At 37.8% G+C, this 231,908-nt stretch overlaps 4 protein-coding genes and 1 pseudogene across 7 annotated transcripts; 3 read left to right on the top strand and 2 right to left on the bottom strand.

The window, feature by feature from the left end:
* The first annotated feature begins 63,262 nt into the window (after nucleotides 1-63,262).
* On the top strand, nucleotides 63,263-109,757 carry Samd13 (sterile alpha motif domain containing 13). Of its 3 annotated transcripts, none has more exons than XM_063257621.1 (4): nucleotides 63,367-63,419; nucleotides 66,662-66,746; nucleotides 87,446-87,557; nucleotides 108,614-109,757. In XM_063257621.1, exons 2-4 carry the CDS (start codon nucleotides 66,694-66,696, stop codon nucleotides 108,755-108,757), a joined length of 309 nt encoding a protein of 102 aa, XP_063113691.1. In that variant the 5' UTR covers nucleotides 63,367-63,419; nucleotides 66,662-66,693; the 3' UTR covers nucleotides 108,758-109,757. The 3 variants fall into 3 exon arrangements, with proteins under 3 accessions (XP_063113683.1, XP_063113691.1, XP_023417114.1); XM_023561346.2 differs by lacking the exon at nucleotides 63,367-63,419 and adding an exon at nucleotides 65,150-65,232; XM_063257613.1 differs by lacking the exon at nucleotides 66,662-66,746 and having other exon boundaries at nucleotides 63,263-63,419.
* On the top strand, nucleotides 63,396-103,685 carry LOC134477931 (dnaJ homolog subfamily B member 6-like). Its single transcript, XM_063257607.1, has 3 exons — nucleotides 63,396-63,419; nucleotides 87,446-87,557; nucleotides 89,670-103,685. The coding sequence occupies exon 3, from the start codon at nucleotides 98,909-98,911 to the stop codon at nucleotides 99,503-99,505; it is 597 nt and encodes a 198-aa protein (XP_063113677.1). The 5' UTR covers nucleotides 63,396-63,419; nucleotides 87,446-87,557; nucleotides 89,670-98,908; the 3' UTR covers nucleotides 99,506-103,685.
* Nucleotides 109,758-131,935: 22,178 nt separating the features above from the next.
* Nucleotides 131,936-164,859, bottom strand: LOC100733081 (uricase). The gene is made up of 8 exons (XM_013143100.2): nucleotides 164,142-164,859; nucleotides 151,594-151,812; nucleotides 149,262-149,378; nucleotides 149,093-149,171; nucleotides 139,010-139,196; nucleotides 137,406-137,529; nucleotides 135,229-135,312; nucleotides 131,936-132,463 (listed from the first exon to the last, which is right to left on the bottom strand). Exons 1-8 carry the CDS (start codon nucleotides 164,199-164,201, stop codon nucleotides 132,389-132,391), a joined length of 945 nt encoding a protein of 314 aa, XP_012998554.1. The 5' UTR covers nucleotides 164,202-164,859; the 3' UTR covers nucleotides 131,936-132,388.
* Dnase2b (deoxyribonuclease 2 beta) lies at nucleotides 164,722-177,822 on the top strand. 2 transcript variants are annotated; one of them, XM_013142689.2, is made up of 6 exons: nucleotides 164,722-165,089; nucleotides 168,594-168,771; nucleotides 172,137-172,218; nucleotides 174,499-174,660; nucleotides 176,157-176,354; nucleotides 177,347-177,822. In XM_013142689.2, exons 1-6 carry the CDS (start codon nucleotides 164,809-164,811, stop codon nucleotides 177,685-177,687), a joined length of 1,242 nt encoding a protein of 413 aa, XP_012998143.1. In that variant the 5' UTR covers nucleotides 164,722-164,808; the 3' UTR covers nucleotides 177,688-177,822. The 2 variants fall into 2 exon arrangements, with proteins under 2 accessions (XP_012998143.1, XP_063113662.1); XM_063257592.1 differs by lacking the exon at nucleotides 164,722-165,089 and adding an exon at nucleotides 166,374-166,988.
* Nucleotides 177,823-214,814: 36,992 nt separating this feature from the next.
* Nucleotides 214,815-221,522, bottom strand: LOC100732524 (DDB1- and CUL4-associated factor 17-like; annotated as a pseudogene).
* Between the last annotated feature and the right edge of the window lie 10,386 nt (nucleotides 221,523-231,908).

The following is a 231,908-nucleotide window of genomic DNA, read 5'->3' as shown; positions in this document are numbered from 1 at the left end:
TTCAGAGGTTAGAGTGCTCACAGGAAGTGATTAACTTAGAATGTTTCTGCTGATGCTCTTACAAATCTCTACAAACCAAATTATTTAAACCAACACAGTTCTATTACTTTACACCTCTGGAGGGCAAGTGTTCACAATGAGTCTCACTGAGTTAAAATCGGGAGTTAACAGGGCTGTATTCCTTTCTGGAGACGTAAGCAAAGAAACTATTTCCTGACTTCCTCCAACTTCTAGATACCACTTCACTTCCTTTGACTTGTGACACTGTTCCTTTGTCTCCCAGCAGTTTTAGGTTAGGTCCCTACAATGCATCATCATACATGTAACCAGTTTTTTCTTAATAAATATCCTGTATTGAAATACTTAAAATAGTTTCTCTTTTCCCTGCTGGAGACTGGTTGACATCCTCATTATCATCTTTCCTCTTTTATGTTGTACTAAATGATCCTAAACATCACTATGAAAAGAAGCTACAATGGTAAAATAAAGGCCATTCTAGATAAAATAGAGAATTTTCTACCAACAGATTCTTTTATGATCCTATAAAATTGTCAAATCAAAAAAAGAAAATAGTTCCAGAAAAAAAAGAAACTGTATCTGCGAAATTCAAAAGCAAAGGAAAAAAAAATAAAGAGCTAAAACACCCGGATGTATTTATATAAAACAAGCAATGAGCTAAATACAGAGCAACTTCTAAAACTTAGAATTCTGGACAGGCTGACACATGAAAGACAATGAGCAGCCTTCCCTCCTTTCACGATCTTTGCCTAAATACAGCAATGATAGAATGTGTTTTTTAAATGTCTTTAAGGCTATAAATTGCACTGGAAATGAGATAAACATCGCCATAGAACAGACACAGAATGGATACGGATAGATGGAGGCTAAGCCACAGACATGGAAAACAGAGCAGCAAGGTCACTGCAATGAATGGATAAGGAAAAGATGAAAGAGAATTCAGATAGGGGTGGGGATTTAACTCAGGAGCACAGCACCTGCCTGGCAAGTGCAAGCTCATAACCAAAGAAAAGGAAAGAAAGAAAAAAGAAAAGAAAGTTCAGAGATGCCAAGGGACATTGGAACAAAAGTGTTCTACTGTTGACATCTCCAAATTAAGAAACTAATGAAGGGACTAGGAAAGGGACTCAAATGTATCCTGTAGAAATTTTTCCCTAAAATGAAGGAATAACTGAATTTATATGTTGAAAGAGCACACTTCTGTTTCAGAAACAATTAACATAGGGCTTTCAACACCAGGCCATAACCTGACAAAGATTCTGAATTTCAAGAATCGAAATTTTATATGTAAAATTTAGGCCATCTCCAGGGCACAGGGGATGAGGAGAGATTCCGCCCGGCCTCAGGTATCTCCAGAATACTATTCAGTACCAAAATATAATTCAACAATGGCTATTAAGGCCTAGGGGAAAGACACCAGAATACAAACCAAGAGTATGATACCTAGCCAAGTGGCATTTAATATGAAGGCACCACACAGATTACTTTAAATAACAATACCAGAAGAGTAGAGGGTCCCTTCTCCTACAACTGGATCTGAATCCAAATGAGGAACTTACAATAGCAACACAGTGTTGTAAAGTTCATAATGAACACTGATTGTGTCTAAATTAAGTAGTAACTATAAGCAAGCATGGCAATCACAATTATAGAACCAAAGTAAATATCTTAAACATTGGCAAACTTAGAATATTACAAATTGAATTGTGAGAAAGAAGAAAATGAGAGAAAAGACTTCTAACTTCCTTAGAGCAGGAAGTCAACTAATAGAGTCTAAAATTAGTGCATGTGGTTAAAATCATGACTCTAACTCTCTCATAAAAGATTTTGTAAATCTTGTGGGGAAGAAACCCTTATCAACGGTTTTCGTTTTCACTTTAACTCTTTTTTTTCCTTGTGTTAAAGTCATTACACTTATTTTCATTTCAGATTCTTCTGGTAAATTAGAATATTTTCAACAAAAAGTATGTTACAAATTTTATAAAATTGGTGTCTGCTTCTCTCTTTTCCTGTCCCTGTGCACCCAGAAGACTGCTATAATGCTATTGGTGCTATGAATTTGCTCATATTCTTTATTGCTTTTGCCATAAGGAGGCAGAGTTTGAATCTTGCTTTTATACTTTTTGCAATTGATAGTAGTTAAGACCCTCTTACCTGGGCCTGCTGCACATCCCAGCACTGTGAGAGGTTGAGGCAGGAAAATCACAAGTTCCAACCCAGGTTGGGCAATAGAGTACTTAATACGCCATCTCAAAAGGACTGGGTAGTAGCTCAGGAAGAGGTCCTGGGTTCAATCCCCAATACCACCTCCACCACCACCCAAATGAAAAAAAAAGAAAAAAAACAAACAAACAAAAATTCTTGGTAGGCAGTGAGAGACCACAGTGCAACGTGGAGTTAGACGAGGAAAGACGTTGACTCTCACTACCAGAAAACCTGAGGAGACTTCTGTCAAAAGAAGACCTAACAAGACAAACTGTGTCATGAGACTCTGCCTCTGCATGTCCTCTGTGCTCTGCTTCCCTTCTTTGGGCATCAGCCTTCAGTCACTCTCTGTGAAGCAGAAAATGATACCACCAGGCACTGAGGGAAAAGTTGATGGCTCCAGACAAAGGGGCAGGAGGTTTCCCTTGCAGTGTATGGACCCCGAGAGGAACAGAAATTATCCAGCCTGGGTCAGAATCTACTTCTGTAGCCGGACAAGGGAAGAGAGACTCAGTAGAGGTATGTGGATGAGCAGGGTCAGAAGAGAGACCAGGCAGGAAAAGGGTCGACCTTCACTAACCTACTCTGCTCCAAAATACCACTACTAACAGTGACTTGTGCAGAAAGTAATTCTTTCATATCATTTTGGGAAAACTATGGTTGTACTAGAGTAACAGACATAAAATTTCACTGACATTATACCTTTAAGAAATTATTCTAATAAGCATCGTCGACAAGAAATGCAAATGATTCCCCAATCCTCCAAAATTCTTCTTTTAAATGTGGATAGGTTTTTTCCCCTCCACTTCTGTTTTTCTTTTGTTGCTGTGAAATCATTAGACACAGGGATTCATTGTACTCAATATATAAATTCATAATTTTTTAAATTTTATTCTATTTTTTTTTTGTTTTTTTTTCCTTTTTATCGGTACCAGGGATCGAACTCACGACTGCCTGCTTGCAAGGCAGGCGCTTACGGCACTGAGCTAAATCCCCAGCCCCTATAAATTCATAATTAATATTCTCAATAGAGTCCACTTCATCAGTTAGGACATATGAGGAAGAGTATATTTACTTTGTTATTTTTCATCATTACTTTTACAATTTAGTAAACTTTTTGAAGTCATTTTTTAAAAACATAACATTGATGTTTAGCAAAAATATGTAATTAATGGGGCTGGGGATTTAGCTCAGCAGCATAAGCGTCTGCCTTGCAAGCAGGCAGTCATGAGTTCGATCCCTGGTACCGATAAAAATGAAAAAGACAAAAAAAATATGTAATTAATGCAAAATGACTCAAAACAAGCTACACAATGTTGTTGTAGGGAAAATGAACAAAAAGATTCTGTGAGACCCTATGGTAGTTCTAAACCTGTGCAAAAAATTCTTTGACCTCCCGCTACTTGAGAAGTGTGGTCTATGCACTGTCTCTTAGAACATGGGCTTCTTTAGTGATGATATACGTCCTACCAGAATGACTACGTATGCTGGGGATATATGTAGCTCAGTGGCACAGCACCTGCCTGGCAAGCACAAGATCTTGAGTTCAGTTCCCAATACAAAAAAAAAAAAAAAAAATCCTGCCTGGAACATTGTGAATGTTCATTTGGCTAGTGTTATTACAAATACAATTAAAAGAAGTTCATGGAAATGATAAACACCACATTCAGGGTGAAGGTCCCTCTTGGAGTAGGGAAGAAACAAAGACAGGGATGAAAGTCAGGACTCTGGGAACTTACATCTGTGCTTAATTTCCTAACCCATATGACACACTCGTGAGTACCCATTACATTTTTATATGTTCATATGTGTTAAACAGTCCACAGTAATTAGGGAAAACAACAAAGACTATCACAAGATTTCTGGGAAAATGTTAACCAAGCATACATACTAAATCTGTGAAATCACACTTCTGGCTGAGTCAGTGTGGGAATGCTTGTTTTAAACATCAAAATGCCAGGCAAATCAGAACAATAGTGCAAAAGCTAAAAAGATGATATTAAGAGGAAAACAACAGAATGCCCTGGGTGCGATAAATTAAAAGGGTGCTCAAAGGCACAGTGAAAGCAGAAACCAACGGGCTTGGAAGCAGAGCACAGTAGCCACAGAAGGCTAGGCCTGGCCATGGAGTGGAAGAACTCACCAGGTAATGAAAGGAGGGTAAGAGTTCCTTTTGCCCTAAACTTAGAGCACGAAGATTGAACATCCATAGAGTAATAAACTCCAACCACATCCCTGACCAAAGGGAAGAAAGAGGACTGTCATTTTGAAAACAAGGTAGTGAAAAAGTTTGTCTCCAAGCCTGGATCTCACACATAACAGAACCGAACATGTGATGTGAGACCCAGGGAGATTCAATGACACAGAAACTTGTTTGAAAACAATTGAACCCTTGTATCAGATATAAATGCAGAAACCATAGAATGGTGACTTCTTTTTTTGTCTTTTTCCTTTTTATCGGTACCAGGGATCGAAGTCATGACTGCCTGCTTACAAGGCAGGTACTTATGCTGCTGAGCTAAATCCCCAGCCCCAGAATGGTGACATTTTTACAGCCCAACATTTTCCCTGAAAAATAATCTGAAAATGTTTAAAATTATAATAACATAAGTAAATCAGCTGCTTAATAGGAGAGTGAGCAAATTAAAAACAGGAATCAGCACTCCCAGAATCTGAGGTAACAAAACAGAAAAATGTGCTACAGAGCCTTGAAAAATAAATTTTAAGGGAATGGTAATATTAAGAAAAGAATCAAATGGAAATTTTAGAAGCAAAACATGTAGCCATTTGGAGATAAAATACATTATTGCTTAGTAACCTGTACTAAGGTGAAGAGAAAAATTGAAAATTGGAGCGGAGAACTGAATAAACAACTCAAAATGTAGCAAAGAGAGACCAAAAAATGCACAAAACAGGTTAAGAGACTTGCAGACAAAAGAATTTCTAGACTTACTGCTCTGTTTCTACCTGAGATTAAATTGTACCATTTTCTACATTTTTATGTCTATGTCCCTCCACCCCCAATCTCCAAGCAACTAAGTGAGTAATTATCTTTGTCAATCTGTTGCAGCATTTCATCATTTTGTATGCACATTGCTAGATTCTGATTCCTAATATAACTGGGACTTTTTTATTTCTAAATTGATCCTTTATATTTTTCTATGAATTATATATGTTCTTTTATCTAATTTGCATTTGGATTGTCTTTTGCTACAACTAACTTTAGAGCAGAAATTAATCCTTTGTAATATACACTGCAACATCTTCTTCCAGAAAAATATTTTTTAAAATTTTATTGGTGGAGCTTTTTCATTCATAAATTTTAAATTTATGGTTTAGGGTAGGTTGAATAGTGAAGAATTCAGTCATCTTTTGTTTGTCTGGAAAAGTGTTTTTTTTTTTTTTTCCTAATTTATGAAATCTAGCTTTACTAGATAAAGTACTGTTAGTTGACAGTTTTGCTTTGTTTTTTGTTTTTAGCAGTGTGAAATTATTTTCCCACTCGGTACTGGACTTCAAGGACTTGGTAAACAAATCTTATAGTTACATTAGAACTCCCTCACTGGGGTTATATGCTTCTTTTGTTCTGCTGCTTTCAAAATTCTTTTGATAGTCTGATTATAATGTACCTTGGTGAACTCGTCTCTCAGTTGGGGTGATGGTGTATAAGAAGAATAATCCATGTTTTTCTCATCACCAGGAGCATTTTATTTTGTATGGCATGCAGAACCATGGCTCCTCCAAGATGCTAACATGCTAATCTGTGGAACCCGACAATATGTTACCTTGCATTGCAAAAGGGAATATGCAAACATGATTATGGAATTTGAGATGGGGACGTTACCCCAGATTACCCAAATGGCCCAGTTAAATCAAAGGAGCCCTTTATGAGAATCCATGCTATGGTCAAAAAGAGAGATGATGACAGAAGAGCCAGAGACATCCAGTGTTGTTGGGACCAAAACAAAAACAAAAACAGGAGTCATGAATGTATGGTTCAGTTGTGCAAAAACACTGCATGTTACTAAATAATATAAATTTAAATTTTGCTTCTGAAACTCCTGAAGTCACCTTAATAAAGCTAAAATAAAGCTGAAATGTAAACTATAGCTAAAATTTGGAACTGAAATGTTCCCCGAGTTTCCTGTGTTGAAGGTTTGGTCGCCAATGTAATGATGTTCAGAGACAGGGCTTTGCTAAGTGACTGAACCATGCTGTGGATGGATGAATGCAGTGATAGTGTCATAATTTAGTAGGATATTGGGAGATAAAGGAAACTGGTAGAGATGAGGCTTAGTTGGAGGAAGTAAGTCACTGGGGTTTATCTTTGAAGTTTGTCGTGGAACTTCTTTTTCTTGGCTGCCAGAAAGTTTTTACCTCACCACAGCCCAGAAACAATGGAGTCAAGTGACAATGAACTGAAATCTCTGCAGCTGTGAGCCAAAACAAAGCTTCCTCCTTTAAGCTGATTTTCTCAGGTATTTTTTCACAGCAGTGGAAAGTTGACAAAACACATTGTCCAAGTGATAGAACTTGGAAGGTAGAAAAAGCAGCAGATGGGGGAGAATTTTTATCTTACAAAATGAGAGCTCAGAGGCATTGCTGAAAGTTGATGGAGCAAGAAAAAGAAATTTAAGCAGATATAATTTAAAGTTACCCAGAGGTAACAGTAAAAAAACTGAAGATGACATTATTAACTATCAAAAATTAAGATGAAGAAGAAGAAAGGGGCGTGGGGAATAAGACAGTGCTTAAAGTTTCAAATCAGCAAATGGCATTATAAATGTAATTAGGTGGTAAAATTTATCTTCGACTCTACTTGACGTAGAGAAACTGTTGCTCCTCTATCTTTAACAGTCTGGTTTTCCCCATCAGAGAACCACCCCCAATCATTTGGCCCAGAGAGGAAGTAGGTTGTTTTTATGCCATTCATTGTCAAACATAATCTAGTCTATTAAATTAGTTATTTTTGAAAGTAGTCACTCAAAGACCATCCCTCCTGTGACTCTATCTGAGATAGCATGTCTGCAGGTAGAAAGAGAAATGAGGATTTACCTGTCCATCCTTGTTGAACTGGAGAAAGTGGGACTTACATTGTGTTAGCTTTTTGGTATAACTAACTGGCATCTTCCATTCTTTGGCATGAAACCATACATGTCCTACATTTTAAAATTCAAATCCTTTGTTAAACTTCTTTACCTGTATGGCATTTTGCTATCTATGGTAGTTAACAGTGGTGTCAGTTTGAATAAGAACCACCCAGTTGACTGACTGAGCACAGTTCTGGTGATGCCTGAATGATGAACTCATTGAAGAGGAAAATCCCACCCTGGGAGTGGGTGGTACCAACCAATAGGCTTGAAGCCTGATGGCATAAAAGGTGAAAGAAGGAAGTCTGGCTTCTGCTTCTTCAGAGGAGTTTCAGTCTTCACCACTGCCTTTAGACATCCTTCTCTCGGCCTGCAGAGCAGACTCGTCAGTGTTCCAATGCAGACGCTTCAGTATCTTGATACAGACTTGCGTGGGACTCTGATGCAGGCTCCAGGTCTTTGATTTTTGACTGAATTCTTCAGCTCTCCAGCATATGGACAATCCTTTTCATTCTTCCACACACCACTTTGAAGGTACCCAATGTAAGCATATGCATATGTGTTATCTACTACATAAAATATGTTCCTCTAGAGAACCACGATACACTAGGCATTGCCCTAGGTCAGCATTAATTTCCACAAGACACCCCAGTGCAGTCCAGCACCTTGAATTCTCCCTCCTCTGAGCTCACAGCAGCTTTTGTTCACAGCAGACATTTGGCTTCCCCAAGCAGTAATTCCCAGGACACACGGATGTACCACCATCTGTTGTAAGATAGCAGCTGGTATTTAGTTACAAATAATTAAAACACCAAAGATTCTCACTGATTTATTTTGTGTTAACATTAGAGCAAATTTGAGAAATGACTTTAACAACAGTTTTCCAATAACTCAATTCTACCACCCTTTCTTTCTTGAGTGGGCAAAAGAAGGACCCTGTAAACGCCCAGGGGAACGTGTCACACACAAGTTCATCACCATCGTGAATGTCATGGCCGTCGTGCGTTGCTGACCTGCTTATTTGAGGCAGTTCCTCTACAGGAGGTGATCAGCATATACAATAAATGGCTAAAAAACTTATTACAGTGAGACACATTGCCATTAGCCCTCCTCAAAACACCCGCCCTCATTTCAAACATACTTACCCCATCATTTTTGTTATTTTCTGAAGCAGTTCTGTAAGTCCCCTTTTGTGAGTGTCTTTATGAGATATGACCAAAAATACAGTGAATGCTGCTGCTTAGTGCCACCCCACAGAAAGACAGGTTAGTAAAAACATCACAGCGTGTCCTCATTCACATAATTCTCTGATTGTGCTTCTTCTCCTTGCTCATGGACTATTGCTCACTAGACACAGTGTAGCCTTGGTGCTCAGGTCCTGGACCTTAGGCCCCTTAGGGTCATTCTAGAAGTCTCTTCACATATGTATTGATTGAGTGAGTGTTCAGATATTAAGTTGAATATACTCTGAACACATTGGCTCAAAAAGGCCATAAATAGATGGGCTAATATAAGCTACTGATTCTGTTTATTTGATTTTTTTTTGTTGTTGTACAGGGAATCAAACTCTCATGCTGATGCTTGCCCAGCAAGTACTTCTGCTGCTGAGCTAGATTCCCAGCCCCCAAAGCTATTGATTTCTGATACACAAGATTAAACATTGCAGCTATTTTCCGTATCAGAAGTGCTATAAATAGAATGAGAATGGACTTAAACTTAAATCCAACTAAAATAATATCTTGGCCCTATCATCTACTGGATTGCTAAAAATGAGCAAGTGATTTAAACTTGATGATCCTCAGCTTGTAAAAGATCCTCACTTGTAAAAGAGATAGTAAAAATAAAAATCAAATTAAAGCAAGTTTAAAAAGGAAAGAACTCACCTAAAGCATCAAATATGTAACCTCGTTCAAGGAAGGCATGCAATACTTTCTCTTTTCTCTTTTCTTCAAGGAGACTGGGTAAGTGATTTGCTTAGGGGCACAGGAGAGAGAAGACCTTGGATATCAAAAAGGTGAGGTCTGGTAATTGGGCCCAGGTCATGATTTTTCTTTGCACCCGGTGTCTGCCCTGAAGTTGGGCTGACTGCGAGTAACCACAAGACTAATTTGAGGCTCATCTTTACCCTAACTTTTTTAGTCACTCTCCAAGCTTGGCTGGCTGGGCTTTCTGTTAAGACAAGTGCCCCACTGTGCCTGTTCCTCCCATTTTTAGAAAGATGACTAATCCACTCTCCCTCTGAGTAAATTGTGGTCCTTGCCCAGATCTATGACTTGCCCAGATCTAGGAACTTACAAGGTTCACAGAGTGCTGGCACTTCCTGAGATGACATCACTCTGAATCTAAAAGCCCAACATGGAATGGCCTTTCCCTGTGCACTCTTACGGAGGAGAGGGCATTCTACCTGAACAGTATTCCTGCCTACACCTATAGAACACCCAGTAAACAATCAAAGCTAAACTCAATTCCTGTTACCCCCATCTGTCTCCCTAAAAATTCTCCTTTTTGTGAAATATTTGCTAAGGGTTGTTGTTTTGTCTGGGTCACGGAGAAAATCACGTTACTCTAGAAAGGAAATGAAGTAGCATTTCTTAGCAACCAATTTTGAATTCTGCCTTTTAAACCATTGAAAGAGCTTCTGCAGCTGGCGGAAGATAGCAACTTATTTGAGAAGAGGAATGAGAAACTCATCAAAGAATTACACCTCTTTAGAGTAATTTTAATCATAAGTAGGACAAATGCCATCTGTCTAGCATCACTCCTTAATTCATTCATCTGTTCGATCAGGAATACTGCTATGTGTGTGTTGCAAGGGCCCTGTACTAAATATTTGCAATTTAAAAATAAGATGAAACAAAGATAGGAGACATGCATGTGAACAAATATTCAGGTGCAATAACAAATGCATAACAAAAATACAGAGAGATCTGGCAGAAAGGACTGTGAGGGAAGCAGCTGGATAACATTTTATAGTATGAGTGAGACCTGGGCTTGGTTTTAGGGATCCACAGGTGTATAGCAATGGGGAAGAGCCTTCCAGAAAGAAGGAACAAGTACTAAACACCCCTAGATGATGAGGGAACTAAAATTAATCTTCTACAACACTGAAACACCAGATAGCAGTGAGAAAGTAGTAAGAAATGAGATTAGAAGGCAATTTAGAGTCATAGCATGAGAGCCATGAAACAACATGCCAAGGACTTTGGACTTTGTCCTATTGGCTGTTGAAAACCATCACAGGAGTTAATTAGAAGACATGACACAACTTAGTTGCATTTTAGAGATTAGGTTGTGTTATGAACTAAGTGTTGGTGCTCCCCTAAAACTGATGTGTTGAAAATTTACCCCTAGAGACCTAGAGGTAGAGATCTTTAGGGTTGGTTACAAATTTGTTCTATGGATGCAGTCATTTTCTACTTAGATGCCTGGAATCCTCCACTGTTTGTCAGCTCATCAGAACCAGCCAGGCCTTAAGCACATGTTATACCAAAACACTAAACACCTCCTTTCCTGGTTCCGTTCCTGAAATTGCCTTTGGTAACAATACACCAGCCCATATCAAAGTCCATCTCTCCCCTAATCCTGAGTGCTATAGAGAATGCTCACAGCACTGAGCCACCTCAGCGGCTGGCCTCTGATACTTGCTGATCAGAAAGCACCTATCATGGAAGGAGGCTGAGCCACAGTAAATAGCCTTCACTTAACATAGATCTGAAGGTCAAAACTTGACAAGTTATGAGCTCTTGACACAGTAAATGACAGAGGCCAAACTGACTTTACCACTTTGGGCAAGTTAGCAAGGCCAAGGAGAGAGAATCCAGCACTGCAGCAGGTCCAGTTAATGTAAAGAATTCCAAATACTGGGTTAGTGGAAACTTAGACTTCCAAGCCAAACTTCAAGCCAAAGGAAAAGCCATGAACTGAGATCTAGAGCGCAGGGTCAGGAAAACTCTGAGGGACCTCCTGCCTCTCACAAAGGAGTCAACTGACACCGAAGGCTAAGCAGTTTCACACCATTGATGTTGGAAACAACTGTGGCAATGTTAAAAATGTTGGGATGGAGCCAGGTTGCAGAAGGTTAAGAATATGTTGTTGAAAATCTCACACAAGATGGGAAAGTAGGTCAGAGTGCCCGAAAGAAATGCCACAATAAAGGAAGACTTTTTTTCTTTCATTTTGTTTGTTTCTATTTTTAGGTTAAAGGGGTTTGAGCAAATCTATTGTCTGAGAAAGAGAGCAACTTAAAACATAAGAAATAAAGTGATAAAGTGACAAGGCTGAAGATGATGTGGGATCAGCATCGGTCACAGGGGTTAGTGGTAAATATTTACCTGGCACTTACCATGTTCCAGGCACTGTCCTACCTCCTGGTAACGCACAACACAGACAAGCACAGCCATTTCCTAATGATATTTACAGTCCATTAACAGTTTATTTCAGTTCTCTTTAGTTGTAAATAGCAGAAACCTAATCAGTTTAAGAAAGAAAGAAAGGAAGGAAGAAAAGAAAAAAAAAAGAAAAGTAACTAGCCTGTATAACAGAAAAAAATAAAAACCAAGATACTGCTGCCTCCAAAGATTCAATAAAATGTCATCAGGATTTTTCCATCCCTGTTTCCCTTCCTTTGTCCTCCCTTCACCTTTTTCTCAGTCTCCCTTTCCCTTTCTTTCAAATTCACTTTCCTCTCTGTTGGCTCCATCCTCAGGAAGCCTACATGCATAGAATAATGCGCCTTTACCCATATGTGGTTCTCAGATCCATAGGCTCCATCTGTCTTTCAATGGCTCAGTGATTCTGATTGGCCCTGATTTCAGTCATGTGTCCATTCTGAGCCAATAACTGTGGCTAAGAGAATGGCATGTTTTGATTGGCCAAGATAGACCACGGATAAATCTCTGCAACAGGAATAGATGGTGATCAGTGCCAATTCAATACATGGACTAAGAATGGAAGTGGATGCTTCCAAAAAACAATTTGGGTTACTTAGGCAGAAAAAAAACCACTATGGAGACAAAAAGAACCTGAGTCATGAGTAAATGGCCCTTGAATAGAATGAAGTACCTTGAATGTTTTTAGGCTGAAGGGGACAAGGGAAGGAGACTGCCACAGTGCCCAGGGGTAGAGTGAAGATGCAGAGGTGAATGGAGTCCCAACGCAATGAAGTCTGCAGAGAATAGGTGTCTGTGCATGTGCAGGGAGGGTGTGAGCAGAGGAGGTTAGGAGTCCTGTGGAAAGGGTTAAAGTTTAGAAGAGCAGCTGGTGGACATAGGAGAAGGAGCGGCCCATTGACAAGAGAATTGTTAAGGGTTCATTTATTTTTAAAACCATGAATTTGTCATGGCCCTAATCTACACAGTTGTATAATTTTCTCCACAGGCTCAGCCCTGGATAATGATACCCACGGCCATTGGTATTGAAAGGGCCCAGTAAGGAGCCCAATTGTTCTGCCCATTTGGAGTCAATGAGGCTATCAGCAGAGCTGTCCTTGTGTGAGCACGCCCAGACCTCCAGAAGACAGGATGATGAGGAACAGAGGGTGGGCCTCTGCGACGCAGGGTTAGGTGACACAACCCACTACGTCTCAGGAAGGATTTTACCTGCTCCCTGGTGCCTAGAAGATGAAAAATGTGCAGCTGCACCTTTGTCTGGCAACCAGCAAATGGTTCACAGGCCTGGTCCTTGTACTTCCTCTACCTATTTGCTGTCACAGAACTGAATTTTGTTAAACTCCTATTGAATATCCAGCATATAGATTTGATTTCCCATTTATCCCCTTTATAACATTGGTTGACTTGATTTTACAGAAGCAAACATCAAAACTTAAGATGCCAATAAAAAGGGGAGGGGCTGGAGTGTAGAAGCCATGGCCTTCCATCACCCATCTGAAACACCCTAGGATGGTGTTCCATTCTAGGATGGACACCATTCCCTACACTAGGATCCACATATTCCTGGAAGCCCTCAGACACATTCTGAAGATCTGTGCATGTGTTTTCCCTTTGAAAAAGCCTGTATTTGTGTTTAAGAGACTTGGGCCCAAAGAATAGTGCTCGCTTATGCAGAGATGTCCACATAGACTCTGGATTTCAGAAGGAGCTGTGTAGCAAGTATGGAGTTTGCCATGATGGGGGTCACAAAGGACAGGTGCCACCTGGCTAACTGCAGCAGGGTCTTTGCCATGAGGAGGTTCAGGAGCAGTGGCTGCCATGTGGGAAAGATCAAGGATGATAATAATTATGGCAGAGAAAAATTCATTCACCTTGAGAGGCTCAAACCAAACTATTACAGTGTCGCACTATCTGATGCCCTCAGTATGAAGAGGCCCTAGAGGAAGCACAGTTAGTTAATCAGTGCTGTACAGAATATTACATTAAAATCACCTTTTAAAATATATTTTTGCTCCTGCCATGAGCCCCCCAGGGAGGTATTATTAAGCCAATTTTATAGGGGAAGAGACTGATTTCAGAGCAGTAAGTTCACAGCAACAGAGCAGCCAGAGCAGAAATAACCACAAGATCTTCTTGCAGGTTTCTACTGGGTCCACAGAGGCCCATTTCCCAGCAGAACTGGAAAAGATCGGTGTGCAGGTCCCTTGCTATCTAGTTAATAGACTTCCAGGCCAGTGAACTACTTTCTCCTTTTGTAAAAGAATGAGTCAACACACCTTACAATGGAATATTTTTTGGTGAAATATCGTGCACTGGGACAAAGGCCTTGAGGTCGCTCATTTAGCTAATGGGAAATTTCCTCTGAACCCCTGCCATCAGCTGAGACCTTCCCTAAATAAAGCCAAATGTGTTACTTGCTGAAGCAAGCACAAGTTAGGCTGGCCAACAAAGGGACAGACTGTGGGACTTGAGACATATGCATCATGAAGGCCACAGTCATTTATTCTTTACCATCACATTTTATGTTCAGGAAAACTCTTAGCACCTGTTGGAGAAAGAGGTGGCAACCCAGCAGCCTAAAGAGTAAATAAAGGACTTGCACAGGAAGCCCCAGATCTGTAAATGGGCAACAGGCACATGAAAAGATGCTCAGAATCACTAATAATCAGAGAAAGAAAAATCAAAACCATAAAGAGATACCCTTCATACCCTTTGGGATGGTTACTATATTAAAACAAACAACGTTTTTAAAAACTGGAAAATAAAACCCAGAAAATAACAAATGTTAACAAAAATGTGGAGAGATTAGAAGGTCATGCATTGCTGGTAGGAATATGGAAAGGTGAGGCCATGGGGAAAAACAGCCGGAAAGTTTCTTTTAAAAGTTAAAAATAGAATTAAAATATGCAGTTACCAGGAATTCCACTCGTGGGTATGTGCATAAAGGAATTGAAAGCAGGGACTCAAACATGTATTTCTGCCCTAATGGTCAGAGCACCATCATTCACAGATGCCGAAAGGTGTGAGCAACCTGTACCTAGGGACAGATGGATGGATGGACAGATGAAATGTGCATGCAACAGAATATATGCAGACTTAAAAAGGAAGAGAATGCTGGTGCACAGTATAACCTTGAATCATGAACTCTGAAGATATTATGGGAGTGAAAAAAGCTCTTAAGGATAGACACACTATGACTCCACTTGTGTGATTCTAGAATAAGCAAATTTATAGACATAGAAAGCAGCTTGTGGTTTCCAAAGGCCCCAGGAGGAGAGAGTAAGCTATTGTTTAATGTGTCAGCAGCATCATTTAGGGACAATGACAAAGGTCTGAAGATGGATGTTGATGATAGTTATTTAATAATGTCAACGTACTTACTGCTACTGAACAGGACACTTAAAATGCTTAAAATGGTAAAATTTGTATTATTTGTTAAGGATTCAAAGAAGCAGTGGATCAAAATATAGCCAAACCTCAGAAATCAATTAAAGCAGTAAAAAAAAAAAAAAAAAAAAAAAAAACAGACTCGTGATACAATAATGGAAAACAGACTGACAAGGGAGTTACACAAGGTATGATTTTAAAAAAAAAATTTTTTTTTAAAAGGCCAGTGTGGTAGCATATACCTATAGTTCCAACACTGGAGAGGCTGAGGCAGGAAGATTGCAAAAGTTCAAGGCCAGCCTGGGCTTATAGTGAGTTCAAGACTGACTGTAGTTTCTGAGCCTAAAACCGCCCACTCATAGGAGTGTTTTGTTTGGGCCCACTGTAATTCCCCTTCTCACACATGTTCCATCTCACCTAGGACCCAAGTATCCTAAAAAGTGAGACCTCCCCACAACCAGAGCAAGGAACAGAGGATGGCTGATATCTCCCTGAAACACTGGGCTAAGTTTTATAGGGGGAGCAGAGCTCCCGTGGGCATTTAGTTAGGATTCAGGGCCAGGGAGGGAAGCTCAGTTACCCAGGCTAGGGTCTGAAACAAGCACCAGATCAGAGAAAAGGAAACAAAACAGGGGGTGTGGCAGAAGGAAGAAGCCCATTGGTTGGATTAGACTTGCTAAAGTGGAGGAATTGACAAGTTGATAAATTGGTGGAAGAAGATAAAAGTTAAACTAGAGGAAGTAGAGTCCGAAAGAGGTACTGGAGCTTTATGACTGTTTCCATTTGCACCTTAGAATCACCTTTAATTTCCCTGAGGATTCCAGCTAGGGTGGGGGTGGGAGTTTCCTCTTCTGGCTTGCAGTGTCCCTAAGAAGAGGGAGAAAACACCAAACGCTTCACAGAGCTCACTCTGAAATGGGTTTACAAAATTTGAGTTCTCTGCAAACCTGCTAGACATTATTCCACCAATACCATGCACCAGTTTTGCAACAGACATACTTATAATCATGGAATTGTAAAGACAATTATAAAGACAAACTGGGACAAATTACATAGAAAATGTTTACTAAAGTCTTGCTAAACTAACATTTTCATGTCCGAATTCTAACATTCCGTAAGCCTAGACCATTCAGAGCCTGAAAGGTTCCTGCGATTATTGCAGACAGAGGAGCTTCAAACTGAAGGCTGAATTTTGTCTACAGAATGACTTCCTTTTGCCCCTGAGCTGATTTCCCATGGTTGACTTGGTAACAGGATTTGTGGTAATAATATGCTATCATGCAGTATAAATCTTCATGCATTTAACATTTGACTTGAGTATTGTGGGCCTTCTGGGATGAGGACTAGTTTCCAGGTAGACAATCTTTCCATGATTTTTACTGTCCTTCGCCCATTTGTATGAAGTTGTGTGTTTTTGCAACATCAGTACAAAAAAGCACAATAATAATAGGTGCCTAGTAGGCACCTTACCAATTATAAACCCTGGTGAGAAACTTTATATTTTCTTTCTTTCATTTAATATTGTTTATGGAATGGAAAACCGAAAAAGGTAAAAATAATGTGCTGAAATTAGATGAGAACAAAACTCAGTTGAGGAGTTTTAATTAAGTGTTAATATTTGAAATCCACAACACAAACCTAAAATTCTGTTGTGGCTATACAAATCAGGAGGAATTGTATCTCAAAAGAATCATGATTTAATCCAAATTTAGGGCTCTCTCAAATAGTGAGTTGCTTTATTAACCTGTAAATCAAATATCAAAGGAAATTAGAATGGAATCTATTTTCCTACTACTGTTCAATGATTACTGGATAAATCAAGAGAGAGAAATCAAGGTACAGTTATGTTTTGATAGTTCCCTGAATTCATGTGTCTGAAATTTCACCCTTAAAGCTATGTGTTAATGGGATTTGGAAGCGAGCCCTTTAGAAAGGGAATGGATTAATCTACTCATGAATTAATAGATAATGGGTTACTAGCTCTGTTAGGAATTGGAGCTTTCTTTGTCACATGCCCCTCTCCATGTTACACCTCCATGTCACATTATCTTGTGCCTTTGCAAGCAGTCCTCATCCACAATAAGGTCCTCACCAAAGTGACTCCTCCACCTTGGGACTCCCAGATTCCAGAACCACGAACTGAATAAACCTTTATGCTTTACAAAACCGAGGCTGTGGTCTTTAGCCATGGTAATGGAAAACAGACCAAGGTGGTATGTCCTCATGTATCAATGCAGGTGTGGAAATGAGAACAGCTAATACATTCTGAGGACTTCATAAGCATGAGGACAGTGAAGTGGAGTTGAGGAAGAGCCTAGCGGACAGGGGAGTGATGTCAGGCCAATGGGGCTGACTACACAACAAGGCTAGTGGTCGTGCAAGTGGTGCTTTGTGCTCAGTTGTGCCTCCAGTGGCTGGGCCTACTGGGTTCAAGAAACTCTGTTGCTTGGAAACTCATCCTAAATGTGAACTAGATGCATTGCACACAAACCCACTATAAGCCATTATAAGGCCCACAATACTCAAGTCAAATGTTAAATGCATGAAGATTTATACTACATGATAGCATATTATTACCACAAATCCTGTTACCAAGTCAACCCTTATGGCATTGTAAGGTAGAAGTCTGGATTTTAGCCTCTTCTTTTACTTCCTTGGGGAACTTCTAGACAACTGTAGAAAGTCTGTGACATTTCTTCTGCCTCTGAAGGGGTTTGTGTTCTCACATTGATCTATAGAAGCCAGAGTGTGGGGTCAGGTCTCCTCTGGACTGTGAATAGTCCAAGAGCCATTGGTGATATGCGCATGGCTGCTATTCCTTTCATCTCTTAAATTCTGCCCAAAACTTTTTTTGATTTGAGATTTACATAAAGAAATCACCATTAGCTGTCCCCAGACTGATTTATCTGCTGTTGTGGGAATCTTCCATGAGAAAAAGGCGTATCAATCTGGCACCCTTCATCTACCCACTCCCCTTTTCCTCACTAAGCATAAGTGCTACTATGACAAAACTCCCCCTGCAATAATCGTGAGCCGGAAAAAGCCATCTGGCTAATGCAGGATGCTTTCTCCTGACAAGAAAATGAACAATTTGTTATTTTTTAAGTGGCTGAAAGCAATTCCTCACATTTCTTTCAGAAATAGCAAAAACAGGAAAAGAATTCTAGGGGAAAAAAAGATTGCAAATGTTGTCAATGTGTGGAAGTCTCTGTAACAGGAAGAAGGTCTTGATCCTTTCTTCCTACCACTGCAGATGACAATCCATGGTTTTGTTCCTGTCTCATATTTGCTGTCTTTAATGTATGAGATTATTAACCATCTCTCCACCCAATCCTGCTGGAATGTGTGTCCAGTTCCATAAGGCATATCAAAGATGGCTTCCAGTACTGGGCACAGGGTAAACAGTGAAGATCTGGGCCTAGAATCATGTTCAATACTTACTCTCTGTAGAGCCTTGGGCAATGTGTTTGATACTAGCTAAATCCACGTTCTCATCTGTGAAATGGAGACAGTACTGTACTTTCCTCAGCTTCTTTATCTTCCAAAGGAAACAATAACACTACATGCCTGACTGGATTAGTGTGGCAGCGAGGTGATGTGAGGTGCAGAGTGTGGTATACAGTTGGTGCTCAATACATAGTCATTGCAAGGATGAAGACAACATGAAGATAGTGTGTAGAAAATATCACTCAGCTTAGGTTGGGACATAACTCCAGTACAAAGTGAGAAGGCTTCTCTGCCACAATGCGGTCCTCTTCACAAATGCTAAAAGCCTTGAGATATTAGATCTGAGTTAGGTGAAAGATCAATAGGCATGACATATTAAAATTAGACATTTTATTTCTGGTTTACCCTCGTGTCCACCTGTCCTTCCTTCTGTATTCATTTAACATTACTGCTGCCTTCTGAAAACCAGCATCCTGAAGGCACTTCCATCTTCTGCCCACCCTACCATTCCACTTGTGGAATATGTCCCAAATCCACTGGCCTCTCCAGCCCTTTACCACTATTACCTTATATCAAGTCTGCACTTCTCTCCTGTGCTATTCCAATATTCTTCCACCATTCTTTCTCTCTAATCTCTTAGACCTCTGCTCCACCCCTTACATGTCTTTGCCACAGTCATTTCTTTGGGAAGCAATTTGGTTACCTTACTCTCTTGACTAAGCCCCTGCAATGCCTCCATATCCATAAAAGGGTTATCTCTGAACATTCTCAGCCAAGCACATGGACTGCATGGGCTCTGGCCCTTCCTTCTCCTGCCACCTCCATTCTTGCTGCCTCCACCCTTTCATAGTTGCCCCACAGAGAGTATGACACTTCCGAGGTTAGGCTGTAAATTACAGTGGCTTCTATTTTGGATTCTCTGATTATTCACTCTCAAGGAAGCTGACTGCAATAGCGTATGTAATCTCTGAGGTCCATATCAGGAGGAACTGAAGCCTCCAACAGCAATCACATGAGTGAAATTAAGCACTGCTTCTCCAGCTTTTCCAGCTTACTGCATCCCCATCCAACTCCTTGACTGCAAGTCGGTGAGGCAGGGTTATCTCATTGAGACTCTGTGTGAGGACTCAGACATTTATTATTTAAAACTGTTAAATTAAGAAGAAATTTCTGATAATTCAACTGGTAACTAATGCAAATATCTCAGTTATATTCCCTTTCCCTTGGATATTCCTTGCTATGTGGCATGTACCTGTCATCCACTGGCACCAGGAAGCCTTATCTAAAAAGTCACTTACTCTATAAAGCTGTTTGACTGTTTCTCAGTTCTGGATTGTTATTTGTGTTACCTAGCATCCAGCACTAACCTCCACTGTGGCATTGTCATGTTGTCCTGTGCAGTAGACTGAACAAAGCCCCCAACAAGACATCCACATCCTAATTCCAAAACCTGTGCATGTTACATTATATGGCAAGGGCGAGGGGTTTAGCTTAGCAGCATGAGCACCTGCCTGGCAAGTATAGGGTCATGAGTTTGATCCAGGTACCAAAAAAAAAAATACATTACATGCAAAAAGGACTTTGATATGAGATTGAATTAAGCACTCTTGAAAGGGAGATTATCCGGGATTATTTGAGTAAGTCCAGTATCATCACAGAAGTCCTCAGGAGGTGTCAGAGTGAGAGGAGAAGGCCCTGTGATGACAGAAACTGAAATTACAATGAAGAGCTTTGAAGACTGAGAAAGAGACTACAAGCCAAGAAGACAGATAGCCACTAGAAGCTCATTAGACAGCAAGAAATGAGTACTCTTCTAGAGCAATTGGAAAGGACATAGTCTTCTGGTTTGATATAGTCAAATAAGATCCATTCTAGATGTCTGACTTCCAGAAGTGTGAGTGAATAAATGAGTACTGTTTTGATAAATTTGTGATAATTTGTGATACAAACATAGGAAACTGATGTATCCTGCCTACAACATCACTAGGCAACATTATCTTATAGGATTGAAATCATTTACATGGTTATTGACAGAAACATTTTCATGTGGTATATTACTACATTTCATTACATAATCAAATGTAATAGCTTACTTGAAGAAATTTCCCCTTGGTAAAATGTCATTAGTTGTCTTCTACAGGAATATCCTACAAATTTCCTCTCCTCGGACATGCATTTTCAACATTCCCTATATTTAAACTTTCCCACTAGAGTGGTACATAGTTTATATTATCGGTCAGTGTTGGTGATATATAGTCTATGGATTTGGACAAATTCAGGATTCCTGTGTATTAACAAAAATCTCCAGCTTGAAACAGCCATGCACCCTCATTTTCTTCACCAGTAAACCAAGTGGTTCATTATGATTCACTCAGTACTGCTGTCAACAAATAATTACAGAGCACCTACAATTTTGGAATAAAAATCTCATTCTTGGGAGCACAGCTATAAACAAGACTTCCTGCATGCCCTTGTAGATTTGAGAAGTTATACAACAAGTAAAATAACTTAGAAAAATATACAGTGCATATGGTAAAATGGACCTTGAAATGAGATTAAATTAACGTAATAACAAATGGTATAGAGAAAAGTAAAACAAGAAAGAGAAGCAGTGAGCATGAGTGTGGAGCTGAATGAAACATTCAGGTACCATCAGGTTGCTCAGGGAAGTCTTAACTGAGAAGGTGAGTTTGAAAAAGTCCAGAGAAGGTAAAGGAGCCCCAAATCATTTGAAGGAGAACTTTTTTTTCAAGGGTGGAAAAAGCAAGTGCAGAATCCCTGAGGCACAGTTATCAACTCCGATGCTTAAGGAATACTGAGCAAGCCAAAGTGGCCAGAATGAAGCATGGAAGATGTGGCAGAGAACTTCCTAGCATGTGCTAGGTTTAATCTCCAGTACTGAGAAAAACATGAGTGAGCAGGAAACAAGATCAAAAGGAGATTTTAGGAAGGAATAGACAGCACAGATCAGGGGGCTGGTACTGTAGCCCAGCTCTTTCCAGTAGAAAGATGATGCATGCCACAAATATCAACCACATATGTCATTTTACATTTTGAGGTAGTTATACTAAAAAAAAGTGAAACAGGTAGGACTAACGTTAACACTGGAGTTTATGTATCCAATCTATCCAAAATATAATGTACACAAAGAATAAGAAAATTATTAGAGATATTTAATGTTCTTACTTTCAGACTAAGTCTTTAAAATCTAATGGGTAGTTTCAGCTCAGTTCTAATGGGTCACATCTCAAGTGCTCTATTGCCACCCACGACTAGTGGTGACCACCGTGGACAGCGTAACTGTGGAGCTGCTACAGGACTTTGTGGCTTTTACCTTTGAGGAAATACAGAGCCTGGGAGAGTTTTGAGCCAAGGAGTGAATGATCTAAGTTGTATTAAAGGACCATTTAGGTTGTTTTCTTGAGATACCGTTGGGTTGAAGGACAGTGCAGAGGGAGCAGAGGGCAAACTCTGGGAGTGATGCAGGAAAGGCGGGGAGGTCCCCACCCTTATAGTAACAGTGGAAGTGGAATAAAGGTTGAATTTACAGCATATTTTGAAGGTGGAGTCAAAAGGTTTTTCTGATTGGCTGGCTGGATCATGAGAGCAAGATGGACATCAAGGACGATGTCAGTGGAATAAACCCTACCAATGATTTCTTTGATTTTAGTGACTTGGTCATAACACTTAACTCTTTGGAACCCAAGTTTATCTCCATAAAATGGAGATCCTGTTTAAGAGGAGCCGCACATACAGCGGCCCCAAGGCAGGAACATGCCAGATCTGTCCAGAGAGGGCAAGGAGTCTGGCATAGTGGCAGAGGATAAGTGAGGAGGAAAGAGGCAGACATAATGATAGGAAAATGGGTTCAAAGGGCCATATTACTCTTTCTACAATTTCAGAGAATGCAGAGGTTAAAGAGTAAATACACTGATAAAATCTGTGCCATTGTGTGGTGGATAAAAACTAGCTTCAGCTAGTGGAGGCCATGTCAGAAGTAAACAAAGCTTGACCCTGGAGAAAACACTGGAAACAGAAACATCAAGAAGAGGTTTCAAACATTTTATACACTCATACTGCAGGGGACAATGACCATACCAGGTATAGGATATGGGCCTCTAATCCCAGCACTCTGGGAAGCTGAGACAAGAGGATAGCAAGTTTGAGCTCAGCCTGAGTAACTTAACAAGTTAGTGAGTCTCTCTCTCAAAATAAAATATAAATAAATATAAAGGATTGGGGAAGAAGCTAAGTTTGAAGGCTGGGACCAGTACCACCACCACAACAATGCCCGCCCCCACCAAAAGGAAAAGAAATAAAATGATTTTCAAACCCTAGACCACTCCAGCATCACCATGAGCTGGGTCCTCCTTTAAAAAATATAAAACACTGGGGAAATAGATTTTTATTCAATAATTACTGGCAGTAGGGGAAATGTTGAGCTCTGCTCAGGTTTATTCAGAGGAGATGGGGTCTTCAAAAGAGAAAATGAAGGAGCAAGGAGGGGATATGTGGTTGCTCAGCAGAGAAAAAGTAGTGAAAAATTAGCATGTTGGTCAGTGTAAATGCAATTAAACCCAGCTGTGTCTGCTATCTGGCGATACTGAAGTTAAGATCCTATGTGTCAACAGAGAATGGGATATAAAAAAGAATTAAGATGTGCTATGTAAATGTACCAACTACTCACGATGAATGTAATCATTATGTACTGTAAACAAGTACTAATAACATTTTTTTTAAAAGACAGAGCCTGGGAGATAGAGGCCCTGCCCTTCCTGATATTGTTTTCAAAGCTACAACTTTTAGGTCTTGAGAAAGACACTGCTGAGTTTTAGGACATATGTACATTTATCTTGAAAGAATAGGGGAAGAATTCATAATTGCAATGCTTTTTAGTAAATGCTATAAGAAAGGGAGGATAGAGGCTAAGCTTCTCCACACAAGGACTCAAAGAGGGTTTTGGTCTTCCATGTGACAAGGTTCAGGCAGTTAGGACCATGCTAGAGTACAGTCAAGTCTCATAGTGCAAAGCGCTGAACACCGTGTTTGTCCTGCGAGTTTCTGCAGTTCCCAAACACATAATCAAATTCCATGTGGGAATTTTTCTTTGTTTGTCTACAAATATAGATTGTGTAATAAATACAGAGAGTATAGACCATGTGAGTTAACAGAGTTCTTTTGATTTGCTCCCAAAATGAGAAAGCTGTACAGAGATCTTTCATGAATGCAATAAAGATTCAGTTTTATTCTCCCTCAATTATATGGATCTCTTTTAACTTTCTCTAGGCTTAATTTTTATATTTTTACTCTGATTTTCATTACTCTAAAGAGGAACACCCCAAATTGTAAAAGTTTCAGGATCAGTAAGATTTAGAAGTCCTCCTTCATAGGAAGGACATGCCATGTCAGATCTATCCTGGGAATAAAAGTAACTGCCTTGGGTAAAAGTGTGGGAGGGGCCTGGACACACCTGTGTGAGAAGCCTACCTGGCCATGGTCAGTCATTTACTCTTTAGGAAAGGCAGCCAACACCTACCCAGCTGGTGCTCTTTAGAAAGGTGAAGTTAAACAAAGAAGATAATACCAGAAGATTTATATGTTTACCCTTCCCAACCTGCTGATCATAAAATAGGATGTGGCTTTTTTTAGATAGATTTTTATTGCTAGAGCACTTTTAGGTTTACAATAAAATTGTGCAGAAGACACAGGGATATCTTATAAATGTCCTATCCTCATACATGCATTTTCAACATCCCCTGTATTTAACATTTCCCACCAAAGTCCCACCTAACATTTCCACCAATGTTACATTTGTTACAATTAATAAAGTTACACTGACATGTTATTATCGCCCAAAGTCCATAGTTTATATTAATGTTTACTCTTGGTGTTGTATCTTCTATGGGTTTGGGCAACTTCATAATTCCATGGAACCACAGTTATAGTGTCATACGGAATAGCTATAAACATTTTCTGTGTTCAATCTATTCAACCCTTATTTTCTCCTAATCTCTATATTTATTCTATTCTTGTGCCTTTTCCAGAATGTCACATACTTGGAATTATTCCATATGTGGCATTTTCAGACTGGCTTATTTCACTTAGTAATATGCAAGCAGATTTTCTTTGTGTCTTCTTATGCCTTGATAGTTCACTTCTCTGTAACACTAAATGATATCCTATTGCCTAATTGTCCTACAGATAATTTAACTATAAACCTACTGAAGAATATTTTGATTGCTTCTAAATTTTGGAAATTTTGAAAAAGGATGCTAGAAACATCCATATAAGCATCTTCACGTGGATATAACGTCAACTTGTTTGGACTGCATGAGTATGTCTACCGAACTGTGTTTCAAAGTGGCAGTATCATCTTGCATTCCCATCAGCAATGAGTAAGAGTTTCTATTGCTCCACATGTGTCAGTCACCTGTTCACTGCTGTGACAAAATATTCCAGAAAATAACCTCAGGTTAGAGGTAAACTAATCCCCCCGCCCCAGTAAAAACTTTAACTCAATGTTCCCCAAAAGTCTCGTGTCAGGGTTGGGGCCTGGTGAAAAAGGTCGATCACTGGGTGCATGACTTGAAAACCTATGTTCTGGTCTCTTGCAACTTCCTTTTCTATCTGCTTCCATGCACCCTGAAGTGATTAGCTTTATTCCAACCATGCCTTCTCTGCCTTAGAGCTGGCATACCTGGACTGAGCCCAATGAAACTGAGCCAAAATAAACTTCTCCTACTTTATGATGCGGGCATCAGCTATTTTGTCCCAGTGATGGAAAAACTGGCTAACACAACAAGTAAAAGATGGGAATTGCTCACAATTTCAGAGATTTTAGTCCATGGTCTACTGGATCCAATATTTCTTGGCCTATGGTGAGGCAGGCCAATTTGGTATAAGGGCTTGGAGGAGGAGGAGGAGGAGGACAAGGAAGAGGAGAAGGAGGAGAAAGCAGAAGAAGAAGAGGAAGAAGGAGGAGAAGGAGAAAGAGAAAGAGAAAGAGGAGAGGAGAAGGGAGGAGGGGAGGGAGAGAGAGAGAAAGAGAGAGAGAGAGAGAGGAGACTGTGATGGTATTATGGTTTGCATCTAGAATGTTCTTCCAAAAGTCTCATGTATTCAGAGGTAGTGTTTGTGGAAGGTAATTGGATTGTGGGTACTAAATTCACCAGTAGACAAATCCATTGATAACTTCAATGGTTAATGTGCTGTTGGGAGATGGCGCCTGGTTGAGAGATGGATCACTGGGGTCCTGACCTTGGAGGTCATTTCTTTCTATCTGCCTCCTGGTCGCCCATGGGTTAAGTAGCTTTCCTCCTTCATGACCTTTCAGTATACCATTTCTGCCTTGGAGACAGCTGACTCTGGGTTAAACCCTCTGAAACCATGAGCTGAAATAAACCTCTGCTCCTTAAATTGTATATGTTGGATATATTGTCCAAGAGATACAAGTGACAAGACAATGGGTTTCTTTCTGTTTTTTATTTACTCTGGGTACTCAGTCTATTGGATGATTCTACCATATTCCTAGTGGGTTTCCCACCTCAGTTTGATGCCCTAATGCCAATCTTCTTTGAAAATACACACTCAGAAGTGTGTTTTCTAGTCTTTTAGGCATTTCTCAATTGAATTAAATTGACAAGATTTAGCGTCACAAGATTTTTGCCAGCATTTGATGTTATTAATATTCTGAATTTTTGATATTTTAGTAGGCATGTATTTTACACTGTAGTATGTTAGTGAGAAGTATCTTATACTGTAGCACTATAATTTTAGTTTGCATTCCCCTGATGACATATTATGCAGAGGATCTCTTCATATGTTTGTTTGTATCTATATGTCATCTTAGGTGAAGTGTCTGTTAGGGTCTTGGATTACACTTTAATTAGGTTGTTTTTTAATTTGTGTTCATTTATTGGTTTTTTAAAATTGGTGTTCATTATACATTATAATTGCATTTATTTTATATGTATCTTGATAATTTTTGGGATCCTTTCTTCCTACTCTCCCTTTCCCTTACCTTTTTCTCAATCTCCAAAGGCTTACCTCCCTATTTTCTACTATCTCTCCTTTATTTTACTCTTTATTTGTATTTTTGATTTTTCTTATAAGAAAAATCATACAATATCAACCTTCTGTGTCTGCTTTATTTCACTTAACATTGTTTTTAAATCACCAATTTTCCTACAAAGTACTTGAATTCATTGTTTTTATAGCAGAATAATCATGAAATACTTCATAGCATCAAAAACTTAAACTACAATTCTTTATCCATTTATCTGTTGATGGGCATCTAAACTGTTTTCATAATTTAGCTATTATGAATAGTTATTATGAATAGCTAAATTATATGTGTGTCACTGGAGAATGTTGTCTTTAACTCTTCTAGGAAATTATCCAAGAGAGGTATAGCTGGGTCAAATGGAATTTCTACTTTTAACTTTGGGGAAATCTTCATATTGATTTCCATAGTCAATGTACTACTTTACATTCTTATCAATTATGCAGAAGGGTTTTCTCCCAAATCTTTGGCAGTATCTGGTGTGTGTGTGTGTGTGTGTGTGTGTGTGTGTGTGTGTGTGTGTGTTTGATGACAACCATTCTTTCTGGAATAAGACAGAATCTCAGATTGCTTGATTTGTGTTTCTCTGAAGGCTGAAGACCCTGACCATTTTTTCATGCACTTATTGACTCTCTTCTTTTGAGAAGTATCTATTCATTTCGTTTTCCCATTTTTGATTGAGTTATTTATTTTGAGGGGGGTCTAAATTTTTTTAGTACTTTATATACTTTAAATAGTTCTCTTCTATCAGGAAAGTAGCTGGCAAATTTTTTTCCATTCTGTAGCTTGCTTTGTAACTTAGTGTTTCTTTTTCTGTGCCAAAATGTGTTAATTTAATATAATCTCATCTGTTGATTCCCAGTAATATGTCTTGTATGTTGGAGTTCTGTTCAAGAAATCCTTCCTTATGCCTAGGTCTTTAAGTGTTTTCCTTATTTTATCTTCTAGTTGTTTCAGTTATATTTTTATATCTAGGTCTTTGATCCATTTTTATTTGATTTTAGTACAAAGTGAGAGAGACGGCCTATTTTTCATTTTATTGCACATGGATAACCAGTTTTCCCAGCACCATTTGTTAAGTGGACAATCTTTAATAGGGTGGTTTGTTTTATTATTGTTGAATTTTAGGTATTGTTTATATTTTTGGAAAATGGTCTATTGTCAAATGTGTCACTTGCAAATATTTTATCTCTGGTATATATTCGTATTCTTCTTAAATTGACTTTTTAAAAACAAAGTTTTAACTTTAATGAGGCTCAACCTATCAATGACTCCTTCTACAGATCATATCTTTGGCATTGAGTCTAAGAACTCATTGCCATAATTACAATCATCTAGATTTTTCTCCTACATCATCGAGTTGGAATTTTAGAATTTTAGAATTTACATTTGAACCTATGATCCATTTTGAGTTAATTTTTGTTTTCTAGTTTGGAAGGTTATTGATTATTAACTCATTTTCCTAAATAGATTTATCATTGTTGAAACTATTTTTCTTGGGTATATTTTGACAGATTTTTATCTTTTGAATAATTGATTCATTTTATGTAGGTTATTAAATTTGTGGGCAGAGACTTTCCCATCATAATCATTTTACCACTCTTAATGCTAATAAGATTTACAATGTTTCTTCTTTCATTTTTGATAGTATATTTGACCTCTCTTACTTTTTTCTTATTTTGGATGGTCAGCTGAAGCAGCTTTGGGTTTAGGTGGCTTTCATTTTAGATATGATTTAATTTGCTTTTTTTTTTTTCCTAGTTTTCTAAATGGAAGTTTAGAAGATTGATTTTAGTTCTTTTTTTCCTCTAATATACACATTCAAGTCTACAAATTTCTAAGCACTGCTTTCCCACAAATTCCAATGTGTTTTCATTCTCATTGTTTCAAATAAAGAATTTTAAAATTTTTTTGAGATTACTTCTTTGACCCATGTGTTATTCAAAGGTATTTTCAACCACATTTCTATTATTTTGTTTTAGTTTAATTATATTGTGACTTGAAAAGAGAAAATATATGATTTTTTAAAAGATCAGAATATGTTTATGGAGAGAAACTTCCTTTCTCTCCATAAACATATTCTGATCGAGACAGAAGTACTGAATGAATTGCTGACCATATATGATTTCTGTGTTTTTTAAGGTGTTAATATGTACTTGATCACCTGGTATGTGGTTTCTCTTACTTAACGTCTCATGTTAACTTAAGAAGGATGTATATTTTGCTGTTGTTGGGGGACATAGTCTGTCAATGTGTCTATATCCTATTGATGGGTAGTGATGTTGAGTTCACTTATATGCCTGTTTGGTTTTCTGCCTGCTGGTTCTGTATATTTCTGATAGAGAGGTATTGAAATTTCCAAATATAATACTAGTTCATCTAATTTCTCTTGCAATTTTATCCATCTTTCCCTCACATATTGTGATGTTGTGTTGTTTGGTTCATATACATTCATGGTTGTTACATCTTCCTTATGTAATGGCTTAATGTTTTTCCTTGCTACAAAGTCTGTTATAGCTACTTCTACTTTCTTTGCATTAGTGTTTTCATAGTATATCTTTTTCTATTCCTTTCATTTTTACTTCCCCTATATTTACAAAATCCATATATGCCATTGTATTTAAAGTGGATTTCAACAACATATAGTTAGGTCTTGTTTTTGACCACCTGACAGGATCTGTCTTTTAATTGATACATTTATATCATTGAAATTCAAAATAATAATTTATAGTTAGATTATTTTTATCATATTTGCAACTGTTTTCTATTTATTACCCTTATTTTTTGTTTCTGTTTTTGTCTTTTACTTTTATCTGCCTTTGCATGGTATTTATACTGTATATAGCTTCATTTTGTGTGGTTTCTTAGAATACCAGTTGAACCACTTTTTAAAGAAAGTTTGCAAAGTATATATATATATATATATATATATATATAGTTACTCCACATTCACTTTTGAATAGCAATGTATCACTTCACGGATAGTGGGGAGTATCTTATAAAGAAATTCCCCTTGTCCTTTGTATCACTATTGTTATTCATTCCGTTCATGCATAAGAATACATCACTGTGTACATTTAATCAAATAAATTGTTGCTGTTATTATTTGAATAACCTGTTATCTATTGGTTCAAGTTAAGATTATAAAAATGTATTTTAAATTAAATTATTCCTTCTCTGGTTATATATGTGCATATATATACATATATAAAACTGTTGATATATATATAGATATATATAGCAACAATTTTTTTTTTCTTTCTAAAAATTTTTTTAGAGCTGGGAATTTACCTCAGCAGCATAAGCACCTGCCTCACAAGTATTAGGTCATGAGTTTGATCCCTGGTAAAAACAACAATGAAAAGACTTTTTAAACATTTCCTTCAAGGTATGTCTCCTGGCAATAATTCCCCTCAATTTTTGTTGGAGAATGTATTTCTGCTTAACTTTTGCAGTATAAATTTACAGAATAGAGAATGTTAGGTGATTTTTTTTTGGTCATTCTACTCTCTTTCTGCTTATATGGCTTTTTGTAGAGAAGTTGGATATATTTCTTATCTTTGCTTCTGAGTAGGTAAGTTATTTTACTCCTCTGGCTTCTTTCAGAATTTCTTCGTTTACCTTTCACTTTCTGATATTTTTAAATGTTCTGATATTTTTAAGTGTGTAGTTATAACTACACACTTCAGTGTAGTTATAACTACATTTTTTCTGCTTGGTGTTTTCTGAGATTCCCCAAACCAGGTAAAAACAAAAGGAGATGGGCTCCAAGGTGCTATCTTAAAGGTGGCTTTTAAGATGTGGCTATGTCCCTCTCTCAGAAATATCACTGACTTTGGTACCTAACAAGTAGTGTTAGGGCAATGAGTAACTATGCTTCCAGAGATTCCAGTTGCCATCCTGGCATGATTCTCCTGAGCTACAAAAAGAAGCTGAGGAAAGCACCATGTAAAATCACAGTACGGAGAATTTAAGTAAATAGTTACACAACCTGGAGATTGGTAAATTTGAGATCATTCAGGAGAAAGGATCAGCACGGATAACTACTCATGGAATAGCTTCGATTACATGTACTGACTTTGCTTTGCTCTAGGGAACAAGGTGGCCAAATGTACCACCAGTGATAAGAAACACAAAGAGAGGTCACTTCCATGACACATTGGGTCCCTGGACTCATTGCTTAAGATCAGTTCCATCTCTTTTTCTCCCACTATTTTTAACCAGCAAATTCTCGTCTTGCCTGAGATAGTATGAATTGAGTTGCTATAAGTGGCATCCAGAGCATTATAACTAGTAAAAGTATTATATAAATATTAAAAAGAATAATGGACAAATACACTGACATAGAAAAATGATCACATTAATTATTAGATATAAAAAGCCACTGACAGAATAGTACCTGAGGTAGCTTTCTATTTGTGTATTTAAAGTATGTTTTGTGCAATTTTATTTTTTAAATTTTTTTTATTTTAAAGAGAATAAAACAAAACAGAACAAAGCAAATCAGAACAGAATAGTGCAAGCAACACAGCACTTCACAAGACAATAGGACATCAACAGTGGCTACCATAATGTCTCTTGTTTTCTTTGAAATAGTTGACCATACCTTCATACACAATAATAGCAAAAAGGATCCCACCTAGCTTTCTGAACAACCTTAGGAGGCACAGGAGATCCGGGATGCCTGACTAGGCCATGCCTAGCCACCTCATTGAGCTCCTGGAGCTGAGGGTGTGCGAGGTGAGTTCCAGCACCCTTGTGCTCACTTAGGGAGAGCTCTGGACCATCGCCCCCAGGGGTTAGGACCCCACCCAGCTTCCAGAAACACCTTTGGAGGCACTAGAGGTCCCACAGGCTTGACTGGGCCTTGCCTAGCCACCTCCATTGAGCCAAGAGAGCTGAGGGCTCCAGAGTTGAGTTCCAGTTCACTTGCACTCACTTGGGGAGAGCTTTGGACCACTACCCAGGGATTAAGACCCTCCCCAGTGTCTTAGACCACCAAAGGATGCACAGAAGGTCCCTGTAGGTCTGATTGGGCCATGCCCAATGACCTCCACTCAGTCCTGGGGAGCTGTGAAGAATGCAAGATGATTTCCAGCATGCCTGTGGGAAGTTTTGGAACATGCTTGAAACCCAGAAATAAGCTGAGTGTGGTGGTTCATGCCTGTTCACCCAGCACTCAGGAGGCTGAGGCAGGAGGATCATTGCAAGTTCAAAATCAGCCTAGGCTACAAAATGAGCTCAAGGTCAGCCTGAACTGCATAGAGAGACCCTGCCTCAAAAAGACTAAAACAAAAAAAGAAAAAGAAACTCAGAAATATAGGAAAATGACAAAATGAAAGACCAAAATGCAATCTCAAACTCCAGCCCATCCCAAGAAAGCCTAAGAGCTATGTACATAGAAGAAAATAGAAGACATACACCAAAATGCCTGAAACGATATCAACTGAAATAAAGAAACAACTTTGGGAAGCTATAAAAGAACTCATCAGAAATAATCTCCCAGGTAAAAGAAGAAATGATAAATGTAATGAAAGAAATGCTAAACACATCTAAAGAAGACATAGTTAAAAATTAAAGGATCAATACCAAAAGATGGAAACCCTGAATGAATAATATAAGAAACAAACAGAATGCAGATTCAAAGAGACTTAAGATATACAGGAAATCAAAAATTCCATTGAAAACTGGCAAAAACTGCCTAAATAAAAGTGAAGATAGAATTTCAGACCTTGAAGACAAGACTGCAGCTAGTGAACAGGACAGGAAAGATCTTTTAAAAATAACAAGGAATCAGGAAATAACAATTCAACAGCTGCAAGATGATGCAAACAAAACCAACATAAGATTGATCAGGATAAATGAAAAAGAAGGGGACAACACAAATGATATCAAGAAGCTTTTTACAGAAGTAATAGCAGAAAATTTCACAAACATGAGAATGGAAACTGACACATGGATCAGTGAAGCATATAGAACTCCAAATAGCCATAGCCAAAATAAAATTACACCCATACCTAGAATAACCAACATTCCAGAAATCCAACATAAGAACAGAATATTAAAAGCTGTTAGAGAAAAGACAGATCACCTATAAAGGAAAACCTATCAGGATCACACCAGACTTCTCAACGCAGACAATGAAGTCAAGAAGGGCATGGGGTGAAATATTTCAGATCCTAAAGGAAAACGACTTCCAACCTAGACTGATGTACCCTGAAAAAATGTCCTTCAAAATCGATGGAGAAATAAGATACTTCCATGAAAAAGAACAGCTGAAGAACTTCATGATCACGAAGCCAATCCTGCAAAGAATAATGAAAGACAGTTTAGATACAATTAGGAAAAAACCACTAAACAAAGCAGACAAACAGAACAGAGAGATAAAGATGCAACAGCAGAAATATAACATGTCAACAATAAACCAATATATAACAGTTATAACCACTAATGTAAATGGTGTCAATGCACCAATTAAAAGGAACAGCCTGGCAGAATGGATCAAGAAACAAAATCCAACCATATGCTGTCTACAAGAAACCCGTCTAACCCAAGAGGATACTCACAGACTGAAAGTCAAAGGATGGAAAACAATACTTCATGCAACAGGAACCCAAAAAGCAGGAGTAGCCATTCTGTTTGCAGACAATGTGAACTTTAAACCAATAATGATCAGAAGAGACAAAGAAGGTCACTACATACTGGTTAGGGGAAAATTTCAAGAGGAAGAGATAACTATCTTAAATATATATGCATCAAATTCCAGAGCACCCAGTTATATAAAACAAGTAATATCAGCAATAAAAAACCAAGTTAGCAGTACTACAATTATAACAGGAGATTTTAACACACCATTGACAGCAATGGACAGATCAACCAGACAGAAAATCAGCAAAGAAATAAAAGAACTGAATCACACCTGTGAACAAATGGAATTGATAGACATATACAGAGTATTCCACCCAACAACAACAGAATACACATTTTTCTCAGCAGTACATGGGTTATTCTCTAAAATAGACCATATATTAACTCACAGAACATATTTAAATAAATGCAAAAGAGTTGAAATTATCCCTTGCATGTTATCGGATCATAGTGCTATGAAATTAGAAATTAATGATAAAAGATATTGCAAAAATCCCACAAACACATGGAAACTGAATAACATACTCTTGAGTAATCAGTGGGTCACAGAGGAAATTAAAGAAGAAATTAAACAATACCTACAAACAAATGAAAACACAAATACAACTTACGGGAATCCATGGGATGCAGTGAAAGCTGTCCTCAGAGGAAAATTTATTGTGCTGAGTTCACACATCAGGAAAACAGAATGCATACAAATAAATAACCTCATGGTACACCTCAAACATCTAGAAAAAGAAGAGCAAGTCAAGCTAAAGCCAAAAGAAGTGAAGAAATAACAAAAATCAAAGCAGAAATCAATGCAATAGAGACTAAGAAACCAATCCAAAAAAATCAAGGAATCAAAGAGTTGGTTCTTTGAAAGAGTAAATAAAATCAATAAGCCCCTAGCCAACCTTATTTTAAAAAGGGAAGAAAAAGCTCAAATTCATGCAATAAGGAATGAAAAATGCAAAATCACTACAGACCCAATAAAAATACAGAAGATCATCAACACCTATTTCAAAAACCTCTACTTTCTAAGGTTTGATAACACAGAAGAAATAGACAGATTCCTAGAAGCATATGAAGTACCAAAGCTATGTCAAGAAGTAAAACTGCTGAATAGCCTAATTTCTAGTAATGAAATCGAAAACATAATTAAGTCCTTACCTACAAAGAAGAGCTCAGGCCCAGATGGATTCACTGCAGAATTCTACAGGAAATACAAAGAAGACCTAATGCTGACACTCCTCAAACTCTTCAATGAAATTGAAGGGGAAGCAATCCTTCCAAAGTCTTCCTAGAATCATATATTACTCTAGTACCAAAACCTGAGAAAGACCCAAATGAAAAAGAGAACTACAGACCAATCTCCCTAATGAACACAGATGCAAAAATCCTCACTAAAATATTGGCAAATTGGATGCAGCAAATCATCAAGAAGATTATACACCATGACCAAGTGGGATTCATCCCAGGTATGCAGGGATGGTTCAACATATGTAAATCAATAAATGTAATCCACCATATCAATAGAATCAAAAGTAAGAATCACATGATCATTTCTATGGATGCAGAAAAAGCTTTTGATAAGGTACAACAGTCATTTATTATAAGAACCTTGCAGAAAATTGGAATAGATGGTCTTTACCTCAACATAATAAAGGCCATTTATGACAAACCAACAGCCAGTATCATACTAAATGGCCAAAAATTGAAGGTCTTTACTTTAAAATCAGGCACAAGACAAGGATGTCCTTTATCACTGCTCCTATTTAATATAGTACTGGAAATACTAGCCAGAGCAATTAGACAAGAGAGAGAAATAAAAGGTGTAAAGATAGGAAAAGAAGTTAAATTATAATTATTTCCAGATGATATGATACTCTACATAGAAGACCCCCAAAACTCCATTGAAAGACTCCTAGATATAATAAATAAATTCAGCAATGTGGCTGGATACAAAATCAATACTCAAAAATCAATAGCATTCCTGTACACTAACAACAAAATCACAGAGAGAGAAATAAGAGAAGACACCACCTCACACTAGCAACCCCAAAAATGAAATATTTAGGAACTATTCTCAAGAAAGAAGTGAAAGACCTATACAGGGAAAATTATAATACTCTGAAAAATGAAGGTGATCTCAGAAAATGGAGACATCCCTTGCTCATGAGTAGGAAGAATAAATATTTTGAAAATGGCCATTCACCCAAAACTCTTATACAGATTCAATGCAATCCTGATAAAAATACCATCAACATACCTCATAGATCTCGAGAAATCACTCCTAAAATTCATCTGGAGCGAGAAGAGACCTAGAATAGCAAAGACAGTTCTAAGCAGCAAAGGCAAGGCAGGAGGCATCACAATCCCTGACTTGAAGTTATACTACAAAGAAACTGTAGTAAAATCAACATGGTACTGGAATCAAAACAGAGCCAAAGATCAGTGGAATAGATTAGAAGATACAACCACAACTACAACCACACTCAACCACCTTATCTTTGATAAAGGGGCCAAACATGTTCACTAGAAGAACAACAGTCTCTTTAATAAATGGTGTTGGAAAAACTGGCTTCCATATGCTGAAAACTAAAACTAGACACCATGCCTATCACCATATACTAAAATAAAATCTAAATGGATAAAGATCTAAATATTAAAACAGAAACACTAAATCTATTGGAAGACAAATTGGGTAAAAACCTTGAAGACATAGGGGTAGGTAGAGAATTCTCGAACAAGACTAAACCACATGGGAAATACTTTCCAGAGTCAATAACTGGGATCACCTCTTATTAAAAAGTTTCTGCATGTCAAAAGAAATCTCTAACATAGTGAAAAGAAAACCCACAAATTGGGAAAAAATCTTATTGAACTGTCCCTCAGACAAATGACTTCTGTCTAAAACATATAAAGAATTTAAAAAATCAGACTTCCAATATTCAAAGACCCAATCCAAAAATGGGCATCTGAAATGAATACACAATTCTCAGATGAAGAAATACAAATGGCAAATAAATACATGAAAAAGTGTTCATCATCATTAGTCATTAGAGAAATGTAAATTAAAACCACACTGAGATTTCTTCTCACTCCTGAAAGAATGGCCAAGATCAAGAAAACCACCAACAACAAATGCTGGAGAGGCTGTGGGGAAAAAAGAATTCTCCTGCACTGTTGGTGGGAGTGTAGACTAGTGCAACCATCGTGGAGGTCAGTCTAGAGGTTTCTCAGAAAGCTGGGACTGGAAGCTTCACTTGACCCAGCTATTCCACTTCTAGACATATTCCCAGAAGAACTGAAAGCATCATACCACAGTGATATATGTGTACCCATGTTTATAGCAGCACAATTTGTAATCGCCAGATCTTGGAAACAACCTAAGTGTCCATCAGCTGAGGTATGGATAAAAAAAGTTGTGGTATTTTTACACAATGGAGTACTAATCAGATATAAAGAATGATCACATTGAGACATTTATAAATAAATGGACGCAGCTTGAGACCATACTCATAAGTGAAATAAATCAAACTCACATATATAAACACCAAATAGTTTCCCTAGTGTAAGAAATGATAAAAATATATAAAAGTACATGGTAATCATGACTCCCAGTCATACTGGTTTGAAGCCATATAATATTTTCACTCATTAATTGGAATGGTTTTAATCTGGGTTGTTTGATTTTGTTGTCTGTGGTAGTACGAATAGCTATTTTGAAGAAAATAAGCATAATAGCTAGTGTTGATTTAATATCATCCTGTTTTGAAGCTCCATCAAGTTGTTGTTCATCTGTTTCCATTGGTTTTTACATGTTGTATCTTATTATATTTTAATATATGTGATAGTATAAGCAAAATTTTTTATAGACAAAGAGATAATATAGAAACAGTTGTTCGGTTTCTGTTAGCTGGTTCTAAATACCCTAGAATACTTTCATTCTCTAGAATGGTTTCACATTGTCTTAATAAGTTTGATGCTATAGTATACGAAGTTATATTCAAATATTTCAAGGAAAGAGACACTATGGTAACTACTATTAATGTCAGGCTATCTGGTGGTGAAACACAATGATGCTTAAATTGTTCAATTCTGACCTGTGTTGTTCTATTGATATGTTCTCTTTTATCTCAATCTCCCCCCTTTTTTAAAAAATTAATTTATTTCTTAGTATCTTTTAATTAAGGGAAAACTAAATTAAAAATAGTGGGATATATTATAGTAACATTTTTGTTTTCCTATTAACCTGATTTGAACCCCTGTATTGTTCTCCACATCTTGTTCTGACTGATTTTATTATATTCTGTTTTGTTTAATAGTATCAAATTTGAGGGTATAGGCAACCACTTTGAAGGCAACAAGATATTCTATGATGCCCATTATGGTTTGACTATTATCTTCTTTGGAAGTCCTGTAAGGTCTCCAAGGTGGGTTTTATTGGTCTTGTTCTCTACTGTTTTGTTCAATTCTATTATACTAGATGATACAGGCAACTCTTTTTAAGATAGCAAGAGGCATAATGGTAACTATTGTTGATCACCTGGTAATCTCTTTTTGCATTATATACTATGTCCATCCTCCTGTTCTAACTGACTCTGTTTTGCTTTGTCACATTGGGTTTTTTTGTTCTGTTTTGTTTTGTTGTTTTTTTTTCCCTCTTCAAAGAAAAAGTTATAAGAACTGTGGCAGTAATAAAATGCACAATGCGTAATTGTTATCATAAAAAAGAGAGGAAAGAAAGTGATCTAAAGGATATAACTGCATGTATATTTAAGTGTGTAGGATAGAAAACCATATTACTGAGTATTTGTTGGATCATTGAACAGAACTGTCTGCAATCTCACTGTATTAATGTCTAGTTTGTATGCTTTAATTTTGTAATCTGGACAACTGTTTCTGAGATGACAATATGTAATTTACTAACTAGTGATTTCTTCCTGTATATTTTTTCTCCTGAAATTCTGTATTACTTGTACCCTTTTACTGTTTTGTTTTGTTTTTCTCTTTAAGTAAAAAAAAGAATATAAACAAAACCTAGAATACATGAAACAGATCCAAAGAGATTACTAGGAAACTAAAAAAGTTGAAAGCTGGCAAAATACCTTGACAGAAACTAAAGTTAGCCTTTTGCAACTTGAAGAGAGATTTATGGTGTGTGCTCATGAAAGAAAAGATCTCTTAAAAATAACAAGGAACCAAGAAGAAACAATTCAAAGGCTAGAAAATGACAAGAGGATTTATAACTTAAGAATAAAAAACGTGAGTGAAGAAGCAGGAGTAACTACAAATGAACTACAAAGACTATTCACAGATATAATTAAGGAAAACTTCCCAAGCATAGGAAAAATAAATGATATCCAGATAAAAGAGGCATGCCACTTACAACCAGAACAGATCTACATCCAGACATATAATAATCAAGATTCCAGAAATCTACAAGAAGAGAATATTAAAAGAAACCAGAGAAGAGAAGCAGATTACCTACAATGGAAAAATTATCAAAATAATGACAGACTTATCAATATAAACTCTCAAATCGAGAATAGCCTGGGGGAAAATAGTCCAAGCCCTGAAAGAAAATAACCTCCAACCAAGACTGATGTACCTGGAAAAACTCTCTCTCATAATTAATGGAGAAACAAGATATTTCCAAGACAAGGAGGAACTGTGGGAGTTCATGGCCACCAATCCAACCCTATGAAAAATACTGAAGGACATTCTAGACAGAGAGAGGGAACAATACCAGGATTCCAGCAACAGTGACAGAGAGGCCTCAATGAACAGGGCAGACAGTGGAATGAAGGAGTAAAGTGAACAAATAATGGCAGAAGAATAAAATAGCAGAAATGAGGCAGAGACAGTAAGCTATAATCTTTAATATAGATAGCTCTGATACACTAACAAAAAAAAGAAACAGGCAGAGTAGATTAGGAGGCAGGATCCATCAAGATGCTCTAAATAGGAGATACACTCAACCTGAAATAGGGATAATAAACTGGGAGTCAAAGATGAGAAAACAATGCTATATGTGACAGGAAAGAGAGAGAAATAGGGGCAACTCATCTAGCAGCTGCAGATAGATTGGAAAGCTATGACACTTTGGGGCAGTGTAGAACTACACAGCTAGAAGGAAGGACAACCTTGTGACTTTAGTAAGTAAAGGCGATCAATCTCAGGGGTAAAAAGGTTTAGCAACACTCAGGTAGATAACAGGTTGGCCCCCTAATCTAAAACTAAAAGAGCTAGTGGGACCCAAAATATACAAAGCACCCTGAGAAAGGGAAAAGGGAGGAATTGTCTAAAAGAGGAAGGCAGAGGACATACTTAATAGTGTATCAGGATTTAAAAGTCACAGTAGTCTTATGGCTCGGTTTAGTTTGATTTATTTTGTTCTAGTCTGTCTACTCATATTAGATTTGAGGGCACAGACAGCTAATCCAAAAATAGTAGGTTATACCATGGTCACTATCCTTAATTTCCTATTAACTTAAACTGAAACCCTGTATTACTTACATTATCTTACTATGACTGATCTTATTTGAAGCTGGTTTGTTAGACTGCTGTTTAGCCTGAACTGATTTCATTCAAATTTGGTATGCTTGATAGTATCAAGTCTAAGAGTAGAGGCAACTACTCTGAAGATGACAAGATGTAAAAGATATCCTTTCTGGTTTTGATTATTAACTGCTTTCAAGTTCTACAATATCTTCAAAGTTGTGTTTTTATTAAAATAAAATGGAATGTTATGTTCAATTATATTATGCCTGATGATGTGGGCAATTCTATTGAAAATAATAAGAGAAAGCATAGTAACTACTATAGATCACCTAATATTGTTGGCCTATATGTCTTTTTCATTTCATGTTTTTCTAGGAATTTATTTTGTTGTCTTGTTTTGATCTGTTTTTCCCTATAATACAGAAAAGATAGAAATATATGTAGAGATTCACACATGGGAAGAATTTCTAAACTATTTACAGGAACAGATTATACAATACACGATATAATGAATGGATGCTCTGAAGAAGAAGAGACACTAAGAAACCCAATGCTAATTCTATAGCATTATGATATAAAATCTAGCATTACTATCATTCACTGTTCAGAGTGATATTAGTTTAGTCTCTTATGTTCAGCTTCAGCTTATGTAAAGATAAAGACAGATACTATGACAAGACTGAGAAACATTATGGTAGACATTATTGGTAGACATTATTGACTTCCCCTAAAATCAGATCTTGAAGACCTAAAAAGCCTTCATCATCCTGTAATGATCTTATTAGTTCTATAATGTTCAGTATGTATTCAATGTATGTGAAGATGGGGACAACTATCTGAAAGAAAACTAGAGAAAATAAGATAGACAGTGAAGATCTCCAGTGGGATTGCTTGGAAATCTATGTTTCTTTAAATTGTTTCCTTATAAACTGTTTTGTTATATTTAATCTTACCCTCTTTAAGATAAAAAACAAGTATGTAGGACAGATAACCATATTACTAAGTTCTTGTTGGATTGTTGAGCAGAACTGTTTGCAGTGTCATTGTTTGAATATCACTCTGTATGCTTTAATTTTGTAACTCAAGCAACTATTTCTAAGATGACCTTATGTAACTTATCGACTGGTGATTTCTTACTGTTTATTTTTCTGAAATTCTGTTTTGTTTCTATCCTTTTTATCTTTTTTTTTCTTTAAAAAAATTTTTAAAAATTGTAAAAAAACAGAGTTGAAAAATAAAGAAGCAACAGCAGAAAGATAACATATCAAAGATAAACTAATATATATCACTTATAATCTTTAATGTAATTAGCCTCAATTCACCAATTTAAAGAAACAGATTGGCAGACTGGATCAAGATATAACATCCAACCATATGCTGTCCACAAGAAACCCATCTAACCCAAAAAGATATTCACAGACTGAAAATCAAATACTTCATGGAAAAAAAATATTTCATTGCAATAGGAACTCTGAAAAAAGCAGAGGTAGCTATTCTGTTTGCAGACAATGAGAACTTCAAACCAAGAATGATCTGAAGAGATGAAGAAGGTCATTACATAGTAGTTAGGGGAAAACTTCAAGAGGAAGAGACAATAATCTTAAATATCTATGCTCCAAATTCAGAAATACCCAGCTATACAAAACAAGTATTGACAGAAATGAAAAATCAAATGAGTAATAACACAGTTATAACAGGAGACCTTAACACACCATTGACACAAGGGAACAAATCAACCAGACAGAAAATCAGCAAAGAAAGAACAGAACTGAATCATACCTATGAACAAATGGACTTAATAGACATATACAGAGTGTTCCACCCAACAACATCAGAATATACATTCTTCTCAGCAATACAACGAACATTCTTTAAAATAGACCATACACTAGCCCACAGAATATATTTAAGTAAATGCAAATGAATTGAAATTATCCCATGCATGTTATTGGATCATAGTGCCATTAAACTAGAAATTAATGACAAAAGAAACTGCAAATACCCAACAAACACATGGAAATTGAATAATACATTCCTGAGCAATCAGTGGGTCACAGAGGAAATTAAAGAAGAAATTACACAATATCTATGAGCAAATAAAAATACAAATACAACTTACCAGAAGCTGTGGGATGCAATGAAAGCAGTCCTCAGAGGAAAATTTATTTCACTGAGTTCTCTCATAAGGAAAACAGAGAGAATACAAACAACTTGATGCTGTACCTCAAACATCTAGAAAAAGAGCAACTCAAGCCCAAAGCCAAAAGAAGGGAGGAAATTATAAAGATCAGAGCAGAAATCAATGCACTAGAGACTAAGAAAACAATACAAAGAGTTAATAAATCAAAGAGTTGGTTCTTTGAAAGAACAAATAAACCGATAAGTCCCTAGCCAATCTTATTTTAAAAAGGAAAGAAAGAACTCAAATTCATGCAGTAAGGAATGAAAAGGGTGAAATCACTACAGATTTTGTGGAAATACAGACGATCATCACCTATTTTGAAACCCTCTACTCCCATAGGTTCAATAACACAGAAGAAATGGACAGATTCCTAGAAACATATGAGCTACCAAGCTGAGTCAAGAAGATGTAAAAGTGCAGAAAAACCCAATTTCTATTAGTGAAATTGAAAATGTAATTAAATCCTTACCAACAAAGAAGAGCCCAGGCCCAGACAGATTCACCGTGGAACTGTACAAGAAAATCAAAGAAGACAATGCCAACACTCTTCAAACTCTTCAATGAAATTGAAAGGGAAGCAATGCTTAACTCATTCCTGGAAGCAAATATGACTCTAGTAAAAAAAAACTTGAGAAAGACCCAACTTCAAAAGAGAACTACAGGGCAATATCCCTAATGAATATAGAGACAAAAATTCTCAATAATATACTGGCAAACAGAATGCAGCAAATCATCAAGAAGATTATACACTACGACCAAATGGCATTCATCCCAGGAATGCAGGGATGGTTCAACATACATAAATCAATAAATGTAATCCACCATATCAATAGAGCAAAAAATAGGAATCACATGATCATTTCTATAGATGCATAAAAAGCTTTTGATAAGGTCCAACACTTATTCATGATAAGAATCTTACAGAAAATTGGAATAGATGGTCTTTACCTCAGTATGATGAAGGCCATCTATGACAAACCAACAGCCAGCATCATACTAAATGGCCAAGAACTGAAAGCCTTTACCCTAAAATCAGGAGCAAGACAAGGATGTCCCTTATCACTGCTCCTACTCAACATAGTGCTGGAAATACTAGTCAGAGCAATTAGACAAGAAAGAGAAATAAAAGGAGTAAGGATAGGAAAAGAAGAAGTTAAATTACCATTATTTGCAGATGACATGATACTCTACATAGAAGACTCCCAAAACTTCATTAAAAGACTCCTAGATATAATAAATAAATTTAGTAATGTAGCTGGATACAAAGTCAGCACTCAAAAAGCAATAGCATTCCCATACACTACCAGCAAAATCACTGAAAGAGAAATAAGAGAAGCCACATCCTTCACAATAACATCCAAAAAGATGAAAGACTTAGGAATCAATCTAACAAAAGAAGTAAAAGTTCTATTCAGGGAAAATTATAATACTCTGAAAAAAGAAATTGAAGAGAACCTCAGAAAATAGAACTACATTCCTTATCCATGGGTAGGAAAAATAAATATTGTGAATCTGGCCATTCTCCCAAAATTGTTATCCAGATTTAATGCAATCCCAATCAAAAATACCACTAGCATACCTCATAGATCTAGAGAAATCATTCCTAAAATTTATCTGGAACCAGAAGACACCTAGAATAGCAAAGGTAATTCTAAGCAACAAAGGCAAGGCAGGAGGCATCACAATCCCTTATTTGAAGTTAAACTATAGAGCTACTGTAATAAAATCAACATGGTACTGGAATAAAAACAGACCTGAAGATCAATAGAATAGATTATCAGATACAACTACAACTACAAACACACTCAGCCACCTTATCTTTGATAAAGGGACCAAACACATGCACTGGAAGAAAAACCTTTAATAAATGGTGCTGGAAAAATTGGTTCTTCATATGCTGAAAACTAAAACTAGAGCCATGCCTATCACCATGTACTAAACTAAAGTCTAAATGGATCAAAGATCTGAATATTAAAACAGAAACACTAAATCTGTTGGAAGACAAAGTAGATAAAAATCTTGAATACATAGGGATAGGTAGAGAATTCTTGATCAAGAATCAAACTGCTGGAGAAATACTTCCCAGAATCAATAACTGGGATCACATCTTATTAAAGAGTTTCTGCGTGTCAGAAGAAATCTCCAGCATAATGAAAAGAAAACACAAATTGGGAAAAAATCTTAATGAATTGTTCTTAAAAAATCTTAATGAATTGTTCTTCAGAAAAAGGACTTCTGTCTAGAACATATAAAGAATTTTAAAATATCAGACCAAAATTCAAAGACCCAATCCAAAAAGGCACATCTGAGATGAACACAAACTTCTCAGATAAAGAAATACAAATGACAAATAAATATATGAAAAAATGTTCAACATCATTAGTCATTAGAGAAATGCAAATTAAAACCACACTGAGACTCCACCTCACTCCAGAAAGAATGGTCAGGATCAAGAAAACTACCAACAAAAACACAGAGGCTGTGGGGAAAAAGGAACTCTTTTTTTTTTTTTTTTTTTTTTTTTTTTTGTCTTTTTCGTTTTTTTATCAGTACCAGGGATCGAACTCACGACTGCCTGCTTGCAAGGCAGGCGCTTATGCCGCTGAGCTAAATCCCCAGCCCCAAGGAACTCTTTTGCACTATTGGTGGGACTGCAGACTGGTGTAACCACTGTGGAGATCAGTCTGGAGATCCTCAAAAAGCTGGAATTGGAAGTCCTATTTGACCTAGCTACTCCACTTCTGGGCATATTTCCAGAAGAACTGAAAGCATCATACCACAGTGATATATGTGTACCCATGTTTATAGCAGCACAATTTGTAATCGCCAGATCTTGGAAACAACCTAAGTGTCCATCAACTGACGAATGGGTAAAAAACATGTGGTATTTTATACAGTGGCGTACTACTCAGTTATAAAGAATGATCACATTGAGATATTTATAAATAAATAGATGCAACTTGAGACCATACTCACAAGTGAAATAAATCAAACTCACATATATAAATACCAAATAGTTTCCCTAGTAAGAAATGGTAAGAGTACATAGATTCTATGGTAATCATGGTTCCCCATTATATTGCTTTGAAGTCTTATAATAATTTCATTCATTGGTTGGAATGGTTTTATTCTGTTTTGTTTGATTTTATTATTGTGATGGTATGAACAGCTACTTTGAAGAAAACAAGACACTATGACAGCCATTGCTGATTTAATATCATCTTGCTTTGAAATCCTATCATGCTTTTGTTCTTCTGTTCCTTTTAGTTCTACCATGTTGTGTCTTACTGAATTTTAATATGTGAGAGAGTATAAACAAATTTTTTAAAGGAAAGTGAGATATTATAGCAGCCATTGTTCATTATCAGTTATTTGGTTTTGAATGTCCTGTAATACTTTCATTCTCTTGAATGGTTTTCTACTATTTTGTTAAGTGTGATACTATTGTATGTGAAGGCAAAACTTATAACTATTTCAAAAGAAAAGAGACATTACGGTAGCTACTGTTGATATCTGGTTGTCTTGTGAAGTGCTGTGTTGCTTGCATTGCTTTGTTGTGATTGCTTTGCTTTGCTTTGTTCTGTTCTCTTCTGTTTTATTCTCTTTAAAATAAAAAACAATAATAGTAAATGTAACAAAATAGTATAAAACCATTCAAAATAATGAAAGCATTACAGGACTTCAAAACCAAACAACTGGAAATGAACAATGGCTGCTATAATATCTCATTTTCCTCAAAAAAGTTGCCCATACCATCACACATAATAAAATACAATAGGATAGAACCAATCAAAACAGAACAAAAGCATGATAGGACTTCAAAGCAAGATGATAGGAAATCAGCAGTGGTACTATAACAACTCATTTTCTTCAAAATGGCTATTCATACAACCACACATAATAAAATCAAACAAAACAATAAAATCAATTTAAAAAATAAGTTATAAGAATTGTAAGATTTCAAAGCAATGTAATAGGAAACCAAGATTACCATAATTTCTCATTTTATTCAACATAGCTGCCCCATCATCAGACAGAATAAAATCCAACAAAACAAGACAGAACAAAGCCAAATTAACAAAATTGTGAAAACAGTAAGAGAGCTCAAGACAAGACAATAGGAAATTAACAGTAGTTACCACCTTTCCCTCCTCTATTACTCTTACAATAACTATTTTGCTTTTGAATCCCATTAACTTCTTCTGTTTCTTATGCTAGAGTTCACGCATATGAATTTGAACTGTTTCACCCATGAACATGATCTCCAGTTGGGTCCATTTACCTACAGGAGCCTTGAGATTATTCTACCTTATAGCTGGGTAGATTTGTACTGCATGAAAATATCACATCTTTCTTATCCATTCTGTGGTTGACGGGCAAGTTACTTTCGCTTTTTTTTTTCTGGTCTGTCACTTGCAATAATTTTTTTTATCTTCTTTGATTTTCAGTCTATGAATTTCCTTTCTAGTTAAATGTGTTTCTTGTACACAGTACATTGATGGATCCTGTTTCTCCATCCACTCTCCCTGTGTTTCTTTTTATTGCTGACCTCAAGCCATCTACATTAATAGTAGATGGCATATGTTGGTTTGGCTCTGCCATGCTATCCTCCTGATACTGGCCCTCTACTTTTCCCTTTCATTCAATTGCCTGTCTTGTTTAGTGATCCTCCTCTGCTGCTGTATGTGGAAGCAAGGTCATCTTTTGTCTCTCTCTAGAATATCTTTTAGCACTCTCTGCAGGTTTGGTTTGGTAGTCATGAATTTCATCAGTTGTTCATTGTCATGGAACTATCTTATTTTTCCATCAATTTTGAAAGACGGTTTTGCAGTGTAGATCAATCTGGGTTGGAAGTTGTTTTCCTTCGGTGTTTTGCTCCAAACTCTTAACTTGATGGTTTGTGTTGATAATTCTGTTGTGATTCTGATTGGTTTTCTTTTAAGGGGGATTGGTTTCTTTTCTCTAACAGCTTTTAATATTCTATTCTTGTGCTGTATTTCTGGGATCTATGTATGTCTGGGTGTAGATTTACTTTCGTTATATGGAGTCCTATATGTCTCACTTATCTGCATGCCAGATCTATTTCCCATGTTTGGGAAGTTTTCTTCTATTACTCCTGTAAATAGTCTTTCAATTTCATTTGTGTTGATCTCTGCTTCTTCACCAACACCTATCTTTCTTAAATTATGCTTCTTTGCATCATCTTGCAGCCATTTAGTTGTTTTTTTTTCCTGATTCCATGTTGTTTTTAAGAGATCTTTCCTTTCACGATCACTAGCTGCAACACTATCTCCAAGGTTTGAAAGTCTTATCTTCAGTCTCTTTCAACCAGTTTTGCCAGCTTTTGATTGAAGTTTTAATTTCCTGGGCCTCTCTTTGAGTCTGTTTCATGCATTGTAATTCCTCTCTATATTCATTCAAGGTTTCCATGGCTTTCATATGCTTTTTGCCTATGTCTTCTTTAGATCTGTTAAACAATTCTTTCAGTGTGTTTGTGATTTCTTCTTTTACCTGAGACACTATTTCTGATTTGACTGCTTTTACAATCTCATGGAGTTGTTTCCTTACTTCTGTTGCTATCCTCTCAGAGATTTCAGGCATGTGGCTTACATTTTCTTCTATGACTGTATCTCTCAGACTTGTTTGGTGTGGGCTGGAGGTATGAGATTGCCTTTTGCTCCTTCATCTTGACATTATCTTGGGCTCCTCCCAACAAGCAGGTTGTGGGCACTAGGCACTTCCCACATTGGCTGCCCCTCCACAATGTAGGGAGATGGGACAGGCACCTGGGTGCCAATAACCCCAGATTTACAGGGAGGTGGCAGGGCATGGAGCGGGCTTCTCCAAAGCTATGCTGCTACACTGGGGCTTCACTGATGATCAGGGGTGCGTGGAGGTGGAACTGTTTCTCTCAGCCTGTGTACCTACACTGGGACTCCCACGATGGTGGCAGACACACAGGGGTATGTTCATCTGATTCCACTATTGAGTGATGGGTGCCCAAAGGAACCAAGGGCCTCTAATGGTGGCCTACAGGTGCACAAGGCTTACCTGGCTGTGTGTTCTTGCTCCTGCTGGCCACCTGCAGGAAGGAGCCTTCTGGTGGCAGCTCCCCACAAGTGAAGGTGGATCTGCTGGCTCTCTCTGCCTCCACTGTATGCCTTCTGTAGTGGTGCTCAGCAGGCAGAGGCAGATCTGCTGTGATTTTATTTTATATTTCACATTTTATCTTACTTTAGTTTTAACAGATGCTTACAGAATAGCAAAGAATATTCACCAACTGGTAGTAGTAGACTGAATTGGGAAATTCTTCCATTTCTGGATTATTTACTGATGATGAGCAAGTATTAATTTCATAATAAAAATACATAATAAAAATATAACAAAGAAAAGAGAAGAAAATTGGTCACTGAATGTACCAGCTATTTGCCTGCCCCATCTCCCTAATTTTTTTGTCAGGGTAAAAAGAGATTCTAAGGAAAAAAACATAATAAGTCCCTTTGTAGAACCAACCAAAGCTATATAGACTGAAACAGTAAATCAGTGAGAAACACACAGACCCAATTATGTACAACTAAGGGAGTTTGCATCATGGCGAATTAAATGCCAACATCTAATTCGTCAATGAAAATAAAAAGAAGAACTGAAAGGTGATCATTGCTGTTTAAACCTCAAGGATTGTGTGAGGCAAAATGAGAAACAGAATTCTACTTAGGGCTTCGCCAAAGAGGGGTTGAGTGAGGTGTAGAATCAAATGGTTAGGATGGAGGGAGGCTTTGCAGGTGTTCAAACTGCACCTCTAGCACTTCCACTTCCACTTCCACTTCCACCACCAGCAACAAGCTCCGTAAACTCACTTAAAAGGAAGGTATTAAAGGAGAGGCCTCCTGAAGGAGGAGGAAAGAGGTCAACAAGCCATTATGAGTTAACGAGGCTAAACTGGAATGGATTCCAGGGGATAGTTTAGTGAACTGTGTTATCTTACTAAAAAGGCCCAGAGTAAACAGGTCATTGTAAGGCATTGGAGAGGCAACAGATAAAAAATATCAGGAATTAATAAAAAGGAAAACAATTCTCTTGGTAATAATGCACAAATTTCAACACTTAGCAAAAGGGAGGAGGGGCATGCAACCAACACTCAGAGATAGATTAATTCTTTTAGAGCTAACATATTAGAGACAACATGAGGTGAAAACAGACTGAGTCAGAGGCAGCACGGGGTTCTATTTTCAGAAACCAGCAGCTTTAGATATAAACCAAAAGTCAGGTAATATGCACATGTTAGCCCTGAGACCAAGTCCTTACTTACATCAATCTCTCTGGTCACAGCTGCACATGGAGATAACAAATCACTATCTTCCCATCTGAGAAACTAAGATAAATATTGCATGACAATACAGTTCTTCCACAAAGAAGACTTGCACTAACTGGCACCCAGCCTCGGAGTTCAGATTCTTTTTTTACTCTCCTTGTTCATCTGACGCTTCCGGTGCCAAAGTGGTCCCTCTGTACCCCATCAGGAAGCCTACTTGTCATACTAAGCATCCCTGCAAAGACTTAGCTGGGCAGAAACCCTCCTATCATAGGAACTAGTCTGAAGGAGAGGCAGAAATCAAGCCAGAATCTGCTTACTCCAACTGAAAATATTTTTTTGTGTGTGTTTTCTGTTATATTGGAATTTATTTCAACCCAAGCTACCCATCCATATCACTCTAACCAGAGGAGTGTCAGACATCGTGCCAGGTACTAGGGAGAAAGAATCAAATAAGACATTCCAGAAGCAGCTGTGAGTGTGATACTGCCTCAACCATAATACAACCATGAGTTCATAGTCTTAGTTCACAAGTCTCAGCCTTAGTGAATCTGAAGACAGATATCACTTGGATCTATGTTATGAACTAGAAGTAATGTATATGTTGAGGGAAAGTGCAAAATGAGGTTCGTAATTTTGAGGGCTGGAGAGGGGTTAGTAAACTAAGAAGGTTGGCAGAGCATTTCTGGGTAGAAGAGTGATGTGTACTAAGGACAGAGGTGTGAAAAGCCATTCCACATGGTTTTGGAAGAAGGTCTATATGGATGGAAGTAAAAAATGAGCCTAAAGATATGGATAAATGGGACAGTAATGAATTGGCCAGGTGATAAAGGGCCTTGTGTGCTAAGAAAGCTGAACTCAAGCCTCAATTCTTATGAAAAACAGAGGAATTTTAAGCAGAAAAGGAGTATGATCAGATTTGTACTGCAAATCTCTTGAAGAGAAGCCAAACTAGTGGCAAGTGTTTAAGCTGTTTGCTGACAACGTGAATTCTAGGGCTCATTTGAAGACCAATTTTCAAGCAAATGTACCAGAAAAAACTACTTTTAAGCCAATGCCTCACTGTAAATCTTATTTGTGAATAAGTCAAAGAACAACTGAGATGCAGTATAAGATGACAGAGAAGAGTTTAAGCTCTTATCTAAATCAAAACTGCTATCGGCAGTTACTTGATCTTGGGGAAGGTATGTAACCATTGTATGTTTCCATTTTACCATTTGTAAACACAAATAACAGTATCTGTCTCAAACTGTTGCCATTAGTACTGTCTGGTGTGTAGTAAGAACAGAATTGGACAGAATAATCCGCATCACTGTTGACCAATATGAGTAGTGGCTTTGATGTAAGAAGGCTCTGAGATACTCTCCAGATAACCATCTCTATTGACTGTAAGGACCTCTTGGCTGGGCTCTATGAGCAGGAATTAATTGTCAGTTAAGCCACTTGGTAATGGACTTACAAGAACTCTGATTACCAAGACTATGCAAAAAAAACCTGCATTTTTTAGCACTTGCTTGAGTACCAGTGTTAATGATATTGCCTCCTGCAGGGTATTTAATTATTCTGAATCCCAGAAGAAAGCTATGTTGTTATGGTTGATACATTGTATCAACTTGAGATGTGTTGAAATTTAACTAAGAGACTCAGCAGGGAGTTCAGATCCTTATTTTGTAAATATTCTCAGCCTGGATGAGGAGGGCACAGCGGTGGTGTGAGCATTACACCCACCCTGGGGAGGAGTACTCCATATAATACAAGGGAGGAAAAGAGGCTTGCTCTTCCCCTCTTTTGCTCTTGCTGCTTTTGCTGGCTGCTGCCTTGAAGTGTTGCCAGTGTCATGCCACTCTGCCTTGGAGCCAGCTGATCATGTACTGAAACCTCCACAAACTGTGAACTAAATAAACCTTTCTTTCCTTTATTTTGGGTGTCAGGTATTTTGTCACAGCAAGGAGAGAAAAGTAAACAAGACATATGTTCTGATTACACTTTAGGCTTTTTTTTTCTTTTTATTCTCATCTATTTCTTAGAATATGAAATATTGGATACTCACAAAATGGTATATGCTACAAAACATAAAAACAAAATCTGTGCAGTGAAATCTCTGTTCTAAAGCATTGCCAATGTCACAGGAGGTCGCCGTGCTCTGCTCTCTAATCTGATGTGCTGCCTTCTCTGCTAGAAGCAAATCACTTTCTGAATTGTGTTTATCATTATCTTGCTTTTACTCGCAAAGTATGCATCTTTAAGCAACATATTGGACTTTTACTTTTTTGAAATTTATATAAATGATATTGCAATATGGGCCTGTTGCTTGCTTTTTCACTTAATATCTTGTTGCTGCATGAGCCTATGCTTTGTTTCCCTGCTGTTATGTTATTCCATTGTACTGTTACTATTCTGATACATTTTCAGATCTAGTCCTATAAAAATTAGCTTATTTTCAGTTTATTTGTAGCGTTGACAGTTCTCTTGTTAATCATTTTGCAAGTGTCTCCTGTTGCCACCTTACAAGAGTTTCTGTAGAGTACTGCATTAATTTTCTATGCCATCATAACAAATTACTAGATCTGATTGTTTGTAGTTTAAAATGACATATTTATTATTTTTTGAGGTCAGAAGTCTAAAATGAATCTCACCGGCAAAACTTCAAGTGTCATCTAGGCTATGTTCCTTTCTGGAGGCTCTAGAAAAAGATCCATTTTCTTGTCTTTTTCTAACTTCTGAATACTGCCCACATTCCTCGGTTCAGGGCTTCCTTCCATTTTCAAAGTCACTGATGGCTGATCCATCATGATGCCAGCTTTCTCTTTCTAAGATTTTTCCCTTCCTCTTCTGCTTTGATACCCTCGTAGTTACTAGGCCCACCTAGATAATCTAGGATAGTCAGTCTCTCTTGCTATTTTTTTAATCAGCTGATAACACTCATCCAATCTGCACCTCTAGTTTTTCTTTGCTATATAACCTAATATAGTCTAAGGATTAAGGTATAAGCATCTTTGGAAACAGGGCATTATTTTGGCTTCCATAGTTATAAACCTAAGTGTAGAATTACTAAAAAAAATAGTGTAAATGAATTTTCTCCTGTAGTTGATAGTGCCAGTTTTCCAAAGGAACCACACCAATTTATACTCACATCAACAAAGTAAAAGCTCCGACTATTCTATACTTCACCAATATAGTCTGCCAAGACTTCTAAAATTTGCCCAATCAGGTAAGTGTCAACAATATCCAGAGTCTGAATTTTTATTTTTCAAATATTGCCATGGATTAACCTAATAAGTTTATTCATGATAGGGGGTTCCTCTTCTGTGAATTGTGTTTTTCTATTTGATTGCTGGCTTTTTTTCTTATAATTTGTATTTTATCTGTTAAGTTTGCTACAAGTATGTTCTATTAGTATGTGGTATATTCTGACAAATCAAAGTTTCTCATTTTATTGAATGCAAATTTCTTTAACATTTTCCTTTGTAAATTACAGTTGTATCTTGTCTGCTAGGATGACAAGTGTCACTTCTGCCAGTGGAATGCAGTTAGATCAATGTTTCTGTGTGACCCTCTGTCCCTACTGGGGGATCTCACAGGAGCTTAGCTCCGGGCAGTGCAGCTACAGACAGCAGTGTTTCTGTCAGCATCTTTCTCCATCACCCGCACTGGATGTGAACAAGAGAAATTTTTGTTTATGTGAAGCCATAGTGCTTTCAGAGTTAATTTATTAGCACAACATAATTTAACTTAGTTTGACCAATTGTTCTCATCAGTAAATAATTCTATTTGAGAATTATTCTTTCATTATATCAAAATAGTTTTCTACAATCTTTGGCTTTACATTTTTGTTTCAGATAAGTCAGCTACTGAATTGCCAAACCTTTACTGATAATCTATATTTTCTACTTAATTATAATACATTCTCTGTTTTTGGCATTCTGAAATTTTACTGTGTGTTTGGAGGTAGGTCTCTCTCTCTCTCTCTCTCTCTCTCTTTCTCTGTGTGTGTGTGTGTGTGCATGTCTTTCTATTTATCTCACTAGAGATTACTTGGGGCTTTGGGTCTTGAGTTTTCCTTCATCAATTCTAAAAATGTCACATTCATTTTCTCCTGTTATTTCCTCTTGAAGTTCTAGTTATAATCGTACTGAACTTTCTTAACCCACTGATCCTCTGTCACACTTAACTTCTCTGTCACATTTTCCAGCACTTATCACCCGGCCCGGCATTCTGTATCAGGTATTCCAATCTATACCACTTCCTAATTCTCTCTTCAGGGGTGGTCTTTTTTTATTAATTTTTCCACCTAGTTTTTAATTTAATTTAAACTTTCAAGTTTTAGTAATTTAAAATATTTTAAATTTTAATTGCAATATAATATTTGTACTTATGTCTTAAATATAGTACTATAAGTTGATATGCCTTTATACAATATGTAAGAATAAAGTCAGATAATTAGCATTCTTTAGGTCCTGAAATATTATTATTTCTATTTGTGGAAACTTTAAAAGAATTCCATCTTTTTACTTTTTCACTTCTATAAAATCTATGTTGTTCTTGTTTCAACCATGATGAACAGTTTTTCTATTTTAATTATTTTTCATTAATTTATTTAACTGATACATAAAATATATAAATTGTGCATAATAAGTTACTTCACTATATGTATACATCATATAACATTTAAATCAGGTTAAACATAGCTACCTACCCAAATATTTATGACTTCTTTAAGATGAAAATGTTCAAAATCTTTTTTATGAAACATACAGTACATTATTGTTATCAATAGTTATCCTAGTATACAACAACTTACCAGAATTTTTGCTCCTAATTAGAATTTAGTACTCAATGATCAACAGTTACCACAACTCATTCCCACTTTATTCAGCTTCTGATAACTACCAGTTTTTCTCAACTTCCACGAGATCAACTTTTCTTTCCTTGTCTTTTTTGAGACAAGGTTTCAGTATGCTATTCAGGCTAGCACTGAAATCACTTTGAAGGCCACGCTGGCCTTGAACTCGCAATGATTCTCCTACTTTGGCCTCCCAAGGGCTGGGATTGTAGGCATGTGCCACTACACCTAGTCCTCAGATCAACTTCTTTAGATTCCATGTTTAAGTGAGATCAAGCAGCTCTTCTCTCTGCACCTGGTTTAATTCACGTAACATAATTACCAGGGACATTTTTGTAATCTCTTTATCTTTCCTAAGATTTTATTTTTTATAATTTATATAATCCTATAAATTTTAGTTTTATATTTTTCCTTGCATTTAAGAGATTATTTTATTACTCATATTAAATACATGTGGTTTGTCCTACCTATATTTTTATTGTTTCAAATTGCTTATACCTTAAAGTAAAAGGAGCACCTCCTGGAACCCTTACCTACCCTAGATGTCTGAATCTGGTTTATACACCATGGTCACCGTGACTTGTTAGTTAGTGTCTTTCTCCACACACTGAGGCTATCTCCAATTGTTCATCCTCCCGCTGCAAGCTTTATGACTTTAATTCGGAGAGCTTATAACAATTTCTAACTCTGAGAGACCTGCCTCTTCTATCCATGTCTCTAGACTGCTGCTATATGTTGGAGAACATTGAAAAGTTTGACCCTTGGATAAAGGGATAAGGCTGTATAAATGTTAGTTCCTTAATACCACCTGCCTGAAAATTAATCACACTAGCATTAGATGGAAAGAAACAAAGAGAGGAAGATAAATTTTGAAAAATGTATGTATTATTTTCTGAGAATACAGTAGAGGACATGAGGCAGGAACTTGTATTCACTGATGATGTTTTCAGGGACTGGGGATAGTTTCAACAAAAAACTCAGCCTTCTACCGCCTCATTATCATAAATCTTAGCATATCCACTATCCTAAAATTTCCTTGCATTGAAAGCATACTTACGGCTATCACTTATATGCCACTCCAAGTCTGACAGTAAAATATAGGTATCACTTATTTTGAATACTTTCTCAACTAAATCATCATGGCATTATTCATTTTTTACATGATAAAATAGATTGCACACTTTTAAAACAGCACCCTGAAATTGCTCTAAAAGATACAGAAGCGCCTTCCCCACACGTGGCGTGATGGCTAACACTCAAGCGTCCACCTCAGGTACTTCCATGCTCACAGGAACCCCAACTTTACCAGTACTTGCAAGTTTCACATTTAAAGCATGTGGATGTACTCTTAATTCAGCATATAAAACGCACTTTAGTCTCTTATCAACCTTTCTGTTGTCCAATACATACCCAATCTTGATCGAAAGATCTAACATTTAGGAAACATCGTTGAATGAAATGCATCCATCTGCACTGGTTTCCTACAGCTACTATTAATGAAGTCCCACAAACTTGGTGACTTAAATCCAACATAAATTTATTTGTTCCTTCATAGTCTGAAAGCAGATGTTGGTAGGGACAAGTTCCTTCTAAAGCTTCTAGGGAAGGCCCTGACCTTGCCTAGATTCTTGTAGCCACTGGTGTTAATTGGCTGGTAGCAGCAGAACTTAAATCTCTCCATCTTCCCTCTGTATGTGTCTGTCCTCCCATAGCATCTCTTGTCTTTCCTCTTCCTGCAAGGACACCAGTCATATTGGATTAGGGACTCCCATACTCCAGGATGACCTCATCTGAACAAATTACATTGCAATGATCCAGTTTCCAAGTAAAATCATATTCACAGGCTCTAGAGGTGAGGAATTCAACATCACAGGGTGAGGAGGGAGACACAGTCAGCCCATGGCACCATCTAGTCCACCAGAGCAAAGACTCTAGCTTCCAAATGGGCTTGGATCATTCATTCTGTTTTAGAAACACAGGAATTGGTTTTCTTTAGACTGCATTTCAATGCCATATTTTAGCTTTTATTAATCAGGCCTTAAGTAGAAGTTTAATGAATGCTACTATTCCACTTACTAATCAAAGTCTTAAGAATTCTGCTCTATTTGACTTTTTGTCCCCAGAACTGTTACAAAAATTTTTCCAAGCATAACTGGTAGGTTTTCCTTTAAGGTCAGTGAATACCAGATATCTATTTGTATGTTTCTTCTTACTTTGATTGCCAGGAAGTTTATAAATGTAGCCATAAGTCCATAGAAATAAATGTAGTGTGCTACAGCTACATAAGTGCATTTTTTAAAACTTCTCCACTGGTGTAAATATTTCCTTTTCATTCTGCTATAGAACAGTTTTTAAAGTTGCTTGCTACATTATTACGCGTCATTCCCAATGTTTTGTGAAAAGGTAAGCAGTAAGAAAGAAACTAAAGTACATTTCAGACTCTTTTCTTCCTGCACAGGAAATTTTCCTTCTGTCCAAGCTCTTTCGTCACAGAATGACCAGCCAAAGATTATGATCTATCAACATTAGTCCTCAGATTATATCTCAGATGGGTGAGTCACTGTATACTGGTGAACAGGGAACAGGAAAATCACTCACTTAATTCTTAAACAAACGAACTGTATTTCACTGACTTCCTTCAAGAATCAGACAAAATTCTGCACACATACACACACACACACAATAGCATGGGACCCACACAATAGTAAAGCTAAAAGATATCTAGAAAAGATAAAATCACAGAAAACCATAGTAAAGGCACCAAGGAGTAGAACTTAAAATGGCAGAAAATTGGATAGAGGCCAAACTAGTGTTTTTAAAAAAATCACATAGAATTTAGTGGAAAATGACATGGAAAAAAGTGATCAGAAAGAAGATGAAAGTTGTACACCAACAGAGAGCTAACATGTGAATGAATGCAGTCTTTGAAAATAAAGGGGGAAAGAAAAAAAAGGACAAAGGAAAAAGGGAACAGAAGGAAAAATGGAAACAAAGTTTTTGTAAATAAGGAGGGGAAGAAGGATTGAAGGGAGGGGAGAGGAATGGGAAAAAAGAAGCAAGATATGTCATGTACAAATTTCCTATGATAAATGTTACCATATGTATATCTAAAATTTATCAATAAAATTTTCAAGAAGAAAATATGGACAGGAGGAATAAAAAAACTGACATAATAAGAGACTTGCATGAAACACAGAAGTTCTCAAATATGCAATTTTAAAGAGCTCACTATATTCCAGGAATGCTTAATAGAAATTTTTTCCTTAAACTTTAAAGATAAAAGAATAATAATCCTACATCACTGAGGCAGATGGGAAAGGATCATCTTCATAAACAACAACAACAAAATGAGATGCATCCCAAGCAATGTTAGATGCTAAAAGAGAATGGAACAATGTTGCGGGAGAACACTATATACGTAGTCTGACCAGCTTTCCTGTGTAATGGTAACAGGAAGAAATTCTCAAATACCTAAGACTCAAACAGTATTTACGTACTCCTAACAAAAACTATCACACACACACATGAAAAAAAAAAAAAAAAAACAATGAGATAATGAACAGTGAAGGTACAATAGTGAATTCATGAATCGCAAAGTCTTGAAGTACAAAAGCTTGGCTCATGAGCTTTGAATAAGTTTACATATAAAGTTATACTTAAATAATTAGAATTTAAGTCATAAGAAACAAAAGATTGGTCATGAGTTTTTAATCTATTTATTGTATATATAAAATTATACTTAAAAACTGGTATTAAGTTAGAAAATAAACTGGTAACACTTAACCCAAAGAAAGAATAACAGGAAGATAAAGAATCATATTCATTTTCCAAACTAACTGAGAGGTAGGGAGGGAAGAGAAAAATCTAAATAGACTGATTTTATGTTGCATTAATATTTCACTTCTAAGTTGAGAAAGATTAATGGAAGATTATCATTTAAAGAAGCCTTAATGTCTTCCAAGCTGCTGGTGTGAGAGGTGGCCTTCTGAAATGACTCTGTGGTCCTCACTTCTTGGTATCCACGCCTATGTGTGGGGGCTGAACCTAAAAACTGATCTCTGACAAAGAGGGTGTGGCACAAAATGATGAAAGTTCACTTCTACAATTAGCCTGTAAAAGACCGTGACCCCTGTCTTGTTTACACTCTGCCTCTTCTTGGTTTGATAAAGCAAGCCGCCATCTTGTGAGCTTCCCTGTGGAGAAGCCCCTGTGCTGAGAAACTGAGATCCTCAGCTCAATAGCTCAGAAAACTACAACATCCTGTCAAAAACCACATAGATGAGCTTGAAGGCAGGTTAAGAGAGCCCATGGCTGATGATGCAGCCAAGGTAGGGCCTGCAGAAAGTGCTAGTAAATGTGTGTTGTTTGAAAGTGCTACATTTTGGGATGCGAAGTTTGTTATACAGCAATAGACAACTAATGACAAAAGGTTCTGACTGACCAAATCTTTCCCAAACTCCTTTGAGTCCTCCATCTTGGCCTACAAAGATTTCAACAAACAGTAGTATAGCTCCCAGAAACTCCAGGCCACTTAGTACCTGTTAATGTGCCTCCTTGATACTGCTCAAGTCTTCCACAAGCCTTGAACTATTTGTTTTAGTCAGCACCTGACAAGAGGGCTCTGACCACCCTTTCTCAGAGCATTTAGTAGAAAGAAGATTGCAATTTCAAATCTTTACTCTGTCTCTTGCATTTCCGATAATTCAGAAGTGCTTTCTCAAGAACCTGAAAACCATCCTTTGGAAATACAATCGCTAAGAAGAATTGGTCCTCTGACCTAGCCTCTGTGGGAGAGAAGAATCCAGCTGTCAGGCATGGTCTTATCACTTTATGCTGTTGAACCATCTGTAATTATTTAGTTCCCTGACTCGGCTGAGCTCCTTCTTGTCCCCTTCCCTACTCCCATTTTAGCTAGATCATCTCTATTCAAGTTGACATTGGATTCAATTTACGTTGGCCTCAGTTCCCTGTTGTAATAGTTTTGTTGGTGCATTTGTTTGTTTGTTTTTGTATCAGGGATTGAATTCATAACCTTGTGGTTGCCAGGCAGGTGCTTCTGCCACTGAGCTAAATCCCCAGCCCCGTAATAGCTTTTTTCATTAAAATTCATCTCTAACCACTTTAATAAAATCCAACTTTTTGAACTTTGACTCTAATATGGAAGAAAATAAAATACAAACAAAACAGGAAGAAAACCTAGGTCATAAAACAAAAGAGAATACAAAGAAACAATAAGGACTCAAAATATAAATAGCTGTGACAAAGATAAAATCTATCTAATTAAAATAATTTCAAACACAACAGGAAAAAGTATGTAAAAAGTGTTAAATGGGACATTCACTGAATAATGGCAAAGGATACAGTTCACAACAAAGTTATTACTAGTATGAATCTTAATATACAAAATAGTATGAATCTTAATATACAAAGTAGTATAGCAATAAAATATATACATCAAATCTGCAAGTAAGAAAAAAATTAAGAGAAATCTTAAGAAAATTTTAAAAATTTCTTTAAGTCTTAAAAAATCAAGAAAAATATGGAGAAATAACTTGGTAAATTACAATAAAGTAGCATAATAAATGCTCTACAAATTTTATTTACAAATCATAGAGCCTATAAACAAAACTACCAATATCTTAGGTATCCACATAACATTTCAAAAAAATAACCACAGTACATGATAAAAATTTAAATAATATATATCACTTAACAAATGCTATTTTAGGAATGAGTTTATTAGAAATTAATGATTTCCATTTTTACTACATACTTTATTTTGATAATTCCACTCCCTTATATTTATAATTTTCTAAATTATTCCGCTCTGCCACTGTTTTTTCCCTTTCTTATAGGAAGGATTGTACGATTTTCCTGCCAAGGGTCAATAATTTAGTTTCTTCTTCTCTAGGATGTTATTTCAGCCATTGTTCTGTCTGTCCTGAGTTGTCACATTTCTGCTCCTACAGACTTGACCTCACTGTATAAACACAGTTGTCTCCTGCTCCCAATGCAGGGTTATTGCCAACATCAGTGAACAGTGGGACTGTTGAGACGCTGGGGATTGTGGGACAATTCTTTGCTGTGCAAGACTTTTTCAGGCAAAGCAAGATGCCTCCACCAACTGTATTCCGGTAGAGCTCCTCTCCAAAAGCAAAAGCACTCTGGCCTATTTCCCACACATCTCAGAGACGCAGCTCTACACCCATAGCCTCTGATCTATACATCCAGTTCCTCTTTCCCATGGTCACTGGCTACCCCTGTAGTGCGTGACCTGTAGTCAGGCTCCTCCTCAGCCTTACCTCTTCCCTTGGCTCTGTCACCGCAGCCTTGCCACCGCCCCTGGCTACCTTCACTAGTCCTGCTTGGCAACATCAGGACCAGCATACACCAGGCCCCACCGTGGTCTTTTGTGATTTCTCTGCATGGGGTCTTCAACTACCTCTACCAAATAGATGGTGCTTGCAATTCCATTTCTACATGTAATATCCAAATCCAAATTTCCATCTGCCAGTTTGTCATTTATACTCAGAAAGACCCAAGTTCTAAGGTCCAGAATCAAATGAGTCGTAGTCTACCATCAACTGTACCTATATATGTGAACCGCAGTGGTACCCATTTACTCAGCCTAGAACTGACAACCATCTTAAATCCCTCTTCCTCATTCCACATCCATTTGGTTGCACTGCCCTGTACATTTTTTCTCCAAAGTGCTCATGGCTCCTTCCTTTCTGCTAGGATAGTTCAAGACATCATTATCCACAGTTTAGTGTCAGAGTATTCCAACTGGTATTTCCACTCCAATTTATCTGTTCATAGTTCCACAGAAGGTGTTTCTGTGGATGCTAACAATGAACATTAACTGAGTAATTATGACATGCCAGGCACTACTTTAGATAGTGCTTCCTGTCTCTTTTAATCTGCACAACTACATCACAAAATAGGAACTGTTACTGCTAAAAATTTAAAGATGAGGCAAAAGGTTTGGGGAGGTTAATTTACTGTAGTCAGAGAACATACCTACAAGTGACAACGCCCAAATTCCAGAACTCTCTGACTTCTACAGAATCCTTGTTTGTTTTGCTTTCTTTTGGATTCAATTTTATGTATATGCTTGTTAGATTATTTAATTTCTGATACAGGGGATTGAACTCAGGACCTTGCACATACTAGGTAAGTCCTCTAGCGCTGAGAGCTACAACCCCACGTCTTTTAAATTTTATTTATTTTGAGACAAAGTCTGACTAAATTGTCCAGGCTAGCGTTGAGCTTGGGATTCTCCTACTCTGCTCAGCCACTGACAAACTGGGTGGGCATGTGCTACTATGGCACATGGGCCTGACAAGGGCCTTTGCAATTTCGGTCCAGCCTGCTCACCATCTTCTGTTGAGTCTGTTACAGTCCCCACTACCTGGTCCTCCCCCAGTATCCTTCCAGTCCATAGGCACTTATTTTGGTTTTCTGTATTTCCTTATTTACTAAGGATGCACTTATCAGTTATTTCAAGTCAGTTCTGCACAGCATGCCCCTCTTCTTTCACCATGTCTACCATCTCTGTTCCCAGTCCTCTGTCCCCCTCTCCCCAGCTACCTAGAGAAGGGCTGGAGAAGGGAGTGAGTAGTTCAGGGTTAAAGGCAGTCTGCACAAGGAGAGACATGCAGACCTCTCTGCATAGCTAGCTTTTCTTTGCCTAAATCCCAGTGTTGCTTTATGGGCCTAATAAAACAAATCATAAGTTGTTTTTTTTTTTTTTTAATGGGTTAGAAGCGCTATAAAACATACTAAGGCTTCAACTGAGGTATTTTGTGAGCCACAGAAGAGTGTGCCAAGCAGAGGATGCCACAAGTGGTGTGCACAGTGCAGAGAGAGTGGAGCCCCCACAAAATATGAGCTTGGCCCAGGGAACTTTTACTTATTCCTGCTTCCAAAGCCCAGTTTAAAACTTCAGCAAGGATTACAGGGATTATGAGGAGCCAGCAAGAAGCGGTGGGGGGAAAAGATACAAACCTGGAAACTCCTGTCTAGCAGAGTCCCCAGCCCTGAGGCCCTGGAGTTTAAATTGTTGCAAATGTCTCTCCTGTCCCACCTCCCACTCCACCTCCCACTCCGGTTCGGGTCTCGCCCCGCCCCGCGGACTACAACTCCCGGCGTGCCCCGCGGCCTGGCGGCTCCGGGTTGGGGCTGGGGGGCGCTGCTTGGGGTAAACCGCGCGAAAGGCGAGCGCCGCCCTCTCCCCTCTGCAAGCTGTGGGAAACCGAGGGCGCCGCGGCTAAAAAGCAAAACGAAACCAGCCGCCCCGCGCTGCCGCGTGTTGCCGGGCACCATGCCGCCGCCGCCTGTTGCACCTACGGGGCGTGGACCTCACCTCGAGTGGAACTGGGGCAGCCTCGTGAGCGCACCAGGACGGGACCCCCACACTCCCTTTCGGAAAACGGGCGCCCCCACGCAGGGTCGCAGAGCCGCGGAGCGAGCGAGTCCTAGAGAAACTTTACCCCAGTCTGTGGCTCGTGGCCCGCGCTGCTGGACCCAGAGGTGGCCAGGTCCACTGTCCTGAAACTACAGCCCACTGCCCCACCCCCGAGACCCGCGGGGTCCGGGGCCGGGTCCTGAGCTGGCGAGAGGGGCTGATCAGACGGCGGGGGGTGAGGGGGTCCTGTGGAACAGCTCCGGCTTTGCGGGGAGTCTGCACTGCCCAAGAATACTTGTGGATCAAAGGAGGCACCGGGCGCCCCTCCCTCCCCCATTCGGTGCTAGTCCAAGTGAGCCTGGAAGTTCTGCTCTGGAATCCTGAAGCCAGATCATTCTCCAGAGTCACTTGAGCAAAATCCACAATGTGCTGATGCTAAAGTCTGCTGCCTACTCCCCCATCCCAGGGGCTGGCGCGCACGCTATATGTTCTGTAACCACACGTCTACATGTACCAAACACATTCCGCATGCATGCAACCCAGCTTCCCTGCAGCACGCACACATGTGAAAAGCTAGTCACAGTTTGTTGCAGGGCATGAGGAGAGAATAGGTGAGTACTAGTGTGTGTGTTTTTATTCACAAATGTCAGTTAATTACCCACATTAAAACTAGCTGTAAGTGAAGCTTCCTGTTGTCATACTTTAGAATCGCTTTGTGGTTCACTCTTTATACCATGGGACTATTTCAGCAACACTTTCTGAAACCTTACACGTGTTTAACAAGCAAACTTTTGATCACAGCAGGCCACAGGGGAGGAGATGTCCTTTTCTATATGGAGGGAGAAATGCTTGGAAAAACTTAAGACTCCTTCTCCTGTGAGTGTATCTAAAGAAGAGTTGGGTGTAACTACATTTTCTGTGCCTCTTTCCCTTCAGGAATGGTGAGTCTGGCTCCTGTTGTCAAGATACCTTCTTCTCCATTCCCCTGGCCACAGGATTCACAATGCAGCCCCCTTCCGTTTGGATTGAGAGGGAGAGTAGTTCAAGAATTTCAGGTCCAAAAACATGGAATCTGTTGAAGAAAGAGCTCTTTTCCTCCTTAGAGCCCATCATTTTGATCAGCAGAGGTGACCCATCCCTATGTCTGATCCCATGGAAAGGAGAGGGGAGAGAGAGAAGGGGGAGGGTATTTCACCTCTTAGACTTCGTCCCTAAATTAAAATTGTTTACTTTTCCCAGGGGGGTGAGGAGGACAGTGGCAAAGATAGGTGGAGAGAACACTTGAAATATTTCTCAGCGATGGTCTTTCAGAATATTGAAGGTGTCTAATAACATTCGTGGAATAAGCAATGGAAACATTTTTTACTTTAGAATTCAGATTCCAAATTTAGATCATAGTTGCTGATCTGCAGGTACCCTTAAAGACTTCTAAATAAAAGGGTGGTAGGGAACTTTCTTCTCGCTTCTACCTGAAATCTCCACGCAGCAGCTAATTTTCCAGGATCCTTTGGTGGAACAGGTATTTTGTTCCCTATCTTGAGTAGTTTTGTGGATATCTTGAACTAAATCTGTCTAAATGTTGAAAAGTGTTTATTTCAATGAAAAGGCAAGTATGTATGTTTTCTGTGTGTGCAGAGTATTTATAGAGTGTTTCTCCTCAGCCAAGCCAGGGAACTGTGAGATTGAAGAGGGTAATTTAATTAAAAAATCTCACTCAGCCTTTCTATTCCACCTCCCAGTTTCCTGATTTAGAATTTAGGATAATGGTAAGAGACTGTATATTAGGGTGTTGATACAATATCTTCCTATTTATATGTGACTCACACAGTATGCTACCAGGTGCGCATAAATTGTGTTAGTTACATGTGTTGAATTGTGCTGTTTTAAAAAAATGTAACTAGTATAAACAATTAAAATGAAACCTTGCAGAACTATTTGCTTTCCTTTTGTGAAATGAAGTTTTGTTTCGGTTTGAATTTTTGTTGGCTTCATGAGATAGGATAAATGCCAAAATAAAAGACCGTGGGTGTTTTCAGGAGATCTGGTCATCTATTTTACATCCTCTCTGAAATATGCAACTTCCTGCCTAATGAAGTAAAGGGATTTGCTGCTGGGCAGGGTTTTCCTTATTCTCACAAAGAGATTACTTAAAAGCCAGCTCTGGGAACTTTGTCCATGACTCTTTATTAGAACAACAACAACAAAAAGTAACTCAGCACTGCAGCTTTGGGGTGTTCACTGAACATAACCCAACCCCCAGCCCCCCCCCCCATCTCTCTTTTCCTCAGGGCGGGACAAAAAGAAATAGTTTAAAATGAGACATTTATGCACAGAACAGCAATAGAGGCATACACAACAACAATGAAAAGGAAAAAAAAAAAAAAATAAGAGCCTATTAAGACAGCCTGGATTTTTTTTTTTTTTTCCCATCCAAGACAGGTGCAGGGAGAATTTTGCAGTTTTTGGACTCGTGATTCATTTACTTCCACTAATTGTGCTGCAGGTAGTTAGCCAAAGTGAACAGGCACACTGTAGCTTTAAAAAGTCAGCCATGAACCAGAAGGCAGTTGGTGCAGCTTGTGTGTGATTCCTAACGTCATGTTGGCTGAGAGCCAGCCTGGTTTTATTTCACTGTGTCAAATTGTACCTCCTTATTGAATTCCTTTGCCAGCCTACTTTGTGAAAGAAAACATTGGGGTTTCTTTGGCTGTTCTTGATAAACCTATAAAATTGATATGTTTTAGTTGCTTATAGGTAGGTTTTCTTTTTACTTTTCCACCAGAAAAAGAAAATACTAGTAATAATAATAAGACAATGTAGTGTGGTGTTGCAGAGTATCATTGTGAGTGTTTTGTTTTGTTTTGTTTCTGAGCCGCTTTTTAAAATGGTGAATGTGTAACAGTTTCCAACTGAAGTAAAATCATTCTTTAAGCTGGAGCAGCAGCACTGTCTTCCTGTCTACTCTGTAGCAGTGTGGGGATGTATGCTGATAATCTATATGTATATTAAATGTTGCATTTCGCTAGCAGTAATCTGAGTGGCTTAGCAGCTGGAAGTTTGTATGCGTGTGGCTATGTGTGTTTCAGGAGTAAAGATTATCCCACACTTACAGTGTTATTTGTTAATCATCTACTTCGCTAACAGTGATAAAATCTTGTGAATTATACTAAATGATGCACTTGCCATGTCACGGTAATCCCAGGAGAAGGAGTGCCGAAGTATAAAGTGATTTGAGAGGAGATGTATTGAATTTATGGCTTCAGCTGAATATCAGCAAATACGTTTCGGGACGAGTTTTTCTTTTTTTTCTTCTTGTTTCTTAAAGCAGTTTTGTTCTTAGCTTTTTCATCTTGTTAATTGCATATTAATTGTGGAGGGCTTTTGTTTTTGCACAGTCCTTATCCCTCAGACAAAAAGAGTGATAAATACTACTCTAGCTCCTTAAATGTTTTGATAATTTTACATAAATCTGATTAGCTCTTCACGCGGTGCTCTGGCACACACACACACACACACACACACACACACACACGCACATGCACACACGCACACACACCAGCACCACCTTTCTGGGCTCAGGGCTATCTAGCATTTTTTTAAAGGTCTTTGCTTTACCACAACCTGGTTGCTTTCCAGACTGGCTTTTTGAAGCTTTAACTGAGAATAGGTGAGGTAGGGAAACACTTGCTGACAAAAGCATTAAGTACCTTTCTGCATTGCATTCAAAAAATCTAGGAGTAGACCCCACCTCCCCAAAATAAAAGGCAAATAAAAGAAAAAAAAATCACAGCCCATGGTGGGAGACAGTAGGAAAAGGGGGATTGTTTGTCTTTTACTTTGACTCATTTATGAGTTGCAGTGTCTTCAGTGGGAGTCCGGCACCCAGAGGAGGCTGTGCCAGGTCCCACAGCACTTATTTTGAACAAGGATTCAATTTCATTTGCAAATGCTCATTGTCGAGGCGGGGGAGTGCCAGGACAGATGAAAGCACCCCAGTCCGTCTCCCCCAGTTCTTTAGGTTTAATCACATCTCTCCAATCACTGAGGAAACTGGAGATTTAAACAAACATACCGTGCACTGGTGTGAAGCTGTGAAAGGGACCTTTATGTTTCCGATTCAGAATATATATTCTTCTCTCACTTTCTAAGAATTAAACACAAGCTTTTCTCCCTTATTGATTAGTTGCGGAAGTAAAGGAACCCTGCAGCCTTCCCATGCTATCTGTTGACATGGAAAACAAGGAAAATGGCTCTGTCGGTGTAAAAAAGTAAGTGAAGCTGGCTTCTGAGTTCTGCACACAACAGAGGGACTTGGTTTCTATTTTTATACTTCTGGCTTATCGTGCACAGCCACAGTTGGGGGATTGTCTTGGTTGTCTACCCTGGCCGTCGGCCTCCTTTCTCTTCTCCCAGTTCCAGTTGCCTTTTTTTGTGTTCCATTTCTGAGACAGAGATCACTCAGTCATCAGAATGTGCGTGGGAAGGGTAGTGTGTTTGGCCGTGACAGGAGGAGGATTGAGGATTTCAGTCCTGCATAACAAAAACTAAGCTAACAAACATGTTGCCTCCCCAATCCATGGGCTGCTGGTAGGGGTGGAAAATGGCATTTGAATTTGGTTTTCTGGTGTTAATCCTTTTTTTTTTTAAATTAAAATCACCTCCAACTCTCAAAACTGGGAAGGGAAAAGCTTCAGTCAAAGTGTAAAGTTTAACAACTTCCCTGCCATGATTTTTTTTTTTTAACTTGTTCCTTGAACATGAAGTATTTCAGTGCCTATCATGGTGTTCTATTTTTAATGTTTGTTCCTTCATTTGAAACTTCTGATTATATTTGTTGCATAAAGGTGACGTGCTTGATTCTGTTAAAAAGGAAAATTTACTTGCATTATGTAGCATTATACTCTGAAACAACGAAAAGTTGACTCAGAAGATATCTGTAGGTATGTGAAAAATGTGTATCACCTGAAAAGAGTTATAATTGAAGCTATAACCACTTTGATTATTAATAAGTAAGGAAGTTCCAAGAAAGTGTTAATTTATTTCTTTCTGTGTCACTTAGTGCCTAAAATTACTGTCAAACTTTATCATTAAAGGAAACTAATTAAACATTATCCAGAGAAGTCATGATGTCTAAGTGAGGTATAGTGTATTATATGCTTATGAATAGAAATTGTATTTTGCTTCAGAGAAAAATTATTTTAAAATTAATAAAATCTGTTTTTTACAATTCTTGAGTAATTTATATATCAGTTTTATAACACCATGCTCACTCCTATTCTTAAAAGTTTAGCATAGGTAGGTGTGAAAAGAATGAAAGAAATGGCCACTTCTTCAAATATGAGATAGAGAAGTGCTGTCCCATAGTACTAGTGGTGATCATAGAAATATGATCCTATTGGTCCTATCCAAAATGGTAGCCACCAGTTATATATGGCGATTAGGAACTTGAGATGTGATTAGTTCACCTGGTGAACTGAGCTTCTAAATTTTCTTAACTTTAATCATTTTAAAAATTAACAACTTTTTAATATATAATGTACATATAGTGAATAACATTTGCTTAAAACATAAAATTGGTAAGCCTTGACTTTGGAAATCACTGCTGTAGTTAAAATAACGAACATACCTCAACCCCTTTTCCTCGTATCACTTTGTAATCTTTCTCTCCTGTCTTTTCCTTCCTTCACGTCCAAGGCAAACCACTAATACGCTTATTGTCAGTATAAGTTAGTTTGTATTTTCTAGAATTTAGTATAAATGAATTATTCTATACTTACATACTTATATGTAGTTTAGTGTCTCATTAGACATAGTATTATGTAGTTCATTGCTTTTATAACTAAGCAATATTTCATTATCTGGATATACGACAATTTGTTGTGTTTCTCCTACATGATGATAGACATTTGGATTGCTTACATTTTTTTAGGTATCATAAGCAAAGCTGCCTTGATCATTTATGCGCAGGTCTCTGTATGGAAATATGCTTTCATTTCTCTGCTGTAAGTACTTAGAATTGGAATTGGCTGGGTTCTATGATAGGTGTTTAACTTTTAAACAAACTGGTCTCCAAACTTATTGTCCCATAACATTCCACTGATAGTGTGTAAATGTTCTAATTCTTCCGCGTCCTCATGAACTTATGTTCAATTTTTTCATTTTAGTCATTGTATTGAATGTAGGATTCATTTTTGTTTCCGTAGTAACTGAAGATATTCAGCATCTTTATGTCATTTTATTTTACAACTCTCTATATTCCTAGGTTATGTATTATTCAAACATTTTGCTCTTATTTTTATTGGGTTCATTTTTATCGTATTTGTTGCAGAGAGAATGTGTATATATTGTGAATATAACTTTTTTAACTTTTATATTACTTGAAAATATTCTGTTCCAATATATATATATTGTCCCTTGGTTACCTTTGAAATTACAAAAGTTAGATTTGAGGAAGTCCCATTTTATCAAGTTTTCTTTATGACTAGTGCTTTTGGTGACATATTTAAGAAGTCTTTGCCTAAACAGGAACTCAAGGATTTTCTCCTGTGTTTTCTTCCAGAAATTTTATGTTGTTAGATTTTAGGACTTAGGACGATGATTTTTGAGTTATTTTTTATGTGTGGTGTGAGAGAAGGAAGGACATGATTTTGTTGGTGGTGGTAGTAGTGATGTTGAATGTTTTGCCTGTAAATCTCCAAATTTGTCAGCACCATTTATTTTGCAACTTTGTTGATAGATAATTGATCATATATTGTGAATCTTCTTCTAATCTCTTTATTCTATTCCATTGATCGTTTGGCATATACTTACACCAATGCAAAATTTTTTGATAATTGTTGCTTTCATAACCATGAAATCAGATAGTGTTAGCCATCCAACTTGGTTTTTATTTTTCAAGATTGTTTCAGTTCTTCATTTTCAACACAAAATGTTAGAATCCACTTGTCCATTTTCAACAAAAATAAACACAACAACAGCATCAACAAAACCCTACTGGCATTTCAATTAATATTGGCATAGATTAGTTTGAAAAAATTGCCATCTTATCAATACCATGTCTTCTGACAAATGAATATGATAAATTTTCCACTTACTTAAGTCTTCTTTAATTTCTCTTAGTATTATTGTATAGTTTTCCATGTGCCAGTCATTTTGTCAGGTGCATCTTTGTATTTCATTTTTTATACTATTGCAAGTGATACTGCTTTTTTCAATCTGAATTTCCAAGGATTTGTTGATAGTATATGGAAATACAGTTGATTTTTGCATATTAATCGTATTCCCTAACCTTGATAAATTTGTTTATTGTTTCCAGTAGCTTTTTTGTTAATTCTTTACTAGTTTTTAACATAGACAATTATTTCTGGTCACTAAAGATGAATTTATTTTTTCTTCACATTTTGGATGGCATATCTATCTGTTTTTTTCTCACTGTCGCACTAAGAAAAACCTCCAGTAAAAAGTTGGCGGGCCGGGGGGGGGGGGGAATGTCGTAAAAGCAGTTATCCTTATTTTGTTCCTCAACTTAGTCTCTTTAAAAAAAAGTCCCCATATATATGTGTTTTTTCTACCTGCCTCTAGGATTTTTTTCTTTATTGTTTATATTTTAAGTGATTTGATTGTGAGAGTTGGTGTGATTTTTCTTCATATTTCTTTTGTTTGGGGTTTGTTCTGTTTTTTAAAATCAAGTTTAGAAATTTTCAACAGTTATTTTTCAATATCTTTTTGGTTTTCCTTTTAGAAGTATGTTTGATCAATTGGTGTTATTTCATTACTCACTGATGTTCTGCTCTCTCTCTCTCCCTCTCTCTCTCTTTCTTTGATCTTTTTTCTGTTTCACTTTGAATGGATTCTAATACTTTGCACTTAAATATGCTAGTCTCTTAAAATTACAATTTCTTGCGAATCCTACCACATGTATTTCACATTTCAGACAATATAGTTATCTATAGAAGTTAACATGTACATATATGTGTGTGTGTTACTTTACATATTTATGTCCATGTGTGTGCTTAAAATATTTAACCTTTTCTCTGGATCTTTAAATACATGGAATACAGCCATTATAACTGTTTTCATGTTCTTACCTATTAATTTTATCATTTGAATAATTTCTCAGCTTCAATTGACTAATCTTTCTTCTCATGATGGATTATATCTTTCTATTTGTATGTCTGTTAATTTTTGATTGAATACTAAGCAGTATTAATTTTACCTTGTTGGGTGATAGATGTTTTATGTATTCTTATAAGTATAGTTGATTTTTGTCCTGGAATGTCATTAAGTTACTTAAAAATACGTTGATCTTTTTGCTAAGCAGGACCATAGTTCATTTACTCTGAGACTATTTTTCTCTTTTACCCGGGCAAGACCCTCTTGTGTACTCTGACTAGTACCCTTGAACTACAAGATTTTCCTCTCTGGCAGCAAGAAAAAGCACTATTTTCATTCTTGCATGATCTTCAAGGATTGTTTCCTAGAGACATTCTTTGTGGTTCTTCCCCCAGCTGCCTAAAATCTTCACACATAGATGTTAATCAGAACTCTGCTAAATACTCACAGAAAAGCCCTCAAGATTATCAGTGTTTCCTTCTTCGTGTTTTTCTTTCCTCTCCCAGGGTGACCCTATGCACACCCTAAAAACTTTCTCCATGCAGTAAGTGAGAGGGACCTGCTTTTCTTAGTTTTTGTCTCTTAGGAATCACTGTCACCTTTGCTTCCTGTGACCAATGTTTTAAGTGCCGCTTTAAAAAATATATTTTGTCTGTGTTTTTCATATTGTCATATACAGAAAGTTAAATATGGTTCCCATTACTCCATTCTGACTATAGGTAGATGTTTGTATATATGGCCACAAAGGGTAGTGGTTTACATATTGGGTAGGGCAGAACTATCTTATAATGTAGGATCACAAAGGCATAAAACATCGAGCCTTAAGGATACGTTGTGGAGGGGGCTGTCCTGGGCAGTGTAAGACGGTCAGCAGCATTCTTGGCTCTGTTAACTAGATGGCAGTTGTAACATTCCCCTAGTCATGACAATCAACAATGTCTCTAGACATTGCCACAGTCATCCCCAGTTAAGAACTACTGGTTTAGAATAACTTCCACACAACAAATGGTTACAGGGTGGCTTTTACATATTAGAGACTCTTGTACATATTTGTACCAATCATTTTTGCATGAAACCCCTAAAAAGACCATGAATTTTGACATATTTCAATCTGGAGACTTCTTTGCTTTCCTTCTTCTGCTTCCTGCTTTATATATCATAGATGAGAAGGAAGAGAAACAATAAAGCAAATGTAGTAAAATATTAATGTTTTGAGGATCCTGGGTGAAGGATGTATGAAGTTTTTGTATTATTCTTAATTTTTTATAAATCTGAAATTATTTCTTACAAGGGTAGATGAAGAAAGCTTATTATTTGGGAAGGAAAATGTATCTTTCTTTAGGAAAAAGTAACACTCGTGACTCAGAATTGGAGACCAAGGCCACAGGAATTAAACACGATACTACAATGGAAAGTAATTTTGGCTTTGAGTCAAGTGTTAGGTTCAGAAGTCTTGATTTTGTTTCTTCACTAGCAAGAGAATAATGTGTGATTGCTAATTTCTCTTTGCTTTGGTTCTCTTTACTATAAAATAGAAATGGAGAATTGTTTTGAGGATTAAAAAAGCTCTTGTAAATTGTCAATAGCAATGATAGTGTGTTTCAGATTCAAAAAGCATCTGAGTGTACTGTGCTAGTTATCTTCACAAATATTACTTCATTCAGTCATTGCAACATTTGATATGATAACTACATTGCGACTTTTGTTGTTTGAGATAACTAACCCTCAGAAATGTGACTATTTGAAAATCACATGAGAATGTCGTGAAACTGAGGATTAAAAGTAGCTCTTTTGACTCCAGGGTTGCTCTCTTTTTTCCATACAACTTCTGTCCTATCACTGTGTATCTTCACTTGATCCCATGAACTGAAGTGGGTCTGGCTTTAGGCAGCCTTAGGGCAGGCCAGTTCCAGAAATGGACCTCGGCCTCTTAGATCATTGCTGCAAGAGGCAAAAGGGAAGGTTGAAACGCCCATTTCACAGTGTCTTATTTGTCAAACTTGTTGACCTAAATGAGGTGGGATACATGATACCGTGATAGTTTTAAACAAAAATCACGTAGGGCTTTTCTTACATCCTTCTTTGTTTCATTCATTTATTCATGTTAAATTCCTCCAGTCTTGACCTATAACAGTCATTCTCTAATGTGAATCTTTGTTCAGATCTCTATTATTCCGTATATGAGTGAATATAGTGTTGGCAGAATTCATTCCAAAAGGCAAGAGTGGGTTTTATGTCAACAGTAATTACCAGCAAATTGATATGAAATGTACAAACAGAAAAATATTGTAGAAAAATGGTCAAAAGATTGGTAAACATTCCACAGAAGAGAAGATATATGGCAAATTGAGGTATGAAGAGATATTCAGTGGTAGTGATCAAGAAAATGTAGATCCAGATCATACCAGTTCATTTTGCAAAATTTTTAAAACATGACAATACCAATCACTAGGGCAGATGTGGATTTATAGGTACAGAATTGATGAGTACTATAAATTGATAAGTGGCCTTGGAAAGTAGTTTAGCATTATTTTCTGATAGCAAATATTCAAATATTTTTAACTCAGTAATTCCATTTTTGGATCTATATTAGTCTTCCCCAGTAGAAATTTCAAACCTGACCTACATATTCAGTTTTAAATTTCCTAGTGGTCATCTTTTTTTTGTCTTTTTCCTTTTTATCGATACCGGGGATTGAACTCATGACTGCCTGCTTACAAGGCATGCACTTAGCCACTGAGCTAAATCCCCAGCCCCTCTAGTGGTCATCTTTAAACAAGTTAAATAAATATCAACAAGACATTTAACTCAATCTATAAAAGAATTATTTTAACATATAACAAACTTAACTATTAGTGGGATATTTTACAGTTGGTACTGAAGTTTCTTAATTGTGTGGTTTATGCTTATAGGATATCTCAAAATGAACACAAAACTTTCTTTGGAAATACTTGAGGTGTATTTAGTTGTCATAAAATTTACAGTAGAGGGCCAGGGATATAGCTCAGTAGCACAAGTGCCTGCCTGGCAAGTGTGAGGTCATGAGTTCAATACATGGTACAAAAAAATAAAAAAGGAAAAAACTTACAGTAGAAAAAGTAGAAGAATCACATGCCCAACTATTTCCCAACATACTTAAATTTTCCAATATCTATATATGTATTCACATTGACACAATTGATTTTATCTTGATTTGGCTTTCATAAGTGATGTCACTTTCATAACCATATCTGTGCAAGTCAAATACATTTAGTAATGTGCATATCAACTTGATATTTTTAACATTGAATTTGAAGGGGTTTGTATAAACTGCTAAGTCTAAGCTAATCAATTCAATAAAGTTTTGTTCCAATTTTCTTGAATTTTATTTACACTAGAAAAATGTCTAGTATTATTGTTTTGTACTCTGAAAAGATGTATTTTCAACATAAGAATTATATGCCTACTTACCTAGGTTATAGATCAGCTTCCCCTTTTCTTGGAACTTCAAATTTGTCTCATTCAAAGCCAGTGTCCTATCAATAAGAAAACATAAATTCTTCTGCCATTTTTGTCTTTAAATCTGGAATATTTAGCAAGCATTCCTTTTATTTAACAAAACCTTGCATTTGTTTTGACAGTGCTGCAGATTTTTGTAATCTTTTCCATGACTGAACCAATTAAGCTCTGACAGAGTACAGATCATTAAACTCATTGTGTTCTAGTTCTTTTCATAGTTTCAATTGCTGGTACTGATCATCACTATTTACAGATATACGATAATCTACAACTCTTCTTGAGTCTGCTTCTGAACATAGATACCAGATAGTGGAAGGAAGCAAAAGGGAAACTTTTATATTAGCGTTTTGTTTTTTTTTTTTTTTTGTCTTTTTGCTTTTTATCGGTACCGGGGATTGAACTCACGACTGCCTGCTTGCAAGGCAGGCGCTTTATATTAGCATTTTAATAAAACCCGTGTTCGAAAGCTTGCCTAGTTGAAGCACCATCCACTGGAATAGAATTTCATCATTTTATGTGTAGCAGAAATTATTTGACAAAGGTAGAAGATTTAAAAGCATCTGTTATCACTTGTATCTAAATGTTCCCCAAGCCTCATGTGGTTATAGGTGGGGCTTTTTAAAGATGGCAAAATCTAGAGTTTGTGATTGATTTGTAGAGCAATACTGGGATTAAGAGACTATAATTGCGAAATCAGTCCACTGATTGGTTTGGCACAGCTCTAATCTGGTAGTCTATATAGAATATAAAATTGGCAGAAAAAAAGCTGTGATGGTCCCACGCTTGCTTTGCTATCTTCTGCCCACCATGAACTGTTTCTCCTCTGACATACCTGTCTGCCATGCCACCCTGCCTTGGAGCCAGCTGATTATGGACTGAAATCTCTACAAACTGATCCAAATAAACCTTTCCTCCTTAACTATGGGATTCAGTATTTTGTTTCAGCAATGAGAAAAATAGCTAAGACAATATTTAAACCATGAGTTGAATTTTTCAGGTTGTAAATTGCTATTTCTTCATGATCTTGGAAGTCTTTTGATATGAAACATACCTCAAGCACTAACTGAGCACGTAGTTTATGTTGCATTTTCATCTACAATGAAAGAAAAGTACTTCTATTTGTTAAAAAACTTTAATCAGTTGAGCTTATGTTGTGGTAGAGAACTTACTATCGTTTTTTGTGAAGTATCTGTTTAGACTTTTCTCATATTTTACAAAAGCTTCTGTAAAGGAAATATATTAATAGCAAAAATGTATTCCTTTTTGGCAAGAATGCAAACCATCTCCAGGTGTAGCTATAATTCCAACTGCTATACTCAAGAGACTAAGCAATGCCTTAAATTTGAGGCCAAACTGCACAATTTGGTGCCTTGTCTCAAAACTTCTTTTAAAATTTAATGTAAAAAGCCTGGGAATTAGGAGTGGTGGACCACTTGTGAGCATATGTGAGGCCCTAGGTTCAATCCCTGCTACAGGAAAAGTAAAACAAAAATAAAACAAAGAATCTAACCATTTTTAGCTAAACAAAGTACTAAGTTTAGATGCTGCTTTTAAATTTCTTTAAAATTATTTCTTGGGTGTTTAATTTTTATTTCGGATGACTAATGCCATGAATTCATTATAATTCTTTTTTACTTTTTAAGTAGAAACTTAGCAAATTTACATTGCTGAAAATGTCTCCTAATATCCATTTTATTATCTTTACAATTTTTAACACAACAGACAATATTTTTTCCTTTTTCTTCTGCTCTAAAAATGTGCAAATTCTACTCATCATTAAACTGTCATATCTTCTTTCAATTCCTTTTTTTCTTTACTCTTCTAGTACTAGTTCCTGTGTGTCTTCTCAATTCTGTCTCTGTTTGAAATTTAAATTTTTCTATTCTCTTTGTTAGCTGAAAAAATTTTAGTTATATAACAGAATAATAGCACAGAAATCAATTTAGTTAGCTATTACAACATAGAAAGGAATCTTTGTTAACTCATGCTGTCTGCAAATATTCAACCTGCAATACACAGGGAAAAGTCACTTGATCTGAGTCAGTCTTTTGACACAAAGTAGATGGATGATATGCGTATGTGTAATGCTGGGTACATGCGGTCCTGATGTGAGAATAAGAACTGCAGCTCAAAAGCATGATTCTGTGGGATGGAACAGTTGGAGGGAAATGGAGTCATAGCAAAACAATGGAGTTATGCTTAACAGAAACATACTTTTCACCACTTCAAGTTTTTAGATTTATATAAAAACTAAATGAAATTAAAATTTCAGTCCCTTAGTCAAATGTTAAATGTTCAATAGCCGCATTACCAGTGACTACTGAACTGAAAGACACAGATAAATAAAGAAGAGAAGCTCTTGCATATCCATACCAAGAGGAAGGTGACATGAACATGAGACTCAAAGTATGATAATCGCAGGTGGAGGCAGCAGAGGTTGGGAGCTGAGCCTTGTGGTTATTGTCATGATTCTAGCTTTTAGCCTGCCTTTTAGCTTCCTGGGAATTTATTATATTATTTAAAATACCTAACTAAACAAAAGTGAGCTATCTTAATAGATTATAATGCATCCTTCTAGACAGTTTTTGTACATGCATGCTCTATATCAATACATACACATAGATGCACAGAAATGCACACCTATATTTATGTATATTTAAGAAAATTTACATATATGGGCAGATACACAAGAGTATATATAAACATTCAAAATACATGTATATAAGTTTTTATTGAGTAAATGAAATCATGTAGTTTCCTTTTTATGGATTTCAAAAGTAGGGATTTCAGATTAATCATAAACCTTGGCATATGGGCATGCTCATATCATTGATATGTGACTGGCTATGTTATATCTGAGTTAGAATTTTAGTAAATTCTAAAAAGTTTTCTGGATATTTTGCATATATTCACATATTTGTCCAAATCATAAGCATTTGACGTCTTTTTTCTATTTCTTTTTTAAAATTTTTATTTATTTATTTGCATTCTGTTGTCTTACTTTCCTTTTTATCAGTTTTATCCTAGGACAAGAGGAGAAACTAACATTCCCCACAACAGATGATTTCAAGTTAGTAGCTTTCTAACAAGAGAATTAAGCAATTTTTCTCTCCATCACCACACCATTTCTACTGTGTGGTGAGAAACAATAAAATAAAGTTTAGCAAGGGTCTTCAAATGAGCTATTTCATCTTGGTGTGGTGGCACGTGCCTATAATCCCACCAGTTGGGAGGCTGAGAGAGGGGAGTCACTATAAATTTGAGGCCCCCATGGACTGTATAAGTGAGTTCAAGGCCAGCCCAGTACATAGCTAGATCCTGTCTCAAAAAACAAAACAACAAAACAAAAAAAAAAGGGAGCTCTTTCATATTAGTGTTTTTTACCATATTCCTCTGACTTTGGGTTCAGTGGGTTTCATCTTGAAGCAAAAACAATATTTTTTATTTTGGAATATACATTCCTTTCAAAATTAGTAAGTGAACTTATGTTGACCACTCACTGTTTATCATTTCAATTACATTTATTATTTCATTTTCTTTGCAACAATAAAATGTGATTCTATTTAGCAAAACAAAACGAAATTAGTAACATGATACATTTTTCTGGATAATGCAAGTTATAAGCCTTGCAATAATATCAGATTTTAAACTAGCTTTAAAATTATATTAACTTTTAAAATAGCTCTCACTAATAGCTAAACAAGAGAAACCAAATGATAAGTTAAAGAAATTATCACTCTTGCTCACTTGAATTACAGGATCAAGAGCTAAATGGTAGAAGTAAAATACTGAACTGAATTTATGGTAGAAACTGTTCTTAATGTCACTAGCATTTCAAAACTCTGACCTCACTGTACAATTATCAAAAAAAACTTTTCATAGATAACAAAACAATGGCAACTCAGCTTCATTAAACAAGCCCATGCAAGCTTACATGTACAGCAGTACATTAAGCAGGTGTCCATTTCCAAGGGAAGCAGATACACCAAAGACTGAATGAATTACCACACAGGGTACTCGGTTGTCTTTGGAAGCCTGGTAAAGTGGAGTGGGAATCCCATAGAAGTAATTGTGTGCTTGATCACTGGCTTTAGATTTCTCTTTACTTCCTCCTCAACCAGTCTTCCTGCAGCATTGCACAAATAACCAGTTCTTTAAAGTGTATACTTTGAAAGCAATGAGGGCCTTTATCCAACTCTTTAGATAGTACCTGGGTACTCTCCACCATGCCCACTCTTGTCTCTTGCATCCCCACAATCACGTGACTCTCACTCTACCTGAAGCCAGTCACGTGATGGCTGCTGGGACACTCTTCTTCCGAGGCACAGCAATCTGCAGTGGAAGGTGATCGTGGATGGTAAAATGCCCTATGCTAAAAAAAAAAAAAAAAAAAAAAAAAAAAAAAAAAAATACAAGGAAAAATAAAACTCCCAAGATATTGTAAATGGCTCAGTATTAAATATCTTTTAACAGTCTGTTAAGAAAACAAAAAGAAAACCAAATCAATAATTCAAACTTGAAAAGTAATCTTTCTAATCGGAATATTATATTTTAACCCTTTCGTAGATATGTGCGGTGAAATAAGTTAGAATGTTATTTCCTTCCTTCATTTCTTTTTCTTTTTTTCCTTCCATATGAACAGTGAATATGAGATCCGCCTTTTTCACAAGTTTTTTTAACTGTTTAGTGCTGTATTATCCATAGGCTTTAACTAGATCTCTAAACTTACTCCTCTTGCCTAACTGAAATTTTATACCCGTTGATTGACAATAGCCCCCTTTTCCCCAGCCTTTGCCAACTGCTATTCCATTCTTTACTTCACTGAGTTTATTTTAATACCTCATTTAAGCAGTAAAATGTATTATATGTCCTTCCATGACTGGCTTATTTCACTTAGCATAATATCCTTGTGCTTCATCCATATTGTCACAAATGAAAGTAAAGGCTAAATAATATTTTACTGTATGTACTAAAATGTTTTTATCCAGTCATGCAACGATGGGCATTTCAGTTTTTCCATACCTTGGCTATTGTGAATAATGCTACAAAATACATAGGAGTGTTAGTATCTCTTTGAGATACTGATTTTAATTCCTTTGGATAACCATCCAGAAGCAGTATTGCTGTATCATATTTTTAAAGAGTCAATATATTGTGTTTCCAGGGTGGATGTACTATATTCCATTCCCACCAACAGTATACAGGGTTTCCAATTTATCCCCAGTTCTGCCAACTCTGTCATTGTCGTTTGGTAATAGCATCTAATAGATATAAGACAGTATCTCATTGTGGCTTTGATTTGCATTTACCTGATAATTAGTGGCAGGGAGCCCACTAGCATACACCTGGTGGCCATATGTTTATGGTATTTGGAGAGATTCTTACTCAAGTCCTTAGACCATTTTCAAATAGGGTTGCTATTTTTCTATTACTGAGTTAGGAGAGCTTATTGTGTATTTTGGACATATCACATAATGTATGGCTTGCTAATATCACTCCCTTTTTATAGATTACCTTTTCAATGATTGGTTCTTTTGCAGTACAGAAGGTTTTTAGTTTGATGTAGTCCACTTGTCTATTGTTTGTTTTGTAGTCTGTGTTTCTGGCATAATATCCATGACCAAGGTCAATGTCTTAAGGCTTTCCCCCATGTTTTCTTCTGGGAGTTTTACAGCTTTAAATCTTACATTTACATCTTGATTCCATTTTTAGTTGATATTTGTGTAAGTATGCAATACAGTTATAGTTTCATTCTTTTGCATGGGGACATCCAGTTTTCCCATTTGTTGAAAGAAATGGATTCTCATCATTCATGTGAAAGATCATTTGACTGAATATGTGGGGATTTATTTCTGGGTTTTTTATTCTGCTACACAGAGTGAGCTAGCTTGCTTTTCCTTCTTAGTCTCTTTTTCTCTTTCTTTTTTTCTCTGTTTCTTTATTGGTTCTGAGAAATGAAATCAGGGCTTTCACATGCTAAATATGTGCTCTCCCACTAAGGAAAAACGCCGGTCCATATTGATTTATGCATCTGTTCTTATGCCAATAACATACTGCCATTCTGCTTAGCATAGCTTTATAATATACTTTGAAAGCAGTGAGTGTGATGCCTTCAGCTTTGTTCTTTTTCAAAATTGTTTTGGCTGCATGGAGTCTTTTCTAGTTCTGGTATGAATATTAGAATTTCTTCAGGTCTCTATAAGAAATGTCTTTAGGGGCTGGGGGTTTAGCTCAGTTGCATAAGAGCCTGCCTGGCAAGTATGAGGTCGTGGATTCAATCCCTGGTACCAAAAAAAAGAAAAGAAAAGACAAAAAGAAAAGAAATGTCCTTAGCATTTTGATTGCATTGAATTCATAGATTTCTTTGGTAGGATAATTTGTAAACATTGTGTCAATATTAAAACTTCTAATCTGCTTCCCAATTTATTTGTGTCTTAATTTTTTATCAATGTTTTGTATTTTTCATTATTTTACTTTTTAGATAAAATATTGTATATTTCTGATGCTACTGTAATTAGGATTGTTTTTCTAATTTTCTTTTAAGTTAGTTCATTATTAATCTAATAGAAATGCACCTACAGTTTATTTTTCCTTAAACGTTTGATAAAATTCTCCAGTAAAGCCATCTTACCCCAGGTTTTTCTTTATTGGGAGGTTTTTAATTGCTGACTCAAACTTTCTGTCAGTTATATGTCTGCTTATATTTTCTGTTTCTTTATGATGCAGCCTTGGTAGGTTGTATATTTCTAGTAATTTATCCATTTGTTATAGGTTATTCAGTTTGTTGACCTAGCATTTATTTATATTCTCTTATGATGCTTTTTATTTCGATGGCATCTGTTGTATAATGCCTTTTTAAAAATTTCTGGTTTAAACTCAGTCTTCTCTCCTTGTTTCTTAGTCTAGCTAAAGGTTTGTCAATTTTGCTCATTTTTTTCAAAATCCAACTCATAGCTTCACTGGCATTTTTTCTATTTTATTTTCTATTGTTTTATTTCTTGTATAATCTCCTGATTTCTTTGCATTCAGTTTTCTTTTTTCTAGTTCTTTGATGTGTAAAGTTAAGTTATTTATTCGAGATATTTCTTCTTCTTACTATATACACGTATGTCTATAAGTTTCCCTACCAGGGTTGCTTTTATGGCAAGTTCTATATTTTGGTATATTTCATTTTCACTTAAAATACTTCGCAGTCTACTTTTTTTCTTTCTTTTTGATTCATTAGTTGCTACAGATTGTGTAGTTTAATTTCCATATATTTGATTTTTCCAGATTTCCTTCTGTTGTTGACTTCCAACTTCTTTCCTTTGTGACTGAAAAATATGGTTGGCATTATTTCAATCCCTTAAATTTGTTAGGACTTGTTTTGTGACATAACATGTGATCTGTTTTAGAGAATGTTGCATGTGTACTTCCAGGAAGAATGTGAATTCTGCTGTTGTTGGGATAAACTTTCTGTACACAACCATTAGGTCATTTGGTTTATAGTGTTTTGCTTTGTTTTTTTAAGACAAGAACTAGCTGCGTAGTTCAGGCTGGCCTTGACCTCACAGCAATCCTCCTGCATTACCTCCCAAGTGCTGAAATTATAGGTATGCGATTTTCTGCAGTGTTATTCAAGACTCCTGTTTCTGTATTGACTGATTTCTGAAAAAAAAAAAAAATAAATGGGAGCTAATACCTGTAGCTAGTACAGTCTTAGTTTTCTTAGAGAAGCTAAAATTCTTCCTTTGTGCTTTATAGCTGTTTGCTTATTTGATACATGGCCTAATGATAAATACTTTTTTGATTATTCCTTTCAATCAAATGATAATTTGAGTTAAGGATTGAGTTTTGCACCATTTTGCCCCTTACAGATAATAGCCTTAGAAAATGTGTTTCAAAAAGAGTAAAATGTATGAAATGGTACATATTAAGGCATCCTATTTTAAATGCAGAATCAGTCTCAGTCAAAGCCAGCAGAATTCAGATGTTCACTCTATATCTCTTAATCCTTGTGTTTGTTATATATTCCCTGTCTTTCTACTGAAATACCTGGAAGTGGAAAACCAAGTTTTTCTAAGCTACTTAGTGACACAAGTCGTTCAGAATAGGCCATTGTGCTCTGGTGAGGACAGAAAGAGAAAGTTCCTCAGAATAGCATGAGTATTAACAATTAGGATATGAACCATTCATGTATTTGTGTTTGTCATGAATTACATGTGATAGTAAATAAAAAACAGCAATTTGTTCAGTCCCCTTGAAAAGAGTATCCTTATATATGCTAGTTCAGAGGATAATATTTGCACTAAAGAGTAGGTAAGAAAGAAGGCTGTTTATAGAATCCTTTTTCTTTCAGAAAGATGGGGTAAAGCATCCTATGTTAGAGTGCTGTGTGTTTTCAAAGGAAAGCCATCAGCTGTAGGAGCATAGGAGTAAGACATGATGCAGGAAGACCCATACGCCTTTGCCCAGCTCCTGCTCCTGGTGTTGCTGCTGATTCTTGGCCCTAAAGCTGCTTATCCATACACCTAGCACAGCCTGAATCACACTGCTGGGTTGACTTTGCATCCTTCCTCCCTCTATTCATCTTGTTCCTTATGTGACTCTTTGGAATAAGAGAGTGAACAAACATGACTCTTCATCTCACAGCTCACTTGAGATTCCCCACTTCATTAGACTATGAATTTCCTTATTAATGCCTGTCTCACGACAGGCAGGTTACAATTTTCTAATCTGTGAGTGGAATAAAAAATTGACTGCAGATATTTGAAGAGAATATTTAACTGGTACCTTTTTAAAAAAGTAGGACTCCACTTCCTGGAAACCAAACAGCATTTAAATGACATAAGAAAAGCTGTGGACATGGGTAAGTCTAGGATAATGCCCTGCCAGGTTTCAGTGCAAACTAGAAAGTGATGTTTGAATTAAGTCTCTCAGTGCTAAACTAAAGAACTTGATATATGGAAGACCTGATGAGATTTGCTTTCCTAATGCTTTCTCGCTTGGGTATGTTTCATCTAAATGCAACCAACTGTTATTTGTCTGAATATTTTTAAATGAAAAGCACTCTGTCAGGAACCTTTGAATCATCCTTTCTCTTTCAGGACTGCCTTTTAGCCAGATCTCTAATTCTTAGCACAAAGGGAGAGGCAAAAAATAAAGATAAAACTAAAACTCACTTAGCTGCTTCATTCGTAGTCATGTCATAGGCAGAGAGAGATCAATATAAATTTATTAGACTCAAAATTAAATTGTTTTTAGCTAAAGGCTGTGTTAAAACGTGGGCAGAGAATTGACTAATTTAATTTTAAAATAAGTTATAAAGGTTAAGACAGTAGGAATAGTGCCTCTGAACATAAAATAAGTAACATTCACAATTAGCTTTCAGAAAAAATGAGTAACATAACAAAATATTACCATAATATGTTAACTAGTATTTCAAATATCTTTTTCTTCAAACTTTGAACTAGAAATACAAATAAACGTAATTGGAGTTGTGAAGCACATATGGATTACATTTTGGCCTTTTGGCCTTTTGGTCTTTTGGCCTCCCTGGTCCTCAAAGCGTATATCCTAACACCATAAAATGTATGTGTGATAGATTCAGAGAGACTTACAACTGTTTTCCACTTGCCTGATGTTAAGGGAAATGGAGATATTTTGCTGCCAGAACTTAATATTATGATGTGCCTACACCAAAAAGTCCCCAATTAACCTGTGTATAGCTGTCAAATTGGTTATTTATGGCATTGCTGTCCCAATGATTGTCTCTCTAGTGCTCTTTAAAAGTGAAGTGATTGTTTAATTAAGGGATTAATTGTTTCCTAGTGTGAATTATTCACGCATGATAAAATTCTTATCAATACATGATGTATCTAACCATATGCGCGAGTGCTAAAAGATGACTGGGTTAAGTGGAAAGATTGATCTAAGAGAGGGAACTGAAGGCAAATTCTATACTTCATTTCTTGCTAATTTTTTGCAATAAGGCAATATATGCATATGTAATTTTTTAAAGATTCCAATGCCTGGAAAATATTCATAATAAATTTATCATTTTAATATTTGTTGCTTTTTAAGAAACATTTTGCTATGATGAAAGTGAAAAACAAATACCCAGTATGACAGTGATATCTTGTCATGTCATTTCATCCGTGCAAAATTAATGGCCACAATGGAACCACCATCTGCCATTTGAATTCCTTCTGGGCTCTGATATGCACAAATTACAGAAAGAATGGCCACTTATCAGGAAATAATATTCAACATCTCAGTTTGGCCATAAATGCTGGTCCTTGGACCTGTGAGAAAGGCATGGTAGACTTGTAGACTATAAGTGCTTTCTGGTTGTTAGTCCATTTAATATGACAGGTCTTTACTGTGTAACAACTGAACACCACACAGACCTTAGGCTCTGGTAAGCTACAGGTGTGTAGAGAGTCAGATTTTTCCTCTCATTCTATGAGTAATCTCATGCAGACATTTCTCATTTATTTTGACTTCATGTAAAACAGTCATTAAATACATTAAATGGCTTTTAACCCCTTATATCTGTTGGGTGGATTCCCTTAGCTTACATGTGAGACAGTGTCCAGGTCCATCTTGCTTCTGTTCCTTGTGGTACCCTGCCAGCTGTTTCACCATCTTTATTCTCTAAGCCATTGCTAGTAATCAAGATTCTCTCAGAATTATGGAGATGATGGGATTGCACCGCAACAGAACAAGAATCAGAAAATTGTCACACCCTTAAATCACAGTGTGGTATGTTTCCTTGTTACAATCAAATAACTGTTTCTTGTTAAGTAGAGTGGCTAACTGAAATCGACCAAAGGGAGGATGAATTCAGAGTTCACTTTTTCCAGGCACTTAAGAGTGCGTCCACTGGGACTCTGTACTGGCTGGTAGAAGTGAGCTGATTAGAAAACCTAAAAGATTTGTAAGAACAATAGATTCTCAAACATTCCTCAAGTACACTTTAAGTGTGAGGGAAAAGTAAAACAATACCTTGAGGAGGGTCCTCAATGTCAGCTTATGAATTGCGTATGTAAATGTGATAATAGAAAATCCCAGCACATCGATCATTAAAAAACACTAAGCATTTATTTAAACATACACAATAAATGTTTGACAATGTTAGGGTAAAAAATAGGAATTTTCCTCCAATAAATGTTGACTGTTAACTGATTCGATATGTGTGCACACAGACATTGGTACATATAGACTTGGGCATGCGTTGTTTAGGGATTAGGTCTTTAAATGCAAAACAGAACAATGCTTTTTAACTAGTGAGCATTGGATCAGTTTTCATCTGTTTGTTTGTTTTTGGTTTTGGTTTTTGGGGTGGGGTACCAGGTATTGAACTCAGAACCTACCTTTTACTAAATCTTGAATCTCATCAGTTTTAATTCTAGGCACTTTTGTTCCCTTATCCTTTCTCAAAGGTTCAGCTATCACCTAACTGCCTCTGTCTCCCAGATGTGCACCTCTAGTTCACTCCTCTCCCTTGAGCTCCACACTCCTAGCCCACCTTAAGTCTCTCCTTGTAGTTCAGAGTGTCAACAACAATCTCAGTGAAGGTCTGACCATCCACTTAGTTTCATGACACCTCCATTCCCTTTATTCCGTGTGTCTAGCCTACCATTGAGCTGTGCTGCTTTCATTTATTGAATTTTTTAAAAAATATTTTAAAATCCCCATTCTTCTTTCCTTTAGCCATCATTCTAGCTTGAGTCACCATGATCTCCTGCTTAAGTGCTTTAATAAACTTCTCATTCATATCTTTCCATCTCCTCTGACCCCTCTCCAATGCCCTCTCTTTTTTTCAAACTAGAATTCTTTTCAATTCACCCTGTTCATATAAGATTAGTCAACAACTTCTCATTTCTCTTAATAAAATTCAGAAGACCCAGTGTAGCCTCCAGGACTGTGTGCTCCTCCTGAGCCTAGAATAATTGTCACCTGACTCCCTCATACAGTTAACTTCTGAATGCCTTGTAGTCCTGAACTCAAAGGAAACTTCCGCAAGAAAGCATCCCCAGACATTAAAGTGTCATGATACAACAGTATTTATACAACTTGCAGCTGTACACTTACTTGTATGATTACCGGTCAGTGTCCTGAAGGCTTATATGTGTAATATGGATGAGGACTACATAGGTCGTCTTTGCTCTCTAATTGTGTTCCTAGATGGAGAGGTGAAAGGCCTTTGGCTGCAAAGACAGCTTAAGCTGTTTGGAACTTGTCCTAAGAGTAAGAGGATGTCTTTGAAGGATTTTAGCCAGAGTAGCAATGTGATCAAATGTGTGCTCTGGGAGAATCACCTTGGAAATAATCCTGAAACACAAATGAGGCAGAGTCCCGGCAACTTCACTGTTATTTTCACTCTTATTTCTTCATTTTATTTTATCCCTCCTCTTTAAATCAATGACAAGGGTAATACTTGAAGCTTCTCAGACAAATATTTGACTATCAACTGTTAATTCATTTGAACAATATTGATTGGATTCCTAAGAACATGCTTGACACTAGGACTTTAAAAAATGAGAAGTGGTCCAAGCTCAGATGTGTATCTCTTTCTCTAGCTGACATATCCCACCTTAGTGGGAGAGATTATCCAGAGAGTAATCCAGTGTGAAGAGTACTACCGTGAGAATTTGAATGGAGTGCTAGAACTCAAAGGAGGTTATAACTGCATCACTTCCTGGTGATGCCTGAAAATGCCTCCAAGAAGAAGTGGAGTTTGAACTGGTAGAAAGAATAGGGTTTCATTGTGGAAAGTTAGATGAGGGGTCATTCTAGGTGTCTGGGACGGAATGTTCAAAGGTCCAGATCTATAAAAAGGCACAACCGATTGGGAAGACCTTTATCTTTGGATACATGGAGGTGGGATGGGGAAATAACTATGGGTACGCTGGAGTCATACTGCAAAGTGAACATCCATACCACAAATTGCAGTAAGCATGTCAAGCTGTAGTCACTGGACTCCTCTCAATGTCCCTGGCTTAAAAAATAGAATGTGAAGAAATAAATTTATATGTCAAGGGTTAGTGATGTAGCTGAATGATAGATCACTTGTCTAGTATGTACAAGGCCTTGAGTTCAATCCCCAGCACAGGAAAAAAAGTATTACACAAAAAGTGAAATAGTTTATTAGGAAAACAATGACTAACTCAGTAAAAGTATACTCATCTGAAACCAAGAAACAAAAGATGATCATAGTCCTACCAGGAGTAGACTGGTTTTATGCTTCTGAGGGAAGAGAATGCTAGGGTTCCAATGAGCTGGCCCATACTAGCAGTGAGATATGAAAGAGAGAGCCTGGCCACATGTCCCTGTATACTATACTATGACAATTGTCTGGATTTGTGTTTTTCAGTTCCATGGAAAATGGGAGACCACCTGATCCTGCAGACTGGGCCGTGATGGATGTAGTGGATTATTTCCGAACAGCAGGATTTGAGGAGCAAGCCCGTGCTTTTCAGGAGCAGGTATCTCAGCCTGGAAAAACATGACAAACAAAATTACCTCATCTCGGTGGGCAGAATGGGGTGAAGAGGAAGAGGACCGCAGAGCAGTGAGGCTTTAAGAAACTGAAAGCAAAGGAAGATGCGAGTGACAGATAAATAATTCCTTCCCTCTACAACTTAGCCCATTGAACTATTTCAGCAATGTACTTAGCAAGGTAGAGTGCAGGATTTAGTGTGATATTTTGGTTTTTCGTTAGTAGGTGACCCTGTACAAGTAACTATAGCTCTCCAAGGCTTGGTTTCACATCTAATGCAATGCTATCAATAATTAACTTTATAGGAAGTTGTAAGAACTAAACAACAAAACTTAAAAATCACCTGACAGTTCTGAGCACAGTGTTGATACTCAAAAATGCAAATTCCTTTCCCTGAGATCCAGGGTTGTTATTGGAAGACCAAGAGAGGTGCTTCTCCCACTTGTCCAGGTGACTGACCACTCGATTTTGTTGGCTGAGTCAAATCTATTGAGATAGTTCCCCAGTGGGTTTGACCATGAGGAGCAAATTGGGGAGCACATTATGGCCCATGCAGATCAGCTATGTAGGTATATACAGAGTTCCTAGTTTTATATTAATGCATGCTATAGTTTTCTAGGTATTAATTTCACTTTTCTAGCATTATAACTTCAAATTGAAGAATGTGTTTGGCTGCTTCTGTGTTCTTTCAGCATTAATTATATTTGCAAGCTATTGAATGTAAAACCCTAGTTTGGATAAAGTAACTTTTCTAATACCACATATTTTAATCTTGTCAACCACCATTTCCTCCAAGCCTGAACCTTATACATATGTATTTTTGCTATTTTGGAATATTTGCCAAAATAGACATTTAAATCACTTTACACCCACCAGAAGAACTAAGATTAGAAAGGCTGACATTGCCAAATGTTCACAAGGATGTGTAGCAACCAGAAATCTCATACATTGTTGGTAGGAGTGTAAAATAAACACTCATACATCTACCCCCTGCTCCAGCAATTTCACTCCTGGGTATTTACCCAAGGGAAATGAAAACATATGTCTATAAAGAGCTTTATTCAAAATTGTTCCTCACAGCTTTTTTATAGTAGTCAAAAATTGGAAGCCTGGATGTACATCAATAGGAAATGAATGCACGAACAATGATATGCTCATACAATGGGATGGTTTCCAGGAATAAAGAAGAATGAATTCCTGACATGTATAACAGTTTGAGTGAGTCTCAGAACACTACATGGTGTGATGGAGCACAACATTATTTCAACAGAAATAATGCTGAATGGGTCTGTTCTATATCTATCTAGCTCGATATCTATCCCTACCACCATGTATGGTTCTGGGATGTTGACACCCTGTGTCTTGATGAAGGATTTGATTTCAGGTCACTGCATTGGTCATTAGGTACACTCCAGTCTACTCAGTGATTTGTACTTGCACATCACATAGTCTACAAGTTTTACCTCAAAAGGAAAGTAGGTATAAAAATATTGGAGCATAGTTTGGCAACTAATGTATTTGAAAGCAGATGTACTGACATATGCATTCAAAGTGTAAATTCAATAATTAAAGAGAGATTTTACTGCATGGATAGGTATATAAGATAGTATGGAAAATATTTATTGCACAATTTAGGTGGTAGGAATATATATGTTCACTATAAAACTATGGCAACTATTCTTTATGCCTGAAAATTTCTACAATAAAATTGTAGTGGAAAATAACAGCTCAAGTCAGAAAGTGGAAGAAATCAGCTGGAACATATTTTACTTTGATTTTTAATGGTATAATGTCCACTTGGGTCATTGCAATTGAGAAAGTCTTTCTTAAAATTAAATTTAAATAATATTGTAAAAGGTTAACCAAAAAAAAAAAGAGAGAGAGAGAAAGAAAAGATATTTAGCTAATTGATCTCTTGGCCAGATTCCCAGATGTCCAAAAGCTTTCTCAGGTGGAACTTTTGCTCAGATTCCCCTAAGGCAGATGTCCCAGATTAGAAGATAGTGTACTCTCTGGACCTTTCAGATTCTGTGCATGATCTCAGAGACGGAATTGTCCAGCTCTGAGCTTGTCCCAGGAGCCAGCTTTTCTCCCATAGATGACATCATTCTGGGCACTAGAGATGCTGAGATGAAAAGAGGAACATTTCATTCAGAAATCCTTCAAAGGGGACACAGACATCTTGCTACAGTGATGAGTCTGCCAACCCAGTGGTGAGTCTGGGAAATGAATTCCCAGAAGACTGACATTTTGCAATCCTGGTCTAGAAATTCAAGTTCCATCATTCTTATCTATGGGTGGGTGAAAAGTCTGTTGTCATTATTCCCTGGAAATTATTCAAGTTTTAAATTTCTGAAATGACCATTGCTTTTCCTCTTTTCATCAAAGGAAATGGAGGGTAAGGTGGAAATCACTGGTTAGGCTCAGGCCAGAAGGACAGGTCATTGCCGTGAGTTTTATGAGGATGGCGAATCGTCCTTGCTACAGCTGCCCTCTCTCATATTAACCTGCTTCTTCCATTGGCCAGTCTCACTTCTAAGATCTTCCTGGCAATGACCTCAGGCAGATGGCCAGATAACTTTCAGCCACCAAATGTATCCTGACCAGAAAACTAAAGACCATCTTCAACCTAAATTCATGACCCTTCCAGGCATATTTCTAGGACGTAGCCATGGAGATCCGTAAGAATGGTCATCCATATCCTACAATCTTTGAGGAAAGATTTTGCCTTGCCATTTGACAGAATTAGGACAGGAACAGAGAAAAGTCACTAAAACCATTTTTGCAAAGAGCAAATTCAGAAAGGGCAGTGCACTTGCCAGTAAGTTAGGAGATTACTATTTCATGGCTATTACAAAGCAAATGATTGTGTCCTCCCAAACTCCTAATTTGAAAACCTCATTTGCAGTGTGATAGTGTTCAGCTGTAAGAGATAGTTAGGTTTAGATAAGGTCCTGAGGTTGGAGCTCCATGACAGGACTAGTTCCCTTCTTAGAAGAGCCACAGAGCTCGATATCCATCCCTACCACCATGTATTGTTAAGCAAAAACTTAACTGGCCATCTCCAAGCCAGAAAAAGAATCATCCCCAAGACAATGACTATGCTGGTATCCTGATTTTAGGCTTGCAGCCTGTAGGACTGCTGAAAATGAATTTGAATTGTTTATACCATCCAGTTTGTACTATTGTTAAAGCTACCCATGCTAAGATACCAATATGGATGCCAAACATGCCCCCCAACATGTGAGCTGAATTTGAGAGGGGAATCTGTCTTCATGGTTTGGTTTCATAGTACATTGCTGGGTGCTCTCTTCTAGCAGCCACACCCAAATAAAACTAGATATAGCTTTCTAGCAGTATGACATTTTGGAAGCTATTAGGCCACAGAGTGAGATTCTTCTGATGGATAGGAATACTGACTCCAGTTCCTGGGGTATGAGGAAGCAGGTGGGGTAAGCTAATGATCTTTGCCTCACCTCCTTTTCCCTGTATGACATTCTGCTACCACGTAATGATTGCGTCTGTTAGCTTTCCCCCAATGTAATTATCTCCATCAAGTTTTCTGGAAAGCCTGATTTGAACCTCATTCATGAACCACAGTTACAAACCAAAAGAACTAACAAGAGGTAAGGGCTAAGCTCATGGTCACTCAACCACCAATGACTCAGTGTCAACAGTGTGTGTGTTTTAGTCTGTATTACTGTTCTGGCCAGACCCATTTTATTACCGATAATGTTACTTGCTCTTAGCTTGGCATGTAGCCTATGTCATCAGGGCTGCAACTGTTTTTGCTTGGTGGAGGGACTCTGCCCTCTGCCCACTGGACTTACTAACAGAGCTCTTAAGTGTTCCCTGGACTGTGAGAGCAGGAAGCAGTAGGAGCCCTTCCCAGAGAAGGTGGTGATTACAACATCTTCAGTACCATCTGTTTCCCACCAACGCTATGGTACAGTCACTGTTTTCTCAGGTCTTTTCTAGTGTATGGATCATCGAAGTTTTAGTGAAGGATAAGAGTTTGTGTTGTGAATCTCGGTTTATTTTCTCCTAGTTTCCTCATGGTCACTGGCTGATCCTGGGGAATTTGCCTCTTCACTCATTTTTATTAAGTAAATATCGAGTTGAACAAATAAAATATTGTTTAAGCTCCTATATGAAGATTCAAAGGCATGATCATGGAACTGGTCCTCATGAAGTGTACTTACAGTGCCCAATAAAAAAACCACAGAAGTTTTTTGAATAGGTGGTGTGAAACTGACACTTGTTTATAGATATGGGATGACTGTTTTTCAAGAATCAAAGGTATCTCAGGAATTTTACTTTCCTAAGTGTTTTGGTTTTTAAGAAAGACCATTTTGACTTACTCAAAAGTATCATCACCTTCCTCAGAACACTTATGATAAGATTTATTTTGTCAAACTCTGAAGACTAAATTTGACAAAGTAAATCTCTATTGCCATCTGTAAGCAATGATCTCAGATGCCAGTTAAGAAATTGTGGCATTCCATTGTAAATTACAACTGCAAGTCACAAAGACAATTCTCCCTGCTGTAGTGTATCCATTTCCATGCCTTTATCTGTCTGACACACATAGAATATATGCAAAGAAGACCTCAGATAGAGAGCTGCCATTCAATCACTGTCATATAGCTCCAATGTCTTTTACCTACAAGTGAGTGACATTAGTGATTTTATTCATATATATATATATATATATATATATATATATATAGTCATTTCTTTCAGAGTATCGTGACAAGATAATATGCAACCCAAGGTGACAAATTAATTTTACTCTGTGGCTTCCTTCCTTCAAGCCACATTAATATGAACAATATTTTACTCAACAGTATTTTAACGCAACTGATTAAGTCACTCATTTGAAACATGAAGACTGGAATTTCTTTTCAGCTAGCTGATTACTGACCTTGAGCCAATTTCTGGGGTCACTGACTTAGTGAAGGTAAATAAACTTTCCTATTGCTTCTCATTACCAAGTATATTACCTACCTCAGAATGGACTAGTTAGGGGGAGCGACGATGAGGGCAACACTGAGCATAGGGTACTAAGTCATGCCCAGGTTACATTCAACCACAGTCATTCTAGATGGATATTTCTGATTAAACCAGGGAGCAATCCAGGTTTTGTACAGCCTCAGATTTATTCAATTCTAAGATTCAACTTTGGAAAAATAAACTAAAGGATGCACACAAAGTGTTAAACAGAAACTCAAGCTTCATTAGCTTCATTGTAAGCCATCTCTGAACTAGGCCAATTAAAACTTCACACATTAGAAATTAATGACTTTATTATGAATTACTTTTAATAGTACCAGTATTGAGAATATTCAAAGAGCTCTGATGTTTAATATATCTTAATAATTGAAGGCTACTGATATGCTTAAAATATTTTATGGTATAATAAATAGGGAATGTGGCAACTCAGACTGCTAATATGCCTTTTCAGCCCATAAATATTTAGAAACAATATTAAAATAACAAGCAAGTGGGGAAGGCTATGTATCAGTCAGTGCTTACTAAAAAAACATATTTAATGCAAGACCTACAAATGCAGAGTTTACACGATTGACTTAAAATGGCAACCCCAGACTGGGTGTGGATGAGTACAAAAGGTCTGTGCATTGGGGATCGGAAAGGGCCAGTCGAAAGCCTAAAGCAGAGGTGGCCCATGCAAGTTCTTATCAGAAGGCCAAAGGATTTGCACTGAACACCTGAAGAGTGAGCTGGAGGCTGAAGAGTCTACACTGGAAGCCAGGAGACAATATTCAAGGTGAAGGTGAAGCCTGGGTCTCCTCTGAAGAAACAGAAACGAGACTTCCTTTTTCCTTTCCCCCTTTACACTTTTCAGGAGACAAGACACCCTAGGCTAGGTATTCTGTCTCCAGTAAATCCCCTCAGCCACACTCAGAGCTGGGCTGATCCCACTTAGTTGGATGTTTCTTACTCAAATTGACACTGTCAGCGAACCAGCTAACAGTTGGAAAGGAGCCAAGAGAACTGAAAACAAAACTGATAACAAAACTATTATGTTTTATTGAAACATAATAGATTTATACAAAATAAATGTATTAATCAGCTTTCCCACTGCTGGAAACAATAACCAACACGATTTAAGAAGAAAATTATTTTTAATTAGGCTCTTGGATTGAGGGAATTGAGTCCATAGTCAGCTGACTCCAAGGCAGGAACATCATGGTGGAAGAGCTTGGTGGCATAAATCTGCTTAGTTCACGGCATCAGGGAAGAGAGCATGAAACAAGCAGAAAGCAAAGACCATGCATAATACCCAAAGCCGCCCCTCTGTGCCCCACCAAGACACACCAGGACCACACTCTGCTTATCTCTTAAGCATTTCTTAATCCAATGCCAAGTGGACAGATCAGGATTAACTGTGACACTAAAGGCCCCAATGGTTATTTATATCATTTGCTTGAAATTTGAACAGGTGTAATATCCAATAAAATAGCCAGGTGAGTGGTGCTTATTTACTTAGTTATTTTATAGTAGTTTAGTTTTTTCTAAGACTCATTAAAATAGATGTATAACTACTGAAGCAAAATAATGTTTACTAATATGATTAGCATTATTTTACTTTACTAAAACCAACTGAGAACCATTTGAGGAACACAGATTCTGGATATAGTGAAGACCAGATACAATAACACGGAGACATAAAACAACATGGCTTATGTTGAGAACTCCAATCAACTTGTAGGAGATGTAAAGGATGTCAAGGGATGAGACTGAAACTGAACAAGGCTCACAGAAGACAGACTTCACCAAAAAGCCATTCAGAAATCACTGAAGGATATTAAGTGGGGAGTTCCATGATGATATCTGTGTTTTTGAACCTCTAGAGTAGTGGTGACTGGATGGTGGCTTGGAGGACAAGGAGACCAAAGGCAGGAAAGCCGCTGTGATAGTCACATTGGAGATGGAAAGGAAGAGATAGATTAGAAAGTACAGCTATGCATTACTTAATGATGGGACTAAATGGTGGCCAGTGCATCCTTTAACCATTTCATTGTGAGAATACCAGTGTGTACTTGCATGACTTGGACATCCTAGGTGATATAGCGACATATAATTTAATTGGACCACCATCTATATGCTGACATTGACAGAAACATTGTCATATGATATATAGCTGTATGTATAAAACAGCAACCAGGCAATCATGGCCAATAGAGAGTGAGAATTTGTCAGATCTGTGTGTGTGTGTGTGTGTGTGTGTGTGTGTGTGTGTGTGTGTGATAGCTACAAGTTTGAACCCAGGGCTCAAAGGTAGGAGAGAGAGGAAGCTTTAGTAACTGCGAGGTTCCCAGATGGGGAGGTTGGAAAGTAGTGCCACTCACAGGAACATGCATGGAGTTAAGTTTTAAAAGGGATAATAGATTGGAGCACATTAAGTGTAAGTGACCTACGAGAAGCTATCTAGCAGACACCTAAAGGGAAGAGTGGGGCCCACAAGCAGATACATGAATTCTCATCACCCATAGGAGGGGAGAGAACAAGATAGGTGTTTAGAAAGGGGAAAGCCCCAAGGGCAGCACCCTGAGAAATACCAAACTTTTAAATGTTGAGAGAGGAAAGGCAACTTGAAAAGGACAGAAAAACAATCAAGGCAATGGGGAGAGAATCCGTAACGAGCAGTTTCATAGAAGCTGTTCAAGTTCAAGAAAGATTAAATAATCAAGGTAAAATACCTCAAGAAGGTCAAGTGCAGGGAATTCTGGGACTGTGGTAAAGTCTGCAAATGCAGTCATAATGGAGTTGTTGAAGAAGAGTGTGGCGAGCAAAATGAGTCAGTGGAAGGCAGGAACGGGGTGAGAGGTGGTGGCTGGAGGGTCACACAAGCGTGAAGCCTCCTTCCTAAGAGAGCAGACAGCCAGACTTATTTACATGCAAGAAAGTAGCCAAAGGGTTGAGTAGGTTAAAATGATAGGAAATGGAGGAAAGTTAAATGAAGCAGGCCCCTTAAGGATATGAAAAGGAATGAGATCAAAAGAGTATGGAGGAGCGAGAGTGGAGAAATGGAAAATTTTGTACAAAATGTACATTGCTGGTGGGAATACAAAATGGTGCAGGCCCTGTGGAAAACAGTTTGGTACCTCTTCACAGAGTTAAGAATTACCATATGATTCAGCAGTTCCACCCAAAGGCATTAAATGAGGGCTCTTGTGCTGTTGTCTTTGCCTCATTATTCCCAATCATCAAAGGTGGAAACCACTTAGTGTCTGTGAACAAGTAAATAGGTAAGCAAACTGTGATGTATCCATAAAATGGGATATTCAGCCATGAAAAGGAGTAAGTTCTGACATTTGCTATAACGAGAATGAACTTTGAGAACACAAGGCTCAGTGAAATAAGACAGGCGGATCTGCACAATTCCACTTATGTGAAATAGCTAAAAGGCAACTTCAGAGAGACACAAGGTAAACTGGGAGTTATCAGAGGCTGAAGGGAAGGAAGAGATGAATTAGTAGGGCTTCTGATTGAAGAGACAGAAAAAAATTTAAAAATAGTGGTGATGACTATGCCACATTGTAAATGTAATTAATGCCATAGTACACTTAAAAATGGTCAACGTGACATTTTATGTAATACCCACTTTACTGTAATAAAATGTCTTTAACATCAGCTACTATAATTCATGATGGTTCAATTTCATCGATAAAATATTCATGTATCAAAAAAAGAACACCACAGAATTAGTACAGAGCAAAACATGGATAAAAACAGTATTTCTTGGTATGTGAAGGAGATTGTGGGTGAGATTAGCTTTGAATCAGTACACTGAATAAAAACATCTGCCTTCCTCAGTGTGGGTGGCCATATCCAGTCCATCAGTGGCCCTGACAGAACAAAAAAGGTGGAAGAAGGGTACATCCGTGCTCTCTGTCTGACCTGGGACAGACACCTCCCTGGCCTCAGACACAGGTGCTCCTGCGTGGTTCTCAGGCCTTTGTACCCTGACAAGGACTTACACCATCCACTCCCTCCTGCCCACCTCTGCCGTTCTCAGGCATTCAGACCTGGATTTAATTACACCACCAGCTCTCTTGACTTCTCAACGTCTACCTTGGTTATATCTAGACCAGTATTTTATGGGCTTTGTTTCTCTAGAGAACCCTCATACAACTTGTTTCCAGAGACATTAATTTTCTTCTTAAGAAAGTTACCCTACAGTGTCTACTATTTTTAGCTAAACAAAAAAGAGGGTCCTCTTCTCAGAGTGGAGCAGTGAGAATTAAGGTTTAATAAGGAACTAAAGAAGAAAAGGCCACCAAGAAGCATGGTATTGGGAGCCCAGGAACGAGTCCTGATTGTCTGTCTTAAGAATATGATGAGAAAAATAAAAAACAGAAACAAGTATAGTATTGCATCAATGGCTGGGAAGGCAATGTCTCTGGATCAGACTTTCTCCACTCCTCAAGAAGCCACTATTAGTTGTATACAGTAACAGATGGGGCCAGTAAAGGATTACAACTTATCAGAAGACTCAGACTCAAGAGGGCGTGGATGATCTTACGCTAAGAAGGATCTTGTCCTGGAGTATAATCCTGAGTTAAGAAGGCATAGATGATCTTATGCTCAGAAGAGTCAATGGGAAATCTCAGATGAGTGATACCAGCATTCCCAAACCTTCCTTCTATTCCTTAGGGAAATATGCAAAATTAGCCATTGTGAATTTATGGTCCCCAACACATGGGAGAATGAAACAAGGATAAACGAAAGAGTTGTTGAGATGTTGCACAGACTCAGCTGAGATTGGTAAATTGCAAATGTGTACTATTCCATCTTCATGGCTCTGTTTCTGTAGCTGCATTGGGTAGAGGAGTTAGGAAAGCTGGAGAACTGAACTTCTTCTGGATGGGCAGTAGAGTGTGTGGCCTGGGCAAAATGTAAGCTAACAGCCTCCGAAGGCTCTTTCAGAGGGCGAGGAGAACAGCTCCCACAGTCAACCATGAGGTCATACAAAAGAAGATGCCAAAGGGAACTCATATAGAATAAAATGAAAAACTGGGTTTAACAGAAGTGAGGAGGAAGAGAGGCTAGGATATTGGACTTTTACTGTCACAGAGGTAGGATTGTTCTGTGGATGACATCATAAAAGTAAGTTCTAAAAGTGAAGATGAAATGTAGAAATGATCTATGTGTTACAGAAGACTAACTGATGTCACAAGTAGATGAAAATATAAACAGTGGTTTAACTATAGTAGTTTATTTCTTGCCCATAAAATAATCCAAAGGCTAGCGGGAATGCCCTGCTTCACTGTAATTCAAAACTCCAGCCAGCTGGAGGTGCTGTCATCTTCCCCTGGCAACTTTCAAGTTCACTTGGGTGGAAAGAAAGGTCAAAGAAGACCCGCATCAGTGGTTGTAGTATGCAGGCCTGGAGGTGGTGTGCTTCTGTCTTCCCATTTCATTCTCCATGCAGAGTGACAAACTGGTCTGGGAGATGTGAAGTTTTATGTCCTGTAAAAAGGACAAGAAGTAGCCTTTCCATCCTGGGAGTTTCAAATTCTTCATTTTTAGAAGCATTTGCTGTTTTGATGCTGTTATTTAGTTTAGTTCCTAAGTCCAGAAATAAACTTCAAAAAAGGCTAATGTTACCGGAACTAAAGAAATCTTATCTGACAATATATGGAAAGTCTTCATGTCTAACCATATTCCCCCCAGTCTATCCTTCTATAATCTACCTAGATTAATTTCTGTGACCCAGTTTATTCACTTGATTAAATGAGTTTTTATCTGAATTAGAAATATGTACCAATGATTTTTTCATAAAACAGTTCCTTTATCATTCACTCTGTGCCACTAAATGCAGGGAAGCACTCATGAACTCACCAAAGACACTGGCCTTCACATAATCCAGAACACATGGGGTTTCTGAATCAAGTGCAAGACCCGTGTGGCTTGTGACAAAATAAAAACTTCTAAACCACCCAAATAGTTTCTCTCTGTCAATAATCCAGTCAGTATTTATTTATTGTGTACTTTTAAAGGTCTCCCTAAGACATATGATATTCACCCCAATTTTCCACCAATAGCAAGGCAGGCACCTGAGTCACTGGCGGAATGCTGAGCTCACAGTAACTCCACCCCAGGGAGCTGTGCAGTGTGGGGAGTGTGGGTGCGCTCTTGAAGGAAAAGTAATTCCTCCTTCCCTCCCTGAAGAAACTGCATGCCAAAAACCATGTGGTAAAATTGGAAAGCATAAACTGAAGAGTTCACCATCTTCCTTTCCAATGTTTTATGGCAATCCTTCAGAACATAAACTGTGTATCTTGGTGGAGAAAGGCTGTTTGAAGAACCATGGTGAATTACTACAAAGTCCTGGGAGTACCTCAGAATGCTTCCTCCTCTACCATCAAAAAGGCCTATCACCATTTGGCCCTACAGGTCCACCCAGACAAGAACCCAGAGAATAAGGAAGCAGCTGAGGAAAAATTCAAACAAGTATCAGAGGCCTATGAGGTCTTGTCTGATGCGAAGAGGCGCAGTGACTACGACAGAATCAGAAAGAACTGTACCCACAGGGAAAGCAGAGGAGGTAGCAGGAAAGAAAGTCACCTGAAAGAGGAAATGTGCTTTGAGAGGCCACACAGTGCCTTTGCTAATGTTGTTGAAGACGATGACCCCTTTTCAGGAGATTATTTTTCCACTGGCCACGTGGATGGGCCCAAGAGATCCCGATCCTGCTTCTTTGATGTGACTCCCATATTGGACACAGGATTTTCCACTTTTGTATCCCCCGGCTTTAGATCAAGTCCCTCTATTTCAAAGACATTTGTACCCTTCGTAAGCAGTGGGATGGGAAGTTTCAGACTGGTCACCACTTGTAGCCAGATAGTAAATGGCAAGAAGGTTGTTACAAAGAAGGTTCTAGAAAATATGAGGGGGGGAGATTGAAGTGGAGAAAGAAAAACTATTTCATCAGTTCTCTTCATGTCTTTGGTAAGGAGTTGGTGGTGTGTTCTGTAAAGGGACTTTGATATGAAACTTGTGTGTCTTCATGATTTTCAAAGACAGTTGGAATCTGAGAATGTGTTGAGCTGGAATGGACAGAAGTCTGCTTAGTTCAGATCTCTCATTTCACTGGGGAGGGGAATTATGGGCCAAATATTAACACAAGAAACTAACATGAGGCAGAGTTGAACAACTGAGTCTTCTGAGTCTCAGTTGAGCCATCTTTCCCTTTACTTTGCACACTGGTATACCTGAGACCACCGCCAGAGACAGGGCCTTCCAGGCCAGTTGGAGCACACTCTTTCACAAATCCCATGACCTCCTTCCGCTTCCTCCCGGTCTGCTGTGTGGCTGCTCAGGTGCCCCTTCTGTGGCTGCTCTTTTTCTCTCCCAGGCTCTTTCTCTTTGCTCTTTCTCTTCCCAGTCCCCCTTTCTTCCCACTCATTTTACATGGACCCTATCAAAAGCAGGCTGGATTGCTTGTTATCTTGAATTAGATAAATGTGACAGAGAAATAATGGGTTGTTTTATTGTTTTTGTCTCTTGTAGCTCTGGACCTAAGGGCTTCCCGCCCCTAAGCAGCAGCTTCGGCCCTTTTGCTGCATTTTTTTTTTTTGTTTTGTTTTGAGGCAGGATCTCACTAAATTGCTGGGGCAGGACACAAATTTGGAATTCTGCTTCAGTTTCCCTCAAATCTGGGATTACAGGCATGTGTCACTGTGCCCAGCAGGGTATATATACATATAGAAGTAATATAATATATACAATATATATTTTTAATACCTAGTATGCCAATCAATCTTGGTAGCGAACTTGATTAACAGATTCCTAGAAAGGTAATTGGATTGTGAGGGCACTCACCTCACGGATGAGTTGTCAGTGAGTTCATAGCTGAATGGACTCATTAGAAAGCGAGACCTAGACGGAGGGAGTGGGTACCAGCCCTTCCTCTCTGGTTCTATCAACCGCTCACTTTGTGACCACCATGAGCTGGGCACCTTCCCTGCACCATACATTTCTGCATGTTTCTGCTCTGGAGCCAACTGACAATGGACTGGAAGCACTGTGAGCCAAACCAAAATAAACCCTTCCTCCTTTAAGTTGTTTGTGTAGAGTATTTGGTCCCAGCAATAAAAAGCTGACTAATACAGCGAGCACTATTGAGTGCTTAGGAGGTCTCTCAGAAACCCTTTGGGCAATGAAATTCAGTTGCTGCTTTTTTCCATCATCTAGATAAGGAAATGAGGCTTAGAGAAATTAAAGAACATACTCCAGTCCCCACCTAATAAGCAAAAAATGATGCCTTACTCTACTGCACGTTCTTATCTACTGAGCTACGACATCTAAGGATCCTACTCATTTATTTTTAAACCTAGGGTCTTGCCCTTATTGAAAGTATAGATTTCTCCTATGCCTGAGTGTCTGGTGGAACATATTTAACAGGCAAACATTTTGAATTTTATGGTCCAATGGGAATTTGAAGGTTACTTTCACATGAAGACAGAACCACTCTAGTGAGTTTCATAAGAGCTAACAAATGATTAGCCATTTCCCAAGTTATGAAATTATATTTTAGGCTTGGATTAAATCATAATTTAGATGCATGAAAAATTTGTAGGAAGTTTGTGTAGCCGAAATCAGTCATATGTCAACCTCTTTAATCTGTGTTTATGAACAGACTGGAACCAGAAGAGCTGTTCCTTATGAAAGTTCCTGATTGAATCTGCACTAGAATCTCTGATTTCCAGTCTCCAGCACACCGTGCTGCATGGCAAAATTTGGATTTCATTCACAATTGCAATTTTTAAATCACATTTTATTATGTGACAAATTAATTATTAAGTGACAAAGCTTTGTTGGCAGGAGGGGTGGGGTTGAAGAATTGGACCTGGGGATGCTCTCTATCAGCCTCTACTCTTTTCATTTTTCTTTTTTTTTTTTTAAATTTTATTTAAGGAGAAAAGAAAAAAAAGCAGGGAAAGGGTACAAATTATACAGATTTACAGAAAAAAATGAACAGTAGGAAATCACTAGTTAATGGATTACATATTGTCATCTTGGAAATAATTGTTGAAGTCACAAAATTAAAGCTTGTAAAGTGGACATTCCATCAATGATACTGCAAACAGTTCTGTTCATTGATCCAATAAAACTCTGTGATATCATTTTCTATCTTATACACTTAAATATACATGCAGTTATATAGTTTGGAGCACTTTCTTTTCCTCTCTTTTGTACCATGACTATTACACATTTTGGGTTTCATTGCTCCCACGGTTCTTATTACTTTTTTGGAAGAGAGTAAAACCAAATGTGACATAACAGAACAGAATCGGTCAAGTCAAAAGGGTGGACATAATAGATAATGTAAAAACATAATACAAGGTGATCAACAATGGTTACCATAATGCCTCCTGCTATCTCTAATAGAATTGCCTATATCGTTAGTTATAATACAATTGAACAAAACAGTAAAGAATAAAACTGACAAAACCAAAACATTGGAGACATTGTAGGTCTTCAAAAGTAGATAAAAGTCAACAAGAATGGGCGTCATAATGAATCTCATTATCTTCACAGCTGATGCCTAAACTTTCGAACCTGATACTATCCAGCAAAACAGAATAGGGGAACATCAGTTAAAAACCAGATGGTGAGAGTAATACAGGGCTTCAAATCAAGGTAATGGAAAGTCAAAGTGGGTTACTATAATATATCCTGCTATTTTTTTCCTTTAATTAAAAGGATAAAGATAAAAAAGTAAATAATGGAGTGGAGATTGAGATAAAAGAGGGCATAACAGCGAAACAGCGCAGATCAAAACATAACCATTTAAGCAGAATAGTGTTTCACCACCAGATAATCCTAACCTAAAAGTAGTTACCATATTGTCTCTTTCTTTCAAATCCTTGAGTACAACTTCGTATACTGTAGCATTAAGTATATCAAAACAATGTAAAACCATTCAAGAGAATGACAGCATTACAGAGTATTTAGAATCGACTAACAGGAAATGAACAATGGTTTCTGTATAATCTCCTTGTCTTTAAAAGGTTTTTGCTTATACTATCATACATAATTGTTGGGAGCCACGGCCGAGCCCGGTCGCCTTACTTGGCGGACGTGAGGCCTGTAAGAAAGAGCAAAGCCTGAGCTAGATTACCCCTCCCATCGAGTGTGCTAAGATGGCGCTTATCTCCTGCTTCCTGCTTGGTAAACAACCCGCTCTGTAAGATAGTCTGCCTAGCAACAACTGATGTTAGCCAATCAGCCCGCATCGCGCGCTTTGAACTGATTGGCCACTGTAACCCTATAAAAGTGAGTGCCTCTCCCGCCACGAGAGAAGAAGCACGGAAGGAGCCGCGGAGAGCGGACCAGTAGAGGCTTCAGGACAGACTGTAGAGAAGAAACACGGAAGGAGCCGCGGAGAGCGGACCGGTAGAGGCTTCGGGACAGACTGTAGAGAAGAAGCACGGAAGGAGCCGCGGAGAGCGGACCGGTAGAGGCTTCGGGGCAGACTGTATAAGGAGAGAATAAAGAAAAGCCTGACCATCGCCAGATATTGTTGCATGTTCTTCCTGCCGGCCGGGAGCGACACCGACACATAATAAAATCCAATAAGATACAGCCTATTTAGACCATTGGAGACAGAAGGACAAAAGCTAGATGAGACTTCAAAACAAGATGATACTAAATCAGTATTACCTATTAAGATGTCATTTTCTCCAAAATAGCTGTTCCTATCATCCAATCTTCTCTGCCTCATTTCTGTTGAGCTCTTTTTCTGTCAGTAGCTGTCAGTTTGTCTTCTTCATTTTGTTCTCTGCTCCATTCATTGTGGCCTCTCTGCCATTATTTCTGGATTCTTTGTATTTTTCTTTTTTTAGAATATCCTGCAATACTCTCTGTAGAGTTGAATTGGTGGTTGCAAATTCCCCCAGTTCCTCTTTATCCTGGAAGCACCTTGTTTTTCCATCAATTGCCAGGGACAGTTGTGCAGGATATCTCAATCTTGGTTGGAGATTATTATCTTTCAAAGCTTGAATTATTTCCCCCCACGCTCTTCGTGATTTGATGGTTTGTGCCGAGAAATCTGCTGTAATTCTGATGGGTGTTCCCTTGTAAGTGGTCTGTTTCTTGTCTCTGACAGCTTTTAATATTCTGTTCTTATATTGAATTTCTGGAATTTTTATTATTATATGCCTGGGTGTTGCTCTGTTTGGGTTGTAGGTAGCTGGGGTCCTGTATGCCTCATACATCTGAGTATCTTTACCTTTTGCTAAATTAGGAAAATTCTCCTGGATTATTTCTGTGAGTAGCTTTTGTAGTTCACTTGTTTGTGTCCCTACTTCTTCTTTTATGTTCTTAATCCTTAAGTTATGGATCCTCTTATCATCTTCTTGTCTTTGTATTATTGCTGTTTGTTTCTTTGTTATTTTTAAGAAGTTTTTCATTTCATTCTCCCATATTACAAGTCTGCCCTCCATCCAGTTCAGATAGTCTGTCCTTAGTTTCTTTCAAGCTGTTATGCCAGTCTTCGATAGACTTCTTAGTATCTTGGTAGTCCCTTTGAACCTGCTTCACGTATTCTATGCTTTCTCTGTTTTCTCCATCAAACAATTCTCCCCTTTTTTTCTGTTCTTCCATTCCACCACCTGTTTTTTCTTGGGTGGTACTTAGCATTTCTCTAACTATTCTGCATACTTCTAGCTTCAGGTCGTTGATAACTTCATTCCTGAATTGGTCTATGAGGCTCTCTATATGGCGCCTTATGTGTATTGGTGCAGTGTCTGCTATTGCCTGTTTCTCAGAATTGGGGGCCGAGGAGCCTTTCTTGTTGCTGCCTCTTCCCATGCTGCCTCTTCTTCTCTGTTCCTTATATATGCAAGCTTATATAAGAGGCCCAGCTTCTCTCCCTGTCAGCCACAGCCTGATCAAATTGCGCCGGTTAGGTGTTCCCGCTCACCGCTGCACACCAGGGAGTTACGGACCAGGCAGCCTACACGTCTCCCCTCCCGGCCACCGTCAGGCTCTGGGATCTGGGTTGGGACAGCCTACCAGGTCCGCCATCAGCGTCACGCAGGCCAGGCACTTTTCACCAAACCCGCCCGAGAGGGGGATGTGTGGCTGGAGTCACCACCGCACCCTGCTCCCGCAGGACTGCTCGGGCCCAGAAAGTCCTCTGCTGGAGTCAAACTGTGGTGGAATGTCAGTTTCTCTCACTCACCTCACCACAAGTTAGTGCACGCCTCCCTGCCGTTCGCCGATTGCTGTTCTCGGAGCTTCTGTGCGTCTCTCTCCTTGCCGAGCCACTGTAGAGGCAGCCAGCCGCCGCGCGGCGGGAAACCCAAATCGCGGCTTACAATGGCGCGGGGTCCAGCCTCCACACCGAGGCTTTTCTGTTCCTGTTTTAGCACCAGGACTGCATTCCAAGTTGGTTTCTCTCAGCCCAGTTCGTTCCTGAGTCAGCAGAGCATATCTCCACCTGCTTATGTCTCCTTAGTCCGCACCATTCCTGGCTTCTGAGCCGAGTCTTTCAGAGAGCCTCCGGTAGTTGCTGTTATCTGTCTGCCATGTTCTCCCGGAAGTCCATTTTTCACCTTTTATTTTGAGACAAGTCTCACTAAATTACACAGGCTGGACTGAAACTTGCAAACCAACTGCCTCAATCTCTCAAATAGCTGGGATCACAAGCACATCTCACTCTGTTTAGCTTTCTTTAAGACAAAAGGTTTTATGTGCTTTTGAACATTTTATTTTTAAAACTTGAAAGGGAATATGACTACATCCCTTTGCAAAAGGATCCATAGAAAGACGATGGATTTGAATTTAGAAAACATTTTATTTCTTGCAAAGCCCATAAATTTCCACTTAATAGTCATTGAAAGACTGCTTTATGTCAGGCACTGTGGTGGGTGCTTTGTATCAATCATTTCTAACTCAAACAAACAAACAAACAACAAAAAAAAAAGCGGGGGTTAACTGCCCTACCCAAAGTCACACAGTAAGCCGTGGGGACAGGGTTCAGACTGCAGTTTGCCTGGCCAGAAGCTCACATGTCTGGTCTGCCCTCTTCCACACTCATTCATCTGAGCTGCCACAGTTATTTCAATATTTTTATAATGATGACATCCAGATGGAGCTTTCTTCCACCAACTCTGGTGTGAAGTGAACTGCAGTGTCTCCACTGAACAAAGGGAAAATCAAATTGGAGTAGAAAATATGATTTTTCATTTTGTCTTATGTAAAACTCAAATTTCAGCACTTTCTACAGACATAGCTGGCTTTTGACAGAAATGCTGAGTTGTACAAGGACTTTTTTTGCCAGCAAAGATTTTTGCTTTAAATTCACTTTGAGTTAGTAAAGGAAGTTTGCTTGTTGTGTAGAAATGAAAGCAGTGTCCTCTCTTCCTGATGCCTGTTTCAATATGAAGAGGGTTAAGCATGGGCCAACAACAGCAAAGCAAGATGGAGGAAGGAATTGCTTTGTCCTTAGGAGACACTCCGAGTCAGTATTGTTCTGAGAGTCCTGGGGCCTTTCCCTACGTTTGGCTCTTTTACTGTGGCTTCTGGGTACCAGAAGCTCCTTAGGGTCATTTTGAAAGTTGTGAAGCAAATCTCAAACATTAGCTTTCACTAATGGGCAATCTTTGGATTACTAAACGCTTGAGAAAAAAAAAAAGAGGATTTATCAGAGTTAGCTCCTGTCTCATGAAGTAATTTTCCCCTCTTGCCCTATCAATCATTTGCTTTTTTTTGTTCGTGTGTGTGTGTGTGTGTGTGTGTGTGTGTGTTTTAATGTGCTTTAGTTTTGAATAGTTGTATCTTACACATTAATGTGAGATACTTTGTTTTTGGGTCGCTGACAATATAAATGCTTCCAAAAGTTACAGGCCCCATTTGAGGTCATGCCTTGTTCTGCCGTGGTTTGTGCTAGTAGGTGGTTGACAAGAGAAATGAGGGCCATAGTCCTGCCTAGCATGGTAGAAAAAATAATGACACACAATTTTGTCACTCATAAGTCAGGGAACTTATACAAGAGCAATTTCTCACAGAATCCTGTCAGAAACCCCATGTTGCCACATTACTGAGGCAGGAGAAAAAAGAGGAAGGAGTCACCTGAGGAAGAAAGTGGGTTTCTCTTCAGCCCTAACCTGGTGCTATTTCTTCCACACTCTCAGGCATCCAAAGTGTTTTTCCTTACACCCTAAAAAGGAACATAAACGAATTGGGAGAAATGACCTCCTTAGGAGGGAATCACAATTATATGTACTTTCCGATGCACACCATGTTCCCTGGTCTATTGTTCGAGGTAGGGACAGGAGCCTGTGGGTAAAATCATGACCAGAAGTGGCAAGCGCAATTGCTCCATGTCTTGGGAGACCCCAAGTCCTCTAGGAACTAGCTCAAATTCTTAAGAGATGTAAAGTCTCCACCATTAACAACAACATTCTCAGAGCTGCTTTACCGAAAATTTTAAACTACTTTATATATTTGGGGCCTGGTTACTTTTGTAAGGAGCTCAGTTTTACTTTACTTCAGAGCTGTATAATCTCCCCCAGTTCCGGGGCGAGGTGTACCTGATCATGTATCTGATTGGGAAATGGATTTTGAGTGAACAGGGAAGGCATTTGCAGCTTGGCTGTGTCCTTTACTGTACAGAATTTGAAGTCTTGAGGGTACTTGGAGAATGAGTGTGATCAGGGCCCTCAGCATGGAGAGGTTGGTTTTCTGGTTGAAGTAAAATGGTTCTGTTTTTTAAAAGGATAGGAAAAATGTCCCAGAGGGATAAGTCATTTTACATATGCATCTTGTGGTTGACAAGATGCTTGGAAAACCTAAGATTCTAGACCTCACTGCACTGTCCAGATAAGATATGTTTATTTCTCAGTATCAAGAAGGGCAAGAGGGGATTTTTACAAAATCAAGTTTGACCATAGGCAGATGAGAGTTCAAATACTATGCCATCCTTCCCTGACTCCTTGGTCTTAAAATTGACATGTTAACTTCTTGCTTGATCCTTGTTGCCTTGCTTATAAAAGTAAAAATGATGCTTTCTGTCCATCCTAACTTACAGAGTTTTTTTGAAAAATGTAAGCACAAAGAAAATTCTGCTTAAACTCTCATATATTTTGTAAATGGAAAACACTGTTGTTCCTTTTGGAAGCAAGGTCTTTGATCCATAGAGAACCAGCTGCAAATCCTAAAGATATTTAAACCTTCTGTAAATTGAGTTGAGATATGACATTGTATTAAGATAAGACACTTATGTTCTACTCTTGAAAAACAAGATCAACTGTGGATCTTGTTTAATATCCAAATAAAAGGGATGCTCAAAATATACAGTGAATGCTTTAAAATGTTTTAAATAATTACAGTGAAAGACACATTCCTATTAATCCCGTCAAAATCCTTCTTGTTGCCTAAAAAACCCTTATCCCATCACTCTTGCTATTTTCTGAAGCAGTTCTAGAAGCTCTTTTTTGTCAGCATCCCAATAGGTTGTGATCAAAAATATGACAAAAGGTGCTCCCTAGTATCGTCCAACACAAAAACATGCTCATAAAAACATGACTGTGTGTCTCATCTGCCATATTGACTAAATCTAGAACTGTATGGCTTCTGACTCTTCCCCAAAGTCAAAATGGTTAGAAAGAGAAACATTTTTAATTGATTCAAGACATCAGGGCAGCCACAACAGGGCAGCTAAAGACACTCGTGAAAGATGACTTTCAGAACTGTTTCAGAAAATGACGAGAATGATGACATAAATACATTCAAAGTAATGGGGAATATTTTGAAGGAGATTAATGACACAATCTTTTACTGTAATTTTTTAAAAATTTAAACATCCACTATGTTTTTCAATCACACCTCATACAAGTAAAAGAAGATGAAAAGATTTCATTTTTTCCATTTTAGCACTACTATAAAAGTAGTTTTCAACTTTGGAACAACTGGTATGACTGTTGCTTTTGAGTTTCCTTTTTCCTTAATTATCCTTGAGTTTTTGGACTTACATGGTGGCTTTACCTTCTGCTTCCATTGTAGGAAATTGATGGGAAATCCCTGCTATTGATGACAAGGAATGATGTGTTAACAGGACTTCAGTTAAAATTGGGGCCTGCTCTGAAAATCTATGAATATCATGTAAAGCCTCTTCAGACAAAGCATTTAAAGAATAACTCTTCATAATGCCATCAGATTGGGTCTCAAGCCTCACAAAATACATGATGACATTTTTAGTTTCATGTGATGAAACTTTATAAATCAATACATACATACATACATATGTATATGTAAAAATTTCAACCAAATGAAAAGTTATCCTATTGGATAGACGAGGCAATCCATCAGCTGGCTTGAATTCAGCTAGGAGGAACAAGGACCAGACAAGCACAGAATGATTTTTCTTGCGGAATTTGTCGACTAGAATGATCTCTGCCACTGCTAGATATCCCTCTCCACAAAGGCTTGAGATGATAAGGATTTTCTTCATTTCTTCATAGATTGTTTTCTCAGGCATCTTTAAAAAGAAAAGTTAAAGAAATGAGCATCTTCAGACTTAGAGTAAAAATAAGAAGAGAAGGGGAGAAAAGAGAAAGTAATCACTGTCTCCTTTGAATTCCTCTGCTCTATAGAGTTTGTGTTGCGTGGATGGAATTGCCAACACCCTCTTTTATAGAAGGTGCACCACTTGACCTTATTAAGGTTTCACTGGGACGTACTGCGATGTTTGAAATGAACATGCATCAGGAACAGAATTGTAGCTCTGAAAAGAGAAATTACATTGTATACAGGGGATATCTATCCATACTCACCTAACTATCATGAGGATAATGGTTTTTCTGCATAGATTTGCTTCCATTGGTTCTTTGTTTCTGAAGAAAGCATTTTTTACTGTATGGCTTGTATTTATAATCATTTGTTTCTGAAAAAAAATTGCGAAGAGCTATAGATCAAAAAAGCCTGTTATTGGTATAGAATATTTTTATATATACTCTTCATGAAGCTGTAATATTTTTTTAATCGTCCTATGCTTTGTTTGATTCCTGGCTTAAGTACTTGTTTTTAAGAACTTGAAAAATGTGCACTTGCTACATCTCTGTTCAAAGAGACATTTGTTCAATTTCTGTGTGTTGATACCTTGTTGAAATGGTGCTTTGTGGTTGCAATAAAGCATTCCTTCAGTTTATTACTAGTGTTTTTGATTTCCTCTTAGGGTCACTTCTTCAGGAATAAAGGATTAAAGTCTCAAAACAATAGAAAAATTGAGACTTTAAACAATCTTTCATAAGACAAATTATGTAGATCTATATGTGAATTTATCTTCTTTGTAGACTGAATCTGCATAATCTTGTTTCTAACCTTGTCCCTACCCAAAAATTTCAGGTATAATTTTAACTAAAGATTTTTTTATTTGCCTTTCAAGTCTATGATTTTTCTTAATTCCGATGAAAGCAGGGTGAAAGTTCATATTCCCACAAAGAAAGCCTCACAGAGTTAATGGGGCTCCCTGAGTTTTCCTCTTCCTTCTCAAGTCTTAAGTGCTTGTTTCAGAGTGTGTTGTAACTCAGTCCCTGGTAAACAGAATTTCTCTAAAGAGTAGAAAACCTGAAGAGACAAGCACAAGAACATATGGTGAGTGAGGATCCAGAAAGCTTCCAAATTATTTCAATCGAGGAGTTCATGGAGTGTCTGGAACTTAAGTAGTGCTTTGTTTTGCACTGTAAATGGGAAAAGTAGTGACAAAAGAGATTTTTTATTCTCAAAGTCCCACCATCTACCTAAGGCAGCAAACACAGGACAAGGAAAAGGCAGGGCACAGTAAGTGCTGTGAGCCTGATGGACGCAGCACTGAGAACTGCAGTTGCTGGGGGCTGGGCTGGGCTGGGATTGTGGAAAATGAGTTTCGCACAGTACATCAGTGATGGGGTTTCATTTCTCGCTACCTCAGAGAAACAACGTGAGGAATATCTGAGCCTACTTCTATCCATCCACTTGGTATTTTTTATTAGTTTGGAATAGATTTGGCTGTGAGTGATAGAAGCTACCTCCCTCACCTCAAGTAGGCAGTGTAAACATGAGAGATGCCTTGCTCACTGTCATGGCAATGTTCAGATAGAGACCAAGATAGAATGATTCTTCTCAGTGTTAGAAACATAGGCTTCTCCTGATGCTCCATGTTGCATGACATCCATTCCCAGAATCATTTCACAGAAAGGCTGCTTCTGCAATTGCCATCACCACATGAATTCCAACCAGTAAGGAAAAGGAAAAGAGAGAAGAAACAAAACTTCAAAGTCTTATTATTCTGTTATTAAACTGAAATCTGGCCTAAACCTGCCTCTCTATGAACCATGAGATCTGGCTCCAAGTGTTCTCTGGTGAATAGTGAACTACAACTTTATTATGCACGAGCAAGTTGTGCTCGAACCCAAGAGTCTACCATTGAAACTGAGCAACTGAGCCTGTCTTGGTTACTTTTCTCTCACTGTTGAGACAAAATACCTGATGCCCAAAATGAAGAAAGCAAAGGTTTATTTATCTAACAGTTTTTGGAGGTTTCAGTCCATACTCAGTTGACTCCAAGGCAAGATGGCGGGGCTGAGGGGCATCCATTTATGATGGCTGCAAGCTACAAGAGAGAATGGACAAGAAAGGGAAAAGCATGCTTCCTTCCCTCCTTTATATTGTATGCCACTTACTTGCCTCTGGGCAGGTGTAGCACTCATGCCACCAATGCCAGCAATAGACAGCAAAACAATCACAAACACTAGATTCAACTGCCTCCATGACTGCATGAGACTTGGTGGGGGGCACTTAAGGCATAGCAGAGCCCCAGCCTATTTCAGTGGCCACCTTTTACCAATCCCAAGTGGGATTCCAAATAAGGCAACCCTAAGCTACACCAATTGGTAACTATTTCTGTATATCATTTCTTGTCTTTCTGATTATACAGCTAGCTCACTACATTGTAAGAGGGGACATTCTAAACTATTTTGGTCTACAACTGGTTCCAAAATCTTTTTCTTGTTCAAGTAAATTTTATTAAGTTTAACTGGTCTCACTTTTATTTTTAGTACTGTAGATAAAAGAAGAAGGGATATTTAGGGTTAACTTGTAGTGATTACTGTCAGTAGGGCACTAAACATGCAGAGTAAATGACTTTGAAAGTCCATCTTCAGCTGTATTTTTCTCCAGACTGAGGTTGGGCTCCGCTAATACAACTAAATTTCAGACCTAGACCTCTCTGTAAATTTTTGTTCAGGGGAAAAGAAAATAATTTAAAAGCAAACCAAAAAGTATAAAATCATTCTTCAGCCTCTGAGCACATCTTGATAGCATAATCAGCAAATTAAGGATTGTTTGCCTTTTTCAAATACACAGTAAAGGCCTATGATGGGCAGGGCTGAGCACCTTATCAAGACAGAAGGTGCTCTCACCCTCTGTGCAGGGCAACAGCAGTGCATTCCAGAGAAGTCACAGGGAGAGGCTTGATGCTCAGCAGGTAGACAGCTTCTGTCTCCAGATGGCTGCAGAAACCAGAGTCCTATTCCTTTCAGATCACACTGGATTGCCATCAAAGTGATCACAGTCTGCAGTAGATAGCAAATATACGTGTCACTTGGGGAAGCACCTCGTGAATGAGTGGGAAAAGGGGCCAGTATGACAAACATATTTTAAAGTAAAGGTTCATGTGAGAACTGATTAATATTGAATTTGATTGTTTCAACTCCCAGCAGGATATCAGGACCCAATGGTATTTAAGACAGTAAACGCCCCTTCACTTCCTCACCCCATGCCACTTTTAACCCTAGATCCAAAACTTACAAATGAGATTAAACTTAAAAGCTAGATCACAAACTGGTCACTGTGTAGTGGAATCTAAACTGACGTGTTTTCCATTGGGGAGTGTAGTATGTGCAGTATATTTTAATGAGGCTTAAAGTTCCTGTTTGTTATTATCTTCCATTTCTTGATGGTTACAACCAGCAACTTGATGCTTTTAAATTAAGTGTCTCGACTTTAAAGGCATTTGAGTTTTAGATACCACTCATCTCCTGCCCAGTGTGAAGCAAACACACACACACACACACACACACACACACACACACAGTCTCCTTAGAATAAGTTAATTCTGAAACCAGAGATTGCAAATAGATTTTTGAAAAACAAGGTGGCTTATTGCATTAGAATGTGCTACAAATTTGAGCATCATTTTTAATCCCAAGTGGACATGATGATGAATATGAAGAAGGAACCAATTGTTGGCAGTGTCTTCATCTGGCCTCAGTAAACTGTTTACATGAACATAGATTTTTGTCCCTCTGAGATTAGCATATGCTGCCAGGGACACACGTTGTCCTTTGATTGTATTAGTGAAATATGCCTTTGGGAAAATGTAATTTACAAAAGTTTAATGACCTACAGTTGCCCAAAACTACTCCTATATTTGGAAATCAAATGCAAAATGTGCTTACTGGCGGTGATTCATCTGTCTTTGACGATCCTTGCAAATGGGATCTGCAGGGGTCAGGTCTGGGCCCAGGGCTATTAAGTGTTTTCTATAATGATTTGGACGATGAAGTTAAATGTTCAAAGAGCTGAGTGCTGCAGGACAGATATGCCTCTTAGGAAAAACTTGTTAATTCTGCTTCTAAACCAGGAACAGAAACCACAGGAAGTGGAGGGAGTACATCGGGTGAATTAATGAATAGCTTGTTAGCTTCATGCTGTAGCTCCATAGGCAATTAAATAGTCTGGGTACCATTTCTGGCCAATTGTGGCAGTATTATACAGAAAGAGAGAGATGAAAATGATCACAGCCAAGGTCATTTGGTGTTTGTTGCTGCATGTGTCTTACAATCACTTGGAAGTGCAGAACCTCAGGGGACCATAGTGTGTAGCGGACTGGTGTCAACAATGGAGATCCTTGCCAGAGAATCCAGAGAAGTCTCTGGTTGCCTCCTAATAGGGAGATGACCTGATACTTCTTTGCTTCTGATCAGGATGTTACTGTTATGTGGTTGTCTTGAAGAAGAAATTAAAATGTGGAATGCTAAGACATTTCCAAACAGAAATGTATCCCTCTTCATAGAGCAAGGGCCGATCTAGCACCTTTATCACAGCACAGTTGAGGATAAGATCAGCGAACAAAGGCATAAATAATACCGAATGCACTTATTACCTACCAGGGATGCCTTGGCCCACATAACCATATCTACAAGCAACCTATAAAGTGATACATTACCAAGATGGTTTATGCTGTCACTGAACACTACACCATGGGCACTTTTGGTCACAGGGATTAAAGACCTTATGTTTCCAGAAAAGTGAAGAAATAAAGCAACAAATGCAAGTTTTATCACAAAGGCTTTTATCTGTGGCAAACATCCTGAGTTAAATGTCTTTTTTCCGCATCCAAGGCAGCAGAGTTCAGTAATTTGTGTTTCAGAACTTGTTTTTGATAGATTAAATTCTATTAAATTTAATTCTATTAAATTCTATTCCATGGTTGGAAACAGCTAACTTGTTAATAATAATATAAAACCCATCCAATTACAAACATTTTCAGGAACATTCAGGGAAACTCTTCAAGCACACAGCAATTCCACCCTTTTAAGAGTTAATGCTCAGGTTAGTGTTTTTGAGTTCAGGCCTGAACCCAAAGACTCTGGGTGAGATAGGCTATGTGCAGTGGGTGAAATCAATGTGCCAGGTAGACCTGAGCTGGCCTCCAGCCCCTCCACTTACCTGGCATGGGAACCTGGCTGAGTGTATGGCTCCACTGTGCCTCAGTGCTTCCTCTCTTCTTCCCTGCCCACAGAGCCAAGCAGCACAAGCCTAGCACTGCCCAACAAAATTATACTGTGAGCTGTGTGCATGGTTTTACGATTTCTGGTAGTCACCTTTTTAAAAAAGGAAAGAGGACCAAGCGAATGATTAAATAATTTCTATTATATGGTTGTTATATCCCAAATAATATCATTTTTATATGTACTCAATATAAAATTTTAATGACAAGCTTTGTAATCTTTTTAAGGTTTTTTCCTCTGAAGTCCAATGTGTATTTTGCACTTACAGCACATTTCAATTAGGTAATATACAAAAAAAAACCCCAATAACTTAAATAAGACTTTCCTGATTATATATATGCCTTCTGAAGGTCAGTTGTCCAGGGTTGAGATGCCTATTCCATAATAGTTGGTCCCCATCTTAACACAAGTTACTCCATCATCCCAACACATAGTTTCCTATATGGCCCAAGATAGCTGCTGGGATGTCAGTCGTCATAACTATGCTCCAGGCAAGAAGAAGCAATAAAAAAGGCACTTATTATGAAAAATTTCAGGCAGAACTTCCAATTATAAGTGACTTCCACATGAGAACAAGAACTCAGTGACCTGGAAATACCTAGCTGCAAAGGAGATGGGAACTGTAGTCTTGTTGTAAATAGCCAAGTACCAGAAAAACAAGGACAGGAGAGTGGAGACTGGAAAAGCTGGCAGTCTGATCATTCTGCTCTTGTAAGGCTGATTGGGAACTGAATGGGAGTCTATTGAACATTGACTAAGATGACATAAAACAAGCACTAAAATATGACTTTATTACTACAATCTCACCCAATATCAGGACTTATATACTCACAAAATTAAATGTGTGGCAACCCCATGTACCACTTATTTGTTGCATACTAAAAATGATTTTAGCTAGGGATTTAGCTCAGCGGTGTAACTGCCTGCCTGGCAAGTGTGAGGTCACAAGTCCCACCCCTGGTACAAAAAATTTTTTTAAAAAATAAAACAGTATTACTTCTATAGGTCTTTGGGTATTGGATAGTTCTAGAAATTTTATCTTCATAAGGGCACATATCAGAGCTCCAGTGATGCAATCGTTTAGCATGCAGTACTTATATGAGGGTATATAAGCCAAAATAAAACAATTTTTTAAAACTCACATTATTTAAACTCCTTTAAACAAGTGTTATGCTAACTTAAAGGAAATGCACTAAGAAAAATGCACATAAGTTTTATTGGACTCCAAATATCTAAAGAAGTTAGCTTAAAGTATATTCTAAATGTATCCTGCCCCTATTACAAAATGATAATTCAGTACTATTTAAGATGCTTTTGTGAAACTAATTAAAGGGAGCTTTGTGATACCTGTGTGATTTTAATGAAGGTTGCTCTAGGCCAATAACAGCAAAAATTAAAGACAAAATAAAGTTAAAATCTGAGAGGAGCAGCCTTTATTAATCTGAGCCAATTAGGTTGACATTAATTGGCTATTTGGACAGATTTCTATCATGAATTTTTAATGCTAAAATGACATCTCCCAGTCACCAACATACCTGTAGATCAGTCATCAGCCTTCAGCGTGCTGTGGATGCATAGCACAGAATAAATTAACATGTGCTTAATCCATTCATAATCAAAAACAGCCACTCTGGAGTCAGGAGGAAGGGAGTGCTTGACCAGGGATCAGGAGATCTGGATGTGGTCTCAGATCTGCAGACCCTGCACAGGTCCCTTAGTTTCTCCCGCTCCAGTAGATACCCACCTAAAATAAACAGCTAGAGCTTTATCTCAGCACTCAATTGCTATGATTTCCTAAGAGTGCAATGATTTGAGTTATATATGTCACTGCTCCCCTCCACCATTCAGTTAGAACTCAGCACTGTCACATTCTACATCATTTCCCCTTCGTAAACATTCTAAGAGTTGGTCTGATTAAGATCCTCTCTGAAACGTGCTAGAACAGCTGTTTTTCTTGAGAACTGTCAAGCTTGCTGATTGTACAATTCTTTAGATTTAAATTTAAATCACTTCCACTGTGTCGCCTGGTAAAAGTGTCTCCCTAGGAATAGAACGTCATTAGAGTCGGAGCCAGAGTGGAGGGGATTGAGAAGCATGCATTTCCTAGGTGAATCACAGAGGTGAAGGCAAAGATATTCTCACACTTTGGCTACCAGATCCATGTGCCTTACTTACTTGGGACATAGTTCTATATGAATCAAGTGTTTAGAGAAACTTTGCATACTGAGGACAGTAGCCTATCATCACAAGTGTACCCTCCAAGCTGACACTTGAGTCAGCAGCTTTTTAATAATTCAGTATGTAATAGGCCAATAGAGCATATGGTCATCTGCTGATTTCCATCTCTCCTTCTACTGTATAGTGAACCCTTGGCCTGAGTAATGTTGTGTGAGATTCTGTACATCCTTGGAGAGTATTTCCAGCTGAATTTTGTGGGCAGAAACCATGTATCTATTTTAGTCAAGATGAATCATTGCCCCTTTTAGAATGAAAGGCATCCAATGTACTCAACTTGCTGCTAAGTAGCTGGTTAGGTTTCTCAAAGATTGATGATATATCAAGTTAACACTCAGTATCAGTGCAACAGTTGGAAGACTGGATATTTGTAACCAAGGGTCTTTGGCAACAGTAAGTCAGATCCCATGCTTTTGGACATGTGTGTGGCCCCCACTCCTGCTACCACTTCTACTCTATTCTTGATTTCACTGGGGTTGCCAGTGACAGAGGCTGACTGACATTAGCTGGCCAAGTCATTCTGTCTGCTTCATTACTCAGTGTGCTTTCCATGGGAAATGCTCTTTGGTAGACATTAATTAGTACTTGAAAACAACCTTCACATTTAATGCTCACTCTCATAAGTCCACTTACAAGCCTCTTCCATCTGCCTATTGTATTCTGCCTATTAATTTTCTTCCCAGTTGCCTGGCCAAGCAAACAAGCCATTTGCACTGCCCATGAGTTTGTATACCTTCCATCTTACCTAGGGATATGTTACACAAAGTAGATGATGCTTTGGTGTGTTTCCAAAGATGGACTTATTGGGAGGATTTCCCTTCACCACCATCCTAAGATCCACCCTCCTCTTAGCAGTAAGTGTGAAAGTGCTGGAGAAACTGTAGTATGTAACGTGGGATCTGGGCCCCCTGATCATGTGTTTTCTTGTAACCTCCAGCCCTTTTTGTGCCTGGTCATAGCTCTCTCATTTCCATCATATGGGATACTGCTTTTAAGCCCACTAGATCCCAATACTTCATAGGTTTTATGGAAACCAACTCATGAGCATCACCTCTGATTACTGATCACTTATTCTGTTGATGTCCCATAGTCAGACATTTGTCTTTACTAAGATCCAATAACACAACAAGAGCTCTTTCTCCAAGTGATAATTCTCTGCTACAGGTAACTTGATGTTACTTCATAACCTTACAAGTCTATGTTGTAATTTCTGAGTTGAGTTTTGCCATTGCCTTATAAAGAACCTTTCCTTATCAGAAACATTTCTGCTAGTTATAAGTCAGAGGATTCAAGAAGATGGCTGAGCAGTAAGCAGCAATAAATCAGCCTTTCCAAGTTTCAAAATCCAGACACTGGAAAATAACAACTTGAGGAAGAAAATAAAAGAAGGGAGTGGATCCCTGGGATCCAGGGAGGAACTGATGGGAAAATTGGAGCCCACAGGGAAATTGAAGAGATAGACCACAATATACAGAAAAAGAAGGGGATAATCTACATCTTCTCCCCGGCTCCTGGCTCGTGTCCTGTGAGAAAGGAAGCTCAAATCCACACAGGCGCAGTGAAGGCAGGTTACTGCAAAGGTCTTCAGAGGGAAATGCGCCAGTGGAATGGAGCAGTGGCTGCTGTGCGCTATAACAGTTGGCGAATGACTCCAGTGCAAGCGTCTGCCATGTCCTCTGAGAAGGACGCCTGATTAGAAACCATTCTAGAGTGGGGCTAACTGAACCTAGGACTCAGAGGAGCCATGGGCTGTCTTCCTCTCAAGACTCTCAGCTTTAGACTTCCACAGTGACTGGGTGTGGGGCAACACTTGGTCACAGAGTTGTAATTAGGATGGTTCAAGAGACACCCAGAGTATAATAAACAGTCCAGGCTCCACCCCATGGCCAGAGGCCAGGCTCAGCCTGAATTTCCATGGATTTGAAAATCCCAGAACCAGAACCCCACTCTGATACTATAGCTGGCTTGCTGGTAATTACCCAGCACAGATCTGGGCTCTGACTGCCTCTTTGTGTACTAGAGAAAGCAGATTGACGCCTTGAGCTGAACAATGTCACAAAACTGTAGACCCCAGAAGATAGCAAGGTTGAAATCACAGAGAAATTCTTTTTCTTTTCCTTTCGTTTTCTTTTTTGTTGTTGTTATTGTTGTTCATTTGGGTGTGACTTTGTTTTTTGTGAATGCGGACACTGTTATTAGTTTTTGTTATTGTTTTGCCCTTTTATTCCCTTCCCTTCCCTCTCGTCTTCTTCACCCCTTTCCTGAGGCTAGGGTGACCTTTTGTCTTTCAACCTCACTTTTAATCTCTTTTTCTTTGTTTCTCTGCATTTTTCTCTTCCCCTTTTTAAATTTTGTTCCCTTAATCACATCTATCTTTTTACTCTCTGTATGATTTCTTTCTTTCTTCTCTCTCTTTTTCTTGTATCTTCTATTTCTTATCAGTTTTTTGTCCTATCTTTACCCAATTCTATAGACATCCTACTCCCAATAAGGTTCTTTGTAATAATTCTCTCTCTTCCTTCTCATATCGTAGCTTAGGGTTTCAAAGTTTTCCTTTTGTATCTCTCCCTGCATTCTCAAATTATAAGTCTCTAATAGTTTCACCATAAAATGTTGTTAATCTGAAAAATTACTTTTGAATTCTTTTCTACCATTAGCAGAAATATAGTTACATTTAGTAACTATATTAACTGTAAGTCAATACCTGAACTGTCTTAATGTTTACATCATAATTGACAGCTTCTTCTCTAGGTGGTACATAACTGATATTTAAAGTACCTTGAATCTAATTTGTCTTGGGCAATACTGTGGTAACTGTTTCACTTGATATTAACAGATCAAGTAAGTGTCACTATTTCTCTGTAAACCAACACTCAGATTGCTTTTTTTACATTAACAGTACATTCTCAGAGAACTTGGTTGCTGGGCTAACTACACTGAGTCCTGTTTTTCCAAAACAACCAAAGTCTATGGCAAAGAATTATAGTTAGCCATGTCCAAAGTACACCACTGAAAAGCAACTAAAGAGATTTCAGTACCAGCAATAATTAGTATTCACAAACCTCAGCACAAAACAGACAAATAAAAACATGGGAATAAAAGGCAACAAAAAGCTTCCCAAACTCCCAACCTCCCCTAAAACCAATCCAGAGGACACCAAAGAGCAAATAGTGTTAAGTCGCACACCTGAATTACTCAAAAGCATTGCAAAGGAGGTCAGAAAACTGTTCAAAGAGAAACTCAGCAGGATTACAGAAGATATAACTAAACATATAATAGAATTAATAATCAAAAAGGACCACTAATAGAAAAACAGATGAGCAAAACAAAACAATACAAATGATGAATGACCAGTTCACTAAAAAATTAGAGTGCATGAGCTTTCAATGAGAAATAAGGAGGTTAAAAACTATATTGAAGGTATGGACAGCAAGACAGATGGATGCGAGGACAGAATTTCAGAACTAGAAGACAGTGATGCCTTCAAAGACCAGCTACTCAAAGACATCTTAAAGGGGCTGGGGATTTAGCTCAGCAGGCATAAGTGCCTGCTTTGCAAGCACATGGCCATAAGTTCGATCCTTGGTACCGATTAAAAAAAAAAAGAATCAAAGACACCTTAAAAACAAGAGAAAATGAAAACTTGATCCAACAACTGTTAGAAGATACAAAGAAGATTAATCTAAGAATAACTGGAATAAATGAAAAATTTAGAAGCTAGCACAAAATTTTTTTTCATGGAAATAGTGGCAGAAAACTTCCCAAATACAGGGAAAGAAATATACAGATAAGTGATGTATATAGAACACAAAAGCCATGACTAAAAGAGAACCTATCCATACCACATTATACTCAAAATTCCAGAAGTCCAACAAAGGAACAAAATAGTACTAGACTTTCTGAATTAGTCTCTGTTGCAACTACTCAGCTCTGCCATTATAACAATAACACAACAGCAACCATAGACTGGACACATGCAAAATGTTCCAGAACAACTTTATTTATAATAATAATTGGTGAGATAGATTTTGTCAATCCTTTTCCCAGGCTGCTGGCCTCAAAAGCTTCAGTGATGTGTGGCCCCCTTTAGGTATCTGCCATTCTCCACAGTACCAGTGTCACCTCTTTTAATCCAGTCCAATTAGCATTATATCATGAATACAATGCACCAGTGTGACCTGCAGAGTGTCCAGAATCTCCAGTCTAACATGCAAAGGCTGGGAGAATTAATAGAGCAAGACCATAAATGTACTCACAGTGGTCCAGCCGAGAACAGAAACTATTTCCCCTTCTTGCTTGAATTGAAATTGTCACGTGTTTTACCAGCATTCGTATTAGTTTATGATGTGCTGTACACTATATACAGGTCTGATGGCAGGGAGGTGGGTGTGGATCCCAAAGGTGCAAGTGTTTCCTTGCAGGCAAGAGGAACCTGCTAGCTTTTAACAGAGGAAAGTAAGCCATTTCTGCTGGCCAGAATATTCAGGGAAAGCTTAGGATACACAGTTTCAAGTGTATTAATCAGGAACCTGCCCTCAGTGTGATATACCTGTCAGGGTTAAGAATTCAAATTTCTTGGAGTGCTTCTATCCTGATAATTAAGTCTTGGGCTCAAGCCCAAGCCTTTTCTTTCATCTGGATATGAAGCTTCTTTCTGTGCTGCCAAGAGGGTCTCCTTTCAGATTTTGCCTTATGTTGGCTTTGTTGACAGTGTCTCACTGTCTTTCTTAATGCATTAAAGCTTCCAGAAACACCCATTCAAAAGCTCTTATAATAACTATTTCTCTTAGAGCTGTTAAGCACCTGAAATATTATCCCAGCCAATTTATTTATTTCCTTTAGTACCCCAGTCTAATTTACCCCTGGGGAAAATATCAATCACTGCATGACTACAGCACTCCAGGGACTCATGGTCAACTAGCCAGTGGGTGACCCAGCTCCAACATCCCTGTTTAAAGTCTTATTTCTAGAATTATTCATAGTATCACATGTCAGCTTCCCCAAATAAGCAACAATGAGCTCTAAGATTTGAATGCAGGATGTTCACTGGGATTGCTCTCTGTAGTGACACTGTGAGAAATGAAAGAAGCAGATTAGGCAGAGAGAAGTTGAACAGTTGTAATAGGACCCTGAGCCACTCAGAAGTTCTGGTCATGGAGTGGACCTGCAGAGTTGTTCCAACCTAGGCAAGGGACCAGGACTTCATCTATTAAATGGACTAGACATTGGAAGTGAGCTGCTTCCAGGCTGTGAGTATAAAATTCAGAGAGATGGTCCTTCAGCCAAAGGACTTCTTGAAGAGAGAATCAGCTATAAGCCACCAGAGGCCACACTTCTGGCACTGAGGGGATGAATGCTTTGGTCTCAACAGAAATCTGGATAATGCACCCTAACATCTTAAAGTTGTTGCCTACGTCACTGTAGGCAACAAGAGATGTAGGTCTAATTTTAAATCTTCAGCATGTAGAAATCCAGTTTTTTCAGCATTTTATTGAATAGGCTTTCAATAAACACCTTTGTCAAAGGTGTTTATACCTTCCTTGGTAAGTATGTTTGGAGTTGCTTCTGCAGCTTCTAATCTATACCACTGGTCCTCAGATCTGTTTTTTTTTTTTTTTTTAATATTGTTTGTTTGGTTTGTTATGTTTTGTTTTATTTTGTGGTACTATGCTATTTTTAACATACTAGGTTTTTAGTATAATTTCAAGTGAGGGCTTGTGATGCTCCCTGTTTTATCTCTGTTGCTCAGAATTGCCTTTGCTATTCTAGGTCTCTTTTGGATCCAAATGAACTGATAATTCTGAAAATTCTCTCTCTAATTCTGTAAGATATACTGTTGGAATTTTGTCCAGGATAGCATTAAACCTGTATACCAATGTTGGAATTATGGCCATTCTCACTATATTGGTTCTTCCTACCCAAGAGCAAGGGATACCTTTCTATTTTCTAATATCCTCTTCAATCCTCTTTTTCAGAGGGCTATAGTTTTCCACATAGGGGCCCTTTTCGTCCTTCATTAGATTGATTCCTAAGTATTTCATTCTTCTTGATATAATTGTGAAAGTTTCCATACTTACTCTCTCTGTGAGTTTGTTATTCTTGTACCTGAAGGCTATACAGAAAAAGGGTAGAAATAATACAGAATATCAAAAAAAATAATAACACTAAGAAATCACTAGTTGATACATTGCATATTGTCATCTTAGAAATAGTTGTTCAAGTTACAAAATCAAAGCATAAAAAGTGGGCAGTCAAACAATGATGGTGCAAAACCATTCTGCTCATGATCCAACAAAAACTTAGTAGTATGATTATCTATCTTACACACTTAAATGTAAGTGATTTTTGAATGTTGACTTTGTATCCAGTAACACTGCTGAACTTGATTATGAAATCTGGAAGTCTTTTGGTATAATTTTTAGTTGCTTCTGTGTAGAGCATCATATCATCTACAAATCATGATAATTTAACTTCTTCCTTTTTTTATTTTTATTTTTTTTTAATTTTTATCGGTACCGGGGATCGAACTCACGACCGCCTGCTTGCAAGGCAGGTGCTTATGCCGCTGAGCTAAATCCCCAGCCCCACTTCTTCCTTTTTTTACATTTATTTCTTTTATTCTTCTCTCTTATATAGTTGCTCACACTGTTTCCAGAACCTTACGGAATGAGAAGTGACAGTGGACATCCTTATCTTGTCCTGATTTTAGAGTGAAAGCTTTCAGTTTTTGTCCATTTATTAGGATGTTGGCTGTTGATGTATAGTAGATGGCTTTATCAGTTTCAGATAAAGACCATGTATTCTGATTTTCTGTAGGGGTTTTACCATGAATGGGTGTCAGACGTTGTCAAACACTTTTTCTGCATTGATTGAGATTATCATATGATTTTTGTCCTTGGCTCTGTTAATATGGTGTATTACATTTATTGATTTGTATATGCACCCCTGGGATGAGTCCTATTTGGTCATGATAAATAATCTTCTTGATGAATTGTTACATTCTGTTTGCAATATATTATTGAGGAATTTTGCATTTATGTTCAATTGGCCTGTAGGATTTTTTTCTCAGTTGGGTCTTTGTCTGCTTTTGGTATCAGGGTAATTCTTGCTTCCAGGAATGAATTTGGGAATAGTGCTTCCCTTTCAGTTTCATTAAAGAGTTTAAGAAGTGGTATTAGGTCCTCTCCAAATTTTTGTAGAATTCAGCAGTGAAATCTATCAGAGCCTGGGCTTTGATTTTTTGATAGGTTTTTTAATTACATCTTCAATTTCATTGACTGATATTGGTTTATTTAGAAATTTTATATCTTCTTGATTTAGCTCAACTCATATATATCTAGGAATCTATCCATTTCTTCTGCATTTTACATCTTATTAGAGTACAGGTTCTTGAAGTAAGGATAGATGGTCTTCTGGATTCCTGCAGGATCTGATGTGATTTCGTCTTTTTCATTCCTAAATGGATTTGCATCTTTCGTTTTTTGATAAGGTTAGCTAAGGGTTTTATCAATTTTATTTAATCTTTCAAAGAACTCTTTGATTCATTGATTCTTTGTATTGTTTTCTTAGTCTCAGTTGCATTAATTTTTGCTCTGATCTTTATAATTTTCTTTTGTTGGGCTTGACTTGTTCTTTTCTTTCTAGAAGCTCAAGGTGCAACATTAAAGTGTTTTGTTTTGTTTGAGCTTGCTCATTTTTTGTGACATGAGTGCTCACCGCTAAAAATTTCACTCTAGGACTGCTTTCATTCTGTCCCATAAGTCCTGATATGTTGCACTGGCATTATCATTTACTTGTAGAAACTAATGTTGTCTTTAATTTCATCTGTGACCCACTGGTTGTTCAGAAGGATATTATTTTTAATATGCCACTTTTAATTTCCATCAGTTTATGAAGTTCTTTTGGTTTCTTTTACTATCAATTTCCAATTTTGTTGCACTATGGTCTGATAATATGCATGGGGAATTTCAATTCCTTTTCATTTACTTAGTTATGTTCTATGAGATAGTATGTGGACAGTTTTGCAGAACATCCCGTGTGTAGCTGAGAAGAATGTGTATTCTGATGTTGTAGGGTGGAACACTCTGTAGGTATCTACCAAGTCCATTTGTTCAAAAGTTAGGTTCTGTTCTAATATTACATTGTTAACTTTTTGTCTAGATGATCTACTTGTGGCAGGAGGTATGGAAGTACCCCAATATAATTGTATTAGTGTTTATTTGATTTTTCGTGTCCATTAATATTTTTTATATGTAGTTGGATGCATTAGTATTTGCTGTATATATATATATATATATATATATATATATATATATGTTATCTCTTCCTCTTAGATTCTTTCATAAGGATGTAGTGCCCTTTGTCTCTCTTACTCTGACTTGGATGAAATCCACTTTGTCTGCAAATAGAATAGCTACTTCTGCTTTTTTCTGGGTTCTTGTGGCATGGACTATTGTTTCCCACTCTTTGATTCTGTCTATGCATTTCTTTTTTAAGTAAAATGTGTTTCCTTTATGCAGCACATTGTTGCATCTTGCTTCTTGATCCATTCTGCCAATGTTTCTTTTGATTGATGAATTGAGATCATTAACATTAGTGGTTATAACTGATATGTATTGACTTATTCAGTCATTGTCATGATATTTTTCTGTTGTTAGCTCTCTTATTTTTTCTTCCTTTTATTTGTTTGCCTTGCCAATTGCATTCATTGTCTTGGGATTCAAGGAGTTGTATTCTTTTTTTTTTTTTTTCTTTTTTTTGGTAGCAGAGATCAAACTCATGACCTTGCACTTGCCAGGTAGGTGCTTGGGCCACTGAGCTAAAGCCTTGGCCTTATGAGTTGTAATTCTTTGTTATCTCTTTCTAGAACATGCGTGAGAACATTTTAGAGTGCTGGTTTGGTGGCCAAAAATTTACTCAGATATTCTTTTCATAGAAGTATCTTATTTCTCCATCAATTTTGAAAGATAGTTTTATAGGTTACATCAATCTGGGTTGAAAGGTTGTTTTCCTTTAGGGCTTTAAATATTTTACTTCAAGTCCTTAATTTGAGGGCTTGTGAGAAGTTAGCTGTGATTCTGATGGGCTTTCCTTTGTAGGTGATTTGTTTCTTTTCTCTAACAACTTTTAATTATGATCTTATTTTGAGTTTCTGGAATCATGACTTTTACATGTTTTGCTGTAATTTTTTTATCATGGCTAACTGGAGCTATATGGCCAATTATCTGTGTGACAACCCCTTTTTCTTTGCCACCAGAGTTACATGCTCTAATGTCTGTGAGCAGAATTTTTTATATCATTTGTGCTATCTCCTGATTTTTCACTGACTCCAATCAATACTATGTTATTCTTCTATGCATCACCTAGCAGCTGCTGGACTTATTTCTCATAGTCCCCTGTTATTTTGAAGAAATGTTTCTTTTCATGATTGGTAACTCCAATCCTGCTTCTGTATCTGAGGTTCTGTCCTCACATGGACTTATTCTGTTGTGTATACTTTCAATGGAATTTTTAATTTCTTGGATACTTATTTGAATTGATTTTATGGGTTCCATTTCTTTCCTATATTGGGCATTGATGGTTACATCATTTTCCTAAGCTCCTCTATTTTTCAAATCTCTATCTACTCTAGAGTCAATAAACATGCCTTTCATTGTGTTCACCATCTCTGTAGTTATCTGAGAAATTATTTCTGATTTGATCTATTTTGTAGAGTCTCTTTCATTTGCTTTGTTGTTACCATTTGAGTCGAAATGGGTGATTTTTTAATTTTTCCACCTCATTGCCCCCTAGGTTTGTCTTTGGCAAGCTGGAAGTCTGGGTTTTCATTTCATTTAAGTGTCTTCTCATTTCATTTCATTTCGTTTCATTTTGTTTTAGCTTAATTCCTGAGCTGATGTTTGAATATTGCCCATGGTGAGTAGCTTTATTGCTAGTATTTATAACCCTTAGGAAATTATCACTTCTCAGAGGTATCTTCCAAATGTAGCTGGCATTTGGTTTTTGAGTGTGTTGCACAAGCCTACTCCTTCAATTTATTGGGTGATGAGAAGCTTATGCTCACTTGGTCCAATCGCTGCTTTTTTGACACTGGTCTATAGTATCTTTTGTGGCTTTTATTGAATTTTAGTCTTGGTACACCAGAAGAACAACTGATTAGAACAGTTATGTCACTATGATTAGAGTGTTACAATCATCCATAACAATTGCATCAAACACAGCCTAAAAAATGATAAACTCAGATAATTACTAACTTGCCACTTTTAACTGTATGAACCAGATTTGTGATTATATAACAAAATCTAAACCAGATAATTGTATACAGTAAATTAGCCCTTACTATGGCAAATTTCCCCTTTAACCTCTTTTAAAGAGGTTAAAGGGGAAAAATAGAGAAACAGAAGGAGAAGAAAAGATTAGAAGCAAGGCTGGAGGACAAAGGAAGAGGCAGACTTTGGGAAACTGGTGCACGACACAGGGAAAGAGAGAAGAAAAAAATCAAAAGAACAGAACACACAAAAAAACTAGAACCATTTTCACACTCACATAAAAATAAAAACAGTGAAGAAAAACACACACACACATACACACACCCTCCCCGTTATGGATTGAAAACTGGTGGTCAGCTTAACGCCAGTGGAATTAAATCAGCATGGTGCTGGGCATAGATGTTCCACCTGAGGAAAGTTGAAAGCACAATTAGAAACATAGAGAAGAAGAAGCTAGGCATTGTGGGTTTCTCTAAGTGTTGCTGTTTGAGCCAATGGTTCTCCTGGAGGAGTCTGTCATGACTAGCTTCTCCAGCGTGGGATCTTGTTTGTGAGAGTGGCTGTGGTTCACTTTGGGGAGCTCTGGTCCTTACATGGAGCATCACTTCCTGGCTCTGGAAGGATAGATGTGTGCTGCTTAATCCTCAGGAGAAACTAGTCATGCTGGCTTTCTGACATGTACTTGACTGTTATTATCATCTGAGCTCAGGACCTCCGTGTTGCTGAGGGTGGCTGTGGTGCTTTTCAGGACAGCCCTGGTTCTTATTCTGAGCATGACTCCTCAGCTCCCGTGTAGATCCCTCAACCTACAAACACATCTCCTTCACTCCACAGGCATACACTTTCTAGATTCCACCACTGACCTTTGGGCCTTTCCAGTGCAGATCCGTAAAACAGACTGGCATGAGTCCTTCTCGTGGGCTCTAGACCTCCAGCTGGATTTGTGGGAGGCATTGTCATGGGTTCTAGGCTTTCGTCTGGACTCATGCAGGATATTGCTGTGGGATCCAGGCCCTTGGCTGAATATTCTATGTATTAGGTGTTATGGACAGATTTCCTGTACTTTCTTGTGTTAAACTCTGGGTGACCATTATAAAATAATAATATAAAGTCTGACCCTGATTCTAATTGTTCTCTGTACAACCCCTGACTACAACACCCTTCCCTCCCCCCAAAAAAACAAGGAGAGAGAGAGAGAGAGAGAGAGAGAGAGAGAGAGAGAGAAGAAAGAAAAAATTTTCACTTCATGGTGTAGCTCACTGATAGACAACATGGGAAGACCAGATTTAGGTCATGTTAATTAATGCCAGCAAGCCAGCAATAGCTTTATGGGAGAGCAGTGTATAATCCCAGAAAGCTTGCACCTTTATTTCTCCTAAAGTTCAGGTATGTTTTGGCTATGAGGCTTGAAACAAACATGTTTATCCTGCAGCAATTGGTAGATCTTCGGCATCCTTGAACTTTGCTTGAGACCAAAGATGGAGCCAGCACTTGTTCTGAGTTCTGAACTCAGTTGGCCCTTCTTCCAGATGGCTACCAGGCTCTCAAATGAGGAGTCTACTTTGTGTGTTCAGATGAACTCCCAACCAACATCAAATGTCTTTACAAAAATCATACAGGAAATATCTGACAGAAGAGAAGAAAAAATGTGGTCATAGAGGCAATAACCACTGAAGAACAAGAACACAATCACTCCCAGAGCCTTTATAAGGAGCTTGCCCTGTTGATTTTGGATTTCTCACCTCTACAATTAATTATGAGGTGGTAAATTTCTGTAGTTCTAAATTGTTTATGATAATTTGTTATAGCAGCCCCAAGAAACCAGTATCCCTGACATATTTCTCTTTCTCATGTAAAGATATTCTTATCTTCTGTGTTAGACTGAATGTATTCCTCATGTGGTAAATTTATATTAGACTAATTTATACCTTAAGGATAGGGTTTTGTTTTGTAGTATAGATTGAGGCACCTGTAGAGACATGAATGAGCATTCTTTGGGAAAAACATATTCTCAAAATGTTTCAGTAGGCTCCAAAAACCTTCAAGAATTGTGAGAGGGAGTCTAGACAAATGGGAGAATATGAGGTAACTGGACTCTAAAAGACATGAAAATAAATATTGTGATTACAAGCAGACTGAGTTTGAGACCTCTGGAAGCAGAAGGGGTGTTTGGTCAACCTGAAGCCCCTGTCTTTGGAAACAAGCTTTGGTTTCCTCCTAATTGCAGGTATGGAGACAAAGTTTACAAAGGTGACTATAAGGGTAAACTCAACACAGCTCAGAGTCTGAAGGAAGGAAATGCTTTTTCTGGACAAAGCATAGAAGGTTTTAAAAAAGCTCAACTTTCTGCAGTTAAAACCTGCAAGAATTGAAAAATATCAATTCTGTTTTAATGACAAATAAGTAAAATGCTACTTTAACAACATTTCTTTCTCTTATGTGAATGTTTTAAAGAGAGAGAGATAAAGAAATTTCTAAAAATAAAGAATAGTATGGACTTAAATCCAATGTTAAAAAGAAAATGAATGGGTCATATTTTCTGAATGTGTCACTGTGAAATGTTATATGATGAGACTTGCAAGATACGAAACAAGCCTTAGGCAGAATCTTGGTTGACAAAACTACAAGTCCCAAATGATAGCCTCTTGCATGGAACACTACATAAACTACCTCCACACAATTCAGGGCATTGGAATCACCTGCCTGACTCTTCCATAAAATTATTCGGCACTGGGTTAGGGGAAGGACAAGGAGAAAGAAGAGGGAGAATGCTGTTAGAGGATTCCTGTGCGAGAGCCAACAGAAGGAGGTGAAACATCCTTCACCAAACAGGAACTTACTCCTTGACAATCAGATAGACTACAGCTCTCTCAGCGTACATCTGGATATAACATCCAATAGCTCATTTGCTGCCCATCACAGTGAATATATTAAGAGGTCAGGAGAAGCAAAATGTGCACATATATAAAATGGGCCACAATTTTTATTTAAGGATTGTGTTCTAACATAGGCTTTTTCTTCAAAAACAATGTTTCTAAATTTTACACAAATAAGAGAACATCAAGTAAAAGAGGCCTATGTACATTTTTTGTTTGTGGGTTTTTTAGGCATTCATGTTAGACTTTCCTCTTGGAACAGAATTATCGAATTGACAGAATGTACTAACCATTTGGCCTTGCAATTTACATGATGTAGAAGCACATTTTGTGGCATGAGGATTCAATGTAGCATAAAACCTTCCTTATCAAATTATTTCCTTCTTCTTACCCTATGTTCTTTCTAAGTAACCACTAGCTTGCAAATGGCCTCCAGCATCTTGTGGATTTGGTTGATCTCCCTCTCTCACTTGACTCACACAAGCCAATGATGGAATTTGTCACCTAGTCATCTAATAGACTGGTACCAATGCAAAGAAGGCAGGCTATTTATTATATCTGAGCAACATTTGCCTAGAAAAGTTATGTATCAGGCACCAAAACTATCATAACTCTTACAAACTTTAAGCCATTCAATCTGCAAATATCAATAGAGTAGTTTCTACTTTCACTTCCATTTTATAAAAGAGAAAAGTTATCACATGTTTAGTAAAAGGTAGAGCCAGAATTTAAGTAAGTTTGAGTTCAGACCATTGCTATCAATTAAGTAAGTGTCCCCAAATATCGCAAGTTAAATGCTGGGTCACCAGAGTGCTGTTAGAGGGAAGCCCCAGGGACTTGTAGGAAGTGCTTAGGTTATCAGGGCATGTTCTCAAAGGTCAATTGAAGGAATTTGGTGTGTCCTTTTTGATTCCTGGCTCTGATATAAGAGATTCAGCTCCTCCATTTGCTTCCACTAGAAGGTACCACCTTTGCAAAAGGTCCAAGGCAATGGGACTAACTGAACATGGATAGGAACTTCTAGAACCGTGAGCTGAAATAAACTTTTTCCCCTTTTAAGTTAATTTGGCATAGTATTTCACCATATTGATGTCAATGTGAGTAATCCAGTCCTACTACTTTAGGTTGGAGTAGTATAATGATGAATAAAGTAAAATTATTGAACAACACTGAGAGCTCAAGTATAAGTATTTCTAAAGTAATGCAGTTATTCATTTGTTTTTAATTAAAGGTAAATTTTAAAAGAGATAATTTATATAGAATGCTCGATAAATAGGTTTTAACCATGGATTGTTGAAATTATAACTTTTGAAGCTTTTCAGAATATATACAGTAGTGTTATGGTTTATATTGAATGTCCCCTCATGGGTGAAGCTTTTGGGAGGTGACTAGATCACAGGTGTGTGATACTCATCATTGGATTAGTGCACTGGTGGGTTTATAGCTGGGTATGATGTCGAGAAGTGAAAACTGGTAGGAAGAGGCAGGTCACTGCTGGACATGGTCTCCAAGGGTCCATACTCCTCCTCTTCTTCCTTTGTTTCTTCTCTACTTCTGGCCTTCGGTGCCATGGACTTTCTCCTCTGCCATGCCCCTCTACAGTACTGCTCTACCTTGGAGAAAGTCAACTACAGACTGAAACCTCTACAGACTGTGAGACAACTCCTTAGAATTGTGGGTGTCAGGTCCTTGCCTCAGTAATGAGAAAGTAGCTAAGGCAAATATTTCTCTGATCATGAAAGCAATAAATATTCATACTAGAAGTCTCTGAAAGTATATGGTGGAAAATTGCTCACAGTTTATCATCCATAAATCACCCTTGCTGGTATTTTTATATATATATACTCTCTTATAAAATATATATGCACCTTTCTGTACATTGACTTGATATTTTCACATATATAATTCTTTTTATAGGTGTATTTATAATCTATACATTGATTTCACATTTATGAAATGTGGCTCTTTGTGCCAAAAGCATGTATTAAGAGAAAAACAATTTACATTGATCTGAACACCCCAATGTGTATTATATATTCTCTAAGTGTTGTAAAGCCATAAAAATCAATACATAAAATCATGATAGTGGTATCATACTAGAAGTGAGCTACCAATGACACATAACTACAGAATTTTTTAAAAATTCAAATATTCAAACAACTGAAGTCACAATGATGAAATTTTCAGAATAGTTTAATTACATTTTCTGCATTACCTAGAAGCATCAGTAAAATGAAACCAATAGCGGTTTTTTATACTTGTGCTCATATTCATTGATGTGACCTCCATTAATACATGATCATTTTTAATAAAATGTTTAAATATCTCCTCTAACATAGGAATTAACAAAACCATCCAAAAGAAATATCATTTTATGATTGTTCTAATATTATTCAGCATTTTTAAAGTAAACGATCCATAAAACATATTATAATTACTAACAAGATAATCTGCATGATGCCTTTTGCTGAGTTAGGTATAAAGAAATAAATTATTTTATAGAGTAGAAAGTATATACTGTAAATTAATATGCTGGGTTGAAATTTTGCATATTTGCATATTGCTGGTTATCACAAATGACTTAAGGAATTCCTCAGCTAAAATGGACTGCTATTGGTGGTCACAATGTCACAGCTTTGAAGACAGCTTCCTCTTGACTGTACCAGTAATTTTGCCATATGGATTGTCTAATGGCAGTAGGACCTGCAGAAAAAACACATAGTAACTTTAGAGGCATGAAAACAGTCCTCTCCTTCCTATGAATCAGTATTAAAACAACAGCAAAAAAAAACTCAGCAAAATATATATGCCTTACAGTAAAGTTACTCCACTCATGTTAATGCTTTATTTTTCTGGCAACAGTTGAGAGATGCATTGATTTTTTTTTTCCAGAAAATTTAAAAGATTTTTTTAGAGTTATAAATGTTTCTAGAATGCATTCCATATCCCTGTTTTTCTAACAGAGTGTAGTGAGTACAATGTGACCTTTTCTGGATGACTCATTTTGGACATCAATCATTGTCCAATGCTATAATCCAGCCATGCCCTCAGGAGCATCTGAGGTTCACATGGCTGTTAGTGCAACACTGAGTGACTCCAGATATTTTGGCTTTCAGAGCTTTTCTGTGTTCCCACTCTGTCATTTGTCACTTGTTTGCATTGTTAGTGTGTTTGTACTTCCTGTTTCTCATAGGTTGACTGTACTTTGTGCACACCTGGGCAAGAGTCCAAGTGTGACTCCAAGCAACCCCAAAGTGTAGAAATGGCATGTTCAGCCACTTGGTGGGGGGGCTTCATGCAGAAGCCCAGGGCTTCCTGCCTCCAGGACCCCAGCAGGGACTTAGGAGGGAGCTGTGACTCTGGCACCTTAGAGAAAGGGACACTTGGTCTCAGCCCATAGGCAAGCCCTTGAAAAGATCTGTGCAAGCCTGAGGCTCAAGGGGCCCCAAAGATAGCTTCTTCTCTCTTTCTGGGATACTGAGCTAAGCAGTATCTAGTCATGACACTTGATTCTGACTGTCTCTGGAGCTCATTTGTCCTCCCTCTGATGGACATGGCTAGGATTAATTTTAGGTATCTGTCTTGTTCTTTAGCAGGCCATCATTGTAAAAAGGCTTTGTATAGCCTAATTAATGAAACTCTGGCCATGAACATCTTTTCCATACTCTGAGGCAGGGCTGCCTCATCTTTCAGCTGAATGAAAGATGTCTGGGACACTGTGGGTCCCTCTCTGCAGCTCAGAGCTCTGGTCACCTCTATCAGACATGCTTTCCAGTGTCACCTGCCCATGTCCATGATGGTACAAATCCCAGTGGTGTCCAGTGGTGAACAGTATTTTCAGAACAGAAACAAGGTACCTGGCCCAAAGATTGCAGGGCTCATAGGTCATCTGGCCAAGAACATAGGACCTTCTGGAGAATATGAATACAAAACTGAAGCAGCACAAGCTGCGCACAAGCCAGGAAGAGAAAAGCCAGCATCTCCCAAGAATCTACCATGCCAGGACTTGGGACACCGACCAAGAAAGCAATGATCCAACCTTCCTGGCAAGCAGAGCAAGCCTATGGTGCATGGGGTGAGAATCAACACTCTCCCACCCCTTTAGCAACCAGATGGTTCCAAGGACAGTCTGAGTTGATAGCAACTAAGGAACATAAAGTGACTAAATACTTGTATTGTGGCCAGCGATCTGAGCATCCGTTCAGAGGATGACAGTTGCTATAAAGCAAAAATGGAGGATTTCCTTCTATCTTGTCTTTGAAGGCCAATACTGTTTTCACTGTTTTGCATTTTTTCAGATTGTTAATTAATTAAGATTAATTAATTTATTCAATATTATATTTTGATTGGTTTTATTGGTTTGTTTTTGGCTTGATTTATTCATATTATATTTTGATTGGTTTTATTGTTTTGTTTTTGGCTTGATTTTGCTATACCTGGTGGAATGGACAACTATTGTGAAGATAACAAGATATATATCATAGGTATTATTTTCCCGGTATCCTGTTCTGAAGTTCTGTACCAATTTTGCTACATTGTCTTGATTGGCTCTGTTCTGTCTTTCTTTGTTGTATTTTACTATCTTTAAAATGGAAAAATATGAATACAAGACTGGGAAAAGAAAGAATAAAGATGTCTCTCATGGAAAAAAAGAACACAGGACCTTCTGGAAGTTCATTTATTGGAATTTACCCACCAAAAAATATGATTTTATAGCAGCAGAACCATCCCAATAGCTAGCCCTTTCCATATCTCACTGTTCTACACATACTAAAAGAACTCACCCAACTCATGTTTTCAGATGTATCACATGAAGAAATTCTACCATTTTGAAAGTATGGGGAAGGAACAGTTCTGATCTCCCAGGAGCGGACCACACAGGTCACCAGTCAGGATTTTAGGCTCTCTGTTCAGACACAGTGAGTGGTTTAATCTTCCACTACAGCTAAAAATAATTCAGGGCCCATGCATTTTCCAAGACAAATATTTTCTCTCAAAAAATGAATTTCTTCATCTCACTTTGTATATTTGCCATTAGAAACAAAAACACTCTTTCAGCTTTCTTGTGTGCATTGTATGCTACTGAATTGCCTGCTTAATCAAAAGATAGAAATGATGAAAGGACATGAAAACAGAATCTTTTTTCTCTCTTTGTTGCCTCATGATAGAATAATGAAGTCATGACCTTGCATGGCACTTTTCCGACAAGTAGATCTCAGAGTTGTTTCCTTGGGCACACTCTGTTCCTCTTTTGTGTTTTTCTCTCTCCAATCCTTATCTCTAATCATTCACCCACTTCTAAGGTACTCCAGCCTCAGGCATTGAAACACCTCCAATCAGTGTAACTATAAACATTCCCCAAAGCAGTAGCTGTTAAGAGTTTCAGTGACATTATATTCCCAAGTTTACAAAAAGCCATAAGAAGGCTGCAACAGAGGTATGTTTGAGGTATTCTAAAGTTCTCTTACCTCTTCTTTGTTGATCAGTCCCATTTTGGACATGTCTATGTTAACGTAGTGAATGTTTGGCAGGCTGATTTCAATGTCTTCTATCTGAAAGCCACAAGAGTAGGCATCATACCGGGCCACAGTGAGTCTCTCTATCAGACCGACATTCTCTCTCCTCCGATCCACCCCTCAACCTCTGAAATAGATTCCAGCTCTGTCTTTGAGGCACTGTCTGATGTTCCTCTACCTCCCAACATTTTCTCTCCAGCTGATCCTATTATCAGATGATAGGCTCACTCCTCTCCCCTCAGTGTAGAAAATCTATTTTTTTCTTCAGAAAAGTAAGGGCTTCTTGAGTCCAAAACCTGGGAGAACTCTTTGCACCAACCTGGCTTCCAAGAACTGGCCGTGCCACATTCTAACTTCTTTTTCATGTTGTTTTTTTCTCTCTGGGCCTGTCCCTAACATCTACATGTCGGGGAGTAAGAGTATAGTTGGAAATTCACATAACAGATGTATGAAGGCTATAAGTTAAGCTATTAAAAAAAAAAAAAAACTTTGTCAGATATATTCCATTTTTCTACCTCAACAACGATATCTTCATCACAATGTGGAAAGCCCAGTTTCAATTTAGTTTTCTGACCCTTGGTGTGCCATGCCAGGACATTGCAACATGGGAAGAGTTAGCCAACAGCCCCCGGTCTGTCCCATCTCCTCTCTGAGACTCACAAGGATAAACATTTCAGCTTGCAGTCAAGTCCCTCCTGCAAAAGTCCACTACTTTGTTTATTCTTAGGCCTAAGACTCTACATACCAATAGCACGATCTGCCCTCTGGAGACAGAAAAGGTCTGCCTGCGTTCTGGAAGTACTGTCAGGGTACTTTGGCAGGAAATTCTGGGAATGCATGAGCCACTGAAGAGTGAGTTGCTTTGGCTCCATTAATTCACTCAGTGAAAGGAGGCAAAATCAAAGTAAGGGCTGAAGGATCCTCTGAAGTGCTGGACCATCAAAGAAGTTTATTCTGTCCAGGTCTTAGTATAGCACTTCTCTCTTTTTTTTTTTTTTTTTTTTTTTTTTGTCTTTTTCGTTTTTACCGGTACCAGGGATCGAACTCACGACTGCCTGCTTGGAAGGCAGGCGCTTATGCCGCTGAGCTAAATCCCCAGCCCCTTTCTCTCTTATTTCTATCATGACCTGGGCTCAGGGCCTCCTTGCAAATTTCTGCAGTAGCAGACCGTCAAATAACTTTGCCTGTGGTTCTTCATCCTTTTAGCTCATCACACTGTCATCATAGTGATCTTCCTAGAGGACAAATTATGCCACAGTACACATTGCTTATTCTCTTTAGTGGTTCCTATGAGCAAGTGCAAGTACAGATTTTGTAAGTAGACTAAAAAGGCCCTCTTGACTGGTTTTGACTTCATGACTAGCGAGCATGGAAAGACTTTCCCATAGAGAGCTTTACATACGATTGGCTCTTAACAGTCAATGACTGTATTATGCTGCCTTTTGTCTTCATTCCAACTCTGATCCAGCTCCCTTACATATAAGCCCAGATTACCCTTACCTTCTGTAAGGACAACACACAGACACACACATGTACGCACACATATATGTATGCTCTTCTTGTGGGTGGCCCTATCTCACATCTGCTTTAGACACTTCCTCTGTATTTCCATAATAACCTATTATCTGTTGCATTGTTTGTCTATTTGGCTTTCTATTTTTTTTTGCTCAACGATTGATAAGTGCTTTGAAAGGAATATTTCTAATTTATCTTTGCATCATTTTCTACCATCAGAGATAAAATAACCAATAATTTCAAATAAATGCTAAACAGATCGAATCACTCTATCTTTTGCTCTCTCAATCTCCTGAAACATAGACCCTCCATCTAATTATCTCTCCATCAAGGCACTAAAATGTCCTGAATATAAATTTTAAATCAGAGACAGGTGGAAGGGACTCACAGAATTTTCAACAAAACTAAAGATCTGTAACAGTGGCCTGTGTTTTTAGGTTGGACAGATTTTTTCCATTTTTTGCTCTCTTCTCTCTATAACAAGCTTTTGAACAACAACAGATGTCATTTTTCATGTGTCTTCCACTTTCTTATTTTAACTCTCCACTTTTTCTCAGAGCTGACAGGAGACACAACTTCTCTCAGTCTTCAGAATGCCAAGGAACTAAACATACCTCGGGAACCTGCCTCAGGGAGAGCACCTGTATGTCATAGAGGGTCTTCTGGACAGAGGGCGAGTACTCGCCTTTGTCACAGGGCCCAGCAAATTTTTCCAGGATAATGTCCCGAACAGTGTCCCTAAAGCACAGAGAAGAAAGCTAAAGATTCTCATAAAGTGGTGTTTCAGTTATGCATTATAGAGCTAAGACATAATGACATTTCTGCCCCCCAGAAAAAAGTTATTATTTTAGAAGAGATTATATCCTGTAATGTTAAAGAGTCACTTCCCATTTCTCTACACACACACACACACACACACACACACACACACACACACCCATACACATATTCATATGCATACACAGACATACACTCAACAAATGCTGAACATCACTAGCCTATCTTCATAGATGGGTACCAGGGCCCAATAGGCATTTGGGGGTAAATCTTCCACATTTGAGAAACCTATGAAAGGAAATCCCAAAAGTCTAGCCCTCTGACAGCTGTGCATGTTGTTTCCTTGAACCTTGGGGATTTGACTCTGTCCAGACTCTGTACTAAGCCTTTTATGACTGTGTCATTGAATTCTCAGTACAGCTGAAGTGAGAACCATACTAATATCCCCAATATAGTGCTGAATCTGAGCTTCAAAAACACATAATCTCCTCTGAATTGCTGTCTTTAGTAGGAGGCTGGGAGCACCACCCCGAACCTAGCACGTTCAACCTCATGCTCTTCAACCCGAGGACTGCAGAGGCCTGCTGCCCAGGGGGAGAACTTGAAATAGAAAAGGAAGAAGGGAAGTCAGGTGAGATTTTTCCCCAAGCATTTAAAAACCTACATCTAACAAAAAAAATGGAGAAAAACTATCCAGTGGAAGGAAGCTACATGGAGGCTAGGAGCAGATTCTAGCTTATCATAAGCTAGAAATGTCTGGCAATTAGAGTTTTATTGAACGAATAAGATACCTAGTCAAAAGGCAAGCTCCGGGAGCTCAGAAGCCTAATTATTCCTTGTCAAAGATGTTATAATAATAATCATACCTTTACATTTTAAAGCATTTGCCACTTACAAAGTACTTCTACACATCTGACTTTTTTTTTTTTTTTTAGCTTAGTGTGACCAATTGTCCCAGTCTGCCTGGAATCAAAAGGTCTCCTGGAATATGGGAATTTCAATGTTAAAGCCAGGAAAGTTCCTGGCAAACTGAGGCAGTGTGTCACCCTAGTTAGCCATCTCTTAGAGGCACTAAGGCTAGAAATTCACTTCATTTGATCAGTGCTTCTTACAGTGTCTTTGAAGTCTCATAGCAGCCGCACTCAGCAGCTGGTTACAAATGCAAATTGCTGGGCCCCACTCCCCCACAGAATCAGACTCTGGAGGTGGCTTAGTGATCTGTATCTTAACAAGCTTCCAGGTCATTCTGATGTGTATTTGTGTTTGAGAACCATTGATTTCATAAGTTAAGACATAGAAGAGGGATTTCTGACCAGTGGGGAGGTAGAGTTGAATGACTTCTAAGTTTCCCTTTTGGGATCTAAGATTCCATGAACACTGGGACCTTGGGAAAAAGGCAGACATTCCCCATGCTAGTGCCAGATCCTAGCACTCATCATACCAAGTAGCTTCAAAATCCACGTCTCTGCTCTGGTGATAGCGCCACTTGCAGTACACTTGGGTAGCAAAGCACCGGTCCTTCACCTCGGGGAGGGTAGTGAACTGGTCCTTGATGAATCCTTCAAATCCAGACTGGGTTGTTTTCAAAACCTTGAGGTCTTTGATTCCAGAATGAATGACTGGAGGCTCTGTGTTAAACAGAAAGGTAAGGATGGGTCATAAGTAAAACAGTCTCTTCCCACTGATACCTGGAATTGAGGATTCTGACATTAAAACATGGCATGCCATGCAAAAGACCAGGTCTCTGCCCACATTTTCCATCTCCCTGTCTCCTCTGGAGTTTGAGAGAGGAGGATGGTATGTCTTTCCTTATATCTGTTTTGTTTTTATTGTTTGACACACTGGAATTGAAGCCAGAACCTTGTACTTAGCTAGATTCCCAGCCCTTTTTAATTTTTTATTTATTTTTTAAATTGAGACAGTCTTTCTAAGTTGCTAAACTGCCAAGGCTAGGCTCACGCTTGTGACCCTCTTACCTCACCCTCTCAGAGCGCTAGGGTTACAGATGTGCACCATAGTGTAACCCTTTCTTCTGGCTGGAAGATGTGTCTTCCTGAGTCCCTGTCCTCTCCTGTTTAAGACAACTGAGGGTCCAAGAATAAACTGTCACGTTTGTTGATGTCCACAAAAATGAATAACTCTTAGTCCCACATAGCGGTGTCTTCTCAAGCAAATTATCCTATAACTTTTGAGCTATCTATCATTCAACTGGAAATCATATGAAATGAATTTAAAAGCTCCTCCAAAATCAGTTCTCTGATATCATGATCCCTTGATGGCAGTAGCCTTCATTTTGTCACCTCCAGTGGCCAATGACTGCAGTTATCACAGGGCCCTGATGATGTCTCAGTGCCCCTTGTGGTTATGACCTCACAGCTTCATGAATGAGTAGCAGCATGGGCCTGGCTGAAACTATATATATAAATAAAGACAAGGAAGATAAGGCTGGTGGCTCACAGGCATGGATATGCCCAAGTTGTTATCCATAAAGACTTTTGTTTGGGGGCTGAAGGAGAAGACTTTGGGGGCAGAAGCTGGTTCATAGGTACCTGGAGGAGAGTTGAGAACAGTGGAAGGAATAAGACAGCTCATCTTGTATTTCCGCTGTCACCTCATAAGCTAATGGGTCAGGTGAACAGTGACAAGCATAATCTGAAGCGGTGTCTTACTTGTGCATAAGTAATGTGAGCTCAGTGGTGAAGGACAGAGTTAGGGAAGGCAGGGTTCTCTCTTTCCATGTAGAAACATATGTAGCTCTAGTTTAGTGGAAGCTAAAGAGAACATAGCACCAACTGACACACTGGCAAATCTGGGGATGTAGTACTACAGGGAAAGCAGAGTTTTTCCCAAGAAATGACAATGACATAGCAAAAGAAGGGTGAAGCAGAGAGGCAGAAATTGTCCCCATTGGGTTCAAACTCTTTCCTAAGCATGCGCAGGATGCCTTTGAGGCCGGCAGAGGTGGAAAAGTTTGGGTGGGTACCTCTAGCAGTTTAATGGGAAGAAATCCAGAGAGACTCAGGAACCAACATTACCATAATCTTATTGGCATGCACAGGCTGGGACATTCAGGGAGCAATTGGCAAAGCTCAACAGTAAAGTGTCATGGCAGGATTATTAGGGCCACCTCTTTTCAATCTGTAAGTTGATCCTAACAAGTATCTCTTCTTCTTCTTCTTTGGATTATCTTGTCTAAAAATTAAAGGCCAGCATTGTCAGGTTTCACATCAAGTTCATACATGCATGTTTTTGGTCAAGGCACAGGAATGTAATTCACAACCCTTAATCAAAATCCAAAGAACCTCTTTAAAACTAGGCTTCAATAGTGCATCTTTCCTCCTGTATAAGAAACTCAAAACATAAATAAAGGGCAAAAAAAAAGGAAGTAAGGAGATCTTTTTCAAATAGGAAGGGAATCAAGAGATGGAGGAAAAGGAGAAAGGAGAGAAGGGACAGGGGATGAAAAGAGAAGTTAAGATGTATTATGTGCATTACCAACTTGACACAAAGAATGTAAGCATTATGTGCTACAAACAAATACTAATAAAAATAAGCTTCAAAAAATCCAATGGTTTATATCACCAATGTGAGCTTCACTACTATAATTCATGCAGGAGCTATGGAGTTTTAGAACTACTTAAATAATGACTATATGGTAGTTTGGTGTTTTCAGTGCTACATTTGTGCACCTACCAGAGACAGCAATAGCCAAGGATTAGTGGAAGATTTGCTGATTTAATATTTTCTAATTAAATAAAATGCCTTGTGCAATGTGATCCAGGATAATGTGGTATAACAGCCAATGGTATTTGTTTAACTTTCTGCAGTTCTCACTGGGAGCTGTAGCTGATGAAGGATCAAGAGAAAGATGCCAACGGTGCTTTAAAGGCTTCAGTTGGCTGAATTCATCAGGCTCTAAATACACAAAGACGTGGTCCTACAAAATCAGTATTTTAAATGCAGTGAATCCAAGTCTCAAACCCAAGAAAATTACAGAAGCAATCAATAGGTAGATGTTAAATGAACAAGTGCAGCAAGATTGATTCATGTCCAGGAATAAGAATCTCACGACTTAGTCTCTTTCTCTTCTAGATAGTTCACCTACATCACTCTTGACTTTTTCACTTCCTGGTCCCTTCTGCCTCTTCTGTACAATGTGGCAGGGAAAGAGGAAAGGGTATCGTTACCTGACAATCTCCTGCCCACAAGTAGCCTTTCGTTGCTGCCTTTTCCAGTCTTTCTCTTACTTAACCCACAGACATCTAGAAAGTAGGTGTTTCTATGCAGGTGTTTTTTATTCATCTGCCCATGGTCACATGACTAGGGGCTGGAAGAGGTGGAGTCTAAATTCAGCACCACATTATGAGATTCCGTGCTTTTCTGCCCCCTTTTTAGATCACTCTCCATCTGTGCAATGTTTTCTCCTTCCTTTAACTCTCTTCCTGCATTTCTGTGCTATAAGAGGCCTATCTAGGAGACGAGAAGTTTGCTGCTTCTCGTTCCACAGTGTACTTTGAGGGCCTCACAGAGAGACTCCAGCCTGAAAATAACCATCACTGTTGGTCTGAAATTCAGACTGAAGCATCGCTTTTAGAAATGGCCCTTGTGAAACTTTTATTCCTTAAATGTTTCATAATAAAATCAAAGATTACCTCTACACTTTTAAAAACGAACACAATCTATCTCCAACAGTAATCCCTCCTGGGGCGGGGGGTGGGGGTGGGCTCTGCAGAAATAAAACATGGATTTGCAATTGGGAGGAAAAAAGTTGAAGGGAAATAAAAAGCTGAAACAGAACCAAAGGTGAAGTCTGCCTGTTCCATGTTTTCCAATTCTTCTGGCCTTGATCGCCAGCATCTACATAAACTAGACAAATGTAGGCTCCTCTAGTGATGTCACTCCTCACAGGATTTCTGAACCTAGTGTCACACAATAATTGAATCCACAGTTTTGGATTTCCCTAACTTCAAATGCTGGTGCTCTTCTTGTCTCCGTAGTCTCCCATTTTATAGGCGTTATTACCCTGGGGAAATGATTTAACCTCTTTCTATCTTGATTTTCTTATCTGTAAATTGGAGAGAACATCATATCTGCTTCCTGGACCTAACACATATCTAACATAATGTACACGAAGGGCTTAGAATGGTTGCCATACAGGAAATGCTCTGTAAAGGTCATTATGATAATTTTGCCATAATTAATTTTGTGCTACCTACTCTAAGCACCTGTAAATGTTTCCCAGAGGCTCACTGGGTTCTGGAAACTCCTTCTCCTGTATCATCCTGTCCACAGTCAGCCCTGAGGTGAGAGGTATTGAGTTCAGGGAATGTCGGTCCTGATTGGTCACACTGAAATCATCTATTTTCTCACTAGTCTGAAAGTAGAGATATCAGTTGTGATGTTAGTTCGTTTTCACATCAGTTTCCCACAGAAGAAAATGTCTCATGCTCCTGAAGATAATTAACGATTGCCACAGTTTTGGCATAACACAAACCATCTACTTTGGTACTCTCATCACTCCACGAACAACAACAAAAACGATTCTTTCTGAATGCTCAAAGAGTTTTTGGCACACACTGGGCACATTGGATGAAATCATAGAGCTTATTTTATTTTCTCTGTTGGCAATTTCCCAGCTTTTGGAACACTGGTAAGAATCTAGGCTTTCAAATTCATGGGGCCATTAACTAAAAATATGATGCCTCACACACTCTAAAAAGATGCAAATTTAGACTAACGAAGTAATTCAACCAAGGAGACTCCCCCTTTTTTAGGTTACTTCCCATGCAATCACTTAATCGGGTTTTTTTTTTTTTTTTTTTTGCCATGGTTATAGAGTAATGCAAAAGGAAAGATTTTCACATTTTTCTTTGCTAGAACATAATTTTTTTCTAGCTCTTAGTATCCTCCTACACACTTAACAGATTGCAGTTTATCTCTCCAAGAAGCATACATCTACCCTTTAGCTCTCTCAGGGAAAAAAACTCACTGTGAGTTAACGCAAAATAAGCCCAATTCCTTACCTACGCATCAGGTGTCACAAAGCACAAAGCTTTACTGAGCCAAGAAAAAAAAATTCTGTCATGAGGAGGATAATTGCTTCCACATTTAACACCTCCAAAAAGGACACAAATAGCTAAAAGGAGGATATTTTAAAACTATATTAAATCATCCTACTAGAAAATATCAAACTTGTAAAGTACTAGGAAAAAAAGTGAAGATCAATTAAATATCATTTGCCTCTGAGAGTCCATTTAGCTCCCACAGGGAGAGTAAAAGCTCCCTCTGGGCAATTTTGCATGGGAGGGATGGCATCACTCAGGTCAAAGGGAGCTGGCTGGGCTTTTGTGTAGCCAGGTGATTATCAAGCTGGTTTCAAAAGACCTTGTGTCTGCCAAGAACTTCTCCTATGGAGGGACTGAAGAGCTTTAGTCTTGGTAGCAAAGGGACATGAATGGTTTTGTTGGCAGTGGCCATCTCTGTCCTGGGTCCCACACCTCAGCTGTTCCGTCTGCCTTGCTTGTCACCTCTTTCAATCTCTTTGCTTCCTGAACTTGGACTTCATTAGCCCCTTTCCTAAAACAACCACCAGCCTTCCCATCCACAAATGACTGGGGGTTTGTTTTCATGACCTGTAGACAGTATTGCCATCTTTCATTTCTTTGTCTAGAAATACTTTAGCTGGATTTTTATAATTAGTGTCAGAATGAGACAAATTTGATGCCTAAAGAATTATGAATTTTAATTCAAGTAGTACAGGGATTTGGGGACTGATTTATTTCAAATTAGTGATTCAGCCATCAGCCAGTACTATGCATACAGAGCCTAGTTCTCTCTGGGTTTGGGGGCTCACAGACTTAAGGGCAGCTCTTTAGGCAAACAAATGTCTTTCTTCAAGATTCATTCAAGGAACTAGGAGACTTTGAAACACCAAAAAGTACAAGTCCATGGTAAAGCTTTGGAAGATCCAAAGGAAGAAATAATAGAATGAGAGTTTCAAAACAATTCCCCAGGATCAATCTCTGCCTGGCTTTCAGTAGGCTTTGCATAACTGTGTGTCCAGAGGATAAATGGGCATGAGCCCAGCCCATCAGGAGGAACCCAGTCACATATCCTACTGGGAAGAGTTTCTTTTGGGAGTTGAATGGCTGCATGTATGATTAGGTATATGTGTGTGAGCAGGAAGACTTATCATCATCCTAGCCAGGTCCAAACAAAGACACCACTCACTACTCAGGAGTTTGCAACACCCTTCATCATTTGAATTGGTGTGTGTGTAACACAAGGATTATTTTCTTCAGTTAATCCTGCACAAGGCATTTCTTATCACAATGATTATAACTTTGATTCATGTCACAACTCCCACAGTTTCCGATCTTAGGTAATAAGAAAATTAAGAAGTACTTTTGCTATCAGTGGAACACATAGCTCTATTTTTAAGAGGAATAAAATATAAATATCATCTTTGTGTACACAGACCTGAAAGACACACACATTCTTATGCCTGGACACACACATACCTGCATACACTTAAGGCAACAAATGTCTTGTCCCCTACCCTGATCCCTGCCAGCCCTGCATGATTTCTGAGGTGGGCTGGGCTCTAGATGAGACAAGCTGGAGTTTCTGGCTACCCTGCCACAATGATCTCAGGACCCTGAAGCTCTGAAGCTCCTAACAGAAAGGAAAAGCTTTACCTGATTATAATTGCTCATTTTCCCACTCTACAGCCTCCAGGTGAGTGGGGTTTAGGCTGACACTAGCTCCGGCTAACTCCTGAAGGACTTGGGTGTGAAGAGAGCCCTGTTCTTTTTGTATGATCACAGCCCTGCGCCTGGCCTTTTCACTTTCACCACCGGGCTCTGCTAAACATGTTTTTGTGGAAGTCACCAGTGATGTCTAGCTGACAAATCTAGTTTCTTTTCCACTGTTTTTTTTTTAAACCCAAATTTCTTACTCTTCCTGTGGCAGAGATTTAGCCTATTTATTCTTCCTGGGTGCAAGCTAGACTTGTGCTTCTCCTGCAGCTGGGAGTGGCTGTGTGATTGTCTTCAGCCTACTGCAGTTGCTTTCTGGCCTGGTGTTCATGCCTGGGGAGTCTGCCCCTCCTGTTCTCCTTCACCTGCTTTACCTCTCCTCACTATCTGGTGTGGAAATCTAAGCAAAGATTCAAAACAGAAGGTTGCCATTAACCTGGGTTTCTGAATGACTTATGAAGCAGAACACTGCCCATCCACACACACATGCACATACAAAGGGCTAAACTTTTATAAAAAGAAGAAATTTCTTGTGTAGCCTACTCCATAAGGATTTATTTGTTACGACCTATTACTTGCCTCAGTAACTATTTCTCATTTCTTAAACCCTATTTTTGTTCTGTTTTCGTGATGTCACTCTCCCGCCCTTCTTCTATCTCTCTGGCCACTCTTCCATCTCATTCTTAAAACTATCCAAGCCTCAAACTAAGGAAACTTCCCCAGTTCTCTTCATATTTCCCCTTCTTACTTCATATGCTTTTATGGAATATTCACCTTTCCTATGACTTCACCTACTGTTGATCTGTTAATGGTCCCCAAATCCATCACTGTGCCCTATTCCCAAAACTTAGCAACTTCCCTCAAAATACTCTTTGGGTGTATTCTCTTTAGTCAGTTGCCCAGGCTTCTCACTTCGGGACCAACTTTAACTCTTCCTTCCCTCCCACTTTCCATCTCCGTCAGCCAGATAGCTACCGTTCACACGTCACAAATGCCTCGTGGAAGGCCTGCCCACAACCTCTGTTTCTGATTCTACTATCATAGTTCAGAGCACATCACTTCGTCATTTCTACAAGCCTCCACCTGTCTCATTACTGCCTGTGTCTCCAGCCTGTTCACCACCTATTGGTTAGGATTTTGTATGAACAAAAACACACCCATGCTGTCTCACTTGTCCACGGAAAGAGCTGTCTCACTTGTCCACGGAAAGACCTGTGACTCTTTGTTGTCATACTATGCATTCACTCTTAAGGAGTAGCTCCTACGTGGCAGATACTGTGCTAAATGTTTTAGTACCATAAATTTGGCACTTGCCTCCTTAAGTGGGCATTTGCTCCCAGTCACAAAGCCATAAAGTAGGAGAGGTCATTCAGTTCCTTCTGATCTCAAGGCCTCTAAGCTTAACCACCTTACAAGATTGCCTTTGAATTTCATTAAACGCGTTAGTGCAGCACTTGAAGTCCTTCAGAGTGGAGCCTTAGGTCTGCCTCTTACATTCTAGGAATCAGGCCCCCTGAGTTTGCACCTATTTTTCAAATTTTTGCCTTTCAACAATCAAATAAATACTTTTTCATCATGGTGCTCAGCATGATACCAGGGCTTCAAATATTTAGTTTCCTTCTTCCGTTCCTGCATAAATCTTACCCATGGGTATACTCTTTCCTTTGGTCATAGTCTCCCTACCCCTGCCTATGCCCAGCATATGCTGAATTAGTTTTTAAAAGTCAGTTGAAATGTTTGCTCTCCCCTGTCAAGCCTTTCAGACTTCCCTGGGAAGACTGTATTTATTTGTTCCCTAGCATAATTTTAGTCCCTGCACCTGTGGTCCAACCCTCTAATTGCAATGAGTCTGGCTATAGGTCTGTTTCTTATGAGACAGGGCTCTATCTGCTAGGAAGGGCTTGTTCATCTCTTTATTGATAATTCCTCAGGTATATAAGTCCTCAAAATCTAATTATTTGATGAATAATGTGAGGCAAATGACACAAGTACTTTTCGTAAATGCTTTTATTTTTTAATCAGCTCTCTTGAGCTCTAATTCTAGCTCATGCTATTATTTCACATAATGGAAAGAAGGAGAAAGTGCTAAGTATCCAGAACATCAGTGAAAGCCAATTGAGAGCTATCCTATCACTACAGTAGCCACTACTAGGCCCCCCACTCTGTGAGCACATGAAAGATGGCTAGCATGACTTAAAATATAAAATACACATGAAATTTCAAAGAGTCACTTTTTAAAAGAATGTAAAATATTTTCTTACACTTATCATATAGAGAAATATTTTTGATATACTGGATTAAATGAAATATATTACTAAAATTTATATTCCTAATTTCTTTTTTTTAATGTTATTATCAAAAGACTTTAAAATTACATATGTGAACAAATAAATAAAATAAAATTATTTATATGGCTTGCATTCTATTTCAGTTAGAGCTGATTTAGAGTTTCTAATTTTATGAGAATAGTCAGTGTAGTTTGGGTATGAAAACACTGGCGTAAGAGTTAGGCAATTATTCTTTCTTCTCCAAAGTCATGCATCTAAGGCAAGATAAAAGGAAGAAAGAAAGGAAGGAAGGAAGGAAAGACACAGATGGAAGAAAGGAAAGGAGGAAAAGAAATTTTGTTTTAACCAACATTTTAGAGTAGTATCACATGGCTACACATTTAGAAGATAAAAATCACCTTTTCAATTTAATACAACTATTAAGTTTTTTATGCTGATAATTTTATAACTGTCAATCAAATACTGAAAAGGCCCTATCTATGTCTAGACAGGTAATAAAAATATTAAATGATATCTCACACACTAAACTTTCTAAGGAGAACAAGGACATCTCCCAAAAGAACTCAAAATGAGAAGAAACCTTATATTTTATGAATGTTGCAGTATTCCTGATGTCTGTTAGATGTCATGTCAAATTCTCACTAACGAAAGGTAGAGAAAAGAAAGAAGAAAAGAAAAAGGGAAACTGTGTAGCATCCACACTCTCAATTGATAATTATCATTAAGGCTTACTTTTTGTTAAGACAAAGATGTTTCTATCATCTTTGATCCCATTGTTCTTAAAAGCCTTCTAGTCTAAGTCTTAATGAATTATTGAATTCTGCACTAACAATCTCATAGAAACAGTGGAACACAAGCTTTTGAAATTTTAATGTTTCCTCAGTTTAATTACCAGTAAGATCTGCATGATAATAATGTAGTTATTAATGTAATTTAATAAGGTCTGTATTGCAATAATGTCTCACATTTAATTTTTAAATATCTTGGTACATGAAATTATATAATTGTTATTACTATTTTAAAAGAAATTCACTTTATAGAAATTATAATAGCATCAGTAGCTTATCGTGCAAATAAAATTATGAAAAATGATTGCTATTTAGTACATATTTCCTATAAAGGTTAATAAAATAATGAGGTTATACAAAAATATATTGGCCAGAAATTTCAGAGATCTGGGTTCTTGTCAGCCTGGGGCTTTTTTGCTGCCTCACCACAAAATCTGATAATGAAAATGATCTATCCCACTCAACTTTCAAATTCAGTTACAAAATGAAATGTTTCATTTTTTTCTTATTTTGAACAAAAAGACAAATTTTAAAATATAATCCAAATGCACAATGTTCATTAACCCATCTCAGATTTAAACGCTTGAAAAACTCTCTGCAGTTTCTCTCCATGTTAATAAACAGAGTCATTTAGGAGGAAAACAACTGAAATAGCTTTTGAAGAATCAAAGCATGAAAAATAGTTTCTTACCACTCCTCCTCTGCTCCACCTCACAGAAGTGTGTTCCAGTGGGAGTGTGAATAAATGCGTGGACATGCTTAGCTCCATTCTGAAAAGGAGGGGAAAATTTTTCTCCCGTAAAATTTCAGCGTATGCCGTAAGGTTGATTTAATCAAACTGGGAGCATAAATGAGATAACCTTTTCAAAACGCTTCCAAGGGACTTCCTCAATGTAGACATGAGCTCGGATGACATGACAAAAAGAAGAAAGGAAATACTGACATATGTTCAAAGCAAAAGTTTCTATGCTTTTAATCTGTAAAAGAAACAAGACAATAGTGATCAGAAATACTTTACCCACTTGAAAATAATTTTTCAATACTCAGGCCTCTCTCTCTCTCTCTCTCTCTCTCTCTCTTTCTCTGTCTCCCTCCTCCCTCCCTCCCTACCTCCCTCCCTCTCTCCAGAAGAAGAGAAGTATACAACTGGAAAAAATTTCAAAACATAAATTGATCCTTATCCAAGTTCATCCCAGTTTTCCATGAGGTCCATCACCATGTGAGATAACCCTGAGTTTTTTGTTTTTGTTTTGGAACGTGTTTTACAAGGAAGGATGTATTAGTGGATGAGCACCAGGTAAGATTCAGATTCTTCTCACAGTGACCTTGATAATAATCTATATCAACAATCATGCACTCTGGTGTCTTTAGGAGCTTTACAAATAGGCCTCCCAGTTTCCCAAGGAAAATGTTAATGAAGATCCAAACCACCATTCTTTTTGTTTGTTTGTTTGCTTGCTTTTACTTTCTGTATCTATAATCAAACTCAGGACCTTGTGCTTTCCAGGGAGGTGCTTTGCCATTGAGCTAAATCCTTGGTCCCCCCAAGCCACCTTTCCTGCTTTGTGTGCAGAACTTTTATTGAATATCCTTGGCCCTTCACTCCCAGAAAGCAGCTCTCTACTTTCTCACAGATTTTCCACATTAAGTTTAAAAATGATGAGAAAGAAAGAAAAAATGGAAATGGAAATAAAGAGGGGAGGAGGGGTTAAAAGGAGTTGTAGGGGAATGGAAAAAAAAGGAATCAAGTTATATCATGTGCAGGTACAAATTCCCTATAATGAATGTGATCATTATGTATACCTAAAATGTACTAATAAACTTAATTAAGTAAAAAAAAATTCTAGGCAATACTTTAAGGCCCTGGCATAGTCTGGGAATTAATAACGGCTTTGCCTATAATTCAAGTGGACTATTTGTACAGGATTCCCCAACATAACCCAGTTTTATTACAATTGTCCCAAAATAATTAATAATACCCTACTTTACAGTCACAAGTATCTTGATTTGTATAGGAAATTATATGATCACTCTATCTATAATGACTGAATTTGAATTGCTTTTAACATTCAGTTATACCTTCACAGTTCTGCAGTCCCTCACACAGAACAGGAACTAAACCGTGGTATCTGGCCCTCTTCTGTATCATAATACAGGCCTATGTTCAACTAGTTTTTTTTTTTTTTATGACAGCACTTTATTTTTTCATAACTCTGTTTGCTGGACCATTCTGATTGACAAGAGAAAAATTCAAGGTACAAATAGATCTCGAAATTGCACTGCAATTAGTTTGCTCATTTACTGCATTATGAATGTGGATTTCATGTTTTTAAAAATGAATTTTCTAGTCTACATATCTTGCATTTTTAGAATTCTTTGAAAAAGAAATCAGCAATCACCTTGATTGAGCCAGAATTCTACTCACTCTAAAATAAAACGTCAAAATGCTAAAAAGTCAAGAAATTGTTTGATTTTGCACACTGAAAGCCACAAGCCTGAGTAACTATTTAGAGGATAATATGAGCATTGTGACTATTATCTCTACTGTCTCATCACTGTCTGTTTAGTTTTATTGTTCTGTTTTACTCCCTTTAAAATAAAAATTAAAAACTAATACTAAAATGTCAGATTCTATCAGGTATAAGTAGCTCATGAAAAATCAATTAGCCAGCACAGTAAGTGGCAAGAAAGCTGAAGGGGCAGGGAAGGCATTTAAAGCTGGACAAATGAAGTTCAAGAATAAAAGGAAATATGTCTGATACTCAAGATTTTCTTCTGCAGTAACAAGAAAGAAAACGGCATTTTCTACTACAAATACACATCATTCCAGTACAAATATAAGTACTGGGGCTCAAAGAAATACATGACATACATGTTACATTTTATTCTGAAATCTTTCAGAATGTTAATTTGCTCATGATCCTAATTAGCAAGAAAATTCTAATTTGTCCAATAATAATCTTGGCCTGAAAGACTGAAGAAAGAAGCCTAAAAATATGATTGGTTTTAAAAAATTTTAAAAAGCAAGCTTTTCCTGCAAGCCTGAGAATTTGAGGATAGAACAGAAATTTTTAAGATAGCTTAAGTAGGTTAAAAGGTAATGGGAACCTAAAATAAGTTAGTACTATGCCCATGCCATCTTATAATGAATTCTGCATCAAAACAGGCAGCATCTAAGAAAATGATGCATACCCCTTTGAACTTTGCCAGGACATGCACTGTATTCTTGATGGTGTCTGTAGGGATGATATCTGAATTATCTCCATGCAGGTAATCTTTTTTGGAACTCAGGGTAAGTTGCACTGAAGTTGCCACCTCTTTAATGCTGTGGTATTTTCCATCTCGTTGAATATGAAGAACTTTTACCATATCCTTCCCATAGCCAGTTCGCACAAACTCCACCTCATCATTCTGCAACAGAAACATAATCATCTTATAGAAGAAGGCGAAATGAAAGGAAAAGGCCAACCAAAATTCCTTCAACCTCTCATTTGATCACACAAATCATACAAAGAGACAAGACCCGAAGTATACAAAAGCAATATCACATCCTACCTCTGAAGAATGGAAATTTGTACATAAAAAGGAAAATCCCAAGGAGAAAATGAAATATAGTAGATCACCCTAAAGACAGACATGTGGATGACTTTTGTAATAACAATAACATACAGTAATAATAGAATCTCCAGGATGAACTAGGCTAACTTATGCTGTCATACTAATTCCTGCTAACCTAATCCTCTAACTGCTCAATGCACTAATATTCTCACTTTACAAAAAGAGAAACTAAGGGTCGAAGAGATTAAATGACTTTGCCTACTGCATATAGCTAGCAAAGGACAGAGTTAGGATTTGCATTCAAGACTATTGAGTCCAGGTTATAGAATGGCCACTATATAAATTTCTTGCCTTCTATAAAATTTCTTGAATATGTTATCTGGAAATAATTCTGTGTTCTTTGGTGGACAAAGTGATATTCTGGAGACAGTGCCTATTAATTCAAAAGAAAGAATTTTAAAATTGCTTTTTCTATTTGCCAGCAGGAAAAAGAGTAATTGGTAATGGGATCCAGATTACTTCTAGTAATATAGAGCCAGGTCCATCTCGCTGCAAGGAGATCCTCACTTTTAATGAAAAGATACTTGTAAGAACTGCTGATTGGTTACTAGAACTTTTTTTTTTTTGTCTTTTTCGTTTTTATCAGTACCAGGGATCGAACTCACAACTGCCTGCTTGCAAGGCAGGCACTTATGCCGCTGAGCTAAATCCCCAGCCCCCAGAACTCTTTTTCAAAGTTGGAGCCTAAACCAGTGAACACATCCATCTCTCTCAGTAAATCTGCAAGATTTGTTACTGGACTTTTATTGGTGTTTGATAACACCCAAGACAGAGCACAATGACAAGAACCATTATTTTACTTAGGATGGAAACTGAACACTAAAATGGTAATGAAAGAAGATAACAAGAATGAAAGTAAATCAAAAACAGAAGACCAGGGGTGTCTGGGAGGTGAGACAAAGAATCTCACCTGTAAATCACACTTAGGTTGCCCAACTACACCAAGGGCTGTTTGCACACAGTCACTAGTTTCTCTGAGGGGAGCTGAAGAGTACTAGGCCACATCAGAGATGACTGCTGTTTCTCTGAGGAAGTTGATGAGAGGCTATTGCAAAGCCCGAGGGTAGAGCTGCATACTATTACAGGTCATTTAAAATATGCTGGGATTTGAGGTGTCTGAACTCAGGATTGTAGTGGCTTCAAAATCAGAAGTCCAAATTCTGCATTGTCACTTACAGCTTGGTGGCTTGTGGCAAGTGATTTAATGTCTCTGAGGCTCGTGTTTCCCAACTGCACCCTCCTGTAGGGTAGCTGGTGAGTATGAAAGGCCTGGCTCAGCTCTGCATATCTGGTGGTGCAGGGAAGGTCCAAGTATCAAGGCCCCATGTCACCCCTGAACATAAAAGTGACAGTAGCAGCAGAGAGAACGTGCATGGAGTACACCAGTTTGGGGGAGGAGAAAATACCAGCAGTAGCAGGGGGGAGATCCCAGCATGTCTTGAGCCACAAAGGACACTATCTCAGAGAGGAGGGTCCTTGACTGCTTGGGGCCCTGGATGGTACAGACAGAGGTCTCTGAGATCACTTATTACCTATAACTTACAGTGAGACAACACATGTGACTTCTCAGCCTCAACCTCTGCCACCAAATACCCAAGCCTGTAAAAGCAACTGGTGTCTATGTGGCATAGAAAGAGATTACAAGACAGACATCCATCCTATCTCCAGCCCTGCTCAGCTCTCCAGCTTTTTCTCTGTTCACATGTGACTTCAAACTCTGCCTTAGGTATCTTGAGCTAATTGTGGCCATGCAGGCTCTTCGTGTTTTCTCTGCCTATAGGATCTTGAATTTGCTAACCCTTTTTTCTAGAACATTTTTCTAACTATACAACCGCAAACCTCTCTAACTGCCTAACTTCTTGTAGCCATCCTTCTGGACCCAGATGTCCATCTAGTCCTTCAAATTTGGAGTCAGTGCCCTTCTCACGTGCTTTCAAAACACTTGTTATTGCCTTAGAATCATTATCAAATTGTATTGCAATTTCCTCTTCATGTGTCTGATTCATTCCAAAACACTAAACTGTGAAAGCCGGAACAAATTTTAACTTAATCACCATGGCAACCCCAGCACTCAGCACAGTGCCTGGAACATAAATAGATGCTTGATCAATGTGTCATGAATGAATGGATCTCCATTGCTTGTGTGATGACCCAGAATAGTTAATGAAAACACACAAAAGATTGCAATACAGGAAGAGCTGTTTCAGCTCAGATCCTAATCGGGAATTTCCTCTTCCTGGAAAAGTGGGTACAAAAACTTATGCCTCTTGATCACCATAATCTGAGGATCACAGGCACAGCTGGCTAGGGAATAGAAGCCCAGGAAGAGCAGAAGAGAGCATAGAGTCAGCAAGGCAAAGGATTCACATTGCTAAAAAGACAGCTCTCCAGCACAGCCAGCCAGTCCAGAGAGGAAATAATTAGAGACACAGGGAAAGGTCAGTACTCCTAAAGGAGATCCCAATGAGTCCAGGCAAATCTGTGCACTGGAACGAAGCTTAAGTAATCAAGTTTGCTGAGCAATGAGCGAGAATAAAAAGAACCTATATTAAGTGATCAAAAAACACAATGAATATTCAATTAAAAAATATTACTGTAAAAGACATTATCATCAGCCCTCCCTCAACTCCTCCTTGTTTCAAAGATTCTCATCTCAGTTCTTGCCGTTGTCTGAAGCAGCTCTAGAAGTCTTCTTTTGCAAATGTCTTTAGTTGGGCTGTCATGGCTGCCTTCATACTCCAAACTGGTTCAAACATTTATTTTTCATTATCATTTTGACTTTGAGGAATAATCAGAAGTCTCATGGTGCCAAATCTGGTGAATAATGTGGATGAGAACACAGTACATTATTTTCACGAGCTTCTCTTTTTATTGGACATCACTCAACAGCAGCATTCCGTCTGTTTCCTATTACACTTTATGTGGACACCAAAGAAGACTTCCGGAAACACGTCAGAAAGTGGCAAGAATAATAAGTGTGCTCATAAATGAGGGGGGATATTTTGAGAAAAATTAATGGCAATGTGTTTCTTACTGTAATAAAAGTTTAAACATTTAAGTATTTGTTATATATTTTTGATCCCCTGTTTTAACTACCAGAACCTAGAACAAGATGAAATAATCTGACACAAGACACCCAAAGAATCTCTCAGCAGGACCTGACATCTCACAAAATGGCCCAGACAAGAACTCAACCTATTCTCCCCTTCTTCAGTCAGAGAGATCAGAACCTCACTGTGTACAGTGTGGGCCACGTGCCCAAGACCACTACACAGGAAAACACCTGAGCTTCTCTCATCTGGAGGGTGCCCATGCACTCAGACAGGCTTGGGGCTCTGGAGTCAGGCAGCCCAGGTGGAATTCTTGTTCCCGTGCTTATTAGCAGAACAGGAAATGCTATCTATAAAATGAGAATCAGAGCCGTGTCCCTCTCAGGACTGATGGAAGGAAAAACAAAAGCATAAGAAAAAACAAAAAACACTGAGGAAAGTGGCTGGAAACTAGTGTTCAGTAAATATGAGACATAATTATCATTGGTAAATTATTGGTATAATTATATGCCAAATCTTACATTAAAGGATCCTCCTAGTTATTGATATAAAAATTGAGAACACACCACAGCAGAGCTGGTACGGATTGCTGATACATGGGTTCTGCTTTTACCTTCCTTGGAGGACATTGGCCTCATTTAAATTCTCAGGATCACTGAGGCCCTCATCTCTGTTGTCTTTCCTCAGGCTTTTGTGCCTTGAAGAAACAAATATACGAATGAAAACTCAATTTTGTAGAGAAATTCTCTGCACAAAATATCAGCAGGACTAAATCTTTTCCTGTCTGGACACAAGAAAAATCCTCTTTCTTTGACGTGTCTTGAAATATAAAGGGATAGAGAATTTCTACAAAGTGATGTTGGAGAGAATGAAGGGATTTTAAATGACACATCAAAATTTTATTTCTACTATGCAGTGGCAAGTATTTACTTAGTTTCAGGCCATATTGAAAGTGACTAAACTGTCACAAGAGTTTTAGGGGCTTTTAATCTGGAATCTTTTAACCAAAAGTACATGGATTTTAGGCAGAAACATACACTCAATAAAGTTATAACTAAACCCTTATACATCGGGGTATAGGGTAGATTTTTCTGGCAAGTGAATACATAGATTTCTAGATTCCAAAGAGGTTCATGACTCTCAGAACTTTAATGACTATTATTCTGTGTGTGGGGTCAAAATTATTAGGGCAACTTTTGTCGATTACACTTTGCTATGGTCTGACCTCCAGAGATGTGACAGTGGGAAGAGAGAACTTGGTCATTCTCAATGTGCAAACCTCTTAAGATCACAGAAGACAGATTACCCGTACCGCCTGCTAGCTCTAGACTCCATGCCAGTTCCTTAATCTTTTTATTCCTTCCTTTTTTGATCCATAAAATAGATAATGATATCACCCATTTCCTGCAATTGTTTTGAAGCTTAAAGTATAGTAAGTGCTTAGAACAGAGCTAGGGCATGGTAAGTATCAGTGAATGTCAGCTATTATCATTATCTGGCCTGCCAATTTGATCAGAAGTAGCGGTTGGAACATTTTGGTATCAATTCCACACTAAATACAGGGAGGCAGCCTTATTCTTCTTTCTGGTAAAGACTGAAAATACTGGTGCATAGAGGCACACATTGCTTTCTGATATCAGTATGTTACCGATGAAAGAAAGCCATGTCAACACAAGTCCTTTTCCATACTTCAATGAATCTTTGCTGCTTGTATATGCCCGCCGAGGGAAAATCTTTACATGCAGCTAATATTCCTCCCCAGCCATGTGCCATGTTTCCAGTTTCTGTGCATTTTGCATATTTTCATTCATACTAATGTTCTCATATTTATACTTATTTATACCAGATGTTAAGTGAATTTTCCCATTGTCTTACATGGACCAAGGCAGAAAAAAAAACTATATTTTTCTAGCAATTGGTGAGGATTTGATTTCAAATAGCTCTGAGATTTTAACCACCTGTAAGTATTCTTCCTCTCTGCCTGTGATGTGGGGTGTCCCTCTGCCCCTCACCGTGAACCGCTCCATAAAGCACAGCTATTTCCACTGAACTGGTATTCTGTAGTGAACAGGCACAGGTTACAGAGGTTACTTTCTTCCTTATTATTCTTACTTTTGTGCAGACTTTAATAGCCTCAATGCAGTATCTTGAAAACAAAATTAAGTCATTTTTGTATTCCTCAGAGCACCTGTCAGTTCTTTGTATTGTCATAAATTATTCATCCAAGAAAGAGCTTCTTCATATGCAGATATTTTCTGAAAATTTAGGTCATGTTTATTTTAGCAAGAAAGAAATTGTTTTAAGCTCTAAATTACCCCCACCAATTCAGTCTCAGATTCACATTTTCAAGTTACAGGATGAGACAGACAGAGTAAGCAGGGCCCAGTACACCTGTACTTACTACACTCTGCTTCCCTGCTGAGAACTGGGCTGGGGGCTGGGGGGAGACAAGACTGGCTTGTGTCACTTTGAGCTGCAATTATCCTCAGAAAATAAAAACCCTTCTGAAACCACCTATGAACCTTCCATGTAACTAAATATTATCGGGGGGTAATATTATGGCACACTTCTGTTTTAACTTTGAAAACTCTTTTCTTTTCTTTCTTTTTTTTTTCCGGTTGTTGCACAGAATCCTTTCATTTTAGTGGCTTCTTTTAGCTATGTCTTGTTTTGATTTGAGAATGCCATACTTGAACCACTGAATTTCTCTGTTGTGCTGGCAAAGGAAAATACTGCAGTTAAAGTTGGTGTTGTTAGTTTCAGCTTTTCCAACATTGAACAATCACTTTCAGTCTGGAATGTATGTATGCTGATCAAATGGGTGTTCACATAAGTAGGTTTTAATCAGAAAAGAATTACTGAAAAAATATTAGCAACATAATGGGAAATTTATAAAGTATTAAACTTTAAAGTGAATAGAATCTTTTCTCAAGTCTTCCAGGAGCTTCTGTAAGGATCGTCTTCCTCCATTGTGAAGATAATACAAAAATGGAGCTGTAGCTGTGTCAATCCATCCCACTTGTACAAATATCACTGTTGAGTTGCAGTGTGCTGGGACAAAAGGAAGAATAGTACACAAAGGCTCTCTCTCTCTCTCTCTGTTTCTCTCTCTCTCTCTCTCTCTCTCTCTCTCTCTCTCTCTCTTTCTCTCTCTCTGTTTCCCTCTCCATCTCTCTCTCCCTCTCTCTTCCTAGAATATGCTGTAAAAGTTCTTCCCCTTCACTGTCCAGGCTTCTTCTTTACCTGAATGTTGCCTCAAGCATTTGTGAACAGAAAGATTTCAGTGAAAAATGTTAAATTAATATGAGAAAAATGAGCATTCCTATCAACAGTTTAATAAAACTGTGGTGGATCTTAATCATGACAAAAATAAAAATAGCAAGTGATAACCTGAATAGCAGCTAAAGATCTTTTTCTTTTTTTGGGGGGGGGAGGGGCGCTGCCTAGGATCTATTAAATGTTAGATGAGAAAATATTGATATCCAATAGAAAATGTCATATTGGTTTAACCTGTAAAGTGGCTTATTGTTATCAAGGGGGATGTGCAGTGTTTGAAGAGTGACTCCAGAGAGATTTGTCAAGCAGAGGTTCCCAGAGCAGCATAAAAACTCATCTGCATAATTACAGGAGAAAGTAACCTGTTACCTACTAAAGACTCCGATTACAAGGCTGTGGTTATTTTCACTTTTGTGCCTATTATCAAGGAAAAGAAATGCTTCCTTAGATTTCAGGGAAAAAGCTAATTTTCTTTCTAGCCTCTCCACAGCACCAATAGCCTTAGGGAAGGGACCCTGGAACAAAGCCCGTACTACCTCTGGAATGTGGAAGGAAACTCCTCAAGAAAGAATGGATAGAGACCTCCAAAACTGTGGTCAGAAGAAATTTTTATTGAAATGCATTCATTGTCTGTTTCTGAATATACAGCCTTGAAAATAAAAACAATAGCAGCAACCACATATTGAGAATATGTGTCAGGAGATGTATACATAGTCTTTCCTCTAGTCCTGGTCAAGAGCTGCTTGAAGTAGGTGTTATTGTCCAAGTAGGATAAAGAAAGACTCTGGGGCAAGGTAACCTCCTAAGGAGACACAGTGACCAGGTAATAAAGGCCGAATGAAATCTCTGCCGGTTACCTCCAGATGCCTCTTTCCCAGCACATGGCAGTCGGTGCAACCCTTCGGATCTGCATGACAAACCCCTTTAGAGCTGCACTTATTAGGCAGAGAAAGAAAATGTTATAATCCTAGCAGAAGTGGGAAATTGGCCACACTGCCAAAACTTCCACTGACATACTATTCTTACTGTGTAATTTCCTACTCACAAACTCCATACTGTCTTATTTATTTCTCACAGCAACTCTGTGAGTTGAGGGGACGAATCCTTATTTAAAATAAACTAGCACAGAACTGTTAAGTGAACAGCCCAAAGTCACACAGGAACAGGTGGACTGATGGAGTGGGAAGGCTCTGGTGAAAGGGGGAGAGATGTACCCCACAGGAACAGCTCTTTTTCCAACACTTCGACCAGACTGAGAACATTTTCAATTATAGAGAAGTTCAAGCTCAGATAGATTCTGTTTATGCTAGAAGTAGGCGTAGCATTGAAAGGTAATTGCTCTTTGGGGTAGGATAAAAGTTAATCTTGGTATCTAGGATATATAAAGAACTCAAAAAGATCAGAACCCCAAATTTAAAGACCCTATCCGTAAAATGGCATCTAAAATAAAGCCACTTGTCAGATGAAGAAGGCAAACAGCAAACAAATATATGAAAAAATGTTCAATATCACTGGTCATCTGAGAGATGCAAATTAAAACAATGCTGAAATTCCATCTGACCCCAGGAAGAATGGCTATTATCCAGAAATTAACATAACAAATGCTGGCAGGGCTGTGGGGAAAAGGGATCCTTCTCCACTGTTGGTGGGAGTGTAGCCTGGTACAACCGCTGTGGAAACCAGTATGGAGATTCCTCAAAAAACTAAAATTAGAGGTTCCATTTGAACCAGATACTAATATCCCACTTGATATCTTGATATCTTGCCAAAAGAATTAAAAGTATACCCCAGCAATCTAGGCATCCATATTTATAACAGCACAGTTTGTAATAACTAAATCTTGGAAATACTCCAAACGTCTATCAATGGGTGTATAGATAAGATGCAGTTTAAAAAAAAAAAAAGATAGAATACTGCTGTGCCATAAAAAATGATAAACTTGAGACATTTCTGGGTTAATGGATGCTCCTTGAGACCATACTCTCAAGTGAAATATAGACTCACATTATAGTTAAATATTGTACTGTTTCTCCAGTATGACAAACTGAAAGGGAAATCAAGGACCAAAATGTAAAATAGATATTGAGAAATGGGAGAAAAATGTTCAAATGGGAAGGAGGATGAGGCAAGGAGAGGGGGAAAAGAAAAGAAAAAAAAGTAAAAAAATGGAAACAAAGCTTTTGTAGAGGGAAAGAGGGAAAGAAGGGAGGAAATTAGGGGGAAAAAGAACCAAGGTATGTTATATACAGGTACAAATAGTCTCTGATGAATATGATCATTATGTATATCTAAAGTATATCAATGTAATTAAATTTTTAAAATTATCCCTTTCTAACTCAAAAAGAATGAAAGAAAAGAAAAAAAGAAACTTCAGCTCCATGCCTTTAACAACAAGGCACTCATTTGAGTTGAACCTTGACTTATCAGGATAAGGACCACTGAGATCACAAGCAATCTGGGCTTGTGTGTGGCCATTTAAAACCAAGTCACTAAAGGACTGATTTTAGTCTGTCTTCAGGGAACAGGAAATAACTTTGTCATGGAAGAAATGAAACTGGTGGGAAGGAACCGGCACCCAATGGCACCAGTTAGATGCAGGGCTGTGCACATAGCACCTCACTGAGCCCTGAACACTCTTTGTAGAGATTGCTGAGTGCCTTTTCAGAAAAGGAAGCTAGAGTCCTGTGAAGGCCACACAGGTGGCTGGTGAGAGGCAGGGTCTGGCACAGAACCCAGGTCGGCCTGGTTCTTTTCACTGTAGCCTCTTCCCTGACTTATAAGCATTACAGTGGGGTTTGCTATTTCACACCTGCCTTGGTTTATAGCTCTGCCTAGATTTAATTCAGTAAAATTCCATGTCGCCCCGCAGAAAAATCTCTGAAACCTGTTTCCTCAACCCATCACCTAGGAAGCAAGTGCTGTGGTTATGTCTGGAGAGCAACAATAAACCAGGCATACATTTCTCTGCTCTCACAGAAACTACACCTACAACAAACATCTATGGAGAACCAAATAGTTAATATTTCAGGCTTTTCAGACTATAGGGTCTTTGTTTCAATTACTCAACTCTACCATTATCTCTTAAAAGACATCTATGTATCATATATTAATGAATGGGCATGGCTGCGTTCCAATAAAACTTTATTTATAAAAATAGGCTGTAGGCCAGATTTGGCCCACCAGAGCTTACTGGTTTACTGACCACTACTCTCAGGAAAAGTCAGAAGAGGAAGCCAATTAACACATTGTGTTAATCTAACTGAGCTCCTACAGATACAGTGTGACCTGCGGCTGACTGGGAGAGAGCAAGGATGGCTTTCTGCAGGAACTGACACTCTCAAAACAGACTGGAACATGCACTGAAATAAACCAAGTACAATTTTCCAGCCCCTTTTCACTATTCTACTCAGGTTTTCCATTAACCGCATTTCCCATGAGCAATTCCTTTTTCTACATTTACCTGTCTCATCTCTTTTTCATCAAAATAATTCAGATCCTCTCCCTTTCCTCCCACAAGTACAGCAACCTTTGCCTTCCATCTGTCACATTCTAGATTTTAGCCAGTCCTTCAACAGTCTTGTAAATGTCTGACAAAAAAAAAGCTAGATTTAAACAGGGATATTTATGGTATGTGAATCGTACTTCAAAAAGCTACCAAAACAAACAAATAAAATCAACAATCTGCCTCCCAGGAGTCTTTAGGGATGACTGAAATTTGATGAAGCCAGCATGGCCCAGGGTCTCCAAAATCCCAGCTTTATACTAATCTCAAAAGATTTTCAGATAATACCTTGAGGAACATGAATTTACAGACAAAACTCAAGTAAAATACAATAGCAAGATATCACCAGACAGTTGCAGAAATAATAGCAAAATCAAATCCACAAAGAACGTAGCTATTGGAATTGGATGCACAATATAAAGATAGTATATTTAATATTTTGACAAAAAGAAAAGAGTGAATGTATGGACAAGAAACAAGAAACCATAAAAAGACTAACTGTGGGGAAAAAAAGGTAACTAATGAATGGGAAAAAATGAACTAATGAATGGGTTAAGGACAGCTTAACCACACAACTTGAAAGAATTAGTTACAGTATGTGGAAGACATAAATGAAATAACAGATGAATGCTTTCCAAGAAACAAGTAGCAAACTGGAAGATGGTTGCAAGAAAAGAATCAGATATTAATGCAGACACGCAAAGAACTAGAACAGGTGGAAGAGGTGTACAATGCCAGAAAGATGTGATAAAGAGAATGAGGAAGAGGAATGATTTGAAGCATTCAAGGCTGGAATTTTCCAGCGTTTCTGGGTGAATGGATGCAAACCTTTAGCCATAAAATCACAAGCCTATTCCCAGTTGAATAACTCCTTGTCATAGGTGGCCAAGTTACAATGAAGGTTTCTTTCAACTCTTTTGAGAAGTGATTGAATTCCAAAAGAGCCATGGTATAGTATTTTCATATTTTTACTCTAGGGTATCAAAAGCAGGAACATCATGAAAACCCATTCTGTCCCATTTTCAGTGTCCTTACCAGATTTGTGAGTTGTTTCCATGGTATTAGTTTGTTATTTTTAGTGAAAATAGAAACACACTTGCGTCTCATTTTTTAGGGTCACATTGATATCTCTGAAGCACCTCAATTGTCTTGTATTTTTCCATACAATAGTGGCTGTGTATAAGGAAAGTTGTTGACTGACAGCCAGTATGATTGGATCATTAGGGACAGAAGATAGGAAAGTTTATTAAAAAATGAAATCTGAAGGAAAGCAACCTAATAGCACATACCACCCAAATACAGAGCATCCCTCTTTACCTTACAGAAATGTAAGGATAGTCCCAACACTTAAGGATCATCGACTATTACCTAGCACTGTGCTGAGGCTGTGAACATGAGTAGAAATTAGAAATTATTTTATATCCTATTCAACAAACTGTCTGTAGCCTCTGTAACTGAAGCAGGCTGCTTATTTTCTCTGTATTCATCAATGAATTCTGTGTTTGCTGTGTTCAATTATTACCAGGGTACTACCAAAAAGTTTCACAAGCTAAAATAAATAAATAAATAAAATCAATTGTGACTCACTTTAACATAGACACATAAACTTCAAACCAAAAATTTGTCTTACTGTTCAAAGTTACTGAGATCATTTCCCAAATAGAGAAAAAAATTGTATAAAGCAAGATGATCCCCATGGAAAAATGGTAAGAGAAACCTTTCCTGGTTTTGCTAGTTTGGTCTGCTCCCTATGGAAAGCTTTGAAGGTATCAGAAACCACACAGTCTGGGCCTCTGGGCAACTAGCTTAAATATTTAGGGTGCACTGACCACTACCAATAAGTTTATTTAAAATATAGATTCCTAAGCTCAGATAGAACAATTATAATTTAGCAGGTTTGAAATGAGACCCAAAATTTTGCCAGATTTTTGCAGGTATCACAGGTAATGTGGGCAGGTAGTCTGGAGTATTTCTCACAAAACTGTATTTAAGAAGAAATAGACCCATAATCCCTCCCTTTGCTACAAGCTAAGAATCCTGAACAATGTTAGCTGGACTGTGAAGTGAGCTTATTTGCAAGAATCTGGTTTAGTATGGATCCCTGATAAGACCCTGATCTAGCTCCTTAACCCGAAGGACAGATTAGAGCCATCAGGATTCCCAAGAATAAAGTTAATTATTATTTATTAGGACAGAATCTTTAATAATTGATTCAAGAGCATCATACAATTTAAGGACATTCTTTGCAAATGTTTATCTACTCTTCCCTTTTGCCAAAAAGAACTGAGTCTCACCTTTTCATAGTCGTTATTATAAAGGAATTTTTTCCTTTGGCTTTCAGCTTCAGATTCCATTCCAAGAAAGAGCAAGGATAATTTGGGCAAAACAGAAGCTTATGAAGTGTTTTTATTTAACCAGAAGCGTAGATGATCAATATGTTTACCTGATTGTATAGCAGCCAATCAGACACCAAGGTCTTTTAAAAATGCTTCATGGAGTGGCCCAAACCAGGAAGATAGAAAAAATATGTCAACATTTTTGGTAATATACAATCAAATTTGCTCTTACTGGCAACTCCTTAAAGTACTGTGTAGCAATTGTTCTTTAAGTTAGAGATTATTATAAATAACAGATCCTAGTTATTATTAAAGCAAAAGTCTCTGCCATTTTTATTTAATGTATGAAACATATACATTTGCTGTCACTAAAGAGAGTCAGTCAAAAAGGAAAAACATGAAATAGATTTAATGTAACATCTACTTGTCGGCATGGAGTTCCCCTGTCCACTGACTATCACACACCATGTTCACTCCAAAGAGTTAATGATATAAACACACACACACACACACACACACACACTTTTCTTTTTGCTTTCCAGAACTTTTGGTGACTTTGCAAAACCCATCAACAGCACAGCACAAAGATGTCCAGAGTCACACTGGGATGTTGTGACAGAATCACATGGTTACTCAGGATTCATCCCATTCTGAAAATTCTCGAACAGCAAACAGCAGGGGTAAATGGAATCAAATGTCAGAACCAGTCAGAGAGAGATTTAAAACCCAGTCTTCACAAAATCTCCAGGGAAAGTTGCCCGCTGGGGCCTGGGATAAAGGAAACAGATGGAAAATGACAGCAAGACTTCAAAGAACAACCCATGCTTTGGTCTTCTTTGGCCTCTTTGGGGTCCTGGAGGCAGCAACAATAGCATGCAGAAATGAAGAAGGTGAAGCCGTGGATTGGTAGGTAAATGAAATGTCGGGGTTGGTATATGCAAACAGAAAGCCAGAGTATGGGAGGCCCACGGGCTGGCTGCGAGTTTCCTCATGAGGACTTTCTGCTTTGCTTCTGCTTTGCTTCTTCTCTTTAAAAGAAACTGAAAGCACACAAATGGGCTACACCCCGAGACAGGGGTAGGCCTCTGATTGTTTCCCCTTAAGAGTGGACTGAGCAGCCCCTCTTGGTCATGGTACTATCCTCAGCAGGGCAAAGCTGTTAGCCACAGAAATGGGACTTAGCTCACCACTTGGACTCTTGGCAATTTTCAATTACGTGTGGCTTCTCCTAACAGAACCCTTTCAACATCCTTTTAAAGACTGACAAGGGGGAGAAGTCAAATGACCTTTTTCTGAAATGGGAGAACACCGTTTTCATCAGAACAAAGATGACGTGATCACACACAGCAACTGTTTGGTTAACCTTGGGTTGTTAGGTAAGACAAGCAGAGGTCGGAATGGGTAGAAAGTCATTGGCCTTTTATATCAAAGAGATTAAACACAGTGTTGCATTATACTCATAGATTCTCCTAAGTTTTTGATTCTTTTTTTTACTCTTTAATTAGGGTGTTGAGGTTTGCCATTATAAGCTTTGTGTGAACTTCAGGTTAAAGAATACAGGTAACTCACTAGATTAGTCTTCCAGCAGTTTCATAGCTTCAAGCAGACCTTGTCCTGAGTTCTGAGGATCCAAATAAGACACACACACAACCAGTCCCCAAGGAGCTCCCAGATATGTGATAAGGCTATGAGTGGAGCACTGGGAAGCGTGGAGCCAATGGGGCTTCTTTAAAGCAACAGTTTTTGAGCTAAATTTTAAGAAAAATAATGAAAGAGCCAAAAAAACGAAATGCAAGGACTTCTCAGGCTAATATAGGAGCCATGAGGAAGTAAAGAGGGCAGAAGCAACATGGAAAGTTTGGACGTGCAAGTACTTTGGTATTGCAGGTTCTTCTGGGAAATAGCAGGTGAGGCTAGAAAGGCAGTGAGGGGCGGGCAGGTGGCGAGCTGAAAGATTTGAACTTGACTTTGAAAAGGAGCTATTGAAAGGCCTCAACTGAGACTGAGGTAATGCCAGATTTGTGTCTTGGAAACCCATTAGCTATACTGGAAAAGGCTGGATTGAAGGAGACCCCATCTGGAATCGTGGAGGCAGACTGCAGGCGAGAAGAGGTAAAGACCTGAGTAATGAGATAGCAAAGGAAACCGAAAGGAATACTCTGAGAATACCGGTGGGTGGACTGCTGGGAATGGAGGAATGTTAGGCAGAGACCTCTAGGTTTCTGGCTTATGTGGTTACAAGAATATGTTTTCTAACAGCATTGGATGAGCAGATGTGGAGGAAAATACTATAAAATTGTGGATTTGAAGGTTTCTGAGAGAGATTTTTATTTATCTGGATCTCCACATAGCAATCTGAGCTAGAAATAGCATATAATTGGAGGTGCACACCAAGGAAAAATATTTAACAGTTCTAGTTATTAACTAATGAGCAATGGCACCCTAGTTGCCCACAAATGTTTCACTGATATGTGGAAGACCACTAGGATGACTCTTCCTGAAAGAAGACCATTTGTCTCCATTTTGGCTAAGCCTTGCATTAATTCCTTGTATTAACAGATACGGAGCTAGCTATGATAATATTCTACTCCCTCATTTGGCTTTAAGCAACGTAAATGGGTCTTGCAGGGGCGCCAATGTGTAGCCTTTGAAGCAATGCAACAGATCAGTGATGCCCAACCTATGTATAGCTCCCTACTACTGAGTGTGAGCTAGTGAGCTAGGCCAAGAGATGCTGCACTGTTGGCTGAACTGAATCTCAAGAAAGACTATGACATTTCCAGGCAGAAGGGCCAGACACCAAAGGTAAGGCATCTGACCAAAAATATAAGATACTTCCTCAAACTGCATTATGCTGATTCCCCTAAACTTATAGGCTACTTGTTACTAGAATATGATACTGTTTCTGAATACCTCTCTCTGCATATTGCAGAGGTGCTATTATGTCTCCTATCTAGCCGGTTCACATTATTCACATACTTCCCACCATTCTCAGAGTCACTCAACCTTGACCCACTTCCCTCCTCATGGTTAATAAAACCTGGTTCAGCCCTGGGTCATGGCCTTTGCTCTCGTTAGCCATTGTTTCAACTGGACTTGGTACACCCTTAGCTCCCTACAATTACATATGTGTCTTTGTGTCTTTATTCTTACCGTGGATTGCACCGAAAGTGTGAAACTGGAATTTACTTACTAACATTCCAATAACTTTTCTCTATACTGGTGGACCACCAAATCGCAATTAATATGTAAAGTTTAGTTTTGCCACAACTGAACCTCCAGCAGGAAACACAAGCTATTTAGTTGCTACTGTTTCCCAAGAGAGCCAAAAAGCAGAGGCTACCAAGTCAGCACCAAGCCTGCTTATACCTCAGAGTAGGGCTTGGCCCTGTGAGTCATGAAATGTAAGCAGGGCAGGGAAAGTTCACTTGAATAGAAGTGTAAGATTGAAGAAAACCAAGAGTGATGTGAAGTTGTTGGGGGAAGACTGCTATTAGAGAAAGTGTAAGTATTAACAATATTTGGTTCCATGTGCATGTTTAAGGGTTAATTATGGGAGCTGATGCTATTAGAAAATATTTGAGCAGACACATAGTTGTCAACCGGAGGCAATTTTGCCCTCAGGGTACTTGTGAAAACGTATAGAGACATTGTGGGTTATAACACCTTGAGAGTGCTACTGGTATCTAGTAGGTGAAGGCTGAAGGTCCTACAGTGCCCAGAACAGCCCCCACAAAAATGAATGTCCTGTCTCTAAATATGGGTGGAACATATTGAGAAACTCTGGGATAAATTATCGAATACCACCTGAATACTCAGTGGGTCCACCTATATCTGTCACCTCATGTGAGACACCCAAAGGAGTAACAATAGAAAAAGAAGCACAGGATCTATTTAATTAGTTTGTCTTGGGTCCAAAACTTTAATGCATTCTAAAAAAGTGAGCTGAGGAACACAGCTTAGACCAGTCAGAAGCTCAAGGGACCCTCCCTACCTTGCACACCCAAATCTCTACCCAGTTAGTCATTGCAAAGAGACTAACTCTACCCAGTTAGTCATTGCTATGCATCTGTGGCAGAAGAGAATCTCCAGCCCAGGTCTCTGTCTTGGTCTTCTCCCCACTGCAGCTACAAACACTGCAGAAGCAGTATATGCATGCTTCCACCTCAGGGACCTCAACCACCAGGCCGGCTACTATCTTAGACCATGGCTAGTCAGAGTCACAGTTCCTTTTTTGAAGAGGAGCAAGAAAATGATATAGAAAAGGGCAGAATTCTTGAGCAAAGCCCCCTCCTTAAAGGTCTTCTGCAAACATAAATGGAAGATACACTTCAGCGCTTCACATAAGGACAGCTACCAAGAAAGCAGCTGATAAATGATAGCAATTCATAATTACCTCTTTTTTTTTAGGTTTATTTTCTATAAGCTGCCTAAGAAACAAGACAAGGAGAGTAGAGAGACCGGGCTAGAGTACCTTTACCTAGACTCCACAATTAGAAGCTGGAAGAGAAGTGAACTACTGATAAATGCCACCAGGAGTGCTTTGGGGAGGACTTTACAACAGCTGTATGAAACCTATGCTTTCAAGGTAGGTTACAATTTACCATTCATTTGAATCACAGAAATATGCATGAAACAGAATCTAAGTTTCCAGAAAGCAATTTTGGAAGACTTTTTCCTACTCATCCACCCAATATTCACCCCCAACCTCATCCCAACAACTCGAAGTAAATAAGCTTACAAATAGTTCAAGACAACTTGAATCAACGTGGGCAAGACCATCAGAAATATGGCATCATACACATGCCATCATCACAACAGTGCCAGGTTATTGGTTCATTTGGCAACTCCCAGTGACGTCACTGGACAAGGTACAAATTACTTGCACGTTGAAGACTTCAGCTGCCAAAACCTATACCAATTCACTTAGTATTTGCTAGTTCACCTGTCATCTAGAAAAAAAGGAAAAACGCCCTCTCTTGCTAAAAGGCAATATAGACCTGAAGTCAAGATGTCCCGAGTCAAGGATTATTTATGTCATGGTGTTCCTGAGTGGTGGCCATCCAAGTAGAGTTCCAGTAAATCTTCCCTTAGTCATTTTCAGAATGGTACATTGGTACCTAAGGCTCTAGTTTAAAGAACCTGGAACTAGCTTGCCTGAATGGAGATTAACCTGGCTATCCAGACTCATCAGGCAGTGAGCTAACCAGCCAGAGACAAAGGTTGAGCAGGCCTGCTGGCTCAGTGTGGGCAGCCTCCCAACATTTAAGGCTCCATCTGTTGTACGGTGACTGCTTTCCAACATGGGGTAATGAGCAAAATCAAGCAATAATTAACATCCAGTTACACTCATCTATGTATTTCCTAACAATAACTTACAGGGAAGCCAATGTATAGAATGATGCTGTTCTTATAAAGTACTGGGCTTTTACATATGTCAAATAATTTAATGCTCATTACAGGACTGCTTTAGCCTCTAGCACTACTGTGTATGCGTATCTGAATATTTACTCAAAATGAGCAGGGAGTTGTCACTGTGTAGCAGTACTCATTAAAAGCATGCTTCAGAGTGAAATTATAAAGTTAAAATGGCTTTGTAAGCTGTTTGAAGACATGCATATGCCAAAGTACTGTTTGAGGTGCTTTAAAAAATTTTAAAAAACAGCAACCCGGCTTTGAATACGCAGACAATCATGTGAAATGAAAACTGCTTGAAACTGCTTCTGTTTTCTAAGTCTAGGAATTCACAGCAGAAGCAGAAGCCATTAGTGAGAAAATAAATGCCTACAATGTTCTTTCCCCACTACAGAACTGCCTGAACAGGAAAGGGAAAATAGTAACATTGTGAAAGCTGTGTCATTCACCTTAGTTGATATACATTGTTCATGGTTTGGCAGAATCTAGTAATTATCTTAGGAGGTGCAAAGGTATACCCAAAGTTTAGGAGACAGGAAGAGCTATACTACTTTCCAAAAAAAAAAAAAAAAAGTTGGGAAAATAAAAGCCGAAAATTAAAAACTGTGAAGAACAGAGGGAAATTCAGAGATTCAGGCAGGGACATTGTGATGCAAAAGTCACTCAGTGTGTCTTACCTTCCATAAAATCTGTTCACACAATGCCTTGAGTAATTGGTTTAGGGAAGAAAATGACAGAAAGGGGCTGGTTTTCATGTGTGATATCTAGGTGAGATTAAATGTTCTTTGGAAGCTGGAACTCTGTTTCAAAAATGTCCATGAGAACATAACTTTCCCAGTCCCCAGCCTGGAATTGATCTTATAACCAAGGTGAGTAGCTGGGTTACCTTGGCATTATTTCTCTTCTTTTGTCTTTCCAAATAAGAACCCTCTACACACCATAATAACACTGATCAAACTATATTGGAGTTGCTTATGCTTTCCTGATACATTCCCTGCTAGACTAAAGTTAGAGATGTGTACATCTTTTTCCAACATCCAATCATCAAAAGAATATCTGACATACATATTAAAAGAATAAAGCAATCCAAAGAAACACACCTGTGTCTACCTGCTTTAAGTCCATGATCATTTTCCTTTACCAATAATCTCTCTTTCCACTAACACAACTCATTAAAACTTGGCTGTTACACTCCAGGTTCAATTTTTTTTTAATTCATGTATTATAAGAACAAAGATTCTCATCAAATCTTTTCAAAGTCCCTCCACATTGTACCCCAAAAGCACACAAATAACCTCATTACCACATTCAGTGTCAGCTCACAAAGTAACTGTCAGAGTGCTCCGGGGAAGGATGTAAAAATACCACTTTGTGTGGAAAATGAGGGTAAGAAAGCAGCTAAACTTTCCTGATTGTGCCTTACCACAGTAGCCAAGAATGCTACACAGACTAGGTAGTGCATTTTTAAAGTGCCTTTAGATAATGTCAAATAATTAACTGCAAAAGAATCATAATTGAACTTTTTCTGAAAAAAAAGAAAGGATTTTTTTTAAAGAAAATAGGCTATTTTTCCTGCTTTCATTATGTCCCTGAGATTTTTTTGTTAATATCAATGTTACTGGCTTTAATAAAAGTCACTGCATTATGACACAAATGAAACGGAACCATCTAGAACAAACATAAACATTTTTCCAAAATGTGATACTATCAAATTAATAAACCTTATTTTGACTCACATATTTAGCTGTTTGGAGAACTGACTGATATTTTTGCCTTACCAGAGGAAATTCAGTATCACACAGTAAATTTCCCCACTCTCTCTAAGCAGAAAATATCAAGTTAAAAAGGCAAACTGACACTGAGAAATGGATTGAAGCAAAAGCCCTCCCATATCAGGGAGAACAGGAACAGATAATGAGGAGTCCCGATTAAATTCAAAGGGGCTGGGGATTTAGTTCAGCGGCATAAGCACCTGCCTTGCAAGCAGGCGGTTCTGAGTTCGATCCTCGGTACTGATAAGAAAAAACAAACAAACAAACCGATTAAATTCAAAGCCAGGGCCAGGCAGTGGAGTACAGGGTGGGGGAGAAAAACCGCATACAGAACCCATTCTGTACCGTGCCTGTAATGTCAATGGAAAAAGCCCAAATGCAATCGTTGGCTGGTTGTTCCTATTCCATTTTCTGAACAAATAATTCTACACTCTTTTGTAATAGACTGGTTGCTTAATCAAAAAACCTTGTTCCAAAAGAAACAAGAGAATAGTAATATCGTCCTCACACACAGGTCACAATGCACAGAGTTCCTGTCATGTGAGTCAAAACCATACAAGGTTGAAAAGGGTTTTCCCCCCCCAGCCCAACTTGGTCTTGCATGGAATGGGATTCATATTGATAAGGAAGCTTCCTATTAGGAGAATGGGTGCCTTCCTGTGTAGTAGTGAAAGCTATACACTAGAACCCTGGAGAGCTGGTAGAAACATTGTGAGCATTTTAAGTAGGAGATCTGTACAGTTTTAACCCTAATATATTCCCACAGGATAACAACACAGCCTATGTACTATACAATGATGGAGTTCCTAAATCTGCGGGTTACAGCAGAAACTTTGGACACACCAAAGGTATAATGACACTCTCCTGTTGGAAATCAACCATTTCTTAAAACTTTCATATTGAGTATTCTTGTATTCCACACTAAAAAAATAGCTTTTTTAGTGTGTGTGTTTTGACTTATTGCAATATCTGATTTCCATATCAGTTTATAAAAGTTATATAATTTGATTTGGTAATCTCCTGTTCAAAAATCCTACTTTATTTCTTGATTTTTACATGTTTTTTTTTAGAGCAAAAATCCAGGTTTTGACTATAGGAAATGCCAGTGAATTTCTATTTATACATATATATAGACATACATATATATGTAGGTAACTGTGCAATACACCGGCAAGTCTATATTACATATATACGCATATGTATATATGCAAAATATGCATATATACACTCTTTAGTTAGATTTACTGAGTTAAAAAACACATCAAGTAAAATTCACTCTTCATTAAGTGAAGTTCTATTTCAAATAAACATTTCTGAACAGTGTTTTAAAATATTTGTTCACATGATAGTAATTTGTGTTATAGATTTGGCTACATGTAATTTTGTTATAGCAATTTTTGTCACTTTTCTGTCTATAAATTATGCATATATATATAGAAAAGCTCAAAGTTTAGGTAAACAAATCTATTTTTAATATCTGATAAGCACACTTAATCCTTTCTACTTTAAAAAATACTTATTTTAAAACATTTTATATGACACGTATGACTACTGTTCAACTTAATAAATACATCGTGAATAAGTTTTATAGCAGTAAATGTTCTTTAGAAGATTCCAAGTTGAAATGCCTTGAGAGACAGACAGGTAATGTCAGCAAGTGAAATGGGATAAACTGGCAGGTTAACCTGAGGGCCCATATGAGGTCAAAAAGGGACAGTGAATCTGCCCTTTGACTTATAGAGATACAATTTTTCAGAAGATGCTAAAATGTAGTATTTATAGAAAATTTCCAAAGTGTTTAAATCTTCAAAATAAATTCAAAGTTCTGAAAAATAATATATCTGCAAGCTGCATTTGGCCCCTGGGCTGCTAGTTTACAGCCTTTGACTAAGAAGATAATTTGTAACAGCTGTTGAACATCAGGAGCATTGAAAACTTTGATTTCATTGTATCGCCCTCCTGATGGTCCTATGTACACAGAATCCAACAATTTCTGTAATGTACCACAATCTCCAACTTCTCCAACAACCATAGTCCACCACTCCTACTCTGTTCTATTATTGCTGAGAAGTTTTAAGAAAAATAAAATAGGGCTTAATGTCAAGTTAGGGGAGTCCTCCTGGCCAATAGATACCCTAACGTCTGATGCATTCATACCAGGAAGTTGGGATTTTAACAGAACAGTTCATTCACCTGGGCAGAGGGGAGAACTTGGAGATCATCCAATTCTATTAGGCAAGAGAACATTCAACAATTTCCATTCTGACATGGGAATTGATTCTATCTCTACCAAAAGAGCTTTGGGGGGAAAAATAACCAGCAAACGTTTGGCTTCTACTCTAACAAGAAGGCAAACATGAGTGAATTTTATGTTTGCGTGTTCATAGGCAAACAGGAAAGTCTAGTTACCACACCAGACCTATTATCTTGATATAGTTACAGAGTCAGAAATGCCTGTTGGATAATTTCCTTTTTGCCGTGTCACAAGATGATGAAAATCTTTTCCTTCTTTTCCATTCTGCCTTTCATGTTGTTAGTGCAAGAGATATTTCTAAACCTAATTAACGAGGATGCTTTAGCATGGCTTCCTTTTTTTTTTTTTTTTTTTTTTGCCTTCTTTATTCAACCTGGAGAACTTAGTGTCCCTTTTTAATAAATGAGCATCAGTTTCTTAAAACAAAGTACTACATTTATTCACTTGATATGCTCTATTTTAACTGTTTTTTTTAAATCAGGCTTTTGAAAATAGCTTGGTTATTTAGTAATGAAGACACTGTCTTAAGGGTGCCAGGTGACTGTATCATTTAACAAGGTCAAATTCCAATGTGGCAAATTTGCACTCTGCAAAAACAAATCTTCCTTGTAGCTTCAACATAAAATTCCTCTTAACTGTCCACAGAATGGCTGCCTTGGCTCCCCTTTTGTGGTGGCTTATTGTCAGTAATGGGGCATTGTGATGTATGCCTGACTGATTTTGAAAGTTTTAAAAAATGGAGTTTTATCTTCGTGATAATTAGTCTAAATAATGACACTAAAGCATAAACTGGCTTAACTGTTACAGCTTTGAACTCAGTTTTTAAAGGAGCTTTGCTTTTCTACTTTACCTGTGCTAAATATATCTTTGGTAGGTTTACTACTGTGGAACAGAATCCAGGGATTTTGGCTGATTCATTCTATTCCCCGATTTCCTCCAATTCCTGAAGAAGGCTACGATTATCCATCCACAGGGAGACGGAATGGACAAAGTGGCATCTGTATAACTTTCAGATATAACCAGTATGAAACAATAGGTAACAAGAGTGTGTGAAAAGCACATAGCAGTGCTGGGAAGGAGTTGGGAAATGTATTAATAAATGTGGCATTTCATGTATTACTTTATTCATAGATCCTTTGGTACCTAGATTCTAACACTGGCTCTGCCTTGGTGAGGCACTGGGCAGTTCACTTACTGGTCCTGGGTTCCTGTTCCACTGTGACCTTATAGAAATTGATCAGGCAGAAACAGTAGTTTCAAAAGTATTCAAGAAATGGGGCTGGGGATTTAGCTCAGCAGCATAAGTGCCTGCCTTGCAAGCATGCAGTTGTGAGTTTGATCCCCTGTACCGATAAAAAAGGAAAAAGACAAAACAAAACAAAAAAAAAAAAAAAAAAGAATTCAAGAAATAAGCCAGTGACAAAAATGGGTGAAACAAATATTATATAGGCACTGGAGACAATGACGAACTAGGATATGGACTTTCCCTTGGATGCCTCTAAAGGCCTCAGTATAGTATATTATGGCTGGACAGAAATACAGCCCTACTGATTACAGATTTCCATATTTTTCATGAGGAACCAGAAATGATGTGTGTGTGTGTGTGTGTGTGTGTGTGTGTGTGTGAGAGAGAGAGAGAGAGAGAGAGAGAGAGAGAGAGAGAGAAATTCTGATTTTTTTAAATATGGGTTCAATCTTTTTTTAAAATTTCTGTAGACCAAATGTTGCCTATCTGCTGCCAACATGACACTTCTGAGCCAGATACATTTCTTTTAAGATTTCAAGCTCAAATAGCCAAAAATACTTATATTTGGGAAACTATGTTGTGGGAGGAGGAAAAGCAAGAATATTGCTTTACCAACCCTTTTGTACTGCGGAAATTGCTAACAGTGGTAAAAACTGACTTTCCTCCAGATATAGAAGGCCTAGAAAATGTTTCTCATACAATTTCCATCTTATGGCAAGGATCACAGATTTCTCACCTGAGTCGAGCCCTACTGAGTTCATGTAATAATTGGAGAGCTAACAACACAGAGATAAGGTGTGCATGCTGTGAGTTGATTATTTTTGAAACTGGATGATCAGTATAAGAAGTTCTTTACTTTTATATATGTACATATAGAATAAAAAAGGAAACATGTGGCCTCCAGGACCAGATTATGAGTTTGAATATTAACTCCATCAGTTCTAAGCTTTATAACCATGAGCATATGGCATAAAGCCTTAGTTAATTCATCTATAGATGAGGTTAATGATAAAACAGAACTTACCTAAGAAGATGGCTATGAAATTAAAGGGGTAAAAACTGTGTAAAACTCACAGGACAAAGCATGGAACATAGGCATTATTCAACAGGTGTCAGTTAAATATACTGCTGTCAAATAGTTTAACTAAAAGCTATTTGAAGGGCATTGCTGTTTTTTTTAAATGTTTATATTTGAGAGTATCTCATTTTGTTTTATCTATAAGATCTATATCAAGAAGTATTTCCATTTGTTTCTAAATTCTCAACTTCACTGTTTTTTGGTTTAGATTCTCAGCTCTTGGTCTGCAACCCAAACATCTATAGTTGTTCCATCCCTGCTACGTTTCACCAAGAGCTCTTCCACCTGCCCCAGCTGTGCGCCGGGTCCCACTCGGCTAAGATCCCTGTCCGGCACCTCACCACCCTCCAGTCAGCCCAGGGACAAAGCTTTCTCCATTTTGCAAAATCTGATTCATTTCATGACGGTATGAAAAACCATCATAAAACAGTATGCTATATACCATGGCTGTTGAACTCATTCTGAATTACTTAGAAGATGATTAGGGGGCAAGATGTAGAAAAGAAGGGAGGAAAGAGGAACCAAAGGGAAAAGAAAAACTCAGGGATCAGTTCAAACATTTGCTGCTCCACTTGAGTAACAGGTTTGCTAATCCAACCATAGAGTATCTCACAAGCATCCAAGGAGGGACCACTCAGTCTTTGGCTTCTGGAGGAGATGGGGGGCTATAGGTGCCACTTCTGCCATCCCTCAAGCAATCATTTTAAGCCTTCTCAACTCCTTTATACAACACTGTAACCCATTGACAGAGAGAGAACAAAGATCAATAAATCCCACCATGAGATTGCACCCCACCTTTCCAGCATTGTCATCTGTCTTCACTCTTCTTTTTGGGCTGTTCTTCCATTCCAACAGAAGTAATGCACCCTCTGTTTTTTGGAGCCCACACTAACTTCAAACCATTTTGATTTGTCCACTTGAGCCTCTGCGTGTTTTCGTTTGAGTTTCCCTTTCTGCATGTTCCTTCCTCATAGCATACAAATATGCCTAAAAACCCTCTCTCGATTCTCAATTACCTGTTTCTCCACATTAAAAACCTCATGGATGCCTTCACTTGCTTGGTGCTCCTTCACTGTAGACTTACTTCTGTCTACAAACACCAGCTCTCCCCATCGCCATGGCTTTTGATGATCTTGCTGTCTGCTGTAGTTATTTCTTGTCTTCTTTCTTACATACAATTTCCTGAATGCCTACTACTGGTAAAGCCCTATCAGACACTAGAGATGCAAAATTAACAGGATAGAAATAATCTACTATCTCCATTATATTATTGTTGTGCTTGTGACATCCACCTATCAGGAGTGAATGATGATTTCCACTCCTAAGAATATTTTCAGGGACTTATCTGGGTATAAATACAAACCTCACTCTTTCTCTCTCTTTCCTTCTGCACCCTAGATATTTTCGCAGCCTGGATGGCTCAACAGTTGAAAACTCACTTGCTAACAGAAACCTGGCAACGAAAGAGACAAGAGCTTCCTTCAAACTGCTCCCTTCCTTACCACATCTACAATATCAAAGCCATTAAGATATCTCACCAATCTTACTTCAGTTCTTACCAAGATCATGCAAAATGGTGTATTTCCCAAAAGGGCACTAAAGATCACTGGACATGCATTGGAGACCTAAATCGGAGCCCACACCAAGCCTTCAGAAGTGGGGGATTTATTTGTAACCAAAATCAGAATATTTACCAAGCATTTCAAAAATTAGTTTTGTATCATGAGGACTGTAACTAAACTTGGTGAAAGGATACATGCACTACCACAGAAACGTTGATAATAGATCTAATATCACTAGACACATTCTTTATATATTAAAACCTTCTCCATAAATTCAACATATCACTAAATAAAACAACTTTTCCATACTTACCATTTTATGTTCTAATTAATGAAAATTCCTCTGCTTTGAAGTTATGTATTATAAACACAAACTGATACATAACTAAAATGAGAACAGAGGTAGTAAGAGGAGAACTGTCTTTTTCAGACTAGTCAACTCCAGTTGTTCATAGACTGTCCATTGTATAGGTTAATTTTCATGTTTTCACAAAGATATTCCTCATTCTTATGTAAAGCAAAAACCAGCACTCTCTTTTACATTCATCCTATTTGGTCATATTATTCTTACAATACTTTCTCACTGGTTTATAGTTAGGTTTTGTCATTCTTGCAGATGCCACTGATCAATTGCATTGTATTGAGTCACTCTCTTGAATTTTCTGAGCCCGAGTTTTTAAATCTATGAACAGTAAATATCTAGGTATGGTCAATAACTGCCACACAACCTGATACAGGGCTAACATTAAAAGTACTGGTAAAATTTGAATTTGAACTTCACCCATTCTGCATAAAGAGACAAAAGCAAATTTTAGAAATGAGTAACATTTGCCAAAAAAAATTATAGTCAGATTAAGAGAAAAAAGTATAATTGTAACCTTTCAATTTGAATGAAATGAAGAAATGTAAACATAAAGAAACCAAAACAAATCTCACAATCTTAGTTTTAAGGTTTCTTATGCTGGAGTTCTTATCACTGTGTGTAGCTATTATATTAATGAAAAACTTACAAGAATTAATTACTTAATAAAGTTAAGATATAGTTCCCAATTTCAAGAAGCTTATAATCTAGCAAAAGTAAACACATCGATAATTTAGGGGGAGTATTTATTGAGCATTTACTATGATAGCAAACATTCAGCCCATATTTGTCTTCTGAGGCTTAGAGAACTTCAATAATTTGCTTAGTATTATAGAGGTCTATTTGACTTCTAAAGCTAAACTTTTAACTTCCATTCCAAGAGACAATAAAAGGAAATGAGGCAGAATGGGACAATATCTATCCTGAGATATCAATACCAACAAAATTCACTGGACCTAATGATTCAATTACAAGCAGAGAAAAAGTTGTCTTTCTGTCAGAACTAAGTATAAGCACTGGGTATGTTGAATGCTATTTAGCTAACCTACACACTTGAAAATTGAAAAGACCTAAAGACATTTTGCCTTCCTAGAGTATCTATTTAGAAATATCTAATTAGAAATAATTAGAATAATCTCAAATAGTATCTAATTACAAATAATCTAACAAGATTGTTAGATAAAAATCAAGAAGTACAAGATTCTGACATTTAAGGTGAAGTAACCCAAAACTTAATTCAACAGTATGGAGAGGAATGAATGACAAGTAAAAGTGAAGGAATTCAGTTGAGCTAAAAATACACAATAGATTGGAGAGTCCTCCCCCCGAAAGTAAGCATAGATCTCCTAAAAAAGTGACTGTATCACAAGCCTGTTCAAAGAATGTGAAGACAAAGAAGACAATCAAAACCAAACTCTGTAGAATATAGAGTGTAGAGAGAAGAAAAGGAAGATACTGGCCCAACTGGACCAGTACAAGTAGGACTTGGTCCCTGCTGAAAGGAGAGGGCAAGCCCTTAGACCCTCCTTTAGAGAGGAACTGAACAGTCCTCTTGGTTCAAGGACACTGAATACTGACCCTGGGAAGAAAGACTACATCTTGGAGATAGGTATTCTCTGCAGAGCCACAATAAAATAAAGAGAATAATGTCACTTTCTTTCTGAAGTGTATGCTCAGGACTGTTACCCAGTTGTGCAAATTCCTATAAGGAGCCAGTGAAGACTCTTCAGAGAACCACATCATTGAAAGGACGCTAAAACACTTCAGAGTATAGCAGATGATTTTATTGATTGCTATGGGTAAAAGAGAAAGATTTGGGAATAAGTGAATGAATAAAAATTAAATTCTAAACAAAGGCTTATAATACTGAATGAAAGACTCATGTTTAAGATGAGAATATACTGGAACCAAGCAGTGTAAGGTCATGTTTGGCTAACAGCTACTTAATGTGTTTGTAAGGGAATGAAATTAAAAACAGAAATAGACCCATGGCACTATTTAGGATGGTAGAGATGCCAAATGATTTCTGCTGTACCCTCATGCCTCTCTAGAAAAGCTATATTCACTGTCCATTGGTATCAACATACCCTTCCTCTGAGGCTCCACGTGACTGGACCCAGAGTGGGATTGTGACACCAAAGACAATAAGCTACAGGCCAAGCAAAGGCAATCAGATTTGGGGGAGAACTTAAAACATGGGTACCAAGACTGAGGTTTAGGGCTTGGTCACGTTATCTGGAACTTCATGTGTATTGGCACTGCAGTCATATTTTCTTCCATGTTCATGCTAAACTGTAAAAGTCCTAGGCTGTAGAACCTGGAGAATTGTGCAGACACACTTCAAGAAGCACAGAGAGAGTGCTATTGATTCTCAGCAATCCAGATGTTAGTTCACAGAGCCCAGCTATTCTCTTTGGACACGTGTTCTACAACATGTCCCTCTATATCTCATTAAATGACTTCTTCTTAGTTTAAGTTACCCACATAGATTCTTGTTTCTCACAAGCAAACAATCCCTGTCTAATCCATGTAGAAAGAAGAATGACACTGAAAGTGTCATGCCAAAACATTTCATCTGAAATTATAATTGAAACATGGGTCATGTGATTCTCATAGTCTCACAGTCTCAGGTGTTTCACATAAACACAGAATGTAGATTATAGATTATAATCTCTATAGAGATTAGAAAAGAGGATGGGAAAATACACTTGTACTGGACAATTGGACAGATTTGGTGCAATGTAGTAAGAAAGAGTAATGATAAGACTGCAAATATTCAGACATTTGCTAAGGATCTCATTCAGCTAAATTAACTCTTGACTGATTTTTGGTTTCAAACACTAACAATTTTGTCTCCCAAGAAGCAGATGTGATACTCATAGGAATTTCAAGTCTGAGCCTAAATCTTACAAACAAGGAGGGCTTTTTTGGTGAAATGAAAATAATGTTGCCCTAAGAGAAAAGTGTACCTAGATGGTCATCTGGGAAAGAAAAGCTAAGTATTGTCTACATTTAGAAGGTCTGAGATTAAGTTACAAAGGAGAATATAATTCAATGGCAGCTCAAGAGATTAAAATTAAATTCTGATTGTAATTTCTCCACAAAGAAGAGAGAAAGTTTCTAGAAAATGCAATATAGCTGCACAGTCTGCTTTTTCACAAGCTCAGTAATGACTGAAGTACATACAAGTCAGGAGAAAGTGGCCAATAAACAAGGAAGATAAAAAGGTCACGTATCTATATACAGAGATGCATGAAAGCTAGTATCTCAACAGCCTCTGTTTACAAAGCCTTCTTATGAGTAATATAAAATGTTATATCCTTAAGATTAGATCGGGAGCTAATTAAAATTTGTGAATACCTGCCAAAAATAAATCTTTGTCTCCCTTTTTTTCTTTCTTTCTTCTCAGGGAAGCTAAATGATTTCAGACTAAGAAAGCAGAAAAAGTAATTACATCAATTCTGTGCAAAGTAATTTTAAGAGAGCCCACAGCTTCTTACAATGAGGTTACATTTATATAAATGACAGTGAGCAGTACTGAAAGAACAATGATCTTTGAAGAAATATACCAGACAAACAAAAGTCATTTTAATTTTTAAAATTGGGCAGAAGATACGTCACGACCCTCAATGCATCTTTAAAGGACTAGATTGAAAGTACTTAAAACCATTAACTAGACAATCTGCAGGTGTCAGTATGAGCCAGGCTGTCTATGAATCAAGCATCTCTGCCTGCTTCATTTCCATTTCTGCCAAAAGACTAGAGGATTCTAAAACAGTCTTAGGTGTAGTAGACCTGGGCAACCACAAAACAAATGTCTTCCTCGATACCTTTATGGTCAACATGATAACTTTGAGTAAACGTGAGTACAGTTCCATGAATCTGTGCATTATTCAAATAGATGCATAGTAAATTTGTGCCAATTTGGAAGGATGTTCTCACTGTCACACTGAAGACCATACTCACCTTGTCCTAAGAGAATCCATTAAACATACTCTGTCTGAACCAGGCACAATAACAAGCAAAAGGAGCAATCAATAGCACGGTGTCTGCCCTTCTAGACCTTCTTACTGATCTTTGGCCTTCTTCCAGATACATTTTTGTAGTACTGGGGATTGAACCCAGGAACTTTGTACTGTGCTACATCCACAGAAGACCTTCTCATTTTTTCACTTTGACAAAGGGTTTTGCTAAGTCACTGTGTTACCCAGGATAGGCTCAAACTTATGATCACCCTGCCTCAGCCTCCCAGAGTTCTGAGAGTAAAGGACAAAAATAGGTTTAGATGATTGTTATAGTTTGGATCTTAAGTATTCCTCAAATATCCCTTTAGTTCCAAGAATGGCACTACTGGCAGATTGTAGAACATTTCAGAGGTGGGACCCAGTGGGACATCTTCAAGTCACTAAGGCATCCCTTGGAAGGTGACTGTAGAATCTCAATCCTTTCCTCTCCTCTTGATCATAAGGTGAGCAATTTTGTTCTGCTACATACTCCAGCCATGGTAGGCGCCTTGCCACAGCCCAAAGGCAACATGGGCCACTCTATCGTGATCTGAAATGGAAACCTCCAAAATTAGGAGACAGAATAAGCTTTTTATTTTTGTAAACTGGTCGTCTTGAGTATTTACTATAACTATGAGAAGATAACATAATGACTTCAAAAAGTATTTGAAAAAACACATTTATTAAATCTGTGTATGACAAGCAGGTAAGAGGAATAGTGAGTGTAGAAGGTGAAATTACCTTCCCAGGAAATCTTGAAAGATTTGTACAATAGGTTAAATCAAATAACACTAAATACAATAAGTAATACATTAAGTGTTTAGTATGGTAGTAAGATTCTTCTTTCAAATCAAAACAAAAATGATCATCACCGAAATACGGGTTGAAGGAAAATATAGTGTATTAGCAAACAATGCAGAAAATAATCCAGAGATATTGGCAGAAAACTCAGCAAGACCACACAATGTAACTGGCTAGAACAAGAAAAAGAAAAACAAAGCTAATATCATCTCAAGTTGTATGAACAGAACATGTGGAGAAGAATGAGGAAGCAGGCCTTACGTTATCTTCCATTACAAGTGTTGCCTTTATAGAAAGAGAAGGAGGTGCGTAGAACTTAACCAGAGTGGAAACAGTTCCTGAGACAGTAGAAGGAAGAGTGGAAAGAAATGAAAAGATCTACCTATGAACAGGCTCATTAGAGATAATAATGTCTTCAAGTGTATAGCACACTGTCTTATGAAAGAGTCTATAATTAAGGAATGGAAAATTGAACCGGATGTGGCTCAAACTAAGTACAAATTGTGTTGTCCCAACCTCGTGCCATGGCTATGAGTCCTACAAGATCCTGGCTCTCGCCAGCCACTTCTCCATCTCTCTCCTACCTTTCACAACACTTTATCCAAAGTCCTTTCTAAACTCAGCCCTCAAACTCACCAAACCCAACCCGCCTCAAATCATGCACTTAATCTTCCTGTTGTCTGAAAAACTTTTTTCCATATGTGCACATGGCTAACCCCTTCTCAGCATTACGGTTTTCAGTTTTAAAGTAATTTTTTTCTAGATGATTTGGCCATTGATGAAAATGGGGCGTTAACATTCTCCATTATTATTTTATCAGCGTTTATCTCTCCCTTTACATGAAGTAAAGTTTGCTTCATAAAATTAGATGTCCCAACACTAAGTTCATATGTATTTACAGTTGCTACATCCCTTTGAATCAATCACTTAACCATTACGTATTGATCTCCTCTGTCTCCCCTTTTGTCCCAGCTTTTGACTTGGTCTATTTCATGTAATATAAGTGTAGACATTCCTGCTCACTTTTCCATTTGCATAAGTTATCTTTATTCATCCTTCACCTCTGTCTGGCTTTACCAGTGAAGTGGGTTCCTGTAGATAGGATATCACCGGGTCTTGTTTTACCTAGTTATTTTTATTTATTCAGCTTATCGAAATACTTTCATTGAAGATTTAATCTGTGTATATTCAAGGTTATTATTTATAGCTGAAGAGATACTCTTGTACTTTTGCTAATTTTCGTCTGTTTTGAATTTTTTTCCCATTTCTTCCTATGTTATTTATCTTTGCAATTTGGTGGCTTTCTGTACTGATAAGGTTTGATTACTTTTGTCCTCATTTGTATATCTGCTTTTATAGTTGTGTTTATACTTTTGTGTATGTTTGCTATGGTAGCTACCTTCCTTTTGTTTTTCTTTTTTTAAATTTTTATTTATTCATTTATTTATTTTTGAGACAGGGTCTTGTTCCAGGTGACCTTATACATACTATGTAACCTAGGCTGGCTTTGAACTCACAGTAATCCTTCTGCCCCAACCTACCGAGTGCTGGGATTACAAGCATGCACCACTATGCCCCCCTCATTTTCTTTATATGGAAGGCTCTCTTAAGTATCTTTTATAAGGTTGGTCTTGTGATGATGAACTCCATCAGTTTATGCTTATCTTGAAAAGTCTAATTCTCTCTTTTTTTCTGACAATAGCTTTTCTGTTTATACTATTCTTGTTTGAAGGAGTTTTTTTTTTTTCTTTCAGAATTTTAAATGTATCATCCTATTTCCTTGTGGCCTCTAAAATTTCTGCTGGAAAAACCTTTGTCTACTGACTACTGGCTTAAGCTATTGATTGTTTCCTTAGATGTTAGTAGGTGATTTTCTCTTGTTATTTTTGTTTTGTTTTTGTTTGTTTCTTTGTTTTGTTCTGTTTCTTAATTATCTCCTTGTCTTGATCTTTTGACAATTTGAGGAGAACATGCTGCAGAAAGGACTTTATTTAATCAGTTCTACTTGGGGTCCTTTGATCCTGTTGGACCTAAAAATCCATATCTTTCTCAAGATTTGGGAAATTTTTGAGTATTATTACATTGACTCTATTTTGTCTTTTTCCTTCTCTTGTATTTCTGAAATATCCATGGCAGACATTTATTCATTTAATGATGTCCTATAATAAATTTCAGAGACCTTCTTTATTTTATTTTATTTTTTTTCTTTTTAACTTTATCTGACTGGGTTGTTTCAACTGATCTGACTCCAAATTCAGAAATTCTTTGTTTTGTTTGCTGTAGCTTGTTGTTGAAGCTCTGCATTGTATTTTTATTGGATTTACTAAGTTTAGCTACAAAATTTCTTTATTGAGTTCTCTTTTATATTCTCTATTTCTTTCCTAATTTTCTCACTTATACCATGAATTATTTTCCTAATTTAATTAAGTGGCTTTTCTGAATTCTTTTGTGTCTCATTAAGTTTCATTAGAATTGTTATTTTGAATTATTTTTCAGGCATTTCTTTGGGGTTTGTTGTTAGATAATTGCAGTGTTCATTTGGAAGAATCATATTACTTTGCTTCTTTATATTCTTATGCTCCCACATTGATATTCACACATCTGGTAGATTTGTTGTCCTATCAATTTTACAGGATATCTTTTATAGTAAAAAGATTTTCTTTTGAAGATGGATCTTAGGGTGTTAGTTTAGTATGCTCTATTGGGTTTGTTTACAGTTGAGTACAGAAGTGGAGCTTCCATACAGCTTCCTTAGCTGTAATCAATGGCTTTAGGCACGGTGTGTGACAGTGAAAACAGAAAATCCATCTACCACTGCAGGGCCTTTAGGAGTGGGGACACTAAAACCCAGTAGACTTGGTGTATACAGCAGAGCTATGTGGCAGCCCCTGCATGCCCATTCCCATGAGCCCACATAGGCATGGGGCAGTGTGTAACCATGGTAATCAGGTTGAGGGTGCATGTGCTAGTGTTAAAGGACTGTACAAGGATGGAGCCCTCTAGCGACCTAGAATGTGTTGCACAAACATGGGCCATGGTTGGATTTGATCTCCAAATGGCACCAAGCAACAGCAGATAGGTAGGAGAGGGAGTGATATGAACTGAAATCCCACTCTATAGCAGTGTAACCCAGGGCACTTCTTAATATCTCCTCTAACCAGGACGAAAGTCCGCAAGTACGCAGGATTCCTCAACTAGCAAAATTTCAGGTGTCCGTGGTATCATCAAAGGCTGTTTGTTGAGGTCTATGTACCTTTTACTGTTATGTTAGGACTTCTCCAGGTTCATACTGATCCAGATTTGGGCAACAAGGTGACCAATGTAAAACATTTCATTTGCTCCTTTTCCAAGCCATACATACTGTACATATTTCACAGTTTCTCCAGTCCATATGCACTGCATTCTCCCTCAAATGTTCTAGCCAAGTGGTAGCTATTTTGTGTTTTTAATCTTTCTTTGTGAAAGAAAAGCATATCGCATACTTCTAGCTAACCATCTTGTCAGAAGTCTAATATTATCTTTGTGGATGGAAGATTTCTGTATCTTATTCATTGTTGAATCCCCAGTTTTTAGTGCCATGCTTGGATTATTAAGGGTTCAATAACTTTTGGTTCAAGTAATGAATGTAAAAGATGGCAGAATCTACCTGTTATGTTTGGTCAACTTAACGCCAGCTGAATTACATCAGCATACATTGAGCGAAGATGCTCCACCTGAGGAGGGCTGCCAGGATAAATAGGTGGAGAAGAAGGGAGGTGTTGAGAGGGTTGAGGTTTAAGGAAGCATTAGGGGTTCTCCTACGAGTTGCTTCTGAGCTGTTGGTTCTGGAGAAGCTTTGGTCCTCACATCGAGCATTGCTTCCTGGCTCCCGAGGGGAAGACATGTGCTACTTGTCTCCAGGATGAACTCGTCACGCTGCTTCCTGGCATGTACCCAACTGTCCTTGTTGTTGGAGGAGCTCGGGGCCTCCGTGTCTCTGAGGACAGCGGTGGTGCCTTTCAGGATAGCCCTGGTCTTTGTTGTGAGTGTGACTTCTCGGCTCCAGCGTAGAACCCTCATCCCACTAGTACAGCTCCTTCATCCTGCTGGCATAGACTTTCTGGCTTCCACCGCTGATCCTTGAGTCTTCCCAGCACGGATCCATAAAAGAGACTGGTGTGAGTCCTTCTTGTGGGCTCTGAACCTCCAGTTGGACTCATGGAGGCATTGTCCTGAGCTCTGGGTTTTTATCTGGACTCATGGGACACTGCTTGTGGGGTTTAGGCTCTTGACTAAATAATCTATGTCTTTGGTGTTGCAGATAGATTTCCTGCATTTTCCTGTGTTAACTTCCGGTGACCATTATAAAAATATTATAAACTCCATGTCCTAATCCTAGTTGTTCTCTGTGTGCAACCCCTGACTACAACACTACCTAAATAAACATTTAAGCATAAAGCAAAATCTCATTGAGAGGGCTGGGGTATCCATGTATAAAGTGCCTTGCAGTTCTGAAAAAGAAATTTATAAATTATGGCTCTATTGGTTCAAAGGGGATGACTAATGAAGACTGGAACAATCACATACTCTTCAATGAGAAAGTGGACATTTAGATTGGGCTGAATTTTGACAGCTGGAACAGGAGGGTAGATGTTCCAGAAGAAAACAATAGTATGAGTCAATTTCAGAGGCAGACCTGAGTACCTTACAAGGAGGAAATAACTATCAGAAACTCATTTAACTAACAGAGAAGATGTGCTGCTGTAAACAAGAATGGACAGTTAAAATAAAGCTAAAATGCAAGATGAAACTTGAAAACCAAGTGAGGAATTAATTGATATCCTGGAGACAGGTGAACATCATGACACAAGCAATGATGTGAGGAAGTTAATCTCTAGTAGGTTCTGTCTGAGCCCTGTAATTGATTTGAACTAAACGATGTCTCTTCAGTTCTAAAACAGTTTGTTCTTTTCTATTTTAGTTGATTTTAGTGGGCTTTTATAAAACTTCTGATTTGAAATGATAAGGTCTTGGTTTAAACTTGTAACAACTGAAAAAGGAAAAGATCAATGTAAGAGACTTTTTTTAAACTTCCCATATTTCGCATCTAAATTAATATCTATAATTATTTCCATAATAGGAACCTAGTGTGTAGTAAGTGTTCAATAACTACTTGATTATGTACCATAAAACTCATATGATTGGAAAAATAACAAGATACCTACAAGCCTCTATGCAAGAAGGCTAGAAGCCTGCACATGCTCTCACTTAGATTCCTTTGTTAGCAGCGTCCCACAGGTGGCTGGCTGATCAATCAGGTTGCCAAGATGTCCTTTGTGTGAACAGCGTCTGTGACCTATGGGTCTAGATTTTATTAGTATCTTGCCTTATGCAGAACTGTTGTTATAACTTGATGTCACCCAACCAGGCCTGTATGAAGCTGCACTATAAGGGATCGCATTGCTTCCCATTTTATCAGCACTTATCTGAATATAACCCTCTCCAATTAATCTCTTTAAAAGCCCATCCCCCTATCTCATCCTTGCTTCCTTTCTCTGACACTTCCATTTAGAAAAAGCTTTCAGAAGCCTCACACCAGTCAAACAATAAAAATGTCTCATCACTCAGTAGGCAGTGGCCCATGCCATGTAACTCTGCCAAAGTCCATTGGAAGCATCAGCGTGACTGACTCGCTGCCTCTGGCAGCAATGGGTGGAGATCATGATCTTGGCTGCCCTGACCTCGCTTCGCTCTTCCATATTAGTTGGCCTCTTTTTGTTTCTTTTTCCATGTGACCCATATATTTCAAATATTGCTTGGTATTTGTTTCTCCACATTTTTTGCCGAGCTCTTTGAAGGAACTGTGAAATATATTGTTTTTGAACCAATAAAGTATGCCCAGTTGAAACTGGAAGAGAGGACATTACGGCATAACAAGTTGAACCACACAGCCTGGATGCTCTGTTGACCTTGAGCAATTACCAGCTGTGTGACCTTGAACAAATTACTTAACCTTACTCTAAGCCAGTTTCTAAATGAAAAGCAAGAATCTTAACAGCAGAAGATAATTATGTAAAGCAGCTCAGTGTCTAGCACTTAACTCCCCCCCCCATTTTCAACCACCGAGCAGTAATCAATATTGTTTATATTACTTAATATCTTAACTCAGAGGTTGATGCAAATGCTCTGTCTATACCACAATTCCGCGAAGATTTGCTCCAACAGATTGGATGCAGACAGAGCAGAGGACGCACCAATGATGCTTCAATTGTTCTCTTGCTCCTTGGTGATAACGCTTTCTCAACAATAACAAAACAGTCGCTTTTTACTTCACCCCATATTTGGGGAGTTAAGAGGAAATGTGTGGAAGGCATATTGGCAGAGATGATTAAGCCAAACACATTGTAAACCTTACAAACATCCATTAACGTGCTTTTTCAAATGGCTGCAGTGTAAATGTTCCGGATAGAGCATTAAGAAGCAGGCTAAAGGCACTGCCGCAATTATTTGCAGAGTAAACAGGCATGAGGCATGAGATCAGGGTCTGGAGCTCACACAGCCTACGATGATTTACTTAAATCCTCAAAGCCTGAATCTCTTCAATTGTGAAATGGAGAAAATTATGAAAAATAGCACATGTACAATTCTTATGCAAAGTAAGCACTCAGTATATATTGAATTCCTGATTTTTTTTAGAGCAATGTTCACTAAATGAAGCTACGTGCTCTGATCAGGATTTCTGAGCGTCATCGTCACCTGAAGTGTGCATTGTGTTTTGGTACAAAGAGGACTTTGTATATTAGGCAGGCAGGTGTTCAACAAATACATGATAATTTGTTTTGGCTTTAATAGAAGTACTTGACGTACCCAATAGCTAGTCTAGGATCTTCTTTCATAATCTTTGTAAATAGGGAAGCCACCAGTTTGCTAGATGCCTGCATTCCTAATTCAATCTCAAGATCCTATCTTTTTCATTCATAACTGTTTTTCTTTGTTTCCTGTCATATCAGGAAGTTTCCAGTGGATTGGCAGGAACATTCTCTACAAAAGGCAACCTATTTTTAGATATTTGGACTATAATAAGCACACTTTATGTTCAGTTATGTGTGATGATGAGCTATTTAAAACAGAATTTAAAGAAGAGGCCTAATTTAAATGACTATAGATTGTTATCAATGTCATATATATATGATTTTCTGAAAAGGCATCTTTTTCTCCTTGTTTTCTGTTTTGGGTGAAAAGCCACTGGTTCATAAGAAAATAGTGAGCTTCTGATTTTAGAGGCAGAGGTGATATGAGTGACTTTATATTGTGTGTGTTGGGGTGAGGAGTTTACAGTCAGGGTGCAAAGTAAGAGAATGGAAATTCTGCCAAGGTAGAAAATGGAGGAGAAATATGTAAATTAATTTTGCAAAACTTATTGCACATATGAACATTTGTATGCTTCTTTCTTGTTTTTATACTAACATTGAAGTTACTTGATTCTTAAAAAATATTTTTCTTTAATTACTAAAAATAAATATAAGTTCACTGGAAATATTTCAACATGCCACTAAACAAAACAAAGAAAACTTAGATCACTGCAAAAAACAGATCTGCCTTTGGGGCTTGGAGTTAGGGGAGGTGAAATTGATTTAAAAGAACACAAAAAATAGTAAAAGAGGCATAAAAACATTTTGAGGGGGAAATGTTACATTGCTAAAATTTACCCAACCATAGTCTCAAAAATGGATATAATCTGTTGTATATAAATTATACCATTCTAAAAGTCAATTATTTCTTTAAGTACTTTAGCCATCATCCAAAAAATTATTTTAATAATCTCATATAATTTCATTTAAATATTTTTCAACACATATACACATATTTGTGTAAGTACACAAAGAATAGTTTAGTGTATTATTAAATGTAAGTGGTTTTCATCTATTATAATTTTCTACTTTCTTACCTGAAAGTACATTTTACCACCAAAAGAAATAGCCCCAAGAAAACTTATTTCATATAATCTAAATGGGAAAATCATTTTGGGGAACAAGAAACAGGAAGCTACTTGGCTTTTACAGCCTTGGGGATCTCATTATTGACAATTTAACAACCACTACTACTTAATAGACAAGTTCCTGCTATATAAACATTGTAGTGCAATGTTTGCTATGGGTAATTTAATGGCAGCTGATTGCTGGGAAAGTTATTCGCAGCTCCTGGCCATACCTTTGACTATATCACATCTACCCCCTGAGAAAGTGATTCTATCTGTACTTTGGTACCCAATACACAACCCTCTACATCTAGACTGGCACTAGACATTTAAAAGGAAAAGACAACAGAAATTCTGACCACTTCTTCCATAGACAAAACCATCATTTTATAGATTTTAAATTCTGCAGCCCAGAGACATGGCTCCATCTTTTGTATTCAAGACCTCCAGTAATAAGGAAGGATGTAAAATCAAAACCAACCCTGCCATTAACGTGGATCCAAACTGAACCCTGACTGCAGAGGAAGCAGAAGTGTCACGCTTGCCTCCTGCCCCTGCCTCCTTGGGTATGAGTATGAACAAGTGGCTGTGCTGCCTACAGAGGTAGTACTCCCTCCAGAGAGATTCAGACAAAGATTCTAACTACAAGGTAATCTGTCTCTAGGGGAGCTGTTTCCTAGAGAGTGGAAAAAGAAGCAATGAACGCCCAAGCACTTTTGCCAGAAACAAAATAATTTGGCCTCACTGACAGAAAAACAAAAACAAAAGACTGGATTCATGACTCATTTACAGCAGTGCCCAAGAAAACAGGACCATCTGCAGATAAGTTTAATCAGTGCCTCAGCCTGGTGACTCAGTCCACGTCCCTCCATGAAGAGGTGGTGTGCCTGGTGAACAAGGACAGGCTGATCCAAGCTGCAAGGCTCATCAGTTTTGTCCTTCTAAGAAGTCAGGCTTTCATCTAAACCTCAGCCCTCTTCTGAGCCCAGCTAGGGGCCTGGAGGAGGGAAGGCTTGCGTTCACTGGGGTGAGAGTTTGCAAACAAAAGGCCTGAATATCTAAACAAGTTATCTTGCTTTTTGTGTCTGCACCTTGGTGATGGTTGGAGCCGCTCTCAGTCCCTCACCCAGGTATATGCAGAATGACAGCAACATATGAAAAACAGCAAGTCAGGGCACACTGACAATAGCAGAAAAGTAACAAATGACAGGGTGAAAGTACAGATGAACTCTAAAAACACAGCTGTCTGGAACCATTTTGCATTAGTCTACAGCCCTGTGGACCTCAGATGCTCCTGGAGGCATGGCTGGATTATAGCACTGGACAATGATTGATGTCTGAAGTGAGTCATCAAGAAAAGGTCAGAGTGTGCTCAGAACATTTTGTTTAAGAAGGCGAAGTACTATGTAAAATATTCTGAAAAAAATGACTTTCCTAAATAAACTTTTTTAAGCAGCACTAAGTTTAGGCTGTATCATACTGGCTATTAATAGTGCCTCCACTTAAAATATGATATATATATATCCCATATTACAGAATCAAAAATCTCATCTAGAGATAAATGTTTTTTATCTATGTCTTCGTGATATATAGATATATACTGTAGATAGATAAATGAGAAACAGAGGGAGAGACAGAGAGAAACAGAGAGAGGGAAAGAGAGACAGAGACAGAGACAAACAGACACAAATGTATGTATTTGTTTAATCAAATGCTACCACTATTATTCCAGATTCCATAACTTCCTACCTCCCTTCTAGGATCTGATGCTATTATTTAGTTCCTACCACATCCTAAATCACTTGTTCTCTACTAGGTTTTTCTCTTCATCATATAAACATGTTCAAATCTCTTCCACCTTGAAAATTAAAAACAAAAAATTTGTAAATCTGCCTGCATCCCACACAGCCTGCCTTTCCCAATACTGACCTCTCCTTCCTTTCTCAAGCAAATTTTTAGAAAAAACTTCCCAGCTTGTGACCACCTATTCAACAGAACTTCCCTTGCTAATTTCCAAGATTTTTTTAAAAAAACCTTTAATTATTTCTTTCACATATTTGACTGAGAGCCCCCACCAGTACACATACCTTTAAGTCATATTTTCTCCAGATCCCTGTGATACCATATTTTATTTCACCTCTGTCGCGCCATGATCTTCTTTCAAGTTTTGCTTAAAACTTGGCCCTAACAGCCAATATTTCTCAGACTTCTGTCCTTAAAGGATTCTCTCTGGGACGCTGCTTTGATGTCACCCACATTTTTTGTTTCTGTGAATTTTTAACTTGCATGAGTGTGCACATATTAGTATATATATATGTGTGTGAGAGTGCAAAACATCTCCACTCAGGTGGTACTGAAAGTATCACAGATCCATGCCTGCATTCTGCCCACCAGACCCACCCTGCTTGGCATTCTTTGTCCAGAAACTCTTCATCTGATAACCTAATTGTGGAGAGACACAGATCCTTCCCTTTCCTTTATTCACCCAGCCAAACATTAATGCTCCCTCCTGATACTGCTTTCTTAATATCTCTCAAATCCACATTGTCCAGCCTGCCTCCTGTGTGCTTCTTTTCCTGCACTAGGGATCAGGAAATATCTTTAATCTTCACTTTTATACAACGGCTCCCTTTATTTCTGAAAGTTTTGTCCCTGCACCATGACTCTCCTTTGGAATTTTGGATTTGGCAACCTTGCTCTTCCAATTTTTGTCACCACATCTATCTTGGAACTCTCACTCCTAACCAGGTCATGAAACACTGGTCCTGGTACACTATTCAAAGGCCACTCTTCCTAATCTTACTACTTTCCCTTTCCCAAGGAAGAAAGAGAAATAGGACGATTTCTCTTTTGACACTATTTCTTTCTAAATCATAGCAATTATTATTCTGTAATGATTATTATTCTGTCCTGAGACAGTTGACTCTTTTATTGGCCTCCACTCCATATTCTGAATTATTTTAAAGCTCTTATCTGTTGACATTATTATCACAGATATTACTGCTTGTAGTGTCTGTTTTTTCTCTTGATTGTTGACCACATTTTATTTTGCAATCAGATGTCTACTAATTTTGCATTGTAGGGCAAACATTGTGAATAAAAATATAGAGTTCAAATTCTAACTTCAACCAGAGAAGGCTCCTCTTTCTTTTCTAGACAGAGAGATTAAGAGTTTGGCTGTTCTAATTGCATGAGAAATTGGAGTGTTTGGGGGCCTGTATGCACTTTTATTGATACTGGACTCTACCTCTGATCTTCCCCTGTTCTTACGCATAGTCCTTCTGAGGCTGTGATTCTGAGCATCGTAATCTTCACCTTTCCAACCCTGAAAGGTTGAAGAACACCAAACTCTGTCCTTCAGAAGCCCCAGCACAGTTCTTTAGCCTCTAGTGAAGCTGTAGCTTCAATATTTAGCAAATGTCTTGAGAAAAACTGGAAGGTGTATTTGAGGTAAGGTCTCCAGAGGATCCATATTTCCTAAGCACTGCATAACTATGCGAGATAGACGTCACACTTCTTTTATAAGCCATTGTCCTTACTCTATACTCTCCTGTGCAGAATCAGAATTCAGAAATGTTTCATGGGGAAAGTCACCTTTATGGTTGAATCTCCTTCTTCTTATTTGCCATATCATACCTTTGTAACTGCCAAGAATTTAACTAGTTCTTCATTGATCCAGCAGAAATTCGCTGTCTAGCCAAACACTTCAACCCACGTATAATGAGCAAACTATCTGGTGAAAACATAACAAGTAATGGCAGTGCAACTTGAAAAGGGTTATAGCCGCTCTGGAATTTTAGATTATCTAATTCTCACCAATTCTACTGAAACTCGATGCATTTAAAAAATGACTTTGTCACTTAGCCAGCTTATTCCAGATGTTGCACTGGGAGTTTGGACTCTTGATGACTGTGTCTCACTAGGAAGTGGAAGTCTCATATTTATATTTCTAAAAATCTCTTGTGATAAATACCTCAGCACTTTGTTCATAATATATAATTTTCATGTGAACTTTAGTCAATGAATAAAGACATTTTCCCTGAATGAGATAGTAATATTTTACATGAATATAGTGCTTCATGGTATATAAAATATGTTCATTGGACTAGGGATTTACTTCAGCAGCCCAAGTGCCTGCCTGACAAGTGCAGGGTCCTGTGTTCAATCCCGTTCCAAAATATGATCAAAAGAGAATGTGGTCCACATTTACTTTTCATTTAATTACTACAATATTCTTAAATAGGAGCTATAATAATGATGTATGTCAAGTACTTTACATAGTAACACATTTAACACTTACAAAAACTGGGAGATAGGTATTTTTTACCTCATTTCTATGTAAGAAAAGGTGAAGTGTAAATGGAAAAGTTAGGATTCAATCAGAGTAAATGTCTCTTTCCCAATCCAAGATATGTTTCATTGCACTTCAGCTTTTATTCAGTATGACATCAGTTTTCCTGTGAAATTTTATTAAAATATCTGGAATTCTCCAGTTTATAACCATTCCTAAGCACCACATGTAAAATGTAACTATGAATGAATTGTCCCAAGGTGACATGAAAAAGTAGGGTGAGGGACTTGGTTACCTCTTGTTCACAGAAACTGTTTCGTGGCCTGGACTCAGATCTGAAGAGAAATAATGATTTCTGTAAAGAAAGTGATGGTTTAGGATTAAGGATGTGACTGCAGCGATCGTAATAAGAAAACCTGAACCTCATGGGAATTACATTTATTGCTTTCACTTCATTAGCACACCACCCTGAACCTCTGAGTTAACCAGCCGCCCATGAAATAAATCAAAATGCACTTTATAATAGAAGAATATATTGGCAAAAACAAAATGTGCTCTATTTGTTTAAAATTTGTGACTTAAAAAATCCAACTATGGTCACATGTTAAATTATCTGTTGTCATTTGGGGGATGGAGATTTCCTGAAAAAAGCAGCCACTTTAGATACTAAACGAGCAAAATACACACTTTCTGGATGCAGCAGTTGTTTTCTATTTTCATTTATTTATCTTAAGAGGCTTACAAAAATATTTTGATATCATGCTTCCAGCCAGGAACAAATGAGATGAGGGAAAAATGAGTGTCAGAGTGTTTAGGCAAATTCTCAGGTAAGGATGGGTGTATACTATGAACATTAGTTAAAGCATCATCTTTCTTTCCTTATAAAAATGTGCTGGGAAAATAAATTATAAAAACTCCTCACTAAATTTCAATTTTAGATTTTCAGAATAACCCTAGATTTTTTAGTATTTCTGCATGTGAACTATATAGCATTCTAAGGCAGTGAATTAAATAATCATAAACAATATGACACTTCCAAAAAAACTTGTGTGTGTGTGTGTGCACATGCATGTTACTGAGGATTGAACCCAGTGTCTTCCTAATGAACTACATTCCAGCCCTTTGTTATTCTTTATTTTGAGACATAGTCTCATTAAGTAGCACAGGCTGGGCTTGAATTTATAATCTTCCTACCTGTCTTCTGAGTAACTGGGATTGCAGGTGTGATTCACCATGCCTGGTTTTGTCTTCTTTTTTATGCCTTTTTCTTTAATTTTTACACACACACATATGTAAATCACTACTCCATTTTAAAATAGATGTAAATATGTCTGTTTAGGTGTATATCTGCATATATATGTGTACAGATGTACAGATATGGCATAAATGCACTATCCTTCTATTTACAACAGATATGTGTGAGCTAAGATATATATGAGCTAAGCTAGGTTTCTCATGTAAATTGCTAAACAGCTATTTTTTGATTTCTTAAGGTATTTTAAATCCATTTTGTCTTTTTCTCTTTAGAAAAATGTGATGTTTATCAGAAAAGAAGCACAGCACAAAGAGTGAAGTTAAATGCTTTGTTCAAGATCACAGAGGAGAACCCAGATGAGGGCTTGGTCACTATTCCGCTCACAATGCTGCCACCCCCACTCAGTAGGCTTCACTCCAGCTCAATCTGGGAAAGACACCATGTCCACATTTCCATCTCTTTGAATCAATTCACTCAAACAAAAGGTCATTTCCGACAGAACCAGTTTGGTTTCTCTCATCGTAGTGGCAAATGTAAATTGAATGAATAAGCCACTATCTTTGTTTTAGTGTCAATTAAACGCACCTAAATACTAATCAGGCTCTGGGCCAACAGCCCCCGTGACCTATTTTCAACTCTACGTCCTGGATTACACATCTTTATAATTACAAAGTGACTGAAAGGAAGGACAGAAAAGATGAAAAGACAGCCCAGTGCCTCTGCCTAAGCAAATGCTGTTCAATTACAAAGGTGAAAAAATCTATTTTTAAAAATTGCAACCACAAGGAAGCTAATGGATCGATCGTATCATTATTTTTCCTCCTTGTTGCTAGGATGTGGTCTATATTAAAAGATAGCTGTTGCCTTGGTGAAAATCTTCCCAGAGAAAAGTAATAGTGCTCCCCCTGCTGACCAAGAAGCCCAGGCTGTTGTTTTGTTTTGTTTTGCTTTGTTTTACTTCTTTCTGTTTCAAACAAAACAAATTAAGCATCTTAAGCAAATAGCTGTAGACTGTACCTGCAGCATTATATTCCAAAGACACTAGCAACATGTAAATAATACTGGGAATTTTCTTTCTTGGTACATATGACGACAAAAGGAAAATTTTCACCATTACCCAGGTTTCTCATTGCTTGGGTCATTTCTTTATTTCCTTTCTTTTAACTCAGGATGAGCCTAGTAATTAAGATCTTTCTCCTTTTGCTAATTTTAGCTCTTTCACTGTCACTTGAATTTTTGAAAAGACCTAAGAAAGGAAAGTGTTTACAGTAGTTAAGTAGTAACTTTTGCTAAACACGTTATAAAAATAAAAGAAAGCAAGAGTCCCAAATTTCTTTTACATTATTGAATGCATCAAACATCAAAACTAAAAAGTAGTACCATTGGCCTGGTCAGATTATGGAGAAGTGAGTCAGGGTCACTGTATGTAAGATGGCTGCAACACAACCTACCTAGAATGCTATTGTTAGAAGGCATAAAGTCAAGGAGACAAGATGGGGAATGGAGTTATAGATACCAAAAAAAAAAATCACTATGATATATGTCAGAGTAGAAGTCATGGGTGAAAGCATTCAAAGAGATAATGTAGAAAATAAAGGGGTAAACATGGAAATTTGGAGAAAATTATCAATAATTTTAAATAAGCATTATAAGAACCATTCAAGGAAACAGAATGCTCAGAGATTTTGGAAGAAAATGGAGAAATTATTCACAGAAGACAGCGAAGATAACTCACAAAAGAAGTCAACAGTGTCATAAACCAATGAGAAATCAAAAATGATGAGAATTTAAACCATTGGCTTTTCTACTTAGGAGACCCTGGTGGCCCCAACAGAGTTTCAGTGTTGTCATAAAGGTAAAAGTCAAATTTGAGGGTAGTTTAAATGATAACCAAGCAACTAAAAGTAATAAGGAAAAGTAACATTGTCCAGAAATTTGGCAGTGTCACAAAAGAGAGAAACAGGCTGGCAACCAGAGGAGAGACTGGAACTGAAAAAATCTCCCTAAGATGGACTGATCTGAGTGATGTGAAGGCCAAGGAGGAACAGCAGTGAATAAGGAGAAGGGAGCCATTTGCCGGTGGCCAGACCACCTTGAATGGGGGTTGCTCAGCAGATACGGCTCATTTGATCATGTTCAGAAGTTAGAAGGGAGGAAAAGAACAAGACATGTTAAGTCTTGGAAAACAGACAGAATATACTTTCTTGTAGGACAATTAGAAAGAACATAAAATAGGTGGGGGGCAATTTTAGTATATACAACAAGGTTAGATTAAAATATTATAGGCAGTTAGACAAGATTGGACCACCAAAGCACAGAGTGGACACAATGAAAACACATTACAACTGTGACTGGAGGGGCATCTGTTAGAGACCAGACTTCAAGATAAAGATAAAATGACCAGGCCTACGTGCCTCCCTAAAGGATAAGCAATAAATTAAAGATTAGACTATAATTGGTATCATCTGGTTCAATAAAATCTAGATAGGCATCAGTCAATCAGGTGAGTGACTAGGACCGCTTGATCTGTCCTTTCCTAAAAAGGTCTTTGTTCTTTCCATGTACACTTACTACGTGACCTGCTTCCCCATTGGATCAGTATTACCTAAGCAACTATACTTGTAATCTTATTGGTAGATCATACTTTTGGCTCACATTGTACCCACCTTTTGATTTTATACCCACCTTGTGATTTTGTTCTATAAAACTTTTTCTGAAAAATAGGCTTCTTGGCAGTCTGTTTTGGGGTCCCTTCCTGTCTCTTAGGAGCCCTTTCTCACAATAAATTCTTCCTGCTGTTAGTCTCCATTGTTTTTAAAATTCATTCTTCAATTTTGGGGAACACAAAGTCAGTGTATCTGACATCTAACAGTTATATTATTTCCCCTATACCGATTTCAGGAGATGGCGTTTAAGTGAGGGCAAGGAGATTCATAAACTGATACATTTTCATGCTAGAGTATTTGAGATAGGAGAAAAGAAAATCAAACCAACTAAAACTCGAGGGGCCAGTAAGCCTGTAAATATAAAATATAAAATATAAAATTGAAGGAGATGAGCAGTGGCTTAGCTGAGTGGCTTTCTCCAGTAGCAACAGCAGGTTAAATAACAGTTATGAGAATTTTAAAAAATGTTTTTAAAGTAATTGTGTAGAGGCACAGTTGTATTTTGAAGTGACTAATAGAATAGACAAAAGGGCAATAGTCTAGTGAGATTGCAGCAGTGAGTATTTCCTGTGATGCAGAAGCATTGTGACAGGAAATGACATTGACATGGAGAGAAAGAAAGGAGTAGAGACTGGAGAGGTGGGGCTGACCACTGAGGTGTAATGCAGAGACCAGAGAGGATGAAAGGCCTGGAAAAGTAATTTAATGATGTGGGAGCAGGAAAGCCATAGGCAGGACAAAAGGATAAAGTAGGATCTAATTAAGCTTCATTAAAGAAATTAATAGGAAATCTTACTAAAGGTAGTTTTTGCCTCTAGGGAGATTAAAAGACAAAAGCTAGAATCTAGAAGAGGATTCAACATGTCTACTATTGAATAATTCTTGGCTAGCAATTGCTAAAGGGAATGTTGAGTCTAGAGCAGAACAAAAAGAAGAGTCTGATGCTAGAACTCCTCCAGAAGCTGTGAAGATGAACCTAAAGATTAATTTACAGTGGCTATGAAGATGGCAATCTGTAATAGGACCCCATTTTTTAAAAGTACCTAATATGTATCTGGTACTCCGAAGGAGTAATTTATACATAGGATCTTATTCAATAGTCATTTACTTTTTGCCACCATGTAAGAAGTTAGTATAATTCCCATTTTATAGAATATGAAATTGAGGTTCAGAGAGATTGATTTATCCAAGGACCTTCAACTGGTAAATGACAGAGATGGAGTATAGATACTCCCAGGGTGTAAGCTTCTTGCAGTAGGCTTCAGTGGTGTGTCCCATAGCATGCCAAGCACAGTTCAGGAACTTTAAAAATATTGTAAAGTAAAAAAGAAATGAAAAGGAATCAAAAAATGCCAAGGAGAAGGAAGGAAGGTCTTGAAAACTCACTGGCTTTCCTTTGTGTCCCATTTTCTTCTTCATGGTTATGGTCTATTCCAGTACAAAATCTAATTTCTGGGATGACATGAGGGAGACCTCACCAACTGCTCCCATCCTCTTCCCCTACTATTAAAAACAGTTTTTACTTTTAAATAAAAACCTGAGCTAGGTGTCCATCTATCTGCCCTACATTGTCAAATACACCAGGTAAATAAAAATCCCATTCTTCTCTAATCTTTATCTTTCCAAAACTTATCACAACCATCATTTTCATGCCAATCCTCTCTTTGCTTCCATTAAAGTAAAGAAAATGAGTTTTTATTCCTCCGAGGACAGAAACATTCAGTAGAAAAAGAAATTCAGCTGGATTTTGCTGGTCAAAAGCTGAAGTGAGAATGAGAAATATTTTGTCTTTCTAAACTCACATGGAAGTACCTTCTCACCGCAGTCACCAGAAAGGAGAACATTTTCACAAGCTGCTATTTTTGCTAAGTATTTTTAAAAGTGTCATGTTGTAATAAGAGAAAATTTAGTACATGTGTAAGGGGCCTTGGAATATTTTCCAGGACCCTCATCAACCAAACCAAGTCTCATGAAGCTGCTGCCAAGTGTCACTAAGTCTATTACTGCCAAGGGGCCAACACAAATGAGGTAATAAATTGGGGGTAGGTAAATAGTTCATGAGAGCAGAAATCAGTCCTCCAAGGGGCAGAAGGAAGTACAAAGTGAAACTCTTTAGCACACTTCATCTAGCAATGCAGGCAGTTTTCAGAGTTCTTTAGAGTTTTATTTCTGTGGTGTCTCATGGTTGTTCTGGGAATACAGGAGTGAGATGTTGGAGAAACGTGGGGACCCCTTGATCCTCCAGCTCTCATACCTCTCTTCTTATTTCATAATTGAGTTTTCCAAATAAGTTTTCTTTAAGCAAAGATCATGCTGATTAACACATGCAGGGTAGCTCAAAGGTTCTTCACAATTCTAAAAATACGCTGCAATTCTGAAGTAGCTACCCTAAAGGTGGAACATTGCGATTTATTGTGGTTCAAGGAGAAACACAAAAATCTATTTGTTCAACAATCTATCGTATAAGATTCTAGATGAAGAATTGAAGGAAGAAAAGTAGCTGGGCTCCAGGAAGGAAGGTGGCTCATCAAGTGATTCTGGGGAGACCCCAAGGAATTCAACGAGCAGTGTGGGGACTATGAGGACCTGCAAAAGAGAAGGGACTTCAAAAAGTGCTTAGGAAAAACCCCACACTAGCAAAAATGGCCCCCAAAACAGTTGAGGGAAAGTTTGATCATTTCTAGTGTTCAGGGGAACAGAGTTAAGGGATACAATCAATAATTTTGCCTGGAATTGACAACGATATTCCTCACTTTCTTAAACAGAGTTTACGTCAAACAAATAAGCTTGGCTAATTGGAGGGACTCCGAATCTATAATCAGACAAAATAGAATAAATGTTTAAGAACTTGTGAATGGATAGGAAGCATAAGTGAAAGTAAGTCTTTGTCTGTTCTACTCCTGAGGAGGAGAGAAGACAGTGATAATCAAATTCAGAGTCAAAATAGGAATAGTGATGTTCAGCATTTATAATAGTTTATGTAGCTAGAATTTTTTAGTTTATTAATATGTGGCAGGAGAAAATCATGAACTGAAGATAATTCATCTATTCACTAGGCTAGTTCTTTCCATTTTTGAATACGTTTATACACCATAACATCTTGAACTTAGCAGGTGTCTAATAGATATCCATATCGAATAAACAAATAATAAAACACTTTCGTGAGTATTAAGCCACAGGATCATTGAAAGCTTTTCTTACCCTAGGCCTCTGGCAGGGTTCTAGCAGATGTAGAATGAATTCTTGAGAGATCTCACATCAGTGTTAGCAGAATAGCTTCAATACTATTATGGACTTTAATACTCAAAGTAATGATTCCTTCGTAGAAGGATACAATGAAGGGGTTCCTGCACTTATCAAATATGGCCAAAGGGGATTTTCTTCAAGGTAGGTACCCTACCTAGGTTAAGATTGCTGAAGTCCCTGTAATTATCTGTGTGCATGTATAAGAAGGAGATTCTCGTCACACAAGGAGGCAGTGTTGTGCAGAAAAACTAAACATTCTACTTCCTTAGCTAAGTCATGGAAGAAATATGCTTCTCTCTTTAATGGTTTTGGGTGTATGATGATGACTCATATCTGTAATGTCTTCAGATGTATTATCCTCCCAAGGAAAGTTCGTGTTTCAAGAAACCCAATCCAGTGCCTTTAAAACCTCCACTCAGCATCCTGTTTGAATATTTTCTGAGAAAACAGTCTTGGTTTGGGTTAGGAATTTCCACAAGATTTTCTTTTAAGAAAACTTTCTTTCAAGAAAATTTCTAAGGTAAGTTTAAATGTAAAAAAAGAAAAAGGTAGTTGGTTTCCTATGGCCATTTAAACTGTACACCTTTGGAAGTGGTAAACTTGTTTCAGCAGGAATTTAGGCCCTTATTCCATTCAAATGGAGTCTGCAAGGGCCCAGAGTTTGACATACAGCACATGAAGTGAGGACTGAGCCTTTCCTTTCTCCTCCTCTATCAATCTCTTACTAGATCTCAGAGATAAAAATCATTGCAGAGGTATGCCTTACAGACTGGAACTACAGCTCTATGAAGTCACAAATCAGCTGGAGTAATGCTTGCTGATTACTAGAGAGAATGATATGCTTGCCTAGATGAACAACAAATAAATAAAACCAGGGACTAAATAGGGTCTTCCGAGTTTCGAGTTTTGTTTACAAAACCAACTCCAGATTACTCCCCAAGTGGATGAATACTTGGTAGATTTTGCACCTGAAATAGACACTTTGGGCTTGTTTTCTGTGCAGTCAACATCCCCCTAAATCCACTCTGTCTGCTCCCACGTGTGCATGTTCCTCTAAGTAAAGTCATTTTAAATGCCACCTGTCTAAAGCCAATCATAGACCTACTATAGGACAATAGCACAATGTATCCTGAGGCTAAAGTGGCTAAAAATTTTCTATAATTGACATCCCAGTCCTACTTCTTATTAAAACTGATTGCTAATTGAATTATAGTCTTTTGAAGACAGATTTTTTTTTAGGCCTTCTCATAAATCTCCATTCAGTACCCTGAATGACCTAATAACTCGTATTTCTATAAGTTAGGTCTGAAAAACAGAGAAGTGTAGGCTATGTATAGAAAAACCTCAGCATGCTTCCTCATTATTAAATGAAAAAAAAAGGATTTTTTAAAAGAAAGAAACTCTTAAAAGAGAATTTATAAAGTATTCTTCCCATCGTTGCCCATTATCTTGTTCTCATGTCTTACCTTGTTAAAGAGAAAATCATTCAATGATATTTGTTAAAGTATGGTAAGGGAAAAGGTTTCAGGAACAACGTAAGTATTTGGACCATTGCAACAGGTAGGGGAGAAAGACGAGATTCAACTCCAGATGTAGCATGGACAAGTGGCAATTTATAGCCAAGGATCAAGGTTTATATAGGGGAGAGGAGGTGTCAGTGGTGAAAAATTAGTAAGAGGATTTTAGGGAGACTCTTGTTCAAGTCAGATCAAGGTGCTCAGATACTGCCTGGGGGGTGGCAGAAGGTGAGTAACACTGAAGATGGGCAGTTCTTGCTAAAATGACTCAGCCAAGTTCTTTGTTAAACTAGATTATACAAAGGAGTACACAAATCTACCTGCTAAATGATTCAAACGTCTGACTAAAGTTTGGCCAAGCAAAGAATCTTTTCTCCTTCTATGCTGAATCAATGTTGACATGTAATTAAATTTTATTAAAAGTAGATTACAAGAAGCTTTACAGATATCAGAATGATATAAACATGTTTTCTTATTTAAAAGCAGTTTTTTAAGCTGAAAACTCAGATACTACAAAATCTATTAAAACCAATTATATTTTTCCTGTTGTATGCGAATAAAAAAATTCTTTACCATATACTTTTGGCTAACAACAAAGACAAGGAAGCTAGGATTTATATAAGGACCTAGTACTTTTTGTTTCTATGTGTAAATTTCTAAAATTCAAGCAATGAGCCATTGCATACCCTACTATGGTGTGAGTCGAGGTTGGATGCCTTGATTTTGTCACAGAATATTGCTGCCTCTATGCCATTGAACATCAATGAGTGTGTGTCTGATGTAAATGCAAAATTATGGTCATATTGTATGTGAGATATTTGCCAGAAATATAATTTTGCATAGTGTCCTGCCAGACTCATGTTAATAGCCCACCGATTAGAAAAAAAAACATTTAATAAGGATTGCCCTAAACACATGCTGTCCACTTATTTCTCTATGTCAATGAATTTTCAAAAAGATTTTTCAAAGGTAGATGCCTCTTTCTTCAAAATAAATCCTATTAGGAATCCTAATATTTAAATAAAGCCAGGTTACCCTGGCTGAAGCGGGAGTAGTAGCACTGGGTTCCTCACCGACTCACTGCCACTGGTGGTCAGACCCCAGCGATCATTGACTCTGCAGTCCTGAGCTCTATAGCAAGAGATCTGAGTCCACTGCTTGGCATATTCTTAATTTCATTACTGGATTAAGCCAAATCATAAGAGAGAGACACATTTGAACAGTGATTCTAGGCTCTTACAGAACTAATTTTCTAAAAATGTTGAATCAAATTTATTCAAGTTGCACTGGAGTCCCTTTTTTTAACATGGAATTAAGAAGTAATCTAAGGGCCTGTACAACCTAGAATCCTGTTTAGTAAAGCAGCTGAAAATGGAGACTTCAGCATTACACTGCCCAGGTCTGAAATCCGAACTTCACCATTTATTAATGATGTCCTTCTGCAATTTACTTAACATCTTTGTGTTGCTTCCTCATCTGTAAAAAAGGAAATGAGGACAATAATAGCATCTACCTCAGAGGATGCTGTGAGAAGTAAATGAATTCAAGCATCTAAAGTAGTAAGAAGAATGTAATTTATGATCTATGAAGAACCATGGAAAATTCTTTTCTTTGGCTAGACCTCAGTATTAAGAAAATTCATCTTGTCTCTGAAAACTGTATTATTGTATTTTGAAAATACTGTGACTACTTCTGCATAAGGATATGTTTCTAATTCTCCTTCCAGGACCCATGGGAAGTACAACAAATGAATCCTTTCACTGAAGCTACAGAAGGTCTCAGAATATTTTTTGTAGCACAGTTCTCCAGGTAGCTAATAATAAATAATAATAATAAAAGCTGCCAAATAAGTAAAAATAATAATCAAAGCTGCCATATAAGTAAAATCTGTTGCTTTCCTTGAGCAAGAAAGATTTGAACCACTAAGTGAACCTGCATTCTACATGGAAAAAAACAGCAAGACCAAAGAAATGAATCCAGAGAAATACTGAATGTAGTTATGAAACAGCAATAATAAGAAATGTAGGTTTTTACTTATCAATCACTAACACTGATTTATTGTATGCCAGGTATTATTCTCTTTCTTTTTTTGCTTCAAGAAGTTTTATTGAATTTTAGAATAGGCAAATTTAATCTGGAACACAAAAAATCAGAAAAAAAGTAGCCCTACTTGAGAGGTGATTGGGGATGGCCTGGGCAGGGAAAGTAGGAACCTTTCTGGGAAAACTGTATGTTCTAAATTTTCAAAAGGGTTGCAGTTACACTCAGCACATGTATACTTTCCTACATGGTGAGAAAAAGAACATAACAAAGAAGTGGAAGCCAAATTACATTAAGAATAATTAATAATATTGGTATTTATTGTACTACAAACAAGATAAGTATCATTTCTGAGTGACTTCAAGCTAGTGAATGTAGAGCCATCTTTTCTGTTAAGTTATGTGAAAACTGCCTACTCTGACCAAAAAAACAAAAGCACCACTAGAATCTGACGCTATTGCTCAGTGGTTATAAGCACTAGCTAGCCATGCATAAGGGAATGGGTTCAATCTCTAGCAGCGCCAAAGTTTTAAACAAACACATGTACATGCACAAGCACACACACACACACACACACACAATTTCTCCTGTAATGAGTGTTATAATCATTAGCTATATATGAAATAAAATAACATTGACTGCTTTTAGTTGAGCTTTGGAGAAATTTTGACATAAGTTTGTCAAACAAAGTATTTATATTTCTTATCTCTGCATTTATGATACCCCTTACCTTTTATACCTTTTGCTTGTGCCTGTTATGTAGGTGGGCACATAATTAGAGTACTTGAAACACTCAGGTGGAAATGGGTTAAATTGGGACATAAGAATATTAACCAGCACTCCACTGAACTATGTCAGATTGAACTCTAGTTAACTATAACCAAAATAAATTAACACCCAGACATATAATAAACAAGATCCCAGAAACTTAGCACAAGAACAAGATATTAAAAGCTGTTAGAGAAAAGAAACAGTTTATCTACAAAGAAAAGCTGATCAGAATCAAGGCCAACTTCTCAACACAAACTCTCCAATTAAGAAGAGCTTGAATGAAATATTTCAAATTGTGAAAGAAATTGCCAACCCAGACTGATGTATCCTGAAAAACTATCTTTCAAAATTAATGGAGAAATAAGATACTTCCTAGACAAAGAACAACTGAAGAAATTCATGACCACTGAACCAACTCTACAAAGACTACTGAAAGATACTCTATACAAAAACAAAAATAACTACAATTCCAGTGACAACAACAGAAGGAAAGCACCAGGCAAGACAAACAATAAAATAGAGAGAAAAAGCAGGGAACCAACAGCAGGAAAAATAACATGACAAAGATAAGCCAATACATATCAGTTACAATCAGTATAAATGCCCTCAATTCACCAATCAAAAGAAACAGATTGGCAGAATGGATCAAAAAACAAAGTCCAACAATATGCTGTATACAAGATATACATGCTTAATTCAAAAAGAAACTCATAGACTGAAAGTCAAAGAAAGTAAAACAATACTCCACACAATGGAAACCCAGAATAAAGCAGAGGCAGCTATTCTGGTTGCAGACAATATGAACTTCATACCTAGAATGATCAAAAGAGATAAAGAAGGTCATAACATGCTCATTAGGGAAAAAGTTCAAGAGGAAGAGCTAACAATCATAAGTATATATACACCAAATATTGGAGCATCCAGCTATATAAAACAAATATTAGTAGACATGAAAAATCAAATAAACAATAATGTAACTGTAACAGGGGACTTCAATACCCAATGTCACAAACAGATAAACTAGACCAAAATCAGCAAAGAAATAACAGAACTGAACCAAATCTGTGAAAAAATAGACATAGCAGACATTTACAGTGTGTTCCATACAATGTCAGAATGCACATCAATCTCAGTTGCACATGGATATGTTCTAAAATCAACCATATACTAGTCCATAAAACATGCTTAAATAAATACAAAGGAAGTGAAATTGTCTCATGTACATTATCTGACTATAATGCAATGAAATTGGAAAATAATGGCAAAAGAAACCACAACAATTCCATAAAAACATGAAAATTAAATGACACCATCCTGAACAACCAATAGACTACAGATAAAATTAAAGAAGAAATTAAACAATATCTACAATCAAATGAAAATTCAGATACAACATATTAAAATCTGTTGATGGGATGAAAGCAATCCTAAGAGGGAAATTTATAGTGATAAATTCTCAGATCAGGAAAACAGAATGAACTCAAATAACCTAATGCTGCACCTCAGGCATCTAGAAAAAAAGAGCAGGTCAAATCCAAAGCCCATTTAAGAGAGGAAAATATAAAGATCAGAGCAGAAATTAATACAACTGAGACTAAGAAAACAATACAAAGAATTCATGAATTAAAGAGTTGGTTCTTTGAAAGACTAAATAAAACTGATAAACCCCTAGCCAACCTTATCAAAGAAAGGAAAAAAAAAGCTCAAATTCATGTAATGAGAAATGGAAAGTAAGAAATCATAGTCGGGTATGCTAGTGCGTACCTGTAATCCCAGAATTTGGGAAGCTAAGGCAGGAGGATTGATATGAGTTTGAGACCAGCCTGAACTACAAAGTGAATTCAAGGTCAGACTGAACTGCATAGTGAAACCCTGTCTTGAAAAGAAAAAAAAAAAATTCAAATCTGTGGAAATTCAGAAGATCATTAATACCTACTTTGAAAAGATTCACTAGCATATGAAGGAAAACACAGAAGAAATAGAGAGATTTCTAGAAATCTGTGAATTATCAAAGATGAATCAAGAAGATATAAAATTCTGAATAACCTAATATCAGTTAACGAAATTAAAAATGTAATTAAAAACTTATCAACAAAGAAAAGCCCAGGTCCTGATGGATTCATGGCTGAATTATACAAGAAATTTACAGAAGATTTAATGCCAAATACTCCTCAAACTCCTTAATGAAATTGACAGAGAAGCAATGCTTCCTAACTCATTCCTGGAGACAAGTATTACCAGAGAAAGACCCACTCAAAAAGAAGAATTATAGGTTGGTCTCCATAATGAACACAGATGCAAAAATCCTCAATAAAATACTAGCAAAGAGAACGCAGCAAATCATCAAGAGGATTATATACCATGACCAAATGAGATTCATCCCAGGAATGCAGGGATGGTTCAACATACACAAATCAACAAATGTAATACGCCATATCAACAGAGTCCAAAACAAAAATCACACGATCATCTCAATAGATGCCAAAAAAGCTTTTGATAGAATTCAACACTCATTAATATAAAAACTCTACAGAAAATCAGAGTAGATGGTCTTTACCTCAATCTGATAAAAGCTATCTATGAAAAACCAATAGCCAATATCAAACCAAATGAACAAAAATAGAAAGCTTTCAATCTAAAATCAGGAAAAAGACAAGGATGTCCACCGTCACCACTCCTATTCAATATAGTTCTGGAAACATTAGCTAGAGAAAATAAACAAGAGAAAGAAATAAAAAGAATAGAAATAGGAAAGAAAAAAGGTATTATGATTCACAGATGACAGATACTCAACATAGAAGACCACAAAAACTCCACCAAAAGACTTCTAGATTTAATAAGCAGATTCAGTAATGTAGTTGAATACACAGTCAACACTGAAAAAATCAATATCATTCCTGTACACAAACACTGAAAGGGAAATTAGAGAAACACCACCTTTTACAATAACATCCAAAAAACTGAAATACTTACGGATCAATCTAACAAGGGAAATCTATACAAAGATGTATACATTAAAAATTACAGTTGGGCATGGTGGCAAAAGCCTATAATCCCAGCACTCAGGAGGCTGAGGTAGGAGGATGGATCATTACAAGTTTGAGATTAGCCTGGCTTACAAAATAAGTTCAAGGCCAGCCTGAAGTGCATAGTGAGACACTGCCTCAAAAAGACCAAAAAAAAAAAAAAAGAAAAAGAAAAAAGAAAAAAAGAAAAAGAAAATTGCAATAGTGTGAAAAAGATTAAAGAAGGTATCAGAAAATGGAAAGATACCCCTTGCTCATGGATAGGAAGAATCAACATTATGAAAATGGCCATAATCCCAAAACTGTTATATGGATTTAATGCAATCTCAATCAAAACATCATTATCATACTTCACAGGTCTAGAGAAAATATTTCTAAAATTCATTTGGAAACAGAAGATATCTAGAATAGCAAGGCAATTCTGGGCAACAAAGGCAAAGAAGGAGGCATTACAATCCCTAAGTTGAAATTATACTGCAAAACTACTGTGATAAAATTAACATGGTAATGGGAAGAAAAAAAAAAAAAAACAGACCTGAGGAACAGTCAGGCAGAACAGAGATGCAGACACAACTACAAACATATTCAGTCACATTATCTTTGACAAAGGAACCAAACATATTCACTGGAAGAAAGATAGCCTTTTTAATAAATGATGCTGGAAAAACTGGCTTTACATTTGCTGAAGACTAAAACTGACCCATGTCTATCACCATGCAGTAAAATAAAGTCAAAATGGATCAAAGATCTAATTATTAAAACAGAAACACTAAATCTACTAAACACAAAATAGGTAGAAACTTTGAAGACATAGAGGCAGGCAGAAAGTTCATGAACAAAACCCAAACTACACAGAAAGTACTTCAAAGAATCAGCAACTGAGGTCTCATTAAAAGTTTTGCACATCAAAAGAAATCACCAACAGAGTAAAAAGAAAGCTTACAGAATGAGGAAAAATTTTAGTCAATTTCCCTGCAGATGAAGGACTTCTATCTAGAACACATAAAGAATTGAAAAAAATCAGGCAACCCAAGCCAAAAATGATCATCTGAGATGAATATACACTTGTCAGATGAAGAAATACAAATGACAAATATATTAAAAATGTTCAACATCATTGGTCATCCAAGAAATGCAAAACAAAACAACATTGCAATTCAATTTCAAATCTCACCTCAGAAAGAATGGCTATCATCAAGAAAACGATCAATAAGAAATGCTATTCAGGCCTGGCTGTGCACGCCTGTAAATCCCTGCACTCAGGAAACTGAGGCTTGAGGATTGTTGTGAGTTCGAGACCAGCCTGAGTTACAAAGTGAGCTCAAGGCCAGCCTGAAAAGCATAGCGAAACTCTGTCTAAAGCAAACAAATGTTGGTAGGGCTGTGGGGGAAAAGGAACTCTTCTACATTGTTGGTGGGAATGTAGGATGGTGCAATCATTGTGGAAATCACTATGGAGATTCTTCAAAAAACTAGGCTTAGATGTGCAAGTTATTCCCTTCTGAATACTTTCCCAGAAGAATTAAAAACATCATTTGATAGCGATATATGTACAGCCATGTATATATAGCAGCACAATTTATAATAGCTAACCCCAAATGCCCATCAACTGAGGAATGATAAAAAAAGATCTGGTGGTTTTATACAACGGAGTCCTTTCCACCTATCAAGAAAAATAATCTCAAGGCTTTTATAAGTAAATGATTGCAACTTGAGAGCGTACTTAAATGAAATAATCACACTCATGTTTACCATCATATTGTCTCCCTAGTATAGGAAACTGAAAAAGTAAACAAGATCCAAAATATACAACAGATATTGTGAAAGGAGAAGAAACTGCTTGAAAAGAAAGAACTTGGATGGGAAAAAGGAGAAAAGAAGAAAGGACGAAGAATATATATATTCTTTATTATATGTATATACACACAAAACATACACAAGAGATAAAACATACACAAAGATAATTATACTACTGATTTCTATTAGTTCACTGAAAAATTCAGTTTGTGTATATATTGTTTGATCAATTTTTCATGCCTAGATCTTATAACCCGAGCAACTACGTTGAAGATGACAATAACCAATATATTAACTGTTGTTAATCTCTTATTATTCTGAGATTCTCTATCATTTTTATTGCTTTTTTTTCTTTTTAAAATTTAAAAACACCAAAAAATAAGAAACAAAGAAAATTTAAAGCAATATCTAACAACAAAATATGCAGCTGCTCTGTAATTATAATCATGTCTCTGGAAGTTTCAGAGATATTAAGTAGTACTATTAAATATACACAAAATGAGAATGGAATTTTCAATTAGATCTGAGAGCATTAGAATTTAACATATAAAAATAACTTTATCATCTTGCTAATGAGGTAATCACTTCCATTTTCCCAGATGATTATTACACATAGAGTCAGATTCAGAAAGACTTATTTCTAGCCTATATATATTTTACTACATTCTCAGATGGCAGTACAAATTAAAAATCTCTAATCTGGAAATCCAAAATGCAAAATGTTCCAAAATGTAAAACTTTCTAAACACTGACAAGATGCCACAAGTGGAAATTCCATACCTGACCTTCTGTGATGAGTCACAGTTAAAACAAAGATGTGCTAAAACTGGTGCATGGATCTATTTCAGAGTGTATATTTGAAGTGCGTATGAAATATTAAAAGAGTTTCATGTTTAACTTTCGATCTCACCCCCAAGGCTTCATTATGTACATGTAAATATTCTAAAACTGGGAAGAAATTGTAATCCAAGTACACTGGTCACAGGCATTTCAGAAAAAAAGATACTTAATCTATGAATTTTTTTTGTATTGCAGAAAAGATGGTTTTAAGCTTATTCCTTTGATTTCTTTTAATTTTACAGATTTTGCTTCTGATTATTTGACTGTTGGAAAACACAACACCTCTCTTCCTTTCTCAGTCCTGATGATTGTACTTATCTTGAAATCTATTTGCAAACTTTCAAAAATGTACAGTGAAAAAGAAAAGCACTGTACAAAATATAGAGAACTGAACAGAATTCACATCAATTCTTAATGTGAGATCCAGCTCAATTTGAAGGAATTTAATATAAATTATCAAAGCTAAAATTGCATATTTTAACCTTCAGTTGGAATCAGTTATGATTTTTACTGTCTTTTTTCCTTTCTTTTTGTTTTCTTTTACTAGCTATTCCTTTAATCCTGCATCAGAGAAATATGCTGATCAAGTGGATTGTAAGCAACTATAAAACATACATTTTCTCTTACAGATAGTTTGCCTTTATTTAACATTCTCAGAGTAACTATTGGAGTTTAAGTATCGTGTTTAGATCTATTAGAATAAAAAAGAAAAATATTCCTGTCATAATTAAGATGGCCAAAAGTTCTCACTGGTTAATCAGATAATTCCCAAGCCAGGAAGAATTCCTCCTGGGCTTCTCTGACTCTTCTATGGAGAACTGAACTGTTACAAACCAGTGTCTCTTTGTTTTCTTATATAGGTATAAAAATACCACCGAAGCAAAATGTTTATATTCATTAAGTGGAATGATGAATGAGAGCAGTATCTTTAGATATGCTAAAAGTTATAAAGGCTAAAAAAATCAGGAATAAATTTCCTTTAAATTTGCTGAGAACCAGTTATGTTGGCACACCCTTTTAATCCCAGTAGTTGGAGAAGCTGAGGCAGGAGGATCACAATGAGTTTGAGCCCAGCCTGGGCTACAACGTGAGTTCAAAGCCAGCCTGATCTGTGTGGTGAAACCTTGTCTCAAAAAAGACAAAAAAAAAAAATTTCTTAGCATCTCTTGTATTAGTTTGTTAGTAGCACAAATATTCGATGGGGATGCCAAGCAAAGAGAATACAACTGAGGAAGAAAAGATAGCTTGGCAGTTAGAACCAATTCTTGACATTATATACAAATATATAAGATTTTAAAATGAAACAAATCATGATACACACTTTAAAGGCTCAAAAGGAGGCTTCCACTTGACACATCGTTATCATTCTTAAGCAAACTTTGGTACAGAAGATACAGGATTCCTTTCTGTATCTTTCCCATCTTTATTTTTGTCTCTCTCTGTCCTATCCTTATTGATCAAAGTTGTACATCATCCTTTAAAAAACATGTTAAACTTCTCCACAGCAATGATTCTCTCCACAACCTGTGGCTTTAACTTGTCCTTCTCTGTGTGTGGCATTTTATATTTGCATTAGCACCTAGCTAAATACTTCAAAATACTATATTTCTTGGGACAGCATTTCTAAAAATCTCATCAACTTCTATGCCAAGAGTTTAACGTTACTCACTTGAAGTTAACTCTAGATCTTTTTGGAACAAGATGTCATCCAGATAATTTCAAAAAAGGAAGTGAGGTATTTGACTAAAAGTCTCATAAGTTACAAATAACTCACTCTTTTTTTTGATATTTTATATTTAGAATTTTGTCTTCTCCAAGATTACATAATATCAAGTAAACACAGTGGCTGAAATCCTGCTATTTTTGACCTACATATAATATTAAGTCTCTGTCATTGTGGACTTTATGACTGTATGTCACATCCTGTGATTAAAATGCTTTTAAGTAAAGTTCCATATTCATTACAGTGGAAATCCAGGTGACCTTTTCCTTCAGCATCTATTTGAGTAACACTGCCACAAAAAGCAAATCCAACTCATCTCCTAGCCCATAATTTTGAAAGTCTTTTCTGGGTCATCATCCAAAAGGTTAAAACTTTTCTTACATCCATCCAACAGTGATTAAGCCTGCTTTTTTTGTTCACTCTTTCAACAAAAATTACAAAATCTACAGAGCTCTGATACAGAGAGCTATTGTTTTCTATATCATTTAGCTTTAACTTTTTTATTTCATTTGGGACAACCTGCATTATTTTACCAGAAGTATCAGGATAGAAAACAGATCCAGTCACATTCTAAAAAACAATAGTCCATTTCTTGGATGTTATTTTTTGCCAAGGAAATATCCTTTAAGGCACAAATATTGAAAACTCTTTTCTGTTTCTTTTAGTAGCTGTAGTGATGTAGTGCCAATAATGGCCCCCAATCTAGAAAGCATTCTCCAGCAATGACACCTCAAAGAGCAATGGTGGCTAATCTGTGATTTTAATACTACAATGTATTCTGAGTGTGGTGGTTTACACCTATAATCCCAGCACTGGGGAGGCTGAGGTAGGAGAATTGTGAGTTTGAGACCAGCCTGGGTTACAAAATGAGCTCAAGGCTAGCCTGAACAGTATAGTGAGACCTTGTCTCACTATAAAAAACAACAAAACAAAACAAAAAATTTTACAAGGCTGCCAAAGAGAGTCTCTCCTACAGTTCCAGTAGTCCCTCCCCATCTACATGTACACCCTAAGTCAAGTTTCTGTTCCATGAACTGCTCGAGGATGCTTGGAAGCTAGAGAGTCTGAGTAGTCCTGAGTTGTCACAATCCATGAGGTAGACTAGCATTCATAATATTCCTGAAAATCCTTTTGTTGATCTCTAGAATCCCTATGAGTAAAAAAAAGCCAAACTAGAGCACAGCAAGGTATAACCACACTGTCTGATGAAGGCCTGCCCGCATGCCAGTGCAGAACATTTGTTCCGAGCTGATTTGATTGTCATGACTTTTGAGGAGAGTGCCAGCTCAGGCAACTGAGTTTGCAATAAGAACTGATGGCATCTTTTCAAGAATTTTCCCAGTAGTCACTTATATATGAAGTAGCCAATTATGAGCGGTTGTGCTATGAGTTAGGATTTATAATCTAAAGGGATTGGAAACTACATTCCCCATAACAAAGCATCCTCTATTTTTGTCTTACTTGGGACATCTTGGAGTCTTGGAAAATTTTCTCAGCTCTGATGTAACACTGCTGACACAACACGAATACCTGTCAAAATACATTATTCCTCTTTCATAGGCTATAGGTGACTTGGAATGAGTTGTTCAAACATTCTTAAATTTAACACCTTCTCAGGATACCAGTGCCTGCAGGATGCCCAGGTTTTTTCTATGCACCACACTTACATCATGTGAAAAGAAACCCAGGAAACACTTTAAAACATTAACTATTAGTAGTAAATATTATAGATCTCATAATAACCATTTTAGGAAGGTACTATTAACTCCTACTTATAGATATGAAAACTGGGGCACAGAGAATTTAATAAATTGCTCAATTTAAGACATTTCTCAGTTAGCAAAGAGTAATTCAAGCAATCCAGTATAGAGACAAACTTTTAACTATCTCCCAGGGATTCCTCTCTTAGGAAATAAGGAAAAGAAAATGTCAGAGCCATACTTGTAGAGGATTAACCTGACAGCAGGAATTATGATAAACTAGGAGAGGTGAATTATAGTATTTACTATTTGAACATTTGTTACCAGGGACTCTACTAAGTGTTTTACATACATTGTTTCACTTAATTCTCACAATTCTTTGGGGCTAATACAATTATCATCCTTATTTTTTACAGGTAAGATAGCTAAGGTTCAGAGGGATTAATCAATGAAACATCATTAGTAACAGAGCTAATACTCAAACTCGGTTCTAACCCCAAAGTCACAATCTTTATTACTAACAAAATATGATGTGACATATGAGAAAAAATAGGAATGGAAAAGTAAAACATATATCAGGCATATTGCAATGGAGGAATCTTGGCTTTTAGAAATGTTTCAGTGTATCAGAGAAAGAGGACTCAAACATGACTAAGGCTTGAAGTGTGAGGAACTTGGAGAATAGTAGCACTGCTCAAACAAACAGAAATTTAGGAGAAGCCCAGCCTCCAAGAAGATCAGTTTATTTCTACGCAGGGAAATAATGCATGGCACAGAGTACTATCATTTTCACATTAGTTTGTGTTATTTTTCCTTTGTATTTCCTCTGCAAACTTATATAGATACTGACACTCTTGATTTTGTTTTACTTGAACAGATTTTTTTCTGACCTCTTCCACTACTTGAAAGGCTAGCATGATTTTAAAAGTGAAATCAACAGGAAAAATTCAAGAAAGGTGTTAGTTTCATTAAGAAGGATTTTTTTTTTAGTTATTTCTTTTCTATGTCTAAGCCTACAGCAACCAATGCATGTCGCTGTTTGTCAGCCACCAACATTTTGACATAAGATATACCAGACCACACCTTCCTAACAGAAAAAAAGTCCTATCTTTTTATGGAAGCTTTTGTTTCCTCTATACCTGTCAGTACAACCAAACATAATAAGGAAAAAATTTCTAAGGAAAAAAAGTACATGATAGATGACAAAAATGTTAGGTTTCTGACATTAACTTGTTGTGTGATCTAGGAAAGTAATTTGAATATTCTAGGCTCACTTAGTTGTCTCCTAAGATTCACTAAAACTCAGGTTTAGCTGATGTTTGTTGGTGCTAACATTCTTTCCAACTCTGTTTTCCATTATCCAGAAAGGAAGATGGGAGGAGCAAAATGTCTTGAGCCTAAATAAACCACTTGAGCTGAAAGCAATGGTATAGTTCATTACATGCAATTCCATTATTTTATAAACCAAGAAAAGAAGTGCAAAATCTTGATTAATTCTGCATAAAAAAATTTGTTAGCAACAAAGTCCAACCAAGATCTGAGTCCTGATTCTCAATTTCACGCTTTTCCTACTGCACTGCAGTGACTTTTCCAATTGTTTTTTTGGAAATGTTTGCCTTGAATGAACTCAGAGTGAGTAACAAGAAAAAAACACACAGACACAAAGCTTAGCTGGCCCAAGAGAGATTTATGTGCTGAATTTAAGTTCTTATCAAATGAAATCCCATAACACTTCAACTGCAACATAAAAGTTAGCCTGAGTTACATGCTTTTTATAGCACAGTATGTAATGGCTAAAGCCTCAGATGAAACTTTTGGTCTTACTGCCACAGACACAGTAAGACTTCCAAAAGCCACTCTGAAACCGAGTCTCCTGAGACTACAGAGGATGGTGATGGTGCCTGGAACATGCCCCCTGCCAAGTCTGCATGTGGCACCCACTTGGGTTTTGCCACTGGAGGAGCAAATGAGGAAAAAGATGTTCTGAGCTAGGTAGACAGGAAAGAAGGTAGGTAACAGAGGGTAGCAGCCAAACCCTCCACCAGCGTCTTAGATCCTCATCTCTCATTTCTCATCATCATACTGCTGGCCTGAAATAATCCCAAAACAGAGGAACAACAAATACAAAATTCAAAAATAGACACTCCAGTGAGTTTGCTTGGAGCTACCAAGGAATTCCTAGCAGAGGTGCAGCAGGCCTGCCTCAAGGGTGGGCTCTGTGCATATCCTCTAGGTTGAGCTGTGGAGTTCAACACAACCATCTTGTTGGTACCTTGGAACTCCTTAGAAATAGGTACCAATCAACACAGGAAAAAAAAAACCCAGCAAATAGAACTGATTCATTAGTTGTATAGATGACTCTTTACTTTCTAAATATAAGTAAAATGAAAATAGTAAAGTAAGCCACATGCCTCCTTTGAGGCAAGAACATCCTTCAACATAAAATCACTCCCAGCCTACACATAAAGGAGCATTTTGTTTTCTGACACAGAGTGCTACAAGTCTTCCTAAGTCCCTTTTCTGAATGAGGATGGACTTCATTATATTCATAAATTCCACATCCAATGTACATAATAGATACCTCTTTACCGAAAAATTGATTTTATCAACAAATTACACTTGCCAGATGTGGTAGCACATGTCTGTAATCCCAGCACTTGGGAGGCTGAGGCAAGAGGGTCATTGCAAATTCAAGACCAGCCTAGGCTACAAAGTGAGCTCAAAGCCAACCTGAAATACATAGCGAGACCCTGTCTCAAAAAGACAAAAAAAAAAAAAATCACACTAGCATTCATTTAGGCAATAATCAACAAATGTTGCTGTCATTTCTCTACCAGGCACTGCTTTAAGTGCTTAGAGTATAGCAGTAAACAAAATAGTCAAAAATTCCTCTGCTGTTGGAAGATTTTTAGTTGAAATCTCTCTTGCTTTATTTTTAAAATGTTCAGTCTAACCAATGTTTGATGAACCATAAATACCTATTGGCGTAATCTATGGGATTCAGATAAACTATATTATAAAGATGGACTGCAGACCAAATAAAACCTAAGACAAAATGTTCCTATTTCATTAACTCAACTTGCAATTTTGCCTCCATTCCTTTGAATTCCTGTTCTTCTTATTGGCCAGCCTGTTATAAAATGAAGATAATTTCTAGGAATTATTGCTCTCAAGACACAGAATATAAAATAACAAAAGAAAAACAGCTTCTTCCAAAGAGAAATAAGGGCAAATCTACCAAGAATCACCTTATTCAATTAAATTCTACTCTTAGAGACCTTGTGTTTATATGCTAAGCATCAGATTCTTAAAGACCAAAGTGATGTCTCAACAATCAATCAGCTCTGAAATAATGAATAATTTGGTTGAAAACTTACATCAAGGAAGTTCAGAGATGGCCCTTTGGAGCTTGGCCTTGAGGGTGGCATGCTAGTTTAAGTTCATCTGGCCCCAGCAGAGCGTGGTTGACTTACAGTCAAGGCGATTTCATCTTCATAGAGTCCTGGGTGGTGTAACCTGTGCAGAGGTGGTTTGGGCAAACCCAGGTGTTGCGTAATGTGGTCAGGTACAGAGCACGTCTTTTGCCTCTGGGAAGTAAAGTTATGAGGGTAAAAGCCTATGATGGAAATCAACTATAGCATCCAGGAATAGCACCAAGTATAGAAACATAAACATCAAAGCCTGAGTAATTATAAAAACAGGTCTCCAAAAAAAGACATGCCATCATTGGATGAAGCCATCTTTCATTCTTCCCTTCTAAGCCAATTGGATGAAAGAAGAAAAGGACTAATTTTATCAAGATGGAAGCAAAGAAGAAGGAAGGAATCAAACTAGCAAACAAGGAAGGAAATGAGGAGGGGAGAGGGAGTGGGAGAAAGGAAGAAGGGAGAGAGAAAAGCTGGCCAGCCAGAAAAGCATGAGGTTTTGCTAGCATAAAGGATGCTACCGTCACTTCAGCTGAAACTCCCCTCAGAAAGAAAACCTGCACAAAATGCAATGAGCTAGGATTTCTTGGCCCTCATTCTTAACCAGTTTCCATCTATATTACTGTCAGCTACAGGCATATCTAAAGAAAAGAATTAAAGCCAAACAAAAATTTTCAAATATTAGCAAGTATATACAGATAAAAAGAAATGACAGAAAATAAAATACAAACATGAACAAGAATAGGAAGTAGTTCTGGAACATCTAGAATACAAACTACCTCCATTCTGAGGACAGTAGTATGAGTTGGGCTCAAGTCTTGGTTCCTTTCAGGCAGTCACATAGAAGAGAGACAACTGCTACACAGAAAGACAGAGTAAGAAGCAACTCTGTTTAATTAGAAGGAACTAAGGAATAAAGACAAACTACTTTAAGATGCCTATGGAAAGACCACGTTCAAAACCATTATAAGTTTTTCAGAAGCCCTCTAATTCACCGTGTGCAGTTAAAACATCCTGTACCATCCTGTATCAGAAATGCTTGGAAAAAGAGTTATGAACAGAGGAGTGGAAGGGTGAGATGCAGGTGTAGAAGCCCAGCATATGTGACCTTTTAATACTGTTTGTTACTAATTCTAATCCTAAGCTTTGGAATTCTTCTGAAATGTTTTATAGGTACTGATTCCCCCTTCATGCTCACATTGTCATTCTTTTCTACATCCTCTTTTACTGACTTTTCCCTTTTTGAGCGCCTTTTCTTTTCCTTTTTTCCTGAGTTTTCTGCATACTGCAAAATTCCAAGTTTCTATGGAAAAGAAAGGAAAGATGAGAGAAAGGAAAATGACAATGAAATCAGGATTAGAGGAGGAATCTGGTTCTATCAGAAAGTCCACTTAATGTGCTGAAAATCACTATAGAATATATTAGGGATGGAGACTTCAAAGAGAAATGCCACTATAAACTGCAGCCAAGAACCATGGTAATGCACTCAACATTCATTTACTGCATTCCTGTACATTCCACCATCTGGATTTGGAGTCCCTAAAAGGTATTTAGATGGCTTTGCTAGTCAGAAGAAGGTGTATTTGAAAAGACTAAATGGAAATTTCTTATTAGTGACCCCAACACCAACAGTGTTGAACACAATGAGTGTGCATCCTACACTGTCTGATGGAAAGCAGGGCTGCTGACAGCTCTTTCAGATGATTTAGAAAATGCAAGAACGTTGTTCATTTTCAGACACAAGCATAGTATGCTGACATTACAGTGAATGAAAAAGACCATAGTGTACCTCAGAAGACAACCCAAGACATCTATAAATAAGTTTATAGCCCTCATCTATTAGCAAAATTTTTTTAAAATACAAAAAAAATTTATAAAAACAAAAATGATGGCGGCTGTGGCTTGGGCAAGCTGTGGCCGCCCCAGGCTGAGAACCACCCAGCGTCTCCTGAGATCCATGCCACATTAGAACTTAGGGTGCTGGGAAACCAAGCAACCAGCTCACCTCCCTGGTAAGCTGCTGTGGCTTGGGCAAGCTGCGGTTGCCTCAGGGGGAGAACCACCAGCATCTCCTAAGATCTGCAGCATGTTGGAACTTGGGGGGCTGGGAAACCAAGTAGCCAGCCCGCCTCCCTGTTAAGTGAAAGAGTTTTTGGTGCAATAAAAGAGAGAATATAAAGTTTAAAATAGCCTTTATTCCAAGGACATGGAGAGGAATCCATGACCATAGATGGTCTACCTACTTCTGACCTGAACGTGGGGTGTGGAATATACATATAACCTCTGACTGGGGTTGGCACTTAGGGTAGGCACTGATGATGTGAAAGGAGTTGATTGGAGTTTTTTCACATGCAGACAGGAAGGGGAGTTGCAATTAATGCTGAGGAAGAAGCAGGAAGTTGTATACATTCCCACTTTGGCCTTCTACCATGTTAGACCACTGCCATAACTATACAGTAAAGGGCAAGAACCTTTCATTCCCATCTTTGTATTGTTAGGAAAATGGCAAAGTCACTCTCTTACTACTTCCTGATAAAAGGGGGCACCATATTGGGGTTCATGAAGGTTGATGGGGTGATAGTTGATGCCCATGTAGAAGCTGGTACCAGGTGCTTTAGCCAAGACAACTTTATCATTGGTGAATGCCTGCATCTTAGACTGGAAAAACAAAGAGACAAGGTGCTATAAGGAGTCAGGGGCTACTATCATATTTATGGACTCAGGGGAGATAGAAGGAAAGATGACTTTGATTTAAATATGCCATTCCATCAGGACCACAGTGAGATAGAATTCTGAAAAATAAGTGTGGGGTTAGGAGGAGTGAAGTTATGAGAGATGATTTCCGCATCTGAAAGAGTAAAAGTTAAAAGTGTAGGTAAGTAGTGCTTGTTTCTCATCCAGGAGTTGAGCTGAAAAGAATAAAAGGAGTTGGGAGGGCCATGGATGTATCACTATAAGGGATATAAGAGCCTAGGCCCACAGGGATCTCACATTTGACTAAACAACTGAGGGTAGAGGGAACTAAGACAGTTGTTATGTAGAACAACATGAACATGATTTTAGGCATGATGTGGGAGTCTTTCGGAAAGAGTGTCAAGAGTCCTGCTGTAAAAAAAATTAATTAATTAATAGAATATAAGGAATTCAGAACCAAATTGGATAACAAAACATGACAGCCTGACAGTTGTGGCTGTGAGACCTTGATGAGATGGAGACAGATGGGAGATAGAAGATGAGATGACCACTCAGGATGGTTAGATTTTAAGGTTGGGAGGGCATCACTTAGCTTGAGTGATGTGAAACCAGGATGCAGTCCAGCAACTTTGATCACTGTTGGGGTTGCCAAGAAGACCAGATATGGGCCACTCTACCTTGGTTGTAGTCTTTGGAATGATTTCCTGTAACAAGACTTTAGTAACTACATCAACAGTCTCTCTGATTGTGTTAAAGGCTTTTATCCACCCTGAAAAAGTACAAACAAAGATGGGAAGATATTTGAGAGTTTTGTGGCAGGGCTTATGTGTAAAATCTACCTGCCAGTCCTGAAGAGGGTTGTGTCCACAAAATTGCTGAATAGGAAAGGAAAGGAGTGGTATATGTCCCTAAGGAGAGGTTGTACTATAGAGATGATAGGTGTAAGTTGTTGAGACCTCAGAGTATCTGAGTCAGTCTGCATAGACACAAAGGAATAAAAAAGGTATTTTTCTTTTTCTTTCTTTCTTTTTTTTTTTTTTTTTACCGATACCAGGGATCAAACTCATGACCACACCCTTGCAAGGCAGGTGCTTATGCCACTGAGCTAAATCCCCAGCCCCTAAAAGAGGTATTTTTAAGATCTAGGACTGTAAAGTGAGTGGTGGAGGGAGGGACATGAGAGAGCATGGTATAAAAGTCTGGCACGACTGGTTGGATTGGGGTAACAGCATTATTGATTACCCTAAGGTCCTGCACTAGACGATAAGACCCATCAGGCTTGAGTACCAGGAGAATAGAAGTATTATTGGGTGAATAGGTAGGTTTAAAAAAACCATTGTCTAAAAGGCACTTGATTATAGGTTTAAGTTTCTGTAAATGTTTGGGAGCTATGGGATATTGGGGAACGCAAGGAAAAACTGAAGGATCCCTGGGATGAATTAAAATAGGCATGGCATGGGTAGTGCAGGTGGGATTGGAGATATCCCAAACTATGGGATCGACCAGAGAAGAAGGGAGGGGAGAGGATGGCTTTGTGGTGGCACACTGTGAGGGTATCTTGAGAACAGAGAGCTGTGGGGAGGGAGAATGTAAAGGAGAGGTAAGCTTTTGAAGAAGATCCCTACCAAAAAGGGTTGTGGGACATGTTGGAATTGATAGGAAGAGAGTCTGGAACCTGCATGAAATAGGCCGTCTCAGCAAAGGATGTGTAGGTTGGCCGTCAACACACACTACGAAAACTGAGCACTTAATACAAGGACCTGAAAACTCAGGAAGAACACTATGTATGGTCTCTATGTCCACCTGAGACCTCCAGTGGGACTTGGGGCTCTGGAAAGGACACCTTAATAGAGGGCTGTGGACCCCAAGCCCCATCTGTCTTCAGCAGAAAGTCCAAGATCAGTAGGTGATGAATCTGATGGTGATGAGATCTCTTGTGAGGGCAAGGAGTTAGAGGATGGCTTTCCTGCTCTCTGGCAGCTAGCATAGCTGCTCTTCCAAATGCCCTTGAGATTGCAATAAGGGTAAGGCCCCAGAGAAATGCCAAGGTTGGGGCACTCTCTTGTCCTTTTTTGTTGCACTTGAAACATGGACTGGCAGGGGCTTGGGCAGCTCCACCTTGTCTCAGTTTATCTGTCTCAGAGATCCAAATGTCACTGCTAAAAGATCAGACTGTTATGTTTTCTTTTGATTTTTATCTCAGTTGTTGAAAACACAAAAAGCCATACTAAGAAGGTCTCCCTGTGGGGTTTGAGGGTCCCGTTTAGCCTTTTGTCTTGGTATCTGGCCCACAGTGGAAGGTATCTGTCTCCTCCACAATCACAAGATATCTGGGTTTTATCTTGGGTAGGTGTACAGCTTTAAGTCTAAAGGAGACAAAGGCAAAAAATCAATTAAGTATGCAAGAATCAAATAATAGAATCAACAGGGTATTGATGAGCATAACTTTAGTAATGGCTTCCTATAAGGGGGATAAAGGTCCAGGGAATTTTAGAAACTGACATGTCATTCATTTGTCATACACACATTTAGGTTTTACAATTGTATGAGTACCTCCTGTGTTGTTAGAATGCCTAATGCCATCTGATTTTTGGAAGATGGACTGTTTTATTAATTTTACTTTTTTATTTAGGAGAGAGATCAGCTGTGGTGTAATTTAATGCCAGTTGAGTATAGTTAATTATGGCCCCAATATGCATCATATAACCTTTTCCTGGAAAAGATCTGGTGGATCCCAGCAAAAGGAATCCAAAAGGAATTTATAATTATCTCCTAACTTTAGTTGTTGAGCATCCAGAAGATTGATAACAGTACAGTGCAGGAGAGACAGTAAGCTTAACATAAAACATTAAATGGAACCATTATTTTCTATTAACCATGGGTGTTTCAACATTTGAGCACAGAAGAAATTTGTGGCATTGTTTGGACTGCTCACTATTTAAGCATCTCTAAGTATAACACATATATTAAATAAATTTTTGTTTAAAAATTATTTGACTGGTGACTGCATGTTGGTCTGACCTGAATCTCTTGGATGGAACATAAGAAAAAGGCAGACATCTGGATCTGAAAGAAAACACTTGTCATTGTGAAAATGGCCATTCTCCCAAAACTCTTATACAGATTCAATGCAATCCCAATAAAAAATACCATCAACATACCTCATAGATCTACAGAAATCACACCTAAAATTCATCTGGAACCAGAAGAGACCTAGAATAGCAAAGGCAATTCTAAGTAGCAAAGGCAAAGCAGGAGGCATCACAATTCCTGACTTGAAGTTATACTACAAAGCAACTGTAGTAAAATCAACATGGCACTGAAATAAAAATAGAGCTGAAGATAAGTGGAATAGATTAGAAGATACAGCCACAACTACAAACACACTCAACCACCTTATCTTTGATAAAGGGGCCAAACATGTTCACTGGAAGAACGACAGTTTCTTTAATAAATGGTGTTGGAAAAACTGGCTCTCCATATGCCAAAAACTAAAAGTAGATCCATGCCTATCACCATGTACTAAATTAAAATCTAAATGGATCAAAGGTCTGAATATTAAAACAGAAACATTAAATCTATTGGAAGACAAGTTGGGTAGAAACCTTGAAGACATAGGGGTAGGTAGAGAATTCATGAACAGAAATTAAACCACACAGGAAATACTTCCCAGAATCAATAAGTAGGATCATGTCTTATTAAAAAGTTTCTGCACCTCAAAAGAAATCTCCAGCATAGTGAAAGAAAACCCACAAACTGGGAAAAAAATCTTACTGAACTGTCCCTCAGACAAAGGATTTACATCTTAAACATACAAAGAATTTTAAAAAATCAGACCTGAAAAATTCAAAGATCTAATCCAAAAATGGGCATCTAAGATGAATACAGTTCTCAGATAAAGAAATACAAATGGCAAATAAATACATGAAAAAATGTTCATCATCATTAGTCATTAGAGAAATGCAAATTAAAACCACCCTGAGATTCCATCTCACTCCTGAAAGAATGGCCAAGATCAAGAAAACCATCAACAACAAATGCTGGAAAGGCTGTGGGGAAAAAGGAACTCTCCGGCACTGTTGGTGGGAGTGTAGACTGGTGCAACCATTGTGGAGGTCAGTCTGGAGAGTTCTCAAAAAGCTGGGATTGGATGTCCCATTTGTTCCAGCTATTCCACTTCTAGGGCTATTCCCAGAAGAACTGAAAACATCATGCCACAGTGATATATGTGCACCCATATTTATAGCAGCACAATTTATAATAGCCAGATCTTGGAAACAGCCTAAGTATCTATCAGCTGAGGAATGAGTAAAAAAGATGTGGTATTTTATACAATGGAGTACTCCTCAGCTATAAAGAATGATCATGTTGAGATATTTATAAATAAATGGACACAGCTTGAGACCATACTCATAAGTGAAATAAATCAAACTCACATGTATAAATACAGAATAGTCTCCCTAGTGTAAGAAATGGTAAGAATACATAAAAGTATGTGGTAATCATGATTCCCCATAAATTGCTTTGAAGCCTTATAATGTTTTCATTCATTAGTTGGAATGGTTTTATTCGGGGTTGTTTGATTTTATTGTCTGTGATGGTATGAACAGCTATTTTGAAAAAAACAAGACATTATAAATAGCTAATGCTGACTTAATACCATCTTGTTTTAAAGTCATACCAAGCTTTTGTTCTTCTGTCTCCATCGGTTTTATCTTGTTGTATCTTACTGGATTTTATTATGTGTGATAGTATAAACAAAAAATTTTATGGACAAGGAAATAATAGAGTAACCATTGTTTGTTTTCTGTTGGGTAGGCAATTGGCGGGTTAGCATATGACCTGCAGCAGCCAGGTAACACAGTGAGGGAGCACAAGATGGCCACTGGTCATCATGTGACCCACAGCAAGATGGCTGCTGCTGATCACAGGAGGGGCCTCAAGGTGGCAGCCATTGACCATGAGACCTGTCACAAGATAGTGGTGTACTGTCACGTGGCAGAGGACTGCAAGATGTCAGCTGTCCTCCATGTGAGCTACAGCAAGATGGCTGCTGACAATTATGTGACCAGCCAGAAGGCTGGAATGCATGAGACCGTGTATGGTGAGCCAGTGGAGAAAATGGCGATGCAGGGGAAGAGGACAAAGAATCATCCAACATAATAGATGGCTAAGTGGGAGGGGATTGAGAAATTGGAAACTGAGGAGAGAAACTAAGGGAAGTATTAGAGGTCACTGGGGGTGAGGAAAGGGGAGAGGACAGTGCAGGGGGCAAAGAAACCTCTGGCTAAAAAATGCTGCGGGATTTGGTATGAGGAATACAGGGGAGGAGCCATAAAGACAGGAGATGCATCATCTAAGGCATCAGGTGGGAAGGGAGGGAGAGTTTCTGGTGGAGCAGAGTGAGCCGGAAGTATTTGGGCCATCATACAACACAGAGAGAAAGATACATCTTTAAAGTGAAAAAGGCCTAAAATGAAGGATTTCTGCCATCTTGTTGCCATTGTGACAAAAGCATAAATAAAAGATCAGCTTTTTGATTCTTATAGCTTTGAGGCCAAGAGAACCAGGGGTTAAAAACCAGGTACCACAGGTGTGTTGTCTCAGAGGACAGGAAGTTGTCCCCATGACCAAATTATAAGTGAGCTGAGAGAACAGCTTCGCCTTGGGAAGCTTTAGCCCCCCACCCCCAGGAACGTGGAAGCTCTCCTGGGTCATACCTATTAAAAGAGGTCATCACCAGTTTTGAAAGTGTGACTTGGAACGCCCCAACACCCATTCTCCTTGGTTAGTCACCGAAGAGTGCAGGATAGGGTCCCAGAGAACAAAAATAACAGTTATGCCTCAGGCTGTATGGCCTAAGGAGCGTGAAAATTGGTATCCCTGTTTAGGGATGGCAGGATAGGTTTTCTGCAGCAAGCTTGTGAATTTTAGGAATGGAAACAGAAAACCCCGGATGGCAGCTCACCTGCGATGAGTTAGGGAGGTCGCTGTGGCATATGGGTTAGTGGCAGCAAGTAAATAGTCCTGGAGGAAGAAAAACATGGTTCTTAGGCAGGGGAGCTGCAACTGGGAGGGATTTTTCAGGAGCTAAAGCACTCTGCCATCCAAGTCACAGGGCACCATTATGAAAGAGTTTTTGGTGCAATAAAAGAGAGAATATAAAGCAAAAAAATAGCCTTTATGCAAAGGACTTGGAGAGGAGTCCATGACCATAGATGATCTAGCCACCTCTGACCTGAACTGGGATCTACATATAACCTCTGACCAGGACTGGCTCTTAGGGTGGGCATTGATGATGCATGAGGAGCTGATTGGAGTTTTCTTCACATGCAAACAAGAAAGGGAGTTGCAGTTAATGCTGAGGAAGAAGCAGGAAGTGATAGGCATTCCGCTTTGGCTTTCCACCACACTAGACCACCACCGTAACTGTATAGTAATTTATACTAGGGTGAGAAGCTTTCAGTAAGCTGCTGTGGCTTGGTCAAGCTGCGGCCACCCCAGGGCGAGAACCACCCAGTGTCTCCTGAGATCCACACCATGTTGGAACTTAGAGCACTGGGAAACCAAGCAATCAGCTTGCCTCCCTGGTAAGTGGCTGTGACTTGGGCAAGCTGCGGCTGCCCCAGAGGGAGAACCACCAGTGTCTCCTGAGATCTGCACCATGTTGGAACTTGGGGTGCTAGGAAACCAAGCACCCAGCTCGCTTCCCTGGTAGGTGACCATGAGCCTACCAGCATGCAGGCTGAAAATCAAACATTCCATTTCCCCCACCCTGTTAGCAAATAGGAGCCAGAGATCTGAGCATCTCATGGAAGGTTGACCATATGTAATATAGCAAACAAGGGGGATTTCCTTCTACCATGTCTTTGAAGGCAAATATTTTTATCACTGTTTTGCTTTGTTCTGACATTGCTCTATTCAATATTCTGTTTTGATAAGTTCTATAATGTTCTATATTTTGTTTGATTTTTGTTATACCTGATTGAAAGAACAACTATTGTGAAGATAATGAGATATACTATGATACCTGTTGCTGTTATCCCAGTAACCTGTTGTGAATTTCGGTACCAATTTCACTGCACGGTCTCAATTGGCTTTGTTCTGTCTTGATCTGTTGTATTTTACTACCTTCAAAATAATAAAAAAAAATTTTTTAAAATGATAATATGGGTAACATTAGTTACATTACTGAGGTACTGTGGCATTTTAAAGCATTAACTTTTCTTTTCCTCTTTTGTGCCTTTTTAATGTTTTTCTAGCTTTATTCTGCCACCTAATTTAAGGATAAAATGGTATGATTATGGCCCAACTCTGGGGTAAGATGCAAAGTGAAGAGGCCCACAAATTGTTTTCATTGCCCTTCCAAGTACTTAGGAGAGCATAGGTGTTTTTGTGATGGGGCTGAGTTTCTGTGCTAAACATAGGAAAAGTGTCTTGGTCAGAAATGAAGTGAAAAAGACCTTCACAAATACAGATGCCTACTGTTGCAGTGTGGTGGCTGACAAAGAGAGGAGAATGAGGAAGGTATGCAGATTCTAAGAGCAAAGCAAACCTGAGTTTTTCTCTTGCTAGCACTCTGGTACTCGGGGAAGACCCAGAGAGGAAGGGACTGCCTGCTATATTCAGGCTTGGAGAAGTACAACAACTTTCTTGCAAAATTTCCAGCTAATTTTAGTAGAAAATAAAGTAAATAAATCACCCTAAAGATAGCACTTAAATTAGGGTTCTTGGCTTGGAAGCTAACTCTACATGGTTTGAGCAGAATTTGTTACCTAATACAAATATGGAATTTACTGGTTATAGGGAAGTTCAGGAAATCAAAGCAATCTGGGGACATCTAGCTCCAGAAAGGGGAGGACTGAGGTAACTTCAAAAATCTGGGTAACAGGAGGCACAAGAATGCTTTTTCAGCATGATGACACCAGTTGGAACACACATACGGTTTTCCCATCTTGAATCTCTCCTCACAAAATTATAAAGTCCTGAAGGAATCAGAAGAGCCTTGCTTGATCTCTTGCTCAATCTTCCTTCTGGCAAAGTAAGTAAAACATTTGTTTAATAGCCATAATGCAGGCATTGGGAGAGGAGTAATCCCTCCAAAGGAAAATAGGGTGCTATTACAGAAAGAGGAACAGTGTGAGTGAAAGTAAGAGTGAACGGGGTGGGGAGGAAAAAATAAAGAAGGAGAAAAATGGGAGCCAGGCTGGCACAAAAGATACATGCCTACTACAGATGGCCACTTAAGACACATGAAAATCTCATATGCTTCATTACTTTTAAATAGTGTTTCTAGGTGATAATAGAAAGAAGTCAGAACTCGACTAAACACTAAATTTATTGTGTTTGCAACTATTCAGCTTTCCATTCTCTCCAACACAGCTCTAAATTCCTACACATTCTTCCATATTCTGCTGATTCATCCAGCTTCGTCTTCAGTTCCTTTCCGTCCTTCCTTGCACCTCTGTCTCCATAACATTAAGAGACTTACAGTTCCTTGAACACTATACCCTATTTCATATCAATGAGTTGTACACATTCCACTGCCTCTGGGACCTAGGTGAACCCACTTCAGGTATCTCCTCCTCAGAGATCTCTATTAGGCATCCTTTCTTCCCAAAACCTCCCTCCAGCACCTCCCTTCTTCACCTCAGTATCCCCACTATCTATCTGGCACATGCTTCTATTTTTTATTTATTTTACTGTGCTCTATTTATTTATATGTCTATACTCTCCCTGCCCCATCAATAAGCTTCTAGAGACTAGTTCTGAATAAAAGGTTGTTGAATGAACCTATATGAACCTTGCAATCAGAGACCAACATTTCCCAAGAACACACTTTGTTGAACTCATGTGGAGCAGGTATGCAGAACATTTCCTATGGCAACAGTTCTGTATTAATAACATGCAGATTATCAGTGGGCAGGGACAAATGGTTAGGAGATAGGTAGGAGATAAAGTATTTATTAGAATCTCCAAATACTTTCTCTCTCTGATCCCCTTTTCATTTGCAAGAATAATGTACCATTTTTGCCAACTTTATGTGCCAGTATTACTTTTGCAAAATTTTATTTATCTTTGTTTCAGTTTTCAAATGATGAAATTTATACTCTAAAATATTATCATGTTTATAAATTTATTTACTACAGAGATTTTTTTATGTAGTGAAATATTTTATAGCATAGCCCCTAAAAATGTGGGCTGATTCCACATTGCCTAGGTGAGGTATAGTAGGTGACTCTGGGGAGGTATTTAATTTCTTGTGGCTCAGATACCTACTCTATAAAAATGAGATTTGTAAGAATAACCAACACATTGGATTACTTAAAGAACTAATAATTCACAGAGGTAAAGCGCTTAAAATATTGAATGTAAAAGTACCAAATGTTAGCTGCAATCATTAATGCAATAAAAAAGTACTCCATGATTTTCTGGCCAAAATATGGCAAAGAAGAAATAAAAATTTAAAAAGTGCATGTAAACATAAGGTTTTTTTCCATCCAACTAGGATGTAGGGTCTTGGTGAAGTAATTTTTAGGGCCTAAAAAATTAGTAAAATTACTACAACAGAAAATGATGCTTAGGGATGATTTTCGAATTTGAGATAGACAAGACAGGAAAATAAATTTCCTTTTAGTTCAAGAGAAGGCATCAGTAAAAAAATCTTAAGCTTTCTGAGAAAAAAGTCTTTACCCCTTCTTGCCTAGAAAATTAGATCTACAATAATTAATGAATCCTGTTAATTTATGAATCAGTACTTGATATGTTCAGTCTCTTATTTCTTGTGATCAGAGTTACAGAGTTTACTAATCGTGTATCAGAGTCTCAACTTGTTTAGTCTGAAACTGATTCTGGTTAAAGAAAATTTAAACTTAAATAATTTATCTTTTTAACTACAAATCTTTACGTTCAGTTTAAAAGTGGTGCAATGGAAATTGGTTTTCCAAGCATGCTGATCACCCAGTAATTGTTATACCATGACATATATTGTAGGCTTGTTCAGGAGTTTCCAGATTGTTACCCTATTTCTATAGAAAAATACTTTAGAATCCAAACCTCTTTCTTCATCTTTTGCTGATTTTGAGTTGACTGATGGCATTGCATTTTATAGTGGTCATGAAAATAAGCACTGATCCTAAAACTGAGGGCCAAAGCCAAAGTGATTCAACACAAGGTAGGAATCAAGGCTTTGGCCTACTGGAATCACTGAAACAGTTTGCCCTTTTTTTCTAATATCTTAGCATTTAATTTTTGTTCAGATATGAATTAATGAGTAAAGTGAGA

This window comes from Cavia porcellus, unplaced genomic scaffold (genome assembly GCF_034190915.1).
Source record: "Cavia porcellus strain 051 isolate PalLab524CR breed Dunkin Hartley unplaced genomic scaffold, mCavPor4.1 scaffold_1, whole genome shotgun sequence".
NCBI classification, from domain to species: domain Eukaryota; kingdom Metazoa; phylum Chordata; class Mammalia; order Rodentia; family Caviidae; genus Cavia; species Cavia porcellus.
Note: the sequence above shows the minus strand (reverse complement) of the source record. Positions and strands in the feature narration are given on the sequence as shown.

Coding starts and splice junctions, on each gene's coding strand:
- LOC100733081 (XM_013143100.2), bottom strand. CDS start 164,201: ATGGAATCTGAAGCTGAAAGCCAAAGGAAAAAATTCCTTTATAATAAC. Junction 149,172..149,261: donor CTTGGAAGCGTTTTGAAAAG/GTTATCTCATTT, acceptor CCTCCTTTTCAG/AATGGAGCTAAGCATGTCCA. Junction 139,197..149,092: donor GGTGGAGCAGAGGAGGAGTG/GTAAGAAACTAT, acceptor TGTTTAACACAG/AGCCTCCAGTCATTCATTCT.
- Dnase2b (XM_013142689.2), top strand. CDS start 164,809: ATGGTTACTCAGGATTCATCCCATTCTGAAAATTCTCGAACAGCAAAC. Junction 172,219..174,498: donor AAACTTTGGACACACCAAAG/GTATAATGACAC, acceptor TATCTTTGGTAG/GTTTACTACTGTGGAACAGA. Junction 176,355..177,346: donor ATCTGATTCATTTCATGACG/GTATGAAAAACC, acceptor TCTGCACCCTAG/ATATTTTCGCAGCCTGGATG.
- Samd13 (XM_063257613.1), top strand. CDS start 63,298: ATGTCCTTTTCTATATGGAGGGAGAAATGCTTGGAAAAACTTAAGACT. Junction 63,420..87,445: donor CCTCTTTCCCTTCAGGAATG/GTGAGTCTGGCT, acceptor TGTGTTTTTCAG/TTCCATGGAAAATGGGAGAC. Junction 87,558..108,613: donor CCCGTGCTTTTCAGGAGCAG/GTATCTCAGCCT, acceptor CTTCCATTGTAG/GAAATTGATGGGAAATCCCT.
- LOC134477931 (XM_063257607.1), top strand. CDS start 98,909: ATGGTGAATTACTACAAAGTCCTGGGAGTACCTCAGAATGCTTCCTCC.